Source organism: Carassius carassius, chromosome 41 (assembly GCF_963082965.1).
Source record: "Carassius carassius chromosome 41, fCarCar2.1, whole genome shotgun sequence".
Lineage (NCBI taxonomy): Eukaryota > Metazoa > Chordata > Actinopteri > Cypriniformes > Cyprinidae > Carassius > Carassius carassius.
Genome location: NC_081795.1, coordinates 18,481,726 through 18,770,083, shown reverse-complemented (window position 1 = coordinate 18,770,083; position 288,358 = coordinate 18,481,726). Strand labels below are relative to the sequence as shown.

The following is a 288,358-nucleotide window of genomic DNA, read 5'->3' as shown; positions in this document are numbered from 1 at the left end:
ATGTCCATCCATGACTGAAAACACAGGGTTAAAACCATGCTTGTAGTCCGAGCTCTCTCTCCAAACCCATCAAAAGGATTTTACACCTGATTTCACATGCCGCTTGACAAATTTCTTCCAATTTAACACAGAGACCTGACTTGGCTGTCCAATGTCTGGCCGTGGTTGAAACTTGAGGCCAATCGGCTGTTGAACTCAAGCTATAGAAGAACTGGGGCACAGGATATATAGCACAAGAAAGATTTAAGGTTTATGGCAAATGGTTATATCCTTCATCATTTCATTGAGCCATAGCAAAGGAATTTCACTCAAGGGCTTTGCAAAATATTAAAGTTAATAGAGCATAACCTTTGGATAGCAGAGGGGCATTTTAAGACAAAAGCAGGTAAATGCTTTCATTTCTATGAGACATATACATGCATAGAAAGAAGTTATAGAGTCTGTCTGCACTGTTACTTAATCACCCCTTTGAAAACCAGTCTACTTTCAACACAGCTTTTCTTATAAAATATGCTCAGGTCAGCAAGGTCTTTTGTATTTGTGAAAAAAAAATGTGTATTGCAAATCTATCTACATGGGAATATAGATTAGAAGGGTCCTCAGACTTTGCCCTTCACTTTAATGCTTTTGACATTGACATCCATTAAAATAAAAAATGTACAGATTTTTTTTGACTTTGTAATCTTTAACACAATAAAAAATAAAATTAAATAAATAAATAAAATAATAACTTCTTACTCTATAGAGTATTTTATTTCACTTTTTCAGTGACATCACGTGCAGTTTATTGGGTTACTTTAATCACATTTAGCCATTATTTTGGCAAATTCCCATTTGTGAATAAAATCGAGCCCATTTGAATATGCTGTTTTATGCGTAAATATGTTAGTCAGAAGTGGGGATCTGATTTGTGTCAGTGACTTCAATTCTGCTGAATTAGCTCACCAAAAAGCAGTTATCAGACCATAAATTTAGATGGGACAGATTCTGGGTCGAAGAATTACCTTAAGCTATAAGTAATATAATTAATATATAATTATGATTAACCACTTATGTCATCAGCTGGAGTGCCCATGAACTCCTATAGAGGGCACTCCACTCAGGACTCTGGCATCTTGTATTTCCATTCCCAACTCCATTTCCCATAATACCGTGCGTAGGGCTAATAACTAGGGGTGCTCCGATCACGATCGGCCGATCGTTAATGCGCATCTCGTCAGTAAAGCCGGTTCTCTAATCAGCGGTTAATTCCATCAGGTGCGTGATTTCACATAAAGCAGCTGTTACTACACAGAGCAGTTGTTAACTGAAAATGAACGTGGATTTGCGCATCTTCTCAGTTAACAATGGCTCTGTGTAGTAACAGCTGCTCTATGTGAAATCACGCACCCGATAGAATTAACCGCTGATTAGAGATGCGCATAACGATCGGCCGATCGTGATCGGAGCACCCCTACTAATAACCACCAGGTGTTCCCCATTACCACTACCCTATATAAACTGTGTTTTGACTCTCTAATAGTGCAAAGTCTTGTTTAGTTCTGTCTGGCATTTCCGAGCAGTGTTTGTTCCTTCCGTGTTTGACTTTGGATGGTTTATACCGACTGTGATCTAGGGATGGGCAATACCACATTTTTTCCATGCGATATGATACCGATTCTTTTTGTTACAATTTTAACGATACCGATACCAATATCGATACTGCTTATAATTTTAAAAGTGTATGCAATTTTTCAAAATAATCTTAATTTAATATATATATTAGTACATATTAATATTAATATATATTAATATATATATATATAAATTTGCAATTACCATGGCTACAAGAACAATGATTTGTGGTGTTATTGTTAAAACCATGGGTAGTTTTTATAAGGGAACCTTATAAAATTTTTTTTTTTTTTTGAGCAACTGGGATGGTGCCCCCTCTGGGATTTGGTGTATTCTGCGTATAGGGAGTGGCGGTACTGCTGTCATCTTTTGCGCAAGTCGCGACCGTGCATGCAGTGTTGTGATGGTGAATGGCACATTGCACTGTGCGCAGCCGCAGACCAATTGGTGTTAACGTCATACAATCACGTCCGCGAGACCTTTTCTTTTTAAATCATACACACACCGTCCCGATTGGCCTGCACACACTGCTTAAAACATTTAGTTATAAAGAAATTCTAAATATAATTAAGTATCGATACTTTGCAGAAAATATCGATACCAAAATAAATGCTTCTGAGTATCGATATATCGATACTGCAGCATCGATGTGCACATCCCTACTGTGATTCTCTGCCGCCTGCCCCGACCTCTGCTTGTTACTGGTGCTGATTTTGGATATCCCCCTGACATACCTGATGCTGTTTTCTAATCTCTGCCTGTTTTGACCATTCTCTTTAATAAACCACTGCATATGGATCCGACCATCTCTGACTCCTTGTTACAGAAGACTTCGCCGTATCAGGATCCAGCAGCCCGGTATCCTCTCGTTACCAAGATATCTGGTTTATAGCCATCTTATGATGAATTGCTTGTTGTATTCCTTGCCTTGTCCCTTGATGGATCCTGTGCAGTCAATGGGCGCCGCCAATGAGATTCCAAACACTTGATAAAAAAAATTAAAAACAAAATCCCAATAATTCACAAGTAATCCACACAACTCCAGTCCATCAACTGATGTCTTGTGAAGTGAAAAGCAATATTACAGCATGGGTAGAGGACTCATCTTTTGGATTAAAATTTAAGAGACGGTTTAAAATTACTGCAATGTATGTCTTTATGATGTATTTGTTTATTACAAACAATCAGCTTTTCACTTCAGAAGACATTGATGAACTGGTATCATCTGCATTACTCATGGATACTTTTGGATTACTTGTGGATAACTGCCTCCTCATAATAATAATGATAATAATAAATGTATGCCTACACTTTTTCTGTACTCTTATTATCCTCCTGTCCTAGCTTTTTTTTTATTTTGAACGATGACTGAAACCTTGTATAACAGGCACTTCTCGTGTTTAGTGGCATGTTATGATAAATTGCGTGTTGTGTTCCTCAACTGTACGTCGCTTTGAATAAGAGTGTCTGCAAGATCAATAAATGTAAATGGATTATGGGATTGGACATAAATTCTGATGGCACCCATTCCCTGCAGAGGAAGCTGAAGAAACAAACTCTTATACATATTGGATGGGCTGAGGGTGAGTAAATTTTCAGAAAATCTTTGGGTGAACAATTTCATTATTCACTGTTTTACAGCGTGTTCCAAATAGACTTACAATCTATACAGCATGTGTTGATAAGATTCTATATCAAATTTAATTAGCAAAATGTATGGAGTTTTTGTCTGTTGAAAGTCTTCTGGAAAAATTACTTGTCAGATGAACTAGTTGTATGTTGTTAAACAACAGTACAAGCCTATGGTCAGACTGAAGAGACCTGGAACATCACCAAATACATCACGTTGCAGACGAGTTGCAGACTGTGTATGCATTTTTTATTTAATTTCAATATTATCATGCAAAGTAGTTTATAGGTTACATTAAAAAGCACTTTACATTGTACCCATTTGAACAAGCTCTCTCAGAGTTAAACCAGGAAGAGAGATGGGTTCAGCCTCATTTTAATGAACCGTTACCATGGCTGTATCTCATACTAAGTTTCATGTTGCATTCAGAAGAAACGTATGTCAGCATTCTACAGATCTCATTACATTGCAAATCTATAAATATTCAATCAAAATGGTTGCCTGGAGAGAAACGGTTCTTGTGCCTTACCGATGAGCTAATTGAATCCATGAAACGCTCTAGCAAATATGCCCGCAGTGCACATGTCATTGTAACCCCGAGTCAAGCGACTGCAAATTGGTTTTTTGAGAAAACATATTTTTCTTATATGGAGCGTATGTATTCTGCTGGAAAGCTTGGAGAGTGCGTATAAAGAGCTTTGACTGTTACATTGGAACCACTGTCACTACAACGCATGTTTGCTTGATCACAATCTTTTGGTGAAATTAATTTAACCCTTTGTACTGCAGAACTAACAGCTTCCATCCATTATTGGCCATTGTTTTTGCACTCTTCAATAAAACAAAGAAGCGAACAGACAGTGAACCAATCAGAGGAAACTTTCTAAGGTCTAAGAGCATCTTGAGCAGCCCTAAAAACCCTTTCACCAAACACTAAACAAGACATATATTCCTCATAATTCAATCTACAATGCACATAATTTTTTTTTTATTTTTTTTTTATTTTTTTCTGTGATTGTGTTTCAAAGTGCATCTTGATGATACTTGTATAATGTCTCATCAGTATTCAAAGAAACATTAAGTAAGAGATAAACACCAAATAAATCATTAAAACACCACATACAGAATACAAGTTATTATTCCTGTCTTTCTCCAGAAGTAGTTGCGATAGTAATGATGATTAGAGACAGATACATTACACTGGATGTTTTGACAGGCATGTTACTGCTGAAAAGAGGTAAACACAGGATGCTTTTAAATGAGGCTTTCAGTCATATTACCTTTGAGATTAATTAACTTCCGCACAAGTCGATGAGACTCGATGTTGTGACATTGCAACACTTTCCTGAGTGATTCTCAGGGGTGAGTTCACTAAACAATTGTGCAGTGTTTCAATGCAAAACCTCCATCTTATTGACTAACCACTGACACTAAATCCATTGAAGTTATTCTGCACTGTATATAAATTAAGTCATTGTCACTTTTAAATGCAAACCTAGATAAAAATAGGCTTGCTCTATATATATATATATATATATATATATATATATACTTTTTTTATTTTGCTCTTTTTGTCTGTTGCAGTTAAATGAAAATTCTCAAATTTTCACTATCATAATTAATCAAAATGCCAGACTTCTCCAGTCATTTTGTCCACTTTATGACCGTTTGCACCGAAGACGATAAAATAAGAAGTCTTCATAATCATTGTGAATACAGAAGTCCACACCTATATAACAACTTATAACTATAACAACAGAAACATGGAGGAATGATAAAGTTGGAATCCCTTTCAGAACTTTGACAAAATTGCAAAATTGCTTATAATAAACAGAGCACTCTTGTGATTAATTTGGATGCTGATATATCTATCATTACAGTTGTACTTCTCAGTGTGAACGATCCTTTAAACGCCACCCTTTCTTACAGTCATCTGCAATCTCATATATAGAATCAAGTCCCATCTCTACATTGTTTTTTTCATTGTAGATAAAAACAACACAGAAGAAAAGTTCTGTAGCTATTTCTGCTGGATCGTGACTTTAATACTGCACTATTTTTGCCAACTGAAAGCAGGCGATGACCATGAAATATGTCAAAATTAAAATAGGCCAGATATAGAAAATGTTCCGCATCCACCACAAATAGTGAACCACGTCATGCAAATCGAATTCAGTACTAATTTTGTGGGTGTGTTTGTGTGGCTACTTGATTTGCATAATTCCTTTAGTGAATCTGTAGGGGCTGTATTTCATTATAAGTGAATTCCCTCCACACTGTGCATTAGAGCCAACCAAAAACTAAAATGTATTTTTTATGCTTTAAAATGGAATGTATCTATTTTATCTAATCAAGGTGATGTTGACGTCTGGAGAAAGCTATATTTTGGATAGAGGAGTCGTATTTTTGGAAGCAGCTGTTTTCAGTTTTTCAGCAAAATTGCAGGTTTTGAAAATGGAGTCGTGTGGATTATTGTTATGGTTTTTATCAGCTGTTTAGACTCTCATTCTGACAGCACCCATTCGCTGCAGAAGATCCATTTGCGCAAGAGATGGAATGCTAAATTTGTTCAATTCCAAAGAAGAAAAGAAAAACATCTACGTCTTGGAAGGTAAGTAAATTTTAATTAAGTACATTTTTAGCACAATTAATTTTAAGGTGAACTAGTGTAAATTAATGTCTTCAAGTGTATTCTAATTCAAGTTCTAATATTTTTTTACAGTTTTCAAGTAGCTTCTCCTGACATGCGAACAAAATGCATGATAGAGCTGGGGACCCATCCTGAACCCAGTGGACTTCTGCAGAATTCGAAACAGAACCTCTACTAATTGCCTGTCTGTCTGCGTTCAGATCTCCACACCTGCATTATCTGAGACAGAATCTTCCAGATTGCCCGACAGTCAGTCTGTCGTCCCCACTGAGTCCGGGAAGGGGGATGTGGAAGGAGCTACTCTCACCACAGATACGTCGCGCTTATTGCTTTGCATTTGGCGGTGTACATTAACGATGGCCCATGGCAGCTGGCATTCTCACAGACCACTGGATGGAAAATGGACCGATTTTCGGATTTAATTACCCAAGATGGATTTTACCCCTTCTCTCTCAGCTCCTATCCTCTTAGCAACCAGAAAACATTTATTTCGAAAACATGACAAGACAAATGACAAGACCACGGCCTTCCACCCCATTCCTTGGCTCAGTCCATGCATTCATGTTCATTTTAATCCAATGACAATGGATGATGTGCATTTGGACCAGTGACAGCTCAGATCTCCGCTGCAGCTGTTGTTGTTGCTTGATATCATTCCCTTTTCATTTCAAAAACTTCCTGTGATCTCTTTGCACTTCATTTAAATGAAAATGTGTGTGTCGTCCTCCGCAATAGTTCCAAAATTGTAATTTCTGCATCTGCATTTCTCTTTATCAATATTTTGCTGTAATGCTATTATACAGTAAGTTAGACATTAAGATAAGACACTTGTTACAAAACCAAATGTCTAATTATTTGCTGTGTGAATAAAGGTCTCAGCTGATGAGTGTTTGCTTTAGACAGTTCCTTTGTTTCAAACTATTTATTGAGTTGTCTTCAAAGATATGTTTTTATTATTATTATTATTATTATTATTATTATTATTATTATTTTAATCCAGGGCTGGGCCAGTGATTTAGAATCATTGCAATACAATAATAATTTATTCATATTTTGAATGTTTTATATTTATATATATATATATATATATATATATATATATATATATATATATATATATATATATATATATATATATATATATATATATATATATATATATATATATATATGTCTATTGTGTTTTATACATTTCTGGTCAGTTTTAAATTTTGTTATTTAAGCACAAGTTAAACAAAATACAAATTGTCAGCTTGGAATAAAACAACTATTTTGTTTGTTTATTTATTTATTTTTATATTAAGTTAACTGCTTTTATGGTTTTAGTTAACTATAATAACCCTGGGCTTTTAGTGATAAGTGATTAAATCTCATTTTATTTTCAGTTACAATTTTGCCTTTCAGTGATTATGAAAACAAAATTATCAAGATAAAACGATTAAAACAAGATAAAAGACAAAAATTATGAAATCATTGAGATCAATTATTGTGCCGCATTCAGCTTCCCTGTCGTTCAATAAAATTTATTTGGCTTATTTATCTTTAAAAATTTGTAATTACGTTTATTTTCAGTTGAATTATTTTTAAAGCTCAAGGAAAAACATTTGTTTAAAATTATTATTATTATCATTATTTTTATTATTATTATTTATAAGTTCAATAAATGCATGGTTTCGAAAGTCTATGAATAATCACATTAAATAATCATAATTTCAATATTGACTGAATACATGTTCATGATATTTGCCACAAGCAGGGAGCCTAATTATGTTTAAAAATATGTTTTGTATTTTTTAGAAAGACAGTAAACACTACTTACTCAAAAATAAGCCATGTTATAATCAATGTGGCGTAAGATGTGTCAGTGGGTGTATATGTACACAGACACACACACACACACAAACACAGTGTGTATAGAAAAGAATCATCCAACTTTTTTTTTTAAATAATAACATTTTCACAGCCTGAAATGAAGACAGATACAGTTTTTGTTTTATCCAGCTGTATTTAATCGGTGCAACTTATAACATCCAGATGAAATATATAATAATAATAATAATTCCTTACATTTTCTGGGCACTCAAAGCGCTTTACATAGATGGGGGTAATCTCCTCAACCACCAACAGTCAGAAAAAAAAAAACAATAATAAACTGAATTTCAGCTTTAATTACAGCCTTTAGTCTGTTGGAATAAAACATTTAGTCTGTTTCTACTAAAGTTGCAATATTTGCCCACTCTTTACAGAACTGCTCAATTTCAGTTAAATTTGATGGTGAGCATCTGTGGACAAGTCTGTCTGGACCTCAGTAAATTTTTCATGTTCAAAAATAAAATTTGGGTTACACTTCATTTTAAGGTGTGCCCGTTACAGTGTAATTATACATCTAAGTACTGAGCAATATTACATGTACTTACTATATGGTTAGGATTAGGGTTTGGATTGGGGTTACTTGCATGTAATTATGCATAATAAATTTATAAATTTTATACATTTATTAAAATAGTAAGTACATGTAACGTGTAACAAGGACACCTTAAAATAAAGTGTTACCAAAATTTGTCCTCTAAATGACTAATCTGCTGTTAAAATCTCCTCATATTAGTGTCTGCAAGTATTATTAAGTTTACATTTCGCAAGAATGTCTAGTGCCCCGTGGTTTGAAAATGAGTGCTGTAAGACGCTGGCAGAGCGAAGAGGCTTGAGAGATCTGTGAGATGTATCCATTTCTTGACTTGTACCTGTCCACAACTTTATCCCAAAAATCTTTTGAGAGTGCCTTACTATCCCAGTTATCACAGTTGAAACAGTTGAAAGTCTATATATATATATAGTGTGTGTGTGTGTGTGTGTGTGTGTGTGTGTGTGTGTGTGTGTGTGTGTGCTCTTGTTTTTGTGACATATCAGGACTCAACTCTGTATAATGACATGGGTATGACACAGGTATTACAAGGAAAGGGTGACTTATGAGGACATAACCCATGTCCCCATTTTTCAAAATGCTTATAAATCATGAGTTTTTTTTTGAGAAAGTAAAAATGCACAAAGTTTCCTGTGAGGGTTAGGGTTTAGGTGTAGGGTTGGTGAAGGGCCATAGAATATACAGTTTGTACAGTACCATTACGCCAAATGTGTGTGTGTGTGTGTGTGTGTGTGTGTGTGTGTGTGTGTGTGTGTGTGTGTGTGTGTGTGTGTGTGTATTCATGGTTTTATGATTTTATGAGAAATTTGACAACACACGATTTCAGTTGACAGAATGTGTCCTGAAATACAGTACAGACCAAAAGTTTGGAGACATTACTATTTTTAATGTTTTTGAAAGAAGTTTCTTCTGCTCATCAAGCCTGCATTTATTTGATCAAAAATACAGAAAAAACAGTAATATTGTGAAATATTATCACAACTTAAAATAATAGTATATATATATATATAGTATATAGTATGAATATACTTTTAAAAAATAATTTATTCCTGTGATGCAAAGCTGAATTTTCAGCATCATTACTCCAGCCTTCAGTGTCACATGTAACATCCAGGCTATCACATGATCATTTAGAAATCATTCTAATATTCTGATTTATTATGAGTGTTGGAAACAGTTCTGCTGTCTAATATATTTGATGAATAAAAGGTTAAAAAGAACTGCATTTATTCAAAATAAAATATATTATTCTAATAATATATTTTTTTTACTATCACTTTTTATCAATTTAACACATCCTTGCTGAATAAAAGTATTGATTTTATTTAAAAAGAAGAAAGAAAAAAATTACTGACCATTAGTGTATATTGTTATTACAAAATATTTATATTTTAAAAACACAGCTTCTTTTTTTTTTTTTATTCATCAAAGTATCCTAAAAAAGTATCACATGTTCTGAAAAAATATTAAGCAGCAGAACTGTTTCCAACTTTGATAATGAATCATCATATTAGAATGATTTCTAAAGGATCATGTGATAATGATCCTAAAAATTCAGCTTTGCATCACAGAAATAAATGATAATTTAAAGCATAATAAATTTAAAAACAATTATTTTAAATTTTAATAATATTTCACAATATTACTGTTTTTTCTGTATTTTTGATCAAATAAATGCAGGCTTGATGAGCAGAAGAAACTTCTTTCAAAAACATTAAAAATAGTAATGTTCCCAAACTTTTGGTCTGTACTGTATATTTAACATATTAGTTTTACATCAGCTGATATCTCATTTCTCTTTGACTCAAGGAAAACCTCAGCAAAAAATGGCTCAGCTTATCCCACACTGTAAAAAATGATGCAGGGGGGTGTTAAATACAACCTGTGCAAATCAGTTATATTTTACTTAAGTATATTAGTTAGTAAGTAAAATATACAAAAATGGGTACATTTTAACTGCACTACCTATTTGTTAACAAATGTGTACGGTATCTTTTAGTAAAACAATTAAATAAAAGAAATTGTAAATCATCACGCATGTTTCGGTAATGAGAGAAAATAAGGAAATTACAAAAAATAATAAATATGAAAAAGTAATCTTTCCAGAGTTTTACATAGCTTTGAGCATGAGTAATAAGGGTCTACTTTAACATTAGCCAAAAATACAAATTTTTAACCATATATTTAATGTAATGTCATGTTGCGGTAATGATAATTTTTTATGGACTTCATCTAAAAAAATGTAAGAGTTATATAGGAAATATTTTTTTAAATCTTCTAAAAATAATGGTTATAGTAAGTTCAGACCTCAATCTTATATGTGCAAAAAGAAAATTGGCTTCAAGGGCATTTTAAAAATTCTGATGGTAGACACCTTCTATATCTGGATTTCATGAGAATCACCCATCTGCATCATTAAAAAATGAGTAAAAAATACCCCAATATATTAGTTCAGTCATTGCAAATTGCGCATGCGTCAACTTCAACATCCAGGCGGGAATCGCGGATTTCAAATTTAACGTCTTCCAGAGGGACCACGAAGTGTTGAGCTCCAGGTAAGATTTTTTTTGTTGTTGTTTATCATGTTGATATCATATAACCCAAATATTAACTCATCAAAAGATTTGTAATTTGCTCGCTTCTGTTATATTGTCGGTGCTACAGCCAAGCTGACAGGTTGGAATTTGAGGTTGGTCGATTTAGCTTACTGATAGTGGCCTACACACTGGGTCTTATACCGGCAAATGCGAGTAAAATTCTATATTGCTAATTAAAATATTAGCTGCCATTAGTTTCATGTACATTGCTGAAATTAGTGAACAGCTTAGCGAAGGTGCAGCGCATGTGACTGTGTGATTTGTTCAGGCCAACGGCGTTTTTATTTGAGACACGGTTGACGTCGACGATGTCCTGAGGTGATCAAGGCCGAGAAAGTAAAAACAATAGCAGTAAAGCTGTTAATAAGGCAGGCTGGATAATTAATGTTACATTTTCTTGCATTTATATAATGATCTGCAGTGTTCTGTGTTAGAAGGGATCAAATCATAAAGTTGTCCTAATTTTATTATTGTTATTATTACGGATTTATATTGATCTGTCCATTTATGTGGGGTTCATTAATGTAATGTATGTTAAAACTGGTTTGGGTTTTATAATGGACATTATTTTACAAATCATGAGTTATATATTTGGGCGTTTATGCGTGTTTTCGTATGCCTTCGCAGGGAGCTTGATTGACAGGCGATCTAACCAATCATAATCCGCCATCCCCCATTTTGTCCGACAAAGCAGTCAGGAGAGATAGCAGATGGGAGGATTTGAACTTGAAAAACGGAATGTACTGACGCCTTTCCGCGGTTTAAAACCTTCCTTCTTATGTTCATTCATGTTTATTTGATGCTATAAATGAACTAGAAGGAAGAGATGATCGGTTCACGAGCAGCTTTAACTGATGGTCTACTACAGCGATATGTCAGACACATTTAAGAGCCACAAAACGGTATAAATCGTTTAAATTTCTTTTAAAAAATGACCAAATTTGACAGGTGAGACTTTGTTTACTATGTTTAATATCAAAAGTAACCGAAAAGTAACCTGGTCTGTCCTGTCTGTCAGCGTGTTGTCAGTCTCCTCTTTGATATGCGATGTATTTCTCACTGAGTGAGAACATGGTGTGGCGTGAGAGCAGCGTAAGTTAGCTTTACGGACATATCGACAGTAACTAAGGGGGGCGGGTCTTTGCGAACGGTCAATTCGTTATAAATATCCTGCTTTACAAATATTTTACGTGCACAAATTGTTCACAACAAGTTCGCAATTCTGTATAATTGTGTTTCTCGGTGCATACAGTAAGTACATCAGCCCCAGAGCACATGAGTAAGTATTAAAATAGCCTATATCACACTAGCATGAAAGTGCAGTGATGAGCATGTGTTTTTGTCACACCGACAAAAAGTAAAAGATAGAACACATGTAATGTTTTTATGTTCCTTTTGTGATCATTAATATATAAATTCTATGATTTTAGTCTATTTTGTGCCAATTCACTTTAATTGAGTTATGTTAGGCTTAGGCTATGTTTTTTTTAGTGAACTTCGGTTTGTAGATTGCACAAGTGTAGTTATTGTAATTATTTTCCAAAATATGTGGATTAAACTTTAAGGGAATTTTAAACTTATATCATTTGCGTTTATGTAAATGCAACATATATGAATATAAATTATGTGCAATATTAAAATCAGGTTGTAGTAAATTATTAAATAGTCAGTATACAAATGTGGTGTTATAAATTATATTTAAAGGTGTGTCTAATGTTCATGAATATGGGATTCTTTTATTTTTTTCTTAATTAGCTTGTCTTGGTCTATTTGCATGTTTTCTTAAATTGTAGCACTTTGACCTGAAATTGAGTTCAAAGGGCCACTGTATTTGTCTCTTAAATGAATCTCCTTTTAGTTACAGAGTGTTGAGAAAAAAAGGGATGCAGTTGTCTGTTGCCTCATTGAGTACCTTGGGGAAAACCAAGAAGAGCTCTTCCAAGACTGCCAGGTATATTATAAAATGACTGATCAATGTTTTGACATTCATTGTCGTAATTTTGACTTTATTCACAAAATATTACGAGTTTATTCTCGTAATGTTTCCACATTATATTCGTAACTTTGACTTTATGCTCAAAATATTATGACTTTAATCTTGTATCGCTACAGCTTTATTATCGTAATCTAAGTTGTTTTTTTTTAGGAATGAAATATGATCAATAAGAGAAAAACACTGTTAATAAGTAGATGAGTACTGGACTTGATTGGGAATAGGCTTGCTGCGATAGTCAGTGTTACCGGTGTTCAGCCGCAACACCGGTTACATCACTTTCCCACCGCGACTTTCAAATGAGTGATTTAAAAGTGAGGTGCAAACCCCCCCAATCAGAATGCACAGTTAGATATATATTTATAAGAACATTTCAGCAGGTTCAAGATAATTCATGAGATAATTAGAGCAATAATTAATGTTGATGACAATGTTGACAGTTGATGGTAGCCATTACCTTCCATAGTAGGGAACAAATACAATAGAATTCAATGAGTACCATCAAATGGGTTTAACAGAAGATAGAAACTCATACAAGTTTGGAACAACTTGAAGGCGAGTAAATGATTACATAATTTTCATTTTGAATGAACTAACCCTACAATACTTATGTGTGAGCATTTATTATGCTTAACTAAATTATGCTTAATATTATTAAAATATATTGAACGGGATGTTGACATTTATTTCCTTTTTAGTTTTTACTTGTATAATTGTTTAATATTAAGCATTTCACATTTTATCTGGAACATTGGCAAGTTAATGTTTGTTCATGAAAGATACAGATAAGGGACATTTAATTATGAAAATCTAAATGTTCACCTATATAATCAGGTAGTAGCAACTCTGTTATCCCTTTGTTCTATGGTGACATTTATTTCCTGAATGTTCCAGGATGACCATCTATTCCAATCCTTACAAGATAATTCCATCTAAAGTAAAGGATTAGATTGGTAATTGTTTTATTATGGGATACTGGGGTCAAGAATTCAAGTATTGCTTTCGATATTTATTTTTTTTTTTTTTTTATTTTTTTACCTGTTGAAATTGAAGTGCTGATTTGAAACCCTGCTTTGTCTTGAAATAAATGACGTGACCAAAAAGAAAACTGTTTTGGAACAAAATGTGGTTAATATGCTTAAACTAACTTGAAAAAATTATTTTCTTTTTCTTTTTAACAGGAGGACGAACTTGAGGGCAACACAAACCAAATAATGAAAGTTTTGGTGATTCATAATCCCACAGCCGAGGAGGACCCATCAGATGTGTGGGTTGTTATAGAGGGCAACAAAGTACTGACTGGATGTGGAAACAAAACCACAGCATGCATTCTGTTGATGGGGCTGATGTATGCCCTCAACCTGGAGTACCCCAAAACCCTTAAATACACTTTTGACGTGTTCCAAAAACTTTTTTTGGAACTTGATGCAGCAAAACCACTCAAAAAGGTTCAAAGCCTCAAGTGCAAATTAATGGAATGAGCTGTTGTACTGACACAGACTGTTTCATCCCATGGAGACCTGTTTATAATTAGAAGTTTAAAGTTGTTAGTGATTTAGGCATGATTCCTCTTTTTGGTGGGAATTCTATTTTTCCCAATTTTCGGTTTCACTTTTAAGGTGTGGCCTTGCGTTCCCTCTGCAGTGGTTCAAACAAAGTTTACAGACTCAAGGCTGCAGTTCGTGTCTGCTGTTAAAGTGGGGGAGTGAGAATGTGTGAAGACAAGTAAGGGTTCTTTATTTGCATGATTTTGAAGACCATGATTAATAAGAGTCTCAGACCATCAGCAGAACGACCACAGTTGGTCAACAGATTTGTCTTTGTTTTTTTTGTTTTTTGTATTAGTTTTAAGAATTGTAAATTATTTGTTGTCAATTGAAATTAATGAAATGAGTTGTACTGGCAAAGACTGTTTCATCCCCTGGAAACCAGTTTATTTTTTAATTAGAAGTTAAGAAGTTGTTAGTGATTTGTTATGTCTTTTGAAGTGAAATGTACCTTATGCATTAAAGGTATAGTTAATCCAAAATGAAAATTATGTAATCATTTACTCACCCTCATGTTGTTCCAAACCTGTATGAGTTTCTCTGTTCTATTGAACACAAAAGATGATATTTTGAACAATGTTGGTAACCAAACAGTGATGGTAGCCATTGACTTCCATAGTAGGAAAAAATACTATGTAAATCAATGAGTACCATCAGCTGTTTCATTAGCAACATTGTTCAAAATATCATCTTTTGTGTTCAATAGAACAGAGAAACTCATACAGGTTTGGAACAACATGAGGGTGAGTAAATGATTACATAATTTTCATTTTGGATGAACTATACCTTTAATATTTTATTAAATTAAATGTTTTAATCCATAATATTTGGTCAATAAAGAGTAATTTGACCAATAAATTACTGTGTCCCATGTCTGGCCATTTTTAGGTAAATTTAACCATCTCTGAAAAAGTAATGTTTAAATATTTATATTTACTGCTTATTATTAATAATAATTAAGTAGATTAACTGTTTTCTGCTAATAATAGAGTAATTATTACTCAATTTTTATAAGTAATTAGCTGTGTAATGTATTGAGAAATATTAGGTAGATTTTACCTAATTTCGTTTAGTATATCATAGCTGTTAAAGTCAGGTACTCCTTACTCAAAAATATAGGATGAAATCTACCCAAACAAAATGAGTGCAAATTGTTACCTCACTTTTATTGAGTAGATTCTATAGGTTTGTTTTTACAGTGCACTCTTCCATTCGTTCATTAGGTGTGTCAATGTCAATGTCACCTTTATTTATATAGCGCTTTAAACAAAATACATCGCGTCAAAGCAACTGAACAACATTCATTAGGAAAACAGTGTCAATAATGCAAAAATGAGAGTTAAAGGCAGTTCATCATTGGATTCAGTTATGTCATCTCTGTTCAGTTAAATAGTGTCTGTGCATTTATTTGCAATCAAGTCAACGATATCGCTGTAGATGAAGTGTCCCCAACTAAGCATGCCAGAGGCGACAGCGGCAAGGAACCGAAACTCCATCGGTGACAGAATGGAGAAAAAAACCTTGGGAGAAACCAGGCTCAGTTGGGGGGCCAGTTCTCCTCTGACCAGACGTAACCAGTAGTTCAATTCCAGGCTGCAGCAAAGTCAGATTGTGCAGAAGAATCATCTGTTTCCTGTGGTCTTGTCCTGGTGCTCCTCTGAGACAAGGTCTTTACAAGGGATCTGTATCTGGGGCTCTAGTTGTCCTGGTCTCCGCTGTCTTTCAGGGATGTAGAGGTCCTTTCTAGGTGCTGATCCACCATCTGGTCTGGAAGGTGTGCAGCAGTAATACATTTTCCTTTGTTCTGTTGTTATTTATTTGAAGAATATTTAATTTTAAATCACACTCTCAGTGCCCCGTGGACACTTTCTAGGGTATTATTCACTCCACACACTGCTGTTGCTAAACGGACAGCATTAATTGGGAAATGATGCAACCTGTTTTGTTTGGTGGTTAGTCGTGTTACAATCTGGACTGTTTTCTGCAGAGGAACCCTCAGACATGAGTGAGTCAAATGTGCCACCAAAAAATGCTTCCCACCATTATACGTAACACAGGCCACACTCGCCTTCAAAAACACCCCTGCAAAGCATAACAGAAACAACAAAACCCCAGACTGTTTGGAAGAAGATCTCAGACAAAACCTTGCAATGCACTGATTTTTCAAAATGAGCGTATAGCACCAAAATGTAGCTTTACATTTGTATGAATGCCCTTGCATTAGAAATAAAATAGGTAAGAAAGGTTAAGCAGATTATTTTCAGTATGAATCAAAAACTACACAAACTGTGTAGCGCAATATCTGCGTGGATGACTTTAATGAGTCAGTTCTTTTTAGTGAATTACAAAAGATACAGCACAATTGCCAATCGTTTGATTCTAACACTGTGTCCTAACCAGCCGGCTGAACAACAACATAACTATAATGATGATCTCAGGTACTGATTATGTGCTTTATTTAATGTTAACAGGTCAAATGTGTGATTGAATATTATTTACCTCAGATCTTGAAAATAAATTAGGCTAAAGAAATCCTGAATGTTAGAACTGTGAAATCAGTGTAAACCAACAATTGTATTCAATGACGAAGATTGTATCAGGCACTCAGAATGTATTTTTAAGCATGTTAAAATGGCTTATTATTTATGAATTAGACAATTTGAGCCCGCGCCCACACTCAGATTTTTCATAGATTTTGTTTTGACTTGTAGCCTTGTCACATCTGGTGTTGGCAGACGAATTGATTGTATCATAATTAGCAGTAGAATTTCATTTATTTTTCTCAAATATTTATTCTTTATAAGACCTAAAATGATGGTTTATGAAACCCGAATCATTCAGAGCCAGGAAATGAACCGTATGTAAAGTTTAAAGGACGGATGGCAAAAATCTAATAAACCTTGGAATCTAATTATCAGCTAATGAATGTTTCTAATGAATGACTAAAACGTCTTTCTTTGTATTGAAGTACTGAATTGGTTGGATTCTTCTTATCTTCCCCATTGTTGAACTGTGACTATGAAGTGAACAAAATACCTTGATTCCAGCCTCTGTAGTGTCAATGGAAGTGAAGCCTCTCTCTGTCTCTGGCAGACACCTGCAAGGATTTGCAATGACAAGAATTCCAAGCTACTAACGAAGTCTAAGAATAATCTGTCATAAATGTAGAGCATTCTGACCTTGACCTTGATGATTATGCAGGAAAAACCTGACAGGACAGAAAACTTCTCAGTGGAGATCTTGTTCTATTGCATATGGTACAACATTACCTTAAATCCATTTGTTTTCTTGCAGAGGCGTAAAAAAATAAATTGTCCTTCAGGTTGCGAACATATATTACAATCTTAAATAAGTTTTTGAATTGTTATTCACAGTACTTTACCTTCAACAATAAATCATCATTAGCCATGTTTTTGAACCAACAACAGTAAATGGTTCTTCAGAAAATTAAAAAGTTGAAAATTATATGTTAAGGTCATAATAATTTTTTTTTAAATAATAATAATAATAATCCACACACACATAATTGTATAGACAACTCTTTTATGATACTTTCATGGTGCTTTTGATTCTATTCCAAGCATGAAAACTCAAATCTTTGGTCATTGTAATTGCATGGAAAAGAGCAGATGGTACATTATTCAGATTTTCATCTTTTATGTTTTGCAGGAGAAAGAAAGTCATGTAGTTGGTAAAAATAAGCGTGAGTAAATCATGATAGGAAATGTAAAAAAGAAAAAAGGCAAACTATCATGTAATACAGAAGACATGGACTAACACTTTAGAATTTGTATGGATCACATTTATTAAGCTTTTATGGTGCTTTTGCATCTTTTTTCAAGCTTAAAAGCTTCAATCCTCCGTTTTAATTGCATGGAAAAGGGGTGGCTAGAATTCCTTCTTTCGGTTTGTTCAGAAGAAAGAAAGTCATATGGTGGACAACAGTGTTTGGAATAACGGCGTTTAAAAGAACGGCGTTAGGTAACGACGTTATTTTTTCAGTAACGGGGTAATCTAACTAATTACTTTTCCCGTCGTTACAACGCCGGTAATGTTACTGTACGTTAAATGCGGCGCGTTACTATGCATTGATTTAATATGCAATCCGAATGCACCCCTGACTCACACAACGAGTGAGCAGGTAACGAGATAAGAGATTATGATTGGCTAAGGCAGAGTCATGTGTTTCATGGTAGCCAATCAGAGCCAGTGTTTTTACACACACGCGCCAGCGGCGCCAATTACACACACAGTCACACACACGCAACAGCTAAACAGAGATTCGCAGCAGCAGCAGAAATGGCGAGTCAGGAGCAATCCGATGAAAAGTTGGCATTTTCAAGGTGGGGATATAAGCACTACTTCAAATTCATTGTAGTCAAAGGCAAGAACGTGCATATAATGTGTGACACACGCATCTACAAAGCTAGTGGCCAAAAACACTTTTCTTACAAAGAGTGCAGGATAAAACTCTTGCTGTCTGTTGACGTGCAATAAATCTCGAAAGATATGTACGAACACCTGTCTGTTCTACTTATTTCAACTGACTTGTGAAAACTGCAAAAAAAAAATAATAATTCTTTGACATATAGCAACTTTTTTTTTTTTTTTTTTTTTTTACAGTAACGCAAATAGTTACTTTCCCTGGTAACGAGTTACTTTTATTATAGAGTAGTTCAGTTACTAACTCGGTTACTTTTTGGAACAAGTAGTGAGTAACTATAACTAATTACTTTTTTTAAAGTAACGTTCCCAACACTGGTGGACAACAACATGAATGAGTAAATTATGACAGAAAAATGCAAACTAAAAGCCAAACTATATTATGAATACAGAAGACAAACAGATCTTCATAAGTTGTATGGACCACTATTATGTTCCTTTCACTGTGCTTTTGCATCCTTTTTCAAGCCTGAAAACTCCAATCCCATTCTTTGTAAAAGAAAAGAGCGGCTAGTACATTTTTCATGGTGCGCAACAACGATGATAGATGATGATGATAGAAACGATGACAAAAAAAAAGATAAAAAAGGTTCTCCTTTGGCTATAAAAGCCAAACTGTACAGAAGATATGATATATAGCATAGCAAATTGCATGGACCAATTTAATTAAGCTTTTATATGCTTTCTCAGTCTTGACTATTCTGGACCCCATTGTAATTGCATGGAAAAGAGCGTCTATTACATTATTCACAGTTTCTTCTTTTGTGTTGTTGAAAAGAAAGAAAGTCATTAGGTTTGCAATGACAAGGGTCAGTAAATGATGTTAGAAAAATATTTTACAAAAATTAGTTTTTATAAGTAAAAGCCATTCTTGGAGCATTAAGTGTATATTGTCTTTGAGTGGGCTGAAGGTGGCTCACTCCATTGCTGATTATACAGCAGTGGTCTCATCAGTAGCCTCGTCTCTTATCTGTGCTCAAGGCTGCACCTCTTCCTCACATGTCCACATCATTCCTCCCCTCCAGACCATCTGTTCCATGCTGCCGATCATTGGTGGTTGCCAGATCCTGTTTTCTTGATCCTCCATTCTCTTACAGACTGAAGCTGAGAGGATACAACCCATTGTAACATCAGAGGTAGTCCCTATTTTTGGCTTACACTCTGAGAGGCATGATAAGTGGATGTCCTGCTAAGTGTCTCAAATACACTAGTGCTAAAGTGCGTTCACCTGATTCTCACAAAGGTCAGTGTCTAACGTACAGTAGCTTATTAGCTTTTACAGTAGCTTATAGTAGTTTATTAATACATGACTGTAAATAGTGGGCAACCATTATTTTTACTATCCAGTATTATTTTAGTATTATTTTTATACTATAATATTATTATTATTATATTATTATTATAGTATTTTTTTACTATTTTGAAATATAATTGATTAAATATATATATATATATATATATATATATATATGTATATATATATATATATATATATATATATATATATATATAGTACAGACCAAAAGATTGGACACACCTTCTCATTCAAAGAGTTTTCTTTATTTTCATGACTAAGAAAATTGTAGATTCACACTGAAGGCATCAAAACTATGTGGAATTATATATGGAATTATATACATAACAAAAAAGTGTGAAACAACTGAAAATATGTCATAGTCTAGGTTCTTCAAAGTAGCCACCTTTTGCTTCGATTACTGCTTTGCACACTCTTGGCATTCTCTTGATGAGCTTCAAGAGGTAGTCACCTGAAATGGTCTTCCAACAGTCTTGAAGGAGTTCCCCGAGAGATGCTTAGCACTTGTTGGCCCTTTTGCCTTCTGTCTGCGGTCCAGCTCACCCCTAAACCATCTCGATTGGGTTCAGGTCCGGTGACTGTGGAGGCCAGGTCATCTGGCACAGCACCCCATCACTCTCCTTCTTGGTCAAATAGCCCTTGATGCCTTCAGGTGACTCTACAATTTTCATAGTCATCAAAATAAAGAAAACTCTTTGAATGAGAAGGTGTGTCCAAACTTTTGGTCTGTACTGTATATATATAACATTTGTTTTAATATTTATTTTTTATTTTAGTTCAATTTAGGTTTTAATCATTTTAAGGGGGTTTTAAAATATTTAGTTTTTTACTTAATATTATTTTTTTTTATTTAATTTGATTTAAGTTTTAGTAATTTTAGTGCTTGAACCTATTTATTTCAGTTAGCTGCCAAAGCACTGTTTTCTAAGTTCTCTTACGAGAGCTCTCTCGTACTGCGTCTTAGCTAAGACGCTACGGGAAAAGTCTCTTTTCACGAAATACTGAAGCAAAAAATTATCCTTAATTTTGTATTTTTGTAAAGCGCATTTGCAGCAGTACACAGCCATAGGCGAGACGGCTCGCTCGCTCATTGGCTTGTTCTGCGGCAACTGCACAGCCTATCGAGCGCAGGCTGATGCAACATCAGACCAATAAGGGTGCTTCGCGCCCTTCTTGCCACTTCCCGCCGAAACGGGTGTGGCCCAACCTATAAAAGGAGCTCGAAAAGGCTGACTCACCTGATTTTTCATCTCTTCAGCGAAGCTCACGCATCGCTGGATCACGAGGAAGCAAGCGCCGTCTGGAAGAGCATATCAGCAGGACGAGCCATTCTGAAGCCGCTGGCACCGCCGCCTTCCACTGCCGTTCCTGCTGTGCTATCCGGCGCCCATATCCTTTATAATCCTTGTTCTGTGATATTCTGTGTGTGTGTTCGCCCTGCGACGCACATTCACAAAAGAGCTGCGTCTTTTTAAAGATGCCTTCGTGCGGTTCGTGCAGAACCCCGCTCAGCGAAGGAGATCGTCATGTCATCTGCGTCTCCTGTCTGGGTGAAGACCATGCAGCGCTCGCGCTCGCTGATGGCGGATGTCCTCATTGCGAGTTGATGCCTATGGTGACTCTGAGGACTCGCCTGGCATCCTTCTCGAAGTCTGCATCATCCGCTGCGCCGCAGCGCCGTAAGAAGCGCCGCTCGCAGCGCCTACCAGAACCGCCTCCAGCTCGGCCGAGCTCGCCGGTTCCCTCCGCTTCGCGGTCTCCCCTGCATCGCTTCCCGATGCTCAGCGTCCGCTGCTTGCCGACGCGTCATCGGAGGAAGTGGATCTCAGGCCCGCGTCGGAGGAAGAAGACACGTGCTCTCTGCTTGCTTCGGGCAGTGAGGGTTGGGCGAGCTCCGTGGATCTCGCGCCCGCTGCTCAGAGGCCCAGCAGACGGGGGGATATCGATAAGGAGCTGATGCGTGTACTCTCGTTGGCCGCGGCGAGCCTCGGCCTCGAGTGGTCTGCACCAGCGCCCCCTTCACGTTCCCGGCTGGATGGTAGCTATCTTCCGGATGAGCGCTCTTCCTCAAGCTCAAAACACGCCCCTTTTCTTCCTGAGCTTCACGAAGAAGTGGCGAAGGCTTAGGACGCTCCATTCTCGGCGAGAATCCGCTCATCTGTTTCGTCAGCATTCTCCACACTGGACGGTGCTAAGAACAGAGGCTACCTGTCACTTCCGCCGGTGGAACAGGCTATAGCAGCGCACCTTTGCCCGCCCTCTGCTGGACGGCGGACTAAGGCAGCGTTGCCATCCAAAGCCTGCCGCATGACGTCATCGCTGCTCGCACGGATATTCTCTGCTGCTGGGCAGGCTGCGTCTGCGTTACACACCATGGCGACGCTACAGATTTTCCAGGGCGATCTTCTCCGCAAGCTGGATGAGATGGGACCTGAAGCGATCTGTCTTGCGGATCTGAGGAGTGCTTCGGATCTCTCCCTCCGCGCTACTAAGTCCGCTGCACAGGCCATGGGACGGGTTATGGCTTCCGCTACGGTGGCTGAGAGGCATTTGTGGCTGACGCTTTCTGACATCAAGGAGTCTGAGCGCGCTGCGTTTCTTGACGCTCCGCTAACTCCTGCCGGCCTCTTTGGATCTTCCGTCAACGAGTTTGTGGAGAGATTCGCCGAGGACCAGAAAGCTTCACAGGCGTTCAAGCACTTCTTGCCGAAGCGCTCCAGTTCTGCAGCTAGCCGCTCTAGACCGACCCCACAGAGCTCTCAGTCACGCCCACCGCCTCCTGCTGCGCCATCACGACAGCGTCAGCAACGCAGCTCGGGACCCCGTTCTCGCTCTTCGAGCCGTCGCCCCGCGCCGTGGGAGCCGCGGCAGAGGATTGCGGTGAAGCCAGAAGCCCCGAAAGCATCCTAGCACTGCTGGGAAAGCGCCGGTGTTCGAGTTCCGCTGCGGCCGAGCTCTCACCCAAGCGCGCTGCTGTTGCAGTTCCAAGAGTTGCGACTGCCTCAGTGTCTTCTGCAATGCGCAAACCTGCACGAGTGCCCGCTTGCCTGCACACAAAAGCCGTTATCACGGCTACCCAGATGTTTCACAAAAACAGTGTTTTTTCTGGTGTTCCGGCCACGGCCGATGGTGCTATAAATGTTGTGACGATGCCCACTCCTCAGTGCCCATCTCCACATGTAAGCACAGCCCTACACACAGGGCCTGCGCTCATAATGTCGACTCAAGTCGGTCGCGCACACTACATAGTAAACGTGCCCACCCCTCAGTGCCCATAATTACTATGTCACACGCGTCATGTGGTTTCTGTAAAAACGAAACCCGTGCACGCTCGTCCGGCCACGGCCGATGGTGCTTTAAATGCAGTGACGATGCCCACTACCCAGTGCCCATCCCCGCATGTAAGCACAGCCCTGCACACAGGGCTGGCGCACATAAGATCGACACAGATCGGTCGGGGCTTCTGTAAAAACGAGGCCCGTGCACGTACATTCTGCACAGGCAGACGGCGAGTTGGAAGTGGTAAAAGTGCACACATGCAGCCCACGGTTACTCGCAGATATATTGAGTCCCACGGGACCCGCTCAGCCTCCCTCCAGTCGGTTAAGCACCGGAACGGGGTCGAGGATGAGCGATCTGCCCGCTGTGATCAGCGCGCTCCCCGCCTCAGATGCGCAGCACACTCGAGCGCCGCCGTTGCCCAGTCAACAGAGCGCGTGTCACATCCAGCCCTTAGCCATTCATGCAGATGCATTGTCAGCGCTTCCAGGGGTTTCGGATTGGGTGCTAGGCATTATAAAGAGAGGCTACTCGCTACAGTTTTTTTTCTCGACGCCCACCGCGCTTCTCAGCGCGCGTCGAAACTACGGTCAAAACAGAAGTAGCACACATACTTCGGGCCGAAATATCAAAACTGTTGAGCAAAGGGGCTGTAGAGCCTGTGTCTCAAGCTCAAAGCGAGGGGGGGCTGTACAGCAGATACTTTCTGGTGCCCAAGAGAGACGGGGGTCTCAGGCCCATACTGGATCTAAGACAGCTGAACAAGGCATTGATGAAACGCAGTTTCAAAATGCTCACGACCAGGAAGCTCCTCGCGCAGATTCGCGGAGGGGACTGGTTCATGTCAATAGATCTGAAGGACGCGTATTTTCAAATACAGATAGCGTCAAACCACAGGCGGTTTTTGAGATTCGCCTTCGAGGGCCAGGCATACCAGTTTGCAGTCCTGCCATTCGGCTTGTCCGTAGCTCCTCGTACGTTTACGAGGTGCATGGATGCAGCGCTCGCTCCTCTCAGACTCAGAGGCATACGAGTGCTGAATTATTTGGACGACTGGCTGGTTCTGGCCCAATCACGAGCGGAGCTCGTGGACCACAGGGCCGTTTTACTCGATCACCTCGAGAAGCTCGGCCTCAGTGTCAATTGGGCGAAGAGTTCGCTGAACCCCAGTCAGACGATCCTGTTTCTGGGTATAGTTCTGAACTCGTGTTCCATGACGGCGCGACTGTCACCACAGCGCACGATGGGCATTCAGCGCGCAGCGAGTTCTTTCCACTGCGGCGCGACTGTGTCGCTCAAACACTGTCAAAAGATGCTGGGTCTCATGGCCTCAGCATCTCCGGTTCTGCGGCTGGGCCTGCTCCGCATGCGCCCCCTGCAGTTATGGCTGAAGGCTCGGGTGCCGCGCAGAGCGTGGGCGTCTGGCCGGCTGCATTTCAAGGTCGATCAAAGCTGTGTTGCGGCTCTAGCACCTTGGACAGCGAACGGCTGGTACCGATCAGGTGTAAGCCTGGGGACTTCCCCGAGTGTGAAAATGGTGTCGACAGACGCCTCCACTTCGGGATGGGGAGCGCTGCTCGAAGGCAGACCGTCCTTTGGCCTATGGTCAGAACGGGAAAAGCTCCATCATATCAACTGTCTGGAAATGCTGGCAGTGGAGAACGCGCTGACGCGCTTTTGTCCCCATATCAAGGATCACCACGTCGTAGTCCGTTCGGACAACATGTCCGTGGTGTCCTACATAAATCGCCAGGGCGGTCTCGGGTCCCGAAACCTGTACAGGCTGACGGAACGCCTCCTGATTTGGGCTCAACGCAACGTGCGCTCGCTGAGAGCAGTGCATGTGCCTGGACTGCAGAATCTGGGTCCAGACAGGCTGTCCAGAGGCAATGTCCCTACGGGCGAATGGTCTCTACACCCGCAAACAGTTCGGCTGTTGTGGGAGAGATTTGGCATGGCGGAGGTGGACCTCTTTGCGTCCCACGAAAACGCTCACTGCCCCGCATTCTTTTCCAAGAACGAAAGCGCGCTGTCACGGAAATGGCCGTGCTGCCCGCTTTATGCGTTCCCTCCCGTCTCCCTCCTTCCGCAGGTGATAGAACGGGTGAGAGAAACGAGATGTTCAATACTGCTTGTGGCACCTCTTTGGAAGAACCAACCATGGTTCCCAGATTTGATGCAATTAGCAGATGTCGCCCCATGGCCGGTACCATTGAGGAGAGATCTCCTCTCGCAGGCCAGGGGCTCGATTTGGCACCCTCAACCGGAGTTGTGGTCCCTCCATGTATGGGCACTTAACGGTTACCCGCTGATCTCGCAGTGGGAGTGCTAAATACCATCACTCAGGCTAGAGCTCCGTCGACACGACGTCTGTATGCCTCGAAGTGGTCGGTGTTCTCCAGCTGGTGCACAGCTCGAGGTTATTCACCCCTTAGGCAGCCTTTTCGAGCTCCTTTTATAGGTTGGGCCACACCCGTTTTGGCGGGAAGTGGCAAGAAGGGCGCGAAGCCCTTCAGTTAACAAAAATGATTTTGAAAGGGAGGCAAGAGCTAAGTTACAGTATTATAAACATATCAATTAGTCCAAGGGTCAATGACATATACTGTAAGAATATATCATAAAGAAAAGGAAAAATTATTTAAAATTAAAAAGAAATCTAGTTTAAACACATATGATACATAAGGTTCTTAGACATGTACTTTGTATCTATGCTGGTTTCATAAGTTTTAGAAAAACTTTAAATACCATTTCAAAAAGAGACTGAAATGAACAATTCATAACCGTCATACGAAAAGCAGTAACATTATTTTCACACACTGAATAATTAATAATAATAATTATTATTATTATTTTCGGCAAACTTTTAATTAAAAGAATGAAATTAAATGAGCAATTAAAAAATATTCATATGATGGAGGAAGTATATTCATTCCATGTATGAATTTTAATGTATCTTTGAATGAATTAATAGACTAATAATTAGCACTACATCACTGGCCCCTATAGGATTAATCTCAATACTTTAAATGAGAACCTTGTGTGAATGACAGACCAGAAATCATCTATGCCCTCGTGATGATCAGTCAGCTGATCTTTTCCTGACTGGCTGCATTTGCTTGTGGATCACCTTCAGGTGTTCCTTTGTTAGTATATGAAAGTCACAGCCCTGAACTGACTGAAGCGGCTCCACACTGAAATAATGCTTCCAGAATAAAGCCGAAGAGAACTGTGGCATTGCATTTTTCAGGGTATTGAACATTTTCTGTCATGAAATGGCATGATCTTGCGATTGTGCCAGTGACTCAAACAATATCACAATACGCGGTTTACATCAAAACGATCCTATTCAAGGTCTCAGGCTTTGAAAGCTTATTATTGTTGATTTAATTTCCATTTGGATTTTCCATATAATAATAGGCCGCTTGGTGCTTCCATATCTATCAAATATATATTTAAAGTGAGAGTTGAGCCAAACATGTCAATTCTGTCATCATTTACTCTCCCACATGTTGTTACAAATCAGTAATACTGACTTTTTTCCATGCAACACAAAAAGAGGTGTTTAGCAGAATGTCCAGGCTGCACTTTTCCACATTATGAAAGTGAATGGTTACTAGATTTCAAGCTCAGAAAATGACAAATTAGTAATCTATATATGACTTGTGCACTGTATTCCAATTTTTCTAACATGATTACATAATACTGTGTGTGGAAGACAACAAAAATGAATTCCTATTCTGTATGCATATTCAAATTTGAAATGTTACTGTCAATTGCAAGAATTGTGGCAGAGGAGAAGATTATCTGTGAATAATGACTTTAATTAAAACATTTTTATTTTATCGCCCGGAACGAAATGCGATTGGGCTAGTTTTGAGAACTGATGTTAATTGTGCAGGTTTTGTTTTGAAAACCTGGCAATCCTGATCTGAACGTACGTGCTGGAGATATACTACTAATCACAGGAGTGCCTTTACTGACAAGATGCGCATGAAAATCGACGGTAGTCGAAAAGTTCAGGGAGGCAAAGGCGCGCTCAGCTGCCTTCAGATCCTGCATTCCAGGAAGGTCCAGGTCTGAGCCTGAACAACATATGGGGTCCTGGTCCATCTCGATTTGAGGATCAGAGACGGGCACAGAAGGCTAGTGTCGTGCCTCCCCCTCCTGCCGATAGGGGTAAAAGGAACCGTGGGTCACGGAGAGGTAGGCAAAACCTAAGGGATGTGATCCAGACAAGGCAATAGCGTTCTCGTCCGGATCCGAGTGATACTTAAGTTTAAGTCTACTCTTTCCCTTTGTGGGTTTATACATCTGCCCTTATCCCCCACTTCCTAATTCCCCTGTAACCACCAGCTCTCCACCTGACCAAGGTTAGGTGGGAACTTCTTGCATAACAAGTCTCTTATGCTGGACCTATCCTCTCATGTGAGATTGAGTTCTCTGTTTTTTCCCCAGAAAGCTCCAGCATTATTTCCACAGATCGAGTTGGTGACTCTCAAACATATTGTTTTTGGATGCACCATTCCATCTATGAGATGCTATATCAGAGTGCCACGAGAGCCTCCTCCTTAGAACAGTATTTAAAATCCATGTTATAGTAACTGTGCACGTGAAGTCTTTGCACACTTTCTGAAATCCACAATGTGGTAAGTTCGCATGCTAGTGCTCTGCGTTCTTTCTAAAATCCTATATGGTGAGGGCTTTGCGCGGTTGCTTCGTGACCTTTCTTGAGTTGGTAAAAGCCCTGTTCATCTTGGGCGCCACTCCACCTATGTATCCTCGGATAAATATCTAAACAGGGTGTTGCTACTAGGGATCTGTTGAGACAGCTCTTTCAGCAAGCTTATGCAAGAGCAAACGGTAGCCCCAGTGTGACAGGCAAGACTTAGTATAAAATGCTAGGTTCTTTGTTGTATCCCTTTAAAGGAATCTTTCTTGATTCCAAGCCTTCAGCTCTACCCCGGGCCGTGGCCCTAACAAGTAAGTTTGGTATGTAGCCTAGGCCTTTGGCCGCAAGGGGTAATGTCACGACAGCCATCTAACATCCCAGGGGCAAATCCCATGGAAATTGTAGAGTTGGTATTTAGTGTTCGCCATGATTCTGGCCTGCACTCCCCTCAGCATGATGGCATGGGTATACTGTTCCCCATAGCGACCCCTAGAGGACGCAGTTTGAAGTTACCTTGAAAGTGAACGTCTCAGGTTACGAATGTAACCATGGTTCCCCGAGTAGGGATGAGACACTGCATCCTCTAATTCCCTGCCATGTTTCAGACGCAAGCTTCTGACGAAGAAGTGAATGACGTGTTCTCCCGACGCCTATTTATCCATAGTCACGCCGGTAGTGACATCAGGGGCTGTCGCCAGCCAACTCGTTGGTGTTTTTTCAATGTATGCTTCAAACACGGGTCACAACAAAGTGTTCCCCATAGTGACCCCTAGAGGACGCAGTGTGTCGTTCCCTACTCAGGGAACCATGATTACATTCGTAACCTGAGACCTTTATCATTAACACTTGTTTCTCTGGATAATGTTATATGAAGCACCATTATTTCAAACGAGTTTTATCTAAAGCCTGCCCTCTAAGAAATACTGAAAATATTTTTAAAAATTGTAGCAACATCTCCCCTTTTATCTTTTGTATTGTGGCTCATGTTTATAAAAGTAATTTTGGGGGCAGACTCATTAAAATGATGTAATCATCAGGTTTTAACCAGGTTTATATGGTGGGAATTACGTATATATTTTACCACTTTATAGAACAGAGAGTGATAGTAAGATAGCGATAGCTACGGAGCTACAATCACAACCCACTCCACAGCACTCTCATATGGAGTTCTTTACTTTCATTTCATACTTTCAATGGAAAAGAGCAGCCTGGACATTCTGCTAAACTTTTCATTTTGTGTTCCACAGAAGAAAGGAAGGCATGGGGATGGATGATTGCCTAATTTTCATATTTAGGTGAACTATCCCTGAAAAATACATACAATTTATAAGAAACCACCAGTGTGGATTTAATTTATATTAAAATTTTCTATATAATAGTAGGCAGCTTATTGCCTTAATATTTGCCAAATTTGTGAAATGTCAATGTAACACAGTACAAACTTCATATTCATCGGGAAGAAGGAGGCGGGAACCGGCAGACAATCAAAATGACTTTAATAATAAAATAAAAACAAAATAGCGCGGCAGCCCCTCAAGTACGACTGCCACGCACAAACAATATCAAAACACAAAATAAACCCAGGCCTGGTCCTCTCTCGTCCTTCACTGTCGTCGCTCCTGTTTTATATCCTTCCATCTCCTCTGTGGGACTCGAGACCGGTGGGTCAAGCAGGTGTCGCTCATTTCCAATCACTCCACTGGCCTCGCTCCGTTCCCACGGCTCTCGGACCCGACCCACTCGCCACAGTCAATTTAAAGGGACAGCTGAGCCAAAACTTAAAATTCTATCATCATTTACTCATCCTCAAGTTGTTCCAAACCAATGTTACTTACTTTTTTCCATAAAACACAAAATGAGATGTTTAGCAGAAAGTTCAGGTTGCTCCTTTTCATACAATGAAAGTAATTAGTGACCAGGTTTAAAAGAGCAGCACTGATATTCTACTGAGTTTCGTTTGTGAAAAAAATATACATAAGAAACTAATTACAAAATTCTTTGCTGTGAGTGTAAAAATCTTAAAATTAAAAATTAAATTTTTGTTTGCAAGTTGGTCTTTATCCACCAGGATGAAAGGTCTTTTTCTACTGGTCACTCTTGATTGAAGGAACTGGTTGGTCACACCCACTATGTTACATTATGCCGCGGCCAGTCTGACAGAAGCAAATGATGGTTGTAGCAATGGCAAACAACAGGTCGTTTACTGGCTAAGATAACTAATTTAACATTTTAAACTCAGGGACAAGTGAACTTAAATATTCCCTCTTCTTATGTGCTCCCAACTAAATACGTAATGTTAGATTAGTTCGGTGCCTTGCTCAAGGGCACCTAAGTCGTGGTATTGAAGGTGGAGAGAGAACTGTACATGCACTCCCCCCACCTACAATTCCTGACGGCCCAAGACTCAAACTCACAACCTTTCGATTGCCAGTCCGACTCTCTAACCATTAGGCCACGACTTCCCATTTCAACAAAATCATCTGTAATGTCAGTTGTAAGCATTTATCATACATTTTGTTAATAAAGCTCTGATAGTGCAGTAAAGTTGGTTTTAGGATTGATATCCACTACATATTCACCTAGGCTGCTTTAGGGACCGTCTGCAAATGTACCTCAGCACAAAACAATGTGTGTGAGTGTGTGTGTGTGTGTGTGTGTGTGTGTGTGTGTGTATGTGTGTGTGTGTGTGTGTGTGTGTGTGTGTGTGTGTGTGTGTGTGTGTGTGTGTGTGTGTGTGTGTGTGTACTGTACAAACAGTAAGGGAGATATTGGAAAACTCTCACCAGTATAGTAAGTCAATCTTGTAACTAGGAACACACTGCAACCGTTGAGAAATGTAAAACCCCCATTATTGTTTTATTACATTCATTTACACAAATGTAAAATTAAAAATTAAATTTATGCATTTAGCAGACGCTTTTATCCAAAGCGACTTACAGTGCATTCAGGCTATAAATTTTTACCTATCATGTTTCCCGGGAAATCGAACCCCCAACCTTGCACTTGATAAGGCAGTGCTCTACCAATTGAGCTACAGAAACACAAATAAATTTAAAGTATTTTTGTGCGGTACATACAGTAAGACCATGTTCACACAGCAGCAGAATATGGTTGTCAGTCCTGTATTTGAGTCCTTTATATGGTTACGTTCATACACAGTACAGTTATTTTCAGGCTTGACAACCGCATTCTGTTATCAAACTCACACCCATACATTTTCAGAATTCACAACTGCATTCTCTGGAAACACGCGCTGTATGAACGGAACAGGACTGGACAGCTAGTCTTTCACGTCATACAGTGCAGAGAGAGCAGCAAATGTGTGTTTCTACTTCGTGTTTCTTGTTTTCATGTGTGGTTTCAGTAACTTACAGTGGCAGAGAAATGAGCTGTGTGTCATCTGAAAGTTTTAGATCCAGTCTCCACTGGAGTTGCTCCCATCAGTTTTTGTTTTTACGCATGACTCAACCAAATATAAAAGCTGCTATCGGTTGATGAAGATTTGACGGATGTACTTGCGGCTCGATTGGACTCTTGCCATGCTTTCAGTTTTATGGACGTCGCCATCTTTGATTTTACTTTGGTCACTGTTGCTATGTTTACTGGTACTTGACTTCCATTGCACATTCATACAGACAGCATTAACGTAGACTAATTGTGCAAAATCTCTCCTGTAGTAAGTCAGTCTTGTATCTAGGAACATACTACAAACTTTGGAACATGAAAAAAATCCTACTGTTAAATGACTGTTGTAAGGGAAACAGGTCAATTTAGCTCAAAGGGAATCATTAAAGATTTTAAAGGGAATTTGAACAGAATCACTGTTTTATGGCTGATCACTGAGACGGCCAGTGATTCATTGAACGAGCTGTATAACATCAACTCTGCAATGGATATTAATGTCCAAATTATAGTGAAAACAATATTAATTAGCACAGTAACAACATCAGCAGTTTAAGACATTAACTTGCAATCACAAAACATAAGATACTTCTCTTTTCAATAAGAATATGGCTTTATTAGATAAATCTAAGACATATAAACTAATCTAACACATACGCACTTGCACTCACACATTCACACAAGTTGCAGGAAGAGAGAAAGTTAGGAAATAATGAGTTTCAGAGAATGAAAATGTGAAATCCCAAGTTTACAGCAATGCGTGAAATTTCATAGACATGAACAGCCATCAATCAATTAATTAACCATTGCATAGAGTTCCTCAATAAGGTTAAAATTATATTAGATAGCTATACCAGTTTAGATCAGAGTCTGGAGGTAAGTTACTTGCATTTCCTGTTTAAAGAGGGTTCCCTTTGTTGTCTCAAAAAGGGGGCTTACTGAGGTTGCTGATTGGCTGGAAGTTCAGTCGTTGAAGTGACGGTTTGGGGAGCCCGTGGTTGGGTGTTGGCTGACAATGCGGAGTTGAAGTTGCGGCTGGTTGAAGTTTCAGATGGGCACTCGAGGTTGGACTCTGAAACACAGTGTTTGACAAAACTAAACTCAGGAAAAGTAAAGAAACTTAAGTAAAACAATAGAAGTAAAGTTTGACGAGACTAGGTGGTGTTTCTTTTCATCGTGGCTAAGTAGCAGCAGGCGTGCAGTCTGAAGCATGCTGGAACCACGCTCAAAGAATGCAAAAAGTGATGACTAAAAGCAAAAGCTAAAAGCAGGCATGACTAAAAGCAAAAGCTAAAAAGCAAAAGATAAAAGCCTAATTTGATGGTGTCCTGAGTATTTAAACTGGCCTTTCGGCCACACCTCACGTGTTGTTTTGACCAATTATATATTGTCTGTGTTCTGGGTGTTGCAATGTTTGTCCTGCTGTTCATAAAACATGTTATCTTATCAATCACGTGATCCGAATTTTCCCGCTCTTGCAGGGTATAATTTTGGACATGATTCCTATAACAAGAATATGATACATTTGACAAATAATTGGTGGTCAGAAACGTTCAAACACAAAAGATTCAAACACACACATGCTAAACATGAATATGAAACCTTAAGCTATTCAATAGTTATTAAAAAGACATACACAACAAGTGATTAGAAACATGATAGTCAAATGTGTGGGTTACATATATAATATGGAGTTAAGCAATGGACTGATTCCTTTATAAGTCTTTTTTTCATTTCGGTGCATCCACATCTGTGAAAGACATAAGGCCGTTCTGTGAAGACTGTGGAGAGGTTAAAAGGTCCCCTTAAAGAAATTTCAGGCTGGTTCTTTTCTTCTAGATGGGGGAAGTGTATCCAAAGAACTTGTGATCATGATTACTATCATGGGTTTACATGTGATGGTCATTGTGACGAGTGGGGCAGGGCCGAGAGCCGTGGGAATGAAGCGAGGCCGGTGGAGTGATTGGAAATGAGCGACACCTGCGACACTCACCGTTCTCGAGTCCCACGGAGGAGATTGGAAGGATACAAAAGAGGAGCGATGACAGTGAAGGACGAGAGAGGACGAGGCCTGGGCTTTGTTTTGTGTTGGTTTTTGTTTGTGCGCGACAGTCGTCCACGAGGGGCTGTCATGCTGTTTTGTGTTTATTTGGTTCCTCTTCGGGAACTCGAGCTGCGTTGAGAATGTTTGGGGAAACACCTCTAGCGTGACGTCTCTGAATAACATGTGTAATCAGTCCAATGGAAGGGCGAGACGTCAAAGGCGGGTGACGTCAGAGATCAGGAAACATAAAAGCATGAGCGGCGAAGCTGGTAATCAGCCTTCTGTTTTCAGCAAGCACTCTCTGTCTGTGTCAGTTGCTATCTGTTTGTGAGTCTTATTTAGTGTCGTTTGTCCACTCATAAGCTCCATTTGTCAAAGCTTCAATCAAGAGAAGTTTTGGGCGAGTGCAGGCAGCGTTCAGGCTGTGTGGTTTTCCTGCCAGCAAGAAAAAAAAAAAAAAAAAGGGTAGGGACACACGCAGCTCGTGTGTTGTCTGCTTGAGAGTGAAGCATGCAGTGTCAGCTCTTGGGGGAGTTGATGGCTGCGATGCCAGTCTTTTGCTTCACTCTCAGAAGGCTCTCTTTGTTAAGCGGTCCGCTCTCGCCGGGCACGCTCCAAGGATTTTGTCCGTGCATGCGATCTTGCAGTTGCGGTTGCGCTGCTGCTGAAGCACGGCGGCGACCGTGATAGCGAGAATCGCACATGATCTGGCGAACGGGTTGGAGACGGCTCGCCCTATCTCCACTCGTGTTCACTAGATCTAGAGCTCGTTCTCGAGGCTTGGAAACCCACGCTGCGGTTTCTTCATCCTCAGAGGCAGAGCTCACTCCAGCATTCATCTTTCTCTGAGGAGATTGATGTTGTTTGTGTGACTGAGTAAAAAAATAATAATAACAATAGTAATAATAAAATAAAAAAGACATGCGAGCTGCCGAGGCAACAATTGTATTAAATTGTTGTGTTTTTATGTGAGTTTTTCTACACCAGACCGTGTTGACTCGTCTGGCTGTTGACTACATTTAATTCTGTGGAATAAAATTACATATTTATCTGACTATGTGAAGTTAGATGTGCAAGGGCTCTAGGGATGTAATTTCCTGTGTGAGAACATGTGTTTACCTCTCTTCCTCTGAGGAGGTTGAGGCGGTCAGGTGCTGCTGGGCGGAGCAGTCCCAAACGTGTTCCAGCCCCTCGTGCCGGGGGTGTCACTTTTGTACTCCGCAGACGCTAGAGTCAGAGTGGTGCTCCCAGGCCGAAGGCTTCTAGTGGAAAGCAGTTCTGCAGACCGTCGTTTTGAGGGCCAGCTCCCTCTGGGGAAGAGTGGTGGACACCGCATTATATGGTGCCTGTCTCTCCTCAGTGCCCTCAGGAGATTGTTCTGCCAACCCTGCCGGTGTTCGAGGGCACATCGGTGAATGTAAATGCCGACCAGTTTTCAAAAGAGCAGCATACTGACATATTGCTTAATATCTCATTTTGTATTCTACAGAAGGTTCTACAAAAAGTCATTGGACCAACATGGGAATAAGTTAATGATGACATCATTTTCATATGTAGGTGAGCTTGTCCCTGGAAAATACATAAAAATGTGTTAGACACCATCAGTGTTTTAGCTCAGCGTTGAAACATGAAGCGCAATTCTGATTTTAATGGAATGGAACAAAATATCTGCTTTTTTTGGAGGTAGATATACTCTCTTTGATTCTTGCATTTTTCAGGATTAAATGTATTATTTATAGATATGTGCAATTATTATCAGGGAAATATGGTGATGTGAGGTACATGCAGTTATGAGGTTTGCTCTCATTAAAGTGAAATAAAATAATTTGAATAAATAATAATGACCCAGAAACATCCATTCAGCCTAATAATGATTAGAAGGTGGAGGGTAATTTTATGTAATATTAATCTTTAAATGTTGCCAATTGCATCAGGAGTTGTATAGACTAAAGGATTTTTAAGTCTGTGTGATAATTTCACCGTATCTCTACAAAAGTGCTTTCTCTGTTGCTAGTAGAAGATGTTTACTTACGCATATTAATATGTATGCAAGCATCTCCGGTGCCTACTGCTTCTTTTTCAAAATCACCTTGGGCTTGATCTACACAAACAGCTGAATCAGCTCTCAGCACTGGCTGCTATTCTCAAAGTCAAGCGTTGTTTGTTCCAGGATTCCCATCTTAAAAGCTTCGTTTGAGTTCACAAAAAAGCCTAGATGAAGGCTTTAAAAAAAAATAATGAATTTATTAATACAATTTAGTTTATTTTCTATTTATAGATTTGTAAATAAAATTGGAAACCTCTCCCTTTTCCTTGCTAAGAGAAATGGGTACATTTAGAAAATAAAGGTGCACAAAAGTTGTAGAAGTCATTGTAGCCGTTGTACAGTATGTGTAAACATAATGGATATTACACTCCAAAAGTAAGTGTGTGTGTGTGTGTGTGTGTGTGTGTGTGTGTGTGTGTGTGTGTGTGTGTGTGTGTGCGTGTGTGTCATTCTTATCAGTGAAGTACAGAATCTGTTACTTGTTTTATTAGTTGTGCACAAAAATGAAAATCGCAATAATGACAATAAAAACTATTAAGTGGTTGTGAAGGAAATTTTTAAATCAAAAATTTTAATCAATAAATCATAACGTACTCAAATACTAATGTAACTTTAGTTCCATGAGATACGGGAACGAGTAATGCATCTGCTAAAGACACTATGGGAACACAGTACAATCATGCTGTGCTAAGGCATAGGAATGACTTTATAAATATTATAACTTGTCACATTCGGTGAGACAGGAAACCACAGAGATAGAACCAATTGCAGGTAAGTTTTTATTAAAGGGTAAATCCAAATGAATAACAGTCCAGGCAGGGGTCGAAACCAAAACATCCATCCAAACATGAACAGAACAAGAAGACAAGGCACGGGCAAGACAGATTGACGGACATGAATTCACAACGACTCCGTGACACATACTAAGACAGACTGGGTTAAATACACAAGGAGAGACAAACGCTAATGGGAAATTGGCAGAGTGAGATAATTGATAACTAGTGACAGCTGGGTGCACTGATTAGGCAGGGACGTGAGGAATGTGACTAATGAAGTGACAGACACAGTGGGGAAAGGAGGACATCTAGTGGAAACCCAGGGAACACAACCCAGACACTGTGACACTACCCCTTCCCCCCCCCTCTACGGAGCGGCTTCCAGACGCTCCACGACAGACAAAAAACAGAGACCAGGAGGGAGGCGGACAGGTGGAGGCTCAGGGGGAGGGATGGAGGGACAGGGAAAAAAAACACAGGGAACAGACACCAGAAGTGTAAACATAAACCAGGGAGACCAGGAGGGAGGTGGACCGGAGGAGGTTCAGGGGGAGGGACGGAGGGCCAGGCTAACAGAGAGGAACAGGAACAGGAGTGAACACAAAAACAAAAAGCAAAAAATAACATGAAGCCCCCCAGGGCGGAGCAGAAGACCACCACAACCGTGTGGTCAGGGCAGAAGCCCCCCCAGGGCGGAGCAGAAGACCACCATGTCCGTGTGGTCAGGGCCGAAGCCCCCCAGGGCGGGGCAGAAGACCACCACAACCATGTGGTAGGGGCGGAAGCCCTCCAGGGCGGAGCGGAAGACCACCACAACCGTGTGGTCAGGGCGTAAGCCCTCCAGGGCGGAGCAGAAGACCACTACAACCTTGGGATCGAGGCCGGAGTCCCCCAGGGCAGAGCAGAAGACCAGCACATCCTTGTGGTCGAGGCCAGAGTCCCCCAGGGCAGAGCAGAAGACCACCACATCCTTGTGGTCAAGGCTGGAGTTCCCCAGGGCGGAGCAGAAGACCACCACTTCCGTGCGGCCGGATCAACAGGACGACGAAACTCTAGTAATTCCATGGTGTCTCCATGGTGATCGGTGCTGACCCGGCTCTGCTCATGAAGATTATTGGTGACTTGCATCTGTTCATGAAGGTCCCCGGTGACTTGACTCAGTCCTTGAAGATCACCGGCGACTTGACTCAGTCCTTGAAAATCACCAGTGACCTGATCCGACTCTGAAAGGTCCGCGATGACTAGTCTTGTCTCTGGGCAGTCCATGGTACCTAGCCCTGGCTCTGGAAGGTCATCGGTGACTGGCCCTGGCTCTGGAGGGTCATCGGTGACTAACCCTGACTCTGGAGGGTCATTGGTGACTAGCCCTGACTCTGGAGGGTCATTGGTGACTAGCCCTGACTCTGGAGGGTCATCGGTGACTAGCCCTGACTCTGGAGGGTCATTGGTGACTAGCCCTGTCTCTGGAGGGTCATCAGTGACTAGCCCTGACTCTGAAGGGTACACGAAACCCTGACATGACTCTGGAAAGTCCACGGGCACCTGCCTCGACTCTGGAAGGTCAACCGGAACCTGCCCTGACTCTGGAGGGTCAACCGGAACCTGACTCGACTCTGGAGGATCAATAGGAACCTGACTCGACTCTGGAGAGTTCACTGGAACCTGACTCGACTCTGTGGGGTCAACAGGAACCTGACTCGACTCTGGAGGGTCCATTGGAACCTGACTCGCCTCCGGAGAGTTCACTGGAACCTGACTCGACTCTGGAGAGTTCACTGGAACCTGACTCGACTCTGGAGAGTTCACTGGAACCTGACTCGACTCTGGAGAGTTCACTGGAAACTGACTCGACTCTGGAGAGTTCACTGGAATCTGACTCGACTCAGGGGAGTTCACTGGCACCTGACTCGACTCTGGAGAGTTCACTGGAATCTGACTCGACTCTGTGGGGTCAACAGGAACCTGACTCGACTCTGGGAGGTCAGCTGTAGTTGTCATCCTGTGCAGCGGTGCTGGGCAAGCCGCTATCTTGGACCATGACTCTGGACAGACGGCCATCTTGTGCTGTGGTGCTGGGCTGGCGACCATCGTGTACTGTGGCGCTGGACTGGTGGCCAACTTGGGCATTGGCGCTGGGTTAGCGGCCATCTTGTGCTGTGATGCTTGGCCAGTGACCATCCCATGCTGTGGTACTGGGCCGGCGGCCATTTTGTGCTGTGGCGCTGGATTGGCGGCCATCTTGGGCCATGACTCTGGACAGGTGGCCATCTTAGGCCGTGGCTCTGGAACAATGGCCATCTTGGGCATAGGCGCTGGGTTAGCGGCCATCTTGGGCTGTGGCGCTAGCTCAGCAGCCATGACGTGAACAGTCTTGGGAATCTCTAGGATCCTTGACAGCATGGAGAAATAGTCCAAAAACGTGTCAGCGGCCAGCTTGGGAGTTGGCGCTGAACTGGCGGCTATCTTGCACCGTGGCGCTGGACTGGTGATCACTTTGTGCTGTGGCGCTGGACTGGCGTCCATCCTGCCTTGTTGCGCTGGACTAGCGGACATCATGGGCAGTGGCGCCACCATGGCGGGCGTGCGCTTCTTCTCTCCTCTCCATCCGCCATGGTGAGATGGTGGCTCTGACCCATTCCACACGAGCCCCGGGTCGAAGGGCGGCCATGGTTGAGAGCGATGCTGAGTCTCCTCTCGACCACTCCCTCCTCGGCGACCTCCCCTGGTCCCCCGGAAATCCACCAGGCGAGTTCATGGGCAGACATACCGCTGGTTCTTACTGTGACAGAGTCGTTCAGTCACGTTCGGTGAGACAGGAAACCACAGAGATAGAACCAATTGCAGGTAAGTCTTCATTAAAGGGTTAATCCAAAAGAATAACAGTCCAGGCAGGGGTCGAAACCAAAACATCCATCCAAACATAAACAGAACAAGAAGACAAGGCACGGGCAAGACAGATTGACGGACATGAATTCACAACGACTCCGTGACACATACTAAGACAGACCGGGTTAAATACACAAGGAGAGACAAACGCTAATGGGAAATTGGCAGAGTGAGATAATTGATAACTAGTGACAGCTGGGTGCACTGATTAGGCCCTGCCTTGAGGAATGTGACTAATGAAGTGACAGACACAGTGGGGAAAGGAGGACATCTAGTGGAAACCCAGGGAACACAACCCAGACACTGTGACACTACCCCCCCCCCCCTCTACGGAGCGGCTTCCAGACGCTCCACGACAGACAAAAAACAGAGACCAGGAGGGAGGCATACAGGTGGAGGCTCAGGGGGAGGGATGGAGGGACAGGGAAAAAAAACACAGGCAACAGACACCAGAAGTGTAAACATAAACCAGGGAGACCAGGAGGGAGGTGGACCGGAGGAGGTTCAGGGGGAGGGACGGAGGGCCAGGCTAACAGAGAGGAACAGGAACAGGAGTGAACACAAAAACAAAAAGCAAAAAATAACATGAAGCCCCCCAGGGCGGAGCAGAAGACCACCATAACCGTGTGGTCAGGGCAGAAGCCCCCCAGGGCGGAGCAGAAGACCACCACGTCTGTGTGGTCAGGGCCGAAGCCCCCCAGGGCGGGGCAGAAGACCACCACAACCGTGTGGTCGGGGCGGATGCCCTCCAGGGCGGAGCGGAAGACCACCACAACCGTGTGGTCAGGGCGGAAGCCCTCCAGGGCGGAGCAGAAGACCACCACAACCTTGTGATCGAGGCCGGAGTCCCCCAGGGCAGAGCAGAAGACCACCACATCCTTGTGGTCGAGGCCAGAGTCCCCCAGGGCAGAGCAGAAGACCACCACATCCTTGTGGTCAAGGCTGGAGTTCCCCGGGGCGGAGCAGAAGACCACCACATCCTTGTGGTCGATGCACAAAGCCCCCAGGGCGGATCAGAAGACCACCACTTCCGTGCGGCCGGATCAACAGGACGACGAAACTCTGGTAATTCCATGGTGTCTCTACTGGACTCCAGAAGATCGGTGCTGACCCGGCTCTGCTCATGAAGATTATTAGTGACTTGCATCTGTTCATGAAGGTCCCCGGTGACTTGACTCAGTCCTTGAAGATCACCGGCGACTTGACTCAGTCCTGACACTGTGACATAACTTCCATAAACAAGCAATGCCCATAGGGAAGTTAACAATAACTCAAGGCTAAAATAGGGGCTGAACTCCCTGAGGTCACACCCTTCCTGGTTATTCGTTCCAGAGTACTCATGCATCTTCGGCTCCCCAGGGTTTGGGAGCTGACGAGTAAATTAATACCAGAGAGCTTGAGCGTGATACGGTCAAAGGCTCTCTGTCAGACTTGTTTGTGTAACACAGCGTGTGTCTCTCCAAGCAGAAAGGACCCTGGCCTGCAAGGCCGGGACTTCCAGGTTATAAAACCTAGCAAATGTGAATGGCGAGGCCCAGCCGGCCACCTCACAAATTTCAGCAATGGACACACCGCTAGACCATGCCCAAGACAAGCCGATTCCTCTGGTGGAATGGGCCCATACTCTGAAGGGAGATTGTAAGCCCAAGAGTAAGCTATTTAATTCAATTCAATTCAAGTTTATTTTTGCATAGTGCTTTTTACTATACAAATCGATGCAAAAAAACTTCACAGAAAATTTATCAGTGGTGACTGTCTGTTTATGTACACATGGCATAAATGTACAGAAAAATCTATTAAAGACATAATCAAACAGACAATGAACAATACAGAAATTATCAAGCAGACAATGAAAACAGCAATTATTATATGATTCAATATATATGATTTTTAGAGCTCTGATGGGGCAGAGCAGGGATAACTCTCTGTCCTCTTCAGAGGGAGGAAGCACAGAGATCGCAATGACCTGTGCTCTGAATGGAGTGGAGATTACCTTGGGTACTAAACATGCCTTGGTTTCAGGACTACCTTAGAGTCGTTAGGCCTGAATTCCAGACAGACAGGGCAAATGGAAAGTGCCTGCAGGTCTCCTATTTGCTTTACCGATGCTAGTGCCAGAAGCAGAGCAGTCTTCAGCGACAGTGAACGATGGATGGTAGACTATAGCGGCTCAAAAGGGGGGCCCTTCAAGGGCCCTCAGTACAGTGGGCAGATCACAAAAGAAAAATCTTTTATCTGCACTGTTGTTCACTTCATTGATTTGCACTATATCTGTCATTTGCCTTGCACTGCTTTATTTAACTTTATTTTTTATTTTATTATATGCCTTTTATTTTACATTCCCTTATTGTATAGTTGTATCTACATTTTATATTTGATCTAGATTTTTTTAGGCTTTAATGTTAATGTTATCTGTATGCACCGGGGTCTGAGAGTAACACAATTTCGATTCTCTGTATGTATGTACTGTACATGTGGTAATTGGCAATAAAGCAAACTTGAACTTGAACTTGAACATGAATGGACAGAGAGGGGGTGGTGTGTATTCAGCCTCCTGGCACTCCTCAAAAAGCGGACAACCGCACTGTTCCAGAAGCAGAAATACATTGTTTTTCGTTCCTGTTGCTTTAAACTTCTGTTTTGGTTCTGATTGTCAAGTTCATTGTGATGAAATCATGCATTTTAAACCATATTTAAACTTCTGATATACGGTTTTCTGAGTGCAAACACCCAAAGCACATGGACAGAAAGCGGCTGTCACTGCTCTCTTGTCTTCTCTGAGGCTGGGACTCTAAATATTGTTTTGTGCTCATCTGTACAGTCAAAGGCATAAGTTAGCATGTTTGCTCAAACTTTCACCATGGCATTAGAACTGGTACATCCCTTTGTTGCTTGCGAAATCAAAATGACAGCAACATGGGTGTAAACCGGTATAAACTTACAGATTAAGGGGCAGTAATATTATAATGAGATTCCTTTGCCATGTCACCAAGGGAGCGCAATCAGATGCGCTTGTTTTCTCAGATGCTTGCAGAAAAATGCTTACCAAAACAAAGTTACAGGGTAAATCTTTTTGACTTTACCTTGGTTAGTAGATGCACTGGGGACCTGATTATAGCACTTAAAAAAAAATAAAAGTCAGATTTTCATGATATGTCACCTTTAAGGGTGGGTGGCATATAACAGACAGGACTATAGCCTTTGAAGTCATGTATAAAAATAGCTCGTAAAAGGAGTGTCAATGGTCCATTTGAGAGATAGGTGGCTTTAATGCACTTATAAGTGTGTGATTTGCCCTAAAAGAAGAAAAAGAAGACGTGTTCCGTGTTCAGGACAGTCTGGACATTGGGGGTTGAGGTAAAAAACTACATAAATACTGTTCAGTTTCTTGCACAGACCAATCGTTTTGTCTCTTTACACATCCATGTATCGTCATGAGCCACAGGGTTTAATTTGCTTTTGTTTGTGAATGTTTTTTGTTTGTTTTTTTTACTCTTAAAACCGTAATTCCAATTCACTTCCATTATATGACTGACAGACTGCAATGGTTTGAGTTAAAAATCTATGTTTGTTTTCTACTGAAGAAACAATATCGCCTACATCTTGGATGCCCTGGGGCTAAGCAGATAAACATCACATTTTCATTCTTGGGTGAACTATACCTATAACTCAAATGACTACTCAAAAGAAATGAGTAGTTTCTCTCTTTTGAAAATGTTTTATTTTTTTCCCGCTATAACAGTGGTTGGCTGCTTGGGTGCATGAACGGGCCCTGAGCCTGGTGTGTTGCACTCCTCAGCTCCCTGAGTGTCACGGGGTACAGGCCAGACTCATCCGTAGAACCACTCGTCCAGATGGTGGAGACCACTCTAAACCCAGCTCTTCGACCGATTTTGAGAGGATAAGGAGAAGCTCGGCATCCATCCAGTGTTTGGTGGTGCTGTGTGTGTACAACGGCAAGCTTCCACGTGGGATTTTCCCGAGCAGGAAGCGCACTCCGTGCGGCCGTCTTCGGTGTGCAAGGGAGACCCACACAAACCACAGTTATAGCGTGGCATTTGCAGCATTGCCAAGCTGTCTTAGTAAGCTCTATTAGAATCGCCGGATGGTGGCAGGGGAAACTGCTGCGTCGCTGAGGTGGTGGAGAAGCGGGTCAGCCGAGGTCCCAATCCAGCTGTGAGGCCTGAAAACGGTGAGCAGGCTTCAGAATTAATGTAGAGCGTAGAGTATTTTTTTAATACACTGCATGAACCAATGGCTGTGCAGTTTCACTGCATGATTGAAAAAGGCTTCAGTTACCGTCTTTAGCAGATGCAGTATGAGTGAAATATCAATAGGGAACTAATGCTTCCTTTTCTCTGAAGGCCTAGCCTTTAAATACATTTTTAGGGAACAGAAATGTTCTACTCTTTGTAGTGTAAAAACAATTAAACAAGGGCTAGATGTCTGTCTGAAAATACTAAAACGATACAATCTCATGATTTGAGGGTCAAGCTTAAATAATCAGTAACAGGGGTTGCATGTCAACTAGATGAGCAACAGAGACTGATCCCTTTTGAAGACCTCATCATCTCAATGACCATCGACACAAGACCACAGGAACCAAGTCCTTCGCACCTGTGTTGCAGCCTGGAATTAAACCACGCCATGCTGGTTTCATCTGGCCAGAGGAAAACTGGACCCCAGACTAAGCCTGGTTTTTCCCAAGGTTTTTTCTAAATTTCTGTCACCGATGGAGTTTAGGTTCCTTGCCACTGTCGCCTTTGGCTTTCTTAGTTGGGGACACTTGACCAATTTCACAGACACTATTGGAAGACAGCTGAACTGGATGATGGCATGACTGAATCATCGATGAATGACTTTAGCTGTTATTTTCTTCTTGCATTATTGACTAACTATTTTATAAAGCACTATACAAATAAAGGTGACTTGACTTAACTTGCCATGTAAGTGAACCAATCATATTAGAGGAAAATAATGTATTTTGACTTGGTGTTACATTTCCTATTACCTTTCTTATATAAACTGTTGTATCCTTTATGCTGGGGAATCTCTGTGTTTGAAATTAGGTAATCTGGGCCATGGTTAAAGCATGTCAAAGGGCAATGAAATGGACAAAATGCTGACTTTTGTGTAAGACCTTAAATGCATTAAAAACTTTTCATTGTTGTATAGCCTAAATTTCATAGCATGAAAAACGGTGACAGCAATGCTTTACATGAGAATTAGTAAAGTAAAATGCCTATAAACAAGAAAGAATAAAGATAAAGATGACAATGAGAATTTTTTTTTTACTGTTACCACATTGTAAAATGAAACTAATAAAAGTAACATCTCTCACCTTTGCTTTTAACTGTGTTGAGAAACTAAGAATGAATAACTGTGATTTTTCTGATAAAAAAAAATGTGATTGCACTTTAAAAAATGTCATGTTCATTCATTCATTCATTTGTTCATTCAAAGCAGCTCCAGGTTTGCTGTGCTTGTTTGTAGGGATGCACAATTTAGACTAACAAACAAACTAACTAACTGAATAAATCATTTTATTCCACTGTACCACTGTAACATTACAATACTAATATTTATGACTTCTTTAACAAGCTGCTCATGTCTATCTTATATTTATTTTATAATAGACTTTGTGATTTGCTAATTTCTCTAAGCCATCCCTTACCAAAAAGTATACTTCATGTTTATTTTATTAAGTACACTTAAGTCAAGTATATTTTAAGTATGCTTTATGTAGTATTTATACTAATATCAGTGTTCTAGCAGTATACTTATAAGTGTACTTTTTCAATACTCATTAGGACTAAATTGGCCCTCTTTCCAGTAAATAAAAGTATACTTTTATATACTGGAAAGTGGGCCAATTTAGTCCTAATGAGTATTGAAAAAGTACACTTATAAGTATACTTTGAAAACACTTATAGATATCATCAAATCACTTATAGCAAACTTTGAAAACACAACTAGTTTACATCTATACTTTTAGTTTGTAATGCAAAAAAGCTAACTTATAACTATACAGAGATTTTACTAATAAAATACTTGTAGCTTTTTTAATACATTTTGAAGTATCTCAGTTAACTACTAGTAGTTTTATATTGCAAGTATACTCGTAAGTTTTCTTTAAGTGAACTTAACATCATACTTTAAGTATACTACTAAGTCCCTATTTAGGTTTTTATTTATATATAAATAAATGGACACACCGCTAGACCATGCCCAAGACAAGCCGATGCCTCTGGTGGAATGGGCCCATACTCTGAAGGGAGATTGTAAGCCCAAGGTAGAGTAAGCTTTTTAATTCTGGGGCGGCAGTGGCTCAGTGGTTCATGTAGGTTGTCTACAAACCGGAAGGTTGGTGGTTCAATCCCCGGCTCCACCTGACCAAGTGTCGAGGTGTCCTTGAGCAAGACACCTTACCCCAGCTGCTCCCGACGAGCTGGATGGCGCCTTGAATGGCTGACACCGCAGTTGGTGTGTGAATGGGTGAATGTGAGGCAACTTGTAAAGCGCTTTGGATGGCCATGTGGTCTGTTGAAAGCGCTATATAAATGCAGTCCATTTACCATTTACCAATTCAATTTAATTCAAGTTTATTTTTGCATAGTGCTTTTTACTATACAAATCGATGCAAAAATACTTCACAGAAAATGTATCAGTGGTGACTGTCTGTTTATGTACACATGGCATAAGTGTACAGAAAAATCAATTAAAGACATAATCAAACAGACAATGAACAATACAGCAATTATCAAGCAGACAATGAAAACAGCAATTATTATATGATTCAATTAAAATTTGGTAAGCCTAAGGTGTAAACCGGTATAAACTTACAGATTAAGGGGCAGTAATATTATAATGAGATCCCTTTGCCATGTCACCAAGGGAGCGCAATCAGATGTGCTTGTTTTCTCAGATGCTTGCAGAAAAAGGCTTACCAAAACAAAGTTACAGGGTAAATCTTTTTCACTTTACCTTGGTTAGTAGATGCACTGGGGACCTGATTATAGCACTTAAAAAAAAATAAAGGTCAGATTTTCATGATATGTCACCTTTAAGGGTGGGTGGCATATCACAGACAGGACTATAGCCTTTGAAGTCATGTATAAAAATTGCTCTGAAAAGGAGTGTCAATGGTCCATTTGAGAGATAGGTGGCTTTAATGCACTTATAAGTGTGTGATTTGCCCTAAAAGAAGAAAAAGAAGACGTGTTCCGTGTTCAGGACAGTCTGGACATTGCGGGTTGAGGTAAAAAACTACATAAATACTGTTCAGTTTCTTGCACAGACCAATCGTTTTGTGTCTTTACACATCCATGTATCATCATGAGCCACAGGGTTTAATTTGCTTTTGTTTGTGAATGTTTTTTGTTTGTTTTTTTACTCTTAAAACCATAATTCCAATTCACTTCCATTATATGACTGACAGACTGCAATGGTTTGAGTTAAAAATCTATCTTTGTTTTCTACTGAAGAAACAATATCACCTACATCTTGGATGCCCTGGGGCTAAGCAGATAAACATCACATTTTCATTCTTGGGTGAACTATACCTATAACTCAAATGACTACTCAAAAGAAATGAGTAGTTTCTCTCTTTTTGAAAATGTTTTATTTTTTCCCGCTATAACAGTGGTTGGCTGCTTGGGTGCATGAACGGGCCCTGAGCCTGGTGTGTTGCACTCCTCAGCTCCCTGAGTGTCACGGGGTACAGGCCAGACTCATCCGTGGAACCACTCGTCCAGATGGTGGAGACCACTCTAAACCCAGCTCTTCGACCAATTTTGAGAGGATAAGGAGAAGCTCGGCATCCATCCAGTGTTTGGCGGTGCTGTGTGTGAACAACGGCAAGCTTCCATGTGGGATTTTCCCGAGCAGGAAGCGCACTCCGTGTGGCTGTCTTCGGTGTGCAGGGGAGACCCACACAAACCACAGTTATAGCGTGGCATTTGCAGCATTGCCAAGCTGTCTTAGTAAGCTCTATTAGAATCGCCGGATGGTGGCAGGGGAAACTGCTGCGTCGCTGAGGTGGCGGAGAAGCGGGTCAGCCGAGGTCCCAATCCAGCTGTGAGGCCTGAAAACGGTGAGCAGGCTTCGGAATTAATGTAGAGCATTTTTTTTTATACACTGCATGAACCAATGGCTGTGCAGTTTCACTGCATGATTGAAAAAGGCTTCAGTTACCGTCTTTAGCAGATGCAGTATGAGTGAAATATCAATAGGGAACTAATGCTTCCTTTTCTCTGAAGGCCTAGCCTTTAAATACATTTTTAGGGAACAGAAATGTTCTACTCTTTGTAGTGTAAAAACAAGTAAATAAGGGCTAGATGTCTGTCTGAAAATATTAAAACGATACAATCTCACGATTTGAGGGTCAAGCTTAAATAATCAGTAACAGGGGTTGCATGTCAACTAGATGAGCAACAGAGACTGATCCCTTTTGAAGACCTCATCATCTCAATGACCATCGACACAAGACCACAGGAACCAAGTCCTTCGCACCTGTGTTGCAGCCTGGAATTAAACCACGCCATGCTGGTTTCATCTGGCCAGAGGAAAACTGGACCCCAGACTAAGCCTGGTTTTTCCCAAGGTTTTTTCTAAATTTCTGTCACCGATGGAGTTTAGGTTCCTTGCCACTGTCGCCTTTGGCTTTCTTAGTTGGGGACACTTGACCAATTTCACAGACACTATTGGAAGACAGCTGAACTGGATGATGGCATGACTGAATCATCAATGAATGACTTTAGCTGTTATTTTCTTCTTGCATTATTGACTAACTATTTTATAAAGCACTATACAAATAAAGGTGACTTGACTTAACTTGCCATGTAAGTGAACCAATCATTAGAGGAAAATAATGTATTTTGACTTGGTGTTACATTTGCTATTACCTTTCTTATATAAACTGTTGTATCCTTTATGCTGGGGAATCTCTGTGTTTGAAATGAGGTAATCTGGGCCATGGTTAAAGCATGTCAAAGGGCAATGAAATGGACAAAATGCTGACTTTTGTGTAAGACCTTAAATGCATTAAAAACTTTTCATTGTTGAATAGCCTAAATTTCATAGCATGAAAAACGGTGACAGCAATGCTTTACATGAGAATTAGTAAAGTAAAATGCCTATAAACAAGAAAGAATAAAGATAAAGATGACAATGAGAATTTTCTTTTTTTTTTTTTTTTACTGTTACCACATTGTAAAATGAAACTAATAAAAGTAACATCTCTCACCTTTGCTTTTAACTGTGTTGAGAAACTAAGAATGAATAACTGTGATTTTTCTGATAAAAAAAATGTGATTGCACTTTAAAAAAATGTAATGTTCATTTATTCATTCATTTGTTCATTCAAAGCAGCTCCAGGTTTGCTGTGCTTGTTTGTAGGGATGCACAATTTAGACTAACAAACTAACTTACTAACTAAATGAATAAATCATTTTATTTCACTGTACCACTGTAACATTACAATACTAATATTTATGACTTTTTAACGAGCTGCTCATATCTATCTTATATTTATTTTATTTAATCATAGACTTTGAGATTTGCTAATTTCTCTAAGCCATCCCTTACCAAAAAGTATACTTCATGTTTATTTTATTAAGTACACTTAAGTCAAGTATATTTTAAGTATGCTTTATGTAGTAATTATACTAATATCAGTGTTCTAGTAGTATACTTATAAGTGTACTTTTTCAACACTCATTAGGACTAAATTGGCCCACTTTCCAGTAAATAAAAGTATACTTTTAAGTATACTTTCAGTATAACAGTAGTAAACTTTGAGAACACAACTAGTTTACATCTATACTTTTAGTTTGTAATGCAAAAAAGCTAACTTATAACTATACAGAGATTTTACTAATAAAATACTTGTAGCATTTTTAGTACACTTTGAAGTATCTCAGTTAACTACTAGTAGTTTTATAATGCAAGTATACTCGTAAGTTTTCTTTAAGTAAACTTAACATCATACTTTAAGTATACTACTAAGTCCCTATTTAGGTTTTTATTTATCTGTATATATTGTTATATAAATATCTGAACATACAAAATATCAAAAGAAAGAACAGGATATCTGATTGTAAACAAAAACATTCAGAAAGAAAGAAAGAAGCAACATTTTTATCAAAATGCTGAAAAAAGATTACGTGTGGAACCACCTGTGGTTTCATTTTTGAGAAATTAATTATGAATAACTGTCCTGCCCCAATCTTAAAAAAAAAAAAAAAAAGATTTTGTTACATTATGGGGTTTTATTAACAAAGTTTGGGAGGAGCACGATCAAATAATCATCCAATTTGGCACAGGTGCATCTCGTTTAGCTAACCATCTTAACTAGCACAACAAGTGTATATATATCCAGCCTTCCTACCTCCTGTCCTACGACAGTTTTTCGGCATCCCTCCTCCACCCCAACTCCTCACTTCTAATCTATTTTATCCCAAATTAGGGATAGGGGGAGTTCTTCGGGTTCGGGCTATGCTCCGGGCCCAGACCCGTCCCCTTAGGGCAGCACGCCAAAATATGCTTACTATTCGCTTTCAGATTAGATATAAGGGTGAACTCGTGAATTACATGAAGAAGAGCCTTGGGCCAGCAAGCACCTAACAACAACTGAGAATATCCTAGCAACAACTTAGCAACAGGCTAACAACTACCCAGAACACCTTAGCACCTTTTTAGCAATGCACAACGACATGGCGTTTAATAATTAATTTGCTGTCTACTTTCATAAAATATACTTCTACAGTCATAAAGTTTTAGTGTGATACACAAATGTAACAAAAGAATAACTTTTTTCAGATAACATTCCATCAGTTTCACAGTGAATTGCATCCTCATAGGGTTTTTTCCCCCCACTCACACCTTGGCACAGTGTGCTAGCAGAACAGCTGTGGTGATGAACTCATCCTGAGGCTCTAACACCTTTTCTGTAAGGCAAGCGTCTCGACATATCCTGTTCGGACACAACAAAACTGCCTGCTCTCAAGAGCCGTTCCCCACAAGAGCGGTGGCTCGCCGCCAGCATCCTTACATCTGCTGTCCAGCACTGACTGCAACTGGACAAACGCAGAGGGCTTGGACACAGCTCTGTTTCTAGACCCAGTAGGTCTAATGTTCAGGCATGTTTTCACATCTCCCTCCGATCGCTGTTAGTCAGACCGATGTTGAAACTGGTGGTTACTGTGTTACTGCAACACTCCCCTTTAAATCTTTTAAAAATGAATTTGCGAAGGCTGTCAAATTCAGTTGGCTGAGCTTTTCCATGTTGAGTCCCATTTCGAGTCTTCTGAATGCAAATCTTAGCATCATGCACATCAAAAACAGGGATAGCAACAAATTAATATTATTCAACATATCTTAGCCTTTACAGAAAATATTCAGATGTATCCCCTTTGTAATCATTAACATTTTCATGCATAACTCTAATTACACTTCCTTTTTCTGAGAAACTGTAATGGATTACAATTATATTTATTTTGTAATTAAATTATGTAACATAGTTACACGTAAACTATTTTACTCACCAACACTGGCTAGGAGCTAGTTATCTAGATCTGTGGCAATCCCTGTGCAGTTTCAAGGAAAAACTAACTAGAGTTAGCAACTAATTATGCTACTTCATGTAGTAGGATAACAGTAGTTTAAGAGATCATAATTTACTCACTCCCAACCTGTTCCAAGTCAATGTGAATTTCTTTCTTCTCTTTCTTTCTGTTGAATAAAGAAGATACTTTAAAGAATGCTGGTGACCAAACAGTTGCCATTGACTTCTGCAGTATGAAAAAAACAAACAAACAAAAGATATTATGGAAGACAACGGTGTCACAATCTCTAGCTGGGGTGCCCATGTGATTCACTAGAGGGCACTCCATTACAGACTCTTGCCACTTTATCCCGGACTTCATTCCCCATAATCCTTTGCCTGGACTCATAATCCCTGATTGCATTCACCTGTCTTGTTACCTCATCTGTCTCACCCTATTCAAAGCCTGGTTTCTATCTTTTTACATGACTCAATATTGTTTATCCCCAATTCCTGTGTTAGATCCAAGAGGCAACCTCCCACTCTCTCTCGTGAAACCCATACGAAAGTGACTTAAACTGTAATTGATCAACTGTCCGCTAGAGGCTGGCTGCAAAAGGTAGAAAATCCCAAAGACTCCCCATGTTAAATTGCTCATCTTTACAGCAGAAAAACAAGTTTACAGCCTTGTTCAAATAATTATTTTGGTCTATATAGCTAATTTTACCCTTCATCATGATAACTGTGAGGGGGTGATTTTTTTATAACTCATCCGTTTAAATTATATTAAGACTTAAATTCTCCATAATTAAGGGCGCGGTCACTTGAGGGGCACTGCCGTCGAGCTAGGGGGGCATGGTTTCAGCAACCAGCTCCCATATTTTTGCCCATTTTCAATTATCCAGGAGTGACACTCGGTGACGCAATGCCAAAATGGCAATGGCCGTCTCCTCCCACTTTTGGCTTCAAAAACTTTTGGCTTTTTGTGCGACCCTTTTTTGAGTCGGGCCGGCTTTGTTGTGCATCTTTAGTTGTGCAATGTACAAAGGGTAATGAAAAGCAATAAGCCACCCCAGTGCAGCAATTGGATGGTTGCATGAATTTCTAACATGCCAGAAATTTTGGTCGCCCCTACTTAGGGTGCTGAAGCGGAACTACGAACCGACTGCCTTAATTTTGTTTCTTCAATGCGCCTGCGTGAAAACAGAAATTAAACCATGGCGACATGGCATGTGGTTTGAACGGAAGCGATGGAGGTTACACAATCCCCGCTTTAGAGGGTCCCACGTGTCTATTCTGCATCGTTTAGTGTGAGCATTCAAGCTGCATCTTGACAAAAGGGCTGTATAGTGTGAGCACATAAATCTTGAGATTAACCTTGACATCGTATGCTATTAACTTGTACGGGGAGAGTTGCTATTTAATAAAAACTTTGCTGAAATCACGTAGTGTATGCCAAGCCTAACCAAAATGAAGCACATTGATGGGCTGCTCTTGTTCTTGTTTTGGCTGTGTGCACGCGTTCTTCCGGAAGAAGTGCCCACACAAGGAATTCCACCTTGACGTCATACAGGGTCATACTCAAAGAAAACGTCCCGAAAATTATTAGAACCCAGAAGGAGTTTATTTGGCACAGAAATACTCTGTCATACGTCCAACTCTTTTTTTGAATCTTTGACTATGTTTAGCATGAGAATCCAACTATTTAACAGTGTGAATAACTCCGAATGCATTAAACAGAATTAGACCTCCTTCCCCACCTTTAAGTTTAGTAGGTTAGTATTTGTTTCAGCATTGTGTAGGCAATCAGCACTAAGACTGACATGACTAATCAAAACTTTAGAACTGGCTACACTGAAGGTTTTGTGCTTAATTTGTTTGGGGGGGAAATTCTGCTGTTTTTTCCAACAAATAACAATATAGCAAGATAAAATGTTTTGAGTGGGTTTGATATAATTAATTCTGTCCTTGCACAGCATTTTATATTTATGAGTTAATTTTAGCACTTCCAGTTTCATAATCCTAAAGTTAGTGTGAGTTTTACATTTTTGGTTAAATGCCTGAAATAAGTTCTGTGGTTAACACAGACTCAATATATGTTTAGTTCTCTGCTTTGGCGATTGTATTTAAAATGATTTTTAGTGTATCTTCTTGATCAAAAGGCTTGCTTGGCTTTAGTTTAAGCAATTTATTTAATTAGCTTGTATCCTAATAGAAAACTTTAGTTTAAAAGTAGCTCCCCCATCTCTATTATTCAGACTGTTTCTGCAAGTAACCTGGTCATTCAGCTGAGTAAACTGTGACAATTTCCCAATTAAAGCATTAGTGACTTAATTAGCAGTTAGGATAACTTCACAACCTCACATTAATCATTACAAAGACCAGCCTGCACCCTTTCCGATATATGCTTTAGTCCAGATCCAGTTCAGCCCATCTTCTACTCTCTTATTTGACCAAGGTCAAAAAGGTGAATACGCATGTTTTAAAGTCTCCCACATGATAGAAGTACTCTCTGCTTGAGAGTTATTTGAAATATTCGCTCACCGAGGTAACCCAAGGTCAGGGGAAGGACTGTTGCGCCATTCCCCCGAAATCCCATTAATTTTCTCCCTCAGACCCAAATGATTTATTAGGGGAAATATGTGATTCAAAACATCTTTGCAAAGCTACTCTAAACCCAAACCATTGATGGTATAGCATCTGTATTAAAACAGGGCAAAAATATGACTTCTTGGTTTCAGAATGATGATATGATCTTATTCACCCCACCCCATTAAATGAGAGTAAAGTCAACATGAAGTCAAAATTGATTAAATCTTGCTGAAAATAGACTGTTAGTCTTAGTCTTCTGAAGCTTGAAATTTTGGACCACATTGGCTTTGATTGTTTAAACAATGGAACAGATTAAACGCCAGCATTACTAATATTATATGGGTTTTGAATGCCATTTCTTGCTGACTTTTACCCGCTGTGGGCAGATAGAAGAGAAACTGATGTTAACAGCTCTATTGGAAGGTTTTGCTGTTGAGCTCAGGACCTTTAGCCTAGCATAACACATGCTAAGCCTTGACATTCAGTATATGCACCAAAAGCCAGTGATTCATGTCTATTGTCAAAAACCTAGGTGTTTTCTTTGTGTTGATGGCTTTGTTCTCCTCAAGCCCTTTATAGGACCAGACTTTTAATAGCTGTGTTCCTCTAGCTCAGTGGTAGAACATTGTGTTAGGAGTGCAACATGTTGTGGATTCAATTCCCAGGGAATACACATACATGGTTAAAATAAAAAATAGCCTGAATGCACTGTAAGTTGCTTTGGATAAAAGCGTCTTATAAATGTAAATATCTAAACATACAGTGTTGTAATTTAAGGGGGTATTTAACAAATTACTTCAATGAACTGACTTCAGATGGAAAAAATACTCTTTGTTATTTTTCTCTTTCATTTTTGACAGACTATTTGCCTGTTTCACACTGAAATGCTGCTTTAACACAATCAGTATTGTATAAAGCACCATCCAAATAAAGGTGACTTGACATGACTTGACTTCTTTTATAGTGTCAGAGCATGTTTCTATGATGTTCATGCAATGGCAGCATGGAGCTGTACCATGAACTTACATTTACACTACAGGATCAATCCCCACAGATCAACCAGGAGTTATGTGTCTTGCTCAAGGGCACATTGGTGATAAGTCATGGCTTGCTCTTTGCTGGGAATGAACCAGCAACTTTCTGGTTAATAGTTTTAAGCCTGGTTCCATTAAGACTGCCAAAATCTGTTTGACTGACCAATAAACAGATAGAGGGAGTTTTGGGAAACCTGTTTGTAAAACCAATTTTTTTTTTTTTGATTAGATTAATTGTCTTTGTTATATAATTTTAAAGACTTCACTTTTGCACATTTAGTGTCTAAGATACAGAAAATGACAAATCTTTTTTTTAAATCATGTGAAATGTTCTATTGAAAATGTTTATACATCAACAAACCTTTAAATTAACTGAATCTAAAAATGTAATGTGGTGTATCCATCAAGTAAATATAAAACACACACACACACATTTTCACTTTTTTGTATCTTTATTTGCACCAAGTGCTTTATTTTAAGGTAATAAAAAAAAATGCATTTAGACAATTTTATCACCCCAAAGATTTTGATTTTAAAAACATCAAACTTAAAAAAAGGAGAAAAAAAAGAAAAATCTGTAATGTCTTCAAGAGGTGTATACAATTCAGGTCATTGTATGTATTAAATTGCTATTTTAATGTACATTACAAATATAATTTATTATATGTTTTTATGTGAATTCATTAAAATGAAATTCATTACATTCAGGAAATTAATTTTAAAAATTTAATGTGACTACATGAATCTCCATTCTATTTGTGTCTTTTATTCTTTTAAAGCATTAGTGAATCTTGTTTGTTTTGGAGTTAGCTGATTTGAAATGAATGTGCTTCTCATCAGCAGATGTAATCATCTGATAGACTCAACCTAAAACTAGATACAGCATCAGCGCCATCTGGTATCTTTTAATCAGGCCAAAATTAAATATTTGAAATTATAACAGACCTGCATCTTGTCATGTCGATTATAAAGCATAGAAGTCCAGAGGGAGAACACTGGCTCTTTACCATCTGTGCTTATATTCTAAAAAAAAGTCTATGCAAAGGGCCAAAAGAGTGGTAAAGAAGAAAGAGAGAGAGAGAGAGAGAGAGAGAGAGAGAGACATAGACAGCGTTGATGTCCAAAACTGGATAATGACCTGCCTTCACCTTATCTTCAAAAACATAATGCCAGTATCATTAATTGGCTTGTCAGCACAGATGCAACTGGAAAAAACAAGGAGTGCCAGCACTGTGAGTTTATTCTGAGAACTTCAGGGTTTTGTATTCACCTCTCTGAGAGGTTACAAGGTTAAAAATAGGAAAATACTTTTAGTCTTGGTTCGTTTTCCAATACAACCACCAACCTCGCTCACGTGATGTTGTTAAATATCTATGATGTCGTTTTATGACATGTCATTATTATGAGAAAATGTTGTTTTAATGACATAGCATCAAATTATTATGAGAAAATATGTTGTTTAAATGACATAACATTTGTGTCAGGACAGCTTGTACCCCATATATTTTGCGAACTTACTGGACGTCCAAAACTGCTGTGTGCAAATTAAATTATATTAAATTAAATTAAAATTAAAAATTAATCCAAATAATCCAAAGCGACTTACAGTACATTCAGGAAATCAATTTTTATTTTTCATGTCTTCCGGGGGAATCAAACCCCAAACTTGCGCTTGATAGCACAATGCTCTACCAATTGAGCTACAGGAACACTTGCTAATGTGCTCATTGTGAGTACATGTGGTGAATTTTTTTTGTCAAAACTCTCCTCTTTAGGGTTGCATCTTGTGACATCCTGTTTTTGGTTTGTTTAGATGAAGTTGGTCTGTGCTGCATTCATGTATCAGTCAAACCCCACTAAAGTTTGTTTGGAGATGGACAGAAACCCCCTGAAAAGGTGACTCTCGGTCTGTGCAGAAAAGGTTCAAACTTTTTTCATAAGTATTTACACTTTTTCAATGAACCACACTAACAGAGCAATCACACCAGAGTTTGTTTTAATCCAACCAAAAATGTCAAGCAGGGCCTAAAATGAACCCTCGTTTAAACTTAAATTTACACTGGCGAGTACACGAAACTTTGGAACTGTTTTTGAAGGAACTAAAAAAAATTCTGATAATGCATGACCTGAATTCATCAGTGAATGGTGGGTTCTTTTCTTAAAATAATCCTGTCAGAAGAACTGCATAAAAACATATCATGTCTGTTCGATGTGTAACATCTGCAGGGAGCTTTTTTGAGGCCTTGCGCATGCGCAGAAAGCAAATTTAATGTTTTCTGATGTCTCAGTGTGGATGAGACAAAGTTTACAAAACGCTTGAAAATGCTAGTGTGGACGGAGAGCATTTTAAAACGGATTAATGTAGACATAGCCTCCGAGTGAAGTGTCAAAAAGACCATCAAAAAGACACTCAACCAATTTTAAAAGAAGAGGCTCTTTTTAACACAGAAAATGAAATAAATATTACAACCCTGGTCTGACTGATTAATAATAATAATAATAATACTAAATAGTTGTTCAATTGAAAGTATTTAGCTATTTGAGTATGCAAACCCGCTTAATGGAGGTATTACATTAAAACTGCAGGACGTGGACAGGAAATGGGTGCCCGAATGTTTGGAATGCTCCTAGTTAGAAATGGTTGATTAATTGATGGATAGCTAGTAAAGCAGGCTGAAATATTCCATGATTATGAGACTTTTTGGAGCTCAATCGGACAAGGTCCTTTTTAACGTGCTCAAGCATTTTTAGCACAAACTGAAGACTTCGTTAGACACCTTGTTGCCACTTGCAGTAAAATTGTTTAATGACTCTAATGGAAATTTTGTTCATGCTTTGTTGGACCGCTAACATTTTGTTGTGAATTTCAAATTTGTTTTAAGCAGCTACAGGTGCACGGTCCAGGAAAGCTCCTCTACTAGCTTTAGCTGCCAATGAAGAGCAACACGGTGAGCTTGTTAAATAATTGACACCTCACTTCTGAAAACAGCTTGTATGCTGGAAACTTCAGAAGGGGCAAGAAATGATGAAAATTTGTAAAAGAAAAAAAAAGTTGGTCTCACAGAGGAAATATAACATTAACTTGAATGATTTCCTTCCTGTCACAGGTTAAATTACATTGCTGGCATTTGATTTCCCCATGCTGACTCACATAAAAGCCTCGACAGTGTTCCTGTTCTCTCTCTTTAAGTTTTTACTCCGAGCTAAAGCCCTTCCCTAGAAACCAATTTTGCCACTTCATCATCAGGTCAAGTGTTAACAATTCCGTTTTGCTGCAGTAGCTTTAGCAAGCTCAAATTTGTAATTGTGTTTTGTGAAAAACCTACCTCATCCCCGTAGCCTTGTGCTAGCTGCCTGGGCCACACATTCTAATAGTGGCGAAGTGAAAATGTAGCCTCTAAACAATGATAAAATGTCAACGGTTTGTCCAAATGCCAAAAAGCCGCCAGGTTTGCTGCAAAATGTGAACTCCCACGAATCCACTTCTGTTTAAATTGCCCTCGGTACATGCTTTCATAATACAGGTAATTTCATTCATGGGGTCAAATCCTGTTTCTGCAGGAACATTTCGCAAAACCTGATGTGAAGGCTTCTGCTGCCATTCACAATTTCTCCTGCTGTTGAGATAAACTGCGTGGTATGTACTTTAACTCACCCTGTTTTCATGCAGATTTTATTGAAATTCTTGTGTCAATTATGAGAGTCATGCCTATAGCATCAGTTATGTGCAAAAAAAAAAAAAAAAACACAGCTCTGCATACAAAACTGTCACAGTCTAGAGAGAGATCCCCTGTGAAGACCTCATCAGCCATCGGCATAAGACCACAAAGACCAGACACGTCTTCTGCTCAAACCGACATACATTACAGCCTGGAATTAAACCACACCATCCCGGATTTGTCCACCCATAAATGAGCAAGTTTTCTCCCAAGGTTTTTTTTACTCCATTTCTGTCATTGGTGGAGTGTGAGTGTACGAGTTTCTAAATGTGTGATTTGTAGAATAGGATTTGTGCACCTGCAATGAAGAATTTGAGAAGGTGTAACTGTTGTGTTGTGTTTTTTTGTGGGAGAGAAAAAAAAGTCTACAGGTTTGCAACTCTTAAAACTTTTCTCCCTGTGACTTCAAATTTACTGATAGACATATGTGGCTTTTCTCTACAACTGCAAATCGCACTGTAACAGGTGTTAAGTTGTTTTGAATAAAAAATAACTTCATAGTTTTGGTTCCTCGCCACTTTCGCCTTTGGTCCTTAATGGGGACACAATTTCTGGCAACATTGTTTACTTGACTGCATTATTGGACATCACTGAATCAACAATTAACTGACTTTATCAGATAAACTGACTCTTTTCTATTGTCCTCCTGCATTATCAGCACACATTTTTCCTGTTTTATTCTGTTTTGAAAATCTGTATTGTATAAAGCGCTATATAAATGAAAAGCACTTGACAAAACTCTACTCACTTTACATTCTTAGCTGATAAAAATATGGCCTTTATAATTCACAATTAAAAGGGATGGTTTCATATGGTCAGGCACAAATTGTATTGTCTGTAAATGCATGCTGCAGGTTTCCTCTATCCCTCCAGAAATCAATATTTATTTATTTCTGACCCACCCTCATATCCTTCCAAACAATATGTTGAATGCTTTTGCTGTTTCTGTGGAACATAAAATAGCACTTTTTTATTTTAGTGAACTGAACTTTAATTAACTCTGTTTTATCCAATTGATTTGTCCATTGTTGTCAGGGTTTTGTTATGGAAGTAGGACCCAGATTGATATCTATTGACAAGACAAGGCACAGTCAGGATGGCAATGACTGAGATCAGTCCGGGCAAGGTTAGGCTGTAGAGCTGAGGAGATGGAGCAGCACCAGACAAAGACAACACAGGAGATCAGGCAGCAGCTTGAAGAACCAGAGGCTTGATAGTAACGGTGCATTTCCACTGGCACACTGCGAGCACAGCGGAGCGAGCATTTTCAATTAATTCCTATGGAAGCTGAGATTGAAAGAGCACAGAGAAAGTGTTTAGAATGGCCGAGAGCATCAAAAACGTTGAGCATTCCTCGACTTTATGCAAATAGAGCAAAAAACACCAGGCGACAACCAATCACTGTGAAAAGTAGGCAAGGCAATATGTTTCTGAGTGTTTGCTGAACTGGTGGTTTACTGAGCTAAAATAAAGTTTCATTGAAAAAATCATATGCAAAAGTAAATGCCCTTTGCATGCTTTCATTATGTTATGGATGGGTGAGCCAAACTGTATTAAACTGTCATTGTATATATTAGCTGTATTATAAAAATGTATTCCTTCACACTTTAAGTTTACACAAATCTATTGGAATACAATTTCCCCCTACTGTGAAACCATAGGTGCCTGTTTTCATTTATTTCATATGTGATTGCGATGCCCTTTATTTTTGGTTTGTTTTAGTCTTGTGTGTTTTATTTAGGGCTGTCTCTATAGGCTACATTTCATCTTTTTGAGTTTTAGGTTGTTCCTAAATGGCACCAATTAAAAGTTTGCGAACCACCGGTAAAAGAAGCTGAAATGCAAACAGGGTGTAAACATTGTTTTCAGAGGCCTGCTTTACCCTAAATTTGACACACCCCAAAGCATTGGCATTGTAATGTTGCCACTGGCACTGAGCACAGATTTGACGCTGTATTGGAAAGGCACCGTAAGAGCTGCAACTGAAGCTGCACCATTCTGACTGCCCACTCCTTAGAACAGGGGCCAATGAGGAACAGGGTGCAGGACAAAGACAAACACAAGAACCAACAAGAGACCAACAAGAAATAATAAATAAATAAATAAAATGGAATTGCAAACAAAAGGCAAAATCCAGAACCCAAAAATAAGGTTTGGAAATCTAGAACAAAAGCTAAACTTGACTAAAATATAAATGATAAAAGTCAAAGAGACTAAATCCAAAACTAATCTGGCCAGACCAACAAAAATATAACACAGATCAACTAGGCTTAATCAGCACAGTAAAGCTATTAAACAAACTAAAATCACAAACAAGGCTCAGAAGGCAAGCAATGTTCTCACACAAAGGGTCCACGCAACAGCAGTGAGATATGGGGGAAAGGAGCACAATACTAGTTATGTTACATTCTGTGTCAAGGCTTCGGAGCGTGTGTCGAGAAATCCCGGCAAAGTCTGCTTTATTGTCAATTCTTCCACATGTACAGCACATATGCACATAGAATTGAAATTTGGTTACTCTCGGACCCTTGGTGCATACAGATAACACTAAAAGTAGAGCATAAAAATACAGATAGATACAGATTAAATATAAAATACAACTATACAAATAAGGGCATAAACAAAATGGTAATAAAGCAGCACAAGGCACTGTAACAAGTAGACTCAGAGGCAGAAGGTCAGTATAAAATGGAATGGTTTTATTATCACGCTGGAGCTTGCCTTGGAAGGATCACGGAGGATATAATCGCTGGAGAAGGGGAGAGGAGGTAAGTAGACAGGTAAATCAATACGGTTGGATACCTCTGCACTTACCCCTCTTCTGCTTCCTCTCACGCCACTTGTGGTGCCTCCGCTGTGGGCGAAATGCAGTAGTGGGGATCGGTGATGGTGTAGGCCTCCAGAGCAGACTGAGATCCCCCAGCTCGCATCTCGTCATCACTACACATTACAAAGGGACTAGAGCACATGAGGATCAGATGAGTGTTATTAAGCAAATAAGGACTAAACAAGGGAGAGTGGGAAAGGGAAACAAGGGGGGAGGACAAGAGGAGCACATTGGCAGCATAAATAAAGACAGAGAGATGTCCTCAGACACAAAACATAAAAATAAACACTGAACAGAGACAAGGAAGACAAAACTACGGAAGAGGATCAGGGCCAAGCAATATTAAATAAATAAATAAATAAATAAAACCATCTCAAGATTAAAGTCATTATAATGCAAGATTAAACTAGTTAAATTAAAAAATTAAAAAAAAAGAACAATTATTAAATCATTACATTTTGAGAATGAAGTCATCCTGTTTTGAGAGAAAAAGCGTTACATTTTGAGAAAAAAAACTTGAAACAACATGTTGAGAATAAACTCATTAAAGTAAGAGAAAAAAAGTTGCTGTGTTTCGAGACAAAAATTGTTAAAATCTAAATAAAATGTTTTGGAATCATCTCAATCAATTATGAGAATAAAGTAGAAATAAAATGCTGAGAATAAACACACTTGTGTCATGTTCATTTGATCTTGTTTTACAGTGTTAATCAGCATCTGCGGTGGTACAGTTTGTAGAGAGCAAAGCTCTTGGATGAAGCTGATACGGGTGACCAGTGTTCGAATTCTGCTTCTGCTGAGCTCGCTCTTCTTCCTTTTTCATCACATATCACATTGGATGCTGTTTACACTAAGATAAAATGGTGAAATATTCTATTTACACTAAGTGACAGCAGCAGCATTTTTAGAGATTTTACACTAAGTGAAAATACCGATTTTATTTAGTAGATTTAAAAAGTAGATTTGAACTCTGGTCAATCGCATGCGCTTCATCCACAAGCATTGCTCTCTACGATCTGCACCACAGCAGACAGTGATTAACACTGTGTTTATTCTCAACATTTTATCTCGACAAAAATGAGTTTTTTCTCTAAACAGATTTTTTTCTAAACAGATTTTTTCTAAACAGAGTTTATTCTCAACATTCAATTTCAACTTTTTACTTTTTGATTTGAGAGCAACGTGTCTCAGACATTTTCAGTGAGAACCACAGTGATGTGCAATTTTCACTGAAAGCCTTGCTCTCCGGTATAACTCGCAAATCAAATATGACTTCATGTTTGACGTTAATAAAGTTTAGTTACGGTAAACAAGATAACCAGTGGCATTCAGTGTCAGTGACATCCAAACTGCACTATATTTGATTTGAGAGCAACATGTCTCAGATACTTTCAGTGAAAACCACAATAAAGTAAGACACATTGAACAAATGGTTATGATATAAGGATTTGTATGTTGATCTCATGTTGGCATCCAAACCCATTGCATGAAAGATTTTTGTGATGAAGCCTTGCTCTCTAGTATATCTCTTGAATATGATTTGACATTAATGCAGTTTAGTTAAGACACATGAGAACCAGTGAAAATCAGATATTTTTTTTTTGTGAAAAAGCTATTTTGGTTTTGGTCTTTTTAGACAAAAAGGAATGATGGCCACACTTTCACTTTTTGGGGTGAACTATTCTTTCTGTTGCTAGACAATTTCAAGATTGCTTCTCACCTTTGTGAGATCCAGGGATATCACTCTTTTCCTCAAAGGCTAATATCTTTCATTAGGGCCTCAACTCCTCGTGGGACTCTCACAGTACTCTCCCGGACAACTTGCTCCTCCATCCTTGAAATTGAGGTCTGGAATGAATCCTATCACCTCTCATTAGCTTCATTCTTCTCATTTCATTTTATTGTTTAACGTTAACCTCCTCACATCAAGGCAAGTGCCATTCCCGCTTTTGGGGGAATTATGGTCGGCCAGACTCATTTCATGAAAGTCGATCCCTGACTTCTAATTTTGTCCCAAGTGGATGCAGTTTATCTGGTTACACTTCCGTATCCAATTGTGCTCATGCACTGTGGCCCAATCCAGTGTTTGCTGAAACATGCCAGACATTTAGATTTTCCATTATCTTGGCTATACAACAGTCCTAAGTGCCAGATGAATCAGGTGATCTCTGTAAAGCTGTAATTTTAATGAGACAGGCGGGCTTACAAGTTTAAATGTAATTGCCTGTGTCACAGACGTCTTAATAAAAAAATAAAAAACCTCTGGGGTGACAGAATATAGGAAATGTATTTGCTACAACAGCCAGAGAAATGCAGAGAAATCTGGACTCTAAAAGAAAATACTTGTATAACCTAAATCTGACAAGCCTAAGACTGCTTTATAAAAATTATATGTAAATTCTGTTTAGGCCATTGTTGGTTCATAATGTCACCAGTGAAAAGCTCTATTATTTTTTTGCAAAAATGACTTCAAACCTGACGCAACCCAATTTTGAAAGTTTGTACGAATGTTTATTGAAAGTAAAATCAACTAAAATTGAAACCATTTCTATTTATAATTCATAATTTATGTATATTATGTAATGTTTAACTAATTGGCTTGTCAAAGCTTTATTTGAAGGTTTGGTAACATTTAATATTTCAATACTAACTACATTAGTAAACATGAATTTAGAATGAACAATATTTATAAAGCATTTATTAAACATTTACTAATACATTAAAATTTGTTGCATCTTTGTTGATGTAAACATGTAATAAACACATTGCTCACTGTTAGTTCATGTTAGTTAAATAATTATTAATGTTAATAATAATTGTAAATAATGTTAACAATTGAGACGTTACTGAAAAGTTTTATCAAATGTTTGGTCACACTTTATTTTAAGGTCCAATTCTCATTATTAATTAACCATTAACCATGACTTTTGCCTCAATTGATTCCTAATTTGCTGCTTATTAATAGTTTATAATGTAGTTGTAAAGTTTAGGGTATTGGGTAGGATTATGGATGTCATGCATTATATGTACTTTATAAGCACTAATAAACAGCCAATATGTTAATAATTGGCATGCTAATAAGCAACTAGTTATTAGTGAGAATTGGACCCTATACTAAAGTGTTACCCATTGAAATTGGGCACATAAATCAGAATTGTCTTTTTTTTTTAAACTTTGATTTATTCCAATAATATATACTTCTCCACAAACTGTGAAAAATAAGGGCCCTATAATCCAAAACAACACCCAGAGGTATTCCAGCTGCTCCAGACAACACGTAGTGATCCCCATGATAAATATTCCATCTGCAGAAGAACACTGGCCTCACCCTCATCACCTTGCTCATGCAGAGAGCATGTCCCTATAGGCTATAGAAAAATGCCTTTGATTATGTGGATGTGATGGGATTTGTGGGCAGGGCTCTGGAAGTGTGAGCAGACCCAGGATGAGCAATAAGAGCCCTTCTCTTGGCCAAACGGTACAGAAGAGGACCTGGTATATGTGCGACTGTGCACGTCTAAGTATATGCGCATGGGGATCTGGTAAATGATCCGTGTGCTGTTATAATGCTTCAACAATAGATTTAGCCATACAAACGCAGCTTGAAATAAGTGTGCAGCCTCCGTCGCAGTGATACCATGAATATTTTAGCGTCTCGAGTCAGATAACTGAAATTTAAAGACATGCTTGAGTGTGCATTGGTGGGTATGGTTTGTACTGAGTCACAGGGAGTCTCACAATCATATTGCTAAATCTGTGAGGTGGAACAGAGAACTCTTTTGTTCGAGCAGACGTAAAGATAAAGATTGGGCCTGTCGGTTTAAATTGAGTGTGCTTATTATAATGCACTAATTTAACAAAGTGCACCTGATACGTAATTGTGTCATATACGTAAATTTCATACAATCAGAGCAAGCTTGAAGTAGCCAACAACCTTCATGTTTTCGCAAGTCTGCAGTCAACTAACTACAGATTGCCTGTATAATGAGAAATAAATTCACAAATTGTGAGATTACAATTATAAAATAAAGTCACAATTATATTGTGAGGGACAAATGACTTTATGTCTTGTTATGTTGGCTTTACAGTCTCATAATTGAGGTCTTTTTCAATTAAGGACTTAAAATTGTGATCTTTACGCGCAGCTGACATTAGCCTCACAACTGTGACTATCACAACTGAGCTCATAATTCTGAAAATAAACTCACTATTAAATTACTATTTCTCATAATTATAAGTTGTCCCAATTATGATTATTCTATTTGCAACATAACATTTCGACTGTTTCTGACTTTCAGTCTCAAACTCTCACACTTGTAAGGTCACAATTATGAGAATAAACTGGAAATTATATTTTTGAAATATTAATGACTTTATCTCACAGTTGAGATCTTTTTTCTATTTGTGACTTAAAATTGTGACCATTTCTCACAACTCTGACCTTCAACTTAACAATTGTGAATTTATATCGCAATTGTGAAGGCACAAGTATGAGAATAAAGACACAAATATAGTGTGAATTTATCTCCCAATTATATATATATATTTTTCCCCTTTTTTAAAGTTCTTTTCAAATGTGACTATTTCTTCCAAATCTGAGTTTCAAGCTCACGTCTCTTAATGAATGTGTCTTATCTTGATTTCTCATAATGACATCTTTATCTCATAATGTGACTTTTTTCCTCACAATTATGAATTAAATCCCTATCTTAAACTAATTATTAGAACTCAATCTCATAATTAACTTTCTTATTGTGCTCCGAGGTGAAAACAGGCTTCCATTTCTTAGCAAATATGCAACAAATTAATTGGATTAATCATTAATTTTGTTTTTAAGTTGTAAACGATTGACAGCCCTAATAAAGATGCATTGAAACACGACTAAATGTTTTTTAAATCACTACTCTATCTCTTGAAAAAAGAAAAGAAAATTATAGGTTGTCAGATCTCTGAAGATTTATTTCTGCTAATTAACCACATATTGCATATAGATGTACAATTAAGAGCCATACACCACACCATGTGTTTTATCTATTCTTCCTGTCAGTGAAAATACAGAGCTGCCTCAGCTCCATTCAGCCACGTTCAGTAATAAGTCCACTCCCATATGCATGGGGATGGTGATTGATGGCTGGGATATGGCGAACAACAAACAGGAGGCTGTTTTTCCTTAAAGCAGGTCGGCATAGACTGCTCAACCCCAGCAGCAGGAGCTTCTGTCGAAAAAAGCTGTCGTCCAAAAAGAAAACTCAATTCCACTGTTTTCAGAGAGTGACTCAATGAACTCGCCCATCCAAAGAGAAGCTGCTGTAATCAACTAGAAAACACCTCCAGTTAGTTGAGTCATATGTGTATGTGTGCCTCAGGATGTTCGCATGCATATGTAATGGTCCACCTACTATCCAAGTATCTGTTTGGTCTTTGTGCCTTCAGAGTTGTTGGGCTGTTGAAGAAGCAAGCATGGATATTGTACCTAAAGGGATATTCCACCAAAACTTTCCGTCATCGTTTACTCGCGCTCATGTTGTGCCGAGCAAGGAGGACTTGCTTTCTACTGTGACGCACAAAAGTGAATTTTTGAAGACTTACTACTGTACTGTAGGTTTTTTTTTTCTTCAATAAAATGTAATTGAGTGAGAACTAAAATTGTGAAGGTCTGAAACACCAAAAACCACTAATAGAGTATTATAAAATGCACAATTTTTCATTTCTGAATAAACATGAAAACTTTGAGGAAAGCTGTGATAAACAGACCACTATGTAAAGGAATATTTCACCTAAAATTAAAAATCGGTCATCGTCACTTACTAGGCTAGGCCGCTTTTTTCAATTAATTTTTTTTTTTTTACAAGCTTTGTATTGTCACAATTTTCCATGTTACCTGCACCAAAATAACCTGGTTTGTTTGTCAGCAAGTCTGCCGGGTCACATTTGACAGTTCCTGGCCTTTTGTCAAAACTACGTATCTTATGCATTTTTGTATTCAGGTTCATGGCCAGTCAGCTCGAACCATGTCCAGTGGGTGCTAAAGTTCTCCAAGCTTTTTTGCCACAGCCCTTTTTCTAGTCATGTAGCAGTGATTAAAAAAAATTAATAGTTCACCTAAAAATAAAGATTCTGTCATCATTTAATCACCCACATGTAATCCCCCCAAAAAACTTGTATGACTTACTTTATTTTGTACAACATTAAAGTGACTCCATTTACTTTAATTTGTGTTTCACAGAGGAAAGTCATAAGAGTTTGGAATAACTAAATCAAGACAGAACTATCATGTTGGGTGAACCTTTAACGTGATGTCATCAAGGAGGACATTCATTGATCTACACCCTTTTTGGTCCTGGAACAGTTTTCTTGCCAACCAAGGGATTGGGTTGAAACAGTTCGTTTGATTAATGTTGTTACAACAAAAGGTATCCTACTGGACATCCTTCTTGGCAGTCACCAGATTTGTTGGTGTGTGAACAGTACTTCATGAATGTGATCAAGCATCTCCTCCAATGGCAGTACGTGATTATATGATGGAGTTGTTGATCCATGACAAGTTCTAAGCAATCCTGCATTTCTATCAGATGCTCCTCCTGACCACTCAAGTTAACTGACGATTCATCTTCATCTCATCGGCCAAAAGGAACCGACGGGCCATACTGAGCTTGAGTGACCCTCTTTAGCCCCATGTCAACAAGAGTCAAGCATCTCATCTTTCTCGTCCAGCCAGAGTTTCGTGCTTTAGGGACTGGGTAACATGGCATGCAGTGGTAACTCAGCAGCTGTGGTGTTGTCAGCAGCTGTCTGCTGTCTTTCCTCCCTCTCTTGAGAACCAGGAGGTGTCACATTCAGTCAGCCACCAAATGCTTGCATAAATTGACACAGTGACTTTCCAACCGCTGGCCCTGACTCCACGGCTCTGCATAGCTTATAAGGTGTCATGCTTGTCATGCAGCGAGAGTACATGGGCTTCATTTCAAGGACAGAGGACCAGTCTCCTGAAGGAGTCTTGACTGTGGCACTGGACATGAATGCAGTCAGGCCTCAAGTGTGTTCAACCACAAAGTGGATTTAAAGGCTTTAATGTTTTTAATATCGAAAAAGGTTGTCTTTTAAAGTTTCTGAGTTGCTAGCAGCACTGAGAAGAATTTCAAGAATTGTTTTCATACATGCTTAGCAAATACTCCACCATTGGTCAGGCACATAGCCCCGCCCCAAATGCAGTCGTTTTTGCTGGGGGGGGGGGGGGGGGGGGGTAATGAACCTAAAAAATGTTGTGGTTATCTTTCCATTGTAAGCAAGGATTCGTACTTTTAAAAAAAATTACAAAATTGCCTTACGTTAACCTTAATGGTCTTTTAAAATTCTAGATACAAACAAAATAATGAACTAAACTTAAATGCAAGTTGAAATCCAGATAAAAGTCTATTGAAAATGATGGGGATCTAATTTTGGAAGATGGGTTCCAGAAACAACAGAGAGGGGGCTCTACCGAATCCTGTCCATAAACTCTGTGAAGGGAAAAACAGGGTCACTAGAGGTTCACGTGGCATTCAGACAGACTTCAGGCAGGGGTCATTTCTGTGAAAACCGTTTTTGAAAACAGTGCACCACTATGGTTTCCTTAAACATCCTCATTCGGTTCCCAAGGCATTTCAGGCTTGGAACAAACCTATTTAATTTACTATGTGATTTTTTTAGTAGTTGTTTTTTGATAATGAAATATGCTGTAATGTTCAGTATGCTAAAATATAATTATTCAATTAAAATATGAATATACTGACAAACATAGTGTGTGTTTCTTCAATGGTATGATTCTAGCTTTTGATATGAAACCTGTGTGTATTCAAAATTTTAACTAAACAAATTGCCCTTGCATATAAAGTTTCATATATTAGAAACCTGGGCATTTGGTTCCATATTATTATGTGATTTTGCTTGAACAGAGATGAGTGTCTGTCAGAAGAAGGCGCAAGTGATGCTTTAAAACAGTGTCACTCCAGGTGAAAGAAGCATAAGGCTTAATTTTAGAAACTTTAAAGGAGTGCAGTTGCTAAAATGATGGAACCGATCGAACAAAAACTGGACTGGAGCTCAGAAATAGAATGGAGTGATGAAAAAAAGAAAAGAAAAAAAGTGACCGTATTCTCCCCAGTCAAAGCACTGAGTTCAACATGTGACATTGTTATTAGTGGTCATGATAAAACAAGCATGTCTGTTTTTACAGTTTTTGCTTGGTGGACGATACATTAGGCAATCTGGCAATCCCACAACACCGTAGCATTGCGACGCCTGGTTTGCATGGACAAGCAACTCGCCTGTTACTAGCTCCTCTTTTTATTCTCAAGACTCTCACCCCTGCACTCTGCTAGAATGTAGATGGTTGAAAGCTGACTGTTCTTCCCACTGGCCCTGAGGTTACTGAGGTTACTTTCTTTCAGGTTTGCTGTGTCAATCAAATTTCTGATATATGCTAAAGGGGGGTGATATCTCTAAATTAATGGAATTACAGAAATGATAGTAATGATATTCACTGTGAAAATGACTTCTTAGTGCATTTTTAATATATCTACGGTGTCAGTTTCCTCAGAGATTATGAGCTGGTAGTTAAACATCTGATGAATCGCAGTGTTTATGAAATGTGCACATTCTTCTGGGTTCACCTCTGGCTCAGACTTGAGTAATTGGTAAATCGTAAACTAATTTTCATTAATCAAAACATTAACCTTTTTTATGGCATCCATATTCGAAGACTTGACTATCATCTAAACCTTCAGGGCACATGCTGAAAGAGTCTCTCTTCTCATCAATTCTGACTCATTGACTCACAGAAACATATTGTTTTTTTCATAATATCAACCTTGACATTCATTTTCCATTTCATGAATATTATAATTGTGATATCTACGTGCATACACTCTTATAGAGTTAAATGACCTCTGATGGCAATAATATGGCTTTTTCATTATGGATATACAGGAGAAACTGCATTTTGAATGTCATTTCGCTGAATGTGACCTCCACACTAAAATAATCATTATGCTGTTAACTAGCCCATGCACTTGTTGTGTTCAGGTCATTTTAATTTTCTTTTATTCCGAAAATGCTTGGTGAAGGGACAGTTCACCCCAAAATGACATTTTTTTAAAATCATCATTTACTCACCCTTAAGGTGTTCCAAACCTGTATGAGTTTTTTATTCTGTCAATAATAAGATAATATAATTTGAAGAATGTTGGTAATCAAACACCTGCAGGTCCCCATTGACTTCCATAGAATTAAAAAAAAAAAAACTATGGAAGTCAATGGGGACCAGAAACTAACAGAAACATTCTTCAGAATATCTTTACTTGTGTTCTGCAGAAGAAAGAAATTCATAAGGGAGTAAATAATGACAGAATTATTATTTTTTATCGTATTTTTTTATATCTTTTAATACGCTTGTGGTGTTCTTGATCAAAAATGACTGGCCGACAAAAATTACTATATGCTATATAATTACCAAATATTGGATTCAATATTTTATTATCAGCTTGTTTTCTTTCAGTTAGAGCAGATTTTGTATTTCTCTTTGCAATTGATTGTTGTCTTTTGGAACTCATCATAGGCCTCATTGATCTGAGCCTCTATGCACCTTAGCTTTTAAGTGAATATTGCCAAAATGATCCATCAATAATGCATTATTTTTTATTTTTTAGGAGCAAAACTGAGGAGCATAAGCTCAGACCAATGAGGCCTACAGCCATTCGGCTCCAAAAAGAAATACCCGAAAGAAAACAAGTTGAAAAAAAGGTAATATTTTAGATTTACAGGCTTTTTAAAAGGCACTAGATAACACCAGGAACACTAAATATGTTAGATAGATAGATAGATAGATAAATATAGATATATATATATATATATATATATATATATATATATATATATATATATATATAATATAGATATATATATTTATATATCTATCTATCTATCTATCTATATCTATATATATATATCTATATTATATATATATATATATATATATATATATATATATATATATATATATATATATATATATATATATATATAGATAATATAATATAATAATACAATACTACTATATATAACATTAATATTAATAATGTTGCTTTTATTAAAACTATTTTTCAAATAGCTTTAAATTGAGTATAACAGGTCTTAGGACATGACACTGCTTGGATATACATGTACACTATTTATAACATTGTGTTCTTGTATCTGTAATGTAAAACTATTTATATTCGATTGCTTTATATTTGACATTTACGGTGAGGGTCTGTCCGTTTTGACATAACTTTGTCAAGGGCAAAACGTTCAATGATTCGACTCTCCACCTTTCCACCAAATCCTCCCCTCCCCTCTTCCGACTGCTTGCGCGGTCATCTTTAAAGCAGCACGCTGCCAAGGACAAACACGAAAAGTGAGCTCATGAAGACACATCCTCTTGTTTTGGGCAGGGTGAAAAAACATGACCCTGCGTGTCAAATGACAGCGCAACACGAGCCCAGTGAGAGCGGCATTCTCACGCAGTGATCGAGGGAGTCGGTGCTCGATTGCTCTGGTCTGAAGCAAAGATGGCAGAATCGAAGTGTAACGTTTCCGCTCCTCACTTGAACTCAATTCTACAGATGGATCCTTACCTCAAACCCTTTGAAAACGACTTCCAGAGGAGGTAAAACGTGCTTTTAAGCGTTATTTGCATCTTGTGGCTACGTGATGGTGCCCATCCCAAACACACAATGACACACGCATGTCTGTCTGTCAGCCCTTCACATCCGACACTTAGGATGTGTTTTAATGATTTAGTGTTGTGCCCATTGCTGGATGCTCTCCGCCTCTGTGTTTTAGTGCTGCGCGTGCCCTGCTGAATATGTAAATAAGGACATCTGATGGTTTCTTATGAGAGCCTGATGGCGATGACACAACACTTCTCTGAAATCAACACGTTCAACCCCAGCACAATAAAAGAAAACGCAGCTTTAAGACAGTGGAGGACAACAGTTATTTGGCGGTTTGTCTTGCTTCGTAGAGTAACAACAACGTATGACCGCAAGTCAATATTTAAAAGTCCTTATTTTGATCCCTCCCCCTAACGTGTCTCCGAACAGCTACATAAGCACATAACTGTTTTTCTTTTCTTTTCTTTTTTTCGAATACATTTCATAATATTTTGTCATTTACTTGGAATCTTGGAATGTAAGCAAATATTGTATATATAATTAAATGTAAAGAATTTGTTATGAATATTCTGCAACAAAAGAAATGTTGATGGGACAAAAACAAACTTTTTATGCACTCTGTGATAAAATTGCATCAGAAATGATTTTATTTAAAAAAAAATTAAATTTATTTATCAACATATTACACACACACACAGACATACACACACATATATGTATACATACATACATATTTAATAATAAACTCAATTCACTGGGACTCTTATTTAAAAAAAAAAACGTATACTTTATTATTGCCGGTGTTGTGCCCTATTTTGATCCCCTGCCAAATTATTACACCACCGATACCGATATACCCCCCCCCCCCATTCAAATCACTACCTGATTGCCTAATCCTAATCCCTCCCCCACACCTCCTCCTAAACCTACCAATAGGTTTACCAAACCTACCAATAGGCTCTTTTACTGCACTGGTCACAGTACTCTACATTCATTATTTGCACTATTCATAGCACATGGTTAAAGCTATTACACTATAAACTGTCTAAAGTTGTTACTGTAGAAGCACAGTAAACTATTTCTACAAAAAATATAATTGCACTACTGTTATTTTGCATATAATACATTGTTCAACAATACTTTTGCACACTCATCCAACTGTATTTATTACCACCGTTCTCACGTTCCTGCTATTAATAATGTATATATAATCCTTCATTGCTCTGTTCATAATGTACATACAATCCCTACATTGCATTCATATTTATATTCTGTATATACTCTGATCAATATTGTATATAGCAACTCCACTGTACATTCTGTATAGCTTTACTTACTCTGCACTTTTGTGTATATAAAACACTATATTCTTGCACTTCTGGTTAGATACTAACTGCATTTCATTAGCTCTGTACTTGTACTCTGCATAATGACAATAAAGTTGAATCTAATCTAATACTAGGGACCTAACAATTGGGCACAACACTGGCTTTCACATTGACACAATTCATGAACAGATGAACAGCAGGTCATAAGCAATCGGAGTATAAATGTGTGATATTAAATGATTGCAATCTGATCTCTTTTTATTAGCACAGATGTTCCTATATACATTTTAAAGTGCAAAAGCGAGTGAAATGCTCGCACTGTTGAGCCCTGTGTATCTTTCTCTTTTTTGATATCTTACAATCTTATGTTTATGGTTGGTGGGAAGAATTCAAATGGCATCTGATGGCATTTAATATTGTCCCGTATTGTTACACAGCCCAGTTCAGTGTTCCTCATGGACAGTGTTGGGAAGGTTACTTTGGAAATGGAATAGGTTACAGATTACAAGTTACCCTATTTAAAACGTAATAGTAGTGTAACTTTTTCAATTACTTTAATAAAGTAATGTAACTGATTACTTTTGATTACTTTTTGATTACTTTTAAAAATCTCTAATAAATGTTTATTTGCAATCGTTAATCATTTTCAAACATTTACACCAGGTTTAACCTTAAAGTAGAGCTCAATACTGTCAGACTTTCACCATCCTTCATCACTTGAATTAAGATGATCACATTTGAACATCCACTACACAATCAGACTTTAGTTCTGCATTTTACTTTAAGATGGATCTGAAGTTCAATGCAAATTTAAAATCATAAGAAATTGTTTAGTGAAACTTTTTTTGAAACCAAATCTTTGCATAATTACAGGAAACACTGCTTCTAACAATAGTTTGGAAAGAAAAATAGTTAATTAAAAAATAATAAATAAAAGCATATACATCAACTCAAATATGTTTATCTAATAAGCATACCTCCTATTCTGTGTAGTAAACTCCTGAAACATTGCTGCTCTTTGTATATGATGATAGTTTTCTTAAAATAAGTTAAATGCTCATGAAGTGATTCATGATAGAGATTGTGTTTATGTGTTCATGTACTCATATATCGAGACGGCAGAGGTTGAAAACACTCCTAGATTCAGTAGGCCTATGTATAGTAAATGAAACCGCATGTCTGCATCAATTTCCATGAGTGGTGGACTGGGAAATAATTTCAGACCAGGAAATCTCAAACTCATACAAACAAATTCATGGACAACACTATTTTTGTATGGACCTGACATAAAAAAGGTTTAAATCTTTAGTTTGGGGACATGCAAAATAATTAAAAATTCTCTGCTGAACTGCACCTTCACTTCCAATTTTCTTTTCAGTCTCTAAATTTTGCCCTGTTATCCATCTCTCTCATGACTTTAATACTCAAGATTTAACAAAACTATACTTTCTAAATTGCCTACATGTCAAAATGAGTGCATCACTTCAATATATTTATAGAAAAATCCTAATTCTGAACATGAGTCATGTTTTTCCCTTACAAAAAATTTACCATGCTTTTATTATAGAAAAGTACATTAACCGTGTTTTATTTATTTGCAAATGGATTACCATTTGTATTTGTTTTTAAATAAATAAATGTGTAAAATAATTTTTAATTTGTGGCATGGTTTAACAATAGTAACCTTTGTCTCTGGATTTATAGCAAAATATTAAAACATTAATTTTCGTAAAGGTTGTGTAGTTGTCTGTCGTAGCTTCCCCTATAATAAAATCTCATTATTTTTCTGCTAAATTACTACTGTAACATTACAATAGATAATGATGTCGTTTATACAGTATTTTGAGTGAGTGTGATCAAATGTGCTGTTGCTCCTTGACTAAGTGAACAAATACAAAACTACAATAGCATCTTTACAGATGACACTGCAAACCGTGAACAGTAGTTTTGCTTCTCTGCTCCAGCTGTGCGCTTCCACAGTCCACTCTATTCTCTCTGTTTCGCATTGATTAGCCTACTTGGAGTCTGATCCAAACCGTTCGGCGAAGGCGCGCAGAGCGCGTGCGCCCAACCATTGCCAGTCACAACTAACCGATCCATGATTTATTAGAGTTGTAATTATCGAATGGCGGATTCGGAAATGATCGCATTAGTACATTCGGCAGGCAACACAATAATAATATTAAAATAGCGGGACAAATCGTCTGCCAGGCCACCGGGAATTGTCCCGGTTCTCCCGATGTCCGGTCCGCGCCTATTTTCCACAGACACGCAGAACGTGCAGGATTCATAATGTCTTTTGCGGCTTAATATTCACAGACACTAGTCCATGCTTTGATTCAAGTGTACTGACCTACTTTTGATTTATTTGTCCAAAATGTGGCATATTCTGTCCGCGTTAGGCAATAGCAATCCCGTTTTTATGACTGGGTTCTACAAACCAGACTATGTTTCTGCATCGCGGAAATTATAGGGCTGTGTGTCTCAGAAGAAATCATTTAAATCTGTATGTGGATGTGTGAAATATTCATATGTAATCCCCTTTGTAATCTTTAAAAATTTCATAAGTAACTGTAATTTAATTACTCATTTTTTCTTAGTAACTCTTACTGATTACAGTTACATTTAATTTGTAATTAAATTACGTAACGCCGTTACATGTAACTAGTTACTCCCCAACACTGCTCATGGACCTCCCCGACATTGGCACTTTAATAAAATCATGTGACAACACAATAACGTAACATACTGTTTTTAATTGCACAAGTCTCATATAATATATATATATATATTTTTTTTTAAAACAGTACACTACTATTCCATTCATAGCCATACAAGCATGCTTAAAATGAAAGGTAAGAGAAACCTTATTAGACCACACTTATTAATACATAAAGACCTACAGGAAAGTGATGGATGACTTGGGGTGACCACCTTGAATATCTAATTATAATGTCACTCATAATTATAGTTACAGTTTAACAGAGCTGTATTTGAGTATATAAACAGTGATGCACAATTGGTACTTCAGCTCTGATTGCTTATGCCTGGAGGCTTCAAGTGCTCTGTACCAATTAGATGGCACTTAATTGCAATCCAGTGAGTGGCACTGTCAGCAGTCGTTCACTCACCACTCCTCAGTTTATTGCATGATATTCAGGGTCCTTTGGCACCGTATTTACATTTGATTATAACGATAACAATGCCTAATTGCAATGTTGCATGCATTAAGTGTGCTTGGCACAGTCTGCATATTTCTGACTCGACATTCTCCATTCATTGGTGCCACAGAGACCACTGACAAGTGAAATGGAGTTCTTCATTATCGTTTTAATTAACACCAAAGTCTTGAGGGGTAGCCATCGAGGTATCTGAAAACCTGGTACATGGTTTCTATTTTTACCCCTCTCTGTGGAACTGGTTTTGAAAGTGGAATAATGTTGTGTGAAATGTGTGTCACGGATTGACCGAGTAAGACCACATGGGATGGAAGAAACTCCGATTATTAAGGAAGACTATACTCTTCTTAGCATGCTGAAATCAAGGTTAATAACATTTCCGATTTCTGGGATACTCTCATTTGCTCTGAGTGAGAGAGCCCATAGGATCTGGAAACTGCAAATAAGATCTCTTTAATATCGCAATTGTTTCTCCTAGATTGCAGTGATAATTATAGAGAGCAAATTGAGAATCTATTTTAAAGACTTTTGCTTATAAGTCTATGCTATGGTAAATCATAATTATGATACAAACCATTAAAATAGTGACATAAAAAGACAAGTATGACACCATACTTATGACGTCAAAATTAAGACAAAATGTCAAGATCTTGAAAGTAGGACATTGAAAGTGATATACAGTAATAATGAGATGAAAATTCACAGTTATGAGCTAAATTTAAAAAAATAATGAGATTAAAAATCAAAATTATGACATGGAAAAGTCAAAATTATTGGATAAAAAGTCAGTTGCAAGAAAAAGTTGATATTAGGACATGACAAATTGAGATAAAGTCAAAATTAAAAATTAAAATCTAAATTATGAGATAAAAAGGTCAAGGTCAAAATAATCATAATTATTACTTTTTTATTACAAAATTATATGGTACCAAGTCATAATGAATACATAGTCAAAATTAGGAAAATTTTTCAAAAAGTTGAAATGGACAGTCAAAATTGTGAGATAAAAATCATAATTATGTAAAAAAAAAAATCAACTTTGAATTCATAATTGACTTTTTTATCTCAATTTGCACTTTTCATTTCCCAATTTTTATTTTGGTATCATAATAATTATATGTCTTCCGTTGAGGAAGCAGTGGCTGGGGACTCGGATGAGGACTCGTCCATCACCCGGGCTGAAGTCATCGAGGTAGTTAAAAAGCTCCTCGTGGCAAGGCACCAGGGGTGGATGAGATCCGCCCTGAGTACCTCAAGTCTCTGGATGTTGTGGGGCTGTCTTGGCTGACACGCCTCTGCAACATCGCATGGCGGTTGGGGACAGTACCTCTGGACTGGCAGACCGGGGTGGTGGTCCCTCTTTTCAAGAAGGGGGACCGGAGAGTGTGTTCCAACAATAGGATGATCACACTTCTCAGCCTCCCCGGGAAAGTCTATGCCAGGGTACTAGAGAGGAGAATTCGGCCAATAGTGGAACCTTGGATTCAGGAGGAACAGTGTGGTTTTCGTCCCGGTCGTGGAACACTGGACCAGCTCTATACCCTTTCCAGGGTGCTGGAGGGTTCATGGGAGTATGCCCAACCAGTCCACATGTGTTTTGTGGATTTGGAGAAGGCATTCGACCGTGTTCCTCGCGGCATCCTGTGGAGGGTGCTCTGGGAGTATGGGGTCGGCGGTCCCCTGCTTTGGGCTGTTCGGTCCCTATACGACCGGAGCAAGAGCTTGGTTCGCATTGCCGGCAGTAAGTCAGACCTCTTCCCGGTGCATGTTGGGCTCCGGCAGTGCTGCCCTTTGTCACCGGTTCTGTTCATAATTTTTATGGACAGAATTTCTAGGCACAGCCAAGGAGCATAGAGTGTCCGGTTTGGGGACCATACGATTTCGTCGCTGCTTTTTGCGGATGATGTTGTCGTGTTGGCCTCCTCAGACCAGGACCTTCAGCGCACACTGGGACGGTTTGGGATGAGTATCAGCACCTCCAAGTCCGAGGCCATGGTTCGCAGTCGGAAAAGGGTGGATTGCCCACTTCAGGTTGGTGGAGAGTTCTTGCCTCAAGTGGAGGAGTTCAGGTATCTTGGGGTCTTGTTCACGAGTGAGGGAAGGATGGAACGGGAGATTGACAGACGGATCCGTGCAGCTTCTGCAGTAATGCGGTCGCTGTACTGGTCTGTCGTGGTGAAGAAGGAGCTGAGCTGTAAGGCAAATCTCTCGATTTACCGGTCAATCCACGTTCCTACTCTCACCTATGGTCATGAGCTGTGGGTCATGACCGAAAGGACAAGATCCCGGATACAGGCGGCCGAAATGAGCTTTCTCCGTAGGGTGGCTGGGGGCTCCCTTAGAGATAGGGTGAGAAGCTCGGTCACTCGGGAGGAGCTCAGAGTAGAGCCGTTGCTCCTCCACATCGAGAGGAGCCAGATGAGGTGGCTCGGGCATCTATTTCGGATGCCTCCTGGACGCCTTCCCAGGGAGGTGGGACGTGCCTGGAACACCTCCCCGGGAAGGCGTCCAGGAGGCATCCGAAATAGATGCCCGAGCCACCTCATCTGGCTCCTCTCGATGTGGAGGAGGCCCCGGGGAAGACCTAGGATACGCTGGAGGGACTATGTCTCCCGGCTGGCCTGGGAACGCCTCGGGGTTCCCCCGGAAGAGCTGGAGGAAGTGGCTAGGAAGTGGCTAGGAAGAGGGAAGTCTGGGAGTCTCTGCTTAGACTGTTGCCCCCGCGACCCGGCCCCGGATAAGCGGATGATGATGGATGGATGGATGGATGGAATAATTATATTAATTTTAATTTTAAATATGAATACCATAGGTTTGTGTTTTTTTTATGTTTTCTTATAAGAAACCTTTAAAACTAAATAATGATAAAGTATTTAGTAATATATATATATATATATATATATATATATATATATATATATTATTATTATTATTATTAAAATGAATTACATTTAAAAATTGAATAGTATTTTAAAATGTTGCAAGCCAGACTCAATCTTGCATCACCCTCAATTGTTATGCTGCAGCTCCATCATCTGAGAGTTACCAAATGATGAAAGTCCACTAGGCCTCCAGACCTGCTGTATGTAAGCAGTGCATTCTCTTGTGGGAGTTGAACAGACATTAGGTGGGAGTCAAGTCTTCTGGAAGTAAGATTAACTTTGTTTTATTGGTTTTTGGTGGTGAAATGCTCTAATTTAGCTCAGACAGTTTGCAAAGGGTCGTGCTCTAATAAACAAATGCTCTATTAGGGTGAACAGAAGAGTGGTGCGTGTGCGGTTTAACAGAGGATAATCATTTACACATTGCCCTGAATAACAGTAATCAGCATGGGCAAACATAGACAGCAGAAGCTGTTTTCCACATGCTCTCTCATAAATATGTAGTTCAGCAGATTTCCCCTGCTAGCATAAGTAATTAGATGATGCAAACTTGTAAGTGGTACAACTAAACAACATGGAGATTTTGTCCAGAAACAACACAAAAGTTACAAACTTGAGGGTTTCACTTGTGATACGCAATCTGCACATCTACATTATCTCAAATCAGTAACAGCCTCAGGTTGTGATTGATTTGACTTCGGTGTCGTGACGTATTTCTGCGTGAAACCGAATTTTGAATGAGAAAAAATAGAGGGCGGGGCTTGATTTTAGTGCACCACCCTGTCTTCTCAAGCTCACAGTATTTTGACAGACTGTTCTACCTAAGCTTTCATTCTGAACGCCATTCAGGAAAGCAATTGCTAAATAAATATCATAAAGACTCTCAATTAGTGTCATAATTATGACATAAAAAGTAAAAAATTTATGATTTGAAAAGTTGAATAATGGGATAGTCAATTGTGACAAAAGTTAAAACTGACAAAAAAATAGGAGATAAAATGTCTAGTGACAAGACAAATTACTACTGAATTTTTTTTATAATTTTAGATTTTATTACGTTGTACTTCAAATGAATTGTCAGCAAAACTGCAGTTATTTTAGTACCATTTATAATATTATAGTATTAATATATTTTTTTTAATTCGTTTTTATTTTTTAGAATATTAACTTTACAGTGATTTGCAGTAGTGCATACTCTTTGTGTAATGTGTACTTTGAATGATAATATGTAAGTGTAATATAATGCATTTATAATATGTTCAGACATTCAGTGCACTGATAATCACTTATAATCAGAGCAAGCGTATCATGCTTTCCTTTCTTAGTAATATTTCATTCTAAGACACGTTGTTGCTTGGTTACATGGCTCTTACCCTAAGAACCTATTTTGCCTCACTCAGTAGTCAGGTGTTTTTGTTGAATTAATGGTTTTTCAGTCTGTCAAATGTACGTACTCAATTGTGTACTCAAATGGTTCAGGTCATACTTAGAAGGGGGAGGTTATTATGTGAGTATAGGATAGCATAAGTCAAAGTGGATGTCAATGACATAGGGAGTCCCACAAGGCTCAATTCTTGCACCACTCTTGTTTAGCCTGTATATGCTTCCACTAAGTCAAATAATGAGAAAGAACCAAATTGCCTATCACAGCTATGCTGATGATACCCAGATTTACCTAGCCTTATCTCCAAGTGACTACAGCCCCAGTGACTCCCTTTGCCAATGTATTAGTGAAATTAATAGTTGTATGTGCCATAACTTTCTAAAGTTAAACAAGGAAAAAAATGTAGTCATTGCATTTGGAAACAAAGATGAAGTTTTCAAGGTGAACGCATACCTTGACTCTAGGGGTCAAACAACTAAAAATCAAGTCAGGAATCTTGGTGTGATTCTGGAGACAGACCTTAGTTACAGTAGTCATGACAAAGCAGTAACTAAATCAGCATACTATCATTTTAAAAACATTGCAAGAATTAGATGTTTTGTTTCCAGGCAAGACTTGGAGAGACTTGTTCATGCCTTTATCACCAGAAGTTTGGACTATTGTAAAGGTCTCCTCACCAGCCTTCCCAAAAAGACCATTAGACTGCTGCCAGGATACTGACTAGAACCAGAAAATCTGAGCATATCACACCAGTCCTCAGGTCCTTACAATGGCTTCCAGTTAAATTTAGGATTGATTTTAAAGTACTTTTACTCGTTTATAAATCACTCAATGACCTAGGACCGAAATATATTGCAGATATGTTCACTGAATATAAACCTAACAGAGCACTCAGATCATAAGGATTGAGTCAGTTAGAAATACCAAGGGTTCAAACAAAACAAGGGAAGTATGTTTTTAGTTACTATGCCGCCCGCAGTTGGAATCAGTTTCCACAAGAGCTCAGATGTGCTAAAACATTAGCCTCTTCTAAATCTAAACTCAAAACCCATCTGTTTAGCTGTGCATTTATTGAACGAGCACTGTGAGATGTCCGAACTGATTGCACTGTATTTTACGTATTCACTTTATTTTATGTAAAATCATTTTCTATTTTTAACTTTTTTTTAAAATTCATTTTAAATAAGTCAATTTTTAAATCATTTCCAAATCATTTTAAAATTGCTTGTTTTTATTTTTGTTATTATTTTCCTTCCATTATTTTACTTTCTTTTATGTTAAGCACTTTAAATTACCATCGTGTACGAAATGTGCTATATAAATAAACTTGCCTTGCCTTACCTTGTGTGTTTATGCGGTGACTGGGTCACACTGAACACATATCTATGTGTCACGCCCCATTCGTGGCTTTTGTGGACTCCAGGGAGCCCCGGGCGAGCCTCACACTCACGAACGCCCCTTTCCTCCCCATAAATAATTGTACATAGGCAGGTGCCAGCGCAATAGCTCCTCGCCTCTTGATCAAACCCAGCATCAGAGTCCCCTGAGGAACAGGAGTGTTTCTTAAGAGTGCAAGTGTCAAAATCAACAAGGTCTTGCGAGCAGCTCTGAATCACGCTGTGCATCAGCGGAGGGAATGAAGTGTCAGGAATTCAGATTACTAAAGAGACTCGGGAAACTTCAAACTGGGATTGATATGTGTTGCTCTGATCACTTGTTCTCCGAGCTTTAGAAAGAGTTGTGGTGTGTAACTTCTTAAACATTTTAGATTGCGATCTGTCGGTGCACAAAGTAGAACAACAGCCTCCTTTTATGCCTTGAAGTGAGAGATTTTTGGTGTTGCAATTAGGGCTGTAGCTATCGAATATTTTAGTAATCGAGTATTCTACCAAAAATTCCATTGATTAATCGAGTAATCGGATAAAATTTGTTTTTGCTTAAAGTGCAATATTAATTATGCAAGAGAAAATATGACTCCTGGGTCTCTTAAAATGAACAACTAAGTTTCCTTTTTTAGAAAAAAAATATTTTTACTTTTTAAATGCATAAAATGCAATGCATACATCAAAAATAAACATTTAATTATTACCCATTGTTTCTCTGTCTGTACTTGTACTGTGAACAATGACAATAAAGTTGACAGATGAAGTAAACACATGATAGGTAAAAATTGATATCCTGAATGCACTGTAAGTCGCTTTGGATAAAAGCGTCTGCCAAATGCATAAATGTAATTTAATTTTAATTTAAGTGCATTTAAGTGCCATTCAGTTGGGGTTTAAAATAAAGCATTTTCTGAGATGCACATTAAACACATAAAACATTAATTTAATTTATCTTTTAATTATTAAAAATTAAGCAAACTTAACTTTTTGGTAAACAAAGGGGATTTACTATTAAAAATAAAAAATGGAAGAAATGTTGTGTGATTAAACCTTAAAAAAAACGGACTTTTATTTTGACGGGTTGACGTACCTGACGTACATTTACAGTTCTGTGTATGTGATGTGACGCTAGTTTTACTCAAATCAAACTTCCTCATGAAGTGACTGTCAGAGCAGTTTTGGAGATGTTGTTCATGTGTTCACGTCCATATTTAGTGAGACAGCAGATGCTGAAATCACCGGAGCGTCACGCGCGCGTGCTTCAGTGTGTGTGACAAAAAGCTAGTCGCGCTTCTGCTCCATTCATTAACAGAGACACGCAGAACATGCAGGATTCATATTTAAATAGACTGTTCCGGCTTAATATTTACAGATTTAGTCCATATCGTGATTTGATGTACAACCCGAATTCCGGAAAAGTTGGGACGTTTTTTAAATTTTAATAAAATGAAAACTAAAAGACTTTCAAATCACATGAGCCAATATTTTATTCACAATAGAACATAGATAACATAGCAAATGTTTAAACTGAGAAAGTTTACAATTTTATGCACAAAATGAGCTCATTTCAATTTTGATTTCTGCTACAGGTCTCAAAATAGTTGGGCATGTTTACCATGGTGTAGCATCTCCTTTTCTTTTCAAAACAGTTTGAAGACGTCTGGGCATTGAGGCTATGAGTTGCTGGAGTTTTGCTGTTGGAATTTGGTCCCATTCTTGCCTTATATAAATTTCCAGCTGCTGAAGAGTTCATGGTCGTCTTTGACGTATTTTTCGTTTAATGATGCGCCAAATGTTCTCTATAGGTGAAAGATCTGGACTGCAGGCAGGCCAGGTTAGCACCCGGACTCTTCTACGACGAAGCCATGCTGTTGTTATAGCTGCAGTATGTGGTTTTGCATTGTCCTGCTGAAATAAACAAGGCCTTCCCTGAAATAGACGTTGTTTGGAGGGAAGCATATGTTGCTCTAAAACCTTTATATACCTTTCAGCATTCACAGAGCCTTCCAAAACATGCAAGCTGCCCATACCGTATGCACTTATGCACCCCCATACCATCAGAGATGCTGGCTTTTGAACTGAACGCTGATAACATGCTGGAAGGTCTCCCTCCTCTTTAGCCCGGAGGACACGGCGTCCGTGATTTCCAACAAGAATGTAAAATTTGGACTCGTCTGACCATAAAACACTATTCCACTTTGAAATAGTCCATTTTAAATGAGCCTTGGCCCACAGGACACGACGGCGCTTCTGGACCATGTTCACATATGGCTTCCTTTTTGCATGATAGAGCTTTAGTTGGCATCTGCTAATGGCACGGCGGATTGTGTTTACCGACAGTGGTTTCTGAAAGTATTCCTGGGCCCATTTAGTAATGTCATTGACACAATCATGCCGATGAGTGATGCAGTGTCGTCTGAGAGCCCGAAGACCACGGGCATCCAATAAAGGTCTCCGGCCTTGTCCCTTACGCACAGAGATTTCTCCAGTTTCTCTGAATCTTTTGATGATGTTATGCACTGTAGATGATGAGATTTGCAAAGCCTTTGCAATTTGACGTTGAGGAACATTGTTTTTAAAGTTTTCCACAATTTTTTTACGCAGTCTTTCACAGATTGGAGAGCCTCTGCCCATCTTTACTTCTGAGAGACTCTGCTTCTCTAAGACAAAGCTTTTATAGCTAATCATGTTACAGACCTGATATCAATTAACTTAATTAATCACTAGATGTTCTCCCAGCTGAATCTTTTCAAAACTGCTTGCTTTTTTAGCCATTTGTTGCCCCCGTGCCAACTTTTTTGAGACCTGTAGCAGGCATTAAATTTTAAATGAGCTAATTAAGTGGATAAAAGTGTAAAATTTCTCAGTTTAAACATTTGCTACGTTATCTATGTTCTATTGTGATTAAAATATTGGCTCATGTGATTTGAAATTCCTTTAGTTTTCATTTTATTAAAATTTAAAAACGTCCCAACTTTTCCGGAATTTAGGGTTGTAAGTGCAATGACCTATTTTTGATTAATTAATTCAAAATTTGGCAAATTCCGTGCCATTCCGCGTTAAACTGTAAAAATCCGTTTATGACTGGATTCCGCGATTCCCTCCGCGTTTTCTGCATCACGGAAATCATAGGGCCCTAGTTGTGGTATGCCAGCTCTATCTTGCAATGGACACACGCCACAACGTTCTCTTTACGTTTGCTCGCGTCCTCAAATCAAAACACGGCTGACTCCTTGCAGTATGCCATGGCAGTATGCGATTTCGGGCGCAGCGCTTGTGTCTCCTTCCGCTTTGTGGGTGACGTAAATGCATTGTGTCACATTAAAAAAAAAATCATTGCGAAAGTACCTGACGTGAGATTTAAAATAAATTAAAAGAGGCTTCGAGGCAGAGGAATTTGCCTCGATCATTTTTTGTAATCGAGTTACTCGAGGAATTGTTTCAGCCCTAGTTGCAATGCTTCACTTGTTTTGTGTAGGCCAGATTTTTTGTCTTGGACCCCAAATGTGGCTTTTGGATTTTTAACTTTTTATGTTTCTGAGAGAAAAAGCATTGTGTGTGTGTAGCTACCCAGCAGTCTATGCAGCAACACCAAAGTGTGAACTCAGCGGTCGACAACAAAGGCTTAGGGTGGCATTTGGGACAGGTCCACAGTAAGGTCTCAAATATCCCTTAGTATAAATAGCAACCTTATAACCCTGTTGTGCCCAAAATAATAATAATAATAATAATAATAATAATATCAGTGATTTTGTCCAGCTTGGAGTGAGTGTAGAGAAGGGTGATGTTAGAGCACAGGTGCACATGGAGGTCTGTGATTGATTGATTTATTTATTTTTTTCTAGTGATTTATACAATTTTTAATTTACATGACAATTAAGGACATTTTCATATAACATATTTATGTTACATTATGAATGATGAATATTAAGCATATATAAATACATATTAATGGCTAATTGTAATGTTTATGTTGCCTATTGCCTGTAATTGATTTTAAACTAAAATATTATAAATGTGAGATTATAAAGTGTGTTTTTGTGGGTGTGTGTGTTTTTAAATTCTAATTAATTTGACCTCATTGCAGTATGTTGCAAGACCTCAGTTTTGTGCTTAAAAAATACAAATAAATAATGTACAGGTCCTTCTAAAAAAATTAGCATATTGTGATAGTTCATTATTTTCCATAATGTAATGATAAAAATTAAACTTTCATATATTTTAGATTCATTGCACACCAACTGAAATATTTCAGGTCTTTTATTGTTTTAATACTGATGATTTTGGCATACAGCTCATGAAAACCCAAAATTCCTATCTCAAAAAATTAGCATATTTCATCCGACCAATAAAAGAAAAGTGTTTTTAATACAAAAAAAAAGTCAACCTTCAAATAATTATGTTCAGTTATGCACTCAATACTTGGTCGGGAATCCTTTTGCAGAAATGACTGCTTCAATGCGGCGTGGCATGGAGGCAATCAGCCTGTGGCACTGCTGAGGTGTTATGGAGGCCCAGGATGCTTCGATAGCGGCCTTAAGCTCAACCAGAGTGTTGGGTCTTGCGTCTCAACTTTCTCTTCACAATATCCCACAGATTCTCTATGGGATTCAGGTCAGGAGAGTTGGCAGGCCAATTGAGCACAGTAAATACCATGGTCAGTAAACCATTAACCAGTGGTTTTGGCACTGTGAGCAGGTGCCAGGTCGTGATGAAAAATGAAATCTTCATCTCCATAAAGCTTTTCAGCAGATGGAAGCATGAAGTGCTCCAAAATCTCCTGATAGCTAGCTGCATTGACCCTGCCCTTGATAAAACACAGTGGACCAACACCAGCAGCTGACATGGCACCCCAGACCATCACTGACTGTGGGTACTTGACACTGGACTTCAGGTATTTTGGCATTTCCTTCTCCCCAGTCTTCCTCCAGACTCTGGCACCTTGATTTCCGAATGACATGCAAAATTTTTCCAAAAGTCCAGTGCTGCTACTCTGTAGCCCAGGTCAGGTGCTTCTGCCGCTGTTTCTGGTTCAAAAGTGGCTTGACCTGGGGAATGCGGCACCTGTAGCCCATTTCCTGCACACGCCTGTGCACAGTGGCTCTGGATGTTTCTACTCCAGACTCAGTCCACTGCTTCCGCAGGTCCCCCAAGGTCTGGAATCGGTCCTTCTCCACAATCTTTCTCAGGGTCCGGTCACCTCTTCTCGTTGTGCAGCGTTTTTGCCACACTTTTTCCTTCCCACAGACTTCCCACTGAGGTGCCTTGATACAGCACTCTGGGAACAGCCTATTCGTTCAGAAATTTCTTTCTGTGTCTTACCCTCTCGCTTGAGGGTGTCAATGATGGCCTTCTGGACAGCAGTCAGGTCGGCAGTCTTACCCATGATTGCGGTTTTAAGTAATGAACCAGGCTGGGAGTTTTTAAAAGCCTCAGGAATCTTTTGCAGGTGTTTAGAGTTAATTAGTTGATTCAGATGATTAGGTTAATAGCTCGTTTAGAGAACATTTTCATGATATGCTAATTTTTTGAGATCATCAGTGAACTGAACTTTTCTCATTCGACAGAAATACTATTTTCAAATTATTTACCCGGCCTATAACACTTGGTGTAAATGTTCTTACCTAGAACAGAAAACATACACTTTGACTATTTGACTATTTTGTAGACATCATGTAATGTTAAATAGTTTACTAAAAAAAATTGAAGCACCAGCAGCTGTGATTTTCAAAATGAAAGAAATGTACAAGCTAAGGATGTTTCAAGTATTATCATAATTTCCTTTTGACCCTGATAAACTGGTAATGAATTTTCTATGCAAGTGACACTATATACAGTTCTCATACTATTTGTGTAAACAGCTGTGCTAAAACATTTATGACTTTTTTTGCATGCCAACAGATTCTGTCAAGGGTGTTTCACATCTAAGAATCACAATGTTTGGTAAATGACATTTTTCTTACACCTCAAGATTTAGCCATATCAAGATTTTGGACGGCCGTTCACAATTAGTTTTTTGGACTGTACGTTTTTAGGTGATCTTTGTGTGGTGTCATCATAATAGGAATAAATGAAAATTAAGAAATTAAGTTACAGTTTTTCTCTTCGAGATATTTCTTTTAGTGCAACTGTGTGTCTGTCCAAAAAGTGTGATCACGTGAAGCATCAACACAAAAATTAAGTCTAGCTGTTTTACACTTAAAACTATTACAACCAAAACAAATCAAACGGTTCCACTGAAAGCTTCACACTCGTTTAAGTTTTAACATGTTAAAGTTTCCACACTCTTGTGTGATACATTTTATCCATAACCTTTCGTGTAGTCAAGTGACCAAATCACTAAGAAAGAGATTATAGCAAGAAAACAAATGTTTACAATGCATATAGAATTCAGAATACAATTGTTAAACAATTTTTATATTGATTTGTAAATGATATTTTTATTACTCCATTAGATTTAGTCATCGTGTTCAGATAGCAGATGAAACCATTCACATTTTGTTTGTTTGGCTGTTTTTGTTTTAAGACTCCTGTAAGTTCATGCTAATTCTTGCATGGGAAAGAGAGCAGGGTGAGCTACTATTGTAATACAAACACATTTGAGAACTACGAGGTTCTCACTTTTGTAATGGTTATAGAAAAATTCAAACATAACTTTTGCATATGGATTATCTGTGAGCAAAACTGACTAAAAAAAAATCACTGAATTATGAAATGCTAAAGTGTGTACGGCATTTGGCAAAACGGGATTTTAGCTGTAATGAGCACATAAGACAAAAATTGTCAATGTGTGACTTGTAAACATGTATAATTTTATTTATTTATTTATTTTTACCAGAGATAATCGATGAGTCCGTTTACATGTTGTTTTGCAGTTTTCTGATGAAGAGTTTTCTCTGACCGTGGTCAAACATACAGTGCCTGTTCATAGGAATTTTTTACAGCATAACTACAGCATGTACTACCTACTACCTGTGTCACAAAGACACATAATAGCCACTACCTCGACTTGAAAATGAGTCCTGCCATTTTCTGTTCTGACTGTTGCACTTAATACAAACCCATCTATTACACTAAAGTTAGACATTAAAAGTCAAGGATGCCACAGGAACTATTTCCTTTCTCTGTTTCTCTAAACATCACACTGGTAAATAAACCAGAGATGACATGTAGAAAGAATTCATTGAAAGGGGCATGTTTTAGTCCATTTTAGATGGTCTGCACCAACACACGTTTTAGATGTTTTAGGTATTCATCAGACATTTTATAACATATATTTCACCAAACCTTGAGGCCTGAAAAGCGGGGCTTAGCATCAGTCCACATTTCAGCCGTTAGCCAGAAAATGCACGTGGGCCGAGATTTCATTATTGAGATAATCTACATGATGTGAAACTAGCTAACAGTTACATTACAGTTTTGGGTTCTAGCTTATATTGAATAGTGTTTCTGTTCCACATGTTTAACTCCGCATTACTCCATTGTGAAGACATGTACTGTCTAAAGCGTTTTTCACTGTAGTAGTCCAACTCTGAAACCAGACCAAACAAAAATTAGCTTGAGCCTTAGTTGTAGCAGAATTAAATGATTTGTGCGTGTTGTTCTGAACCACGGTTTCATTTTTAACATCAAAATTCGTATTGTACTGTCGTGGGAAGTCGTGGCCTAATGGTTAGAGAGTCGGACTCCCAATCGAAAGGTTGTGAGTTCGAGTCTCGGGCCGGCAGGAATTGTTGGTGGGGGGAGTGCATGTACAGTGCTCTCTCCACCCTCAATACCACGACTTAGGTGCCCTTGAGCAAGGCACTGAACCCCCAACTGCTCCCCGGGTGCCGCAGCATAAATGGCTGCCCACTGCTCCGGGTGTGTGTTCACAGTGTGTGTGTGTTGTGTGTTCACTGCTCTGTGTGTGTGTGCACTTCGGATGGGTTAAATGCAGAGCACAAATTCTGAGTATGGGTCACCATACTTGGCTTAATGTCACGTCACTTCTTTTTTTTCTTTGTGTGATTGTAAAAAGTTTTGTGTGTGAGTGTCTGTTTATTTATTTTTTTGCTAACAGTATTGCTGTAATGTTAGCGAGCTCTTTGTGTTCTCTGCTTTACTGTGTTTATATACGTCAGTATTCTTTAAATTTGCTCGATTAAATTAAGTATTTAACACAGTTTTGGATAATGTGTGTGTGTGAATATAGAATGTGGCACAAGGATCTTTAAAAATATTTTTTCTTGAAATATCGATGTAACACTCGGAATCGAGACTGCTTCTTTTAAATATAATAATATGACTAACACATTAATAATAATAATAGTTCTCAGCCGATTTGTACATTATTAAATGAAAAATTATATTAGTGGTCGTCACAAACTTAAGGTGTAAACAAAACTACCTTGCAACAGTGTGCTTTAGATTTACTAGCAAGATCATTTTAACGCTCTGTTCGCAAGGAAAAGTTTTGGAATCTTACGAAGAATATACATCCGAATGCACCTACCTGCTTTTGACCAACGTAGACTGGGCATACTTCTACAATCAAATTTGGAGAAACTTTAATATGGATTAAAACATCTGGTACATTTTCCAGTGGGATGGTACAACGCCTGGTATGCGGTACCATGCGAGCAAGCCACCAGACTACATATTCATAGCATCCTGTTGAAACAAAACTCTTCATGATCAGAATTATCTCATGCTGGTAAATAAACGTCGGGAGGACTTTGAAACAAACTTTGACTCTGATGAGTCTGATCGTGACTGGCCTTTTCCTGAGGTCAACCCTTACTAATGCTGCAAAAAGAGACTATATTTTGAGCAATGTGACATACCTATGTTGAACACAATTTTTTCAATGATAAACAAGCTGTTTCAGTCCATTTAAATTTATTTTAAAACCGAATGATCAGTCAGATAATAGTGTATTCGGTATAACAAACCTGAACAATGATATTGTAATGTTTCTTTTTCGGTGTTTACTCACCCATCTATGTGTTCCTTGCTCTATGTTTAATAAATGGCTGTTGGATTAAGTTTTCCCAAGCCACAATACATTACCGTTACTTGAAACAAATTGCCAGTGTCTTAACAAAAATCCTAATAAACCTCGTAATCTTTAATTAAAATATTTTCCAGTGAAAATGACAGAATTCTCTTTGGTGACATAAGCTAGGCTTCGCCGGTCAAAACACATCCCTAATTAGGCCCCTTCACCCTCCTCCACTTTTGAGTGCAACACCCCCATCTCAACAACCAACCAAGCAACATTTGAAACGTAGAAACAAGACCACCCATTTTTATTTTTTGTTCGAATGTACAGAAGATCCACCACTACTTCTTCGTGACTATGGCTAGTCTTCATCCCCTGTGAGCGGCTGACCTCATAAACTCTGCAGTTATCACAGGTTTTCCTAGATCTGCGAACAAGGGTTTTACAGCACGGTCGACGGAGCTACTGCAACATCTTGTCGATCAAAACATTATCTACGTTGACTGACAGAATCGGCTTCAACAATCAAATTTTTGTCTGAAACTGATGGACTCTCTAATTTTTCAAATAATAAGGCTTCGACGGATCTGAACCATGAACCAGAAATTGAAACTGAAATTGCACAAGGCCTGGATCGTCGTGGATTAATACAGTCAGTCCAGATTCTGGGAAATGGTGACAACATTCTATATTGATTAGGGTACAAAGTTTATCTCTTGAATTAAATTCTGAAAAGGATGTCTGACGCTGCGCAAAAGCAGATGGATTGCAACTGGAGTTCTGGCGCCGCTACGGATGATCAGCTGAAGTGCGACTGCACCCCGGGGGAATCGTGTCATGTAACAGACTACATAGACACTATGTTTAAACAGCATTACCGAGAACAAATGATCAAACTGATTTATGTGGTCATAGAGCAGGTGTGCAATCCAAATCATGATTGTACTGGGGATACCACGTGTGTAAAAAATCTTAAGAATGAAATGAATGAAGTAAGAAGCCTGAAAAATAACCCATGGCCTGATTTGACTAGTATGTTTATTACCAGTAAAGAATCAGTCTGTGTAACGACTAGAAAAATTCTGGATGTGATGTATGAATGTGACGATGAGATGGACATTAACGAGGTTCTCTGTCTGTGTACATGTGTAACAGATTTATGTACATTGTTGGTTTCAAAAAATTATGGTTCCATGACATGTGAGATTGTTCAAACTTATGTCAACTACATACTAGAACAAAACATGCTGGCTTGTAGAGATTTTCTTTTCTGGCTAGACCACTTGTAATGTCATTACTACTGTTTGTTAGTAATGTCAATTTGACCATTTTGTTCACTGCTTCAATGTATGAATGTATATTGAAAAATGTTTGAAATAAAATGTTGAATCACATTTTAATCTTTTGCAGTTTATGAAAAAATGGGTCTGGGCTCATGAAAAATGTGTTAATGTTATATTTAAAAGAAGCAGTCTCGATTCCGAGACACCTTACACACAAAACGTTTTACAATCACACATGACAGTACAATACGAATTGTGATGTTAAAAATGAAACCGTGGTTCAGAACAACACGCACAAATCATGAAAAGATAAAAAGAAAACATTTTAATTCTGCTACAACTAAGGCTCAAGCTAATTTTTGTTTGGTCTGGTTTCAGAGTTGGACTACTACAGTGAAAAACGCTTTAGACAGTACATGTCTTCACAATGGAGTAATGCGGAGTTAAACATGTGGAACAGAAACACTATTCAATATAAGCTAGAACCCAAAACTGTAATGTAACTGTTAGCTAGTTTCACATTATGTAGATTATCTCAATAATGAAATCTCGGCCCACGTGCATTTTCTGGCTAACGGCTGAAATGTGGACTGATGCTAAGCCCCGCTTTTCAGGCCTCAAGGTTTGGTGAAATATATGTTATAAAATGTAAAAAACGATAAACTATATCAGATGTTCTTAAAAATGTAAATGTCGGACATTTCAACTTTGTAAACACGTAATAACTAATGTTTTAAGATAGACAAATGTTTAGATATTTTGTGAAAACAATAAAGATATACTACAACATTTCAGGGCCCATGCTGTCGAAGACCGTAATTTCACACTGTGTTGTTTTAAAAGTAAAATTAGATCAATTATAAAGACAGTCGTGACAACACGCAGTTCCAGTCCAATGTTTCCCGAATCAAACCTTTTAGTCTGATGAATACCTAAAACATCTAAAACGTGTGTTGGTGCAGACCATCTAAAATGGAATAAAACATGCCCCTTTCAATGAATTCTTTCTACATGTCATCTCTGGTTTATTTACCAGTGTGATGTTTAGAGAAACAGAGAAAGGAAATAGTTCCTGTGGCATCCTTGACTTTTAATGTCTAACTTTAGTGTAATAGATGGGTTTGTATTAAGTGCAACAGTCAGAACAGAAAATGGCAGGACTCATTTTCAAGTCGAGGTAGTGGCTATTATGTGTCTTTGTGACACAGGTAGACCAGAAAAAGCTCTAAAGTGCATCACAATCTCAGTTTAAACACTCTCTTGACAATCATTTAATCATCTCGTACTCTATTTCGTTCATGTTTTTGCCTGTTTGACCAAACTCTGAGAATAGTCTTTATCTAAAAAACAATGAAAAAGATACACGGCTTATGGTCCAGATCAACATTAAAAGTTTTCACAATAGTTTAGAAGAGAGGATTTCACTATTAGGTATTTGTTATTCTGATACACATTTCCTGTATAAAAGAGTATGTCTATAACCTATTCAAGGGCGTTCAGTGCAATCTTATGGATCTTAAACATAATCACATTACAACAGGGTGACATAGTCCCTCTAGCAAATCCACCAAAAGTGGACAAAGCAGAAAAATCTTAGCACACGGTAGATGCTAATGCTTATGAATGAAGGGGAGTACACATAGGCCTACTCTTTAATGTAAAGCTGAAATGTTGAAACAAATGAGTATGACCAATACAAATGTGAACATGGTCATCAGCTATATGAACAAGAGCTCTAGATGTAGGGGCAATATTTTTATGCTGTAGTTATGCTGTAAAAATTCCTATGAACAGGCACTGTATGTTTGACCACAGTCAGAGAAAACTCTTCATCAGAAAACTGCAAAACAACATGTAAACGGACTCATCGATTATCTCTGGTAAAAATAAATAAATAAAATAAAATTATACATGTTTACAAGTCACACATTGACAATTTTTGTCTTATGTGCTCATTACAGCTAAAATCCTGTTTTGCCAAATGCCGTACACACTTTAGCATTTCATAATTCAGTGATTTTGTTTTTTCAGTTTTGCTCACAGATAATCCATATGCAAAAGTTATGTTTGAATTTTTCTATAACCATTACAAAAGTGAGTTCTCAAATGTGTTTGTATTACAATAGTAGCCCATCTAATAAATCTGTCAGAAGTGGAGAAAAAAAGATGTTTAGCACATACACACATTGTAGATGCTTACGTACACCAGAGATGTTGCTTTATTTGAATCAAAGAAGAAGGCCATAGGAACTGAAAACATTCTTTAATGTTGTTGTGTTGCGTTTTGTCAAAATAATTAAAAAAGTTCGGGCAAATGTTTAATAATTTTTCTTAAATGAATAGGATGTGCTCACCCTGCTCTCTTTCCCATGCAAGAATTAGCATGAACTTACAGGAGTCTTAAAACAAAAACAGCCAAACAAACAAAATGTGAATGGTTTCATCTGCTATCTGAACACGATGACTAAATCTAATGGAGTAATAAAAATATCATTTACAAATCAATATAAAAATTGTTTAACAATTGTATTCTGAATTCTATATGCATTGTAAACATTTGTTTTCTTGCTATAATCTCTTTCTTAGTGATTTGGTCACTTGACTACACGAAAGGTTATGGATAAAATGTATCACACAAGAGTGTGGAAACTTTAACATGTTAAAACATAAACGAGTGTGAAGCTTTCAGTGGAACCGTTTGATTTGTTTTGGTTGTAATAGTTCTCTTACGAGAGCTCTCTCGTACTGCGTCTTAGCTAAGACGCTACGGGAAAAGTCTCTTTTCACGAAATACTGAAGCAAAAAATTATCCTTAATTTTGTATTTTTGTAAAGCGCATTTGCAGCAGTACACAGCCATAGGCGAGACGGCTCGCTCGCTCACTGGCTTGTTCTGCGGCAACTGCACAGCCTATCGAGCGCAGGCTGATGCAACATCAGACCAATAAGGGCGCTTCGCGCCCTTCTTGCCACTTCCCGCCGAAACGGGTGTGGCCCAACCTATAAAAGGAGCTCGAAAAGGCTGACTCACCTGATTTTTCATCTCTTCAGCGAAGCTCACGCATCGCTGGATCACGAGGAAGCAAGCGCCGTCTGGAAGAGCATATCAGCAGGACGAGCCATCCTGAAGCCGCTGGCACCGCCGCCTTCCACTGCCGTTCCTGCTGCGCTATCCGGCGCCCATATCCTTTATAATCCTTGTTCTGTGATAATCTGTGTGTGTGTTCGCCCTGCGACGCACATTCACAAAAGAGCTGCGTCTTTTTAAAGATGCCTTCGTGCGGCTCGTGCAGAACCCCGCTCAGCGAAGGAGATCGTCATGTCATCTGCGTCTCCTGTCTGGGTGAAGACCATGCAGCGCTCGCGCTCGCTGATGGCGGATGTCCTCATTGCGAGCTGATGCCTATGGTGACTCTGAGGACTCGCCTGGCATACTTCTCGAAGCCTGCATCATCCGCTGCGCCGCAGCGCCGTAAGAAGCGCCGCTCGCAGCGTCTACCAGAACCGCCTCCAGCTCGGCCGAGCTCGCCGGTTCCCTCCGCTTCGCCGGTCTCCCCTGCATCGCTTCCCGATGCTCAGTGTCCGCTGCTTGCCGACGCGTCATCGGAGGAAGTGGATCTCAGGCCCGCGTCGGAGGAAGAAGACACGTGCTCTCTGCTTGCTTCGGGCAGTGAGGGTTGGACGAGCTCCGTGGATCTCGCGCCAGCTGCTCAGAGGCCCAGCAGACGGGGGGATATCGATAAGGAGCTGATGCGTGTACTCTCGTTGGCCGCGGCGAGCCTCGGCCTCGAGTGGTCTGCACCAGCGCCCCCTTCACGTTCCCGGCTGGATGGTAGCTATCTTCCGGATGAGCGCTCTTCCTCAAGCTCAAAACACGCCCCTTTTCTTCCTGAGCTTCACGAAGAAGTGGCGAAGGCTTGGGACGCTCCATTCTCGGCGAGAATCCGCTCATCTGTTTCGCCAGCATTCTCCACACTGGACGGTGCTAAGTACAGAGGCTACCTGTCACTTCCGCCGGTGGAACAGGCTATAGCAGCGCACCTTTGCCCGCCCTCTGCTGGACGGCGGACTAAGGCGGCGTTGCCATCCAAAGCCTGCCGCATGACGTCATCGCTGCTCACACGGATATTCTCTGCTGCTGGGCAGGCTGCGTCTGCGTTACACACCATGGCGACGCTACAGATTTTCCAGGGCGATCTTCTCCGCAAGCTGGATGAGATGGGACCTGAAGCGATCTGTCTCGCAGATCTGAGGAGTGCTTCGGATCTCTCCCTCCGCGCTGCTAAGTCCGCTGCACAGGCCATGGGACGGGTTATGGCTTCCGCTACGGTGGCTGAGAGGCATTTGTGGCTGACGCTTTCTGACATCAAGGAGTCTGAGCGCGCTGCGTTTCTTGACGCTCCGCTAACTCCTGCCGGCCTCTTTGGATCTTCCGTCAACGAGTTTGTGGAGAGATTCGCCGAGGACCAGAAAGCTTCACAGGCGTTCAAGCACTTCTTGCCGAAGCGCTCCAGTTCTGCAGCTAGCCGCTCTAGACCGACCCCACAGAGCTCTCAGTCACGCCCACCGCCTCCTGCTGCGCCATCACGACAGCGTCAGCAACGCAGCTCGGGACCCCGTTCTCGCTCTTCGAGCCGTCGCCCCGCGCCGCGGGAGCCGCGGCAGAGGATTGCGGTGAAGCCAGAAGCCCCGAAAGCATCCTAGCACTGCTGGGAAAGCGCCGGTGTTCGAGTTCCGCTGCGGCCGAGCTCTCACCCAAGCGCGCCGCTGTTGCAGTTCCAAGAGTTGCGACTGCCTCAGTGTTTTCTGCAATGCGCAAGCCTGCACGAGTGCCCGCTTGCCTGCACACAAAAGCCGTTATCACGGCTACCCAGATGTTTCACAAAAACAGCGTTTTTTCTGGTGTCCCGGCCACGGCCGATGGTGCTATAAATGTTGTGACGATGCCCACTCCTCAGTGCCCATCTCCACATGTAAGCACAGCCCTACACACAGGGCCTGCGCTCATAATGTCGACTCAAGTCGGTCGCGCACACTACATAGTAAACGTGCCCACCCCTCAGTGCCCACAATTACTATGTCACACGCGTCATGCGGTTTCTGTAAAAACGAAACCCGTGCACGCTCGTCCGGCCACGGCCAATGGTGCTTTAAATGCAGTGACGATGCCCACTACCCAGTGCCCATCCCCACATGTAAGCACAGCCCTGCACACAGGGCGGGCGCACATAAGATCGACACAGATCGGTCGAGCACGCCGCATAGTAAACGTGCCCACTTCCCAGTGCCCACATACACTATGTCACTTACGGCGCGGGGCTTCTGTAAAAACGAGGCCCGTGCACGTACATTCTGCACAGGCAGACGGCGAGTTGGAAGTGGTAAAAGTGCACACATGCAGCCCACGGTTACTCGCAGATATATTGAGTCCCACGGGACCCGCTCAGCCTCCCTCCAGTCGGTTAAGTGCCGGAACGGGGTCGAGGATGAGCGATCTGCCCGCTGTGATCAGCGCGCTCCCCGCCTCAGATGCACAGCACACTCGAGCGCCGCCGTTGCCCAGTCAACAGAGCGCGTGTCACATCCAGCCCTTAGCCATTCATGCAAATGCATGGTCAGCGCTTCCAGGGGTTTCGGATTGGGTGCTAGGCATTATAAAGAGAGGCTACTCGCTACAGTTTTCTCGACGCCCACCGCGCTTCTCAGCGCGCGTCGAAACTACGGTCAAAACAGAAGTAGCACACATACTTCGGGCCGAAATATCGAAACTGTTGAGCAAAGGGGCTGTAGAGCCTGTGTCTCAAGCTCAAAGCGAGGGGGGGCTGTACAGCAGATACTTTCTGGTGCCCAAGAGAGACGGGGGTCTCAGGCCCATACTGGATCTAAGGCAGCTGAACAAGGCATTGATGAAACGCAGTTTCAAAATGCTCACGACCAGGAAGCTCCTCGCGCAGATTCGCGGAGGGGACTGGTTTATGTCAATAGATCTGAAGGACGCGTATTTTCAAATACAGATAGCGTCAAACCACAGGCGGTTTTTGAGATTCGCCTTCGAGGACCAGGCATACCAGTTTGCAGTCCTGCCATTCGGCTTGTCCGTAGCTCCTCGTACGTTTACGAGGTGCATGGATGCAGCGCTCGCTCCTCTCAGACTCAGAGGCATACGAGTGCTGAATTATTTGGACGACTGGCTAGTTCTGGCCCAATCACGAGCGGAGCTCGTGGACCACAGGGCTGTTTTACTCGATCACCTCGAGAAGCTCGGCCTCAGTGTCAATTGGGCGAAGAGTTCGCTGAACCCCAGTCAGACGATCCTGTTTCTGGGTATAGTTCTGGACTCGTGTTCCATGACGGCGCGACTGTCACCACAGCGCACGATGGGCATTCAGCGCGCAGCGAGTTCTTTCCGCTGCGGCGCGACTGTGTCGCTCAAACACTGTCAAAGGATGCTGGGTCTCATGGCCTCAGCATCTCCGGTTCTGCGGCTGGGCCTGCTCCGCATGCGCCCCCTGCAGTTCTGGCTGAAGGCTCGGGTGCCGCGCAGAGCTTGGGCGTCTGGCCGGCTGCATTTCAAGGTCGATCAGAGCTGTGTTGCGGCTCTAGCACCTTGGACAGCGAACGGCTGGTACCGATCAGGTGTAAGCCTGGGGACTTCCCCGAGTGTGAAAATGGTGTCGACGGACGCCTCCACTTCGGGATGGGGAGCGCTGCTCGAAGGCAGACCGTCCTTTGGCCTATGGTCAGAACGGGAAAAGCTCCATCATATCAACTGCCTGGAAATGCTGGCAGTGGAGAATGCGCTGACGCGCTTTTGTCCCCATATCAAGGATCACCACGTCGTAGTCCGTTCGGACAACATGTCCGTGGTGTCCTACATAAATCGCCAGGGCGGTCTCGGGTCCCGAAACCTGTACAGGCTGACGGAACGCCTCCTGATTTGGGCTCAACGCAACGTGCGCTCGCTGAGAGCGGTGCATGTGCCTGGACTGCAGAATCTGGGTCCAGACAGGCTGTCCAGAGGCAATGTCCCTACGGGCGAATGGTCTCTACACCCGCAAACAGTTCGGCTGTTGTGGGAGAGATTTGGCATGGCGGAGGTGGACCTCTTTGCGTCCCACGAAAACGCTCACTGCCCCGCATTCTTTTCCAAGAACGAAAGCGCGCTGTCACGGAAATGGCCGTGCTGCCCGCTTTATGCGTTCCCTCCCGTCTCCCTCCTTCCGCAGGTGATAGAACGGGTGAGAGAAACGAGATGTTCAATACTGCTTGTGGCACCTCTTTGGAAGAACCAACCATGGTTCCCAGATTTGATGCAATTAGCAGATGTCGCCCCATGGCCGGTACCGTTGAGGAGAGATCTCCTCTCGCAGGCCAGGGGCTCGATTTGGCACCCTCAACCGGAGTTGTGGTCCCTCCATGTATGGGCACTCAACGGTTACCCGCTGATCTCGCAGTGGGAGTGCTAAATACCATCACTCAGGCTAGAGCTCCGTCGACACGACGTCTGTATGCCTCGAAGTGGTCGGTGTTCTCCAGCTGGTGCACAGCTCGAGGTTATTCACCCCTTAGTTGTGAGGTGACGGAGGTCCTCTCCTTCCTACAGGAGCTGTTGGATAAGGGCAGAGCCCCATCCACGCTCAAAGTTTATGTGGCGGCCATCGCGGCGTTTTCTGAAACGGCGTCCGGTCAGTCAATAGGAAGGAACGATTTAGTCATCCGGTTCCTCAGAGGAGCTAGGAGGCTGAATCCTCCCAGACCTCCGTCAGTCCCTATGTGGGACCTCGCGGCGGTTTTGGAGGCCTTGAAGGGTCCCCCTTTTGAGCCTATCCAATCGGTTAGCCTTCAGCATCTGTCGTTCAAGACAGTATTCTTGTTGGCTCTCGCTTCTGTGAAGCGTGTGGGTGATTTGCACGCGCTCTCGGTGAGCCAGTCGTGCTTGGAGTTTGGGCCCAATGACTCAAGGGTCATACTCAAACCTAGGCACGGTTATGTGCCGAAATCCCTCAACACACCGTTTCGGGCTCAGGTTATTGCCCTGTCCGCCCTGCCGGTGTCAGGGGAGGATGGAGACTCGAGTCTTCTTTGCCCTGTCAGGGTTTTAAGAGCTTATGTGTCTCGCTCTGCTGCCTTTCGGCAGACGGAGCAGCTGTTTGTCTCATTCGGTGGACGTTTCAAAGGAATGGCTTTTTCGAGACAGACTCTATCCAGATGGATAGTTGACGCCATAGCGTTAGCTTACGCTTCCAGGGGCCTTCAGTGCCCGTTGGGCGTCAGAGCACACTCCACAAGAGGCGTCGCCTCATCGTGGGCGTGGTCTACTGGGATCTCCTTGCAGGATATATGTATGGCGGCGGGTTGGGCCTCGCCGTCTACATTTATCAGGTTCTATAACCTGGAGGTTCCCGCCTTGCAAGCAAGGCTGCTGTCGGTATAGAAGAATCAGGGCCCTGAGGGGAATTCTGAATTCATGAGCGCTAGGCGCTGCCGACTGTTATATGGGCAGTATTGCGTAAGACCCGCATTGCCACATTGGTCAGGCCTTGCCTCGGCTGTGTGATGTCATATTGCCGCATCTACGGATGCTGCTAGATATGGGACGGAGGGTTTTTCCCCCTTTTTTCTGTCCCGGACTCTCTGTGAGTCCCTCAGGTGACTGTGCACTGTATATCCTGGGCGTTGCTTCAGGTTTATCGGTGTGTGATCCCTGCGCGCACGGCGTTTTACATCGGGTTCCCGTAGCGTCTTAGCTAAGACGCAGTACGAGAGAGCTCTCGTAAGAGAACGTACTCGGTTACTAAACGTAACCTCGGTTCTCTCTAGAAGAGCGAACGAGTACTGCGTTCTCTGCCGTGCGTACGATTCACTCTGGTTCGCTTCGGCGATGAAATAAATCAGGTGAGTCAGCCTTTTCAAGCTCCTTTTATAGGTTGGGCCACACCCGTTTCGGCGGGAAGTGGCAAGAAGGGCGCGAAGCGCCCTTATTGGTCTGATGTTGCATCAGCCTGCGCTCGATAGGCTGTGCAGTTGCCGCAGAACAAGCCAGTGAGCGAGCGAGCCGTCTCGCCTATGGCTGTGTACTGCTGCAAATGCGCTTTACAAAAATACAAAATTAAGGATAATTTTTTGCTTCAGTATTTCGTGAAAAGAGACTTTTCCCGTAGCGTCTTAGCTAAGACGCAGTACTCGTTCGCTCTTCTAGAGAGAACCGAGGTTACGTTTAGTAACCGAGTACGTTTTAAGTGTAAAACAGCTAGATTTAATTTTTGTGTTGATGCTTCACGTGATCACACTTTTTGGACAGACACACAGTTGCACTAAAAGAAATATCTCGAAGAGAAAAACTGTAACTTAATTTCTTAATTTTCATTTATTCCTATTATGATGACACCACACAAAGATCACCTAAAAACGTACAGTCCAAAAAACTAATTGTGAACGGCCGTCCAAAATCTTGATATGGCTAAATCTTGAGGTGTAAGAAAAATGTCATTTACCAAACATTGTGATTCTTAGATGTGAAACATCCTTGACAGAATCTGTTGGCATGCAAAAATAGTCATAAATGTTTTAGCACAGCTGTTTACACAAATAGTATGAGAACTGTATATAGTGTCACTTGCATAGAAAATTCATTACCAGTTTATCAGGGTCAAAAGGAAATTATGATAATACTTGAAACATCCTTAGCTTGTACATTTCTTTCATTTTGAAAATCACAGCTGCTGGTGCTTCAATTTTTTTTAGTAAACTATTTAACATTACATGATGCCTACAAAAAGTCAAATAGTCAAAGTGTATGTTTTCTGTTCTAGGTAAGAACATTTACACCAAGTGTTATAGGCCGGGTAAATAATTTGAAAATAGTATTTCTGTCGAATGAGAAAAGTTCAGTCATACATTTAAAAAAGTTTTCTGATGTAGAAATTATGTTTCTGTCAAACACATGCAAATAGTTTTTCTACTCGTGTGAGAAAAGCACTTGGGTGCATAAATTATATGAAGAAACAATGCTGCTCATCAGGTTATTAAAAAAAAATTAAGACAATAGACAGTTTACACACAATGTGTAATCTTTTAAACATGTTTAAAATTGTAGGTGTAATTATTTTACTGACTTTAAGCAAAATATTTGTATATTTGTTCATTTACAGTACACATACTATCTACAGGATAGATTATTAAATTAAAACATTTCTTACATAACACAAAGTAAAAACAACAAATACGATTTTGCTCATAATTAAAATTTAGTTTACTCAGTTTTACTGTGTGTGTGTGTGTTATTTTTTTTTTTTTTTTGAGCATAAGAGACCCCAAACTTTTAAACAGTTGTATGTTATTTTATTAATTGAATAACATTCATTTTCTTTATAAAAAATACAATTTCTGATGATTATTTTCTGTTTGTTTGTGGGTGATATATGACATTCAGTTTTAAAATGGTAGCAGATCCGGTTAGACTTAGAGTTCAACTATTCCTGTGTTCCTCTCTTGTATATTTTGTCAGCCGTTTCGTAATTTCTCTAAAAATACTTCCATGTAACCTCAAACTTTCTTTTGACACAGTTTCATAAAGACTGCTGGGAAAACGCAGCATTCTGTTCTCTAGACTGTGTCTCATTGCATTCTCTCAGCTGATTCTGAAATAGCATGAAATGCAGTCTGATTTTGTCTCCATCTGGGATTGATATTTCCCAGCAGACTTTCTCTGACAGTTACTCAGCCAACTGTACTTTTGCTAGAACAAACTCTTTAAACTAAAAGATAAAATGGTGTGGAAATTGGGAAGGGCAATGGGTCACACAGCTACCAATCTGCATGATGTTAGCACAATGTGTCTCAGCTCCAAGGTGGTTAACCAGAATGAATATGATCTGAATCCAAATCTAGGAACTGTGGGATATTGGCCTACACTGTAAAAAAAAAACGTAGATTCTACGGTAAAACGCTGGCAGCTGGGGTTGCCAGAGTTCCACCGTAAAGTTACGGGTAAAACATTTTTTTCTTTTACGGTTGGCAGCCATTGTCATTGTTGTTTCTATGGTTAAATCTGGTGCTTGAGTCAATGATTTACTGTAAAATAAAAAGTATTAACTTTAGGAAAAAACATTTTTATAAACAACGGTTTTATACCTTAAAAAATACAGTTACATTGTTGTAGGTTTAACGGTTTTACTTTATATTTACAGTTTAATACCATAATTTAACTGATATAATATTAATATACGAACTTATTGAAGCACTGAAATCTGTTTTGTACCTTTGTATTACACTGGTAACCACCAAAAGCAGGTGGTGATGAGAGAGTCATGTGGTGAAACAAAGCCCATCACAAGCAGCTTTTAAATAATAAGATACATAGAAGGTGCACGGTGTCATTCACACAAGCACTAAACACCATCATGGTGAGACTCATTAAACTGAAATATGCAATAAACATTAATTTAACAACATTTTATGTAACATACAAACCTAATAAACAACAGATGAGAAAAAATTAAGAAGAAACATAGTTATTTCAAAGAAAAAACATCAAATTCAAACAAAATATGAAATGCAACGCAGAGAATTCTGGGAACGTAAGTTTACGTTTTTTCCCTGTAAAGTTTACAGGAAATTACCGTTAACCAGTAAACAGGTTTGTACTGTAGCATTTTCACAGTTTTTTACCGTTAAAATCACAGTCATTTTTTACAGTGTAATCGTGGGTTATGCCCTTGAACAAAGCACTTAATCTAGAACTGATTGCTGCAACATGGGGCTTATGTCGATTAATTTCGCTTTCTAAACAAAAGCTGCTTTAAAGAAGCACAGTAATTTACGATAATTTCATCTCTTTTATAAATTAATCCACATATCATATCACTTAATTGGATTACAAGTAAACATGCTAAGAACCTTTCATTCTATACACTGAGTGGTAGTATTTAAAAGTTATTGTTGGCTGTTTAATAAATATGTACATTTGTTCATTTGAGTCGAATGATAATGTTTATCCTCTGTTGTTGAACCAAATATATGAAGCAAATTGTCTGCTAAAATTGACAATTTTTTAAAGTATATGTATGTATATATATATATATATATATATATATATATATATATATATATATATATATATATATATATATATATATATATATATATATATATATATATATATATATATATATATATAATTTATTACTTTAATAGTACCCCAAATAACAGTGATTATAATAATCGGGTAGCACAAAATTGAAATTTGGAGCATGATTTTTTTTTTTTACCTGTAGTGCATTTACGCTGAGGATCATTCTCCGATAGAAAAAAGCCACTTTATTTTAAAAATGTTATTGATTGTATTTTGGAATGAGAAAATGTGCAAATTAATATGCAAATGAGTTCCCGCCTCAACTCAGTCACCAGTTCGTAACCGTTACTTAATGGCAATATTGGATTAATTCAGCCATATAGTATGTTTGATCTAGATACTAATTCCGAAGAAGAAGAGCAAGAGTGAACTAACTAAATTAGACTTTATCAAACAGCTAATAATGTGTTGCTAATGTTACACAAACCATGTTCCTGTTCACAATCTCAGAGAGCTATCTTATAAAATCAACAATCTTATCAAAAAGAAACTGCTTTGCTAAAGGTATGAAAAGCTCCATCTAGTTGATGGTATTCATTTGTTACATGTGATGGTAGGAAACGGGTGGTTTCAGACCACATTTTTGAGACTGTCACTGGTACAGTAGACTGCAGTTTTAAAAGTGCCATAGAATGCAAAGATTACTTTTATGAAGTGTTTGAACACAGCTCTGTGGCCACAGTGTGTGAAAACAAGCAGCCTATAATGGTAAAAATCCACACATTTTTTTTTTTAAATTCCCAATAAATCATAAACAGTCTCTCTAAATGTGCGGTTCCAGACTTCTCCCTATTATGATGTCATACTCTGCAAAGTTCTAAACATTTGTGATGCTCTCTGCCTTATTAGCATAGACAGTCCTGAGTGAGAAACAGCGGTCCGCCATTACTGTTTTCTCGCTGTCAGTACCAAAGGGCTATTACAAGTGTCGTGTGTTGGGATTCATCAACAAACATATGAGTCTCCATAGACCGCTGAGGACACGGTGGTTAAATTCCCTTTTGAAGGAAATGTCCTGGAAAAAAATGAAAAGCATTATATGTTTGTGCTAATGATTTTACGCTGGACTGCCTCAGAAACAAGGTTCAGTTCAGTGCTGGAAAGCGGGATAGATACCAATGCTTTCTGCACAAACGTCCAGACTACAGACAAAGTAAGCATCACGCATCATATTTTTTTTTCCAAAATAGCTCTCTGTAAGGCTAATGTCACTAAAGCTACCATTGTCTCTGTCTGTTTTCACTAATGCTGCCTTCATGTGCTACCAAAATGAACTTAAATAGGAATGTGGTAGTTAAAATTGCATTTGGAAGCAATGTGAAGTCAGTAACTTGGTCACCACTAGTTAAACTGTAACACCAGTGGGATGCCAGCAAGCATGAGCTCTTGAAGCTCCGCACTCTTCTGAAAAGGGAGGCGGGAGCACCAGCTCATTTGCATTTAAAGGGACAAACACAAAAACAGTATGTTTTGGCTCATACCCTAAAAGTGAGATAAAACTTCACATGCACTCTGGAGACATTACAGTATAGCCTTATAGTTTGTCTTTAAGCATATTAAAAACACCATACAGACATGTAAACAATGTTTGTCTTTAAGAAAAAAGTTAAGAAAGGTATTAAAAGCAAACTTTTTAAAAAGTTTTTAAGGAGGTTCAATAAGATGTGCATTTCTTGACGGATTCTTAAGTTGTCAAATGTTTTCTAAAGAATATTTTTCTGAAATTATATTTTCTTAAAATAACAGGCTTAAAATATAATTTTGCAAAATTGTATCGAAACAAACAAACAAAAGAAAAAACTAAAAACTCAGCTGGTCTTTTCATTCTGCCTACACACAAAACAAAATAAAAAATAGGCTAAGTGCATTCTTAAGAAGTATTTTAAAGAAATACAAAATATGAGAAAAGTTTAAGAAGAATGCTTTGTAAATTTGGTTCCAGGTGTCCTTGACTAATAATAAAATATACTTAGTCATGTGTTAAGGTGCCGTACTATCTTTGCTGCCATTTTGGTTCTATTGTATATATGACCCTTTGATGCTTAAGTCGGACTTGCAATTTTTAGCAAATCAGAAACTTGTATGTATGATTTCAATGAAATTCCAACTAAATTATCTTTTTTTTTTTTTTGGTAAAAGCTATTCATGGCTATTTATTTTCTTTTAAAGCTTTCACTCCATGTCTGCATATTTATTTAGAGTGGATGATGTCCGCTGTGAATATTATAAAGTCTGGCACACACTATAATTCTGAACGTGATTTTGACTAATTTCCGGAATCATAACAGATTTCTTTTGTTGTAAGGCACACTTTGATTTCTTACCATGACATGCTCACTGACTGCCAAATAATTCCCATTGAGGAGTTGTAGCCTCTGACAAACCTCTGACAGTGTCAGAGAATTTGGGTCACAGCCCTAAAATGTGGCTGCCCTGCCACGGCCATCTCAACAAACTCTGTTCTGCCCAGCCAAATCTCTCCAAACATTTGTTTTCTGTGCCAGGAAAAACCTTTGCATCACTTCAAGAGCTTGTTTGGGTTTGTGTGTTACCATTTTAATTTTGGTGATATTAAAACGCGACACGATTGATTGTCCAGTCAACGCTGTCAGTCTGCCCTGACTTTAACCTCACCAGACTAATGTCGTACAATGTGGCAAACAACAAACTTATCACAGAGGAAAGAAAATCAAAAAGCAGACATTCAGCTTTAGAAAGGACATCTATAGTCTAGTCATTTGCACTCATTATTACTAATAAGCAGGTATGCTGAAGTTCTGATTTCACTGATGTTCAGGTTTCGGTAATGACAATGTTGGAAATCAGCTTCCTATGAAGTCACCTTGACTCTCTGATTGAGATGCAGTTTCTGATCTCTCCTCTAGACACTAATCATCTGGGACACAAGCCTGCGGACATGCAGAGAATATCACTGCCTTATGGTGTGACAGTAGGCCAACCCCCCCTCCACTCCTCAAACACTGATTTCTTATAATGCCAATGACTCTCATAATCACAGAGCAGCTGAAGTTTGACAGTCGGCATGGACCGGGAGGGTTCAGATTCATTTCCTTGCAAATAGCTATAAGATGTTTGCTTTTGTGTTTGCCTTTGGGAGTCCTGGAATCTGTTATGCTGTAGATGTATTTAATATTTTTACTGATTCAGGGTAAAATTTAAGTAAATTTAAGTACTGGGTAATATTAATTAACTACATGTACTACTTACTATATGGTTAGGGTTAGGCTTAGGGTTACTTGCATGTAATTATCCATAATTAATTGTTATTATAATAGTAAGTACATGTTACGTGTAAGAAGAACTCCTTAAAATAAAGGGTTACCACTAGGGGTGTAACGGTACGTGTATTCCTACCGGACCGTTTCGGTACAGGGCTTTCGGTACGGTGCACGTGTGTACCAAATACAATATTTTGTACTCTGAACATAGGTACAATTTCGTGTTTCCAAACGAACATATTAAGTGGCGGAAGTCTCCGCGTTCAGCGCAAATCCCGCCCTGCAGCTGATACTAAGGCCGGTGACACACTGGCTGCGTGGTGTGGGCGTTTCTGCTGTGTGTTAGTTGCATGACGGCTGCCTCGCGTTTTCTGTGTCTTTACACACCAGAATCGTGCCTGACGCGGCGCTGGTGCGCTGCTGCTGCTGTAGATGACATAGAGGGAGGCCGCCGAGGTCTTCACTACAACAATATCTATACTTCATGTTGAGCATAAATATAAAGCCTAGGCAAAATAGACTATGTTTGACAGGTGCAATATGCCAGTGTGTCACCGGCCTAAGGTTTTCAAAAGGCATCACGCGAGTGTGAACATCACTACAACTAGGAAAAAATTATTGTAATTCAAACACAGCTCCCGTCGGGATTTGAACAGACCTTTGCTCTTAATTCCGATCGGTCCAACGCAATCACGAAATCTGAACAGATCTAAAAACTGAAACTGTTGATGTTGGAAAAGTGATATATATTGTTTAAATATGAGCAGGCATACAAGCTGGGATTGGTAATTCTGCACTGTAATCATAGTTATTTATTTATATTTTTCATTATATTTTATTATATGATATTGGTTTGAGACTGAGAGTATTTTATTTAGTGGAGAACTTTGCAGCTGTATTTAATTTATTATTCTTTTTTTTATTGTATATATATATTATTAAAAATTATTTTTAAAAAAAAGTGTAAACAAATTGTAAAAAAAAGTTTATAGTAATAAACAACCTGCAGTTTAATGTTTGCATTTCTTTCCCTTACTGTACCGAAAATGAACCGAACCGTGACTTTAAAACCGAGGTACGTACCGAACCGTGATTTTTGCTTACCGTTACACCCCTAGTTACCACCTGGTTGGGCTTCACTTTTTATCAACCAGATTTGATAATGCTCAAAAATATTAAAAGTTATAGACACTGAAGTGCCTTGAATTTTTTTTACCACTCTTAAATATTTTTTTATTTTATATAAAAATACCTGAAATGAGTCCTGGAGCAATCTAGAAAAGTAATGGGTTGAAAGCCACATGTCTCATGAGTTTCTATTTCAAATCTGAATAAAATATCATGAAAAATGAGACTCCTGCAAATATTTTTCTGAGATTTTTCTCACCCCCCCCACCCCCCAAATATAAGAAAATATATTTCCCAATAGTATTGAAGGCTTCTACAAACTATTTAGTCAGTAAACATACCACTGCATAGTTTTTTTCAATTATAAAACACTAGACATAAACTTAGACATCATATAACAAACAAACAAATCATGATTCATAGTACAATTTTTCATTTATGAAAAAAAATAAAATAATAATAATTAGGAGCAACGGAATATGTAGAAATCATATCTGGATGACCTTTCAAGAACAAATTTATATGTAAAGTTCCCATGTTGGCATAAATACTAATAATCTGTGCAATTATTAGTGAGTGATTCCCTTTTATTCTTTTGTCGTTTGATTAACTTTATTCAGGCAGTAGCAGGTATATTAGGCTGCTGTCACTTTAAGACCTAATGCACAGATTCAGTATACTGACTCACATCTGGTATTCTTGAAACTGTTTACATTCACTCAAAACCTAAAAAACTGTGATTACATGAATACTCAGACAAAACTGACATTTTGACAATTAGAGTGTATTTCTCGGTTCAAGCATGATAATACACATAACAGAACTCTATTCAGTACTCATACACTGATGTGCTTTCTATGTGCTTTCATCAGGTGTGTGTGCACAGAAATCCAGACTGAAGTAAGTTCACATTGACGTCATCACATTTTTTTGTATGTCTGCTCTTCTTTTACTCCCAGGCATTGACATATTTGAATGTTTTATGAGACATGTAGCAAGTGTATTCTAACGTCTGTAGATCAGTATGCTGCTTACGAAAGTATCACAATGGGTCTAATAACTTTATGCACACACAAATTTGTGAGTAAAATCTGTGAAAAGAAAGTATTCATGACCAAATCTAAAATGATTTCAAAATTTACAAAATATTAAGGACCAACTAAAACCCTAAAGCTTGTTCCTCTATGAAAATGTACCTTAAGATAATCAAAATAGCTTTTGCAGAAATGATAATATGAAAGTAATAATTAATCATCGCAGTGTAATAACTTGTCTAGAAGGCCAATAAGTTAGCAGTTTTTCTAAGAAAGCAGGTTAATCAGCTAGTAGATACTACACTAAAATGTTTAGAAAGGAGATCAGTAGTCTGAAATACACTCCGAAATACAGGTACAAAAGGGTACCATACCTGTGACAGTTTTTGTACCTTTTTTTCTGAGAGTGAAGGCTAAATTATTTGTGATATGCTAACATAGCATAGTATTTGGCTAGCAAAGATATGAAGCAAAGATTGGATTGGCTAATCCCAGTTTAATTTCACCATTCTGTACAGTACATTATACAGTATATTCTGGTGTTTAACATATGTATCATTAAAAAAAAACAATAACAACATTGTGATATTATGATGACATAAATCAATCATGATAAGATTGTTAATCAGACATCAAATTAATTTAAAAGAAAAGTTATTTTAGCCCATAGACATTGCTTTGGGGTCCAAAATGTAATGTGCATTATGATTTAAATGTTGTAATGCTAACTGTAAATTATACATTTGTATGAATTTTTGTTTCTCTCTTTCGTCTCCTGCTCACTTTTAACATGGATTATGCTGCATTTTAGTGTTAAATCATTCATTCTCATTCATAACGAGAGCAGTCAAAGACGAATTATGGATTAGCAGGCCAGTAACCTTTTTAAATATGACACTGTTTCGGTGCTGTCCATATGTGCATTGATTTATGTTAATTTCTTTTAACGTTTGAAAAGAAAAATGGGTCTTCTCTCTCCCAAAAAAATTGTGCTTGACACTGACCAAATATGAGCACATTTGTATTCATATCATAATATTTCTGTGCTTGTTAAACTTAAGAGAAATGTTGAAAGGCTTAAAACTTTAAAACCAGATGCCACAGGTTAAACTGCCTCATTGTGATTTCACATGAAGATGAATAGCCTATATCAAATGATTAATCATCATGCATCATTTCTTGTCAAGCGCACTTCATTGGTGAATCGATCAGATTTACTTGCACTGTGCTGCTGATTGGCTGTGGTTAAAGCACGCCATTCATTTCATTGAAGGATGCAAGATATTGCTTTTGAGTTTTTCTGTAGATTTGTCTAATCTGCAATTATTATGTTCTAATACAACATTTCGTATAGATTTAGTTTGAGAATCATTTTGTTCATTGTGTGATTTCCAGTGGTTTTGGAGATCTACAGGGATACACAAAGTTTTGAGAAAGCCCTTTAGCATGCTGACAGCATGCTCTGCTTTAGTGTACTAACAGTAACCACTAGACTAACAGCACAGTGAAACCCTCTTGTGGTCCATTGTGTCTGTGAATTCCTCCCTTTCAGCCATCCAGTTATCAAAGTATGGAATTAATTCACAACATTACGCAGAAAATTTGGAGACACTTACTGTTAGACTTCAAGTTGCCTGCTGTGAGCAGTGTACCTGTTATTATGGATAATCTGTAGTAGGGGTGGGTGATATAGCCTCAAAATTATATCACAATATTTCAAGAATAGATAAGTTTGTAGGTGTCCAGTTACAGAAACGGAATAATCAAATGTAAATAGCATTGCAGAGTCTTTACTGTATACATTAAATGTAGATTAATTCTTGTTAAAACTACAAAGTAATTCAGTAAAGAGCGCGGTCATTTTAAGAGATAATACATTCAAAATGATACACATTCCATTTCTTTCGCAACTGTTTACATTCACTTAACACATAACCGACCATTTTTTCAAGGATACTTTTGAGGTGACAATTTTGTATGTATTTGTTGTTTCAAGAGCAAAAGACAAAACTCAATTCGGTGTTTAAGGGTTGTAGAGGCTGCTCTCTGCATGCACACTATACGCACCGAACAGTGCATGGGTGCTGAATTAAGCTTTTCATGTCTTTTTGTGCTTGCATGTACTGGCGAGGTGTATTAGTTCGTTCTGACACAGGAGGAAGCAAAGAAGAGCTCGGTTTGGTGTTTGCACGGCTCTGTGTGCACACCAAACTCGGCGCGCAAACCCTCACTTGAGTTTTTCCGTGTCTTCTGCTTGAATGCTTTAGCTGTTTTGAATGTTTAAATTGGCAAGGCTTAAAATGCGTGCAACTGATGAGCTTTGGAAACAACGCACAGGCCATTTTTTTACGCTGGCCTCAGTCAGTCGTTTGAAATCACCGACCCCTCCCCTCTCTCCACGCCGCTTTACAAAAGAAATGCTCCTCGCCTGTTTTTAAAGGTAAGAGTGTGCACTCAAATATGCTCTAGAACCCCTCTTGTGATACTTTGTTGTCACACACTGATCAGTCTGCGCAGCGCTGCTTCAAGTTGAACACACCTATTGGGTTTGTGGTGTTGTTGTGCGCGTTAGGGAACGTATATCCACCATACATCATCGCGTCGCTATATCACTGATATCGTGATACAAAACTTTTTTGTCATGTAAAAATTTATACCAGTTTTATTGTGGATGGTATGATATGGCACACCCCTAATCTGTAGGTCAGTGTTTTTGAAAGGGCTGTGTTAACTTTAGGTTTCAGTTATTACACTACTTATATACACTACTGTTCAGAAGTTTGGGGTCAGTAAGATTTGTATATATATATATATATATATATATATATATATATATATATATATTTTTTTTTAGAAATTAATACTTTTATTCAGGAAAGATGCAATAAATCAATTAAAAGTCACAGTAAATGCATTTATAATTGTAAAAAATATTTCTATTTCAAATAAATGTGGTTCTGTTGAACTTTCTATTCATCAAAGAATCCTGAAATAAATGTATCAAGGTTTTCAGATATATATATATATATATATATATATATATATATGTGTGTGTGTGTGTGTGTGTGTGTGTGTGTGTGTGTGTGTGTATAAGAAGGTTTCTCAAACATTTTCTTGATCAGCAAGCAAATCAGTATATTAGAATGATTTCTGAAGGATCATGTTGGCTGTAGACTGGAGTAATGGTACTGACATTTCAGCTTTGATCACTTGAATAAATAATATTTTTAAAATGTGACCCCGCACCACAAAACAAATCTTAAGTGTCAATTTTTAAAAATTGAGATTTATATATATAATAAGCTTTCCATTGATGTATGATTTATTACGATCGGACAATACTTGGTGGAGATTTTGAAAAATTTGGAAAACTATTTGAAAATCTGGAATCTGAGGGTGCAAAAAATAAATCACATTTGAAGCTGTCCAAATGAATTCTTAGCAATGCATATTAGGGCTGTGCGATTAATCGAAATCGGAATAAAATTTCGCGATTTCAGTGTGCGCGATTTCTAAATCGCCTTACAGCACGATTTTCTGCAGCCCCGACCTCCCGAAGTATGTTATCTGAACCAATCAGGATGCAGCGCACCTGAGTGGAGCGCGAGAACAGAGCAGACTGGGCATATCCCTAACTCCAGGTTCTCACACACTGTCTGTGATGCGTAGCCTTTTTTTTTCGAGACCATGTTAACGGAACAGAACGTTCACACTGCACGCGGTAAAAAGATGAGAACAGAAAAGGTTTTAAGGTGCGAAAAGATTTAATATCTTGCGCGTGTGCACAGAGAGAGTTGTGAGTGCACAGGACACAGGTTGAGCGAGAGGAGACACATTGTAAGGCAGCATATATCTGATCCTTATACAGTCTATGATCTGAGCACGCGCATCTGGTTTTGTTAACAGAGCAAAGGAAATCTGCGTGCGAGTCAGTGATGCGCGGGTTGATCCAAAATGAGCGGGTGCCTGCGGTCGCTCGCGGTTGCCCGCGGTTACAAGTCATCCAAAAATATTTTTTATGATATTCAGGTCGCGGTCGGTCGGGTCCTAGACTAGACACATTTTTGAAATACATAGGCCTACACTTTATTGGTTGGATAACTGGCATGAAGATGACGCACGAGCTATTCATTATTATTATTTTTTTTGCCTAGTTAGTTTAGCCTACGTTCCTATGGCCCAATGGTGCTACGATGAGCATTTACTGCTTTTTAAAAATGCGGGCCAGGAAGCGGGTCGGGTACAATATTATATTTTTATTTTTTTGCGGTCCGAGTTGCGGGCGGGTTAGTTGAAAACGTTGATCGGGTGTGGGTTGTTTATACATTGACCCACGCATCACTGGTGCGAGTGAATAGATTCGCGCTCGTGCATGATTTTAATATGCTTTCGCCTTACAATAATGCGCTCTCGTTACTGCTTCTGAACTGCTTACACATAACTTATTGTATACACACTGCAGATGGAGTGCATGTGACCCTTGGGCAATAAATATATTGGGCAAAACATATAACACCTGAGGCACCGCTACAGTGAGCTCTATGACCAATGCATGGCAAAAAAAGAAGAAAAAAAAATCCTTGAACACGGTTTTATTTTATTTTATTTTTTTCCATATGTCTAGACATTTTGTTTGACATCTTAGTGATTATTTTGACTTATGTCTGTTCTAGAGACATTTGATAAAGCTCTCATTGGTTTTCTTTTGGAAATATGTTTACAATTTATACTGAATGCATTTATGACTGTAAAGCATGTCTGTGTGTGTCAAAATCGTGTTTAAAATCGAAATCGCAAAATTGATCATAAAATCGTGATAGTTTTTTTTGTCCATATCGCACAGCCCCAATGCATATCACTAATCAAAAATTGAGTTTGGATATATTTATGATAGACAATTTGCTAAATATCTTCATGGAAATTGATCTTTACTTAATATCCTAATGATTTTTGACATAAAAGGAATACATTTATCATTTTGACCCATACAATGTTTTTTGGCTATTGTTTTGTGGTCCAGGGTCACAAATGCATTCAGAATTAGAAAACAGTTGTTCTTAAATTGTAATGCTTAACAATATAACAGTTTTTAATGTATAGGAATAAATTACATTTGAAAATTACAATGGAAACAGTTTCTATATTAAGTTCAAATTGTAGCTATATTTCACACTATGAACATTTTTCACACTATAACACTTCATTTTAAGTTGCCCTTATTACAAGTTACATGTACTTACTATTATAATAACAATTAATTATGCATAATTACATGCAAGTAACCCTAAGCCAAACCAAAATCCTAACCATATAGTGAGTACATGTAGTTAATTAATATTACTCAATACTTAAATGCATAATTACAATGTAACAAGGACACCTTAAAATAAAGTGTAACCGAATTTTTACTGTATTGTGATGTGATCACACACTAAATTACATTTGAAATTACATGTGTATTTATAACATGTTTTTTGAGGGATGATCATTGTAGCCAATCAGAGACCTGAGCACATGAACACAATGGCCAATCAGAGGTTTTTAAGAATCTGCTCAACAGGGCTCAAAATACTAGGTAGAAATGATAGTATCGTCACATTTTTAAAATTTCAAAAAAGCACTCGACCACATCTCTTATGAAATGGCTCCCACTAACAGTCTGCCTCAAGCAAACACCACTAAATGTGTTTACCGCATCCTTAAGGGTAAAATCAACCTCGAGCAAGCCTGGGGTCCATACAGCTGCCCAGAGCACGTTTAAACAGCATCAAAATGTATTCAAAAGAGTTCTGAAAATCAGAAAACGTCATGGGACATTTGTTTTGAAGGTGTCTGGGACCTAAATGGACAAGCCCCAAGGGTTCTGCTCGACCATGGCAGGCCTGTCAGCTCTTCAGACTTAAAGTTCACATTGAGAATGCAGACATATTTTGGCTAGTCAGACTGGAACAGCTTGCCCTTTTAATCTTCGGGTACTATCCAAGAGCTTTGGCCTCCTCTTCAACCCAACAAACATCTCCAGTAGTGGAACTTAAGGGCCGTTCTGTTTTAGATTTGTTGGTATTTGCTGGAAATTTGAAGAAAGCTGGGCTCAGCTTTATCACAACATTATTGCTCATGCTGCCGGAAACGACCAGCTTTTATTGAAAACGAATGAGTTCCAGTTGCTTTATCGCAGAAAATTGGCCTGTGGGTGAATGCGGTAGGCGTTTGACAGACCGCTGAGAACTTAGCTTTTTAGAGTCGACATTTAATTCTTGTAGCGACTGCATCCAACCAGGGAAACTGGTAAGCAGCAGGTGGCAAAGGGGATCTTAAATGCTATTGATTGTTTTAAACAATGGGAATTAGCCATCTAGTTCACTCTGTTCTCAAGTGTGTTGTGAGCACTTGCGTTTCAAAAGCAGATGTTAAGTCACTGTTAATGTAGAGATTTGGAACCGAAGTATTGGTTGTTTAGAGATAAACAAGTAAAACTCAAGCTGGTTTCTTTGTTAGCTCTGAAGTACCGTAAAATACGTTTATTAAGCAAGATATTTGCTTTTGTCATGTTAAATGTCATTGTCATTTACAGAAACTTACAGAATAGAATATAATATAATGGCATCTTTAATGACACAGGAGGGTGGCTTTTCTGTATAACGCATAACAGTAACATTACAGTAATTACAGGACCCAAATGCGCAATATAAAAAACATATACGGGACAGGACCAAAAAAAATATATATATAATAATTATATATGTGTGTGTGCGTGTGTAAATAAGCCCCCAATCAATATACACACACGCATGCACACGCGTGTGTGTATATTGATTGGGGGCTTATTGCAGGTCGACAGCAGTTGGTATGGTGTTGTTTTTTAAGTGTGTTTTGGAAGTCAATAATGTGTGTAGATGGGTTTTTTTTTCACATAACAATATGTTACAGGTTTTTTTCTTGTTGGCTTGTCTGGGGTTCTATACCACACACACACACACACACACACACACACACACAGAGACACACATTACCTTAGAATGTAATGGCTTTGCAGAATCGAACAAGGAGGTGTTGACTGATTCCACACTTCCTTGATTTGTCTGAAGAAGATCATGTCTGATGTGTCTTCCTGATGAAATGGTTTGTGTTGATTGTGCCATTTTAGGTATAGTTGCCTAAGAATTTTAAGTAGTCTTATGGCAATTTATTGGCTGTTGGTGGAGACAGGGAAGAGTAGAAGAATAACGTGACCTCAAAAAGGTCATTCATAGCTTATGGTTAGCAAATCAGATGATTGCTTTATCCATTTCTAGCTGATATTGTATTTTATTTTCAGGAACTGTGCTGTGGAGTTGTATATGACTGAAATATTATATCACAGCATGAGTCATTTATATCACAGTATTCATTTATGAATATGGTTGAAAGGTTTGAATAATTTATTCACCAAAATTTACCAAGACTGAATACTCGTGAAAGATTATTGGAATATATATATATATATATATATTAAAAAATATATTTTTACATTATTCCAGTCTTCAGTGTCACATGATCCTTCATAAATCATTATAATATGCTTATTTGCTGGTCAAGAAACATTACAAATTATTATCATTGTTGAAAACAGTTGTGCTGTTTAATATTTCAGTGGAAATTTTGTAACATAAATGACTTCACTGATGCTTTTGACCAATTCAATGCATCGCTAAATAAAATTATTAATTTCTTTAAAAAAAGAAAGTTTATTTCATCTAATTACATTTTTATATCATTACTTTGCAGAGGCAAACCAAAATATTTATTATAAACTATTATGTTTAGCATCAGTGTAAAAAATAAATTTTTCATATTATAAAACACCTGAGCTAAAAAAAAACTAAAACCATCTCAAATATGTACCATGGTATAAATAAATTTGGCTGTAAATAGTAAAACTTGCAGACACATTTTTACTATCAGATGGCATTGTTATACCATCACTCAGCCAGTGCTGGTATGCGTTGAATTGAAGCTATCATATTTGTGAACAAGAAAAAGTGAAGTAGGGGGAGTACAGAGCCTTGTGGCATACCTTTGTTGAAGGCCAGAAGGTGGGAGGTAAACTTTATCTCCATTGTAGAAAAGCGGGCAGCTGGCAGCACTTTGCTGGCTCAGTGCCCATATTTCTAAGAAGGTGGATGATATTGAAAACAGAAGTGAAGTGAAGTCAAAGAATAGCACACATAACTAGATGTTTAGTGTCTCTGTATCATATAATGTGCAGTGTGTTGAAGATGCCAGGTTAATGGCAACCTCCATCAATATACATGAGTGGGCGGCTGTTTTCAAATGTGAACTCAACGTTGAGATTTCAAAGATGATCCTGAGGGTAAATGTGTTTGTTCTGCCAAGGGTTGCTCAATAGGAGTCATTTATAATAGAATAAAATATTAACTTATTAAATAATTCAGATGAGGCTTTGGAATGCCAAATAAACTGGTTAACAGCCATTCAGATTTCACTTGGTTTGTTTTCTTGTGTATTGGGATATACTTGTTTTGTATTTTGCCCATAGGATCTTTTTGATATGATATATTTACTATGGCAGATGCTCACAGATTTTACGCATATTAATGTTTTCATAGGATTTTCAGCTGTGGAACTTTCTTTTTTAATGTGTGAGATACAGCATCTATTCTGTCCATGGTTGCTAAGAAGTTTTCCTTGGCTTTGTTTTTGAAGGTATGGGCTGTTTAAGAAGCAGCTCACTCTCCTTGAGGAGGCCGAAGGAGGCTTTGATCAGTTCACACGCAGCTATACGAGTTACGGAGTACAGCGGATGCCAGACAACAGCCTCATCTTTAAGGAGTGGGCCCCGGCCGCCGAGGCTCTATTCCTCACTGGAGATTTCAGTATGTCTTTTCTCATTCTAAAGCTTTTCCCCTAAAGCCCTAGGCACTTGCCATCTTCCTATCGGGTAGAACTGCAGTGATTTTTGTTAGATCTCGAGTTCCATTAGGCGTTAAGCAAAAATACAATTTTAAGTTAACTTCAGCCAAAACTTAAGTTAAGAATCTAAAGTTCAGCTAAATGTCTTGTTGCCCTTACCACATTTAAATATATTTAGTAAAATTAGAATTTAAAATACAAGTATAAGACTATGTGTATCAGAAATGATTATTTACATTTCCTAAAATTAAGCTATACTGTAATACACTTGAGGTGCAACAGAGTTTTATTAAAATAAAATGGTAAACTATTTGATTATTTTTGCTTTTTGTATATTTAGTAAAAATATATTGTAATGTACTGTACAAGTTTAATACTCTGTACATCAATAATGATTATTTTAATGTGTTAAAATGTTAAGATATAGTGTACTACACTTAAAATTCTTTCTACAAATATTTTTTTTAAATAATAAAGTATTTGATTTAATGATTATTAATAATCATTTTAATTGCTTAAAATATTAAGATATACTGTACTGCACTTAAAATTCAACAGCTTTGCGTAAATAATAAGATAAAATATTTGCCTTATATTCAGATTTTGTATATTCAGTAAAATTAAAATGTAATATGCAAAACATTGTACAGTACATCAATAACAACCACATTTAATTGGCTTTGAAATATTAAGCTATACTTTACTATGCTTAAAATGCAACAGTTCTTTTGTAAATAATAAGGTACTGTAAAATATTTGCCTTATTTTCAGATTTTGTATATTCAGTAAAATTAAAATGTACTGTACATCAATAATGATAATTTGAATGGTATAAAATATTATTACAGTATAAACTATACTGAACTAAGTTTAAAATGCAACCGTTTTATGTCAATAATAAAAATTTAATTTCAGATTTTGTACTGTGCAAATAATTAAGCATTATATAAAGGGTTGTCAAACCTCTTGAACTTTGACACTGTTCACAATTCAGAAAGTTTTGTTATTGTACTGAATTATTGTTCCTTTGCAGAATTCATAAATCATACAAGAGTTAGTCTGCCTATTCATTTATGTCTTATGTCAATTTTTAAATGACATTTTGTTTGTTTCCTTTGACAGATCTTTGTTGTGTGCATTTGTGTGTTTGTGCGTTTGTGTGTGTGTGTGCGCGCGTGTGTGTGTGTGTGTGTGTGTGTGTGTGTGTGTGTGTTCAGGTTAAGAAAAAAAAAATGATTCTCTTCAAAGCTATCTGAATTGCCTACAAAACCGAATGCACAGACTCACTAACTCATTCACTCAGCCTGACTTCTCACCAAGAATGTGCATGAATGCAGGATTTAAAGGCATTTGCTTGTCTTTTCTAGTTATTAGGAAGTGCAGGTTTTTTTTCTTAAAGAAGTAATTAGCCAGACTTTACAGACTGCAGGCCAGATTCTGTAGTCTTTGATCACATTGCAGAACTTGCATTTGAATAAACATGGTTTTTAGTATTTTTTTTTTTTTTAGAGTGAATGCAAATTTAGGAACAGATTGATAAGCATTACTACTATTATTATAAGCATCACTATTACTTTTTCTCAGTATTAGAACAAACCTCTTACACTAATTATTAAAATTTGGTATAAAGTGTGCGAAAGACATGAATTATAATTCAGATCATGCAGATTGTTAAAGTATTCAACTCCTGTTGAATTTGCAGTAAAAAAAAAAAAAAAAACTGGCAGCTGTGGTCAAAAATTCACCAACATACTGGTACCTGTATATTTACTTTATATAAAATTATATAATGTGTATATATTAAACTTGAATTACCAAATTGGCATACAGTGTGATCTTACCAAACACATTAGGAGTTTTGTGCAGACAAGAACCACTCACTTTTTCTTCATAGAATGTGTCAATAGGGCCTTTCGCACCGCAGGAACTTGGTGTGATTTTTAGTACCGAACTGCCTTTTTCGAGAACCAAATTAGCTCCTACTCCGGAGCACAGCTGGTACAAACCATGATGTAAGTAGACATTGATTGGCCAGACGTGTTCGAAAATGCCCTTACCCGCCATGATTTAAAACGCCGGGTAATATACTGTAAACATTGTGTCAACTTATTTTATGATAAACAGCGATAAATATATGGACGCTGAAGTGCAGGCACTTGTAACAAATGTAGCACTGCTAGTTGTCGTTGGAGATTCTTAGTCCTCCTTTCCGTTCTTTCAATTGCTTTACATATACGTCGACATTCCATGTCCATTATTGTGAAACCCACGAGACACAATAAAAACGTTGTTAACGTTATTATTCTTTGTTAATGTTGTTGAACGTTGCACACAAATGACATCGTTGTCGACCGGCTTACGTCCTACACACGGTCGGTGTGAATGCAACCCTTTAAATGGTACTGGGAAATAGTTTGCGCAAAATTGTTCCAGTAGTTTAGTACTGTACATTTAGTTCTGGAACTAAAGCGGTGCGAAAGGCCCCAATGATATTAAGTATCGAATAGGGAAAGTTTTTAACTGCAGTTCCTTTCTTTTAATAGATGGCTGGGATAATTTTTCACATCCCTACACTAAAAAGGAGTTTGGGAAATGGGAGCTGCACATACCCCCAAAAGAGGACAAGACACCTGCTGTCACTCATAACTCCAAGCTGAAGGTGAGCAGACGCATTAGCTGGTTTGTTTACTTCTTTAGCCAGAATGAGGCACTGAGGTATTATGAAGCCTTTATGCGCTGTCAAGATGGCTTTAATATTCAGCCGTTTTATGGATGGCATGTCAATGTTAAAGATACAGCAACAGGTGTGACTTTCAAGCCATTTGCTGGTCTTCAGCAGCATATTTTTAATAACACAGCTCCAATTTGGAGTTTCACACCCATGAGGTTTTAAAACTCAGAGCTTTAATTTTAAACAAATTGAAGCACGGTCCTGCGGGATCAGTTGGACTCTTCACTCAGTTCGAGATTGTACATTCAATTAAAGTCAACAAGCTGAATGGACTTTATTTACTTTAACACACATTCTTGATATTATTGTGAACAATTCATCCATGCATGTTAAAAGTAATCTTGCATAAAAATGTAATAACTTGCTCTGCTAATTTCCATCACCTATAGGCCACACTGGCACCGGGTCAGTTACATACAAAATGTCCAAAATAAAGAAAGCGGATACAACTTTTAATTATAATAATATATTAGTAAATGTTAAAATTACTGTAATATTAAAATTAATTAATACTTTAGATTTATTTTTCATTATTAGCCGGTGATACAGAGGTAGTTCATCAAAGAATGAATGTTGTCGTTCAAAATTTTAAGATTGTGCTTAATTTTTGAAACACAGAAATGTGTAACAATTTCTGTCCCTCCACTGAAAGTCTAAGTAACCAAATTAAATATGTTCATCATATTGCATTTCTTCTCAAGATTTGCATTAAACCAATTAATGCTGATTCATTTTGTGATGATATTTGGAAATGCTTTTGAAGTGAGTTTTAACATGGTGAAGCCAAATACAGTTTGTTTAGCGAAAATAAATTTTAAAAACCTGATATAATTTAGCCATACATTATTCTCGCCATGAAAATAGCCACAGAAGTTGGCATGCCATAAAACATAAAAAAAAAACACATTTTGGATCTTACAAGTTTTAGTTGTCATTACTTTACTTTCAATGTAAGGACAGAAACCTCTCAGGTTTCAATAAAAGTAATATCTTTTTCTTTCTTTCTTTTTATTTATTTTTTTGTCTTTTTCTTTTTTAGGTGAACTATGCCTTTAACTAATGTAGCTAATCAATTTAGCCAAATGGACCCATAAGAACCTTAATATTAAAGGCATGGTTCACCAAAAATGAAAATTGTCATTATACTCACCATCCACTTCCAAACCTTGTGTGAACCAGTATAAAAACAAGATATTTTGAAGAATGTGTGTAACCAAACAACTGACGGTTGCCATTGACTTCCTACTGTTTCAAAAATTCTGTACAAATATTCATAGAACATTTTATCTTACCAATAAGAGTTCTCCTAAATAGCAGAAAAAAGAGTTTTCTCTTAAAACCTATTCACAAAGTTGCTGAGACAAATTTTTACGGTTAAGGGGAGGGGTCAACCTTGTTGCTATGGATGATTACACAGTGATTGGCTGATAGTCTCCGCCAGAGATTTATTCATAGAAATATTGAAGAGCGCAATACTATGTTGCCATATTCAAATAAAGGTTTTAAAATTAAAATTTTAATTGCCACATTCAAATAAAGATTTTAAAATGCAGGCTAAGTGTCACCAATTAAACAAGTAAGCTATATATTCAGCTAATTGTCAGTCTCTTATATGTATGCTTCTCATAAACAATTAGTCAATATGCATTAGGGCTGCCCTCGAAGATTTTTCTGGTCGAATAGTAGTCATTCATTTTAAGCATTAGTCGACTGTTAGAGTCAGAAAGCGCATCCTGTTTGCTTCCATTAATTTAGAGAAGCGCAATGTTTCGTTGTTATTCTGAGTGCACATAAATAAATGTAGAGTCTTTACAAATACAACATATTATTTACTCTTATCTGTATGACCAAAAATTATGTATTTTAAGAGCAATTGATTGCACCGGCGCCTCCATCTGTAATGCAGTAGCACAAGCGCACTGCTGTTCAGCTTCCACACTCCGCACAAACACGTAAACTATGCACTTTTTTCTAGGCTAACATTAGATTGAGCTGCCATGTAAAGTTGCTACTACATATATAGTATGCAGTACTATGCGCTAAAACGTTTTGTGAAATACACTTAGAACAAAGGTTTAGGAGTCCTAAATATAGGACTGACACACCCATTATTTGTATTGACTGTGTATGTAATCTACTCGCGCAAATCGTTGAACTCGTGTTAAATCCATGATTTATCTTTCCGTCTGATTGATGGCCGTCAGCGGTTGAGTAGAAGACAACAAATCCCATCATTCCACGCTCCTTCTTAGCGTCATCAAACCACGCGATTGTTATTGTTTTAATAGTGCGCCCTCTCATGGCAGGTCTTACAACCTGTACCTTTTAAAAAGTTTTGTGAATAGAGGCCCAGGTTTAAAAACTGTTTATATTGATTTCATATGATTTTGAAAAAAAAAATAAAAATAAATCTCTTATAGCGTTTTCAAGAACAGTTTACATTTAATGACTTTAAATATGTCATATGGTGTAACCATCAAAAAATTTCAAGGTAACTTGAACTAACTTGAATTTCAAGGTAACTTTTTTTTTTTTTATATCATGAATTATTAATTAAGAATTGAATAAAGTCAAGTCAAGTCACCTTTATTTATATAGCGCTTTAAACAAAATCCAGTGTGTCAAAGCAACTGAACAAAATTCATTAGGAAAACAGTGTTTCAATAATGTAAAATGATAGTTAAAGGCAGTTCATCATTGAATTCAGTGATGTCATCATCTCAGTTCAGTTTAAATAGTGTCTGTGCATTTATTTGCAATCAAGTCAACGATATCGCTGTAGATGAAGTTACCCCAACTAAGCAAGCCAGAGGCGACAGCGGCAAGGAACCGAAACTCCATCGGTGACAGAATGGAGAAAAAAACCTTGGGAGAAACCAGGCTCAGTTGGGGGGCCAGTTCTCTTCTGACCAGATGAAACCAGTAGTTCAATTTCAGGCTGCAGCAAAGTCAGATTGTGCAGAAGAATCATCTGTTTCCTGTGGTCTTGTCCTGGTGCTCCTCTGAGACAAGGTCTTTACAGGGGATCTGTATCTCGGGCTCTAGTTGTCCTGGTCTCCGCTGTCTTTCAGGGATGTAGAGGTCCTTTCTAGGTGCTGATCCACCATCTGGTCTGGATACATACTGGATCCGGGTGACTGCAGTGACCCTCTGATCTGGACACAGACTGGATCTGGTGGCCACGGTGACCTCGGAATAAGAGAGAAACAGTCTAATATTAGTGTAGAGATGGGTCTTTAATCTAGATTTAAACTGCAAGAGTGTGTCTGCCTCCCGAACAATGTTAGGTAGGTTATTCCAGAGTTTAGGCGCCAAATAGGAAAAGAGTAATCAAATGTAAAATAACATTGCATATTTGACTGTATAAATTAAAGATGAATCCTTATTAGAGTTACAAAACTATTCAGTCAATAGCAGTGAGTAATTTCCTTGTCTTTTTTTTGTTTGATTAACATTAAGAAAGTTCTGTCACTTTAAGACAATGCACAGATCCAGAACACTGATACTGTACGTTCAGCCGACTATGTCTGCTAGGTTAATTTTTGTTAATTTTCTCCTTTCAAGCACGACTTTAAAACAAACTCAATGTTTGTGTGCGTTCTGAGATGCGGCTTTGGCTTTTCGGATGAGCCGTTGTGCAAGTGCGTGCCGAACCATGGGTGGAGAACTGCACGGTTCGATATTTTTTTCTGAGAACCGTTCCAACACTATATAACACTGATTCCAGGTATCCTGAGAGGATGGACAATGGAATTTATTTCATTCCATTTGCTAAACCCAAACAAGACAGAGCAAAAAGTCCCTAAGCATTCAATCCCAATGAAGATGAAAACCTTAATTTTCTGGTTGTTATACTCCCATTAAGATACAGTTTTCATCTGTTCAAGCAGAAACTTAATGTCATCTTGTGCTTCAGCAAGGAGTCTCTAGCTAAAACTAGCTAACTTTAAAGTTAATGAGTTTATGCTAACTGTTCTCAACGTCATGTACAGTGTAGGGGAAAAACATTTCATTGCCTCGCCATATTAAACTGGTTAAATTAATTTAGTTAATTATATTCTAGTTAATTAAATGTAAATTAATTTAATCTTACCCTGCGGTACGTTACCCATCATATTTATTTTTCTTATAATATTATATATATATATATATATATATATATATATATACATATATATATATATATATATATATATACATATATATATATATATATATATATATATATATATATATATATATATATACATATACACACATATATATATATATATATATATATATATATATATATACATATACACACATATATATATATATATATATATATATATATATATATATATATATATATATATATATATATATATATATATATATATATATGGGTGATTCTTTAATTGGAGATACATTTGAAGTTCGAAGCCATTTATTTTTAATAGCTTTACCAAAATTTTACTCCAAAAACACATTTTTATTTTTTTTTATTCTTTTTAAGAGTCACAAAATGTTAGAGTTTAAAACTAGAAAATATTTTATTTTAAAAGCTATTTCATGATGTTGAAAGTCATGATATCATACTGTCCTTAGTGGGTGGTACTTTTTTCAAACAAGGGTAAAATATGCATTAAACATGTTTTAAATTACAAATTTCAGGTTGGGGTTTTAATTATTTTTGTTTATAAATTATTATTGGTGACAGTTTCCAAATGATGCTAAATTAATTTGTTTAAAAGTAACTTTTATTGTTGAAAAATACCAATCCACAAATCCTGTGTCAATTCTGTTACTACATGTTATTGTCTCTTTAAATTATGCTTATCTGTCGCATCAGTATCCTAAGCAACGCAAGATGATGTCACTTCCCTTTTGGTATTAAACTCTGAAGAACTAGGAGGTATGTGTTTTGTTCTCTCTGAAGCCATGTAATCTTACAGGCACTTGCACCAAGAGTTCTTATATAACATGTCAAAACTGTTTCAACAATCTCATAGGGAAAGCAAAGTTCAAAGCTATTAACAAAATCAGGTATTAAAAGTTTTTAAAATCATCTTTAGTATCAGGCCATGTGCTCTTAGCCTTTATGCTAGCATGTGGTGCTATTAGTAAAAAATGCTAAAAATGTCAACTCTGTTATTGTCAATTCTGTTACCAAGGTACGGTAACAGAATTGACCAATATCCATCTCTTGGTTTTCACACTGCCCCTGCCTTGGTTACAATCACACAATGATGCAAACAGACACAAAAATGCATAATGGGTGTTTATAGCCACACACACACACACACACAGAAACGCAGAGCGGACGCATTAGCTAACAGTGGGAAAGATGTGCCAAATGCACAAAAACTTTTTCAAGCATTGGTGGATGCACCATCATCCAGTGAAGCTGTTCTACATTGAAGAACATGCCATTATCGCAATGGAGGTGATGCCAAAGTCACTTCCTGTCGTACCCTTCACCATAAAAATCCACCAAGTGGTCACGGTCTTCCCATATCAGCTAATTTACCGGGATGTGAGTTGCTCCTGTTCCACTCAGCAAAAGTTGGTGTGCCAGTGCCACCAAACAAAGACATTCAAGTTCCCTGCTGATCCTCTCACATTAAATGGAAAGCAGAAAGTTGGACAAGAGAGAGTTGTTGGAGAAGAGAGAGCCGTTGGAGAAGAGAGAGCTGTTGAAGAGAGAGATGAAGACCAACAGACAGACATACACTGGGAGAGCCAGGATGTGGTTGGACAATGGTGTGTCCTCACATGACCATAATATCTATCCTGGTACCATCCTGGAGGTCAATGAGACTCATGTTAGGGTCAAGTGCATGCACCAAATAGGAAAAAATAGATTCTTTTGGCCTGGTCATGAAGATGTTCATTGGTACCCACATGAGGACATCCTCAGATTAATTCCACCTCCGACCAAGGTTGCGACACGGCATGTAGAGATCCAGAGGGATATCCCTTACGAAAAATAACCATGATTTTATTATAGTAAAACTGTAGTAACCCATGGTTTTTTGGCATGTTGACTACCATTTGTATAACCACAGATTTACTACAAATACCATGGTTAAACTACGGTTAATATAGCAAAACCATGGTTAATTTGTGGTTACCATGGTTAAACTATAGTAACCATGGTTTTTTGGTTTTATTTGTAGTAAAACCATGGTTAATTTTCGTAAGGGATCTGGTCGAGTATTTCTCAATAACTCAGCAGTTATTTTCTTGTTATAGGCATGTTCTGGTTGGTTTGGGTCAATTCTGTTACCCCCGTCAATTCTGTTGCCAGATGTGTCAATTCTGTTTTTAGTCTTTCATCTTGAATATTAATGAGATAATACATTGAAATATCAAACTACTTAATATTGTTATTTTTATATTGTGCAAGAGTAAGATATATGTTATAGTTTTATCTCTACCCTGTAATGTTCAAGTAATTTGATAAAAAAACAAGTGCACCCTTTGGATAATCCACTATTGCCTGGGGGTGAATCTAATTTTGAAGTTGTATAAATATGACATTTAATATCTGTTTTAAAGGCCTGAATAAAAGGACTACATGACAAATGAAACTAAAAAGATTTATAATTTTTTGATGTACTGTTACTTCTATATATTTGGTTGTTCGTCCGTAACAGAATTGACGAGAAAAACTATGAACAGGTGATATTTTGATAAAATAGAGAAAATAATAAACTATCTGTATTTGTATAGCACTGAATATATAAACTTTAAAGTGTTTTCAAGGTAATTCTTAAACGATGGTTCTGTATGACAACCTTTTTTTTTTTTTTTAAATTGAAATGCAAAATGTATCTCCAGTTATAGAATCACCCACATATATATATATATATATATATATATATATATATATATATATATATGACTTATCTTATCTACAATCTGGCTTATCTACATTTTTTTTATTCTTTTGATATAAGAGCAGTTATAGCAGCACCTTGACAGTTTTTACTTTTATCTCTGCAAATTTATTTTAAGTTGAAATGTAAACATTTGCTCATAAAAGTCATTGAATGTCTGATTTTTCTTTTGAATTTTTTTAGTTAAATTAATTGACAAAAAAATGCATCATGTCAGTGACCTGGCCATGAGGCTGAGATTAATTTCTAATCTGTCTTTTTATAATCCATCTGTAATTTTGTGTTTAGTCCAGTCTCTTCCGTTCAATGCTGTCCTATATGTGGTGTGATACGCTGGCAGAGGCTTGACTGATGGCAGGTAGATGCCACTCACTGGGCACAGGCTGCTTTTCTGGTTGCTTTGTTCCTGCTGTCTTCCTGGGTCAGGCTCTGGACGATAAGAGCCAGATGCAGACTCTGGCCCTGCCCCAGTTCGGGCCCTCAGACTGGACTCGGATGAGTTGAGTGTCAACTGGATTATGTTCCTGGTGAAAAGTGGTCCGACCTGACTTTAATTATGCAGGAAGTGGACTGTCCTATTCCTTCTGCTTCACGCTGCAGGCTCATATCATGGAGAGACCTTGTGTAGTTACAAAGGGTGTTTTATGCGTACGGTAATATAATATGGGTTAGTAAAACTAACATTAGCCAGTCATTAAATGAGGTGTAAAATACAAACAAATAAAATAAAATAGACTTTTGCACCAGGTGGCTGGTAGGAAATATGATTTAATACATTTTTTTTTTTTGTACGAATGCAAAGAATTGTAAGAGATATTATACAAAACCAAAAACATGCAAACTTTCCACATAAAAAAAAAAAAATAACTTTCACTGCATAAAAGGCAAAACATCATCAGAAGTTATTTTTAGAACTCAATGTAGTGAGTTTTATTTATTTGGTAATTAAATAAGCAGGAGGTACCCAGTGTGAATGGTTGCAAGGCTACATTTATTTGATCAAAATGATTAATAATATAATCATTAATTAGTTAAAAGATTATAAAATATGATTCGATTTTAAAATAACTGTTTTGTTTTTAATGTTTTATACAATTCAAATTATTCCTTTAGAAATCATTCTTTCATAATTTTTTCCTTAGGATTATTTAAAGATCCCCTTGTTTGTGATCCCATGTTTTAAACTTTAGTTAGTGTGTAATGTTGTTGTTAGAGTATAAATAATATCTGTAAAATTCTAAAGCTCAAAGTTCAATGCCAAGCGAGATATTTTATTAAACAGAATTCGCCTACAAAAAATGACACGTGTGGACTACATCCCTCTAGTTCCTGCAGTAATGACGTCACTAAAACAGTTTTTTGACTAACCTCCGCCCACATGAATTCCCAAACAGGGGGCGTGGTCTTGTTGTGCTCTGACAGAGAAGAGGAAGAGCTGCATTTGTGTTTGTCGCCATGTCGTTGAAACGCTGTTATTTTCATCTCGGAGTCCAATCATCTTTGTTTGGGCTTCCCAGGGACGCGGTACTTGGAGATTAATGGTCACAATTTATGTGTAACTCGGTTCCTGAAAATTATAATCCACATGTAAAACTATGTGCAGCACATTTTGCTGAGGACAGCTTCCTCAATCTCAATCAGTTTAATGCCGGATTCGCACAAAGATTATTCTTGAAAGATGGAGCAGTTCCCTCTTTGTCTGGAGAAAGCGTTGTTTATGGACCACAACCGGTAAGTGTATTTTATTATTTAAGTTGGTGCGTTTAACAGTTTATGTAACTTATTACACAAAGGGCAACGCTGTTTAGCTCTGTTAACTAGATGTTAGGGCTGTGCAAAAAAACAGGAATGCGATTTTCATGCGCATCTCGTCAGTAAAAACGCTCCTGTGATTATAAGTACATCTCCAGCACAGGCTCCTGCCCACTTGCTTCTCAAAACTAGCCCAATCGCGTTTCCAGGAGGGCAGCGTGCGCTCAGCTACTGTCGAATCACAACACAGTAACCACTGGCACAATCAGAAATCGTTACGTATTTCTGAAGGAGGGGCTTTATAGAACAAGGAAGTCATCAGCCCGTTTTTATGACAGTGAAAACAGCGGTATACAGATAGGTGAATTGTGTGAAAAATACTGTTTTTTTACACGCGAAACATGAACACATGTTATATTGCACACTGTAAACACAATCAAAGCTTCAAAAAAGCGCGAAAAACGGGACCTTTAATGTAAAATATCTGTATCAATATAGTCTTCTTTACAGTCTCTTCTGAACAATTCAATGCATCCTCACATTAAAAGCATTAAAAGCAAAACAGTTTCATGGGGAGTTAAGAAATATTAATTGCCAGTAAATGTTTTCAATAAACCTGCGACTGGATCCTAAAATAAAAGTACAGCAAAGTGACAGACATTAAATGAACGAAGTATTTTGTCATCATCCGTTTATCCTCCACCTCTCCATGCTTTCATTGACACCATGTGTCTGCTATTTTCTGCTGTTTTCTCTCCATCAGTCGGTCAGGCTCAGCATCTGTTCAATCTCGCACTCTTTTCTGGGTAATTATATAAACTGGCGACCCCGTGGTGTGGTGGTTTGGCGATTCCGCATGTCCTCAGGTGTAAAGTTGCCAATGATTGAGCCCCACTGGGACGCTGCTCTGTAGGTCACGGGCAGGTGCCAATGGCTCTGTCATTACCTCTCGCTGGCAGCTTATGGAGGGGACCATCAAATGATCCATTTGCTTTTTGGCCCAGGAAAGAAAGAGATAGGGAGACTCGGGATGGTGCTCCCGCGGGTGCATTCACGCGGTGAGAGACGGTCCGTTATCGATCCGCTGTCCTGTACTGACAATCGTGTGACTGTGCGTGGCAGCGGGGAGGAAGAGAACAGTGACTTTGAGTGAGTTAGACTTTATCCGAGAGCACACCGCTCTTTTATCACTCTTGTTTGAAAACTGGGCTGGAAACTGAGTGCCTTAACTTAGAGTGTGGTTGTTAGGTTAGAACAAAATGTATATATATTTATATGAATAATTATACCATTTAGTATGTTTTTTAAGCAATTTGATTGTACAAGGATACCTATATCATTATACACATTTATGTCCTCATGAACCGAGTACAAACACACAAAGTTTGCTGCTTCAGTATTTGTAGATTTTTTCTCTCCACTTTTCTATGGTATACAGAAGAAAAAATATATATAAGCATTGCATGAGTTTTAAAGGCTTTTATTGGCAAAAAAAAAATAGATTATGACCAGTCAATATTTACAGTGTTGACTCTTGTTCTTCATAACCTCTGCATTTCGCTCTGGAATGCTGGATATTAGTTCTGGGCCAAATCCTGACTGATGGCGATCCATTCTTATCTTATTAGTTATTAGAGTTGATCACAATTTGTGGGCTTCTGCTTGTCCACTCGTCTTTTGAGGACTGATCACAGGTTCTCTATGGGATTGAGATCCGAGTAGTTGCCTGGCCAAAATTTCAATATGATGATCTTCAAGCCACTTCTTTATAAATCTTGCTTTATGACATGGTGCTCCTTCATACTGGAAAATGCACGGATCAACAAATTGCTCAATGATCGTTGGAAGAAGTAAGTATTGTAGAATGTTTTGATACCATTCTTTATTCATGGCAGTGTTTTGGGGCAGAATTATGAAATCCCACTCACTTGGTTGAAAATCAAGCCCACACATAGATGGTCTCAGGATGCTTCACTGTTGGCACAAAACAGGTTTCATGGTAGCGGTCACCTTTTCTTCTCCGAACAATCGATTTTCCAGATGTCCCAAACAGTCGGAAGGGAGCTTCATCAGAGAAAATAACTTGGCACCAGTCGTCTTCTGTCCAATCCTTGTACTTCCTGCAGAATTTCAGTCTGTCCTTGACGTTTTTCTTGGAGAGAAGTGGCTTCTTTGCTGCCGTTGTTGACACTAGACCGTTATCCAAAAGTCTTGGCCTCACTGTGCGTGCAGATGCTCTCACACCAACCTGCTGCCATTCCTGAGCAAACTTTGCACTGCTGGAGACACGATTCCTCTGGAGGAGATGGTCCTGGTTCTTGTTGGACACTCTGGGACATCCTGAAGACTTCTTCACTACAATCGAACCTCTCTCCAGGTTCTTTCAGGTGCAATGTTCTTTGTAGCAATTTCCCTGCATTTGAGGCCATTTTTGATGCAAAGTGATGATGGCTGCACGTTTCTTTGGAGGAAACCATTGCTAACAATAACACAATAGCCGCTTTTCCACTGTCGGGCCAGTGCGAGCCAGGACTTAAAACCGGCCAGGAGGGGCTAATAGCCTCGGGCCTGTAGCACAGAGGCCAAAATAGTGCTGCGTTTCCACCGTTGGGCCAGAAGCTCCGCTGCGCTTCACTAAAATCGGCCTTTAACATGCCTCTCAGAAACAAGGTCACGAAAACCCTGCATTTCACCAACAATGATAAGTTTTCAGATAACAAAAAAAATAATAAGTGACTGGAACTAGCCCAATCACAAAACGAACACCATAAAAGTGGCCGTTTGTTTGCATGCTTTGTTAAATATTTAAATCCAAAAGTATTGATGTTCTACTATAATAAGTGCTACATTGATCATAATGAATTAATGTTCTACAGGGTATATATAATATGTAGTATAATGGAATTAAAATTTCTCAGGGCTGTCTAGTATTACTACAATTTTTAGGGTTAGAGTTATGTAATGTTATGTAATGTGTTGTGTTGTTATGCTGGAAAATACAATGCTTTTTTCAGTTCTGGCGTCTATAGATCCAGTTTCTGTGAAGATCAATGAAAAAAAACACACACTCTGACATTAAATTCACACATTGCCTTCGAATGCCATTTAGAAAGCATAACTTCTGTAGTCTAATCTGAGACACATGATGAGTTTTTAATATCTGCGAATGTACAGTTTTGCTTCAGCTATAAATAACAATGCCAATAGTACACAAATTATGAAATGACCCTTTCTGTTTCTGATCAATGCTTTTGTGCTGGCTAATAGCTTTATTTTAGACAGCTCTAGAAATCTTCTTCGCCATGAGGAAAAAACAGTGTAGCGGAATAAACTTTTCTTGACATGGTTACTAATCACTATAGCAAAAAATACAAATTCTGTCATAATTCACTCATTCTCATGTCATTCCAAACCAGTATCATTATTTTATTTTTTTTTTGTCCATAGAAAATAAATATTAAGTTATTTAGCAGAGTGTCCAAGCAGCTTATTTCCATACATTAAAACATACATTCCTCAGAATTTCCTTTTCTCAAAATTTCAAGTTTACCGCTCATAATTCTTTTTTAAGACTTTTTTTTTTCAGAATCACATTTTCTCACAAATGCAAGTTTATCTCATAAAGTCTTACTCCAAATTGGGATTTTATTTATTTGTTTATTTTTAATCATAATCCTTAATTGACAATTTCTCAATTGTAAACTTTTTTTTTTTTTTTTCCTCTGGCTGTTGCAGGCTTATATTTTGCATTGTGTAGCTTAATGATTTTTTTCTGGACATGGTTACAAATCACTTAATTAACTAAACAAACAAACAAACAAACTAAAAACATCTGTCATTATTTATATGTATAAACCCGTGTCACTGTTATTCTTCTGTGAAACAGAAGTCGATTTATTTAACTGAATGTAGGCTTCTCATTTCTATATATTAAAACATACATTGAGCACAGCTCCGAAAAGCATCTTAAAATAATATTATGATATTTTTATGGTGCTTTTTTTTATCATTTTGGGAGCTCAACAGCCCTAGTCCCCATTCGCTTTCATTGTATGGAAAAGAGCAGCCTAGACATTCTGCTAAACGTCTCATTTTGTGTTTGCTGGAAAGTCATACAGGTTTGGATGTATATGCCTGTAAAGCAAGTACCAAGCTAAACATATAAGTAAACACATTTTTTTCCCAGAATCACTGCATTTCAATTGCCACACTCGGTGTTTAAATCAAATTGGTTATAAAATTCAGAACCATTCAGTTTTCTCTTTAAAAATACAAATAAAAATACGCTCACGAACAATTCAGAAGCTGCATTTTTGTCACAGATAGTTTTTTCTAGAAACCCAGTGCAATAAATTCAAGAGTCATGTTTTTTTCAGTATAAAACCTCTTTCACCTCCAGCGGTCAGACTGAACTTAAGCGTCCTCTTTGCTTGTACAGAGTGACCTTTCTGCGTGAGATTGGCCCTTTATCCCTGCTCTCTGGCAGCTGTAAACACATTTTCTCTTACCTGCATTACCCAGTGCCCTTTGCTTGTGCCCACGTCCCGACCCTCTCTATGTGCCCTTGCCGTTACATCCCTCATTTGTCTCTCTTCCCAGGTGGTTGTTCACACCAGAGCAGGAGAGCGGCTGTACCGAATCTCACCTTGGGCAAAGTATGTGAACAGGCATGAGAAGTCCGTCATCTATGATTGGGTACACTGGGACCCTCCTCAACCTTACATTGTAAGTGATTATATCCCCCCAGCATTGGTGTGCCACAACCTTTTATTTTTTAGTGAACTATAATGGGTCCTCAATTTTCAACCCTTGTATTTAAGTATAACTGTGTCATGTAATGCATTTTTAATTTTGATGGCCAAGTATGTGAGAATATTATGGAAGTTTATTATAAAATATAAAACAAAAGGTAATTGTGACTTTTTATCTCACTTTTTTTTCTTTTTCAAAGAATTGCAAGTTCAAGTCCCGGAGTTATAACTTTTTACTTAATCAGAACTTTTTACTTAGTCAGAATTCCAAGTTTATATCACAGAATTATAACTTTTTTATTATTTGTATTGTAACTTTAAATCTATCAAAATTCTGACCCTTTTTTTTATATTAAGTTTACATCTTGCAATACTGGCTTTTTAATTTTTTTTTATTTTTTACTAAATTTTTTAGTTTCAGAATGCAATTATTATTATTACTATTTATTTATTTATTTTCTGACATTTTAGACACCTATGAACATGCAGAATTGCAAATGGGCAGTTGAGAGGAAAAAGTTAGATAAAAAGACCTTTATATATATATATATATATATATATATATATATATATATATATATATATATATTTTTTTTTTTTATACACTTTCATAAAGTACTCTAGTTAGGGCATGTGTGTGTACTGTATATTCCTTATTAATTGAAGTTTCCAAGCAAGGCAAACTGTTTCTGAAAACAGGAAGATGAAACGGCTTTATAAATACAACATGAGCCATTTCATTGCTTTCTTCTTAGAGTAATTTTACTTTAATGTCAAGTCAATACTGTGAACATCATCTCCTCAGACTATGAATTATATATGCCCATTAATGTCCGCCAGTCATGATTCGGTGAGATTCCCCAAATTAGCTACTGTCAGCTCTGTCAGCGGCTCCATCTTGTCTACAGTTGTATTTGCATGTACTGTGATGTTAAATTTGGATGAAGAATTATTCCAGAGATCTTTCCCTGCTCTTTCTGTGCCAGCACAAGCATCCTCGTCCACAGAAGCCCAGGAGCTTGCGGATATACGAGTCCCATGTTGGCATTGCATCTCCGGAGGGCAAAGTGGCATCCTACAGCAACTTTACACACAACGTGCTGCCTAGGATCAAAGATCTTGGTAAGAGACTGTGTCTTTATCACAAAACTATAGATAATGAGGGTTTATGCCTAATAGACTTTGGTTCAAAGTGACTTAATCATGAGTATATTTTTTATAGCCTTATTTTATTGTTTTGTTTTTTTTGCTTTGTTTTGATTTGTTGCCTTAGATTAATTAGTGTATCAGTTTTATTTCATTGAATTAAATTGCTTTATCCACACACAGATTTTTATTTTATGTTATTTATTTTGATTTTATTTTATATCTTTGTGTTTGTTTTTGTTTTGTCTGCACTGTTTTTATTTTATTTTATTTATTTATTTTTTTAAATATATTGCCTTACAGTAATTATTAGCCAGGTTTCCATCTAAAGTTGCGAATTTAACTTTTGCGCAAAATTGGAAAATCGCACAAAACATTTGCGAACAACCATTGTTTCCAGCCTGCGAGTCAAAGAGAACAAAATCGTCACTTTCTGATAAACTGGCACTGTACATCACTAAGAAAAGTAGGAGAAACTACTAAATATATTAATTTTCCTATATAATACATTATTTGAACATCAGAGCGAGCAGACAAAATACAATGAATGCGGTTATTGCTTTCGGAGGTGGATGGAACAGTTCTGGAAGACAATTATACAGAAATACTTTGATGACAGACTTTGCTCTGGCATTTCCAAATGACTGTATAACAACATTTCAGATACTCTGAAACAAGACTGGTTCGCTGGTTAGTCAGGATTTACCATCCCATAGCACACAGTCACATGACTTCTTTTGACTCGCTTAGAAGAATTTATTAACAAAATGCATTTCTATCTCCCACTATTTGCATTAACCCTTTTTCACACAAGTCAAAAACCACCTCAAGCGAGCGTAAAAACTTTTTTGCGAATTCAGGAATTTTTATTCAAAAATTAGTTTTTCCATCACTCGGTTCTGATGTGATACTTCAAAATGCGCATAAAAGCAGGGTGATGGGAACCCAGCTATTGTCTTTGTCAGCAACATTTTATTCTAACAAATGACTTCATTCATGGATGTTTTGTTTGCCTTGGGTTTTATGTTGGCTTTATTTTCTTCTTTTATTTATTGTGTTTTTATTTCATTTTTACAGTTCTTTTATGAATGCTTTAAACGTGTCTTAAAACAAACTACTTTGTCTGTACATGGATGTGACACATGACCAATTCAACATTTATATTTTTCTCTGACCTTTTGAGACAAAATGTTTAAACAATGATCTGTTTTTTTATATATATTCTCTCAGTTTATAATTTTGTACTAGTTTTAACACTCTGTCTTCAATCAAATCATTGTGTTAGATAAACTTTTCATATGAAAAGACATTTCAGACGGGGAAGATAATTACTACATAATGTTATGCTTTTAGAGAGACACTTAAATTTTTCTCTGCTAACAAAAAAACAATGGGCTTCATCAGTAGCAGGTCTGTGAAGCATTTTATTATTTTTGATGCATCACAGAGAAGTATTCAATTACTACGGTAGAGACTCACCATGTTTTTTGGAGATATACCATGACAGTACCATGATATACTTTAAAATACCTTGCATGACTATTAAAGTATCGTGCTAAATGAATATTTAAAGCATTTTGTACAAACGTATATATCAATGTACCATGGTATTACATCACTGTACGTTGGTACCATCACAGTACTTTTTGTAAGGACACAAGTAGGGCTGGGGCTCTAGTCAGTAAATCTGGTTCCGTGATTACCGATGTGTTTTGGAGATGCAGGGGGTATTTTCAAGTGTTTAACAGACACAGAAGATGAGGCTTATTGGTCTGTTTGTGACTGAGTTGGAAGTTGACAAAACCATTCTAAACCTGACCGATCTGGTTCTCGAGTTCTCGAGTCACAGCATTTAACAGCTCACTGAAAGGGACAAACATCAGTGAATAATGACTTCATTTCAGGATGTTCTTCTAAACGCATGGAAAAGAGCAACCAGCATATTATTTAACATTCTCCCTTTAGTGTTCCACTCAAAAAGAAAGACATACAGTTCTGGAATAAAATGAGTGTTTGATAACATCATTTTGTTAGATTTTTTACAGCCGAAGGTCCAGACATTTATCTCAGTCAGAGAGTCTGAATCTGTTGTGCTTTTTGGTGTTTGAATTAAATGGTACTTTTCTTCACTTCAATACGAGTAGATTGTGGGCTTATTAGATCAAAATTTCGCATGAACTAGAATTTCACTTTTAGAACTGGAAAAGATCTTGCTAAGAGTTTGCTTCTTTGACACTTATTTTGTTTGTTTTGTTTGCATTTGGTTTTTATTTTTGTGTCCGTTTATTTATTTTTGGTTTCGCTTGATTTATTGTTAAAGGGATAGTTCACCCAAAAATAAAAATTAGCCCATGATTTACTCACCTTCAAGCCATCCTAGGTGTATATCACTTTCTTCTTTCAGACAAATACAGTCAGAGTTCTATAAAAAAATATCCTGACACTTCTAAACTTTGTTAATGGCAGTGAATGGCTGTTCAATAGACCGATAGAAGTCCAATGAAGTGCGTCCATCCATCATAAATGTGCTTCATCGAATCGATGCATTTGAAAAAAAATGAAAACCTTATAAGCAGTAATCTCTAGCTTCCGCTAACTGCCGTATGTGCGTTCATGAGAGAGTGACGTTCCGGCGTAGGACCTAGGCGTTGCGTTTGCTCTGGTGAGAATATGCTAGTCTCTGGCTTATATTTTCCTCTTGGCGTATAATGACATCCTGCAACATTTTTCTTTACAAATCCTCGTTTTTTCCATTCTTATTCATGACCAGGGTTTTGTTTTGCTTTCTCCTCTGCAGTTACGTGTTCATAACTTCTCACCGGACGACTACAGCGATCTGTCGAAATTTTCATTTCAGGATGAGTTGGGGGTGGCCTTATTAAATAAAACTTTAAACTTTAGAACATCACTTTTAAAAGTAGAAAATCAAATCAAAGAAACATTAAATGAGCTCTTTTGGATAGTGTACACATACCTCGTATTGGGCCACAGATGGCCCTAAGGGCCCCTTCTACATTTAGGCATATCAATTCTATAGAAATATCAGGATGGTGGGTTCCTTTAGCATTTTGGAAACATGGGAAAACATTCACACCAACTCCAACATTGTGCCTGTAAGTAGCACAGGGACAAGCACCACTCAAGTTTTGCTCAAAAAATATGAACGTTAATAAATATATATTTTATTGCTTGTCGGCAAAACAAAAATATGTGTGCCCACATAAAGTCCTACAAAGCCATTCGCAGTAACAAATATTATGAGAGAATAATTCATGCATATGTCCATGCATTAAACCAGTATGTTGTTGCAGTGTCCTCTTGTTAATGAAAACAGATGTTTTGAAATTATGCAAAACCATCATTCTCTGTGTGGGCATTTGGTACACACTGCCGTGGGGACGACACAATATCAGCAGAACAGCAGAAATGTTTTTTTTTTTTTTTTTTTTTTTCGCTCCCACGTGTTTACTTTGCAGGAAGGTTGTATAACTAAAAGTCACAACTGAAAGTTTGCTGTGGCATCTTAATAAAAGATGCGATTTGAAGCTTCAAAATTGTAGTTGGTTCAAAAATGAAAATGCTGTCGTTTTATGTGCTGGCTATTTAAATTAATTAATTTGAAACTGAATTAAGATAAAAGCGTGTAATGTTATTTTTTTACTCTAAAGTCATAATAGTCATCTATGGAAGGCATTTTCTGCCAAATTTAAATAAATAAATGAAATGATTAAAATTAAAACCAGATTAACTATTTCATTACAGAAAACTGTACGCAAAATATGTGACAAAATTGAGAATGAAATTAAATGATTTCATTTTCACTGTGACATACCTGTCAAATTGAAAAATAAAATGCAATTGGTGATTTCACATTTCATTTTCAATACAGTCTCGAGGCAAGACTGCCAATATTAAAATGAAAAGCAAACGTGAAAAAGAAACTACACATACAGTTTTTACAAAGCTCTTTATTAACGCTCACGCAATAATAGTGACACAATTTAAATTTAAATGTAAATTTTACTTGTCATTTTAATTCCTCTTTTATTTCACTGTTTTCATTTTCGTTTTCATTTTCGAAGACAACCTGCATGCAAATCATATGTTAATGAGTGGGTGTGGCTTATTCAAGTAACGGCACTAGAGAAAAAACCGTCGAAGTCTCGTGTGCATGAGTTGAATGGTGGTTGAAACAATGTGTGAAACGACATTAAAATGTGAATATATTGTAATCGAGACATAGCGAATCTGTTAGTGAGCTTTTGCGGGAAGCTGCTGCAGCATTAGAACGTGGAAGAAACAACCAGCCTGACCAGCATGCGTCAAACCCTCGACCCACTGCAGTTCCTCGGCCTGAGCCCCCACGAGACTCCCCGGAAAATCTGCTGTCTGCTGAGTTTGTGACGGCTGCAAAATGTCCAAGTGTATCCAAGATTAGGGGTGCTCCGATCACGATCAGCCGATCGTTAATGCGCATCTCGTCAGTAAAGCCGGTTCTCTAATCAGCGGTTAATTCCATCAGGTGCGTGATTTCACATAGAGCAGCTGTTACTACACAGAGCCATTGTTAACTGAGAAGATGCGCCAATAAACGCTGAAAATGAACGTGGATTTGCGCATCTTCTCAGTTAACAATGGCTCTGTGTAGTAACAGCTGCTCTATGTGAAATCACGCACCTGATGGAATTAACCGCTGATTAGAGAACCGGCTTTACTGACGAGATGCGCATTAACGATCGGCTGATCGTGATCGGAGCACCCCTATCCAAGATAGATTCAACTCGTAGCAAAATTAAGTCATTATCATCTGAAATGTTTGCTAGCTGGTTTAATTCTGCTGCTATACTGGCCATAACCGCCATTATAGCTCCTCCACGTAACAACGTAATTGAGCCACACCCACTCATTAACATATAATTTGCATGCAGGTTGTCTTTGAAAATGAAAACGAAAATGAAAACAGTGAAATAAAAGAGGAATTAAAATGACAAGTAAAATTTACATTTAAATTTGAATTGTGTCACTATTATTGCGTGAGCGTTAATAAAGCTTTGTTAAAACTGTATGTGTAGTTTCTTTTTCACGTTTGGCTTTTCATTTTAATATTGGCAGTCTTGCATCGAGACTGTATTGAAAATGAAATGTGAAATCACCAATTGCATTTTATTTTTCAATTTGACAGGTATGTCACCATGAAAATGAAATCATTTAATTTCATTCTCAATTTTGTCACATATTTTGCGTACAGTTTTCTGTAATGAAATCGTTAATCTGGTTTTAATTTTAATTTTAATCATTTCATTTATTTATTTAAATTTGGCAGAAAATGCCTTCCATAGTCATCATCATCATCACCATTATCATATATAATTATTTTTGTTAAATACCAGATTCTCTATTTTAAAGTCAAATGTCACAGTAGTATTGTTTAATATTTTCATATTTTACTTAATATTAATTTAGTAATACAATTATTAATTGGAATTTTATTATGAATTATAAAGAAATTGTGCTCTAAATTTTACTGCAAAGTTAAATATTTTTATAACTTTTTTTAAATACTAAATTTTATTTTTAAATAGTTGTATATAATATTAATAATAAATATTAATAATAACACACAATAAATATTATTATCATGAAACAATAATAATATCACAAAACCTTTTTGTGAAAAAAAGATTAAAATCAGTAATTTGTTCAGACTTATTTGATTCTTGAGTTTAACTCTAAAACGTATTGTTTTTATGGAAAATATCTGCATGAACATTCTTCAAAATATCACATTTTCCACTAAAGAAAGTACGTTATATGGCATAGTGGCTTGAGTAAATAATGACAGAATATTTGTTTTTGGCTAATAAGCACTGCTCTTTTTACTGTCATACACACAGGTTATAACTGCATTCAGCTGATGGCGATCATGGAGCACGCCTACTACGCTAGCTTCGGTTACCAGGTCACGAGTTTCTTCGCAGCATCAAGGTAAATATATCTGAAGCTGGAAAATGTTCCAGTCCATTTCATGTTAACATTGTTTTCTGACTAACCAGGTTGCAAACCTAGTGAACTGCCTTGCAGTAATTTTTGCTCCCAGTTTTGCACATTCCTTGTACATTTAAATATTTATTGTGTTTCAGTTCTGTTGTAGACAGTCTTTGCACTGCTTCAGGTTTACATTTGTCTTTCATTATTATTTCTATGTATATGAATTTCCATTATAAAATATAGGCACTGTTTATGTAGCAGACATTTCTCCCCAGGTGGTGTTCTGTATATAACTTTGTATGTGACAGATGAAAATTTGTGTCTACTGTCTAGACTAGAGGCTGTTCACACAGAATGGGTTATTGCATTCTGCTGTGTTTGACCATGTTTGACCATCACACTCGCGTCTCGCTTCTTTTGCAAAATCTCATGCATGACACAGCGTTTCCCAAAAGTCAGTGATTAAGTTGAAATAAATAAAAAAATAAAAAAATAAATAGAAAAAACCTTGCTTCTGGTGTATTCACTTCCATTTAGCTGTACAAAAACAGTCCATTATGCTGCTTAATATTATCTTTTAATATGATGTCTTAATCATAAACAAACTGGTTTGTAGCAAATATATTAACTACACTAGCAAGAGTGCATATTGCACATGTGTTGTGATCGCAAATGTGTTATTGATTTTATACAACAGTTCAATAATCAAGAAGTTTATATTGTTACATTTTAGCCACAATATTGTCAGTATTGTCTGACTTGAGGTAATCTAACAGCATTGCATTCAACCAGTCCACCAACTCCGTCTCTCATTATGTCACTGGTTTGCCTCTGGTCTGCTGTGTGTGTTCATGTGTTTTGGAGGAGGCGTGGCTTTGGAGAGTGATTTGCATGAAATCTTATGCTTTCAAAGCTAGCTTGCTACTACTAGCCTCTCAGAAATCGCCTTCCCTACCTACCTAACAAAATAACAACTTTAAATTATCTTTTGGAGGGAGATATCTCAGTCCAAATTGATGTGCGATTAATTAATTTAATTAATCAGCACATCATATAATTAATTTGAATCGCTTAACAACCTTTCCTCTTCCCTGCATCTCACATTTTTAAAAGCTTTACTAACCATCAAGTAACTTAATAAAGTGACTGATCTGCAACACTAGGCAGAAACTCTGTGAGCCAAAGTTAAAAATGACCCTGAAAATCAACTCCGGGGCACACCTGTTGACCCTCAATGAAAAAGATGCTGTCTTGAGGCCTATAACATGGTACAGTTCACTCATTTTTATCTTCTTAATGTTCAAAATGAGGTAACTGTAACACCCCTCTGTGAAAACGCACACACACCATGAAGACTCTGTCCCACATCTTTGGCCCCAAATCACAGAGAGGCTCCTCTGATGGGCCCGATAATCTCCCTGTAAACACATTTGCAGTTAATCCTGTGGAGAGGTAGGGACCTCAGATAAAGGAAGACAGGCAGGAATTCTGTATTTACGTGCTTTATTCCGTCACTCGTCCTTACCGGCTAGTGCTGAAGACAGCCTATAGTGCGAGAATAATGTATACAGAGTAATTTCACCCATGATTGATCTCCTGAGTCGTTTAAAAAGTGCAAGGTCTGGATGCTGGGAAGGGGGTGGAGGCGAAAGGGGAGGGGTGTTGATGTCATCACCCTGCATCATGTTTGCTGGAGGAAAGCGATATGATGATAGCTAGAGGACAGATGAAGCTTCGTGCAGCAATTACACGGAGGAGATACGTGAGGAAGCACTGATGGAAATGCGCCGCTTTTCCCCTTTGTTCCACAAGGAGCAGTATGGAGGCTTTGAACTCTGCTCAGAAGCCATGACGTTGTAAACGATCTGAGATTGATTTTTATTTACTGCCATATTTGTTTGTTTGTTTTTTACACGCATTTGGACAGCACGGTTGATGTATTTGCAAATGTGTCGTTCTGTTGGTTTTGCTAAACACAACTGTTGTGTAGAGCAGATTTTTCTGAGCTAAGCACATGCACACGTACATAATGTGGCAGATCTGAGATGGTATCCAGAAGGTTGTAAGTTTGAATCTCAGCCGTTGAGCCACTATGGGGTACTAGAATTGCACTGTTTTGAGTGCATGAGCATGTCTGCTTTTGGATTAGTCATTATGTGTATATGATTGGCTGAGTAATGGAAGATTGGACAGATCTTGATTTGGAAAAAAATCTGAACCTGTTCTTCTTGATTTCCATGTTATTTTCTGTTTGTCCTTTCAGTGTATTTGTTTTTGTTAATTTTTTTTTTTTTTTTTTTTTTTGCTCTGAATAACTGAATAACTTTATAGCAATTTTTTTTCTTATTTTTTCTTAATTTTTGTTGGTTTTGTTTAATTATATTTGGATGCCAAATGTGTGTTAACAGCATTTCTTTTTTTAGGGCATGTTTAAATTAATCGAAAATCATCACAAGTATTTTCTGTTTGGAAAAACTACAAGTATTTCTCCATGTAATAATTCATTTGTTTATTAATTAATTAATTCATTCATTTATTTAGTTTGCAATCATGAAAATGAATTTTAATTTAGCTACTTTTTATTTGTTAATGAAAAACATTTCAATTATATTATATTATATTATATTATATTATATTATATTATATTATATTATATTATATTATATTATATTATATTATATTATATTATATTATATTATATTGCTTTTTATTTTTATTATATTAAATAGGCTAAAGACCAAATCTTATAAATAGAAATATTTAAATTAATTTAAATATTTGTAAATAATTTTGTCTTTTAAAAGATTGTTTATGTCTTTTAAAGTTTTCAAGCTATAAAATAAATGGCATAGGCCTATATTTTCTATTTAGTTATTTACTGTTATTTTTTTGCCTTTCTGCCTTTATTCATATAGAACAAGAAAGACATTAAACAATTGTATAGGAGAGATGGAAATGAGATTGGAAATAGACCATGAGCCGGGATTCAAACTTGGGTTGCCCGGAGCACTGTTGCACCATATGTTGGAGCGGAGCCCACAAGGCAATGGTCCAAAAAATAGATGCCTATTTTATTATCTACTTTATATTCTTAATCTAACAAATGGCTTCTTAAGTTGTTTGTGTATTCAGCTTACACTTTAAGTGACATGAACACAACAGACCAATTTGCAATCATCAGCCATTATTATAGCTCTAACTGTAAAGCCGGCTCCAGCAATGTTTCACACTCGTGTTTTTTTAACACTTCTTGCAGCAAGCAGATATACTGTTTTCTGAAGTCCTACCAGTGCATCTTAAGTTTTGCGATGAACTCCGAAAGATATCTCTATACTTTTCAAAGAATTGCTCTTAAACTTACCAGTGCATCCTGTGTTTTGCGAATCTCTCAGAAAGATATCTCTATACTTTTGAAAAAAAACAAAAAAAAGGTCTTAACAGTCAGACTGCTGCTAGTTTCAAACTTAACCCAAGACGAAGAGCATGCAGCTTGACAGACAACCTCTGCCCAGACTGCTCTGATATCTTGCCTTCATCTGTTCTTCTCTCCAGTCGTTTCGGCACCCCAGAGGAACTCAAGGAGCTGATTGACGTGGCTCACTCTCTGGGTATCATCGTCCTGCTCGATGTGGTGCACAGCCACGCATCCAAGAACACAGAAGACGGGCTGAACCAATTTGACGGCTCTGACTCCTGTTTCTTCCACAGCGGGCCCCGTGGAGAACACAGCCTCTGGGACAGCAGACTCTTCAACTACTCTAGGTGAGACTCAACATTGTTTTTCACATTTCAAACACCCTACGCTTCACGTAAGTTACACGGCTCTCTCATTATACAACACCTTTCGTAACACAGTGTTGTGTAACATAACACAAGCGCTCTTCTAAAATCTAGGCTCCGTTCCAAACCTTAGTGAGCTGCCTACAGAAGCAGCATAGATACGCTTTCGACCGGAAGGCTGTTTGAGTAAATATGCTGCCTTCGAAGATGCCTTGTTTTTTGCCAAGTTGTTCTCCAGGGCTGAAGATCTTCCTTAGAAACTACAGTTGATGTTTAGATTTACTAATACTTAGCAAGTATTGTAAATGCAATTATTGTAAATAATGTACAAGCAAGCAAACAAATAAATAAATGAAATAAACACATACATTCTAAAGCATGCAATGCTGCACAGAGAATGAGGCAGATAATACTTGGTGGTCAATGCTTTGTTATAGATACTTGAATAATTGTTTCAAAAATGAATAGTATCTGAAGAGTGACAAGCTTGATAGTAGTTGGTGGACAATGTGGAACAGATTTATTATATGTATAATTTTTTCAAATGTAAAAAAACAAAAAGCCACATCGTTAGTATTTGTTTGTAACAGACTCTACTGAAATCAATAGACCTGTGGCTTCTGTAGAATTTGGATCTTTAGTTATTTCAAAAGCTGACAGTGAATTCAAATGTATAATTACATTATACTGTATGCTGATTAAGTCCATTAATATCTGACTATTTTCTTAGAAAGGCCAAGAAACTAAGACAATTAAATGAAAATTTGTAGTATAAATCACCGAATAAGTGTTTAAAGGGATAGTTTTCCCAAAAATGACATTTCTGTCACTTCCAATGAAAATGTTCCAATGAAAACTCCACTTGTTCCAAACCTGTATGAGTTACTTTCTTCTGTAGATATTTTGATGAATGTTGGTAAACACACATTTAACAGTAGCTGTGACTTTCACTGTAATTTTACCATCAACGATTTAGAACATTATCAGGATGACAGAATTATTTTGCCATTTTTTGGGTGAACTCTACCTTTAATTGCCAGTATTTGAACACATTAAGGAAGAAATATTTTGTCATTGGATCTCCTTGTTTTCATCTTTTTCATTGAAAGCATCTTAGATGCTTTCAGATTTTTAAGATGATCTGTCAAGTAAAAATTAGTCCAACTTCAAAAATAGCTCTTGGGATTCCTGTATCCTGTCCGCTCTACTTATTGTTTGATAAAAAAAATTACAGCTATAATAAGTTCTAAATTAAGACGTTAAATAAACAGGCCTAGTTATTTTGAATATTTTGCATATTGGTAAAAGTTTTTTTTTTTTTTTTTTTTTCTCTAATGTCTACTTTCAACCACTCACGTTTACTGTTCTGGAACTATGCTGAGAGTGTGTGTGTATTCTTGAGTTTTGCTTGGAGGTCATATCTCTGTAATTAATAATGTGGCATGGAATTATTCTTCCATAATTAGTTCACCTCATCAGCACTTTTGTTTCCCCCATAATCAAGCATTAACATGTCCTTATCTCACACAACGGAATATTCATGTAAAATTCTTAAAGCGTTTAAATATGCTTTCTGTTTATGAATAATCATTGCAGTATTTGCCTATTTAGACTCATTCATCCCTGAAAACAAAGAGACAATGCAAAAGCGCTAAGAGGCTTAGAAATGTGGAACTCACATTAGGCCAAGTTAAAGGGACAGTTCTGTCATTATTGACTCACCCTCATGTCGCTCCAAACTCATTTGGCTTTCTTCCATCGAACACAAAAGGAGAACTTACGCCGCTTAAATGGTTTGGAATTCTATAAGAGTAAGTAATTGATGACTTTACATTTTAGGGTGAACTGTCTCTTTAAATACCAAGAGCATGGCAGTTGTTTCAGTTACTGTAGATTCTATTTAAGGTAATAACTTACATTTGACCTGGTCCGTTTTTTTCATCATTATAGCTAAAACTGCAGTGTGTTTCTATAGCCATTAGGTTTTCATCAGAAACACATGCCAGCTCATATGTTAATTTTCTTTTTTTTCCCCTCTCTCGAACCCATACTGGGCAAGTCTTTAAATTGGAACACCTACTGTACTCTATTTGCCTCTGGCAGAATTCCCATTGCACCGACTTGGGCTGACAGCAATTACTTCAATGTTGTATATGAAGCCTCTCTGCCAAAGCGCAGTCTGAATTCCCCATCAATATGTCCTTCCTCGTTGTTCACTACCTTTGTCTCTCTAGTCTTGCATGTTAAATATGCTATCTAAAATTCAATTAATCACTTTCAAAATGCAATAATTGCTCCACGCTTCTATTTCAAATGATGCGCTTAGAATAAGAAATATTGCCCATTTATATATATATATATATATATATATGATATTTTTCTCACAGCATTCTTGTTTGTGAAATATTTTGACTTGTTTGACTTATTAATAATCAAAATAAACAATTATTCTGCCTTGTTATATAATTCTAGAACCTAACTGAAGCTTTCTGTTACCAAGTAACATACATTTCTTGCATGGATATACAATTAAACCCATATGTGCACAGATCTGCTATTTTAAGATTTATCTTTTGGAATATATTAGATAGTAAGTAATGTAGCAGAAATATAGAGAAGAAAGGAAACAACTGTTTGTTTTATGAAAATGATTAATAATTAAATGACTCGTCTAATTAGATTGCGGAGCTGGAAATGTTTTGGGATTTTTAAATTTGTTTAAAAAAAATTTTACCGCACCCTGAATCTTGCAGGTCTTTGTATGTCAAAACATGTTTGATTTGTAAGTTATGAGTGATTTTCTTTTTGATACACAAATATCGCATTCTTGATGTTGCAGTGAGCACTCATATTTATTTCCATGTGCATACAGAATCGTCATCTAAATCACTTAACAATGAAAAAAATCACTTAATAGCTCATTTGTCAAAAGCAAAAGATCTTACAAAGGTGAAATGGATCTCAAGAGATGCACTTGACGTCTGGAGTGCAAAGTTCATTTTGGGTTTGTTTCTGACAGGTTTCATTAAGAGTTGAAACCTGACGTTTTCCTCCTGATGGAAAAGAACTTCAGGGGTTTTTGTTCTCAAAAATAAAACTTTACAAACTGTGAATGTTGGTTTGCTCTCAAAACAATTGACACGTAACTAGGCTTTTTTAAACAAATCTCACAATTTTAACATCAAGCATATTATGTGTGAATACGGTTTACAGTTGACAAACTGAATAATTGGAAGACAAAGCCTCTAATTATGGAGCTGATTAAAAAAAAAAATCTAATAATAAATAAATCTTGTATTTTTAAGATGACAGTTAAAAAGCAGAGTGTGTTTGCTCATTAATCACTGAAATAAAGTTAGTGTGGAACAACTAAGTTTCTGTTTTGTGCTTTTATTTTGTGATGGAGGCTGTTCAGAGCCAACACTTTAGGAATGGGGCAGTAAAAAATAAAAAAATAAAATAATCAACATATCGGACAGGAAAAAAGGGTTCTGCAGTAATAAAACGATCGGTTTAATTAAAAGCTTCCTTCATTTTGACCTTCGTCAAATAAATTCCTCATTGCACTGCCTAGATTTTATTGCAGATACATTTTTGCCAGTGTTCTGATGAAAAATCACCAAAAAAGCATCAAATTTAAGTGCACAAAAGAAAATTAGATCAATAAGAATTATCTAGCTTATAAAAAAGTAATTCCACTTGAATAGTGTTGAAGTCTTTATAAATTAAAATAAATAAATAGATTTATGAGCAAACCAAATTCTACTAATAACAATAAAAATGAATAAACTTTTATGTAGCCTATAAGTCTTTATTTAATGCCCATGGCATTTGTATCGTCTTTTATCACAGTCTGCTCTAATGATCAATCAGTAACAGCTGTGAGCTTGATTTTGGCATCAGCACAGAAATTCTGTTAAGCACATAAAGTTAATTCCCTAGGAAGTAACGACATAATCCTTGTTTTCAAGCTCAGAAACATGCAAATCCCTGATCAAGTGCACATACATTTAAAACAAAATGAACAAAGCCCATGCATGACAGTCTACATCTAAGAGTGCGTGTTCTAATGTAAGCTTAACACGTCTCAGACATGCCCCATGAGAGCTTCAATAATGAAAGACTCAGCATATCAAAATGAGAATCTCTAACTGCAAAACACCATGTGTGTAAATGAACTGAAGAACAACAATTGATGTAAATGGGTTTTAAATTTGTAGTAGCTCAAAGTGCCCTCGTGCGTCACAGTATGAGAGACGTGTTTACAATCCTTTGCTCTCAACAGTTCTGGCTTCCACTAACACGCTCAATGTATGTGGCTTCACTGATGCTGCTCTGTTCTCCAAATCATTACTGTCATCCAGTGGTAAGCTATACAAAAGCGTATGACACTATAGCCGCTATCTGGCTCTGACCCTAATGGCCCTTACGGTAAACCCGAACCTATTGATTGGTGCTCTCGCAGTGCGTGATAATTAAGTTTCTCTTCTTCTCCTTCCATGGCTGTAAGCTCATCTCATCACACATTAAGAGACAGACCGGCCGCCTCCGCGGAGTCTATCAATGCCTTTTTGAACCCACATTTAATAAGCGCATGCCGAAAGCTGCTGCCGCCAATACATTATCCAGTGTTAGTGTCAGACGGCCAGAGGTTCAGTAATAAGAGCCAAGCTGCAGTTTCATTACTTATTGAGCTTGTGCCGTTTTCAGAGGGACTCATTAGATGGGCCGCAGACATATGCCACAACCAGCAGCCATCTGAAGAGTCATTTGTAAAAGCCAGAAGGAACGCCCGGTGTCATTGCCGGTTCATTTGTCTGTTTTTCTTGTCGCCCGTTTGTTTGGATGCATCTCGGTGTCAGGCTCTCTATTAATTCTTGCTTTTGAGAAGTAGAATCATCTAAGGGCCGTTCCTGGTGGCGACTGCGATTGCACAGCATTGTTTAATCAAGCAACTTTGAAACAGGCATTGGCGAATGTCACAACAGATGCGCCATTGACATCAGTGGAAGTTGCATGTGGTGTTTCTTGAAAGGAGGGACTCTTTTTAGCAGAATCAAACAATCAGTGTGGTCCCTCGATTCAAAATGAAATGGAAATAAATGAATTTTCTTGGTGCAGGATATTTCGAGAACAAATGGTTGGCTGGAAGAAAACAAGTTGAAGAAATTTGAGATGCTTGACGGTGATCTTGATCTGCAGCCTCCAAGTTAAATAAAGTTAAATTTATGCATTTAGCAGACACTTTTATCCAAAGCGACTTAAATTGCATTCAGGCTAACAATTTTCTCCTAACATGTGTTCCCTGGGATTCGAACCCCAAACATTGCGCTTGTTAACGCAATGCTCTACCACTTTAGCTACAGGAACACTAAGTTCCAGACAAAAATCTCCTTTGAGAAGTGGGGGTCGGGGGTGTCACGCTGTCCCTTCATTTTGATTTTCATTTGTGTTTCTTGGTCTATCAGAACAGTCTTTTAAAATTCATGACAACTGACAGATTAAGATTCCACTTTCCCTGTTTAGTTGTCTTTAACATGTAGAAGTCACCATTTTGACATGCAGAAGTCATGAACATAAGGTGAGTTTATGGAAACATCTGGTGCATACTCTGTTTAGCTCTGTTATGCACCGGGAAATGCGAACAGCCAGTGTTTGAGGTCTTAGCCCTTGTAGTGGAGATCTAACTAGCCCAGAGACATCCACTGGGCCGCACTTCATGGCTTCCTGTGGATCATCTAATAGGCTGTTTCAAAGAGCAGCAAGGACACCTTGTAAAAGCGAGTAAATTAATCCTCTGTGCCGCCACAACGCTCCTCTCCACCCGTCTCCTGAAGGGCAGGCACACTTCCTCTCGGCCATTGCCGCTGTCTGCCCTCTCTCTGGTGCTCGAAGGGTCTCAGATGTGTGACTTCAGAAGGCTCTTTTCACGCTTATCCATCCCTTCCTCCAGTCTCCTGCTGTATTAGCTCATTTGCATCCATTTTTCATCAGTTATCACTGGAATCCCTCTGCACATCAAACGGAGCCTGACTTCAGGGTAGCTGCTTTTGTGGTCTCACATTTCGATTGTGCGTTACATTCACCAAGACTTATTGCTTTTTTTTTATCCTGACTAAGAGGAATGTACAGGTTTAATGACTTTGTGGGGCACGCTTGGTATGCTGTGCGAATAACGTTAAATTATACTCTGCCTTTGTGAAAGATTTCAAATGACAATTGTGGATAAGATCCCGTGCTCATGAAGCAGTTCCCCTCCCTGAATATTCACTCCTTGCATTGCATGTTCTCCTGACACCTCTCAATGAGACTTAATAAACTTTCTATTGAGACAAATGCCTGAATTCACCAGAGGCACAGCTGGATGTTGATGGAGAATGCTAATTCTGACAGTTCTGGACGAATTCCAGAGCAACAAAAAATGACACGACGATGGCACTTGTCACATCACTTTATCCAGGTGTTATCCATCTCTTCCCCAATAAACATTAATCTGCTCTGCTTGTCTCTTATTGAATGAGTGAAGAAGCCGTTTTACTGATAGGACAGGCACAGCATGAGATGCGTGAAATGAGGTGCCTCAACTGCCGTTTCCCACAAGGCCCGGCTGTTCGCCATCTCTCAGGCTGTCAGATGTCGTCGTTTCACCAGTGCACCTTGTGTGAAATGACCTGTCAAGGTTGTAAATTTATTTGTTCTCATACAGGTTGACTGTAATGATGAGGATACAGGGATTTATCCTGCGATCTTCCTCACACCTGAGACTGGGTAGCAATATCAGGTAGAAGAATTGCAAATAAGGTCAGCGTATCCCCGTTGAGAGATTATCCTCAGTTTTAGAGTATTCATGTAGTATTAATTCGTAACTGTCTGGGAACCAGTACTTATGACAGATTTGGCAAACTGTGTAGCAAGGTCATTTTATGTTTATCATCATACTTTTCTTTTTCCTGTCATTCTTTCCCCAAGGATGAATGTGGTGTTGAGACAGATTATCAGCTATTTGGCTCTGAGGAAATGTCACATGGCATATTTTTCCTTCTTCTGTTGAAGGGCTTGACTACCAATGCAAGCCATTTCATTGATATTCATTGTATATCTTGTCATTGAGCACTCATGGTAAATGGTAGCAATGTGGGGAAATCGTAAAGGGAGACTCATAATCAAATAAGACAGCATTTTACCATCCTTCCAGACACCCTTGAAGTCATGTTTAATCTGGTTAAGGCCCGTTTGGCAGTTTGAAGCCATAGTGTTGTCGTTAAGTCATTCCTTAACCTCAGCGTTACTCAACATGTTGGTCTCAAGTAGATTTTTTTGTCTTGTGTGAGTGCAACTACAGTTTACAGTGTGGTGTTCTCACCATGTTAACCCTTTAAGTCATATGTATCCTATTTAATAAATAGTGTTGAATGGCATCAATGATATCATCAACATGAATACATACTTTCTCAAGAAAGTGTGCATAGTATATGATCTATTACATGTCTATTACTATTATTATTTTGACCCCCTAGTGGATTCTAGGTGAAGTCTGTCTTATTCCTCTCAGCACGAAGCAAAAAGTACAATTTGAATAACTTGTGGTACAGTCTCGCTGCTTTGTTTGCTGTGTGGGTGTTTACATGCGGCATGCTTCACATGGACCATTCTAATATCTATAGCACGCTCATCGCGTGGCCGTGTTTGCATTAGATATAATGAAGGGAGACGTGAAAGACTGGACATCGTGTTGTTTTCATATGAATTACTTTATCACAGAATATTTGTTTTCAATAAAACTTGCTTAGTTTAAAAGTAAACAAGCTTTCTATAGACATCTCTCATGTCTCTTTGTTGAGTATTTGCTCAGTTATAGTTCATGGCACATTTCTAAATGAAGGTCACGAAGACTAAAGCAGCAGACAGCCCACCCTGTTTGTGTTCTTTAATTTTTAAATGCACAGTTTTGTTCTTATTATGTGTGTATACAAATAAAAGTAGACCCTTTACAGATTCAGTTGATGTATTGTTCTTACCTGTACGATCAAAACTGAAAGTGTAATTGAAGTTATTTTCGTTGTTATCAGGAGAAGATGCCACAAAATGCATATCCGGGTTTGTCGATCGCAGATTGATAAATCTGTTTTAGAAAAGAGTAAAAAGAGGGCGTAGTCGAGTCTTTACTTTTATAAAGAATATCTCTTTGGTTTTGAAACTTTAGCCTTTGCATCTTTAGGTATCTTATCTATGCACAAACGGCTTGTAACACTTCAGTGAGAGAGAAAAAAAACTTGAAATTGCATCATATGACCCCTTTAAAATGTTCAAATGTACTATTATACATAGAAATGTTTAACCAAGATGAATAAACGTGTTACTAATTATGAAATTTTGATCATACAAAAACACATAATCTGATAGCTTCTTTGATAGTGCGGCCCTTGAGGCTAAAGGGGACCTGTGGCCCCTGAGCTTTCCAAAGCGGAGTAGCCCTGCTATACCTTCACAGACTATCTCACCCAACAAAAGCTTTTAATCCACTGCTCTCCCTCCCTGATGGATAACCTTCCCGACAGGACTTGCCCATAAGGAATACCAGTCATTCCTATGGCTTTAACGTGCAGGTGTGGCTTTGTCAAGGCTTTACTTCAGTCCCACGATAACACATTGTGCGTTTGGCCTCTGCATCGTGTGTTGATCACAGTATAATCTATTTATCGCCCGCAGCTCTGCGTCACCACCCATGCCGCACACTCATCAGATTACCACAGCTCCCTAGTATTGAGAGAGCAAACCCAGAGTTGCAAACTCACCATTTGCAACTTTATGAAACTGTACAGCGGATATCTACATAAGCATTTTCCCCCCGTGGCTTGGAAAACTACAATCTACCCTGGCACTGATTCACTCCTCATGCAGAACCTATTGCGAACTGCTCAATCCTGGAAGAAGCTCTGGGGGATTTGCACCTGGCCAACATGGACTTGTATCCATATATTTGATTTGGCATACATGAATGTTGCTGCCTAGATCAGCACGGTGCTGAATGCATCAAGTTAAAGCCGAGAATGACTCCAAATGAAGGCTGTAGCTCCTTATACCGCACTAATATTATCAGGAATCTTCACAGTTCTGCAGACTTGCTTGTGTGAGGAGGTTCATAAGTTATTCTGAATAGCTTTAAGTTCCGGCGTGAGTGTCAAAAGATCGTTAATTTCCATATTTTCTAATTTTCTGCTACCTGGGCCTCTTGTCATTGTTGTAGAAGTTTAGAAGAGAAGAATCGAAGTTGAAGAGAGTTCATTCAAACTTTCGTGCTGTTGAATACAGTTTAAGATGTAGGATTAGCACAAGCCCATCTCCGTTAGGGCCCCTTACGGCATTCCGGCCTGAACCGGCTGCATCGTAAGTGTCATATTGTCCTTCTGACAATAACATTAAGGATGCCGGAGCGTGAATCGGAGTGCGAGATGATGGTGTTTTTCCACGCTCTTTAATTTGGCTTCACATGGTTAAGGTGCTTTATCTTGTTCCATGTGTGATTCGCACAATGCCAGAGGACCCCTGTGCTTGCATTTTAAGTTTCTATGGCAACATGGAAACTACTCCAAGTTGTTGAGGATGCACAGCTGGAGGGGGCTGGTCACAAGCGCCTACACATCATCCAAACACCAGAATACAAACATACTTTAAGGGTTTGACATACTTTGAGTTGATTCCAATTTCTCATCCTGACGATTAATTTATGCTCATAGCCGCATGCCGCAGGAAGCTGATTGGGGTGCCCGATGAGGAGATAGAGCACATTGGTAGTAATTTCTAGGTTTCAAACATGGACGGAGGCAGTAGCTCTTGCAGGTACAGCTTGTCAAAAATATACAAGGGGGTTTCAAATCATTTGCATAGATTAAAATGCCATTAAAGGCAGGAGTTCCCTGGATTCTTGGGACACTACATACCATCACCGACATTACTTATCCACTGTCTGTTCTTAAAACATAACATAGGTGTGGTCATATTAGTGAATTTTCTGCAACAATGTGGACATAATTTGTCAGTATTGTACCAATGTATGAATCCCTTTCAAACCAAGCAGCTTTCTATTGGTCTACGTGACAAATCTGGGTGACCATCTTGAATGAGGGTACTTTGTAGCAACAGCGATGTACTAAAAACATTTTTGAAAAATTACGTATATAGACGACAATGTTATCAAAACAATCCCCATTCACACAGATCCGCGAGAACGACTTAAAAAGTTGTATAATGCATGCCAGGCCAGTAATTGGCGATGTCACTTTGTAAAGGAACACTATGCGCTATCCTTTACACTGAACATGTAATCCACTCGCCCATGGCATGTTTCTGTAGTTAGCACATCCTTTTCAAAAACTTGTACTTGAAACCCTTTTTCGAAGGTTTGGGTTTTTAAGGCTACCAAAATGCTGTTGTTGTGTAAATTAATGGCCACAATGCATAAAATGTTTTCAGTTTTAGTTGAAATCGATTTCACGTTAATACCTCCTGAATGAGGAAATATTTCGCCCTCATGTGAAATTCTCAATCATGCAGATCCCTGTTGAAATGACTGGATTTGGATGTTTAGTCAAAAAAAGTATCCGCTCTCACGACATCTCATTTCACTAAAATAACTAAAACTAAAACTGAAATACTAATAAAATATATAGGTATAATAATAATGAAAAAAAACCAATAACAGTAATTTATGCTGAATTCATGCTTAAAACAAAATTACATATACTTAAACTAAAATTACAATGAATATGGAAACTAAAAATTATTCAGAATATTAAAGTTAAATAGTATATCATTGATACACTGGGTCTAATTTGAGAACAAAAGTCTGTCTTTTCTTTTTTATTTTCTTTTTTTTGTGTCCAATGAACTTTTTAAACCTTTTTAAACACCTGTCTGAGTGATTTGTTTATGAATCAGAGTGAATCATTCAAGGAAATAACTGATCGATAATTTCGGAGAACTTGTGTATTTGGATGTTGTACTAAAATGAGCAGAGATTTGGAAAAGAATCCAGATATGTACATAAAAAATAATAATAATACCATAAGCTGCTATATATATACTGTGTGTGTGTATATATATTATTTTGCAAATTTTGCAAATTCTACTTATCTTATGAATTAAGGTTTTATGAGCTGAAGGGGATCCTCAAAAATGAACTTTTCCAAACTTTTTGAAAAAAAAACTATTCATGCCAATGAGTCCGCAAGCAAGAGTGCAAACAGACAGTTTCAGGAATTATAGTCACTCACTTAATGGTACATTTCTGCATTGTGAGTTCACCTTTCATATAATTTTTTAATATTCTGTCAGCGCCTCCAAATGTGAGAACCTCATTCCTAAGGGAAACATATTAAGAAAGAGAGAAAAAAAAAGTTTCCCAGAGTCACATTCTAAAGCTAAAATAGTGTGTGTGCTGCTTCAGGTTTCTTCCACTCTGTATCATGTGAAATCCTAACTCTGTGAACGAAATACTACTGCACTTCCAGGCAGTGCTGAGTTCTCGCCGTCTGGGAAGCAACACATCCCAGAATGTGATGATAAAAAGTGAGTGAAAGGGACATGACATTCAGCCAAGTATATGGTGACCCATACTCAGAATTCGTCCTCTGCATTTAACCCATCCAAAGTGCACAAACAAAGAGCAGTGAACACACAAACACCATGAACACACACCCGGAGCAGTGGGCAGCCATTTATGCTGCGGCGCCCGGGGAGCAGTTGGGGGTTCAGTACCTTGCTCAAGGGAACCTCAGTCGTGGTATTGCCGGCCTGGGATTCGAACCCACAACCCTAGGGTTAGGAGTCAAACTCTCTAACCACTAGGCCACAACTCTCCCCGTCGATGTCAGCTGGATTAATTATATTGCCAGGCTTATAATAACATGAAATAATTTGCATATTAATATATTTGTATGCATTACTTTATGGTGCTGCATTGCAAAGTCATTAAAATAACCCTTATTGATGTTTAAAGTCATAAACTACATGATATTTAAATTTGACTAAATGCAGGAGGTAGAATGAAACATTTAGCTGAACTTTTATGCTTTTTACTGAGGTTAATATAATATTTTACTTTGGTTTATTGCATATTTACTTTACATTACATTGCATAATTGGTGGACCCCTGCTGAAGAACCCTGCTTTAAAATAATGTTTATTTAGGAGTCATAAGCAAACATGCTTAACAGATCGCATAAAGTTCATATTAAAATATATGATTCAAATATGTGAATAACTAATGACCTGCTATGAGTTATATACTGTAAGCAGATTTATCAGCTTCCAAGATTATGAAAAAAAATTGTCAATGGTGTTTCCCTGTGTAATGATGAGCAATGTAATTATAAATAAAGTATAATCCTGTCAGAAGAGAATAATAACTGTTTGTGTGTGTAGCTGGGAGGTGTTGCGATTTCTCCTGTCAAACCTGCGCTGGTGGTTGGAGGAGTACAGATTTGATGGATTCAGGTTTGATGGAGTAACATCCATGCTCTACCATCATCACGGGATCGGTATGTACATGGAAAATTAAGCATGAAATGTTCTTTACTTGTAATTGCTGGACATTAACAATCTTCTTCCCCTGTAAATGACACAGGCTCTTATTGTAGAACAGGTAGAAAAGCATATTGGAAGAGCAACCATTTCAAGGGCAGTTTCAGTAAACTTCAAACATGTAACATGATCTCTCATAAATAAATGGAATTAAGCAGGAAAAGCATGTGATACAAGTTCTTTCAAGCAAGATATTAATTACACAAGTAGTGTGGCAAAGGTTTTCCTGGCATTTTTCCCTTTCTTTTTAATTTTGTGACAGTGGTGCTGCTAGTGATTTTCAGTAGGTTTTCAAAGATCGCTACTTCATTTTAATGAAACATGGCATTAGATTCACACACAAAAAAGGGGGTTTAGCAAGTTGGTTTCTTCATAGCTCTTTTTAAAATGAGTTGTGTAATTGCTAATTAATTATTATTAAAATATATGCATCAGTTGTGGAATCTGATTTCATCTTCATGTTCCCTGATTCTCAGGATCAGGATTTTCCGGGGATTATGCTGAATACTTTGGACTCCAGGTAGACGAGGATTCTCTTGTCTACCTCATGTTGGCAAACCATATTTTGCACATCCTCTATGAAGACTGCATCACTATTGCAGAGGTAAGCCCCATGTTGTTTTCTGACGTTTGTGACGGAGCAATACCAGGTCTCATACACAAGGGGTTTCGACTACGCCACCCATGGGAATTTCACCCCGGGAAATATGAATGATACCTAAGAATTTAGGTCACACAGGTTCGACTCTCTTAAGGAAGTGGGCGGAAATGTGGGTATCATGAAGAAATACAAAACTTTATTAATACAAAATCCTATTTAAAAAACATTGTGTGAGATTCACATTAAAATAATCTCCATTGCACCGGGATGTGTCTGATGATGACTCGTTAGTGCATGGCTGACATCGGCTTCAAGACAAACAAAAACAACAAGTGACATACACCAATTCACATCACTATTAATTACACAACTGAAAAGAAAAGAAATACAACCTTACAGGGCCGGGGTTCAACACGGAGAAGAGGTCACAAAACTAGTAGATCAAAAGCACACTTGCACACACACACACACACACACACACCACCGTGCACTCAACTCATGCAACCAAACCGCTTCAAAAGTGTGACCCCGGCGACTGAAAGAAAGAAAAAAACAAACAGACAAACTTCAGCACAGTTACAATAAATCACAATTTGATTACATCGCTGATCACAAAAACAGGGCGAAAATAAAATCATATCAAGTCACAAACCATATACAGATGTTGGTACAATAGAAAAAGAAAAACAGAAAAAAAAGTTAACTTAAGTCAGACCAGCTTAAAAGGAGCAACCGCGGGATTGCCTTCTCCTTATTTCACAACGTAGTGAATGTCGACTCCAAAATACACTAAACTATAATTTAGAGAAACCAGACAGCGACAATCCTCCTGATTAATTTGGACGATACGGCGCTCTCGTTGTATGGCAACGGAGAAGCAACCGGGACTGCAACTTTAGCAGAAACAAATCGCTCACGAGCGGGAGAGAGAATCCGAAAAAGTGGAGATAAGGTCTATTATCCCATTACCGGAACAAATATACGATATTCACATAACTGCCGTTCAGCTGAGATACAGGGAACACTGGGAGGTTAGTAGTCTTAACATCCACTCAACACAAGCCGAGGGAATCAGGGAGGAGAAAAGACAGGCTGTGTCCACTGTCAACAACGGAAAGAGAGGAGGAGCCGGACGTGACGCATCCCAGGCCATAACCAACCAGCTCTTAAAAAGTGGATCCTCCCTGCTGATTGGTACTCACAACCGTCAATCACCACCGCTCGTCCTATTCATTCGGTTACACATGCATGGATCATAGAAGCTTCCAGCAACACATATTTATGAAATGAGAGCTCAGCAGTTCTTGAACTGCTTTGAGATGACAGTAATACAACATTAGTTGTCGTAGTTCCCAACAGCCATGGCTTATACTGCAACAGTATGACTGTTTTCAAACAGGTTTCCCCACATACTTTCAAATAGAATTTCAAATTTTCTAAAGCATGCAATAGCTTTGTGTGAGAAACATATTGTATCGTATCGTATTGTACTGTATTTATATATATATATATATATATATATATATATATATATATATATATATATATATATATATATATATATATATATATATATATAAAAATAATATATATATATTATATTATATTATATTATATTATATTATATTATATTATATTATATTCTCAATAAACCATTGTTATTATTATCATCAGTTGAAAACTGCTTCAAATTTTTGTGGAAACTTTGATACATTTACACATTAAATTGAATCTAAATTGCATCTGAAAAAAAAGAGAAGCATTTATTCGAAATATATGATGTTTTGTAACATTATACATTGTTTACTTTTACTTTTGATAAGTTGCATCCTTGCTAAATAAAATTATAAATTTCTTCAAAATAAAAATAAAGGGTAGTCGATGTATAAATTATTTATTTGTATTTTTATACAATATTTAAATATTAAAAGCTTAAATTAGAGGCAACACCTTATGCATTCGTGGAGTATAAATTAATTACAATTTAAAACCATTGTGAATTGGTTTGTGATCCATTAAACTTCCATAATCTGAAATAAGTTATGTTTTTAATATTCAATAATAAAAAAAATTGTGTGGGACTATAGGAAATTGATTGAATGATTAAAAGTGGCTATAAACTACCAGAAATAATGTATGCAAATATTCAGTTTTGGAATATTAAGTGTCAACAACACTAGCGTGACGTGCCAGTTTAAATATGCATAAACACAAATGAGATCTGAATATTATCAGTGAGTTGCAGTTTAAATTGTGGAGTGTACTTTTTTGGGTCAACTTTTTAAAAGAGGTGTGTCTCTTTCTGTACTAGCTACTCTCTTCATAATATGCAGCAGGACCATCCGAAATGACCATAATACCTTTAGTCATGGCTCTATAACCTTAATCTTGTCAACAGCGACACTGTATCTCAACTCCACAAAGACTGATTAAACCAGAGTCAACGGGACACAGTGCATTAAATTAGCACTCAGTGGCTCTGTCTAAAGCCATGATTAATGAGACCACTTACTTTTTACTTACTTTGTTCAGTGTTTTGTAATTAGTGGACAGCGCCCACCAGAGATATCATTTAATTCTCTTTTATGAGCTCCATTGATAGAGCTGGACTGTGAATGCAAAAATTTGCTTACATTGCAGGAAACGATTAAATAGCATAAAAACAGACTACAAATATAACAAAAAATCTAGGACCACAGCTACTTTTTGTATTCAGCGGTTAATTCAATTTTGCACCGCGCTGCATATTATGTGATACCCTGCTGAAAAGAGTAGAATGGCTGGAGACCACTGCTAATCTATTCAACAAAATGAGTGGCAAAAATTGATGAGTTTTTTTATTTTTTCAGCAAGAACACATTTGGCTGGTCATGTGATCCTAAACATGTCGGCCCCCATGAGGCGACCTACTCTGCGAATATAAACAAATCAACTTTTATTAGGCCAAATATGACTGGAGTCTTGGCTGTTTTTTAAAAAGTTGATTTTTTTTTTCCAGTTCTAATCCTTATATATAAATAAATGATGATTTTAAATTTCATTATATTAAAGACACACACATATTGCACATTTTAAGGTTTTGATGAACCATTCGTTTAACAGTAAATCTAACCTCTCCATATTGTTGTGTTTTTAAGAAATTCATTCTTTTTTAAGGAAGTGTCAGGTATGCCCTCCCTTTGCTGTCCAGTCCAAGAAGGAGGTCTGGGTTTCGACTATCGCCTGGCAATGGCCATACCAGACAAATGGATTCAAGTGAGTCTTATTCTAACATCAAGTGATGAATGTATGTGAATGAAAGTGAATGTCCTGTTGGCTCAGTTATATTCAACATCCAGCCTTTTTTCACAGACCAAACTACTGTACAGTCCTACTGTAAGTGTAACCGACAACTTTACTCACATTTCAATGCATTCCCTCTGGATGGTGACAGCTTGTTTGAGCCACATCACGTGTTTTATCATTTTCTCGGGGGAATGAGATTTGAAGATACAGTATCCAGAAACTGTTCCAAATCTAGACTGCCAACCAGCGGATCAGATAAATAGGGCGTATCTCAATTCTTCTAGGCAGATATATATTAATAGTGTCTAGGACACGTTCTATACTTTCTCTAATGTTTTTCTGTATTTTTTTTGTGAGTGTGCATAATTAAAAGTATAATTATGGGCGATTCTTCAATCATTTTTCTTAATTAGGGTTTCTTCTGTGTTCATCTAACGCATTCCTTTGTTCTGCGCTGCTTCTGTGGGAATGCATATTAATGAAGGTCTTCTCATTATGGATATAGATATATATGGAGATTTCAGGATTCTTTTCTTTTCTTGGCAGCAGCACAAGGCAAGGCACATCTATCTTTTTTTTTCAGGATTCTTTAAAAAGAGCAGCATTTGTTTTAAGTGTAACCTTTTTGTAACATTATGAATGTCTTCACTGTCACTTTTGATCAATTTAATGAGTCCTTACTTAATAAAAGTATTAATTTATTAAAAAAATAATAATCTTCCTAATCTTCCTTTTTTTTGTAAAACAGTGACATAATTACTACATATGGAACAGTGCTATGCATGACTCAGAAAATGTGTAGTTTTTTTATTAGATGCATCTGAGATCACATTCAATTATGAATTACTTTGATTCATGTATTCTTACATTCTTACAAGGATCTTTTTTTCTCTTGTATTTTGTAACTTTCCTGTCTGCACTCCTGTCTACCTTGACAGTCTTATACAGTAAAAGCAAGAAAAGGAAGTGTGTGTGCCCTGTACACTGCAGGGGTTACTGTTGGTGCTGAGCACACAGCCTCCATGGAGAATCGCAGTGCATTGCTAAACAAGGCAACCCGGAGCACAGGGCTTTTTAAAAGACCAGCAGCATTGGGCCGCACGCTTCTCTTCGGCCCGGATGACCCTCTGTGGCTCCGCTCCAGCGGGCTGATTCAGTGCTGCACTCTCTGCACACAAAGGTGTCCACTTCACTGACTCAGGATCAGTGTTTAGAGTGGCATAAAGGCTGCGGCTTACTGTTTTTTTAACATTTGCTTTTTCATACAAGTTGCCCGGCATGCAGTATTTATTTGGGGCTTTTCATCCGACACCGCTATCGAATTCATTCTGCGTTGGGGTACAGATGAGACTGCACATTGAGGGCTCTCGGATGAGTTTGTGTGAAGAAAGATAAAGAACCCATAGAGAAGTGTCCAGAAGAGCGTGCGACTCATATCTATGTATGTGAGCGAATATATATTTGATAAGGAATTTGAGATGCTCCCCTGCTCTGTCAAAAACAACAGCAAATATTTTAGACGCACTAAATCTCACAAAGGCATGGTTCATACTGTACCTCAATAAAAATGTCATAATAATAATAATAATGTTTCTGACAGCTATCACCTTAAAGGAGTAAGAGTTGATAGTTGGTATTTCTGTGTGCCCGCAGACTCTTTCATAGCCACACTGCTTTTAACGTTACCCTACCTGTCTGATTAATCCGACCTCTGAGGCCGCAATGGCAGCCTGACTACATCCGAGAGCCTCTGAGAAATGAAGATGTCCTAATAAGAGAAGCAGATAAGGCTTGCAGCACAAGTTTGCCTGATTGTATCTGATCCCCACTCCAAAACGCTGTCGCTTCCAATGGATAGCATAACAAAAGCCCCCTAATTTAGTCAGTGCCCTTCTGTCCAAGTCCAACAAATTGAAGTGTAATGGAAACAATTAGAGCTAGTGAAGAATGCCTCACATGCTGCTGGGAACAGCAAGAGACCGAACCTCGGCCCTGTTTCCCAGCTAAACATACAAATTAACTTTGGATTGGTCTGAAGTCACCTCTGTCTGCAGAGCTCTCCGTTTCAAGCGATTTGCTCTGATGTAATAGTCCTTTAAAGAGATTAAGTTCAAATTCTAAATTATTCATCAATATTTACTCACCCTAGGGTCATTCCAGGAAACACACACACAAAAAAGACCTACTGTAAATCAAGGGTAATGTGAGGAACTTGTAAATGAATGGAGGCAACTTTTGGAGGATTTCTAAGCACAAATGTCAAGCTTCTGAATAAAAAAAACAAAAGGACTTGCATTAACTGTACTGTATTATTTGAGCTGTAACATGGTTTAAATCATTTATAGAGTTTGAGACATTGTGTTGTCATGACAAGAGTTTTTTTGTCCTGTGGTTGTACTATTAAAACAGAGACTGTGTTAATTCTTAAAGTTTTGCCACAATATTTTCCATTGTAAGCTCTTTTTTTTTTTTTTTAAGAAAACAATATGTTGTAGCAGTCATAAGTAAATCTGTGCTAATCAACATTATGCCATAAAAGCTGTTGATTTTTGATTAAGAAACTGAATCTGAGTGTATTCAGTAATCGTGTAGGCTGCACGATTATTCAAATAAAACCAAAATTGTATTATAGCTTATTACAATTATCAAATTGTACAATTTATACAATTATACAAAACAAATACAAAGGCTGTGACTAAATAAATAAATAAATTGCATGTTTCACAGTGAAGCATGAATATATAATAAAATTACAAGAAATTATAATGCACTTATTAGAAATTAAGACGGCCATACATATTCATTTTTGTAATTTTACAATTTTTATGTAAAATAGATATTGTTATTTTTCTTAAATAGTCGGTTTTATTTTTCAGTATTAAAAGATTACAAAATTAATGTTTAATGTGTTTATTTATTAATAACAAAGTACTAGTACTACTACTGCTTATTATTATTATTCTTAGTAGTAATATTGTTATTGTTGTGTTATAGTCTTATTGATATACAATCACAACATTGTTGGTTGAATTGTGCAGCCCTATAAACAAGCACAACAAAACTGGAGTGTTTCTTGTGCATTTTTCCCCCAGTTGCAGTTTCCAGCTAAAAATTACAGTTGCATTTTAAAATGGATTATATTTGTATTTCTTTTTTTCTTCTAACGAACATGACTGGAGCTTTCAATCATTAAAAAAAACAGAAGCTCCATTGTAAGGGCAACCAGCGCATTCTTTCGAATTTCATATTTATTTATTTATTTTTCACAGAAGATAATGTCAAACAGGTTTGGAATGATATGAGGGCGAGTACATTATCCCATCATTTTTAATTTTGGGTGAACTATCCCTCTCATGGCATTCTTTGTGGATGGGAAAACCCATCACAGAAGTCATTGCGATGCTTTTATGCAGATGTAACCCAGATTTGCATCCCTCACAATGCTGTGACTCATATGTTCACACCAGTCACTAGGCTTTTTTGTTGCTTTGCAATTGTGCATTACATCAAATAATTTCTTTCTGTCTGTGTCAATAAGACGGGGTCATGAGAGAGTTCTCACTCAAAGGAGAGACTGATAGAATCTAGAATCAGACAGAAATTAAACTGTCAGATGATAATTGAGGGGAAGCTGTGTGGTATGTAATGTCAGGAGATAAACAGAGAAGCAGCGTTTCCCATCTGGCCCTCTGGACCTCACACTCATTAGGGGTTGCATTTCCCAGCATTCTTCATTTTGGGACTCGTCCTCTCTCATTTGGTTAATGGCCCTCCATTGACTTAAGGGTCTAAAGCAGACTGTATTTTAAGGACTGCTATTAATTGCATACAAAGTATTGACATATCAAAAAATAACTAAATTAACCATGCCTCCTGACTCAGAAGATTCATAAAAGGGTATATTCCTTTCATTGGACACCTTTGTGTGTCCCCATTTGGTAGTCACATATTCACCATTTGTAGGAAATATGTAACAGTATTGGAATTAACCCTTGAAAAACCCATATTGGTTGATTACAAATCTGGTTTATGTAAAGCCTTAAAGGGTAATGATCATCACAATTTGACCCTTACCTCAAAACACATAGATTGTCTTAAAATACAACTGTCAAGTTATACAACAAACACAACTCATAGGGTGAATAAGACTCACTGTACTTACATTTTATATTTGTGACCCAAATCAAGAATATACAGGAATGAAGTGATCACACCGATTTTTGGTTTTAATCTTATATATGCAAGTTTGAAGTGCACTCCAAACAAACAACAGCAATATTGTGGTCCTCGTGAGATTAAAGTATATACAGATTCTTTAACAAACATACAGTACGGTACATAGATCATGTGATTAATCCTATGAATAATTTTGATCTGTTGTCAGCCTTACTATTTAAGTAAAATTATTATATTATGCATCTTATACGTTGTTTGTTTGTCCCATTGTATGGTTCTGTTGGACCATTATTGTTGTTCTTCAACCTGAAATCGACATAAACACAGCTATACTCTAGCCTGCAACAGGTTTGCTTAAATTTAAGATGCTTTGAAGGTGTCACATCGTGTGATTCAAAGGTTTCCCTAACAGACATTTCCCCTCAAAACAAACATTGAGCTTTAAATGAAAAGATGGCTGAAGATAAAGAGCGATGGCTTTCGGTTCTCATTTTAGCACACTCTTCTTTGCAGCAGTAGTGACGGTTACAACACCCCGGCCTTTTTTGTCTCTTCATTGATTGTTTGGCTGTGGGCTAATATAAAGGTTTTCCTTCATGTCAGTCACCTGTCAGGTGCAATCTCACTCAGCACATGGCTGCCTGTCACTCTCATGGGCTTCCCTCAATGCTGTCAGTCAGTGTGCTGCATAGGGGGCCCGTGTGTGTGTGTGTGTGTGAAGACACACAACACGAACAGATCATCATGAGTGATGTGAGGAATACAAAAACGTCTTTCCTTCCTCCTTATTTGCTGCTGGAAAGTTGCTGATGTGTAGAACTTTAGATGTTTTTTTGTCAGTATATCCACAGACAACAGTGAGTTTTCTCTGTCAGGTGCTGCATTTTGTCTTGACATGTTATTGTTTGGCATTGTTCCTCTTGTGAAAAATGTAATGCTACATTTCTCCAAATCTGCTCTGATGAAGAAACATACATATTGGATCACCTGAGGGATTATTATTTATTTTAATTCATTAGTATATTAGACCCTTTCAAGTATGCCCATCACAGCTGCTGGACAAGAAGTGTAGCAGTAAGCTGGCCATCACTAAGGATATAGAACATTATATCAAGGGCCAGTATATGGATGCAGCCAAAGATACACCACTTGGCTCACCAAGTTATGTGCCACATCCAGATCCACCAAGGACCCCTTTCGACACGTCTCTACCCAGGCTGTGTGAGATTAGAGATGTCCTCAAAAAGGCCAGATCAGCCTCAGCACCAGGTCCAAATGGGTCCATACAAGGTGTACAAGAACTGCCCACTAGTGATGAAGATCTTGTGGAAGCTCATGCAAATTGTGTGGAAGAACCAATCCATTGCAGCTGAGTGGCAAGAGGCAGTTGGAATCTTCATTCCTAAGGAGCGGAATTCCATGACCATTAATCAGTTCAGGAGCATCGCCTTGCTGAACATGGAAGGGAAACTGTTCTTTTCAGTTTTGGCAAGAAGGATGACCAGCTTCCTCAGCAGCAACCACTACATATACATATATTCACCAAAAGGCTGGGCTCTCAGGTTTTCCAGAATGCACTGAACATGCATTCCGTGATCTGGAAGCAGATACAATGTGTCAGAAGAGAGAAGAGCGAACTTCATGTGGTGTGGCTTGACTTGGTAAATGCTTATGGCTCAGTACCACATAAGCTGGTTGAGTTTGCGTTGGAATTCTTTCACATTCCAGTGGTTGTAATTATCATCATAGCCAAGTATTTCAACAACCTGCGCAAGTGTTTCTCTCTCAATGGCTGTATGACTGGATAGCAGCAGTTTGAGGTCAGTATTGCCTTTGGCTGCTCAATATCCCCTATCCTATTTGTGGCATCCTCATCAGAGCAAGACAGAAGGCAAGAGGGCTGAGATCACCATCAGGAGGAATACTCCCGGTGCTGAGAGGGTACATGGATGATGTGACAACTGCCTTGACGAGCCGATACAATGGGCTAGGATGAGGATTAAGCCCTCAAAGTCTAGGAGCCTTTCAATCAGGAAAGGGGTGAGGGATGACAGGACGGTGTTCACAGCTGGAGAGGAGAAGATAGCATTACTGAAAGAGCAACCCAGCCGAAGTCCTGGAAGTGAGTATACTTCGGAGCTCTCCAACATACAGATTGGGGAAGTTGGTTTAGAAGCAGCTGAGAGAGGGGCTCGCAAAAATCAATAGCAGTCAGCTTCCTGGGAAACTGAAGGTACCGTATGTTGTTACCAATCCACACTTTTCCAGCATGTGATGTGGCCTTTGAAGGTGTCCAAAATGCCATCATCCCTGGTTAAAAGGATGTTACCCCATCTCCAACACCTACGTCAGGAAGTGGTTGGGCTTCCCGTGCTGCTTCTCTGACACAGACCTTTTAGGCAAGAATGCTCTTCAGCTTTCTTTGAAGTCCATCAGTCTCAATACGAGCAGGAGAAGACCCGTCTTGTATTCAAGCTAAAGGAATTCAGAGATGAAACAGTGAAGAGCGCAGGTTTGACCATCCTCACTGGACGCAGATGGAGGGCCCAGCAGGAGTTCGAGGGCCATTAACAGGCTACAACACAAGGAGGTCATGGGAATAGTCCAACACAGCCTAGATGGGTTGGGCTGGGGAGAGCCAGTCCAGCTCTGCTCCAAAGCCACAAGGAAGCAGAGGAATGCCATGGTGGTGGAAGAGATCTCATGAGTGGAACAGGACTGTTACCTCATCAAGGCTGTTTCCCAGGGCAAACAAGGAGCATGGACCTGCTTGGGAGGACATCACTAACAGGGTCATAACCTGGGCAGATATCTGGCGAACTCTTCAGTCGTTGCTCAGCTTCGTCATGAGGGCTGTGTATGACACCATCCCTTGTCCCGAAATCTCTCCCAGTGGTTCAGAAGTGCCCCCTGTCCAATAAAGCCAATGCAGTTCTTCGACATATCCTGTCGAGGTGTAACCTTGCATTGACACAGGGCCACTTTATATGGTAGCATAATCAAGTGCTGAAGAAGTTGGCGGAGCAGATGTAATGATGTAGCGACCGGGAAAACAGCTCTTCAGATCCCCTGAAAGTTTGAATCCTATCTCGTTTTGGGTAAAATAAACAGAGATGCATTCATGACATAACACAATATGAACATTACTATGAGATGTGAGTACTGTCACAGGGCTAAGGGTGAGAAGTTAGAAGGCATTTGAGTGAGAGTTGGATGATGAATTGTGGTGAGAAATGTCTCAGGTTTAGAAGCGGGGGATGTTGACTCTTAACTAACGACAGTTGACTCTTTCCAGTCGTTCTGTGCCAGAGACGTGACACAGATGTCAGAATAACGACTTCCTCACAGCATTCTTTACATTAGCATACAGCTTTCTTGTTACCTCACCATGTGATGGTATATGCAAGTATGATGGTGTGTGCAGCAGCAGCAGCAGCAGCAGCAGTGAGTTGATTGGGATTGACAGTAACTATATTATAAGAGTGTCATTATTTCATTTACCCTCATGACATTTCATAATAAAATAGTCCATACATAAATAGTCTTCTTGGTAAGGTTGCACCAGCTTTTTGTAAGCTCATGCCTAGGTACTTAAGTACTAGTTAGTTTTGTAACCAAGGCTACACCAAATTTGATTGTACCATTTGTTTGTAAAGTGAGATTTTATAGTAATCTAATATGATATATAAATGCATTGATCCAAATGTGTCTTCAAATTTCAAAGCCGTACTGTTTGATAGATAGTTTAACCTATTTCAGTTATTAAACTTATTTAGCTTCAACTGTTAATTGTAATAAAATATATTTCCATTGAAATATTTTTACATTTAATAATATAGATTTAAAAAAATATACATATTATTGTAATACTTATAAATGCATAATAACTACATTTAACATTTAATTATTTGTTAAGAAATATCTGTTAATTTGTTAAGTGTATTGAGATATGTAAATTATATTCAGGATTTTGGAAATAAATGATTTATTTACTTTTTTTGAAAATGTGTTTAATTTATTATTTAGAACTTTATTGAACATTTGTATATTGAACAATAAATAATATTCAAGAAATGCATTTATGAAACTTAGCAAATGTATTGTTTGTTGAAATGATTTAGTACTTTTATAAATAATTTAAATATTGGAATATGTAAATAAGATTCAAGAAATACATTTTAAGAAATGTAGACATTTTTGTTTAATATTTGTTTATTTCAATTTATACTTTATTAAGAATTTGTAGATGATGTGTACATTTCTAGATTAAATCATTTTGAAAAAATACATTTAGGAAAATTTATAATATGTATGTTTTGCTAATGTATCATAAAATATTTTCATTATTTAATAATGTATAAAGAGTTAGTGTATTGAAATATGTAAATCAATGTATTAAAATGTTTTATATTTAATAATGTGTTAATAATGAACATTTTAGATATGCATAATTAGGAATTGTAAATAGAAATTTTTGCCAATTTATTGTTTTTAAATTAAACTGTGCTAACAACTCCCATAATTCAAAATTTAAATAAACATTATTCACATAATTTTGTTAAATGGGTAAACACTCAAATATTTAATAGAATGTAATTTTAATATAATTGAACTTGAAACTTGAGAGCTATGAGAAAAGATTTTCAATGACTTAAATTTAGGTTCTATCCTTAGTCTCAGAGTTGTGTTTTGTTTATGCTACATATTGCACAAATTAGTAACAAAAAAAAACTTGTTTTTAAAACAACTGAGCTGCTGTCAGGCAACTGAAAAGTGTAGTTAGTAGCTTTGCTACTTTTAGTTAGTTAGGGACATTTTCTGTGAAATGGCAAGGGAGGCAGTGCATCCTCAAAATCTGAGATGGGTAAAAATCAATAGTTCTAAAATAAAATAAACAGATCACGGTGATCTCTTTCAAAATCTCACTGTAGAGTGCAGTACTGTGGTATGATGGATTCGTATACTGTAGAACTGGCGCCCAAGCTTGTAGAAAGAAAATGAAATCTGGCTTTCAAGCTAGAACTAACCAGACACACCAGTGGATGCCAAAATAGCCAACAAATTACAAGAAAACAAGAAAGAATGAAAGACTTGTTCATGAAGTACTGCGCGAATTTTCTCTCCTCATTCCCTTTTTTATATCTACCCATTCTCTTCCATTCTCAGATCATTAAGGAGTTCAAGGATGAAGATTGGAACATGGGAAACATTGTGTTCACGATGACCAACCGGCGGTACGGAGAGAAATGCATCGCTTATGCTGAAAGCCACGACCAGGTACTGCTGTCAGGAAACCTCCATTCCTCCAGTGTGGAGTGAAGAAAAAGTAATCAATGTGTCATTGGCAATGAAAACTGGTGTCACATCAGGTTGAAGTCCTCTAGGGATGAGAAATGAACACATCCATCCTGTTTGAACACATTCTAACACCACGGCTAGAGCCGATTCTTGTTGTTGTTTTTCCTGTCTTCCCGTCTTCCTTTCTTCTCTTTGTTTTTTGTTTTTTTCCTCTGTGTAGTGTTCCCAAGGTCTGGGAATAATGATTTGTGCTACTCAAAATAAAACACTTGAGTGAGTCTGAGTTGAAACGTGCTAAAACTAGGAAAACTTTACTTTGACACTTCATCAATAGACCACCCGTTTAGCATTGCAATAACGTTTCCATCAGAATCGCAGATCCTATGTGAAACCGCATAAGATGTTTCAAAATATTAATGAACGTCGGGACTCGGGACCTTGGCTTAGTGGTTGCAACATATTAAGCTGTGGTGCTTTTGTAGGTATTGGAGTTTTTTTATTATTATTATTTAATACTATATAAAGTATATATTCATGAAATATATTTCGGAAAGTTTATAATAGTGAATTAGTGATTCCTGAATCACTGCTTATACTTTGTAAATCAACTTTTTTACTGTTTACTGTACCGTTACACCTTCAATGGTTACATACAGCTTTGCATCATTAAAATTAGGCCAGTATGCCGTCTTGTTCTTATTGTCCCATGATGTTTTTGTGTAGTACCAGACAAATGGTAGTCATTGCCCAATAACAAATGCAACCAATCAAAATCTATTCATTAACCAGCAAAGATTTCACCTAATGTGGTGTTCATGCTTGTATTATTGATCTGCTCGTTCTGTCAGGCCCTGGTGGGAGACAAAACTCTGGCCTTCTGGCTGATGGACAAGGAGATGTACACCAGCATGAGCTCTTTGATTCCCATGAACCCCGTTATTGATCGAGGCATCCAGCTTCACAAGATGATCCGACTGCTTACCCACAGCCTGGGAGGAGAGGGTTACTTAAACTTCATGGGTGAGCCTCTGCAGTCACACACAAAAAATGTAGTCAACATTTGGATGTGCAGGATGTTTGGTGCGTTATCTTTGCAACAATGTAGCGATTAAAAAAAAAAAGTAGTCATAAGAAAACAAAAAAAATGTATTTAGATAATATTAGTCAAGGTTCCTTGCACCAAAACAGCTGTAATTTATGAAAATTTAGATTGAAAATATACTTTTTCACTTTTTTTTGTTTGTTTGTTTTTGCTGTGACACTTTTCTTGAATTCGGTGTGTCATTTGTTTTTTCTTCAGCATTGGAGGCACATATAGGCGCATGTTTTTTGTTGTTAAAAGTATCCAATATGTTAGATAAATGTTTTGTTTTATTTTGTTTTGTTTTGGTTTGGTTTGGTTGTTTTTTTGTTTTGCTTCATTTTTTGTTTGTTTTCAGGTCTGGCTCCATTCTGGCATTTTATTCCGTCTTTTAAAACACCAATTACCATTTTCTTCCATTAATAGCTCCAATCTGGCTTGATACATCATCAGTTGATCATTACGTCCATTTGTAATATTTATGAACTGGTCATTATTACTGGAAGTTGTTGACTGTCAGCTTGGTCAATAATCAGCCCAAACAGTGTACTAGCCCCACCTGCTGACCAGGTGCTGATGCTGTACAACCACATTACATAAATGAACTCATCGGTTCAGTTTAAAAGAGACAGTCTTTTCCCCTGCCAAGGCTTTATTCATTTCACACACACGACCCAAGCCCAACAGATTACATTGTGTTTGCGAGCACATGGGCAGACTCATCCATGATACACACAGGATTGCTGTTATTGTTTACTGCTGCTCTTGTTCTGCCAATAACACTGACAGTAATGACGGCAACAGACGTGGACTGCCTGATGTAGACACTTTTTACTCTTCACTTGTACTATATCTGTAAAAAGCCTTTCTCTGTTGACTGAGATTACTCTCCTAATGGTCCTGTGACCCAGCTAAGGCTAGAAGAATGTAAAATGTGAAGAGACAAGCAGGTATGTTTGCTCACAAGAAAGCATACTTGGTTCAGCTCTTTAAGAGATCTTCAGATGTAACTTGGAGCCAACATACTGACAGATGCCAAAAACACAAAAAATTTATAAAAAATAAATAAATGCATATATATATATATATATATATATATATATATATATATATATATATATATATATATATATATATATATATATATTGTTATTATTTTATGTATTTATCAATTAGTTAATTTGTTATATTTGTATTATTTTGTCAAAGAGATGTCAGAAATATATATATATATATATGTATATATATTTTTTTATGTTATTTTAGTCAGATGTCAAAAACATGATACAATAACTTTATTTGTAGTATTATTATTATATATATTATTTTTTATGTCAAAGAGAATTCAAAAACATAACAAAAACATTTTTATTTTTTATTTAGTTTAGTTTAATTTAGACCAGGATGTAAACCAGTGACATGTAAAAGTGAATGCCCTCTACAGAGGACAAAATGAATAGTGGGGTCCAAAGATCATCAAGATTTATCTGGACCTGAATTATTCCTCCCAATTAAGCTTTTAGTACAACAGGTATTAAGTACTATGCATTATCCAAGTTTCTGACATGTTTATTACTAATAATAATAAATTACATAAAACATCTCTCAAAAGAATTTAATAATTAAAATGTTCAGATAAATCATTGAATAGGGATTTTAAGTTTTTTCTCATTCATCACTTATTCATTTTTGTTTAAGTTACAAAAAAAAAAAAATTGTAAATACGGGAAGACGAGTCATGTCAATAGATCAATGGCTGTGAAGTCATTTAGCCAGTGCAAAGCAAGAACAAATTGTTTGAGGAAGCAAATCAATTTGAGCTACCCTCAACTCGACAAAGCCCATTTATTTATTCTCTATTGGCAGAAGATGCTTGCAAACTTAAAGGCCACAAAGAGATGACGGCCATGTTTGCAATGCAGAAAGAAGATGATGAGCGCTGTGAGGCAGAGACTCGACATTATAACACAATCGCTAGGCGGCAATGAAACGGCTCAGTGGTTTCATCATTAAATCAGCAGGTGGAGAGTGAGATGAATGAATGCTTGACTTTCAGAGATGGAGAAAAACTTCTGGATCACCTTCAGAAGCACCGAGCAACGACTGACTGTATCCAAACCACGCTGCTGATCAGTCACAGCTGTTGCAGAGTTTAACTTAATTAACATCAAGATAAAACGATGTTCCCAAATCTATTAATTGAAAAAAAGCATTGAGTGGACTCTTGTGAAAAAGAAGTGTGCTTAATTGTATTGAATACACACTTGTAGTGTATTTCAGATTTGTTTCAAATCTGTTTAAAAACCTGTTCTTGCAGATTATATAAAATTGATAAAATCAAAAGGCCACTTAAGGCTTTTAATATCTTTTACATTTGCTAAATTGCAACTTTATCATTACAAATGTGTAATGACAATCCATGTTTCAATACAAATGGATTGTATTTTATTTGACCATAAATGTTTGTCATTATTAGCTTACCACAGCAGCTTGTCATGGAGTACAATTGAACCATATTTCAAAGAAACTAGAAAATCAATTATAAAGATGTTCTGAAGTCTTTCTGAAGTTGGTCAAAAAGCACTCAAAAATTCAGCATGAAAGTTCAGCATATATATATATATATATATATATATATATATATATATATATATATATATATATATATATATATATATATATATGAGGTTAAATTGTGATTTCATGTTGACTAAAGGGGCAATCATGTTTTTTTATTCAAATATCAGCACAATTTTATACAAAAGTTAAACAAACAAAAGTTTGGTGACATGGCATGTGGTTTGGATGGAAATGATGGAGGCTACACAGTCCCAGGTTCATCCCATGGTTATAGACCGTATAGTGTGAGCACATAAATCTTGAGCTTTGGCTGGACAACACATGCGATCAACTCAATTGGTATTTAATAAAAATGAAGCTGAAATCACACAGTGTATACCCAGCATTACTGATTGACTCCACTGTTGGAACAAATCAGATGAGTGAATGACTCAATGACTCACTCATGCATTGACTTGGCGTCACCTATTGGTGATTTTAATTAGTTTTTAAAACATCCAAACATTATTTACAGATTTGTAACTGCAGGTTAAATGCATTCATGTCCTGCATTAAACAGTCTGAGTAAATGCATCTAAATGCAGTTTCAGATGCAGCTTCTGTAAAGACCAATTTGGTTGATACTGAATTCATTTGATTATAGTGTATTACTATTTAGTTTGAATTTGATTAAATGTAAGAATTCAACATGAAAGTTAATGTATACATTTAATTAGGTTAGAAAAAATGGCATTATAAAGGTACCAATGGCCAAAAAACATAAAAATCAGTTCAATAGCTTTGGGATTCAGATGTCTAGCAGTCCTAAACCTGCCAAGGTACCAGCAAAATAACACGTATAATCTAATTCTCATTATCAACAAAATTCCAGAAAATATTTAAATATCATTTTTTGTCGTTATCGCACACCCCTACTGACAACAGACAATAAATGGAAAATGTAATTAAAACCTTGCTAATGTGAACACACTTTAACACATACATGTAAAAAAAATAGTCAGATAATTAATAAACTAACTGTTTCTCCAAGAATGACCTGGAACAGACGAGAATGAATAAAAGAGACAAGCAAAGAGTGTTCAAACCTGAAAAATTGAGTGTGAGATAGATGAAATGAGCGTAATTGACTGGCGCTTGAGGTAGTCATGAAGTCCAAAGTCATTTCCTAAACAAATAACTGTTGGCCTGTTTTGATATTTGTCATGATAAAGGCCCAAGTAAGTGCATTTTCATTATAGGATTATTTAAGGTTAAAAGTGGACTTGCTTTCAGCTCTAAATGTGTGCTGTGTTTTTGTGTAAGATGAAGGGGAGGATAAATTACTAAACTGATTGCTCTCTGAAAACAGGGTTGTATGTGATTCAGCTATAGGTCATTGGGATTAATCCTGAATCACATTTTAAAAGGATCATCTCATCTAGCTCAGTGTTTGCGTATGCTAATGGCTGCTCGCGTTCTCCAGACAACCTTGTTTCAAGGGCAGCTCTCGACTATGGCTAGTGCTTTACATTGAAAGACCTGAAAGTTTTCATGTGAAAAGAAAGATTTTGTCTCCTCTTCGTAATAAAAAATGAAATAAAATAAAAACTATTCTTAAGTTATACTTAACTTTGTATTCTGTGCTTAAATCCGACCCTTAGTAAACCTGAATATGAAGTGCTTAGTAATTAGCGATGATGATACTTTGGAAACCGAAAATACATAAAAATTGTTTTGGATGGCCAAAATCATTGACCAAATATTGACACTTAATTAGCGCTGGGCTGTCAATGTTATTTTTTTGTTTTAATCGAAATTCATGTTGATGAACCAAGATCTTTTATTTTGGATTCCATTTACCTCGAAAGTTGGATGCTGGAGTCGGTGATGAAGTCACATCGGAGTCGGAAAGCCAAGATGGACACGTTCTATTGTTAGCCAAGTCGATAAAAATATGACAAGCATAATTGAATTTAGTATAGTTATAAACACACACTTTCCCATCTGTTTCTATTAAATCAGGTCTGAATTGAACGGCTGCATAACTTTGCACCATAGGGTGTTTTTTTTTCTCTCTTTCTCTCTCCAAGCTCTATATCCAACTTTTAATCAAACGCTGACTTTGAAGCACTTCACCATGACGAAGCAAACACTAAGCTTTGACTACACCTTCTGCTACACTTCTAACTGTATTACACACTCTTTTCTTTGGCATTGAATTTCTCTGTGCGCGTCAATTGGTATCTCAGCTGCCAGCGTGAGGCCTGCGCCACAATGCGGCTCCCATGGCTTTGCTGCTGCAAGGTATCAGACGCTTTGAAAGGCCGCTGTTCAAGTCTGAAGGACTTGAGGTTTCGTTAAAGGGCGTGTCCATGGCGGCCTGACAAAATTCGATGTTTCGCCATGAAAAAGGAAGTTGCTGTAACTCAGACATACAATGTCCAATCTGCCCCAAACTTCACATGTTGGATAAGACTCTTGACCTGAACAGATCTACATGCCAATATTCAGTTATAGTCATAGCGCCACCTATTGGCAACAGGAAGTGAAATATTTTACACTGCGACAAACTACTCCTAGAAATTTTATGACATCAATGTTATTTTTGTGGTCAGTCTAATCTAAAGACCTGTGTGATGTTTAGTTGTGAAGATCTTGAGTTTTCATTAAAAGGCGTGTCCATGGCGCCGTGACGAAGTTTGATGTGTCGCCATGGGAATAAAAGATGTTATAACTCAGGCATAAAATGTCCGATCTTGCCCAAACTTCACATGTGTGATAAGGGTCCTGGCCTTAACAGATCTGAAGGCCAATATTCCATTGGGTGTGGCAAAATGGCTCGATAGCGCCACCTATACACTTTCAACTGAGTGCATATACACTTTTAACGGAGTGCGCCTCAAGCTATGTTTCATGTACATGTACAAAAATCGGTACACACATGTAACACACCAATATCTACGAAAAAGTCTCTTGGTACAAAATCCGAATCCAAACAGGAAGTCAGTTATTTAGAATTTTCTCTTCAAAATTGGTGTTGTTTTTGGCATTTTCAGGGGTTGTTCTTTAACGAACTCCTCCTAGAGATTTATTCAGATCAACATCAAACTTGGTCAGTTAAATCTAAAGGCCTTTGCGAAGGTAAATTGGGAAGATCTTGAGGTTTCGTTAAAGAGAGTGTCCATGGCGGCCTGACAAATTTCGATGTTTCGCCATGAAAAAGGAAGTTGCTGTAACTCAGACATACAATGTCCAATCTGCCCCAAACTTTGAATGTTAGATAAGACTTCTGCCCTTAACAGATCTACATGCCCATATTCAATTATAGTCATAGCGCCACCTGCTGGCAACAGGAAGTGACATATTTTACGCTGAGACAAACTACTCCTAGAGATTTTTTGACATTAATGTATTTTTGTGGTCAGTCTAATCTAAAGGCCTGTGTACTGTTAAATTGTGGCAATCTTGAGTTTTTGTTAAAGAGTGTGTCCATGGCAAAAATGACAAAATTTGATGTCTCGCCACAGCAAGAGAAGTTGTTGTAACTCGGGCATAAAATGTTTGATCTTCCCCAAACTTCACATGTTCGATAAGAGTGCAGCCCTGAACACATCTGAAGGCCAATATTACATTATAGTGATAGCGCCACCTGCTGGCAACAGGAAGATTTGCACATATATGGAATAAACATTGATATATTCTACTTATATTAATGAGTTTAAACGTATATTTCTCACCGTTCACCTATTTACTAGAGCCACTCGCTGCCGGTGAGCCCGGGTGTGAGGGCCCGTTCATCGCTGCTTGCAGCTTTAATTTTATATATTTTTACATATATATATATAGAGTATATTTTACATATATATACTCTCTCTCTCTCTCTCTCTCTCTCTCTCTCTTATTTGCATTTTAGCATTCTACTGACAGTTGGGAAGAGGGTTTAAATGTGCTTAACTGTCATATGTGACAACACCAAAAAGCTTAATGGCATTTAAAATACTAAATTATTTAGAACTGTTGATGAAATATGATCTGGACATGTTCTTGACAGTTTAAGTGAGATTTAGCCGTCGTTAAGAGAAGGAACATCTGGCTTCGTAATGAAGTATGTGGAGAATACCTCTACACATCTGCTGTATGATTCCTGTTAGGAGTGCTGTGCTGTATGTACTGAATTATCTCCAGATTTACATCCATGAGAAAAACTGATCCAAATCCTCCAGTAAAGCATGCAGCAAACAGACTGAATTCTTCAGATGAAGTTGAGTTTTTGGAAGTTTACAGACTGCCATCATCATGTGTTTCTTTGGGGAAACTGGGAGAATATTTTACCTGCTCTGATTGTTATTGTTCTAATTCCCTGGATATTTTCCCATTTGCATATTTTCGGCTTTTGAGTCATGGCTCTATCCTGGGACTAGACAACATTTGTGATCATCGGTAGCACTACTCTACATACGGTTAGACAATGAGGAGTGCCTTTTTTTGTTAATTAAAGCGGAGTTTGAATTCAATATGTATATTAGAACTTAGAAAACTTAATCTTAAACAAAATGCTGTAAACTTAATTAGTTCAGTACAAAAATTACTTGAAGATTAATATAAATATTCTTAATGATTCTAAAAATGACAAAATCATACATAAAAATAGTAAAAGTAAAATTAAAATGAAAACGGTATAAATAATTAAGCTCATTCTGAACTTATATTAAATAATATAATAGTATGTAATGAATAATACTGCTGCTGGTTTAGCGACATTTTTACAACCTTAAAATTGTAAAATGTATTATGTTATGTTATGTTATGTTTAGAATATTAATATTCTACCACTTTAAATATTTAAATATACAGTGCTGCTTGAAAGTTTGAACCCTTTAGAATTTTCTATATTTTGTGTACGTATTTTCACACAAGTCCTGAAATTTGAGAAAGCGAATCCAATCAAACGAAGGAGACAATAATATAGTCTGTCATTTATTAAAAATTATCCAGTGTTACATATCTGTGAGTAGCAAAAGTATGCGAATCTTTGCTTCAGGTGTTGACCCCTTTTGAAGCAATGATTTCAGCTAAATATTTATTGTAACTGCTGTTCAGGCATTAACAATGACTTGAAATAATGTTAGCCTATTCCTCAGTACAGAATAACTTCAGCTCTGGGATTTTTTGGTGTGGTTTCTCCTATCAACTGCTTGCTTCAGGTCCTTCCACAACATTTCAAATGGATTAAAGTCCAAACTTTGACTTGGCCATTCTGAAACATTAACTCTGTTCTTTAACCATTCTTTGTAAAATGACTCGGGTCGTTGTCTTGCTGGTATCGTTCAGAATTCATCAGTGATGCCAAGCCGCCCTGGATCAGATGCAGCAAAACAAGCCCAAACCATGATATTGCCACTGCCATGTTTCACAGACAGAGTAAGATTCTTATGCTGGAATGCATTGTTTTTCTTTCTCCAACATAATGCTTCTCATTCAAACCAAATGTTCTATTTTGGTCTCATTCATTCACAAAACATGTCTCCATTAGCTCTCTGGCTTGTCCACATGATCTTTAGCAAACTATAGATGGGCAGCAATGTTCTTTTTGGAGAGCAGCGGCTTTCTCCTTGCAACTCTCCCATGCGCACCATGGTTGTTCAGTTCTCCTGATGGTGGACTCATGAACATTAACATTAGCCAATGTGGGAAAGGGCTTTACTTGCTTAGAAGTTACTCTGTGGCCATTTGCAACTTCGCACAATATTACACATCTTGGTTTGGAGTGATCTTTGTAGGTCCATCACTCCTGGGGAGGGATCAGTGGTCCTGAATCACCTTCATTTGTACACAGTCTGTCTGACAATGGATTTGTGGAGTCCAAACTATTTAGAGATGATCAACGGCTCATACTTTTAAACTGGACTGTGACACATGCGTATTGGCTTAAGAGTTTGGTTTAAAGTTTTGCGAACATATACATAATTCAATCAGCGAACAAATCGTCTGATGCCTGATCATCTCTAATACTGACCTCAGGCCATCCTCATCTTCACATCACATGTTCTTCCTCCCTGTTTGCTTATATGCTTTGACACTTCTTTTACAGCTACGTAATTTATTTCATTAGAAAGCCCTGTCATTCCTTGTCTGTTCCACCTCATCCAGGCATTTTTATTTCCATATTCTTGTCTCCTTCCTCCTTGCTCTGAATAAACAACTTACCTCATCACCATTATTGTGCCTCTGTTCTCTTGCTTGTCAAAGCGCCTCCTTGGAATTCAATTACCCAACTGTTGTTTTATGATGTTGTCTTGTCAGCTGATGAAGGATTCATTATCTCATCACTCCGCTTGACAAGAATGTCACAACGCTCTCTTTGCCTTTTATTCCACTACTCACGCTCAGCTTGCAAATGTATTCCTTCGCTGTCGTCTCCAGTCCTCTCTGTGATCTGCAATGCCATCTGTTCCGTGGCTGAGCTCATCGTGCCCTCAGACTGCTGGAAAACACTGGAACCCTGCTGTTGTGATACTATCAAACACTCCATTGTTTTGTTTTTTTTTCAGTAATAATACATTAATAATAATAATAGTTTTATTTTATATATTGCCATTTATAGCCTTATATAGCAGTAAAGGCCAGTTAACATCTGATATGACTAAATATTTATGCACACGGCAGTAGAATACGGTAATCAGTTATGTCTGTATTGTTAATTCAGCTCTAATCACACACACTTTGGTTTAGGATATTTTTTGCTTCCTCCAGGTTAAATTTTGTTGTATACTTTTGTACATACATATATACATATGTATATGTATGTATATGTATATATATATATATATATAAGTATAATTTGTAAACATTTTAGTTTTTTGTAAATTACCTTTAGCTATTTTTATTTGATTATCTTTTTTATTATTTATTTTATTTTTATTATATTTTTTCAGATAGTAATCTTAATATTTTTATATATATTGTTTAATGCTTCTATTTTTTACATTTCTGATTTTCGCTACAATTTGTGTCTTTAATGTTTATATTTATAACAAATATTACATATATTTATATAAATTATTTATAGCGTTTAAGAAAAAATACCAGGCTTACAAATAAGTGAAATAAATGGGATATTCCTAGTATTAAACCACCAATTTGAAAAATAAAAGGTTGAAAATTGTAACAGTGAAGGAGTGAAGAATATGGGTAAAAATATATACTTTTTTAAATCAAAATATAATATTATGTATTATTAAATAATATAATTGAAATATATAATGTGTTATATAACAGATTTATTTCTTGTCATTGACAGTTGACTAAAAGTTCATTTTGGACCGTAGAGATAGTTATGCTTTACTCAAAGCTGGTGGAAAATCTTGGCAATTTCTCATATTTTTACAGTGCATTGAGAGACATAAAAAGTAGTACATCAAAAGACAATCTTTTCTGTTCCTGTTACTTAACCCTCAGACAAGGTCATTTTGTGTTTCATAATGCATTATTCAGTCCTATCTTTTTGTCTCCTGGTTCATTATTCTGTGTGTTTGTGGGGTTTCTCTCTTGTTCTTTCAGAAATAAAAGGTCTGTGGATTAATTTAGCATTCATTTGTTTGTTATAAAATAAACAGGAAAAAAAGCAAGCTCCTGGAATAGATCTTGAAGCTGTGCACTTCTCTAGTGTTGGTTTGGTAATAGCAACGGGTTTGAAGTGAACGTTCGCTACAGGAGATGCTTTGAGAGGAAAAGGTTTGGGGCAGGGCAGGTTACTGGGCTCTTCTTTCCTCACAGTCATCGTTCAGAGAGGATTTTAAAACTCTGATTCAGAAGTGATCTTATGAAACATCAGAATTTTCAATGACATTTTGAATGCTGATATCAGGAAGAAAAGGACACTGCAATCATAACACCGTCAAACTAACAAGAGTTTTTGGAGTGGTTTATGTTTTTGGATCGGAAAGTCCACGCTTGAGCATAATACAGGTGTGTGTGTGTGTGTGTGTGTGTGTGTGTGTGTGTGTGTGCGTGCGTGTGCGTGCGTGTGCGTGTGTGTGTGTGTGTGTGGTTCAGGTATATGCTACATTATTGGGACACAATACTGTGTGTGTGTGTGTGTGTGTATACCTAAGTAACCATATTCTGGGGACAAATTTGTACCCAAAAGTGAGCTAAATCTCCAAAGACCTCCCTTTCGGGACATCCTCATTTGTAAAAGTGGTATAAAAATAAAATAAACAAAGTTTGTTGGTTTGTTGTTGTTGTTTGTTTTATTGTAAAAATGCAGAAACTTTTCTGTAAGGGGTAGGTTTAGGTGTAGGGAGATAGAATATACAGTTTGTACAGTATAAAAAACATTACGCCTGTGGAATGTCCCTATTTGGATAGCTAAGTAAACGTGTGTGTGTTAGATTTTCTATGCAAGTCTCAACGAAGCATTTCTTTTATCAAAAATGCTAATATTGTGGGAATATTATTACAGTGTAAAAAAACTGTATTCTATTTTAATAGATTTTAAAATGTAATGTATTCTTGCGATGCAAAGCTGAATTCCCAGCATCATTACTCCCAACATCATTACATTACGTGTCTTGAGTGTCACATGATCCTGCAGAAATCCTGAAAATCCAAAGAATCCTTGTTAAGCAGCACAACCGTTTTCAATTTCTCATTATTATCAATGCTGAAAATGGTCATGCTGCTTGATATTATTCAAAACATTCTCAGGATTCTTTGATCAATGTAAAGTTCAAATAAACAGCATTTATTCAAAATAATTAATGAAATAAGTGAGAATAATTAAAATAATTATTTTTGACTCATCGGCGTATGTCCAAAGTGGCTGTGGCTACAAAGAAAGTCAAACTCCTGTTTTTCTATCACACATTCAAACCAACTGAGTCAATAATAACAAGCCTTTGAAGCATTTTTCTTCAGTCTGTAAGAAACTTCTCTATTGTGTTTAATTGCAGGCAATGAGTTCGGCCATCCAGAATGGCTGGATTTTCCCCGAGTAGGCAACAATGAGAGTTATCATTACGCGCGCCGGCAGTTCAACCTCGTGGACACGGATCACCTGCGTTACTGGCAGCTGTACGCTTTCGACCGAGACATGAACCGCACAGAGGACAAGTACGGCTGGCTGGCTGCTCCCCCGGTGAGAGAAAAATCACCCTGTACATTTTCCCTCTCCTACTGTACCTTGTCTTTCTTCTCAGTTCCACTAAATATTTCTTTATCAGTCAAATTCTGTGCATATCACCACAGTTTGACTTTCATTTTTCATCTTCCACGTTCTCAATCCTCCGACTCTTTCTCATTCTATCTAACTCCCTTTTATGTGCAGCATAAAAGAGTTTTTTTTTTTTTTTGATCACTAGAACAGTCAAAAAAAGCATCAGTCCCTAACCAGCCCTTCAATATCATTACTCAGCTGCTTTTTAAACAAATTTCTACTCCACCAAATGGAAGATTCAAATATGAATTATTAGCTGAGGAAAGTAATCCAGCTTGTTGATGTGACCCTGGCTTCTGCAGAAGCATAAAGTTATGAATGGACTGATTTACTGCCTTCAGCCGTAAAGGAGTGAAAAATGGAAGGCAGTGGCTACTTGTCTTAAAGAATATTCCGGGTAAATATTGATGATCAATGAAAAATTGATGAGCATAAGATACTTCTTTAAAAAACATTTTACTCGCCACATTTAAAATCATTAAAAGTCTATTTTTGCTTTTAACAGATAGAGAGTTAAACCAGGACACAATATTTAAAATAAGAACCGATTCGATAAGTGATTTACATGCAACAATCAGAATATCCTTTTCAAAGTTAAAACTCCTCGGTTTTCTCAATAAGCCTAGACGTTGATAAGCCTTTTAAAAAAACATCATCTTAATGCTTATCAGATAAAATCTGGGAGTCAGTCTCAGTACCTAAGTGTTTAAAAGGTCCCACCTGCTCAACTTCCTCTCCATTAACTAACAAAGCTTCACAGAAGGCTCGTATGTTTGTTAGCCCCACAACACATTTCTTTAGTTTTACTAATGTTAAGCTGCAGAGAACTGTCCTCTGTCCAAAATGTAATAAAATTAACAAAACTGAGGTACTGTAAGTATCTAATGACTGAATATATTTTACATGTCCCACCAGTGCCATATTGTCTGCATATTTTATAAGCATTAAAGGTACAATTTGTAAGATATTTGCAGTAAAATATCCAAAAAACACTAGGCTAGTGTTATATATTTTGTCCAGCTGATTGATTACTAACAATATCTCTAATGTTTTCAACTACTTGTAAATCATGAGAAAATTCCCATTCTGAACAGTGACACGGGGCAGTGCAGTCGCCTGTCAATGACGTTAGTTACCCTTTGTTACCACCTTTACGTATAAACCACATGACAACAGTGTCATGGACAAATGCGGAAGTAACTAGAAAGAGATGCCGATCTCGCTCGTGTTTTATTCGACAGGTGAGTTGTTTTGATTCGTATCTTTACAGAAAACGTATGCTATTAAAACGATCAACAAGATTAGTATTATGGGCCATACACGCCAAACGTGGTGATCGCGTCTTTGCATTGACTTCGTATGTAATCTACTCGCGCAAATCGTTGAACTCGAGTTAAATTCATGATTTATCTTTCCGTCTGATTGATGGCCGTCAGCGGTTGGGTAAAAAGACAACAAATCCCATCATTCCACGCTCCTTCTTAGCGTCATCAAACCACGCGTTTGTTATTGTTTTGATAGTGTGCCATCTCGTGGCAGGTCTTACAACCTGTACCTTTAAATTGTCAGTATCACAGGTTATTTCATTTATATGAATAAAAAATTGAATTGGGGATAAAACACACTCCCGAGGAAGCCAGTGTTGCTAAAAAGAACTTTATGTTGAGTATTTGGTATAATGCAATGTGTTTATGCAGTTTATGCGGGCTATTATGCTCCGGTACCGTCTTCCTGATGGTAGGAGCTGGAAGAGACTGTGGGAGGGATGGGTGAGGTCCTTCACGATACTGTTTGCTTTGCTGGAGCATGGTGTGAGGAAAATGTCCAGGATGGAGGGGAGAGGGGCACAGATGATCTTTGCAGCTGTGTTCACTGTCAGCTGGAGGGTCTTGCGGTCTGCTGCATTACAGCTCCCGTACCTGACAGTTATGCAGCTGGTCAGCACACTCTCTATGGTTCCTATCATCCAAGTCATTTCCAACCTTATCCAACCTTATCCATCAGAGTACCACGTACAAATCTGTAAGCAAACTGCAAGTTTTCCAATCATTGCTTAGGAGAGTTTCTGACAAACTTCTCTCTCCATGCACTTATAAAGCACAGATGTTAAAGCCACTGGTCTGTAGTCTATAAGGTCCTTAGCATGTGCCTTATTTGGCAGTGAAATAATGGTACTCTCTTTCCAGGCCTGAGGTACAACATTACAATAAAACGACAGCTGAAAAAGCTGAACAATTACAAACCATAAGACAAATACAATAGATATGCAAATGAAATAAATTTGATTTTCAAACTCAGTAGGTATATTTTACATATATACAATTATTTAACATATTTTGTTGTTTTAAGTGACGTGAAATACAGCCAAGTACGGTGACCCATGATCAGAATTTGTGCTCTGCATTTAACCCATTACCCATTGTGGGTTTGTCTTTGTGATAGAGCTGTCACTGAAACAGAGAGAGGTTGATTCACGAGGAATATTTGATCATTGCCCTGATTCAAGGAGCTAATGAAGTGCCAATAGAAACCTGCGATTCGTGTTAGATTGTACTTTTTTCCTTGGTGATTGATATTTAAATGCCAGTTGACTATATTTGTGAGAGATATTGCTAGGTGTACTACTAGTGGGAGAGTTTATTTGTGCTTTCTTAGGCTATGTGCACAGCAATTGGCCTAACGGGGGTGCTACAGCAATCAAAATTATGAAAACGCTCATAACTCCTAAACTGTTCATCACTGGCTCAGGTGGCTAATGGTATAGGAATCCTTGCCTCAAGACAGACAAAATGCATTCCTAGTCCTAGGTTTTTCGACTGGTCAGAACCAAACCAGTGCAGAAAGATTCTCTGGAGAATGAATTTCAAAAAATTCAAATTATCAAAAAATAAAAGTTTGACTCGCCATCGCAAAGGTACGTCAATATGTTTGAAAGGGGTAGGGCCACTTTTACAAAAATGGCAATAACTTTCAACAGATTTCAACAAATCTTTGCTAAAGTCTGAACACTTGCTCAGTCTGAGGTCACATGAAAAAAATAAAACAAATCATGGAGCTTGGCCAACTTTCCTTCTTTTGCATGATTATACGTTTTTCATACCAAAAAGCTTATAAATCCTAAGCGAAAACTCAAAACTTCATGAAATTAGGTCAGCACATGTAACAGATGATTATAAAAAAGCATTGCAAGGTTTTATGGAAATCCGACCATAGGTGGCGCTATAACAGTCATAAACGTTAAATATCATTATTTTTCTATGGTAAATTACCTGGATTTACAAAAAATGCTTTGTTTAATTATTGATTTGGGTGTTTACAGACTTGTTAAATAATATGTTATGTATTTTTACATATGTGCTTAAATGCCTTGAAGCACTTGTTTTTGCAAGGCTGGGTTTTTTCCTTTTGTTATCTCTGTCTTTGTGTTTCTGTTGGAGAAACTCTGTGGAAAAGAATTCTAACACAAAGTTCAAGATGTGTAATGGAGAGCCAACCCAAACTCTTTGCATCTGCTGAGACCGATTCATTCAAATCATCATCGAACTGGCAGGAGAATCTTTTCCCTTTTTACTGTTTCCAAGGAAAACTGAGGACATGTCCAAACGTACACGAGTATTTTTATAAACAGATTTTTTTCCTTCTCGGTCCACATGAAAACGCAGAAGCATGATATGAAGCACTGTCAAGAGCATGCCAAGCCAACAGGTGCTCAATATCCAGTTGCTCGGATCGGATCAAAGGTACAAACAACTGATTGGGACATCCCTAATGATTTAATTAACAAAATGATTCCTAATAGTCTTTGTTTTAGTTAACGATAGCACTGGTGTCCTTCCCCTTAAAGTTGCATCTTCTGTTCCTTTCAGGTGTGCTTGTGTCAGTCTGGCCGGCTGCAAGGCATGCGATCATGCAAATGAAGGGAATTGTTAGAGATTAGATGGCAGACAGTGTAAATGATTCACTTCCTCCTGTGATCCGCAGCCCATTTTACACCTGCCTCACCTTATCTGCGTCTCACTTTGACCTTGCCACATTTTTTTATGGATGAGGACTGAGATCATGTTTAAAAGAATAAGCAAGAAATGTCTTTTTTTAAGGCTCAAATCCGATTTAACTTTCAAGATCATTTTTGTTTCATCAGTCGCATACAAGAAAGAGGGATGTGAGGATGATTATAACTGTCAAGTCACGTATCATATATAGGCATAGTTTTTTAAACTGTCTGAAGTTATACAATAGCTTTGTGGGAGGAAAAAGACTGAAGTTTAAGTCTGTAGGTCAATAGAAATCCCCATTCCATCCAAATCTGCTGCTTTAATGATATGTGAGAACATCTTGGGCATCTAGACCACATGAAGGAAATGAAAGAGAAGAAATTGGTTCTTACGTGTATGTAGCAGATCTGAATGTTAAGATGTAAATGAAGTTTAAGGAACTATTGCTTTCTAATACCTCCACATGCTTTGAGAAACACTGGATATATGTAGAATTATATATAGATTTGTGTAAGAATATTTCTATTTAATATATATATTTTTTTTACTTAATTATAATACCCCTTTGTAATACTATATATTTGTTCAGATTGTATTGCTATTCATCATATTGATAACATGATCTCAGTTCTGTTCAGAAATGTTCACCTGTAACCTGTAATTCCTTTAGTTTGGGAGAGCAAACGAGCTCCGACGGCTAATGGGAGGCCTTTAGAAAAGATGAGCTGAGCTTTGAGCACGTTTTTGGTGTCTGAACGTTTGTAATTGCTATGTATCATCCTTGTCTTTTCCCAGGGTAGTCGACAGTAAAAACCTTGGCACCCACTCAGACTCCAAACTCTCTCTCCACAGCTCTGACAGAGTGCTAACAAAGTATCGCTCCGGCGAGAAGAGCGCTTGTGTGCGTGAACTGAATTCTTGATTCCCTCCTCGGTGTCTTAAATTCAGCTTTGCAGTCCCCACTGAGCCATGCTGCTCCTTTTTGCAGTATATATTTTATTTCCGTTCATTTTCATGCACTTCAACTTGATTTACTTAAATAATGTTCCCTAAAATATCATTTAGATCTAAGCGTGTATTTTAAAAATGTTCAGTTTATCTCTGTTTATTTATTTTAATTAGCTTTTGCAATTGGAATTATTAAAAAAACATTTTTTTTTTCACTAAATGTACGCAAAGGAGAATATGCATTCATTTTTATTTATACAGAAACATCACAATATTTATTAGTAAAATATTTGCCTTCATACATGTAACAATCATTTCTTAAAGGATTTTAATACATGCACAAACACATCATGGTGATTATGAACGTGAAATTATCCAGCCATTGCTTCTTGTTTCACAGGAATATACATATGAGGGAAAACCAAAATCCATCACATTGAGTTGAACCAAAGAATACAGTTCTGATGTGCAGCAACAGATTGTTGAGCTTCTCAAATTAGAAAGTGGCTTTGAGAAAAGAGTTAGAGCATTGGAAATTCCCATTTCCACCATCAGGGCAATGATGAATCCTTTCCAATCAATTAAAGATGTTACAAACCTTCCTGGAAGAGGACGTGTGTGTATCGTCCTAATGCTGAAGAGGAGAGTCTGAGTGGCTGAGAGTAAAGACTCTCCAAGGACCGCAGCTGCAGAATAGCAGAGATTAGTTGAATCTTGGGATCAGAAAGCCTAAAAAAAGGTCAACCTTACATCACCACATGTTGTTTGGGAGGGTTTCAAGAAAAAAAAAAAAAAAAAAACACGACTATATCATCAGTTTTCAATATATCCTTCAGCCCTGCAAGGCACTTCACTTGAAAAGCCAGTTGCATGGGCCGCCCGCTAATTAGAAAAGTTTCTCAGCAGGCTTCTAAAGAGTAAACTGTGATTTTAGCTGAGCACTGTTTACGTGCTGCTGCAATCTTACTGAGCACCCGCTGTGCTGCAAACAGGACCGCAGTTCAGTAACTCATCGCTGCTTCTGTGTCTGTTTCTCTTTTTCTCTCTTCCTGTCTTTCTATGCTTTTCTGTGCTGAGGGCCAGTTATATATTATTTACAGTCTGTCCACTACTGCACACAGCAGGTCATATACAATATGTCTAGACACGAGCAGCTCAAATGCTCTAGTTTCACAGATTTTCAGAAAATCCGTTTTTGTACTTGAGAGTCGATGTCAAATCAGCATTGACCCAATTTACTAGACTTGAAGATAACGATGCTTCCCATAAAGTATTCGTTTTAAGGAATAGTATACCCAAAATGAAAATTTGCTGAAATATTCACTCACCCGCAGGCCATCCGAGATGTAGATGAGTTTGTTTCTTCATAAGTACATATTTGGAGAAATGTAACATTGCATCACTTGCTCACTATAGTGGTTCTTCTGCAGTGAATGGGTGCCGTCAAAATAAGAGTCCAAACAGCTGATTAAAACAATACTGTAATCCACACTCCAGTCCATCAGTTAACATTATTTAAAGTGAAAATCTGCATGTTTGTAAGAAACAAATCCATCATTGAGATATTTTGAACCATTGCTTCCAGCAAACATGCAAGTCTATTATCCATAATAACACTTCCTCCACTGAAAAAAATCATCTCGGCTGAATCAGGAGAGAAATATGCACAGATCAAGCACAGATTACAATTCTGATGTAAAGGGGCAACAGGGGATGGACTATATTTCAGAGGAGGAAACATTTTTATGGATTATGGACTTTTGGCCAGAAGTGACGTTTTGAAGTTAAAATGCTTTAATGATGGATTTGTTTGGATCCATCCTTAAAATGTTAAGGCTGGTTGGAGAGGGCCAGTGGGGCCCGTGCCCTTATGGCAACAATATTCCTCTGTATTCTACAAAATCCCCACAAAATCAAGACTAATAATTTGCAATATTAAGTATTTAGTCGAGGCGGTTTAAATAACTAAACTTTTGCATATACTCTGTCCTAGTCAGTATTATGATGTTGTGAAATATTATTACAAATTTTCTATTTTAATGTCTATTTAAAATGTTATATATTATTGTGATGCAATAATATCAATCTTATTTTTAGAAATCCTTCTAAAATGCTGATTTGTGGCTTATTATTATTATCATCAGTGTTGAAAATATTTGTGTTTCTTGAAACCATGATACTTTTTGCTTCAGAATTCCTTATTGAATTGAAAGTTTTGAATAATGTCTATTAAAAATATAAACCTTTTGTAATATAAAATGTCTTTCCTGTCAGTTTTGATCATTTGAATGCATCCTATATATATAACTTTTGAATGGTTGTGTACATATTCCCCTAATTTTAATTCAGTGCTAAAATTAAAAGCATTAATGTGAATTTTATTAATGCTGCACAATCACTAAATGTGGAAAAAAAAAATATTTTTAAGATTATATTGCACAAACAGCTGAAGCATTACCGGTTCATCAAAATGTAGTTAAATAGACCTTTCCCAAACATTTTTTACAGAATCTGCAAACTTCCAAACCCATGATTCATTAGCTTTTTTCGGACACTCATGTTCCTCCATTGAGATCACCTTATTCCTAAGCATGCTTTTAGCTATGAAATGAAACCAGGCATGATGGGAAACTCTATTAAAACAATAAAGCTGTTTGTGTATGCACTAAGGGATAAAGTTCCAGCACTCTATAACACACATTATCTCCCGTGCAGCAGTTTGGCGCCAGTATATCATGACAATGAAGAGCATTGCCTCATCACCACGCTTCGCTTCAAAGGATCTGCTTTTGTGCCAGCCATGTCGATGAAAATGTAACCCCCTCAGATCTTCACTATTTACAGTAAATTCCTCCAAAATGCAAGACTCATGTTACGGTTACACAGAATGACGAACAGCTACTGGAATCGGATGCATTCCTTCCTTCTATCCTTGCACTTTACAAACGACTAATAGTGAATTTGCTTTCTTAAATATATTAAATATACAAAATATTTGCATGTGAAGGAAAATGCTAGAAAAAATATTTGGGGCTAGATTTATGTGCTTAAATCCACACTGACTAAACTGTTATGAAAAATGAAAGGGTTGTTTTTAGGACTGACCATTAATTATGAGTGTTTTGATCAATTAGGGGATAAAAATATGATGCTGGATTGCTTACTGCACATTTTAAAAGCAATTGAAGATACTATTATAGATAAAGATTATGGAAAAGCAAAGTTAATTTCTGACCATGCTAAATATGAAAGCTACAGGAAAGAATGCCGAATTTTGGCTCCTGCATCTGGATGTCTTTTCTGTTCAACTAAAGATTTTCTTATCTCTCATTCGTTTTCAGTTCCCAAATTGGCGGAGGGTCTGGACCACTAAAAATAGTGGGGCAGAGTGACATTGATAATCTCTGGTAAAGGCAAGTTTCAGACTTGTCTTTCTGCTGGAAACAAGCTAAATCATTGGCAGTCCTCTGCTGCTGACAGTCAGCTCCAGTTTTGCCCCAAGAGTGTCATCTCTGGATTTCAGTCAAATAAAGAGAAAAAAAAAAAGTCCCGAACTTCAAAAGTTTGGAGTTTGAGTAGTTTGAAGGGTCTATGTTTTGTAGCTAGAAAGATCTTCAGGGGATGGATCCTTTGAAAATATTCTTCTTGCTTCTTAATATTTATTTTATTTGATATTTGACGATTCCGGAAATAAGCTGATCTAGGCTATCAATTCTCCAATATACTGCAAATATATATATACATACAGTCGTGGCCAAAATTGTTGGCCCCCCTGAAATGTTTCCAGAAAATTACATATTTCTCACAGAAAAGTGTTGCAATTACACATGTTTTACTATACATGTTTATTCCCTTTGTGTGTATTGAAAAAAAAACAGAGGAAGAAAAGCTAATTTGATTTCATACAAAACTCCAAAAATAGGCTGGACAAAATTATTGGCACCCTTAACTTAATATTTGGTTGCACACCCTTTGGAAAAAATAACTGAAATCAATCACTTCCTGTAACCATCAATAAGCTTCGTACACCCCTCACCCGGAATTTTGGACCACTCTTCCTTTGCAAACTGCTCCAGGTCTTTCATATTGGAAGGACGCCTTTTCCCAACAGCAATTTTAAGATCTCTCCACAGGTGTTCAGTGGGATTTAGATCTGGACTCTCCAGCGCTTTGTTGCCATCCATTTCTGGGTGCTTTTTGAAGTATGTTTGGGGTCATTGTCCTGCTGGAGGCCCACGATTTTGGACGCAAACCCAGCTTTCTGACACTGGGCCCTACATTACGACCCAAAATCCTTTGGTAATCCTGAGATTTCATGATGCCGTGCACATAGTCAAGGCACCCTGTGCCAGAGGCAGCAAAACAACCCCAAAACATCTTTGAACCTCCAGAATATTGGACTGTATGTACTGTGTTCTTTTCTTTGTAGGCCTCATTACGTTTTCGGTAAACAGTAGAATGATGTGCTTTACCAAAAACCTCTATCTTGGTCTCATCTGTCCACAAGACGTTTTCCCAGAAGGATTTTGGCTTACTCAAGTACATTTTGGCAAACTGTAGTCTTGCTTTTTTATGTCTCTGTGTCAGCAGTGGGGTCCTCCTGGGTCTCCTGCCAAAGAGTTTCATTTCATTCAAATGTCGAGAGATAGTTTGCGCTGACACTGATGCACCCTGAGCCTGCAGGAAAGTTTGAATTTCTTTGGAACTTGTTTGGGGCTGCTCATCCACCATCCAGACTAATCTGCGTTGCAACCTTTCATAAATTTTTCTCTTCTGTCCACGTCCAGGGAGATTAATTCTTGATAATGTTGTGCACTGTGGACAAAGGAACATCTAGATCTCTGGTGATGGACTTGTAACCTTGAGATTGTTGATATTGTTCCACAATTTTGGTTCTCAAGTCCTCAGACAGTTCTTTGCTCCTCTTTCTGTTGTCCATGCTTAGTGTGGCACACACAATGCAAAGACTAAGTCAATATATCTTCTTTTTTATCTGCTTTCAGGTGTGTTTTTTATATTGCCCACACCTGTTACTTGCCCCACGTAAGTTTAAAGGAGCATCGCATGCTTGAAACAAACTTATTTATCCATAATTTTGTCCGGCCCATTTTTGTGTGAAATTTTCACATTTTTAAAGTAATAAATCACAACGGAAAGATATATATTGTTTTTCTTTTATTTTTACATAATACATTTGTTAATTGTACTACTTAGTCGTAAATCTGTAAGAATATTGTTTTTCACTATATATATAAATATATATATATATATATATATATATATATATATATATATATATATATATATATATATATATACTGTATATATATATATATTTTTTTTTTTTTTTTTTTTGCGCTCATATTTTAGTCTTTAAGAATATATATATATAGTTATTTATTTAAGATTATGTATAAGATATACATGTTCATAAATCATTTTATAATTATAACTTTTTTTGTTTTCATTATGTACAAGATTGATGAATAAATTATAATACATTTTATTTGTCATTTCTCAATTTATGTTGTCTCTTCCATAATTATCTTTTATCTTTTATTTAATTTATTCTTATTTAGCCATATGGGATTTCTGGCATACTATGAAACTTCAGTGCAGTAGGAGACTTCCTTTAAGCCTTTTGTTTATACATAAATATTGTTTAAAATAGTATATCCCAATGGAAAAATACCTTAAGGTTGTTTGTTTATTTATTTCTATTTATTTTACTCATAAGAATATGTTCTTTGTACCATTACTTTTAAGATTTCCATAAAAGTACACAAATCTCATGCAGTCCCACTGGGCTCAATCTTTGATCTCTGTCTCTCTATAGGCTTACGTCAGCGTCAAACACGAAGGTGACAAGGTGATTGTCTTTGAGAGGGCCAACGTCATCTTCATCTTTAACTTCCACCCAACCAACAGCTACAGCAGCTACAGAGTGGCAGTGAGGCCGCCGGGGAAGTATCCTTCACCTCTGTAGACACAACATCTGATTTCAGTATTTGATATCTATCTCAGAGAAAGTGTTGTTATTAACCACAACAAAATCTAAAACTATTAAAAATAATTTGTGAAAATTGAAATTGAGCTGAAATAATTAAATCAATAAAAAACATTTTGTTCAGGCAGAATATATATATATATATATATATATATATATATATATATATATATATAAATTGAAGTTCTAAAATTGCTACAAAAACTGAAATATAAGAAAATAATAAAAATGACAAAGTACATAACAGAATTCTTTTAATCTATTCTAAAATAAAATATAAACTGTAAATATAAAAATATTTATATTTATAAAAAATAACAAAACACTAGTTGTAAATACCTTTATTTCTGGCTATGAATCATTCAGTTGTTGATCACAGGTTGAGAATTCACATGATCACATGATCTTTGTCATTGCATGCAAAGAAGGCAAACCAAAATATTTATTTTATTGGGCATTTTACTGTTACAAAAATAAGCAGATTTTATGGCCAGCAATACACCATTATATTGCAGCTAATACCAATATAGTCTATTACTTACCCTCATGTCCTTCAAAATCTATGAAGTTCAGTGGAATTAAATTTTTTATATTATACTGGTCTTAAAAAGCCCATTGTAGTCCGTAAAAAAATAGCTTTTGTGTAACAAGCAGCTGAAATTTAAGTTTGCAACTGCACGAGGGTGAGTAAATGATGACAGAATATTCATTGAAGAGTTTGAATGTGTACAACAAATTTTTCCACATCCGTGTCAGTGGGAAGCTACAGGAAATGTTTTCAGCAGGGGAGTGAAGGAGAACCTAGCTTTTAGATGCAAACAGCTGTGTAGCTGTCATTATGAGCATGAGAGGTAAACACGTGGGCGAGTTTGCCTGGCGTTACAGTGTATGTGCCGGCATGTTTGTGTGTCGGTAAGGTAACCGTGTTCGAAAGATGAGTGGAAGCAGAGTGTCCAATTAAAGCAGAGGACAGATGAAAGTGCCACTCTGTGTCAGAAGAGGTAAACAAGTCTGACCCAATGAGTCCAAAGTGCTTTTTCATTAAACCCCTACCATCTCTCCTACATATAACTATATGTATACATCCATACTTCACTGTTATCTCACCGTCGTCTGTTAGACGGTTTTAGAGTCAGGTAAAGACATAATAACATTTACATTTAATCATTTAGCAGACGCTTTTATCCAAAGCGACTTACAAATGAAGAGAACAATAGAAGCAATCAGAAGAAACGAGAGAGCATCAGTTATGCAAGTGCTGTTACAAGTCTCAGTTAGTCTAGCACAGTACACATTTTCTTAATAGAATGGAAGAGAATAGGCAAGTGCTAGTATTAGTTCATCAGGTGCTGGCGAAAAAGATGTGTCTTCAGATGTTTTTTTTTTGAAAATGGCCAAAGAAAATGTCTGTGATAGTGATTTTGTGCCTCTTCAGGATGACACCACAAGACGTCGTTCACTTGCAGAACCAGGGATGGAAATTTACTTTTTTGGTAGATTTCAAAATCTACCAGCCACTTTCTTGTTTTTAACCGACAATCTGTAACTGCATGTGAAAATTAATACTACAAGATCTACAGTACTTAAGCAGTTTATTTAATCTCAAGTCTCAATGAAATACTGACATTTTCTCTTTCAGTGATGCTCAAAAATGCTGCTTAGGCAGCTTACTAGGTTTTGAAACAGCCGACTCTTGCTGAAGTAGCTCATTCTCTCAACTCTGTAGCCCAACCGGATGATACACTGCACTGAAATTTTTTTATGCACAGAAACATTTTTACGACATTCTAAACAGTTTTCGTACGCATTAATAATGTTGTATTTAATTCCAAAGGAAAGGATTGACTTGTATGTGTAAGTGTTTTATTTTATTATTTTTTTTGTGGTTGAGGGAACACGTGGGGAAAAGTCCCCTGTTCAACACTGTATCACTGAAAGAAATCTCGGCACACAAACTTTTACACCATCGACAAACAACAGCATTTTTAATACATCGTTTTATGCGCCTCGTCACGCCAGAGCTGTCAAACGTGTAGCGATACAATGTTGTTTCTACATAACTTACAACCTTCTATGGACACCTTGGCAATTTAATCACCATTGGCTAGTAATTATTTTAGTTTACTCGCCAGTCAGTCAAGCTTTTAATAATCAAGTATCATTTATGAACAGAACTTTAGTAATTAGAAGTAAACTTGATAACCATGTTTGAATGCTTATTATTCGTTTTAACTGAACATTTTAACTGGACTGGTGGTGGTGCTTTTTTGGTCATTCAGTGTTTCTGTAAAAAAAATAATAATAATAATAATTTGGGAATAAAAACTTACAAAAATACTGATAAGATGATAATAATAATACGATTCCAACTAATAAAAACTGTAAATCACACTAAGAATTACTAAGGATTAATGAGCTGCTGGATTCATGAATATTAATTAGGTTTTGTGTGTTCGCTCGAACTGATTTGCTGAAATCAAATGAGATTGCCGTCCGGGCATTAACTCCACCCACTACCGGAAAAACCCGGCTGTTCTTAAAAGCTGAGGTCTTCCATAGGGAACGCTGTTCTTTCGACAGGAAAATACAACAAATAATATTGTTAATAAATGTAGCAAGTCAATCCCCTCTCTCTTTTTCTCTATGTGAGTGTGAGAGAAAGAGACGGTGATTTGTTCTTCTTAACACTAGAGTTTATGGTACATTATACAGGTGCGTTGCGGATCCATTGAGGAAAAAAAAGCACAGATCATCTGACGGAGAGTCAGAGAGTGTTTTCGAGTGAAAATATCTGTGCTAAACTTAGCCTCCAACTAACACACTGGCGAGTAAAATCAGAGAATTTATTTGCCATTGGCTAATATTAGACATAATTTAGTAGCCAGAAGGAAGATTTAGTCGCATATGCGAGTGATTTACTCGCAATGTAGAGGGTTGACTTACTAGCCACAGAGCTAACTTCTGAAAAAGTACTTGAAGACTGGAAATAAAATGCATCCCCCGGACAGCAGTTATTAGACACGCGACTGATAATACTGTTTGTTAGTTTGCTTATTATGACGTTAAAAACAATAAGATAAACACAAACTGTCCATATAATCTAAAATGTTGCAGAATGCTGGAGGAAAATGAACTTACCGGGGTTTAACAGAGACGTGACAGTATGCGGAAACTTGTGAGCGATAACAAATTCAACTCTTCACGCGATCTTGTATATCATGAGCATGTGCTATAAAACGTACTGTAAATAACCAACAAATATATCACTCCACCGGCGGCACTAACTTCAGCTGCAAACACTGTACTGGGAACAACGCCACCGTTTCGAGCCCGGTTTACACCGCCTTTCTCCACGGAGCTGCTTTGGATGATATTACACTTTATTGCGTGTTGTACACACACACCAGGGATGGAAATTAACTTTTTTGTCCACCAGCCGGGTGAAACAGTATACCATTTTTATTTACCCGCAACGGTGGCCGGTAGGTGAAGCGAGTTTACCTGCCACAACACAAACAGACCTGCATTTGGCTGGTGGCGGGTGCTAATTTCCATCCCTGAAAACGCAAGCTTCTGGAGGGCACCTAAGTTTGAACTAGCGAATTTAGGTATATTGGTGCAGCACCAGTTGTTGTCTTGTAAGCAAACGTCAGTACCTTGAATTTTATGCAAGCAGCTACTGGTAGCCAGTGCAAACTGATGAGGAGAGGACGACTCTACTTCAGTTTGGAGAGGACTGAGAGCCATCACAAACTACAAGACACCATCCCCTTGCACTGAGGCTAATCAACGACTTGCTAACGACCTGAATGAGTTTTATTGTAGATTTGAAACCCCCAACACCCACTCTGACCATCTCCCTACACAACCATTAACACCTCCTGCAATCCCCCTCTCCATACCTCCTGCTCTTCAAATCTGTGAAGATGATGTGCGCCAGGTCTTCAAGAAAAACAAAAGAAGAAAAGCACCAGGCCCAGATGGCGTTACACCAGCCTGTCTGAAAATCTGTGCTGACCAGCTGGCCCCCATCTTTTCACAGATCTTCAACAGATCTCTGGAGTTGTGTGAAGTGCCTTCCTGCTTCAAACGCTCCACCATAATCCCCATTCCAAAGAAACCCAAGATAACAGGACTTAACGACTACAGACCTGTGGCTCTAACGTCTGTCGTCATGAAGTCGTTTGAAAAACTGGTTCTGGCTTATCTGAAGGACATCACTGGACCCTTACTGGACCCCCTGCAGTTTGCGTACCGAGCAAACAGGTCCGTGGATGATGCAATCAACATGGCATTGCACTTCATCCTGCAACATCTGGACAAAACAGGGACTTATGTGAGGATCCTGTTTGTGGACTTTAGTTCGGCTTTCAACACCATCATCCCAACAACCCTCCAAACCAAACTGACCCAGCTCTCTGTTCCTAGCTCTATCTGTCAGTGGATCACCAGCTTTCTGACAGATAGGCAACAGTTAGTGAGACTGGGGAAATTCATGTCAAACAGCTGCTCCACCAACACTGGTGCCCCTCAGGGATGTGTTCTCTCCCCTCTGCTCTTCTCCCTGTACACCAACGACTGCACCTCTAAAGACCCCTCTGTCAAGCTCCTGAAGTTTGCAGACGATACTACAGTCATCGGCCTCATCCAGGACAGTGACGAGTCTGCTTACAGACAGGAGGTTGAGCAGCTGGCTGTCTGGTGCAGTCTTAACAACCTGGAGCTGAACACGCTCAAAACAGTGGAGATGACTGTGGACTTTAGGAGAAACCCCCCTGCACTTTCCCCACTCACCATCATGAACAGCACTGTGGCTGCAGTGGAGTCATTCAGATTCCTGGGAACCACCATCTCTCAGGACCTGAAGTTGGACAATCACATTGGCTCCATTGTGAAAAAAACCCAACAAAGGTTGTACTTCCTTCGCCAGCTGAGGAAGTTTAACCTGCCACAGGAGCTGCTGAAACAGTTCTACTCAGCCGTCATTGAGTCAGTCCTGTGTACTTCAATTACTGTCTGGTTTGGTTCAGCTACAAAATCAGATATCAGAAGACTACAGAGAACTGTTCGGACTGCTGAAAGGATTATTGGTGCTCCCCTGCCCACCCTCCAAGAACTGTACACATCCAGAGTGAGGAAAAGGACTCAGAAAATCACTCTGGATCCCTCACATCCAAGTCACCCCATCTTTGAACTTTTGCCATCTGGCCGGCGCCTCAGAGCCGCAAATACAAGAACAGCAAGGCACAAGAATAGTTTCTTCCCCCAGGCAATCTACCTCATGAACAGTTAAATGTTTCCCACTTAAATGTATGCTTATGCAAAAATGTGCAATATCCTTATATTTATTTGTTACCCCTCCATCCTAGAACATTCCTGCATCTCACTCAATCCTATTCCATTATCATTTATAGCACAATTGTTTATACACTTATTTATTTGCCAATTTGTAATTCTCCTGTAAATTTTTTTTTTTTTTTTTTTTTTTTTTTTGTCTGTGTGTTGTTGTCTCTGTTTACTGGAAGCTTATGTCACTAAAACAAATTCCTTGTATGCGCAAGCATACTTGGCAATAAAGCTCTTTCTGATTCTGATTCTGATTCTGAGAGGTGTAACGTCAACTTTTTTAAGCTCGTTAAAGACCACTATTGCTGCTGCTTTCTGGATCAGTTGCAGAGGCTTGATAGTACATGTGGGAAGGCCCGCTAAGAGTGCATTACAAAAGTCCAGGCTGGAGAGAACAAGAACTTGGACAAGAAGATGTGCAGTTTGCTCTGATAGGAAGGGTCCAATCTTCCCAATGTTGTATAAGGCAAATCTGTAGGACCAGGCCATTAAAGCAATATGGTCTGTGAACCTTAACTGATCATCGATCACAACTCCAAGGTTCCTGGCTGTCCTGGAAGGAGTTATGGTTGATAAACCCAGCTGTATAGATAAGCTGTGATGAAGTGCTGGTTTGGCTGAGACCATGAGCCGTTCTGTCTTAAATTGAAGGTGATGGTCCTTCATCCAGCTAGAAATGTCTCTCTGACAGGCTGCAATGCAATCAGCTACTGTCGGATCATCTAGTTGGAATGTGGTGGAGAGTTGAGTGTCATCAGCATAGCAGTGATAAGAAAAGCCATGCTTCTGAATGACAGATCCTAATGGTGACATGTAGATGGAGAAGAGAAGAGGTCCAAGCATTGAGCCTTGAGGAACCCCAATAGCAAGAAGTTGTGATTTAGAAATCTCACTCCTCCAAGACATCCTGAAAGACCTACCTGGGAGGTAAGACTTGAACCTTTGTAGTGCGGTTCCTGAGATGCCCATCTTCATGAGGGTGGACAGGAGGATCTGGCATCTAACATACTGTATCTTTAGATATGTGAGAGTCAAATGGGCTTGTGCGTTTTTGATGTGTTCAGAGTGGACTGTTTTACACTTGGTAGTACAGAGTAGTATTATGACATCGAAAAATACCCTGGTACTTACCCATAATTCCATATGACTGTCTTGCATCTCAGATGGCTCTTCTTTCTATATGAAGTTCGGTTGAATTAAATTTTGAATATAATGCTGGTCTCAAAAATCCCATTGTAGTGCGTAAAAAAGTCTTCAAAAGTCATATGATAGGTTGAAATTAAAGTTGCAACAGCACAAGGGTGAGTAAATGATGAATGGAATAATGAGTAATGAAAAGATGGCTTGTTTATTTTTATTTATTTTTCATTTAGTTTAACAAAAGGAAGATGAGATTGAGGCATGATGAGGCACTGAATATTGATCTTTAATTAAAATATTTTGTGAAACCACCACTCACTGTTAGCTACTCATAACATTTGAAGCAGGAATATGTTATATACATAATTCGTGCTACTGTGACTTACAAGAATGCTCTAGCTACTATTTGCTGACAGATTATTCCTAGACTTTAGAATTGTATGAATATTGTATGCCCCATTGGTAATTGCAGTGCAAATAGTTCTGCTTCTTTGGATAAAAGTGAAGTGAAAATAAAAAAATCAATAATAGGCTGAACAGTACCACGATAATATTTCCGTAACATTTCCCAACTCTCGTATTTATGTGGATCAAAAGGTACTACTTGTGTGTGACACATGAATAAATATGCCTAATTGTGAACATTAAATAGAAATAAAGTTTAAATTTATGAATGTAAGTGTGAGGCCTACTAGATCACATGAAATGAGTGGGATAAACTAGAATCAGTGAACGTAACCTTTATACTGACAAAAAACTAGCAGGGTTTGGGACAATTAAAGTCCCTGTGGTTTAAATGTATAGCATGACTTAAAGTTTTAGTTTTATTACATGCTAAATTGCTAACTGCTAACTTTTACAAATGCTCAGTGTTCGTTTTTTTATTTTTATTTTATTTTTTTAAGCTAAATTATTATTATCATTTTATATATATATATATATATATATATATATATATATATATATATATATATATATATATATATATATATATATATATATATATATTTTTTTTTTTTTTTTTGGTCTGGAACACATGCATTTGTGTTTACAACTCAAATGAGGCCAAATCTGTGTCCTTGAAACATTGGAGCACAAAACATTTTGGAGCCTGTTTATGCTTAAATTCAATACCATGTGTGAAATGGGCAAAATTATTATTATTTTTTCCCTCTGTTTACACATTAAAATACACTTTGGCATGAGCTCCCACCTCATCAGGTGACAGCTGCAAAAGCCATATTTTTGTACACAAGTGGAGTTACAAACTGAAACTATACTAGAGGTAAAAACCAAAAAGCTTCAGGGAGGAGGAAGTGGTCATGAATTTGGATTCTAGAGAGTGACAAAGCACATCAATACCTTAGAAAGTCTCTCCCATTTCCTTTCAGCAGGAAGAGCAGCCGTTTTGTTCCTTGGAAATCTTCTCTTTTTTTAAAAAAAAACAAAGTTTCCCTTGAGTTAAGCACTCCACCACAAACATCAGCCATTAAAATTCTGAAGACACCAGCTTTTGACAGGAGCTCAAACCTTCAAATATATATATATTTGTTTTTTTCTCCATCTTTGGTTCTCTGCTCTCGATGGGAGTGTCTTCAGGTGCTTCTCTCCATTCAGAAGGATGGAGGATTGTAAATCCCAGTTGGTTATCATCATGAAAGCACATCCTGACAGGCCTGATGTGTCTTTTATACGCTGCGTGCCAACAGGCGTCTGAGATTGTGTCAGGTCATCATTTTCCTATTATCTGTCGGGGGCATTTACCTGAATACCATACTTAATTCAACCGTATCAGCATTCCTCATTGAATCTGGAATAGGCTTGTCCTTGGGCAAAACAGCACCACGCTTTACAACTCAAAGATGCTTGATGACTTTATACAAATAATTAAGTAATGAATGTGATAAAGGATGGAATGGAGGAAATTTAATATTGATAGGTATGAAGCAAAACACAAGTGATCTAATGAGAATGTTCTTTGCTTTTGAAATGTAAGTGTTGTAAGGAGGGTCAGTGTGTCATGTATGCATATTATGGTTGAGTAGATCTAGTTTCTTGAAGGGCAAATCATACTACCTACCTATTAACATTGAAAGTTCTCTTACGAGAGCTCTCTCGTACTGCGTCTTAGCTAAGACGCTACGGGAAAAGTCTCTTTTCACGAAATACTGAAGCAAAAAATTATCCTTAATTTTGTATTTTTGTAAAGCGCATTTGCAGCAGTACACAGCCATAGGAGAGACGGCTCGTTCGCTCATTGGCTTGCTTCGCGCCCTTCTTGCCACTTCCCGCCGAAACGGGTGTGTCCCAACCTATAAAAGGAGCTCGAAAATGCTGACTCACCTGATTTATTTCATCGCCGAAGCGAACCCGAGTGAATCGTACGCACGCATCACTGAATCACGGAGGAAGCAAGCGCCGTCTGAAAGAGCATATCAGCAGGACGAGCCATTCTGAAGCTGCTGGCATCGCCGCCTTCCACTGCCGTTCCTGCTGCGCTATCCGGCGCCCATATCCTTTACATCCTTTTATCTGTTTATATCCTGTGTGTGTGTGTTCGCCCTGCGACGCACATTCACAAAAAGAGCTGCGTCTTTTTAAAGATGCCCACGTGCGGCTCGTGCAGAGCCCCGCTCAGCGAAGGAGATCGTCACGTCATCTGCGTCTCCTGTCTGGGTGAGGACCATGCAGCGCTCGCGCTCGCTGACGGCGGATGCCCTCATTGCGAGTTAATGCCTATGGTGACTCTGAGGACTCGCCTGGCATCTTTCTCGAAGCCTGCATCATCCGCTGCGCCGCAGCGCCGTAAGAAGCGCCGCTCGCAGCGCCTACCAGAACCGCCTCCAGCTCGGCCGAGCTCGCAGGTTTCCTTCCGCTTCGCCGACCTCCCCTGCATCGCTTCCTGATGTTCAGCGTCCGCTGCTTGCCGAGGCGTCATCTGAGGAAGTGGATCTCAGGCCCGCGTCGGAGAAAGAAGACACTTGCTCTCTGCTTGCTTCGGGCAGTGAGGGTTGGGAGAGCTCCGTGGATCTCGCGCCCGCTGCTCAGAGGCCCAGCAGACGGGGGGATATCGATAAGTAGCTGATGCGTGTACTCTCTCTGGCCACGGCAAGCCTCGGCCTCGAGTGGTCTGCACCAGCGCCCCTTCACGTTCCCGGCTGGATGGTAGCTATCTTCCGGATGAGCGCTCTTCCTCAAGCTCAAAGCACGCCCCTTTTCTTCCTGAGCTTCACGAAGAAGTGGCGAAAGCTTGGGACGCTCCATTCTCGGCGAGAATCCGCTCATCTGTTTCGCCAGCATTCTCCACACTGGACGGTGCTAAGAACAGAGGCTACCTGTCACTTCCGCCGGTGGAACAGGCTATAGCAGCGCACCTAAGGCGGCGTTGCCATCCAAAGCCTGCCGCATGACGTCATCGCTGCTCGCACGGATATTCTCTGCTGCTGGGCAGGCTGCGTCTGCGCTACACACCATGGCTACACTACAGATTTTCCAGGGTGATCTCCTCCGCAAGCTGGATGAGATGGGACCTGAAGCGATCTGTCTCGCGGATCTGAGGAGTGCTTCGGATCTCTCCCTCCGCGCTACTAAGTCCGCTGCACAGGCCATGGGACGGTTTATCTGCGTTCCTTGACGCGCCGCTAACTCCTGCCTGCCTCTTCGGATCTTCCGTCAACGAGTTTGTGGAGAGATTCGCCGAGGACCAGAAAGCTTCGCAGGCGTTCAAGCACTTCTTGCCGAAGCGCTCCAGTTCTGCAGCTAGCCGCTCTAGACCGGCCCCACAGAGCTCTCAGTCACGCCCACTGCCTCCTGCTGCGTCATCGCGACAGCGTCAGCAACGCAGCTCCGGACCCCGTTCTCGCTCTTCAAGCCGTCGCCCCGCGCCGCGGGAGCCGCGGCAGAGGATTGCGGTGAAGCCAGAAGCCCCGAAAGCATCCTAGCACTGCTGGGAAAACGCCGGTGTTCGAGTTCCGCTGCGGCCGAGCTCTCACCCAAGCGCGCCGCTGTGGCAGTTCCAAGAGTTGTGACTGCCTCAGTGTCCTCTGCAATGTGCAAGCCTGCACGAGTGCCCGCTTGCCTGCACACAAAAGCCGTTATCACGGCTACCCAGATGTTTCACAAAAAGAGTGTTTTTTCTGGTGTTCCGGCCACGGCCGATGGTGCTATAAATGTAGTGACGATGCCCACTCCTCAGTGCCCATCTCCACATGTAAGCACAGCCCTGCACACAGGGCCTGCGCCCATAATGACGACTCAAGTCGGTCTCGCACACTGCATAGTAAGCGTGCCCACCCCTCAGTGCCCACAATTACTATGTCACACCGGTCATGTGGTTTCTGTAAAAACGAAACCCGTGCACACTCGTTCGGCCACGGCTGATGGTGCTATAAATGCAGTGACGATGCCCACTACTCAGTGCCCATCTCCACATGTAAGCACAGCCCTGCACACAGGGCTAGCGCACATAAGATCGACACAGATCGGTCGAGCGCGCCGCATAGTAAACGTGCCCACTTCCCAGTGTCCACATACACTATGTCACATACGGCGCGGGGCTTCTGTAAAAACGAGGCCCGTGCACGTACATTCTGCACAGGCAGACAGCGAGTTGAAAGTGGTAAATGTGCACACATGCAGCCCACAGTTACTCGCAGATATATCGAGTCCCACGGGACCCGCTCAGCGTCCCTCCAGTCGGTTAAGCGCCGGGACGGGGTCGACGAGGAGCGATCTGCCCGCTGTGATCAGCGTGCTCCCCGCCTCAGATGCGCAGCACACTCGAGCGCCGCCGTTGCCCAGTCAACAGAGCGCGCTTCGCATCCAGCCCTTAGCCATTCATGCAGATGCATGGTCAGCGCTTCCAGGGGTTTCGGATTGGGTGCTAGGCATTATAAAGAGAGGCTACTCGCTACAGTTTTCTCGACGCCCACCGCGCTTTTCAGCGCGCGTCGAAACTACGGTCAAAACAGAAGTAGCACACATACTTCGGGCCGAAATATCAAAACTGTTGAGCAAAGGGGCTGTAGAGCCTGTGTCTCAAGCTCAAAGCGAGGGGGGGCTGTACAGCAGATACTTTCTGGTGCCCAAGAGAGATGGGGGTCTCAGGCCCATATTGAATCTAAGACAGCTAAACAAGGCATTGATGAAACGCAGTTTCAAAATGCTCACGACCAGGAAGCTCCTCGCGCAGATTCGCAGAGGGGACTGGTTCATGTCAATAGATCTGAAGGACGCGTATTTTCAAATACAGATAGCGTCAAACCACAGGCGATATTTGAGATTCGCCTTCGACGGCCAGGCATACCAGTTTACAGTCCTGCCATTCGGCTTGTCCGTAGCTCCTCGTACGTTTACGAGGTGCATGGATGCAGCGCTTGCTCCTCTCAGACTCCGAGGCATACGAGTGCTGAATTATTTGGACGACTGGCTGGTTCTGGCCCAATCACGAGCGGAGCTCGTGGACCACAGGGTCGTTTTACTCGATCACCTCGAGAAGCTCGGCCTCAGTGTCAATTGGGCGAAGAGTTCGCTGAACCCCAGTCAGACGATCCTGTTTCTGGGTATAGTTCTGAACTCGTGTTCCATGACGGCGCGGCTGTCACCACAGCGCGTGATCGGCATTCAGCGCGCAGCGAGTTCTTTCCGCTGCGGCGCAACCGTGTCGCTAAAACACTGTCAAAAGATGCTGGGCCTCATAGCCTCAGCATCTCCGGCTCTGCAGCTGGGCCTGCTCCGCATGCGCCCCCTGCAGTTCTGGCTGAAGGCTCGGGTACCGCGCAGAGCGTGGGCGTCTGGCCGGCGGCATTTCAAGGTCGATCAGAGCTGTGTTGCGGCTCTAGCACCTTGGACAGCGAACGGCTGGTACCGATCAGGTGTAAGCCTGGGGACCTTCCCGAATGTGAAGATGGTGTCGACGGACGCCTCCACTTCGGGATGGGGAGCGCTGCTCGAGGGCAGACCGTCCTTTGGCCTATGGTCAGAACGGGAAAGCTCCATCATATCAACTGCCTGGAAATGCTGGCAGTGGAGAACGCGCTGACGCGCTTTTGTCCCCATATCAAGGATCACCACGTCGTAGTCCATTCGGAAAACATGTCTGTGGTGTCCTACATAAATCGCCAGGGCGGTCTCGGGTCTCGAAACCTGTGCAGGCTGACGGAACGCCTCCTGGTTTGGGCTCAGCGCAACGTGCGCTCGCTGAGAGCAGTGCATGTGCCTGGGCTGAGGAACATTGCCTCCAGAGGCAATGTTCCTACGGGCGAATGGTCTCTACACCCGCAAACAGTCCGGCTGTTGTGGGAGAGATTTGGCAGGGCGGAGGTGGACCTCTTCGCGTCCCACGAAAACGCTCACTGCCCCGCGTTCTTTTCCAAGAACGAAAGCGCGCTGTCACGGAGATGGCCATGCTGCACGCTTTATGCTTTCCCTCCCATCTCCCTCCTTCCGCAGGTGATAGAACGGGTGAGAGAAACGAGATGTTCATTACTGCTTGTAGCACCTCTTTGGAAGAACCAACCATGGTTCCCAGATTTGATGCAGTTAGCAGATGTCGCCCCGTGGCCGGTACCGTTGAGGAGGGACCTTCTCTCGCAGGCCAGGGGCTCGATTTGGCACCCTCAACCGGAGTTCTGGTCCCTCCATGTGTGGGCGCTCAACGGTTACCCGCTGATCTCGCAGTGGGAGTGCTAAATACCATCACTCAGGCTAGAGCTCCGTCGACACAACGTCTGTATGCCTCGAAGTGGTCGGTGTTCTCCAGCTGGTGCACAGCTCGAGGTTATTCACCTCTTAGTTGTGAGGTGACGGAGGTCCTCTCCTTCCTACAGGAGCTGTTGGATAAGGGCAGAGCCCCATCCACGCTCAAAGTTTATGTGGCGGCCATCGCGGTGTTTTCTGAAACGGTCAGTCAATAATAAGGAACGATTTAGTCATCCGGTTCCTCAGAGGAGCTAGGAGGCTGAATCCTCCCAGACCTCCGTCAGTCCCTATGTGGGACCTCGCGGCGGTTTTGGAGGCCTTGAAGGGTCCCCCTTTTGAGCCTATCCAAACGGTTAGCCTTCAGCATCTGTCGTTCAAGACAGTATTCTTGTTGGCTCTCGCTTCGGTGAAGCGTGTGGCTGATTTGCACGCACTCTCCGTGAGCCAGTCGTGCTTGGAGTTTGGGCCCAATGACTCAAGGGTCATACTCAAACCTAGGCACGGTTATGTGCCGAAATCCCTCAACACACCGTTTCGGGCTCAGGTTATTGCCCTGTCTGCCCTGCCGGTGTCAGGGGAGGATGGAGACTCGAGTCTTCTTTGCCCTGTCAGGGTTTTAAGAGCTTATGTGTCTCGCTCTGCTGCCTTTCGGCAGACGGAGCAGCTGTTTGTCTCGTTCGGTAGACGTTCCAAGGGAATGGCTGTTTCGAGACAGACTCTATATACGCCATAGCGTTAGCTTACGCTTCCAGGGGCCTTCAGTGCCCATTGGGCGTCAGAGCACACTCCACAAGAGGCGTCGCCTCGTCGTGGGCGTGGTCTACTGGGATCTCCTTGCAGGATATATGTATGGCGGCAGGTTGGGCCTCGCCGTCTACATTTATCAGGTTCTATAACCTGGAGGTTCCCGCCTTCCAAGCAAGGCTGCTGTCGGTATAGTCGAATCAGGGCCCTGAGGGGAATTCTGAGTTCACGAGCGCTATGCGCTGCCGACTGTTACATGGGCAGTATTGCGTAAGACCCGCATTGCCACATTGGTCAGGCCTTGCCTCGGCTGTGTGATGTCATATTGCCGCATCTACGGATGCTGCTAGATATAGGAGGGAGGGCTTTTTCCCTTTTCTGTCCTGGACTCTCTGTGAGTCCCTCAGGTGACTGTGCACTGTAAATCCTGGGCGTTGCTTCAGGTTTATTGGTGTGTGATCCCTGCGCGCACGGCGTTTTACATTGGGTTCCCGTAGCGTCTTAGCTAAGACGCAGTACGAGAGAGCTCTCGTAAGAGAACGTACTCGGTTACTAAACGTAACCTCGGTTCTCTCTAGAAGAGCGAACGAGTACTGCGTTCTCTGCCGTGCGTACGATTCACTCTGGTTCGCTTCGGCGATGAAATAAATCAGGTGAGTCAGCCTTTTCGAGCTCCTTTTATAGGTTGGGCCACACCCGTTTCGGCGGGAAGTGGCAAGAAGGGCGCGAAGCGCCCTTATTGGTCTGATGTTGCATCAGCCTGCGCTCGATAGGCTGTGCAGTTGCCGCAGAACAAGCCAATGAGCGAACGAGCCGTCTCGCCTATGGCTGTGTACTGCTGCAAATGCGCTTCACAAAAATACAAAATTAAGGATAATTTTTTGCTTCAGTATTTTGTGAAAAGAGACTTTTCCCGTAGCGTCTTAGCTAAGACGCAGTATTCGTTCGCTCTAGTTCTACTCGTTCTAGAGAGAACCGAGGTTACGTTTAGTAACCGAGTACATTTTCCACTCCTGGTCTCTTTGCAGTCATTGTAGAAGCTAGAAACCAAAACCATTAAAAATGTAAGACTGCTCTATTACTTAATTTATTATTTATATACTATACATGCTACCATTTACAGGTTTGGATTAGTAAGTTACAGTTACTATTATTGTTACAATTTAAAGTAGCTGTTTTCTATTTCAATATTTTCTTTTATTTTTTCTTTTATTATTATTATTATTATTATTATTTGCAATGGCAAAGCTGATTTTCAGCATCATTACTTCAGTTTTCAGTGTCACATGATTCTTCAGAAATCATTATAATATGCTGCTCAAGACACATTTCTTTTTATTATCAATGTTGAAAACAGTTTTGCCGATTTAATATTTTTGGGGAAACCGTGATGCATTTATTCAGGATTATTTGATGAATATAAAGTTCAACTGAACAGCATTTTGAAATGCCAATAATTCAAAAGTCTTCACTGTCACTAAAATCAGTGCATTCTTGCTAAATACAAATATTAATTTAATAATATTAAATTAAAGCATAAATTATTATCAGTTACTCATGCTCATGTTGTTCCAAACCTGTATGACTTTTTCTTCTTCTTCTTTTTCTTATTCTACTGAACACAAAAGAAGATATTCATCTTCAACTGTTTGGTTGCCAACTGTCTTCAAAATATCTTATTTTGTGTTCAGAAGAAGATGGAAACTTATACAGGTTTGAAATGACAAGAGGCACTTCATGACAGAATTTTCATTTTTGGGGGTACTATTCCTGTAATGTGTTATGTATGAGTTGTGACATTGGATGTTGTGAATCCAGATGCTAGCTTTATTAAAAGAGCATGGTTAAACAGGCAGGGCAAATCACCAGCAAAAAATAAAATCCAAGAGAGTAATCCAACAAACAGGAACAAGATCAGGTCAGGCAGCAAACAATCAAAACACGGAAACAGTCCAAGATCAAAAAACACTAAGTCAAGGAAGCAAAACGGGAAACTGGGAAAACATTACATGCTAACAATCATCAACGAGTGTGTGTGCCATTCTTATACTGTGTGACTGATGAGGTGATGAGAGATGGGTGACTGTAATTGGTGAGTGCTGATGAATCCGGGCAAAGGATTATGGGAAATGGAGTCCAGGGTGAAGTGGCAAGAATCTGGAATGGAGTGCCCTCTAGCAAAGCTGACGGGCACTTCAGCAAAAGATTGTGACATGATGTACAAAAGTGTTATTAAAGGTGATATTTAATGCATTGATCTCAAAATACCCCACAGATATTTTTTTTATAGCTTGTTGAAATTTCCACTTTTGCCAAAACGTGCTGTTATTTGTGTTTGTCCCCTTTCCACCTCGTTTTTCAGGCGAGTGCAGAGCAGTCAGTGTTGCCAAGTTTAAGTGACCCCAATAACATGATATTGAGCACCTAAAATGCTATTTCTACCAGGGGAATCCCACCAAAAACATGCATTTTACCCCACTGGAATGTGATTTTTATCAGTGGATCCCCTCAAAACTTGATTGGGCTACTTTTGAGTAGCAATTGGGCAGGTTTTGTGAAAACTGGCAATCCTGGCGGAGCTTCAAGAGCTCATGGTCGTGTGCATACAGGTGTTACAAGTTAACTGGTGGTGACCGTGTTACTGAGTTTGCATTGCTTCCAAATCCAATTTTAACTACCACATTCCTATTAACGAGCATTCTGGTAGCACATGAAGGCAGCATTAGTGAAAACAGGCAGAGACAATGGTAGCTTTAGTAACATTAGCCTTACAGAGAGCCAAGAAAACCTTTTGGAAAACAAAATATGATGCTTGCTTTGTCTGTAGTCTGGATGTTTGCGCACAAAGAATTGGTATCAATCCCTCTTTCAGAAATAATTTTTACACAATTCCAGCGCTGAAATTACCCTTGTTTGTGAGGCAATATGGTGTAAAATGTTAGCATAAATGTATAGGACTTTTAATAAAAAAATTTTCCTGGACATTTCCTTCGAAAATGAAAGTTAACCACCGTGTCCTCAGCGGTCTATGGAGACTCTATGGAGGCTCTTTGGTGCTGACATTGTACCTCCGGCGGCTACAGCAAGAGAACAACATTGACGGACCGCTTTTTCTCACTCAGGGCTGTGTATATGCTAAAAGGGCAGAAAGAGCGTCACAAATGTGAGGGACTTTCACTGACTATGTCGTCATATAGTAGTGAGAAACCTGGAACAGCTAGTGTGGAGAGAATTGTTTATGAATAATTGGGATTATAAAACAATGAGTGGGTGGATTTTTGCCATTATAGGGTGGTTGTTTTCACACACTGCGGCCACACAACTGTGTTCAAACACCATATCAAAGTAATTTTTGCATTGTATGGCACCTTTAAAAATATATATAATAATAATAATAATAACAATAAAAATCTTACTGAACCCAAACCTTTGAAATGGTAGCGTGTCAATATATTCAGACATACACATCAGTTAATAGTTAATATATAGTAATAGTTACAGTCAGAGCCGGCACCAGTGTAGTACTGATGGAGGTGGCTGAAGTTACGAAATGGGGCGATGACGTAGCACAAAGTATCCCACCTAAAACATTAGTTGCCAATTCATGCATTTTTCGGACTGTAAACAAACCTGCCCACTACTACTACAACTATTAGAACACCTGGTTCACACAGATGACACTGTTCAGTGGAATTAATAAAGCGCAAGATCAAGAGATGTGTCGAGAAGCTGCTATAAAGATCTGAGACGAGAGTACAGCATTCAAAGATGTCCCTAGTGCGAGTTACATTTAAAAATAATGGGTAAGTACTGCAGTGGAATAAAAAAAAACTGTTCTGAGTGAAGGCCCCCACTAAAAGCTACTTAGCAAATACAGATGGCAAAGTATTGAATTCTATTACATAAAACAAAATCACGTAGACCAACATATTCGTAAATCTGACATCCACACATCTATGTTTGTTACAAGAAAAGGATACAAAGTACAACTTAGATGATTCAAATCGCAATGACATTTCGAAATTTGGTCACAGAATGCTTCCCAGTGCCAAGACCCATTTGCCCCTCAAAGGACAGGCTGCTATTACTGCTGCCGCTAACACAAGAAAGGCGCGATATTGCAACCCTCTTCCCAATCAGGATCATGCACACATTTTCTTCAGGTCATCAGCGCTTCAGAGTCCAACAGTCCTTAGACCTGCCACCCTCTCGTCTGCTATTCTTCCTCCTGTGAGCAAATTGACTTTGATCTCAATCCCTTCTCTTTGTTCAGCAAGGCTTGGTTGATTACAGTGCTTCACCGCCGGTGCTGCCTGGCCTCCGAGACAAGCATCTGTAAGCGCTAACAAAAACATAATTGCTAAAAGCCTCCAATTGCCAATTTCAGCTGGAGAGCCACTGCTGTTACACTGGCACGCTTGCCAGGGAACATTGAATTAGCCATTCTGGGTCTTGTGTATTCAAGCTCATCTATACACACACATACTTTTAGTATTCTTCCAGCACGTTTGTGCTTGTTGTTTTCTGTGCTGCCTGTCACATATGCTTTGGTGCTGGGTGACATTCATGCTTGTCTAATGGGAATGGGTGGTACTGATCAATGCATGAATGCTTAAGGTAGACTTCCTCTTTATGAAGGATCCCTAAGCCTTATGTATGCTCTTTCTCTCTTTGTCTCCCGGTCTCTCTGTCTGTGTGAATCCACATGGGGTGGAACTGATATTCTGCAACACAGCACTTCTTGCTTGCATCTTGCTTCTGGTGCTCTTCCTCTAGAGCCACAACATCAAATGTTGGCATCGATAATAGCATTATTGGTTTCAGAACAGCTCAGAAATACATTTCCAATGGTAAGAAGTCATATCACTGCTTAAAAGACCAGCCTGTGGGGGATTTAAGATGGATTTCCTGCCTGGTCAAGCTGTCCTGAAGTGCCACAAACCCCTCAAAAACCACCAAACCAATTCAATTCAAGTTTATTTATATAGTGCTTTTCATGATACAAATTGTTGCAAAGCAGCTTTACAGAAAATTAAGTTTCTAGAATATATTTAGCAGTAGGTTGTCACCTATCTAGACCTGGCTAGGATGCCCTATACTTTTAAAAATAAAGTGATGTGTTTGTGCTCTGCATTTAATCCATCCAAGTGCACACAAGGGTCACACCTCAGTTGTGGTATCGAGGGTGGAAGAGAGTGTTGGTCATTCACTCCCCCCACCTACAATCCCTGCTTGTACTGGGACTCGAACCCTTGACCTTTGGGTTACAAATCTGACTCTTTAACCATTAGGCCACAACTGACACAATAAAGTTGCTTTATTGAAATTGATGGTTCCATGAAGAACATTTAATATCCATGTAACATTTCCATTGCACAAGGTTCTTTTAGATTATTCAAATGTTATTAAAACTAAGAATAAAATGGTTATTTTAGGACCTGCTCACTGAAAGTCTCTTTGGGAACCCAAAATGGTTCTTCTAAGGCAGTGGTTCCCAACCTTTTTAGGGGACTGTACCCCCAAAACACTTTATCTTTCCTAAAGTACCCCCACACGCGTATGTGATCGGTGTGATTCTTAGATTTGGTGTAAATTTTAGGTTTACACAGTGTAACATCTAATTTACCTGTAAATACTAATATTTGTACTTCCTATAATAACTCATACTTGTCTTCGTTCAATATTTGTATGACTTTTCACATCTTCACATGTCCAGACCAATTATACAAAAACAAAGATCACTCATAAGCTTGGTCAGTCTTGGGGGCAGTGTGGCAACAGCAGCTATCAGGCTTTTCTCCAAGTTGAGTCTGTTCCTGTGCTTGGACTTGATTACGGTCATGGATGAAAATTTCACATAATGTTAATAAATCTTCACATAAATATGTAGATCCAAATGGCAGGAGTTCATTCAGTGCATGTTTCCCCAAATCAGGATATTCCTTCTCCACATCACACCAGAACTGTGACAGGTTTGTTTCTAAATACCTCATCTTCAGTCCACGGTCTGAGGACACATCCAGCAGATTTTCCTGTAGTCTGGTTGGAATGTTGTTATCTGTACTTTCAGTCATGAAAGGATTACGGACCCAGTCAAGTTTGGCAGACTTGCTTTCAATATCAGGAAAGTAGTGGTTGAGCTCACTGTTGAGTCTGGATAAATGTGTGCTTACTAGTTGCACTATAAGAGCTTTGTCAACATCACCTGCAAAAAGGTAGCTGTTGAGCTGCTGGAAACAACTTGTGTTCCCATCTTCACATTTACTCTTCCACAGTTTGATCTTCTTCATGAATCCACACACTTTATCATACATGTTTAGGATGTGTGTGTCTTTACCCTGCAAAGTTAAATTCAGGTTGTTCAGTTTGCTAAAAAAATCAGCGAGATATGCAAGGCGGGCTACCCAGTCTGTGTTCTCCAACATAACAACAAGGGGATGTGAGTGTTCTGCCAGAAAAGCACTTACTTCGTTGCACAGCTCCAAAAGCCTCTGTAGTGCTTTCCCTTTCAATAACCAACGTACGTCGGTGTGAAGAAGTAGCTGTTGGTGCTCAGCGCCACTGTCATGACAGAGCCTTTCAAACAGTCTGTGATTCAGAGGCCGCGATTCGACAAAGTTTATGACTTTCACTGCGTCATTCAAAACTTCATGTAACTCGGGACTCATTCTCTTACTGGCCAGTGCCTCTCTGTGGATGATGCAGTGATTCCACTGAACGTCGGGGTTTACTTTCTTAATCTGCGCTATTAATCCTTTCACCCTCCCAGTCATTGATGCAGCACCATCCGTGCTCACATGAATACAGGACTTCCAATCCAGATTGTGCTCTGAGAAAAAGGTGTCGATAAAGTGAAACACATCTTTACCGGTAGTGCTCCCCGTTAGCTTCTTGCAGAATAGAATGTGCTCGTTAATTTCAGAAATGTCTCTGTATCGCACAAACGCAATAAGCTGGGCTTCCCCGCTAACATCTGTTGATTCGTCCAACTGCAGCGCGAATGAACCAGACAGTTTTAAATTTTCCACTACTTGATCGTCAATATCAACGGCCATGTCATCAATCCTCCGGCACACTGTGTTATTGGACAATGGTACCGTTTTCAGTGCATCAGCTGCTTTCTTATCAATCATTGTTTCTGCAAGAATTACAGCAGCAGGCAAAATTAGCTCCTCAGCAACAGTAAATGGCTTTTTGGATTTAGCCACAAGTAGCGACACAGCATATGAAGCCTCCGATGCTTTGGTTGACACTGCAGTCGCTTTATTTAATTTTTCATGACTTCCCTTAAATTCCGATAGTTTTCTTTGAAAAAACTCTGCTGTCTTACCGACACAGGAAAGATGCTTGGTGTTTAGGTGTCGTTGTAAATGGGCTGGTTTCATGCTATTATTAGAGAGCACATCCCCGCAGAGGAAACACAGCGGCTGAGGCGGTTCAGTAGATGTGGACGTAAAACCGAAAACGACATACTGTTCATGAAATTGACGGTACTTTGACTTATCAGCTTTCTTTCTTTTTTCCTTTGGTTCACTTGAGCTGCCGCTAGCACTGCTGCTGTTTGGAGCCGCGCGTTTTTTTAGCCATTGATCCATAGCTAGCTAGTGTTTCTGTTTTACTCAAAGCTAGACTCTCTGCCTGTTGCTATGGTTACACTACCGCCCGGCAGCGCGCGCGCGGCCACGGACACGCGGGCTGAGAATCAGTTGGGGGGAAGGACAGGGTGACTTAACTGAATGGTTTCCATATTATAACATGATTATTATAATGTTTTGAGAATCATCCCACGTACCCCCTGGGGACTGCTCATGTACCCCTAGGGGTACACGTACCCCCAGTTGGGAAACACTGTTCTAAGGCATCCTTGTGAAAACCTTTTTTATAACCTTTATTTTTTAGAGATTAGGCTGGTTTAAGTGGTTCATTTCAGCAGGGAGATTCTCACAATATGCCTTTGACACCTTCCATCTGTCAGCTTTTCTGCTAATGTAATGATACATCATGCAAATTGTCCACTAAACAGAGGCTGTTCTTTGAAATGACAGCAAGCAAACAGGGTCAAAGTTGAAGCTGTTTTAACAGCACGTAACAGTGCTTGATCTGTAAGCAATTGCATTTTGTAGGCTTTGTTAGGCTTCAGTGCAATGTAGAACACTAACTTGAGTCAAATGAAAGGACCTTTGAATGAAAATAGCTTGTTAGATTACATGCTGCATTTGAGCTGAAGAAGTGGAGACTTACTTATTTTTTTATTATTTAAATTAGACTTTATATATATATATAAATTCAATTTAGATTTAACATTAGCTGCAGTTTTAATCAATAAGCCGAAACTCAGGTTATGAAGTGATTATTTTACATTCTTGCTAACAGTAGTGTTTGTTTGGGTCACATTAGGGGTTAGAGTCTCTATTTTTTTGCTCTGCACAGAAAATATTCATTAAAAAACTGATAGATTTGTTATGTTCTTATTTGTGTCTTCATTTTATACCATGGATGAAGACAAATGCTAAATCATTGTTAAAATGTAAAGCTAATGATTTAACTCTTTACAAAATATATCTATATTTCGTCATAAGAAGTAAAAAGAAAAAGAACAAATGTTCAGTCATGTATTATTTCATTCAGTGTTCCAGCTTACATGCTAGAAAACCTCACTAGGAAATTGTGCCTGTGGCGACACTTCTACAAAATGATGCTATGATTCTTGCATGTTTTGTGACACCTTTTAAAGGAAAATTTCCAGTGAGTGGCCCTCAAAGTGCATTCAGTTTTATTCAAAACCGATGTGAATTCTGGCCATGTTTTATTACCGAAGTTGTTGTACCTTATGCGGCTGTTCAGAAATTAAATGTCCCATGAGTGGCATTAAACCCTAAACCAATAGTGTGACCAAAAACAAACATGACATGAAAACACATATGCTACCGTGTGATTTTATCTTGCTTCTGCAAGTCTTGAGCTTCTCTGTTGTAAAACATTTCACAGAACTCAAACCTGAGTGCTTGTTATTGCGAGTGCATTGCTGTACAGGGTGAGCTATCAAGGAAATGTACTATATATTTACAGCCACTGGAGTTAAAGGGGTCATATGATGCGATTTTCATTTTTCATTTCTCTTTGGAATGTTACAAGCTCTTGGTGCATGAAGAAGATCTGTAAAGTTGCAAAGACTAAAGTCTCAAATCGAAAGATATATTCTTTATAAAAGTTAAGTCAACCACGCCCATTCTAACATGTCACAATGTGGGAAGATTTACATAACGCTCCCCAAATGTTCACACAAAGAAAGAAGGCGTAGCTTTTATTCACGCTGTTACTGCCGTCATGTTGTGAAAATGCTGTGCGTTTCATTTGTGAAAGCAAAACTACTTTGTTTGGCCTTCCAAAAGAGGACACAACTAGAAATCAGTGGCTAAGTTGTATTTACAACACTATTCCAGAACAGTTCAGCCCAAATATTCAGATGTGTGAAGTGCATTTTATGGAGGATGAGGACTGTTTCCTGATACAGCAGCCTACAATGCGTCTGTGGCAAAAAGGCTGTTTCCATAAAGTGGAGCAGTTCCAAGTTTGCATGGACAGTCTGGTGCTTCTGACTCACAGCATGGAAGTATATTTTTATATTGAAATAATTTGCCAATGATGATTCAAACGTCAGTTTTGATCAGTGTAGAGTAGCGCTTGTTGTTTGTTGTTTCTTCAATCACAAATGCAGACATGGTTATATGTTTACGCAGCACGATACACAATGCATAAAAAGACACTATAAGTCATTATAATCATAATAATGTTTCTGCCAATTGGATGCAACAAATGCCTCGTTTGTAATGGGTCTTATTGGTTTTGTCTCATCTAGTGATGTCTGGATCGCAAACGAATCACTAAGAACTTTCTTAGTGAACCAGTCGAACCAGTTCACTAAATCGAACTGAATCGTTTGAAACAGTTCAAGTATCCTGTAAGCACTAATTCCACTAAATCCGAAATAAACCAATATCCCAAGTTATTCACCTTACAGTACATTGACTGAACTGCTAAAAGAGAACCTATGATGGGATGTGCACGAGTAGAGCAGCTAGACTGAGTCTTGTCCTCCTGGAACACGGCATCACAGTTTGTTAAGTGGCGTAACATTTCCGTCACACGCTTGAGGCATTCAGCCAATCACAATGCACTGGATAGCTGGCCAATCATAGCACACCTCGCTTTTTTAAAATGAGCTTTGTAAAATTTGATCCATTTCAGAAAGGCAGAGGAGAAACAAAAATGTACATTATATGGAAAATTATATATATATATATATATTTTTTTTTTTTTTTTCCTTAAACTGCATAAACACATTGCATTACACCAAATACAAAAAATAATGTTCATTTTAGCAAGGTCATATGTCTCCTTTAATTTAATCTTGGAACTGCAGATAATTGCATGTATACTTAAATTTTTGGAGTTTTGCAGAAATGTAGTTTGAGGCACATTTCCAATATGTAAGATATGTAACAAGTATGTATTGTTAGCATGTTTGAATTGTAAATTAGCAAAATTAGCTGTGCTAATAAATGTTTGGTGTTTTTTGCATTTTAGGCCAACTTGCATGCTTTACTTCTTATATAAATCCTGACAGTAATCATCTTATATAAAGCCCCATTCATTCTCTTTGAGAAAAAAGATGGCATCAGATTATTTTGTTTTTCTCACTCTCTTCCCAGTAACATCTCTGGAATATCCATAACAAAGGAAGTTTGTTCTATCAGTGAGAGAATTCAATGCAAATTTGAGTATGGGGGAGTAGGGTCGGGAGGGGGGGCAACTGTTGTACTCCTCAGCAGGAACAATACGCCAAGCAAACACTTCTTTTTAATCATTGCTATCAAAGCTGGCATGCTGGCAGAAAAAGGCAAGTGTGCTTCAGCTCCAGGGCAGAGTAAGAGAGCGTTTGAGGATAACACGAAAACCCACGGCAAGCCCATGGGGATAGGAGGTGATTATTCAAGCAGCCAATTAGATGCCTGTCTGCACGTTTGTTACAACTCACAACTGTTCAAACCCCAGAGAGGCCAAGGTTAACACACACACACACACACACACACAGAGAGAGAGAGAGATAAAAAGAGAGACTGGGGACTTTTTCATTCGTTGTGCCACAGGAATACAGTTGTTTACTTATACTTTGAGGGTGAAAACTATATTTACATGGCAATTAAATGGCAAAAGTCACAGCTATTTGTTTTTTCATGTCACATAACTAAAATGTTTAGTATTTTGCTTTTCTATAGGTTTGTAAACACATATTGTACAATAGGTAGCAGTGGTTCCGAACTGGTTTTTCTTCGGGATCCTGATTTTGTGGCGATTCAATGCAGTACCAAAAGTAGAAAAGACATTATTAAAACTCCAATATTGACAATTATTATAATACAAATAAAAAGCATCATCATCATCTAAACCATTTTTTGTTAGATTTGATTTTTTATTATTAGATTTTTAGGTTTGCTAGATACTTAGATCTTATTTTATTTATTAGTAGTAGTAGTATTGTTATTTTGGCAATATTTTATATTTAGGAAATTAAATTATTAATTATTAAAATAATGTTTATTTATTTATTTATTTTTGTTATCATCCAAATAAAAATAAAACATTTAATATAATATTTTAGGTGTAAATGTGTGAAATCCATGTTATACATAATGAAAATGTAATATAAAACATTTTTACGCAATGATTTTCTCTGCCTTTATTCTTTTCTTCTGTGATGGTGTAGCCTTGTACACATTGGTAAAGGGAAGCAATATTAACCTACATTATTTTCCATTTAATGTTGTTTCACTTGAAAAAATTATTCTTTATGGAAGTGCACTTGTTTTATGTTGTCTTTAAATAATTGTTCAGTTCAACTTTAGCTCTATCAACAGCATCTGTGACATGTGGCATGCAATAATTTCAACATTAATGCACTTATAATGAAAATCTTTGAGGCGGTCCAGATGTTCAGCATTTTGAATTTTCAAGGCATCTGTCCCCATTTTTGTTGGGGTGTATAACTATAAAACATAAAAGCATGAAATAAGATTTCAAGTTTTTAGTAAATGTCTCTTCATTATTCTTTTATGCTCACTGTCAAAGATGTTTCTTATTCCGGTCATGAGTCTTTTACTTGAGGCAATTACTTTTTTAATATTTAATTTAGTCATTGTAGCACAGACTTAGTGAAATTGTGCGGGTCCACGTTTGGTGTTGTTTGAAACATTTTTTGATGGAATACATTATTAATATTTTGAAATGGATAAATAATTCTGCCTGGAATTGTTGATGTGGTGGCTCATCGGTTTTGGTGCGCGTGTTTATATGGGGTAAATGTGTGTCATTGTCCCGAAGGAGCTCAAAGCAATCAGTGTTGTTGACTTGCTGTGCAGCTCTGCATTCTGACGAGCTGAAGAACGTCTCTAGAAAGTGGACAACCAGTTCACATCTAGTGGACACCATGAAGATTTAAGTAAATATTAACAGAAAGTTCATTTTTGGCTGAATTATATCTTTAATACCATCATATCTAAGTATTTTGGTAGATAGCTGGATCCATGTGTTTATTTGATCCCTCAATTGATACTTTGTCCATTATAATCATATAAAGAAAGAAAAGAGTATAGTTTACCGTAATGCGACTGATTTATCTTCTCCTTCTGATTAGTTTTGTCTCCAGTATCTTTTTGGGTTCCTTAACCACACTCTGCTTCAGATATAAGATCAAACTGGACTCCGATGGAATCCAGTATGGAGGCCATGGCAGACTGGACCACAACACTGACTTCTTCACTGAGCCAATGGAATTCAACAATCTGCCCAACTCTATGTTGGTAAGCAAACTATACTATTTGAATTCCATAAACATGTATTAACATTCAACATTCATATGCCAACAATCTGTTTTTCTTTATCTTTGCTGATTGTGGTGGAAACTATGTGAGGATGTTTGTTAAATGGAGCTCAGAGTGCTACAAGTGCGCATTAAAAACAATACCAGTAAAATGTCTCAATTCCAATTTTAATACCACAGCAAAAACTATTATGGTATTAAACCCACCCTTTAATTATATTAATCCAAATATACAAATTTAATTAAAATAATGGAATGTAGCCTTTAAGCATTAAGTAAACATTGCCTAAGTAATTAAAAACGAGTAAACAAATTCTCATTTAATCACTCAAGTAGACATTCAGTAATCAAATAAAGATTAAAGAATCACATTACAAGAACTTGATCAAATGGAAACAACAAAGCATAGATGCAAATGAAGTAAACAGTGGTGTTCAGTTATCTAACAGCAGTACTGTATCAGGATTTCTAATAAACATTCAGAGAAATGAAAGTATATTAAACAACCTTACTTAAAGAGTTGGAATAGTCTTCACTATAAATTATTAGATCAAATAAGTTAATACCGCTCCAGTGCTGTTGGACTTTGACTAAAAGGCAAGTCTGTAATTAAAATATGTACAGTTTATTTTTCTTCTTTTTTCTTCCTAAAGCACTACACATTTACACTAGTTGTTCTTAACCTGCGGCCCATTAAGTTCTTAGGGAGCCTTAAAGGGTTAGTTCACCCAAAAATGAACATTGTCATTAATGACTCACCCTCATGTCGTTCCAAACCTGTGAGACCTCCGTTTATCTTCGGAACACAGTTTAAGATATTTTAGATTTAGTCTGAGAGCTTTCCGTCCCTCCATTGAAAATGTATGTACGGTATACTGTCCATGTCCAGAAAGGTAATAAAAACATCATCACAGTAGTCCATGTGACATCAGAGGGTCAGTTAGAATGTTGAAGCATCGGAAATACATTTTGGTCCGAAAAATAACAAAAACTACAACTTTATTCAGCATTGTCTTCTCTTCCGGGTCTATTGTGAGCACGTTCACTGCAGTATAGTGATGTCCGGTTCGCGAACGAATCATTCGAATTAACCGTTTTTTCTTGAACAAGTTCACCAAATCAAACTGAATCATTTGAAACGGTTCGCGTCTCCAATAAGCATTAATCCACAAATTACTTAAGCTGTTAACTTTTTTTAATGTGGCTGACACTCCCTCTGAGTTAAAATAAATCAATATCCCGGAGTAATTCATTTACTCAAACAGTACACTGACTGAACTGATGTGAAGAGAGAACTGAAGATGAACACCAAGCCGAGCCAGATAATGACTCGTTCTCAAGTCAAGAACCGGTTGCATCGGTTTTCGGATCACCAGTACACATGATCATGCATGCATGATTCAGTGTGAAGCAGACTGACACACAGTGCGTCTGAACTGAACTGGTTCTTTTGGTGATTGATTCTGAACTGATTCTGTGCTCATGTTATGAGCGCGGGTAAACCAAGGCTTGAATGAAGGGCAATCATTGCCAATGATGTCATTAAGTCGAGCGCAAAAGAACCGGTGAACCATTTTTTTCAACCGGTTTCTTAAATCGAACTGTCCGAAAGAACCGGTTCGCGGAAAAGAACCGAACTTCCCATCACTACTGGCAGAGGGAGATCCGAAAAACGATGCACCCTGTTTTTACTCGAGAAGGAGTCAATCTTTCGTTCGTTATCTGGCTCGGCTCGGTGATCATCTTCAGTTCTCTCTTCACAGCAGTTCAGTCAGTGTACTGTTTGAGTAAATGAATTACTCCGGGATATTGGTTTATTTTAACTCAGAGGGAGTGTCAGCCAAGTTAAAAAAGTTAACAGTTTAAGTAATTTGTGGATTAATGCTTATTGGAGACGCGGACCGTTTCAAACGATTCAGTTCGATTTAGTGAACTGGTTCAAGAAGAACCGGTTAAATCGAATGATTCGTTCACGAACCGGACATCACTACACTGCAGTGTTGTGAACACGCTCACAGCAGACGCAGAAGAGAAGACAATGCTGAATAAAGTCGTGGTTTTTCTTATTTTTGGACCAAAATGTATTTTCGATGCTTCAACGAATTCTAACTGACCCTCTGATGTCACACGGACTACTTTGAAGATGTTTTTATTACCTTTCTGGACATGGAAAGTATACCGTACATAAATGTTCAATGGAGGGACAGAAAGCTCTAGGAATAAATCTAATATATCTTAATATATCTTAAACTGTGTTCCGAAGATGAGCAGAGGTTTTACGGGTTTGAAACGACATGAGGGTGAGTCATTAATGACATAATTTTCATTTTTGGGTGAACTAACCCTTTAAGATGACTTTTATTTATAATTATTTATAATAAAATAAGCCAAAACGCATAAAAATCATTTGGACTCTCATTCTGATGGCACTCATTCACTACAGAGTTATCCAGTGATGTAATTCTAAATTTCTCCACATCTGTTGTGATGAAGAAGCAAACTCATCTACATCTTGAATGGTCTTAGGGAACATACATTTCAGGAATTTTTGGGTGAAATATTCGTTTAAATGTGATTTCTAAACCTGAAAATCTTTGTACCACAATGAATCCTGATTTTTTTTTTTTCAGCATTAGCACACATTTACATTTAATCATTTAGTAGACGCTTTTTTTCAAAGCGATTTTCAAATGAGGAAATCAGTAAAAGCAATCAGACCAACAAGAGGGCAACAGTACACACTTGCTGTGACAATTTTCAGTTAGTCTAGCACAGTACACATAGCAAGGTTTTTTATATATTAAATTAGAAAAAAAATTATAGAGTAGAATGGGTTAGTATGGGTAAGTGCTAGTATTAATTGGTCAGGTGCTGACAAAAAAAACTCTTTAGAAGGTTTCCTTTTCTTTTTTTTTGTTCGTTTTTTTTTTTTATAATGGCTAAAAACTTGGCTGCTCGAATTTAAATAGGCATCCGTTCGACTAACTAGGACCAGTGCAGGAAAACCTGTGAGAGTGATTTTGTGCCTCTTTGGGATGGCACTACGAGGCTTCATTCATTTGCAGAATGCAAGCTTCTGGAGGGCACATAAGTCTGAACTAGCAAGTTAAGTTATATTGGTGCAGACCTAGAGGTTGTCTTGTAGGAAAACACCAGTACCTCAGAATTTGATGAAAGCAGCTATTGGCAGCCCTTGCAAACTGACGAGGAGAGGTGTGACATGAGCTTTCTTTGGTTCCTTGATGGCCACTCTCACAGCTGCATTTTGGATCATTTGCAGAGGCTTGATATTACATGCCGGAAGGCCCACCAATAGACCAATACAATGGTCCAGTCTGGAGAGAACAAGAGCTTGGACAAGTTCAGCTTTAATAGAAGAACAAGAAATTGTGTAGCCTGCTCTGATAGGAAGGGTCTAATCTTCCTAACGTCGTATAAGGCAAATCTGCAGGACCAGGCCATCTGTAAAGCTTAGCTGATCATCAAGCTTTATCATCAATCACAATACCAAGGTTCCTGGCTGTCCTGGAAGGAGTTATGGTTGACGAACATAGCTGTGTAGAGAAGATGGGTTAAAGTGCTGGGTTGGCTGAGAGCACAAGCAATTCTATGAGTTGAAGCTGATGGTCATTCATCCAGCCAGAAATGTCTTTTAGACAGGCTGCACTGCAAACAGCTACCATCAGATCATCTGGTCCGAATGAGAAGTATAGTTGAGTGTCATCAGCATAGCAGTGATAGGAAAAGCCATGTTTCTGAATTACAGATCCTAATGCTGACATGTAGGTGGAAAAAAAAAGTGGTCCAAGCACTCAGCCCTGAGGAATCCCAGTAGCAATAATTCTGACTTAGAAACCTTACCCCTCTAAGACAGCCTGAAGGACCTACCTGAGAGGTGTCTTCATGAAGTTGGACAGGAGGATATGGTTGTTAACCGTGTTAAAAGCAGCAGCCAAGATTAGTACTGAGGATTTGGAAGCTGCTCTTGCATGTCTCAGGTCCTTCAGTAACCGAGAGCAGAGCAGTCTAGTTGAGTGGCCACTTTTGAAGCCAGATTGGTTGTTGTCCAGGAGATTGTTCTGTGTGAGAAACATTGAGAGTTGGTTGAACTCACTCAAGTGTCTTAGCAATGAATGGAAGAAGTGATACTGGTCTGTAGTTTTCTAAAAGTGCTAGATTTAGAAAGAGTTTCTTATGCAGTGGGGTTATCCGAGCCTGCTTAAATGCGGTGGGAAAAGTACCAGTGTGAAGAGAGGTGTTGATCATGTGAGTAAGCGCAGGTATAATTGGAGAAGAAATAGCCTGAAAGAGGTGAGTGGGGATAGGATCAAGCAAACTGGTAGTAGGATGATTGGAAAGGATGAGTTTTGAAATGTCTGCCTCCAAGAGTGAAGAGAAGAATGAGGGAGAGTGTGTTTTTGTAGTTATGATGTGTTTGTCAGTTTGTGGCTTGGATAATTGTGGGTTGATATCTGTTGTTTTATTTATGAATAATTTAGCAAAGTTGTCAGCTTGGAGAGTTAAGAGTTGTTGAAGGAGGACAGAGAAGAGAAGGTTTTTAAAAAAGTGTGCAAGAATCAGAACAGTTGTTAATTTTGTTGTGGTAGTATGTCGTTTTTGAAGTTTCTGGAGACATTTGCAGAGAAGGAAGAGAAGAGTCATTGGTAAAAACTATTTATTTTATTTTATTTTAAACTTGTTTATTTAATTTAATATATTAAGTTTTGCTTTCAGGAAAAAAAAATGTGTGGGGGTGCTATGGGGGTGCTGAGGCACCTGCTAGCCCCTCCCTAGTGCCGTCCATGCTCGGTGGAGTTGCGTGGTAGAGTCGCTGGTCTTTACTCATTGATCTTCACATGAGGGCAGTTACGGTAAACTATCCAATTATATACTCACCTGATACCTCGTTATTGAATTCAGCAGGTCACTCCTTACTACTTAGCAAACCGAAAGTGCAAAAACACGCCATAGGCTACACATAAAAACAAACGCGACTCCAGCAAGCGCCTAACATGGTAAACACAGTAAGCAAAAAAAAAAATTTTAGCAATGACAGCAGCACTAAAATCTAACGAGAAAAGAAACGAAACACTCACAAGCTGATGTCCTCATCTGTTGATCATATTCTGCAGACAAAACACCTTATGTGTTTGAAAACTGTAAGAGCTTTTATTGAAGCTCAAGGCAATAGTCTGTAATTTAACTGGAGCAATGTTCAACATTTTAAACCTTGCATTACTAGAATAATGTATGCACACATTTCAAACCATGAAGTCCCTATATATTGTTTCTGTTCTTTAGGCTCATTTTAAGTATTAGGCTCTTTATCAGAAGTGCAACACTATCTATAGTAGTCATAATTCAGTTAATCTAGCGAGTCACGTGTCTCCATCAGATAGGTTTTTCTATCTCTTGGGTTCCAGCTTTCATAGTGTGTATTCTCTTTCCAGAGGCCTTATTGAAATTAAATGCAGAGCTTGAAATTTTAAATCCCCGTTTCAGGCGGCAGCTCATGGTGCAAGTCTCCATTCCTCCCTAGCTTCTGAGCACTTTGTCATCCCCCTCATCTCCTTACCTGAGGGCCTACTGACAATTTAATTACGATCCATAAAAATTCAAAAGCAAACTTTCCATTTTCCCTGAATTTTCAACATAAATTAATAATTGTTAAGCAGAGCATATGGATCTCGAGGTTGTAGGTAAAAGGTGCTGAAATAAAGATGTGCAGAACTGTTGTTTGTTTGCTTAGGTTTGTTTAGTTGTGTGATAGCTTGGGACCAAATTAATAGACTGAATTCATGAATACAATAAATCCACCTTCATGTGGGTGACTTACAGTACTTTTTTCTGTGGAGCACAACATGCGATATTTTGAAGAATAGTCATGCTGCTCTTTTCCCTAAAATGATTACAAGGATCACAGACACCAAAAAGGATTTAGGTGCTTACACACTAGGAATGGGGATTTTGTTTCATTTCATTGACTCAAATATTTTGAACTAGTTCACAGAAATTATATAAATATAAAAATGTATATATTTTAGCCAGTCGCCAAGGCATCATTTTCATTTTCATTCAGTTTAAATTGATATACTAAAATACCTACAATTAAAACAGAAATAAAATTTGTTAATCTACAGAAACTAAAACTTAAAAAAGTAATATTAACTAATAATAAAATTACTTCATGAAAATGAAAAAGCTAAAAAAAAAAAAAAAAAACATTAATTTTTATCAAAACTGTGATGTCATTTCAAGGATACTAAAATAACACTGGTTATGAGTCATTGAATCATTTACTGTACTGTTTTAATAAGTGAGTCCACTGAATCCATGTTAATTAATAGGGCTGCACAATAAATCGCATGTGATTGTCATGCGTGTCTCGTCAGTAAACCCGGTTCTGTGATTAGCAGTAAATGTCCATCACCTGCTCTCAAATGGAGCGGCACTTAATATACGGAGTCGTAGTTCGCTGACAAGCTATGCAATATCACGTTCATAACTGCATGCAATTCATCTGCGATTATTACGTGGTATTGCGTAGCTTGTCAGCAACATACGGCTCTATATAGTAAGTGCCGCTCCATTTGAAAGCAGGTGATGGATATTTAGTACTAATCACAGAACCAGCTTTACTGACGAGACACGCATGACGATCACATGCGATTAATCATGCAGCCCTACACATTATTAATTGTCTAGGTCTACAAAAAAATGTTTAAACACTTTACACATTAAAACAACATGTCTTATTCAGTGCCGCTCAAATTCTTATTCAATTTTAAAACATTGACTCATTGAGTGAAAGGAGGTTCGTTAAATATGTCTAACCAGTGAATGCTTCTTGAATTACTTATGCTAGCAGTCGTAATGTTTTATCTGACATAGTAGCATGTGCTCGAATACTGCAACAGTCATCTATTAAAGCTGAATTATTTATTTATTATTTATTTTTTTTACAGAGTGTCAAGGATACAGTAAGTGCTCGAGATTTACTTATTAGTGCTGCTTGCTTCATACAAAAAATGTGTTAAAGTACTGTATTGAGATTTAGTCTTCTCATTGCATATGAATATGAATGCATTACTGCTAACTAGTAGACAGATGTATGTTGTGGTCCTGAAGTTGATAGGTCCTGTGAAATTGATAGTGATGTATTAGTCTGAATAAATACTGATCCATTTAATGCACATCCAAATATCTGTAGCATAGAATCAGCATTTTATGGTCTACAGCTAGATAAAGCAAGAATAGACTCATTTTAATTGTCATATTTTGATGTTTACATATTAAATATAAATGCTTCCTTTGGTTAAATGTAGGACATCTGACAACCAAATAATTTAGTAAGGTTGACTATAGTGAGTTAGTTAATTACTTTTGTTTATTTATTTTCCACATTTAAAAAATATTTACCAGTGTTGTTATTAGGGCTGGTCCGAATACCATTTTTTGAGCTTCGATGCTTCGGTAGTAATCAACACTGAATATTCGAAGCTTCGGACTGAGGGGCTGGACATATTCTTCTTTCTAAATCTTTCTGTTTGCATTTACATTATGTCGGGAACCGTTCATCCAATCGACTTCACACGGACCCATGTGAGTGCAGTGTTGCATTTTGGTGCAATATGGACACACGACACATTCAGAACGAATAAACTTTTAATAAACTACAGAACAGCGCGAGCTGGAAGCGGCGCGCCTCATGCAGGCAGAGCTTATATGCTCCAAGAACGGACACTGCACTAATGATACAAAACACGCAATACTTTTAATGTAGAGAAATTATTATTAGCCTGGGCTACTGTACGTTTTTTATGGCTGCCGTATTCGCAAGTGTTTTCCAAGCAATTTATGTGCACATTTTTATCGTGTAAAATTACTGATTAACTTGGCAGATAAAAGCAGTTAATTTCTTTACACCAACAATATACTATAGGCATACTAACAGAACTCGGGTGATTTTTCAAACTTGATGTGCTGTTGTGGTAGGCCAGTTTCAACTCACATATTTGACACACTGTCTTTGTCTTGTCCTCATTCAATTTAAAGTGCTCTCACACAGCTGAGGTCTTCGGAATTTTTGTCTTCTCTTCCAGATGAACTGAATCATGACGTTCACTAATGGGTGATTCAGAAGCTGCTTTTTCCCTATTAGACCGAATGGTTCTGTTTGCCTAACCGTTCCATTCCATGCCGATCCGGGCCAGTCAGCACAGTTTCATTTTCCACTATAACGAAGCTCTTTGGAATGCAATACAAATGTGTCAGTCATTGCCTTGGTTGAGTAATATAAAGTTACAGCGATATGGAAGATGATCAGATATTTCTGTTTTTGGGACTCCTTTTTTATCTGATATTTACTTCGTTCAATAACGAGAAAAAAAAGACAACTCTTGATGTGAAAAATAAAATAAACAGACGGCGACGACGGGTATAATATCAATAAGTGCAAATGTTTCCTCCACAAACCAAACTGTCTCAGACATTTTTTTCTTTTTTATATTGAATGTAGCGTAGCTGTTTACTTGGCTGTTTGATCAAATAGCACACTTTTTGGAAAAATTGACCACTTTCAATAATATATACTTCGAAAAAATGCATTCACTTCAATTCAGTTGCATGCCATAGCTATTTCCAAGCACAACAGTGCGTATTAAGCACATAAACCTTTGGGTCTAGTGGATCCTAATGACACAGGGCTGCTGATTGGTATTACTCAGAGTTGTTCAGTTTTTAAAGTACGTAGTTTGCAGCACATCCCTGGCTTTTATTTTTAACTGTACTTTCACCCTCATCTAAAGTACATTGGGTTATGCGCAAGACTTTCTGCTCCCTGTGCAAAAATTCCTCTTTTATCTCCTCTTGAAGCCCCAGCTGTATTAAGACAGCCTTCATCAATTAAACCCCCAAAATTACACATTCTCTTTTTTCTTTCTTTGCAGCACTTTATTAATGCAGAAAGCAAAATATCGCTTCCCACCCACATTCTACCAAACGCAAAGTTTATTTTAATAAGTGTGTGACCAGTAGCATTCCCAGTAGGGAATAAAGCAAGTCATGCACAGACAACAGAGCAGTATTTGGCGATGATTTCGCTCTGATATTTGTCTTTTCCGCAGCTCAGAGCTGACACACCTGCATAAAATAGAAATGAATCATTGTGATCGTTGGCAGGTGCCACAGTTAGGACCCCCCATTCTGTGCAATTTTTCTCCATGATTTATATAAGCGCTTCAGCTTAAAAGTCAGCGCGGGTCCACGTAAACTTTTCCTCCCTCTTTCCTGTTTCTTCTCTTTAATGGGTCCATCAGCAATAAACTCTCATTTGCTGTCTGAAGGCGTTGCACATGCTGACATGTGGCGCATTTGGCAGAATCAGGTATACGGAGTCTGACTGCAGAGGCAGAGAGCGAGTGTAAAATACTACCCTTTCACCTTGCAGTGATGAACAAATATGAATTTCTTGCCCCCAGCATCAATTTGGTGCGAACTTTGTCTCCTCTTTTATGTCTGTTTCCTAAAGTTTTGCATATGAAATGGATTGTTTGAATTCCAATGATATTTATGAGACACTAATTACAAAATTCCTGCGAATCGCCCCTTTTGAGGTTTTCTTGAGCTAACTAGACCGCTTAGCTCTCCCCCTTCAGAAACATGAAATTCAGTAAATTAGAATGCGCATAATGTCTGGCAGTGAACTTGCTATTTGTTCAACACATCTCTAAGCATGTAATAGATTGTATAAATTGCAGTTTTGTATTATTTATTCTTTTTAATCACCCCTAAAAAGTTTTTAGCACTTAGAGTTTTTCTTTGAAGAAAACTCACACAATCTCCAGACAGAATTATTTTAAAATGACATTTCATTAGTGAACTACATTTTACATTTGCTGTGAGGAAGTTGTGGCCTAGTGGTTAGAGAGTTTGACTCCTAACCCTAATGTTGTGGGTTCGAGTCTCGGGCCAACAATACCACGACTGAGCACCAAACCCGGGCATAAGGGTGATTAAGGCCATGTCCACACTAATACGTTTTCGTTTGAAAACACATCTTTTTCTTTCCATTTTGGCCTTCCGTCAATATGTATATGTATGTATGTATGTATTGTGGCGGGGTGGAAGGAATACGCAGGCGCAAACTCAAGTGTAAAGCCCCGGAGGGGGGATTTTATTATAAAGTGAAGGGTTGCGGGGGTGATGACGGTGATCCGGCGTGCAAAGGTGCTCTCACTCAGGTCCAGGTGCAGGTGAGTCGGTGGAGTGCTCGTGGCAAAGTCACAGTCCGGTCACAGACTGCTTTCTGGAAGGCAGAGAGAGGAAAGTCAGTGCGCTAGATCGTGGAGAGGCTTCTCACCCTTTTCCTGTGTGCATGCTGTTTATATGAGGCCCGGCTGATGAGAGGCAGGTGCGGGTGATCAGCCCGTGATGAGGCTCGAGCCGGTGCTCCTCGTGAATTACCAGGGCGACGCTGATGTGGAATGTGGAATCGAGACGCTCGTCACTTGGTGCGCTTGGTGCGGGCCATCCTTTGGAGGGGCGCGTGGTCTGTGAGGAGAGTAAACTTCTGCCCGAGGAGGTAATACCGCAGCTCCAGGACTGCCCACTTGATGGCCAGAGCTTCCTTCTCAACGGCGGCGTAGTTCCTTTCGACCGGGGTCAGCTTCCTGCTGATGTATAAGATGGGATGCTCCTCACCTTCTTGAACCTGTGACAGGATGGCCCCCAGTCCTGTGTCAGAGGCATCCGTCTGCAGCAGGAAGGGGCTGCTGAAGTCCGGGGCACGCAGGACTGGCTCCGAGGTGAGGGCCAGCTTCACCTTCTTAAACGCCTCCTCCGCTTCCGGTGTCCAGCATATTTTTTCCGGCTGCCCCTTCCTGGTCAGGTCTGTCAGGAGGGCGGCTAAGGAGGAGAAGTTAGGGATGAAACAGTGGTAGTATCCTGCCAACCCCAAAAACACTCGTACCTGGGTCTTTGTGCTGGGTCTGGGTGCAGACCATATCGCCTTGACCTTCTTCTCCTGTGGTCGGATGAGTCCCCGTCCGACTTGGAAACCCAGGTACTTCGCCTCTGTCAAGCCCAGGTGGCATTTCCGGGGGTTGGCAGTGAGCCCAGCCCTACGTAGCTCCATCAGCACCCTCCGCAGACAGTCCAGGTGGTCTTCCCAGCGCTCGGAGTGGATGACCACGTCATCCAGGTATGCTGCGGCGTAGGCCTGGTGAGGCCGCAGTAAGATGTCCATCATATGTTGAAACGTGGCTGGGACCCCATGTAGGCCGAACGGGAGGGTCCGGTATTGCTAGTGCCCACCAGGGGTACTGAAGGCGGTCTTGGGCTTGGCGGCTTCAAATAGGGGAACCTGCCAGTATCCCTCGGTGAGGTCCAGGGTGGAAATATAGCGGGCCCTTCCCAGGCGATCGAGAAGTTCATCCACCCGAGGCATGGGGTAGCCTTCGAATGTCGAGACCTCGTTCAGGCAAGGAAGTCATTGCAGAAGCGGAGGGTGCTGTCGGGCCATGACGATAGGGCTGGACCAAGGGCTGTTCGATGGCTCAAATACCCCTAACTTCAGCATTTGTTGAATTTCCTCTTCAATAGCCTGCCGACGAGCCTCTGGGACACGGTAGGGCTGTTGCCGGACGATGACTCCAGCTGGGGTGTGGATCTTGTGTTGGATCACGAGAACACATCTGGGAACTGACCGACCAGGTGTTGCAGCTCTGTCTTTTGGGTCGCCGACAGTTCCGGGTTGACATCCACTATGACCGGGTCCCTGGTGGTGATGTCCTAGTCACGCCTGTCTTTGGCCACGACCCACCATAGCATTTACTTGAGGGTTTGGTTGAACCGTTCCACAAGGGCCGTCAGTCTGGGGGTGGTAAACAGAGGTTTTTAGCTGCTTTACCTGAAGGAGTTTGCACAGGTCAGCCATTAGCCGGGACATGAAGGGGGTCCCCTGGTCGGTCAGTAATAGCAGGAAGAGCTTGTGGGCGATGGTCTTGGTATTAGCCTTACAGAGGGGCATGGCTTCGGGGTACCGGGAGGCATAGTCCACAAACACCAAGATGTGCTGGTGGCCCTACGAGGTCCATCCCGATGCGCTCGAAGGGCACCCCAAAGATGGGCAGTGGAAAAAGCGGGCTGGGGGGAGGTTTCTGTGGGGACGTCTTCTGGCAGGTTGGGCAATCCTGGCAGAAACGTTTGACTTCTGCTTCCAACCCGGGCCAATGGAAGCGATCCCTAACCCGGTGAGTGGTATTCTCGGGCCCCAGGTTGCCCGCCAGGGGGTTGCGAGTGAGCCAACTCTAGCACTGTTTCTGTCTTCATCCGGGGTACCACTAACAAAGTTTTTTCCTCCCCCCTTCGCTGTGCGACACAGTAGAGTAGGCCATTTTGGACGGTGAAGTGTGGAGAGGATGGGGCCCCGGTTTTAGTTCCTTTCCGTCCACCATGCGCACTTGGGACCAGCAATGCTAGAGATGATCATCCTCACGTTGTTCTTGGGCAAATGAACCTCACCCATTCACCTGTTGGAACAGATCATGGTAGAGGTTAGAATATCGAATCTATCGAATATTTTAGTAATCGAGTATTCTACCAAAAATCACATCGAGTCATCGGATAAAATGTGTTTTTGCTTAATTAAAGTTCAATATTAATTATGCAAGAGAAAATAAGACTCCTGGGTCTCTTAAAATGAACAATTAAGTTTCCTTTTTTAGAAAAAAAAAATTTGTATTTTTTAATTGCATAGAATGTAATGCATACATCAAAAATAAACATTTAATTATTACCCATTGTTTCTCTGTCTGTACTTGTACTGTGAACAATGACAATAAAATTGACAGATTAATTAAGTGCATTTAAGTGCATTCAGTTGGGGTTTTAAATAAAACATTTTCTGAGATGCACATTAAACATTAAACACATAAAACATTTATCTTTTAATTATTGAAAATTATGCGAACTTAACTTTTTTTTTAGTAGTAGGCTACATTAGCCTACATTAGTAGGCTACATGTACATTATGAACAATAGTAATACTGTACATATCTGGCAAATACTTGTCTTTAAACTAAACCGGACTTTTATTTTGACAGGTTGACGTACCTTTACAGTTCTGTGTATGTAATGTGATGCTAGTTTTACTCAAATCAAACGGTCAAATGCTCATGAAGTGACTGTCAGAGCAGTTCTGGAGATGTTGTTCCATGTGTTCATGTCCTTATTTAGTGAGACAGCAGACGCTGAAATTACCACGAGCGTCACGCATGCTTCAGTGTGTGTGATAAAGGAAGTCGCCCTTCTGCTCCATTCATTAACAGAAACACACAGAACATGCAGGATTCATATTTAGATATACTGTTCCGGCTTAATATTTACAGATATTACTCCATATCGTGATTTGATGTAAGTGCAATGACCTATTTTTGATTCATTCATTAAAAATTTGGCAAATTCTATGCCATTCCGCGTTAAACTGTAAATTTTCATTTTTATGACTGGATTCTGGGATTCCCTCCGCGTTTTCTGCATCGCAGAAATCATAGGGCCGTAGTTGTGGTATGCCAGCTCTATCTTGCAATGGACACACGCCACGACGTTCTCTTTACCTTTGCCCGCGCCCTCAAATCAAAACACTGCTGACTCCTTGCAGTATGGGATTTCGGACACAGCGCTTGTGTCTCCTTCCGCTTTCTGGGTGACGTAAACGCGTTGTGTCACATTAAAAAAATCATTGCGAAAGAACCTGACGTGAGATTTAAAATAAATTAAAAGAGGCTTCGAGGCAGATGAGTTTGCCTCATTTTTTGTGATCAAGTTACTCAAGGAATCGTTTCAGCCCTAATGTGTGTGTGTGTGTGCATATATATATATATATATATATATATATATATATATATACAGCTGCTTCTCAATTAATTAGAATGTTGAGGAAAGGTTCATTTATTTCATTTATTTTTAGAATATGATGATATGCCAATCAGCTTATCAACTTAAAACACCTGCAAAGGTTTCCTGAGCTTTCAAAATGGCCTCGGACAATCATTGACACCCTCCACAAGGAGTGTAAGTCACAAAAGTTAATTGCCAATAAGCTGGCTGTTCACAGAGTGCTGTATCCAAGCATGTTAACAGAAAGTTGAGTGGAACGAAAAAGTGTGAAAAAAAAAGATGCACAACCAAACGAAAGAACCGCAGCCTTATGAGGATTGTCAAGCAAACTGGATTCAAGAATTCGAGTGAACTTCACAAGGAATGCACTGGCTGAGGTCAAGGCATCAAGAACCACCACACACAGACGTGTCAAGGAATTTGGCTACAGTTGTCGTATTCCTCTTGTTAAGCCACTCCTGAACCATAGACAATATCAGAGGCGTCTTACCTGGGCTAAGGAGAAAAAGAAATGGACTGTTGCCATTGGACCAAAGTCCTTTTTTTTCAGATGATAGCAAGTCTTGTATTTCTTTTGGAAACCAAGGTGCTTGAGTCTGGAGAAAGGGTGGAGAAGCTCATAGCCCAAGTTGCTTGAAGTCCAGTGTTAAGTTTGTGAGGATTTGGGGTGAAATGTCATCTGCCGGTGTTGGTCCATTGTGTTTTTTGAAAACCAAAGTCACTGCACCTGTTTACCAAGTAATTTTGGAGCACTTCATGCTTCCTTTTGCTGACCAGCTTTTTGAAGATCCTGATTTCATTTTCCAGCAGGATTTGGCACCTTCCCACACTGTCAAAAGCACCAAAAGTTGGTTAAATGACCATGGTGTTGGTGTGCTTGACTGGTCAGCAAACTCACCAGGCTTGAACCTGTAGAGAATCTATGGGGTATTGTCAAGAGGAAGATGAGAAACAAGAGACCAAACAATGCAGATGAGCTGAAGGCCACGGTCAAAGAAACCTGGGCTTTCAGACCACCTCAGCAGTGCCACAAACTGATCACCTTCATGCCACGCTGAATTGAGGCAGTAATTAAAGCAAAAGGGGCCCCTACCAAGTACTGAGTACATGTACAGTAAATTAGCATACTTTCCAGAAGGCCAACAATTCACTAAATGTTTTTATTTTTATTTTCCTTTTTTGGTTTTATGAAGAATTCTAAATTGTTGAGATAGTGAATTTTGGTGGGTTTTTGTTAAATGTGAGCCAAAATCTTCAGTCTATGTGAATTTATTGAATTTAATACGAGTTTCACAATTTGAGTTGAATTACTGAAATATTGTGAAGCACGTGTGTGTGTGTGTGTGTGTGTGTGTGTGTGTGTGTGTGTGTGTGTGTGTGTGTGTGTGTGTGTGTGTGTGTGTGTATATATTTATTTAAAAACATTTTAATCTAACATTTTATTGCTATGTAATAGCTCAAAATGATTGTTAATATACAAAGCAAATATATACAGAAATAAATTTCAATATTTATTTTTCATGCTTTGATACATTACATATATTTGAGAGACTCAGTTATTGATTTCACATATATTTTTTTTGTTTCCACTATTCATACTTTGATGAACAATCAGTTCAGCATCACCTGCATGTCAATCGTTTACCAGCATCTCACACTAAATTATTTTCATAGTCATTTAAAAAAAAAGGAAACATTTCATTACCTTCCAAACATTTGCTTAATAGTTTTTTTTCTCAAATTGATGCATTTAATTATATTCTGCTGGATGTGTAAGTGTATCATTTTTAGTTTTTGCCCTCAATTTCGGTGTCCACGCTCCATAAATCAGTATACAGCTGAAGTTTCTTGCTCTGCTTCAGTCAAGAAGCACTTGAAAAGCAGGGACGAGATAAGAGACAGGTGTGTGTGAGAGTTTAGTCTAGTGAGCGTATTCACCAGAGACCCTTGAACATGGATTTGAGGGGGAGAAAGAGGCAGTGGATTGTTTTGGAGTGTTCTTGTTTTACAAGGTTACACAATGTGCCCATCTTCAGAAGGTCATCATAAGGTTCCGACATCTCCCCGAGGCTTGTGAACCGAGCTTGTTTTGCGCATGATGTGAACTGATCCGTCAACCCGTTGTGGAGCGTAGTGCCCAAAAGCTCTTCTGATTCTTCATTGAAACTCTGGACCTCACAAACCCGCTGTGGGGAAACAATTCACCATTCCACAAGATACTGTTCAAGGCAGAATTCCTCTTTAAGTCTATTTCTCGTACATCTTCAATTTGTTTAGCGGCCCCGTACCTTTCGTTCACTTTCAAAATTCTCTTTCATGCTGATCACAAAGAGAAGTTCTAATGATTTGCTGCCATTGAAGCAGAAAGCGGCTCGGCACAATGAGAATTATAAACCACATGTGCCATCAAGGCCTTCAAGCACCTGCTATAGGACTCCTGCCAGCCTTTCCACAGCTCTTACAGCAAGCCTTGAAATGTTATCATTTTCAAAAAGTGGTTTTTGAATATTTTACAGTCAGTTTGGAATAAAGAATAAAGTTCCACACTAAATTGTGTTTTGACACTTAAATGTCATCACATTATGTAACAAAATATCAATTTGAGGCATCAGAGCCTCCCAGAGTATCCGCAAATGTAGTTCATCTTCATCACATTATAAGAAAGATTCAGTGTTTCTCAACCACAGTGTCCTAAAGAAATGATTCAAGAAAAACATCTACGCTTTGCACCAAATTCCTCATCAAAATTTCCTTTGACTCTGCTTTTCATGGAAATCAGTTGTGCATTGTTAATTGCGTCAGGCAAATGGACTGAATGGTAAAAATAAAGCACATCTATAATGAGCTTAATTTTGCACGGAAAGGAGACACTTTAGTGCTGAAAAAAATGACAATTTAAATACGGCGTAATGCCATTTTATCACGTTTATCACAAGAGGCATGTTTCAGAAAGTATGTTTTGAATATGTTAACTCTGAAATGATGGAAACTCTGGGTTTTCCGTTTCAGAATGGGAGGTATGTCAAACCCGAGAAACTGAAGAAATCAAGGAAAGTGTGCCTTGCTCTCACGCTGTCTATGAAAATATTTGTTGTTTCTTTGGCAAAAACTGCAGGTCAATGATGTAGCAATTGGTTTAAATCAAGCTGTATTTACAGCATTTTCGATCCTTCAAGATTCAAGTTTTTTATTCTTCACATACACAATTATATAGAGCATATATAACCAGCAGTGAAATGTGAGTCAGGTCCACTCCATGGACAGAGCAATTATTAAAGAATACAACACAGATGAAAATATACATAAATATAGCTAGGGCTGCTCCGATCATGATCGGCCGATCGTTATGCACATCTCGTCAGTAAAGCTGGTTCTCTAATCAGCGGTAAATTCCCTCAGGTACTTGATTTCACATAGAGCAGCTTTTACTACACAGAGCCATTGTTAACTGAGAAGCTGCACAAATCCACGTTCATTTTCAGCGTTTATTTGCGCATCTTCATCAGTGTGCGCAGGAACGCGCTGAAGCCATCTAAAGTGGATTCAATAATTTTCCTCCACAAAAATTTTTTAACAAAATACTCACACAAGGGGTTGATCCTTTTTCCAACTCAGTGATTCTGTTTTTATTTTATTTTATTTTTTCAGACATGTTGGTGTTATGTCTTTCACTTTGATGCTAATAAGATGCTTGGAGTAAATAACAGCTGGATAAATAAAATTATAGTTTTTTTGTTATTTTAGTATGATTTGTGTACTATTACAGTACTAATTCATATTTTAGCTTTTTATTATATATATTTTAGTGTATGTACCTGTATGTGTGTATATATATATATATATATATATATATATATATATATACATATACATATATACATATATATATATATACATAATATATATATAATATATATATACAGTACAAACCAAAAGTTTGGAAACATTACTATTTTTAATGTTTTCGAAAGAAGTTTCTTCTGCTCATCAAGCCTGCATTTATTTGATCAAAAATACAGAAAAAACAGTAATATTGTGAAATATTATTACAACTTAAAATAATAGTTTTCTATTTGAATATACTTAAAAAAAAAAAAAAAAAAAAAAAAATTATTCCTGTGATACAAAGCTGAATTTTCAGCATCATTACTCCAGCCTTCAGTGTCACATGTAACATCCAGTCTATCACATATATATATATATATAGTATAATTTATTTTGCTTTTTTTTAATATGGCGACGCTTCACAAAAAGGTTCCTTTTGTAAAATATATTTAGTGCATTAAATAATGAGTAATACGTTTGTTAAAGTATTTATTAATCTTCGTAACATTAGTTAATAAAAATGCAACTGTTCATTGTTAGTTCATGTTAGCTCAGGTCCATTATATAACATTAATAAATACAACTTTTGATTGTAATCATGTGGTAGTAAATGTTGGAATCAACTTAAGATAAATGCTTTAGAAGTATTTCTCATTTTTAGTTTAATTAATGTAGTTAACTAATGTTAACAAATGGCAAAGTGTTGCCTTAAATACTTTTACATAATTTAAATAATACTTAATGACTTGAATAATAGGCTTTTACCCCTTCATTATAATATCAGGCCATTGTGTCACCTTAGCATTTGTCTCTTTATGCCTTCAGAAATCATAATGAGTCATGAAACAGAATATTCAAGTGCTGTGTGAATTCCATTTTAATGCATTTTTGAATAAATGAATAGTTATGCATTATGTCACTGACCCAGCAGTATGCATCCTGTTTTTAATCCAAGTGCAATTCATATCAATGGTATCTCAATTAAATTTGAGTCCAAACCTTTGATCCTCATTACATATTCTTAAATGCACGTTTAATCAAACACATATCTATTCAAAAGCCAGAATCTTATTTAAATGATCATATTTTATTAATGAGCTTCATATTGCATTGGTTGCAATCATCAGCATGTGTGTGGCGTGCCATAATAATGACATTAGAGACCTCTGCTGTTCTTTGTTATTCTGCTATTTGTCACCATTATTGAGCATGTTTACGTGCACACCAGTAAACTAATAACTCACAAATATCAGCTTATTAAAATAACCAGGTTTTCCCATTTAGGCCTACATGTACATCAGTAACCTGACAAAGCTGTGTATGTGCATGACTTCATGACTTCAAAATTAGGTTATTTATCTTAGGTGACATTAAAATATAATGATTTGCATAACTGACACTGATTATTCCATGTATTATTATGTTTGTCAGTTGTGATGTTAAATAAAGCTTGCAATGACAGCATGAAATATTATCCTCTAAGGCAGTTACATAGCAGCGTTTTGACTCAACCACTTCTACTTCTGCTGCACAAGATGAGAACACTTTTATAATTTTCTGAGTCATGAAAGAGTCTGCTTTTGTGATATATTTCCTTCTTTCTTTACTTAGAAACTTTTGCTCTGTCTAGATGCGCTTAACTGTGCACTATTGTTCGTTCCGGTCACGTATCACACATGCGCACTTCAGTAAGCCGACGGTTATTACGTTTACATACCGCGCAAAAAACTACCTGTGTCTACCGGTTTGCTAATGCCGTTTATTAGCTTACTCCGATAAAAGAAAACGGGTTACCGCGTTTACATGACCATGTGCATTTTCGGCTTAATAAACATCAGCTTAAAAAAGTGCATGTAAACGCACATTGTTTTATGCAGCTCTGGAAAGTTGTTGACACCACGCGACAGTAGTTTTTATCTAGACAGGTGCGTTGATTCACTCTGGCTCTGTTTCTTACCAGCAGCACTGCGGTTCTGTCTCTCCCCGCCGAGTCTCATTAATTAGTCACCGATATGGTTGTCAGTGTTACGGCATGGCCTCCGTGCCGCTGCACCAGCGGAGGAATTCATAGCGAGCAAACATGTTCTGAGATATTGTCTTTGGGTGAGGGATGAGATATAGAGATGTGAGTCCTGAAGGAAGCTTTCTTACAGAGGAGCAGCAGACATGGGGCAGGGATTCACAACTGCAATGTGAACATACATATCCTCCATTCCTGTAGAGGTTTGCTGCAGGAGAAACATGGTTCTGTGAAGTAGAATGGATGGGGATGGAAAGGTTAGATCATGTGTTGGGCCCACTAACAATGTAAAAAAAAAAAAAGGTTTTCGAAGTTCTGAATGAACCAAAGATCATTGGAATATGTTTTATAAGAATATACTAATAGTATACTTTAAAATGCAATGTCTCTTTATTTTATTTATTAATTTTAGTTTTGTTACAAATTTTGTATTTTCATCAGGATATCATTTATTTGAAAGTATCACACAGAGGACCACTAGAGAACATTATGTTAAAAATATAAAAGATGTTTAAGTCTTTAAAATTTTAAATAATATAAGGTTAGTTCAGGTTGTAAAATGTCATGACTCCCCAAAAACTTGATAAAATGGTATTAATAATTTGTGATGTGTTAAAAAAAAAAAAAACCTTGAACACAAATTTCAAAACATTTTTGAAAATATTTAACATGTGCACACTTCCAAGTATTCATATAAGGGGGAAAAAAATCTCATTTTTCCTAGGTTACACCAAATTAGATGTATAATTTAAGTCTTGGAAAAGTTTTGAAAAACCATAAGAAACCAATTTAAATTTCTACAAAAAAAATATTTCTAGATACTTTTCTTCTTTTTTCTTGACCTCTACCATTACCCCATTTAGTGTTGTCAAAATCATTCAGTGCATGTAAACTTTTCACATATATCTGATGTATACTGACACGAGAGCAGCATTTTACATTTCAGCTCAGACTGTTAATCGTAGAATACTTTTAAAACCTTTTCATTTTAATGTACAGCTCAATTGGGCCAAGTCTTATTTTGCTATATTTAAAGGGAAAGTTCACCCAAAAATGAAAATTCTGTCATTAATCACCCCCTTATGTCATTCCAAACCTTTAAGACCTTCGTTCATCTTCGAAACACAAATTAAGATATTTTTTATGAAATCCAAGAGCTTTCTGACCCTGCATAGACATATAATAAATAGCGCATGTGACATCAGTGGTTCAACCCTAATGTTATGAAGCTACGGGAAAACTTTTTGTGTGTAAAGAAAACAAAAAATAATGACTTTTTTCAACAATGATTTCACGAGATTACCACAGTCTATGCGTGTGGTGCTGCCGATGCAAGATGTGCTGAGCAAAGAAAGACAATGCTTTACATAAAACTTAGTCTTCGTAAGCATGTCTCAACTTTTCAACAGAGTGGATGACTTGCAATTTTTTGCACAAATAATGTTTCAAAGACATTGGCCTTACTTATTCGAACTCTTTATTGAATATGCGAACAATGTACTAAGAGAGATGGACGTTCCCACGTCAGAAAGCCGGCTCCTGCATCAGCAGCTTCACATATATGCATCGCGGTACTGTAGTGAACGTGCGTCAAAGAAGAAATAGTTGAATAAAGTCATTATTTTTTATTTCTTTGCACACAAAAATTATTCTTGGAACTTCATTAAATTGCGGTTGGACTACTGATGTCGCATGGACGATTTTAACAATGTCCTTACTACCTTTCTGGACCTTGAATGTGGTAGTTGCATTGCTGTCTATGCAGGGTCAGAAAGCTCTCGGATTTCATCAAAAATATCTCAATTTGTGTTCTGAAGATGAATGAAGGTCTTACAGGTTTGAAACGACATGAAGGTGAAGAATTTTCACTATCCCTTTAAGTTCCATTTACATGGAATAGTGTTTTCTCTTTCCCATTTTGTTCTTTCTGCTTTTATTTTTATTTTTTTTATTGTTTGTTTTTATTGAATTGAAGATAATGAATTCAATCACAGAAATTGCATCTCCGTGTACATTTATTAAATATTTAGCCTTTTGTTTAGTTTTTTTTTTTAATTACCAGCCATCCTGCATATTTCTGTGAATCCATGAATGTAAAAATAATAACTGGTCTAACTTGGGCACGGAAACATTTTCACATTCCACAGTACTTTAGACATTTACACTTTTTTTATACTATGCATTGTTTCAGAATGTGCTACACTGCCTCAAACAAATGCTGAGTCCCTTTGATCTCATTCTGTCTTTGGCTGTTCCACTCTCTTAGGTTTACATTCCCTGCAGAACCGCTATTGTTCTGGTCAACGAGGAAATCGATTAGTGCTACTGAAACACAATCAGCGATTCACCGCGAGATGGAAACCCAGCACACTTGTGACTCAACATACCTCCATTCACACACGTTTGCCATCATCCTTTAGAAAGCCCACATTTTCCCGTGAATCGCCACCAAACTGAATTGAGTACAAGATGTTATGAATACCTTCTACCCCATTTCTCTACAAGTCATCGTTCACACATTATTGATTATCAAGAATTAGTTTCCCAATATCCCACTGCCCAACTTGTTTGAAATGGTTAGATCATTGCCAGATTTTTCTGCCTGATCCAAAATGGATCTTAATTACTACTGAAATTGCTATTTAAAAATGTTGAGGTAAATAATCACTTTGACTGTGGTCAGTATTATAAGCAATACTAGTCAGCACTGTATTTATGATAATGTAATCGTGAAAAGTAAATCTTTCTGCTAGTTCAATTGATACAAGCATTTTCTGACATGCTGTGTCAGTGCTTTTAACTTACGTATAAATATTAATGTGCACTATGTATTCATTTGTCCAAGTAAAAAAAATAATAAAAATAATCGTTTGAGAACATTTTATTGATTATATGTCAGTTCACTGCTGAGCTCGTCAACAAAGTTGAATTATATATTTTTAATGCATGAACTCTGTGTAAAGTCATAAAATCGAAAGTATATATATATATATATATTTTATATATATCTTTTTTTTTTCCTGACAGGCTGGTTTGCAGTGCCTTTAAAAATGTCATTCATAGCCAGGTTTTGATGAATATTAATTTTACCAAATAAGAAATGATTTTGATTAATTTATACCTATAAAGCTGAGATAATATAGCTTGTGCTAATACTAAATATCAATTAATTTTCAGTTAAAGACAGTCGTGTTGTTTCACTGTCCAGCATTTTACTTTTGAAACATCTTTTATGATGTGTTTTCTTCTTTCTCTTCAACAATAACAGATTTGTGTAGCCCTGTTTGAGATCCAGAGTCTGTGTGTTAAAAAATATATATCAAAATTATTATAATCCTGAAGCTGCTCTCTTCAAGACATCATTGGACACACTTGTTGCTCATTTTCTCCTGTCTTCTTGTTTTGTGGTTAAAAGAACTATAAATTTCCCCTCAATTAACTTGATGCTTACATAGATATACAGTATTCGGTAGCATAATCTGTCATACTGAGAAACGGCTTTCCAGAAACCATCTTGAATGAAGGTTTAACATCGCTGCTTATTTTTGTTATAATAAAAATATCGTAGCTAATTAGAAGGTTTTATTTAACTGAAGCTAAAAGCTTTGAAACAGATTCATAAGTTTGGATGGTCCTTGTGATGGTCAACAAATATTTGTGTGTAAAGTTAAACACTGTGCCATTTGTGTGTGGAAGCCGTACTAAAATGAAATAAACTACTTCTGGAAGCAAGACTTTGCTTGTTCTTTGCTTTCGAAGGAAAATGCAGTCCCTGATTTATATGTGACCCTGGACCACAAAACCTTAAGTCGGTGGGGTATATCTTTAGCAATAGCTAAAAAAAAAAAAAAAAAAAATTGTATGGGTCAAAATTATTGATTTTTCTTCTATGCCAAAAATCATTATGGTATTAAGTAAAGATCATATTCCATGACGATATTTTCTAAATTTCCTACTGTAAATATATCAAAACGTAATTTTTGATTAGTAATACGCATTGCTAAGAAGTCATTTGGACAACTTCAAACTTGATTTTCTCAGTATTTTGATTTTTTTGCAATCTCAGATTCCAGATTTTCAAATGGTTGTATGTCGGCCAAATATTGTCAGATCTTAACAAACCATACATCAATGGAAAACTTATATAAATTGCAATTTCAAAAAAATGTACACCTATGACTGGTTTTGTGGTCCAGGGTCACACACACACACATACATACATATATATATATATATATATATATATATATATATATATATATATTGATACTAAAAATCATATGTTTTCGTACAATCCAGATCTTATGAATTCATCCAAAATCACCACACCTCATTAAGTGATAACCTTTTCCTGTGAGATTGAGCTGAACAAACATAATACTCCACAGGTGCCATGCAGTAATATATGATGAAGTGTGTCTCATTGCAGTTTTACTATATCGTAGATTTTATCATGATTGAATGGCTGTATTGGCCAATCAGAAGCGAGGACCAGAACTATTCCTTTGATTATGAGATGTAAGCAAACTCCTAGTGCTTCTAAGGTAGATATTTTCCTTTTAGTCAAGATGTGTGTGCTTTCATTGATCTCAGGCATATTTGCATTGTAGAGTTGTCGGGCTTAATGCAGTGAGTTTATATAGAGATGTTTGAAAAGGCTTTGATGGTGACTTTGATGGAGATTAATAGATTAAGACTTTAAAGTGCTCGAAAAAACAGACAACAAACCACATCCTCACACACTGATATACTTACTCAAGGCCCTTGAGCATACTCTATTAAAGTGTTCTGTAACTCACCAGTGCAGGTTTATTTTAATAATTTTTCTTGTGGTAATCTATAGAAACCTGTTTCTGCCTCGAGTGAAAAGGAATCGTGAGAAAAAGTTGCAGTTGGAAGAAATAGTCACAAATCACAATATATGAAATTACATTACAAGATATGCTCACATCGTGAGATATAAACACCCAGTTATGAGAAATAAAATAAAAAGTTGCAGTTGTAAAGTCACTTTCTAAAATATTGTCACAATGGGAAATAATAAACCGCAATGGCTAATGTGAGAAGTTGCAAATGTGAGATACAGTGACAATGCAAAATGTAAAGTCACACTATATAAGAAAACTAAATTATGAGATATATAGTCACACTAAGAGATATAAAGCCACAACGTGAGATTAAAAAGTCTCAATTATGAAATATAAAACTGCTATTAGGGGAAACAAAGTCACTGTTGTGGAATATAGTCACACTGAGAGACAAAAGTTTTCAGTTGCAAGAAACAAACAGAGTTGCAAAGATATATAATAGCAAATATGAGAAACAAAGTAGATAATTTTGCAGTTCTAAGATATAAAGTCACAATGTAAATTCACTCTATATATGAAGTCTAAATTATGAAATATAAAGTCACATTCAGAGATATAGAGCCACACCATGAAATAAAAATATCAACTGAGAAACAAAGTCAATTACGTTATATAAAACTTAGCAAATTTTGAAAAAGTTGCATTTTAAGATATAAAGTAACACTGAGATTAAAAAAAAAGTCTCAATTATGAGAAACACAAAAATCAATGTGAAATACAAAAAATAAATGAATGAAGTGCAAATGTAAGAAACAAAGTAACATTTTAATTCAAAGTCTTACGGAGAAAAGTCAACTGCAAGAAACAAACTCCATTGTAATCAGAGTATAATACCAGCAGTAAAGCCGTTTGATCACTTTCTGTTGCAAAGGGCCTTTTTTATAAACTGACCCATATGGTCAGTTTGATATTTTTTTAACATACATATTCCAAACCCATCAGTTCAACAGAAGTTCTGATCACCTCATTTACATTTATGTAACACCAAAAGGGCTTAAAATCACTCGCTGTAATGCTAAAAGCTTTGAGAGGGCCACTTCGCATAAATATCTGCCTCTTCCACAAGGACCATTGTGAATTTGAAGGAGGACGCTGTGCTTAATCGTACCTTTCATCCTGACCAATGGCATTTTCATTAGAGTTCTTGAATTGAATGTGTTAATATAAACGGGGGGCGCTTTGTTTCGCTCGTCATTTTAGCTAATCAAGTCTGCTGTTCGTCATTAATCACCTCTGTGACTGTGTAGAAATCAAGAGGAAGCTGTGACCTCAGACTCCCCTGCAAGGTCACTGATATGTGGACAATGGCTTCTTTTATGCTTATTATTCTTCCTCCTTTTTTTGCTCTCCTTCATCTGCTCCTCCGTCTCAACTTACCGATGCACCATGTAAATCATCCTCGTTCAGACACTTTTGTGATATATGTTTTCCCTTTAATGTAGTACTGAAGAATGTCACCTCATGGGTCGGATAAACTTGCATTATCTCACTGATGAGTCAGCCAATAATGGCAGTATAATGAACTTTCACTTGGGTTTTGTCAGAGCTCCTGTTCCCTGTTGGTTGCAAAGGGATCAAGTGTTGTTCAGATGTTCCAAATATCCCATGAGGGACACTGGCTGTGGTTTGTCCTCATGTTCATGAAGGTAACAGTGAATAACGCACACTTCTGTCACTGCTTACTGATGTTTGTGGAGTAATGCTTCCATCTAATGGTAGGAGTATCTCAGTGCACTACTGTCTACTGTTTTTAGAAGATATTATTCCATTTCTGACATCATCCATCTCTATCAGTGCAACTTATGTCACATCTTATTTGAAAAAGCTTTGTTTTCATTGAAAAACATGTCATCTCAGTGTGGACAGAATGCCAAAACGATGCAGTTGGTGCTTCATTTTATAAACCCTGTGGCAATAGACTCATTTGAGATGTGCCTCGTCTTGAAAGTAGCCGAGAGTAGACGGCTGCAGGGATGGAAGTAAGTGCAGTCAAGACTGACAGTTCTGACATCTCGTGGCAGATCAGACACTACGAGATCAAATATCCCATGATTCATGCTTATGTACTTTATTGCTAATAAACTGAATGTAGCTTACATTCTGTTGCTTTTATATGAAAATAAATATGATGCACGTCACACACAAAGTACCAGTTACTTAATTTCTCCTAACAATGTGGTCCTTTCTATTATTATTAGTGTGATAAAGGCACATGATTTATGTATATTTCAAATTATATCCCACATAGAGATTGCACCTTCATAGTGTTTGGGAACATACAAACATAATTTAAACACATAATAACATTATATCTGCTATAAAAACAGAAACAAAACAAAAAGCAATCATTTTAGAAGAGAGTGCAACATCATGGTTTAAACCAATCAGCATGAAGTTATGTCATCAGCATCATGCTATTGGCAAGATTTTCCAGCATGACATCAGAGCAAGTCTGATATCACTCAGACACATTTCTAACCGACATGCACCCTGTGGCGATTGGTTCTGCACACACTTTGCTCATCTCAAATCAGTCTAATGGGTCTGATTGTTGAATTCAGTAATTAAGAAGTGTGTCCCAGTAGATTTGTTCATATAGCAGGTTGAGGAGTAGCTGCAGCCCGGAGCAATGGGCATGGCGAAAGGTGAATCAGTACACCAGAAACTACTCTTAATCCAGCTCTAACCCTTCCCCCACACCCTGACTGACAGCTTTGTTGACCAATCATGAATAACTTTTTCTACCTTTTGCCACACCCATTGCTCCAGCCTGCAGTAATCCCTACTTGAAGGTAAACAGCAGCCACGCCCCCAAATTCTCACTGCATGAGAATGTGTTGAAAAATGTTAAATCCAATATTGTGCAACTCCTTTGAGCAAATTGTCACCAATAAGAATACTGTAGTGTAAGCTTTTAGATTACCAAACTGATATACAATGTAATATCCATCCAGTGTGTTATCAAAAGGTGTGATCAATGCACCGAGCATCAGAGGGCAAGACAATTTCATTTAAATTACATTAAAATGAATACTGACACTTTTAAAATGACAAAAAGATGACAAAAAAAGTTTCTGACCTGAAACTGGTTCAGTATTCCACAACTTTTGATGTTAGAAATTCTATTCAGGAGCTCCACATTTAAAACAGTGCTGAGTGTGTGCTTGAATGAATCAACGGACCTGGCCCAATATGGACATTTGCATTCTTTGCACTTGACCACTTGTTTACTTACAGCACTCTCTTTCACCTTCAATATCCACAACTGAGGTGCCTTGAGCAAGACACCTAGAACCCCAATTGCGCTGCAGCAAATATGGCTGGCCACGGCTCCAGGGTGTGTGCTAAATAACACCGCACTTGGTTTGGTTAAATCCAGAGCTAACATTCTAAAGAGGTTACCATACTTAGCTTACACATCACATTCATAATGACAGTCACTTGTTGTCACATATCAATATATCTTGAAGAAAAAGTCATTGAAAAATCCCCACTATTTCACTCTGTGTAGCCCAGTTCTGTTTTAAGATGTTCTGTTTTTTGAAAGTATTCTCTAGGATCTCTCTCAGAACAGACTTCTGGAAAAGTCCTTAGTTGTTTACAACAAAGGAACCCTTTGTTATTGGTGAGTCAGCCAACAGATGTTTCTGAGTTTGGATAAGGTGCATGTTTTGAGGAACCTTTATCCATCGTCAGACTTAAACTATCAAAGGTTTCTTTGAAGAAATCAGCTAGAATGAGGAAGCAGCTATATGCTATATACATACAGCTCTAACTGACTTGCTTTACTCAATATATTCTCTGTGAATAGGGATCTTTTGTTGCCATTTTACTTCATGCCTTCATTCTGAAAACTACTGCATTTGCACTAAAACTGTTTTAAAGCATTTATGTCCTTCACAAAGATGCATGCTTACAATAATAAAATACACATGCATCTAAATGTTAGTTCACATGAACAAAATTTTGGTGAAATTTCACAGGCAAAACCCGTCCATTGTATGTTGTCAATAGTGTAGCGATGTAAACACAGAGCTTAATTCACTTTCAAATCATGCAACTTTCTGTTGGACAATGCATCAAATTAACAAGGCCAACTTGAACCCTTTGTAAAATCGGAGTGGAAAATTTTTATAAATCTATATAAACATTGTTTTTCTTGTTTGCCAATACTGTACAGTATGTGTTTCTATACTGTATGGGTTTATTCATTTATATGGCCAAAAGGTAAGACGAAATTCTAATAGTTTGTGATGTGAATCAATAAGACAACAGTATAGCAGACTATGCATAAAATGCATATAAATTTCAGATGTCACTCTGTATCCCCAATAACATGTGTTCGAAAGATGATGTTTGGAATGCTTAGTTTTGATCGATGGTCTGTAGTTTTTATTGTGGGGGCAAATATAATGCAATGCAATACAATGACAGAGAATAATAGACATTCCTCAGAAGCCTCATATAGCCTTTAATATTTGATACATTTTAACATGATCTAAAAACTATAAATGGATAATCAAATTTAGCTCAGCTTAAGTCTACTAAATGTTCACCAGGCCTATTGCTAATAACATAATTTATATATATATATATATATATATATATATATATATATATATATATATATATATATATATATATATATATGAACAGATGGACAAGAAAAGGTAGCTCTCGATTGAATATCAATAAACGTTAACTATGCAAATAAGGAACTCTTTACAGTGCAAGCGGGTTCATCGTCTCGCGCGTTTTGGGTGTTGGCACACGGAAGGATGTTTCTTCGAGACGACGACCCGCCAATGATACCTTATGGGTGGGATTTCCTCAGGGTTTAAGAACACCCTTCTCGGTTTAAGGCGTAGTATTTTATTGTAAAGTACTCTGGTATGGATAGAAGGTGAAGTACCAGCTGTCCAGCGGGTTTTTTCTTTATTTCTCGTCGTGCTCGAAGCTGTCAGTTCTGAGGTAGCGTGTTGGAGATTCGTTACTAGGTAAGAATGAGGCACGTGCATTTAAACTATTAAATATTATGCATTAATATTCTTCTACGTTAACTTTATGACACTTCGAAAGATTTTTTGTTAGCCTTCTTCCTGCCCCATCTCATGTCTGCGACGCACATGGTGTGAGCTGCTCTCCATTTAAGGGCTGATGCAACGCTTCCCTTTGAGAGATGACGAGATGTCGTATGAATTCATTTAGAAGTTTATCTGTCTGCCGTATTATTGTTGTGGGAATCAATTTGCGTTGTTTAAGCAAGTCTGTTGTAATTATTAATGTTTTTTTCTCCAGAATTATGAGGAATTAGGAATAGTTAGCACGTGCGCGTCCTTGTATTAGTAGCGCGCTGTAATTCATTATACAGTAGCCGGATGCAAGTGGAATTGAATGGCCAAACCTTAAACATAACACAAGAAACGCAAGACCACAAAGACAACTTGTGGCAATTAGTTCTCACTTTTGCCTTTTTCTGTGGTTTTAAACTGGTTGGTTTAGTTTTCGTATTTGTACATTGCATTCGGTTCGGCGAACAAAGCACTTTTTCGAGTGATTCTTATGATTCAAAGGAGCCGATTCGCGAAACCTTTCTCGAAACCTCGACATTATAAACTGTTTGAGAAATTTTGAAGAAACAAACCCAGATATAAATTTCAAAAAATAAATAAATCAGATACTACAAAAGTAGACCTACATTTTATTATCAGATGTCATTTGTCATCAAATATTTTACTATAATTTAAAAAAAGTTAATATTTTATATGCATGCTGATTTATATCCCTTAATAAACTGCGTATAGTCAGTGTATGCAACTAAATGTTTATGTTGCTGCAGAGAAGCCATATACACTGGGCACATGGAACTCTTTTGATTTGATGACTCACGCGAATCGTTTCGCCCCCAAACCGTCTGAACAAATCGATTCACTAAACGAATCGACGTTAATGAACAAATGGGGCGTGACTCCGCTTTGTTATGACTTTAAAAAATGCGGGAAATTTTTTTCTACTTTGTAAATCTGCAAATTCGTCCTGTTTCTGCAACCATCGCCGTTCTGAAGAAGGAGCTATCCATTCATTTGAATCGTGCAGATGCGAAGAAAACAAACTGTGGTAACGTTAAACGTTTGTTTACGTTTTGTTTCATACATAGAATGAAAACGAAGATGGAGTTAGTTCACTCAGTAGCGAATCATATAGATGATCTGATCACACAACAGCCAGTATTCACATGTAATACTTATATTCATGTAACGGTAAATGTTACATAAGAAAATAATTTACCATACCATAGAACAACATTATGTCAGATTCCCATGCAAACGACAGCGTGACATTAGCACTGCCTTTAATGTTTATTGTAGGGAAGAGCTGTGGGGTTCAGATATATATATTTATCCACAGTAATTTTACACTTGTCTAGTACAAATATGTCGCTTTGTTCCATAATTACAGTGTATGCTTTTTTTATTTATTTACCCTAAAAAAATGGACGTGAAATGTGACAACATGCCCCGGTAGGTGGGGTACATTGTAACATGACCACATGACAGCTTAAAATGTTATCTAATCGAATGAAAAAAATATGCAAGACAAGCTTAACTATTTTGTCAATAAAATAAAATAATTATTTTTTTCCAAATAAAATAATGTTTTTTTTTTTGTTTTAATAAAAAATAATCAGTTTTTAGAGTTTGACAATGAACACATTGTAATCAATGCTTGGGACGGCCCACATAAACAAGAAAAAAATGCTTTAAATGTTTTGAAATAATAATTTCTAAACATTAAACATTGGCTGTTTTTCGTTATTTCTCTTTAAATGTCCCGTAGTAGCACACTGCTAATGTCATAGAATAGCACATTGTAACGCAGTGTTATATCGTGGAATGGGATTTAAAATGTAGTGTCTTCTGCTAGTTATCAAAGCATTAAAAAAACGATCTGGGCCCGGTTCCCCGATAACGTTCACTCTTAGCGCGAGAAGACATCGAAAGATATATCTTACCAAAGTTGTTGATGTTTCTAAGTGTGTTCCCGGAAGTGTCCCTTAGGAAGCTTCTTAGCATGCTGCCTCTTACGTCCGACGTTACAAGAGCGCTGTCCAAAGTCAGGGTGCTGAATTAGTTGGCATCGATTGCTCATGAATCGATTTTCCACTTCACATGGAGGTGCATTACAGCGTTAAGAAAGACAACACGTTCTATGCAAATGAAACATTCCTCAAATTATTACAGTAACATTTATTTTAACAGTTTAAGTTATCAGTAGAATATAGACTATAAATTAAATTATCAAATGGTCAGTAATATGTTCACACGATAGGCTATGTTGTGACGGTTAGACGAACCGGGTATCCCTCGCTAATCATCCACCCTCCTTATCCCGTTGTGCCGCTTCTTGACATGGGTGTAACGACTTATGAAAATTATATAATACACTTTTATATTAATGGTAAGGTACTTTACAATTAGAATTGATTGGCAAGCAGCTGCAGTTACTGCTGTTTAATGCGGTATTGATTGCAATTGGTTTATGTTTTTAATAAAAAACAACCTATCTACAATGAACAGAGAGAGAGAGTTAGATACAGAATATGCTGGGGAAGGAACGTAAACAAGGGCACCAAGCTTCTCGTCAGAGAACTTGAAGTTTTGCTGGACCTTGCCACCAAGTCGAAGATCACACTCCTATGGTCCACTATAACCTGCATGTTTATGGTCGCGTATCCCTTTCGCGATATTTCCTCCAGATCAATCACTGATGGATTGGCGATAGTGATAAGTGTGCCATCCACCAGGATGTAATCCCCGGCATGGCGCAGAAGGGCGTTGGTGACTGTGTGGACACACCTCCACACCGAGGTCTTGATTAGGCCGTAGCCCTCTCCCACGACCTCGATGAATATCTCTGTAGCAAAATAAATAAATAAATGATAATAAAATAAAACGTAGCGCTGGGCTTCAGGGCTTAAAGCAGAATTCCGCCGCGTTAGCCTGGCCAGCGCAGGTCTGGGAAGGTCCAGCTGCTCCACAACGAGTTGTCTTGGGAGGGGATTTTTTTAAATATAGACCCGTCAGGCAAAATGTCAAAAGGGCTTAAGTTTTGCCGAATAAAAAAACTGACATGGACTAAACGGCTCCGAGTCCGGCTCCGTCTTTGATTCAATACAAAGACATGTTGGATCGCTGCCATAGTTGGTCGCTTACTGGACACCACCATGCTTACCCATTTAAAGATCTTAGCCATTTAGAGCCAAATTGTTTGCCAGATTTTAATTATCAAAAAAATGATTGCCAATTGGCTTTAATTACATTACGTAAAAAAAGCCTAGGCTAATTACCACCATATTAGTTCTGATACCACATAAAGTCAACTTCATAAATAGGCCTGTATCCATTGTGAACATAATTTATTATGAGTCTTAAAAAATAACAGAAAATCATTGTTGAGCCACAAAATTGTCAACATACCATAGTTTGACTTGTACTTCGCTGCGCTGATTTCTAAAGACTGCTGTACAGTAGCGTCATGAGCTCAAACAACGCTAAGAGAGAGCTACGAATGGTCCAGACCAACCTTACGAAAGTGTGACTTACAGAAGATATACTTAGCGTACGAACGTGTCGGGAAACGTGCCATAAGGTTAAGAGAGAGGTTAAGGAATAGGTTAAGAACTACTTAGCGATAAGAACGTTTTGGGGAACCGGGCCCTGATTAATAAAAGATTGGAGATTAAAATAATAGCAGATCTGTCTCATTTTAAATAAATAATAAAACCTGAGATGAAAAATCTTAAGCCAGAATTGTTATGTTACTATAGTAAAATAAATGTTCAGCAATATCTTTTTGCATTTTACATAATGTTGATATGGTAAGCGATACTGTAAATTTTGTTATACTAGCATGTGTGGAAATATTCAAACCACATGTGCTCCCTTACACTAAAAAAAATGGACTTTATTTTTAAGCCTCATGTTTAAATATAGAACAGCTTATCTGTGGTGTGCGTTATATAAAGTTTAAAAACGATTTATTGCTTAAAGTTATTTCTTTCGGAGTGCAAAGATACTGGGTCTGTTTACAAGTATCCGCCTATCTTCATCAGAAAGAGGTAGTTGTTTGTTTTCATTTACATTTGTTTTCATGCATCAGGCTCTTTAGCTGCGTTTCCACCGCTGGAACTTTACCCAGGAACTAGGAACTTTGGGCTGGTACTAGGGCTGAAACAATTCCTCGAGTAACTCAATTACAAAAAATGATCGAGGCAAAATCCTCTGCCTCGAAGCCTCTTTTAATTTATTTAAATCTCACGTCAGTTACTTTCGCAATGATTTTTTTTATGTGACACAACGCGTTTACGTCAGCCACAAAGCGGAAGGAGACAAGCGCTGCGTCCGAAATCACATACTGCAAGGAGTCAGCAGTGTTTTTGATTTGAGGGCGCGGGCAAAGGTAAAGAGAACGTCGTGGCGTGTGTCCATTGCAAGATAGAGCTGGCACACCACAACTAGGCATCATGACCTGACTGAAGAGGTGTGTGTTTGAGCGAACACAATGTGACCAGCTGATGTGTTCAGATGCCTCAGGTTTCTGCCGGTGCTCTGTGATTGGTGGAAAATGGGGCAAGGCCCTCTCCCAGCCCACTGACTGGATTAACACTTAACGGAAGTACGAGTTTCCGTGCGTGTGTTGCTATCGTTTAAATTAGATATGGATGTGCTTATTAGTCTTCAAGGCTGTGAGTGGCAGATGTTCCAGTATTCCTTGCGCAATCATGTGTTGCCACACAGCATTGTTAGGCTGTATAATACGCATGCTTTGTTCCATTATAAATAGCCCCCAGAACATAAATGTTAACGTCGACAGGCATCCACAGAGAAGAGCTTCCTAGTAAGTGGTTATTTTGCTTAGTTTACACCAGTGGTTCTCTACCAGGGTCCGAGGGGCTCAGGAAACTTTCAAAGGGGCCTCAAGATGATAGGGCTGGGTAAAAAAATAGATTTTTCGATTAATCGTTTTTTAAAATGTGGTCGATTCAAAATCGATTCTCAAAGGCCATGAATCGATTTTTTTTCCATATTTATTTCCACAGACATTGAATGTAAGATTAGCGTTAATCTAATTACAAATCTTCTCCACTAGATGTCAGTGGAGTAAAATCAGTAGCGTTTGGTGTCAAAACTTCAATTTCCTTATGTTCTAGGATTCAACATATATAAATGATTGACATATTTTGAAAGTAACCCCCCAAGAAAAAAAAATCAGTTCACAAAACTTGCAGAGTTCCTCTGTTAAACTTTGAAAGGTGATTGTGATAGAAATAATTGAATTAGTATATTTCAATGCTTTTACAAGCAATGGCAAAAGCATTGCCATTTTTCTTCCCATCTAATTTTTAATCCTTTTAGGAGTTTAAAACTTATTGGAACTTGAAGCCATGGCCATTATGAACTGCTATTGTATGGCAGAGAGCAGCATGAACATTCTTCTAAACATCATCTTTTTGTATGCCATAGAGAAGAAATGTGGGTTTGAAGCAACATGAGTAAATCATTTGCACAGTGTTATATCAAAGCATATATATGAAATATCATTTTAGGGCTGAAATATCTAGAACAACTTTGTTATCTAGCCCGAAGCGTCAGAGGTGCTTTGTGAGGGAAGACAGAGACAGACAGAAACCAGAATCTGATGGAGTGAGTCACTGTAGGAAGTCTGTGACCACGGCAGCTGCTGGTCTTCACTTGACCTCACCGTGTGCTATTTGTGGCCCGAGCTTTGAATGAGTTAGTTGCCACAAAGGCATTTGACTCGTGCTACAGGCAAACACGCATTAGTACAAACTAAGAGAGAAAAGGCATCATCAAAGGTTTTACTTTACAAATCTTCGTTGTGTTTGATACCTGGACGAGGAGCTGAAGCAAATCCAGAGCTCAGGGGAAAAGAATCGCCGGACTTTATCTGTATTTTGAGGATTTCCTCTTTGATATTTTGAGTTGGTAAGAAAGAGATCTGAAACTTCAGACTTCGCAGCCTCTGGATTTATTGTATTGCTGTTTGTTTTTTTGTTGAGTTTCCCATGAAACCCGTTATTGTTTTTTCTCACTAAATGATGCAATGGAACTAAATTATGTAATGTGTTTAAGGGTTTCTCAGTGGCCTTCTGGGAGACTCAATATGGGTATTTCAAATTAATTTAGGCTATCTTCTGATGTCTTCCCTTTGTGTAATCAAACATGAATGGAATATTGTGAAGTAGTTTTCTGTTTTAGCTGTGATGTATTATAAGTAGCAAGAATGTAATAGAGGTCAAGAACATGTTAATGTCATATTTCACCTTAAAAAATAAATACATTGTTTTTATGACCCAAATATCAAAGCTTTTCATCTCCCTGTTAGAAGCTGATGAAATAAGGCACCCTGTTACTGTAAACTGTAAAAGGGAATGATACCTGTAAGCGCACATTCATCATTATTTGTGTACAGTATATTTATAACACGTGCATCTTGATGTCTCTAAATATGATCAGTAAGTGACGTTAGCTTTGCACTTGTGTTTATTAAAAGATCCTACTGTAAGGTCCAGTCTGCTCTTGGCTTACAGCTATTCCAGTAAGGAAGAGTAAGAGAGATCACGCTGGTTGTGGTGGTAGTACCAGGCTCAAATATCATCACTCTTGTGACTCTCCCAGCTTATGTCAGGGTCGCGCTTCTTGCATCATTTAATAACCTTAGAATACAGAGGTTTGAAAAGACTTTTCATAATTTGATTGAATGTTTTTCTAAATATACATGTTCTGGGTAAATTGCTTACAGATTGTAGTCCATTTTGTGAGTACAAATTTAATGACATGACAGAAATTGTAGTAAGAGTCATAAGATATGTATCAGATCTATAGATGCCTACATTCACTTGTAGCATAATTAATAGCCTATACTTTTTTTCTTCTGTTTTAATTATTATTTTTATTTAATTTTTTTGACAAAGTAGTAGATTTATCAGAATAGTTATCAATCTCTCTCTCTTTTGTTTTTCCAGGTCATTGGCCCTACAGTGAAGAGAGTGTGTGTGTGCGTGCGTCTGTGTGTGTGTGATTGCTTAAAGAAATCAACATGGTCCTTACCAACCTAAAAGACTTTGGAAAGCAGCTTCTGCGAGTGAAGATAGTCGACTGCAGCACAGAGGAGTCTCGTCTTTCCCGATGCCTCAACACCTTTGACCTGGTGGCCCTGGGAGTGGGCAGCACATTGGGCGCTGGCGTCTATGTTCTGGCTGGGGCCGTGGCGCGGGAAAACTCTGGTCCGGCTATCGTCCTATCCTTTCTGATTGCAGCATTAGCCTCAGTCATGGCCGGACTGTGTTACGCTGAGTTCGGAGCGCGTGTTCCCAGGACGGGCTCTGCGTATCTGTACAGCTATGTGACGGTGGGCGAGCTGTGGGCCTTCATCACTGGCTGGAACCTCATCCTGTCTTATATCATAGGTGAGAATGCTTCAAGTGGTCCAGGATTTTTTGATGCCCGATGGCGATATCTTAGCCCGACCAGACATGCAACATGATAAATACATCAATAACAAACAATAACTTGAGCAGCACTGAAAGTTTGGCTCAAATGATTCTGATTTTATTACTTTTAGTGTAACCGGTGGCTGATGACAAATAATGTATTAACAGTTTCAAGGTTGCATCAGTTGAGGCTCGTGCAGCCTGTCTGACTCATGGAGAAGTCAACACTAATATGCGCAAAAGCACACACAAAGAAACAAACATGAAAAAACCTACTGCGGTAGAAAAAAAAAGATAAATATTCGATATAAAATATGATATAGGTAAGCAACATCACATGACCAAGAGTTGTTTTCCCGACTATCGGCACGATTACAAATATTACATTGATTTTATACAACAGTAGTTCAATAAACAAGTAGTTAATGATAACTGACTTACATTTTTAACTTATTGGGCCTAACAAAAATAAAAAAAATTTGGGCAATGGCAGTCATTTAAAAATGACAAATATTGATGGTCAACTAGTAGTTATAACCCATGTTGCCTGACCACACTTACAATGTTCCCTCTATCAGGAACGTCCAGTGTTGCTCGGGCCTGGAGTGCAACATTTGATGAGCTCACTGGGAAACATATAGAGAATTTCTGCAGGTTACACATGAGGATAAAGGCCCCTGGAGTGTTAGCAGAGTATCCCGACATGTTTGCTGTGCTCATCATCCTCATACTGACAGGTAAGCCACTGAGAGTCAGGTTACACAAATCTACATCAGGTTGTGTATGTTGAGGAATTTAACAAATAGAAATGTTGTGTATGTTTTAGGGCTGCAACTAACGATTATTTTGATAATCGATTAATCTGTCGATTATTTTTACGATTAATCGGTTTATGTACTTATATTTTAGTTTTTTCCATTTTTTCCCCAAGTAAATTATTAATAAATGGTCTTTATCCTTCAGCATAGATTTTTAAGAGATTTTAACCATTTTGCACTGTTATATCCTAATCAAAAATATACCTGGAGTTGTGTTATTGTGTTAGTAATCCTTTGTCGAACTCTTCTGCAATCAGAACACTGACCCATACTCTAGCAAATTTCACAAGGAGATTTAAAATAATGTTTTCACCATGGCAGTCCTAAGAGCTCCTAAAGTAGTTTAACATCCCGAACGAAGCTTATTAAGGAACCTTTTAGAACATATTTTCACTAAGAATAAGGATAAAACAGAATAAAATTGCAGTGCATTGTATTTTATTATTTACTGGGAAACAGCTTTATAGCTTTTGCTGAGAAATTGTAAACAATCCTTCGAATAAAGTGCCAGTGGCATGAAACCTGAATGGAACTCACAATTTAAAGTAAAATCCATCAGAAGGTTGTCCAGAAAAAAATATTGGACAGTCACACACAAAAAACCTGCTGTGTGAAAAAGAGCAGTGAATACTTAGAAAAAAAGTGCATTTCAAATATCTTTAAACATTTACCTCTGTCATTCAGTCATAATTGGGCTGCACGACTGAATTTTGAACTGGTAAACTACAAACTGATCACAGAACATGTTTGTAAAGCTTTTAATGTTAACTGTTAAAAAGCAATGTTATCAGCTTTTACGACTAAACATTTGCAAACAACATTGTACTGGAGAATCTGCACAAATGAAAGTCTTAGGGGCCGTTCACAAATCGCGCCTAAAAACGCTAGGCGCGCCGCTTTCTCCTTTTTTCCAAAGCGCTCGCGCAGAAGCGCCCCTGAGGCGTCTGCCTTTGATAAGCAACCATGACGTGCTCTCTCCTTGAAGACGCGGAAATTTCAGCAAAGGATAAATGGATTTGCAGCTCAAAAAATCGCTTGCAGTAGCTCTGCTACTAAATTTATTTCAAAATGGAAATCCATATACAACTATGATCAGCTGTTCCTTTTCATCTTGACTGAGCTTTTAACGTTGTTACGGGAAAGGATGAAGCTGATTGGTTAGTTCTTGTCACATGACCCGCGATGCGCTTGCAGCATTCTGAAAAGTTGAGATGTTTTTAACTCGGTGCGGTGTTGGAAATAACGAACTTGAGCGCGCAAAAGACGCGATATGTGAACGTCCCCTTAAACAGTTCAGTAGTGCAGAGTTTACAGGTTACTCTTCTTTTTTGAAGGCTCAAAGTAAAGTTCTCCCACATCCCGCTAAATGCTGCAGAGACGCTGTTCGGGAAGCACGTGACATAAACGAGGCCAGCTATTGGCTATTCGCAACTTCTCCTGCTGTACTGGCTGAGTAAAACCTCCGGTGGCTCATTACTGCCACACTTTGGTCACCGCAGATTTGAAATATGCACGAAATGAGCCGTTTACGGCAAATAAAAGTTATTTACCAACGAATCGATGACTAAATTAGTTGACAACTATTTTAATAATCGATTTTTATCGATTAAATCGATTCGTTGTTTCAGCTCTAGTATGTTTGTTCTGCAGCTTTGTTGGCGTTTGGGGTGAAGGAGTCCGCTATGGTCAATAAGGTGTTCACCTGCATCAATGTTCTGGTGCTGATGTTTGTGGTGGTGTCAGGCCTGATCAAAGGAACCCTCGATAACTGGAACCTGGATCCTAAGAAAATCCTCAACCACACATCCTTTGACAAGTAAAGAACCATGTTTTGTTTTTTTTCCCCATTTGATAGAAGCAAAGTATATTTTGTGTAGATTTTATTACTTACAAAAATAAGCAAAGAAAAAGTATGTTTTGCTGAAAGTCACAAGTAGGAGTAGATTTTTTTTCTTTCCTTCCATATTTGGTAAAAAATAAAGCGGGGATTTATCTGTTGGATGTTGATTGGATTTTGAGATGTGGACAAAGTGTTGTTATTGAAAACCTAAAATAAAAATCATTTGTGTTAAATGAGGTAAAGCTAAAAATATTAGGTAACTAAACAAAATTACTAAACTGAAATAAAAACAAAATAAAGCTAAACAGAAGCAATAAAAAAAAGAAAATATGAAGCTAATTCAAAACATTAGTAATTGCTTCACCAAAAAGAAGTCTGTCGCTTTCACCAGAAGATTGAAATATGACAGGATTAAACATTATAAGGTCAAAAAAAAATTTTTTTTTTAAATATTTGCATTAGTGTTGTCACGATACCAAAATTATTGTTTCGATACTGATACCTAGTCAAGAATTGCGATTTCGATGCTTTTCCTGAAAAGGGAAAATACACTCTCAAATATCATTGCTGTGCTTTATATTAAAACCGGGAAAACATTCTAATCATATAACACACTAATAAATGAACATATGAACAGCAGATATATTAAACATTTGAACAGAATATGAAATATCAAAATATTAAAAATTAATTAGAGCAATGACATTCAAGGTAAAGAAAGAATAAATTTAGCAGCATTCTCTCAGTTATCATAAGAAACAAAAGAGTAATAACTTTATCTTGATTTTGAACTTTGAATAAAAATATGAACAGCGATTATATTAAACAATATTTCTGAACTCAAAAGATTAAATGTCAAAAGATAAATATCAATTTAAGCAATGGCATTCAAGTAAAAAAAAAAAAAAAGCAAATAAAATTTAGGATCAATATCTCAGATATTGTAACTTATTCTTTCAGAGGAGAAAACTCTTTAAAACGCTTTATTGAGCGTCATCTTTTTCTACCAGTTGTGGACCGGCGGCCACTTGTGCTCGCACATGCAGCCTAGTAAATTTCTTTACCGACCCCGACCCGCGCATCGGGGACATCACGGAAGATACGTTGCTACTTAGACCTTTGTATTGCAACCTTATCAAAGAACCTAATAAAATATGAAAATATATATTCCAAATATTTAATATAGGCTATATGAAATTGCACTAGTGGTGGTTCGTCCGTGAACGAATCTTTTAGGTGAACGATTCGTTCTCGCTCAGGTAATCCACTGACTCATATATCTCGTTCCCTGAAGTTCCTCCCTCCACAGCAGCGCGCGAGCACGGCGCTATTAGCAGCGCATGCGCAGCTTGTGAACAGCCCTGTGAACTGTTTCCTCCTGTCAAAGAGTTACTCAAGATGTGACGGAGCATGTGATTTTTTTTTGAATGTAGTGAACCCATATGCCCTTCACTGAACGAGATCGAGAGATCTTCTCATTCGTGAACGAGTTGAATGAACTGATACATCTCGTTTATGAATGAGTATACAGGGTCAGTGAGCCAAACATGTAAATCTCGATCAGGAATCAGCAGATACAAAGCGCAGTTATAGGTGCTGTGCAGATACGCTCGTTTTCATATTTAGCATACATAACATAACTCCATGTTTAATCCCCGATTAATGTGAATATTATATATGAACTGTCTGACCAAACAATTAAAATGTTAATTATGCAAGAAAACCTCGTGTTTTAACAACTTATTTAAACTATTTAATGCGGTTATGCACACATTTTAGTAAAGCCAAATCATCTTGCTGTAGTGCTTTTTTGTTGCTTGAGTGAGGAGAAAAAACACAGACGTCCATAGGGAGGCACTGGAAGCGTGCGTTGCACACACCAACATGAAATGCGTCTCTTACAAATCTGGAATGCAGTCATTCTTTGAAGTATCGATACTAATAAATTTAGGAATCGTGACGTTTTTAATTTTCAAGAATTGCGATACTTTTGAAGTATCAGTGCACCGTGCAACACTAATTTGCATGAATGAACCATTTACAGTAAGTTTAATAATATGTATTTAGAAAGCAGAATTTAAAAGAAAATGAAGCCTGTTTTGAGAATTTTTTTTTCGTTGCATATATAGTAACCAAAAATTATCGTAATATTACCGTAATGTAAACATAAATTTGATATTTAAATTGTAGTGTTTGTTGTATTGCCTTTAATATTTGCATATCATTAAAAATCGATTTTACAGTAATATTCAAAAAAAAAAAACATAAATATATATCATATATACATATTCAGTATTTCTGTACTTATTTTATTATTATGAAAGTCTGTTGCTCACTGGCTCTGAATACAAATACAGACAAATCATGGGTCACAGGAGGGGATGCTCCTGATCAAATTATTTAGGCTAAGTAGCATCATCATTCACAAATCACTATCCACTGTTATTTTTAACGGAAAACAATGCAACGAGCTTGTAATCATGAGTTTATAAGTTGGAAATAGGAAGTCTCCGATAGCACGTGAAGACAGCAGAGAGTTGTTAACTTTGTGGTTTATTATTTTGAGTCGTATGGGATGGGGTAACACATGGCCCTCTCACAATATATTGCTTTACAGATCTATCGCTTTTGCCGCTCAGAAATATTCACGCAATCATGCAGCACGTATCAGAAGATCTGTACTCACACTCACTCTTTATATAACTGAACCACGCTCTTGCCCACCTCTTCAAGGACTGCTAAATGGAGCGATCACACTAGTGAAACAAACCAGGCTTTGGGTGTCATATGTAATTACAGTGTTATTACACTTTTGTTCATATAGCAGTAGGCCTACTTTTAAATGATAAAAGTGCACAATACACTACTTTTGAATGCATTATTAGTTTTGTGCATAGCAATGTGATTAATTGCGATTAATCGCAGACAATAATGCGATTTTAAAAAATGTAATCGTTGCCAGCACTAATTTATATACATATTGCTATTTGCACTTATGGCTAGATGCTAACTGCATTTCATTGGCCCTGTACTTGTACTCTGCTGCACAGTAACAAAGTTGAATCGAATTCAATAATAATCTGAATCATTATGTGAAAAGGAAAAGTTTAATGCTCCTAGAAATGGTTTATATTGTCGCCCTTGTCTGAGAGACATACTGTAGCTTAGTACTTGTTTGTATTTCCAGTATGTCAGAGCTGCTGCCGTCTGAAGAGAGTTTGGGTGTTGGCGGCTTCATGCCGTTCGGTTTCTCTGGAGTTCTGTCTGGTGCTGCCACCTGTTTCTATGCTTTCGTCGGGTTTGATTGTATCGCCACAACAAGTGAGTTCTACATTTTGATTCTGAATCTATTTTGAGTCTGAGATGCATTCTAAAGCAACAGTAACATATAATGAGCACATTTAAGTCAGATTTCATGTGGATGTGGTCATTTGAAGACATTTATAAGTCAAATACTTTCTGTGTAAATAAAGGCCTTTTCCCCTCTCGTTCTCCGTGTTCCAGGTGAAGAGGTGAAGAATCCTCAGAGGGCGATACCTATTGGTATTGTAGCATCTCTTCTCATCTGTTTCGTTGCCTACTTTGGTGTATCAGCCGCCCTCACAATGATGATGCCGTACTACATGCTAGATAAGAACAGCCCTCTGCCCGTGGCCTTCAAATATGTGGGCTGGGAAGGGGCGACGTATGCAGTGGCTGTTGGTTCCCTTTGTGCTTTATCCACCAGGTAAGAACTACACAGGTGGTGTCTAAGTTCTGTTAGTTGTGGTGTGTGTGTGTATGTGTGCATTTGCATAACAATGCTATAAAACTGTTTTAAAGTCATTTCTGTGCTATTATCGACCCCAAACGTCATTGGAAATGAAATTGTCTACAAATACACATGCACAAAATGCTTTGAAATTGTATTATAAGGTATTTATGAAGTTGATTTTATATTTTTTGCTCTCCATGATATGACCCTCTTTAATCCCTTAACTATGAGGCATAAAGATGAGTGTAAATTAATGTATATGAATTACTACTAAGTAAATTCAGTTGCAGCATTCTAAAGTAATTGAGATGTTAAATGTTCTGAATTGTTGTAGATGTTACATGCAAAAGCTAACTGCACTGCATGGTGTGAATCTGTTTCTCTGCCCTGAACTAGTCTGTTGGGCTCCATGTTCCCAATGCCCCGTGTAATATGGGCTATGGCTGAAGACGGGCTGCTCTTCAAGTTCTTGGCTAACATCAATGAAAAATCCAAAACCCCTATAATGGCCACAGTAACCTCAGGCATAGTGGCAGGTGAGGACTCCCATTCATCTGCTAACAGACTCACTCCTTTACAGATCTCACAGCGGTCCGGCTGACTACCTCTCAAACATCACCATGAACAAATATGAACTAAACTTATCCTCTAAGCTCCAGCAATGCCAAAAATGACCTATAGCCACGGCAGAACTGCATTTTCTGTGCTAACAGTAGGCTTTATATTATCCTTTATGTTCAGAGAATTGCAGCATTGACAGTAAACTGAAAGTAGACTATACAAAGCAACACAGACGGACAGTTTGATCATGTTTCTGAATAAAAAACATAAATTGTTAAACTTAAATTGAGGAGCTGAACTATAAGGGGTATATTGAGCTTTTGCTCTTCTTTAAATTCATCTTTTTCTGAACCGGGCTCGTGCTTGATGTTCAGATTGAGATCATATATCCACTGATCCTCCCTCCCCTGCTTGTGTAGTCTGCTGGGCTCCATGTTCCCACTGCCACACATTATCTTTGCCATCGCAAACGACGGTCTAATGTTCACCTTCCTGTCTCGCGTCAGTGAGAGGAAGATGCCCGTCATCGCCACCATGGTGGCAGGGCTTCTGTCTGGTAAACGTAGAGGAGAAACGGATTAACCCTTAGTTTCTAGCAGCATCCATGTGTCAGTTTTCTGTAAGATTTATGATCAATCCCTTATGAAAAAGGCACTACAGTGTAATTCATAACATTTTTATTTAGAAATAATGCTTTAAATGTACTTCGCAGTGTACTTTAAATAACCTAAAACCTTTTAATTGCATGTTAAGCATTACATGCAAACACAGTCCTTTTTAATCAGACTTATATTTCTGCATTACTGCTAGTGCAAGATGTCTTTTTATAAGTAGAGGAGCGACTGTTATCAGGATATGTGGCAATGCTGTGAGAGGATATGCAATGTCAGCTGTCATTACACAGGTCGCACAGAATCTAAATGAGCAAATGATGGTGCTCGTTTTCCTTTTAAATATGGCACATCTTTTAAGCATTTCTTAATGTTTTGACAAGGTTTAACAGATTGTCTATTTTTATTAATGACTTGTGGTGATTATAAAATTTGAGATGCCACAATTATGTTTACAGTTCACTATTAATGTTAACACTACAGTTGAAAAAATTGGGGTGAGTTATAGGGCTGCCGCGGTGAGGAAAATTTCCCACCGGTAATCCACCATGGGGGTGGGAGGGGGTGTCCTCTTTTCCTCGCTTTTTAAATAGCTTATAAATGAGTGCACGTTATACATTCACTTTCAAATTAGCGGCAATTGCCAATCCGGCATCAATTGCTTGAATGGACAAAAAAAAAGAAAACTCACTGATATTAAATACAGACCTTTTATTAAAATAACGTTTAAAAATAACAACCAAATCGGCAAATTGTGGACCCAAACAAATAAGAACCATAGAACGTCCTACTGCTTGGCCAATATTAGAACGTTTTTAAAACGAATAAGAAAATAAAATGCAGCGTTTCCACCGCAGGAACTTTACCCAGGAACGAGGGACTTTGGCCTGGTACTTGGTGTGTTTCCACCACAGGAACCAGGAATTAAATAAAGTTCCGGGTAAAAAATGCCCCTCAGAAAGTCCCTGCTGGTGAGCTAGTACTTTTTCAAAGTTCCGGAACTTTCGGGGGCGGGACTTGGGTGCTAAACATCCTGATTGGTTGAGTTCACGCAACATTGGTTGAGTTCAACCACCATTTATTCGGATCTTTTTCAAAATATTACTGATATTGTGTCATGAAATGTAAATTTAAAAGAATTTCATATATATATATTATAATATTTCCTTTCATTGTACATTTCTTCAGCTGTTATTATGTTTAAATGAAAACGAAAGGAGGCAGAGGTATTTAATATCCTATTTAGTTTTATTGTAAATATACAGAGAGGAAAATTGCAGTAGCCATGGTCAGCTGACTGAAGTTATCAAGTACACTGCTGTTTGCAGATTTACCGGATTTCCCCGTCACGGACATCACTCTCCCGAGTCAAAAGCACAAGGTCTGAACTACCGAGAATGCACGTCCAAAATCAGCGTACTTCGTATTGAGAAACGCGCACAGACCTACGTCACCAGTCTATTTGCATAATCTTCCCGGTACTTTACACCGCGGTGGAAACGCTGCAAGCAACAAGTCTGGGGGGAAAAAAGTTCCTGGGGAAAAAGTTCCTGGTACAAATGTTCCGGGTAATTTCGGTGGAAATGCGGCAAAATAGTCCTAAATAAATTGCACAAAGTTTAAATAAGATAAAACCATATAAATAAGAAACGAATATAAATTAAAAACTTAAAGGGACAGTTCACCCAAAAATCAAAATTATGTCATTAATAACTCACCCTCGTGTTGTTCCAAACCAGTAAGACTTCCGTTCATCTTCGGAACACAGTTTAAGATATTTTAGATTTAGTTTGAGAGCTCTCAGTCCCTCCATTGAAGCTGTATGTACGGTATACTGTCCATGTCCAGAAAGGTAAGAAAAAAATCATCAAAGTAGTCCATGTGACATCAGAGGGTCAGTTAGAATATTTTGAAGCATCGAAAATACATTTTGGTCCAAAAATAGCAAAAACTACGACTTTATTCAGCATTGTCTTCTCTTCCGTGTCTGTTGTGAGAGAGTTCAAAACAAAGCAGTTTGTGATATCCGGTTCGCGAACGAATCATTCGATGTAATCGGATCTTTTTGAACCAGTTCACCAAATCGTACTGAAACGTTTTAAACTGTTTGCGTCTCCAATATGCATTAATCCACAAATGACTTGAGCTGTTAACTTTTTTTAATGTGGCTGACACTCCCTCTGAGTTCAAACAAACCAATATCCCGGAGTAATTCATTTACTCAAACAGTACACTGACTGAACTGCTGTGAAGAGTGAACTGAAGATGAACACCGAGCCGAGCCAGATAACGAACAAAAGATTGACTCCTCGAGTCAAGAACCGTTTGCATCGGTTTTCGGATCACCAGTAGTTCTTTCGGACAGTTCGATTCAATAAACCGGTTGAAGAAATCACACATGCGCAGTATCATCAGCTCCTCGGTTCTCGAATCGGACGCGTCTTACAGAAACGGTTCTTGACTCGTGAACGAGTCAGTCTTTTGTTCGTTATCTGATTCGGCTCGGTGTTCATCTTCAGTTCTCTCTTCACAGCAGTTCAGTCAGTGTACTGTTTGAGTAAATTAATTACTCCGGGATATTGGTTTGTTTGAACTCAGAGGGAGTGTCAGCCACATTAAAAAAGTTAACAGCTCAAGTCATTTGTGGATTAATGCGTATTGGAGACGCGAACCATTTAAAATGATTCAGTTCGATTTGGTGAACTGGTTAAAAAAGATCCGGTTACATCGAATGATTAGTTCGCGAACCAGATATGAAGAGAAGACAATGCTGAACAAAGTCGTAGTTTTTGCTATTTTTGGACCAAAATGTATTTTCGATCCTTCAAAAATTCTAACTGACCCTCTGATGTCACATGGACTACTTTGATAATGTTTTTCTTACCTTTCTGGACATGGAAAGTAGACCGTACACACAGCTTCAATGGAGGGACTGAGAGCTCTCGGACTAAATCTAAAATATCTTAAACTGTGTTCCGAAGATGAACGGAGGTCTCACGGGTTTGGAAAAACATGAGGGTGAGTTATTAATGACATAATTTGGATCTTTGGGTAAACTATCCCTTTAAGCTTACTAAATAAAAACAATATAAATTGGCATTTATTAACAGTGCTTCTAGAGATTTTTATTTTTATTTATTTATTTTATTTTTTGCTGCGGCTCGACGTCGACTTCCTCCTCATTTTGTTCTACCTGTTCTCTCACGGGGTTCCTACCGAGGCTGACCGTTTCTTGGTCTCATCAACAGTCAGGTCATGGTCCCGGTAGTGAGGTCCAGAAGCAAGTAGGCATGAGCTGCCGGCTTGCTTCTGGCAGAGCATATTTCTCGTCTAAAGGCGGACACAAACCGGATGAGAAGCACTGTGCTGCGTCTAGGACATCTCGAGGTATCGCACACCGGATGCGCAAATTGTATATGCACAAGCTCAATTTCCAGCTAATTTAATATAAAACTATGCAGATGGCGCTCTGTGGCGCAGCAGGAATTTGAACAGCCTCCTGAGTCGTAGCTGGGCGCTGGGGACAGATGGCGAATGTCACTGCTGGTGTGCATACACTTACAGGAAACATTTAAAGACAGGATTTTAAAGACGTGGTGCTGCGCTTCTCATCCGGTGTGTGACCCCCTTAAAATAGATATGATGCCGGTTTTCAGGTTGGCTGTCAGTTAGTTGTCTGTCCTCATCCGATGTGGACAATGTGCCGTCTTTAATTAGTCGCAGCACAGGGAGAAGAGATGACGCGGTTATGCTGATCTGTGACGTGACTCTCTTGGCACGAAGCATAGTAGCTGCGTTCAGTTTTTAATTATGGTGTATGCTCGCTTTTAAACAAAATTATTTATAATTATTATTTTTTACTAATTTCAAATAAATATTTTAAGAAAAAACAAATACTTAAAAATCAAAACGACGGTGGGGACGGTGTCATGGTGGGAAAGTGATGTAACCGGTGTCGCGGCTTAAAACCGGTATCACCATCAAAACCGTCTATCGTGGCAAGCCTAGTGAGTTAGAGGTTTTTTTAAGTTTTATTCAGCAAGGATGCATTAAATTGATCAAAAGTGACAGTAAAGGCATTGTTACAAAAGATGAACTGTAAAATGTCAACATTAAAAATGTTGCAGCAAATCAGCATATTAGCATGATTTTTGAAAGATCACGTGGAATGGACGACTGATGTAATGACTGCTTTAAAATCACGAATACGCTACATTTAAAAATATATTAAAATAAAAAATGGTCATTTGAAATTGTTATAAGATTTAACAGTATTACTGTTTTTACTGTATGTTTAATCAAATAAATACAGCTTTGGTGAGAGATAAGAGACTTTATTTTATTTATTTATTTATTTTTAACAAAAAATCTTACCCACCCCAAATGTTTGAATGGTATTGTAATGATATTTATTCTGGTGGCAATATTAACACTATTTGTGAATTTGTTATACTTATCACAGTTAATAGAGCTGAATGATTGTCCTGCAGTAACACTCCTCTTCTCTCCTCAGCGGTGATGGCTTTCCTGTTTGATCTGAAGGATTTGGTTGATCTCATGTCCATTGGCACTCTGCTGGCTTACACACTAGTCGCGGCCTGTGTCTTAGTCTTGAGGTGCGCCTGCAGATTTTTACCTGTCATACAAGAGTTTGATATTTCTGCAGTCTGACATTGCAAGTACTTTTTAAATTAAATTAAATTTATGCATTTAGCAGACGCTTTTATCCAAAGCAACTTGCAGTGCATTCAGGCTAACATTTTTTTTACCTATCATGTGCTCCCTGGGAATCGAACTCACAACCTTGCGCTGCTAACGCAATGCCCTACTATATTATTTTTGTTATTTATGGTAATGATTTAAAATGTATATATTTTATTAATGGTTTTAGTTTTAGTAATAACCCTACTAATATATTCCTCTTTCTCAGGTACCAGCCAGAGCAGCCCAGTGTGAATGTCCAGTATCAGAGAGCCAGCTGTCAGGAGGAAACCGAGGCCGAATCCATTAATGGGAGCAGTGCTGGTTTCCTGCCTGGATCTCAGGCAACCCTCAGCAACCTTCTGTTCCCCAAAAATGAGGAGCCGTCTCGTCTCTCTGGCTTCACCGTCAACATCTGCACCAGCGTGTTAGGTCAGACACATGCAGATGCACGTTTAGAAATAATCAGCTCACATATTAATTTTAGCAGCTGTGACTTCTTCACAATATGTTTCACCTCCTCCCTCTGCAGGTGTTCTGGTGTGTGTGTTCTGTGTCGTGGCAGTTCAGGGTGGATTTCAGATCTGGGTTCTTGCGGTTCTTGTCACTCTGGCTGTGGCTTGTTTAATCATCACCATGTTAATATGCCGGCAGCCTGAGAGCAAGACAAAGCTGTCTTTTAAGGTAAACGCATACCTGTATGCACACACAGAGAGAGTTTTATAATGGGCGTTTATAGCGGTTTGTATGTTTGTACCCAGGTTCCTCTGCTGCCGTTCCTCCCCATCCTCAGCATGTTCATTAATGTGTACCTGATGATGCAGCTGGACAGAGGCACCTGGATGCGCTTCACCATCTGGATGGCCATAGGTAAGTCAATAAACATTGAAAAAACACTGAAACTTTGTGTCTGAACCACATGCAAGGAATTCAGTATTTCCAACAGGACTTTTTGTGAGCAAAATTAAGAACTCAACCCCTTTTTCTGTTACCAGAAGTCTTTGGATTTCCAAGCTGAATACATTTATTATTATCTTTATTTTATAACTAGACATTAATGTATTGCGCTTAAGTGGTAGAGCATTGCGTTAGCAGCGCAAGGTTATGGGTTCGATTCCCAGGGAACACATGATAGGTAAAAAAATGTTAGCCTGAATGCACTGCAAGTCGCTTTGGATAAAAGCGTCTGCTAAATGCATTAATTTATTTATTTTTTATTTAAATTTAATTTAATTTAAAACAACAAATAAAAAAAATAATAATAATTTAATTTATTTTTTTTATGTTACCATTTAAATTTTTCATATTTTTAGCTTTTTTGAAAGAAGTGTCTTCTGGCCATTTATTTGATCAAAAATATAGTAAATGGTAAAATGTAGTATAGTAACAAGTAATAGTGAAATATTAAAATTTTTAATAACTGTTAATCATTTTAAATAAAAGATAATAATAATAACTTAATATATTAATAATTTTAATATATTTTAAAATGTAATTTATACATTTTATGGTAAAACAAGAAACATTTCTTATTGATGTTGAGAACAGATTAATGAATAGACTACCATTTAAAAAAATTGGGATAAGTAAGATTATTAAAAAATACTTCTATTACAGAAGGACATTAAAATTGATCAAAAGTGATTTATAACGATAAAGTGATTTCTGTTTCATTTATTTGAGAGAAATGATAAATTGCTGTCTATATTTAAATAATGTTGTATTTGAATGATAAGCAGCAAAAACTGTTGATACTAATAAAGCAACATTATTAATAACTTGGCACCAATAATAATTTATTTCTGAAGAATCATGTGATACTATGACTGAAGTTATGGCTGTTTTGCATCACAGGAATACATTTCTGATCAAATCAATGCCGTCTTGGCTGAGCATAAGGCTGTTTTTTTTTGTTTTGTTTTTTTGTAAAAATCTTAATTTCTTCATCTTGCAAGAGTTAAGAGTTTGTGACAGCAGGTTTACAAATGCTTCCCATTACAAATCTAGTGAAATGCTGTAAACTACTGTCCACAAAAGTAGAAGAAATGATGCAATCGCCAAAAATATTTAAAATTACCAAAATGCATGTTAAACTTCCGGCACATGCAGAGATGCTTAAAAGACTGGAACATGAGATGCATGTGTAATTGAACACAGTGCTGCCCTTCATTCACGTCTAGTCACACAGCCTTGAATGGCTGATAACTGCGACAAAACAAATTCAATAAATTGGTGCAGTTATTAATAATGATCACAGTAAACTGATTATAGACAGAAAGCAAGTACAATGTCTTCTGCTCTCTGACCTTCTTAGTTTTTTTTCTTTCTAGGTTTTGTTATTTATTTTTGCTATGGGATCTGGCACAGCACAGAGGCGGCTTTGGCCAGTAACGACACTGAAGGCGTCAACACCTTCAAACCGACAGAGACAAACGAAGCTGCCACACCTGAGAAAGAGGCTTTCTTGAGCAACGGTCTTAGTGCCAGAGCAGAGGAGAGCAGTGACCCTTAAGAAAACACTTGAGATGCTGTCAATACCAGTGTACGTGACTTAGACAACTGAAACGGCCAAACCAAGAGCTGCTATTGACCTTCAAGACCGTGTCCTTTGTGTGTTACTGTAGGTATCAAGAAACTTGAAGCAGCATTACAACATGTGACGATTATTTAGCAGATGAATTGCCTGTTATTCTGGTAGAACATGAAGGACAGAATTAATGTTGATTATAATGTGTACATAAGGTTGTGGTGTGCATTTTGGATGTTGGGTTCTAAGGATGCGCCGATTTACTGATGTCCAGTTATTCAGAAATACATCTGCTGACTTGCTCGAAAACACTGACAATTACACAGCTTCATCAGAAATATCAATTCTACTTTGATATTTCAAATATTTATTTAGCTAATTCAGTGTTCTCATTATGAGAAGGTTTTTCATGCTGCAGATCGCAGCTCTGCTGTGAAGTCAGTCACTTTTATTTTATTAATTTTTTTTGATAGGTTTTTACCTGTCCAGTGCCTTTTCTCACCCTTTTTTATTGACCGTGCTAATGTCTCCTTGCACTGAAAAAGACTTTTAGTGGCCGATACCAGGGCCATTTGTCAGACTTTAAGGCAGTTGCCGAACCATTGGGATAGGAACATCTCTGTTCTGAGGGATTGTAATGCTTGCATTCAGCTGTCGTGTGCATGTTACATTTTTAGTAGTTTTACTCTTGCATCTGGTGTTGGACTAAAACATTTTGTACAGTATTCTTAGATTTTTGTGCATTGCACTTTTATTGTCCATATTTTAGTCTATTGATTTGTATAGAAGCAAAAAAAAAAGGCAAAGAATTTGTGATTGTTTTGAATATGGGCAGCCGATCTACCATAAACTGCATTATCTTGTTGACCTTTTGCATAAACCAAAATCTGATTTTGCAGACATATTTTTGGGTTTCAGTACATTTTCTGCAGTGTATTTTTAAGTAGTTAAAAATATTTGAAGGGAACTGTGTATATATATTTTGTAAATATTTGCTGTTTTTCTTGCAATAAATTATTTTCTTTTTTGTAAAGAGGTTTTTTTTTGTGTTCACTGCAACTATTTAAACGAATATGATTTCACTGCGAAGGCAATTGCCTCGGAGAAAAACCTTTTTTTCACTTTCAAAATTGTCATCGCATTTAAAAGATAACCTTCCAGTTTCAGTACAAGTCACACTCATGCTACAAATGCTGTTAAGATTCACAAAAATGTATTTCAACTTTGCACTTATCACCATTTGTCTGACGTCTGGACCTGTGTAATAGTTGACATCATGATGACTGCTACGGTTTTTATCATAATACAGACTGGCCATTTTAAACATTTATTCATAAATACAGAGCACCATGAACGCCAGCCATCTCCTGTGTGTGAGGCACTCCTTTATAATATATTCTGAAAGCTGATACTGAAAGTTTTATGAGTCGGAAGTCTTATTTACATTCATTTACTGATTGCACAGTGATCTTGTGTGAAAACATTTATAGGCCTACATAATTAGTTCAGTTAGAAGTCAAAATACAATGTTCCGAGGAAGAACTTAATTATTTTACACCCTTGGATTGATTTTTAGAGTAAATAAACCTACTGTGTTGCACAGAAAAGTCAAATACAAGAATGTCTAGATCGTGCAGCAGAGGGCAGAGTGATGCAGAGAATGATTATTGCTGTTGAAACTCACTGACCCAAGAAATCAACAGCAAGCCTTCGAGAATTTTTACATGCATCTTCAAAAATCTTTGAATGTTAATTATGCATCCTGTTTTTCAAGCCCATATTTCTTATTAAAATTATTTGTGTATGGTTTTACCCTGTACTTGGCATAAAAAGCTTGTCGGTTAAGGTTTGTCTGGAAAGCATAGCCATGTTAGCTCAGTCCGTGGCCTTTTAAAGGCATCCATGCATTTTGATTTCGTTTTGCAGGTATTATCAACAGGTAGTCTGTCTGTGCTTTGGTTAAACCAAGAGTGTAAATATGAAAAGCTTAAAAATGCCTGTGTTTGGCATCACTATTGAGCAATCATTATTGTGTCACTGAGAAATGCATTTGGCCTCAGCCTCCTCTTACAACGTCGACTGTCCTCTCAGTGCTGTAAATGCTTCTGGATTTACTTGACTCCACTGCTGCTTTAATTGAGAAAATGTCCAGTTTTTCTTAAGCACCCTACAGCAAAGATTCCAGATTCCATTCATAAAGATCTGTGCAAAATGTCAACACATTAAAAAATATCAGTTTCAAAGATATTTGATGAATAAAGCCGTTCGGAAGTGAGATAGATTACAATACATTGTCAATTAATGAATAACTCCAGGCAATACAATTTCGTTTGATATTTAGTCAAACAAATACACCTGATGTGCACTACTCCCCACATCTGCATATTATTATGAACGTGGCTTGGCGTATGGTGAGTAGGTTTAGGTGTGTTTTATTGCTTCGTTTGACAGGTTGAACCCAAGGAGATCTATACTGTGTAAAGAGAGCTGTCTGTTAGCATTCCCTCAGAAGTTTTTGAAATCTGACATCTTGGAAATGACCACTTAGTCCAGGACACGGGTGTTTTTCAATCAATACGGCTGTATTGCAGAAACTTCCTATATTCATTCTTTTGATTTAAGATTTGGATTTTAATGGCCAGTTCCCAGGAGGAAATTTTAACTGGAATTCTCCTTCAGGTCGTATTCATCGTGTATCATCACTCATTTCTTATAGACAACACTTTAGGAGGTCTTTATTCCCCGAGCTTTTAAAATACAAAGAATTATGCGCATAAAATAGCCACCAGGGCTTAGACAGTGGTATTTTGTTCAGTTTTATGTTGTCTGGGTTTTTATGGAAGGCTCCCTCAGTGCATGTTCTCAGAGACTCTTACAGTGGAGGCTCAGACAGACTGACCCCCGCTGTGACCCTCTGTTATGCTTCCTACATGCTAGCATTCCACTGCTCCTCTCTCTTCCTACATCTTAGATATAAACCATTTAGTCGTTACCCTTTATGCCACTCAGTTTCACGCATAATAAAAAGAAAATGACATTGTTCATTTTTTTTACTGGTCGAATGCTGAACACGCTGTTAGTCACTCTGCAGGAAAGTGCATTGATGCATTGACCATAAACAAAATAACTGAGAGCACGCAGGATGCATCTCACCTTTACTGATTCCCCTGTGACTACTGTGCACTCTGTGTTAAAGGTGTATACTCTGTCAATGAGATGTTATTTGTTTTGTTTTTTTGTTATATTTCATGCATACTTTAATGATGAGCATGTAAATGTTTTTAATATGTGCATTAAATTTCATCATGATTTTTGAAGACAAGCTGTCATGATCCGGTCACTGCACATCCGTTTATTCACCACACAGACTTTCACACGACACAGTACACCCTGGACTACATTTCCCATAAACCCCTGCCTAGGAACTGATTATTGAGCCACACCTGTTTCCTATCAGTGATCCTATAAAGGTTGCACTCATCACATTATGAAGTCTTGTTTAGTTCTGTCTGGCATTTCCGAGCGTTTTCCTAGTGTTTGTTCCTTCCGTGTTTGATTTTGGATTGTGTATACAGACTTTGATTCTCTGCCACCTGCCCGGACCTTTGCCTGGTACTGTTTCTGAATTTGGATGTCCCCTGCACACCTGAAGCTGTTATCTGAACATTGCCTGTTTGACCACTCTGTTAATAAAGTACTGCACATGGATCCGAACGTCTCTGACTCCTCGTTACACCAGCATTTGGAAAATATTTATGATATTATATTTTCCTTTTTCCGTTGCACACTGTATACATTAATGGTTGTGTCATGGTTAGTCTAAAAAAACAATATTGTTAATTCTTGATTAATAATAATAAAAAACTTTTTATATTACAGTATTTTATTTTAATGATTATGTCCACATGCATTGATTGTGTAAGGGCAAAAATATATATATTTTACTTATACTTTTTCATTCAAAAGTGATTCATCTTTCAGGTTTACGTTTTTTAAAACCATACAAAAAACAGCTGGAATCCAAAGATAATATATCTAAGAATTTGTGTCTTAAAGGGGATAGTTTGTCCCAAAAAATTTATTCTGTCATGTTGTTCCAAACCTGAGTTTCTTTCTTCTGTTGAACACAAAAGTTGGTAAAAACTTGCATAGTATTTTCCCCCATACTATGAAGGTCATCGGCCGCCAGCAACAGACTGGTTACCAATTTTCTTGAAAATTGCTTCTTTTAAAGTGACATGCTGTAACTAATGTTGTGATGGATGTTAGTCATCAATGGAGTTCTAAATAAAGAGCCAATAGTTCTACAGCAATTGATGGAGTTTATGTATGAGAGGTTACAGACCTGTATACATTGCATCATCTGTGTTAGTATTAGATCAGGATTAGTTCTATAAACTGGTCCATCTGTTAGTGTAGAAGAGTAGCAGTCATATTCGACCCTGCACTTTGAATAACAGGATTAAGATGCCATGTAATTCCAGGACTCCAGAGGTAAAACAATACCATCACACGTTTCTAAATGATATCTGTGTTATTGTTTTCTGGGATGGCTTCAAGGTAGCTATAGAAGCTTACCACTTGGATTGTTATTCCAGCAAATCTCAGCACTGTGTTTTCTACGAGCCATGTAAAGTTTTGAACTCTAGTCAGATTAGATCAACGATGGCAAACAGTCAACCGTAGATCAGCATGTCATCAGTCTGTTAGCTGGAAATCTTTGTTAATCTAGTGGCATGAGCAAACATTTCAAACGTGCTAAGTCATTTACAGATGTGGCGATGTTTAAAGGTCTAGAAGTCCAGAGGTGTCAGAGTCATGATGAACATCAGTCAACAGAAGGCCAGTAATCAAACTGTTCAAAGAAGTGGGAGGTGTCTTCTCAAACTGAATTGTTGTGTTGTGCCCTTGACAATGCTCCCACGGCTATTTCACCCGCTTTACAAACTCAGTGATGCAAAAGCCAGACAACTGTCTCTCTGGACCACCTGTGGATTTCTTGGGAAATCCAGTCCAGCTAGTCTGCATATCCCCTGGGCTACAAAAGATACACAACAAATGAAATCGGAGCATCTTCCTGAGACAATGTTTTATAGACTTTATTAGCTGCCGTATTAGCTGATTTAGTGGCTGCATTATAGACATTACTGTACCTTGATGGTATTTCAAGCAAATGGTATTTCATAATATTCCCATGATATTAAAGCAGTTTGGAATGCCTGGGAATATTTATAATTATTAACAGACACTTACAGAAGTTCATGTTCTTCACTAGTTTTATTGAGTAATTTTTATATAATTGTTTGTTATTTACATTACATTTACATTCTTAATTCCAGTGACTGAAATGCTTGGGGAAATTATTAATACTTTAGATGGCGGTGTACATGGTTCATGTAGGTTGTCTACAAACCGGAAGGTTGGTGGTTCAATCCCCGGCTCCACCTGACCAAGTGTCGAGGTGTCCTTGAGCAAGACACCTAACCCCAGCTGCTCCCGGCGAGCTGGATGGCGCCTTGAATGGCAGACACCGCAGTCGGTGTGTGAATGAGTGTATGAATGGGTGAATGTGAGGCAACTTGTAAAGCGCTTTGGATGGCCATGTGGTCTGTTGAAAGCGCTATATAAATGCAGTCCATTTACCATTTTATTCATATTTATTCCAGAAAATTAATGCTTGGGTACACATACACATTTCTTTTCTTTTTTTTTTTTACATGTAATATATATATATATATATATATATATATATATATATATATATATATATATATATATATATATATATATATATATATAAAACATGTTTAAAAAATATATAGCCTATATTTATTTTATTTATATTTATTTATAATTATTTATTTTTGAAACTATTTGTAAACTTTTTTAAACTAATAATTTGAACACATTATTTGGTTGATCTGCCAAAGCTCTGACATTTTTACACACACACACAAACTGAATAAGAAAATTTAAAATAACTTTTTAACTACGGAGCTTGTAAATGATGCCTTAGACACAAAAGATGTAAAGACATCTTATATATATATATATATATATATATATATATATATATATATATATATATATATATATATATATATATATATATATATATTTGTATGTTTTCTGTTTAAAGTCAGAGGTACAGTGTAATTAAATAAGAACATGGATTAAATAAATGAGTAACATGAACTTAAGTCATTGTGTGTTAATTTGTAACATCTCTTCGAGGATTAATGTCTTACATGTCTAACCCCAGGGTTGTTTATTTTCCATATAGTAATAAGCATAGTGTACTTTTACTCCAAACACTAGTTTATGTTGATGTGCGCTGGGGTGACTTCAGGACTACAGGGGCATCTGAGGTCCATGGAAACAGATCACCATGGTGACCGCTGGTAGTTATGGCAACCTGACTCTGCATGGGGGTGCGATGGAAGTTGCCTAACCAGGAGAGCTCGACTTGATGCAGCTAACAGGAGCACATATTACAGTGTCTGGACTGATTTGAGTTCTGTGCCAAATACAATGGATAACTTAATCATTCTATTGACTCAGTTGATCGTTTCAGTCTTAGACCTGAATAAGAGACTATTAGAATTATGCCCTTGAAGGAAATACAGCCCTAGTAATGCCCTAATAGAATCAAGAAACTATAATGTAAGATATTTTGTACTGTATTATTAAATGTATTGCAAGTTAAAGCAAATGATGCAGCAGCTCATTTGAAGCTAAAGGTCATACAGTGTCACTTTATTGATCTGTTGTTGCTGTGAAGAAAAGAGGGGGAGAGAAGGACATCGAATGCTCAGGAGTCTATAAATGTGGAAAGGAATGGAATCTTGAGTCTAGTGGAATGTTCTGTGAGTTTGGGTTTATAATAACTTTGGAATACACTTATAGAGGATTTTTTGATTAATGCTAACGGGGCCACGTACACACTGTAAAGTTTCAGGAGTGACAACCGCATTAAAATACTGGAGTGAAATCACTAAATTACAGTTGTGTGTGTGTACGGAACAGAATTCAACTCTCCAAATTGATTGACACAGTTTTAACAATAATGTTTTGCCATCTTGTACATTTGGTATCCGCTATTCTTACAAAAGTAATATTACAGTGACCAAAGACTCATTATATTTGGTGATTTGAACTAGACCACTGTTAAAAGATCCATCGCGTTTGGAAGTCATGAGGTCTATTAGTATAGCTGAATGGCCACATTTAGAACAACGTCTTTGCAAAGTTTTTTCCTATGCATAATTTGCCTTCCAAACCAATTGCAGATTAACCTAAACATTGTGCTGAAAATATATAGACCAGACATCAATGGCTAATGCTAAACATTGACCCATGCATTGATTCATATATACAGTACATACCATAATAGGTAAGGCTGCACATTGTTGTGTCACAAACAGCACTTATTAAGTATATACAGTTCTGTAAATGGATATGGAGAAGGTTTAATCGATATTGTGTCCACTTCATGTGACCGATTAGGTCAGTCTGAGCTAGTCATTTGTCATTCGCACTTAGGTCTATAGAGAATGAAGGACTGTGATCAGCGAAAGAGCACATGGTGATTGGATCAGTCTTTGATCAATGGAATGCTGAAGTCCTCAAACCTGCCTTACACAAATGATGAGGCAGATCAAAGCAGTTTCTGCATGGGGGTTAATATACGTTAATGTTACCCCCTTCTCCTCAAGAGGTAGCGTTGTTTATCAGTACAAGCATCTTTTGTTGTCCACAGAGCCTGATCTCATCAGAATGAATCTTGCTGATGTTCACTACTCTTTTATGTGTGCTGTGTGTGTCGTTGACGTTTAACATCATGCAGCTGGTCTGCAGTCAGCTGAGTGGGTAATTACTGTACACATGACTATCAAAACACGCCGTTTAAAGCAGTTATATACTTTACTTTTAAACACTGAAAGTTCTGGTATCATTTGCAATAGATATAAGATCACATCAATTGCGAAAAAGTTATATTTTGCCATCTCATTGTGAAATAGTCCGAGGTGACTCAACTTTTTTTAGTAAAAAGCTGGACAGCCTTTCTATATAGATCATTTTTTTAAAACACCATCTAATTCAAACAAACTTGTTTTGACGTAAGTTCAGACAACAGGTCAGAAGTTCAGTATGTCCTATGTAGACAACTGTACTTTGTATTATAACAAATCCACGTTGACTTAACTCAAAAATCGTTTCATTACCAGGGTGTTGATGGTTGCAGATCAACTCTTGGGCACATTTTTTGCTTCCTCCCATCATGTCAACACATGACCAGACTTAAAGTTATGAGTTATTTCTTCTGGTTGAAATTTTAAGTCATTATTGCATTAAACAGCCTCAAACTTGTATAATCTCTGTTTTTGTACTTCCTCCATGTAGTTCAGTCAACTTTTGAATAGAGTTTGTCTAACATAATGGAGTGTATTATTTTTAAACGTCACAAAAAATTGTGTTTTAAGGCCAATTCACACTCCATTGGCAGATGGCAAAAATCGGCAACAGACACGTTCGTCTGGTTTTGTCTGATCAGTGTTTTACCCCGTCAGTGTTTGTTGCCATTGGCTGTCACTTGTTTCTGCCAACTGAACATGTTGAATTGATGTTTGTTGGGTCTTGGAATGTCTGAGAAAGTGACTCTTTACTCTGTGGTTTGTCGGCATTGGTCTGTGTCTGTTGGTTTGATGTGAATTGGGCTTTATTAAACTTAAAACGTCCTAAGCATAAGAGAATAAAACGTAGATGTGGCAGAGTTACTAAGCTCAGACTGGACAGTATTTTTTTTTTTAAGCAATTTATTTGCAATGTAAAAGGAATAGTTGCAGAATGCCATTTACTCTACATACTATAATTGGATGCTGTGTGTCTAAAAGTCCGATTTGAATATGGTGATGTGTTATTGATAATTGAGAGCTGCAGCAGGTATTTTTTCATGTTTTCAGCTTAAATGCCAGTCTGTTCTTCACACAAAGTTAACATATTACTTATGAATAAACATATGCTTTTATATTTTTGATTAAAAAAAAAAGGAAATCACATAATTGCAATTTAGTCAATGTAATGCAATATCTTTTTCCAAGTCATGAGATGGATTTAGATTCTCCACATTCATTTGTGCGGTCCAAAAGGAGCGTTTACAGGGATGGCTTGCCTTTACATGCTCCTAGATGGTGGAACTGTATTTTCTGTTACATTCCTCCCACTTTTTTCTCGCTGTAAAAAAGCAAAAATGCTAAACTATTCTATACAAGTATATTGAAAAAAAGTTCATATTACTGATGGAGAAATGCTGGGGCATGAAAAGGTGGGTGTATTTTTCTCAGCCAATCATCATATGGCTCCTTTAGTCACACATAAACTTTAGTTTCACAAAACTGCAAACCTTTGCAGAAGTCTGTCTAAGGACACTGGTCTGGTATCTCTGATGTCATGAGAGACACTTGGAGCCAGAATCTTCCTCCATATGAGATACAGTAATTGTGCATTAAATGTAAAGTGACCTCCAGAACGAATGCAGACATTTAAAATATATTAAAAAACGGATGTTTTTGCATTAGACACACATGGTCATGTGGTGACAAAAGCACTAGCATCGTTTGTTTGCAGATGCCACGTGGTTTGATATATCAACATATAACAACATTCCTTCATGCATGTTTAATACAGTTGCAAAGAATTTAAAATAACCCCACACAACAATGCACACAAATGTGCATTCGTCCTAGTGTTTGTGCATTATCAAAGTCTTACATGAGTGTGTGGATAATATTTACTAGCAAATGAGAAAAATGTGAACAGTATATAAATGATATGTTTTTGTGATTTCCTGTGCCTGATATTAACCCTGTTTAGAGGGAGGTCATGCTTTACACACACACACACACACTCTACACGGGTGGTTCTCAAGTGGCTTTCCTATATACTCTGATTTTACATTTTCTGTCTTAGTATTACTAGACATTTATGTAGATCTTTAAAAACAAAGTGAAAAAAAAGTGTGTCCCTCGTCAGGTAATTTATCCTAACAGCCAGCAGTAAAACTGTGAAAGCGGGAAGAAGGAGGAGATAAGTAGGTGTATAAAACATACGGTTAGAGCCAAAGGCTATTTTTATCAGCAGCGGGGTGAGACAGTGGCAACTGTGTGGGATAATGATGGGCCATAAACTAATCAACATGTCTTATCAAAGGTTTTATGCAGCATAGCAAATAAAATAGTATTTTATTATATACATCTATTTTCTAATTTTACTTAAATTTCATTTAGTTGTATGTTATTCATTATTAAGCCAGTCACACAGTCTAAAGTTGTCTAAAAGTGAATTTATAATGGACTTTATACTTTGGTCAGTAATAAAAAAACTAGCAGAGAAATGAACAACTACAAGGATGTACTCATATCTGTTTATTAATAACAGATTCATCATGTTAAGATGTTGAAGCGGTTGCTTTTCTGCATATGTCAGCTTTTCTAAAGTTAAGAAGCATGAACCAGATGAAAACAGGAAAAAACAAACCCAAACATTAACAGATTTGTTAAAACCTCTGGCACATGCATGCTGCCTAAACAGTGACTTTAGAAGATGGTCTCTAATGACTAGAGACATGTGATAGGCATGAAAATAACAAAACAAATCATACAATGATTCTTTTATCCTCCCACCCCTCAGGGTTTTTTTCCCTAATTAAAAATCTCCAAGTTACTTGTAATACAGTGCCCAAGTCATATGGATCACTTTTTGTAAGCTCTTTTTGTAGCTTGACAGTCTTCATTCACCATTCACTTTACCCGCTTGAAAAAGAGCAGCATGAACATTCTGCTAAACATCTTGTTTTGTGTTCCACAGAAATGCTGCACTGTTCCTTTAAATCGTACCATTTCGGCAAACATACAGTTTTAATTTTAGACATATATTCAGCTGGTGTAATGTAGAAGTAAAGAGCATATAGGCCGACGGAGAAGGGAGGGAGTCGGGTTACAGAGTGTAATTTTTCGGCCATTAGGTAGGCGTGCTGTGCAAGCGCGGCTCAGGCGAGATTAAACCGGATTTAGGGGACTGCAGCACCTCTCATGTGGGTAATTTCCCAGAAGAAGCTGCCCTTCAGACATGTGTCGAAATCAAACCGCATTATATCTGACTACTTTATTAATTGATTTTACAATGATGTGTAAGAACCTGTGAAGAATAATTATAGGATTCATTCCTACCAAAATGAAAAATGATCCTTGAAACCCGTTTGACCTTAATAATGCACGGTTCACTATATATATATATATATATATATATATATATATATATATATATATATATATATTACATCTGATTATGACTAGTAGTCAAACACGAGTTAGAGATGTCCTGAATTAGGCTATGACTTTTACTAGTGGTAATTCAGTCAGAGATATCTCTAGTTTAATTATCACTAGTAAAATTGTAATTTGAGATAAATCTAATTAGAATTATGCCTTCTACAGAATCAATTATAGATATCTTTAATTACAATTTCCACCAGTCAAAACCATTTGTAGATATTAGAAAACATTTTCCAATGAAAGTCAAATGCTTAAATGGCTTGCCACAATTTCTAGTCATAATAGCATTGCAAATATCTTAACTCCAATCACGATGAGTCAAAATTGCAGAATAGATATCTGGAACTGGACTATCTGGAACTGGACTATCTGTACTAGTCATAATTTACTTTTGACTACTCAGAAGGAGTATTTAATGCTAAAGGGCTTACCATTGTCTCCTGTCTAGTTATTCGGATAAAACGCCCACAAAGAGAAACTGGGTCACGGGAGCACATGGGAGCAAATAAAGCATAACAACACAGTTGTTGGGTTGACAGTTTAGGGTTTATGGTATTGTATTGTCATGATGATGATATTGTAGAATTGAATATACACTGAACAAATGGTCAAATGTAAATTGATTGGTTGTAAAAAAAAAAAAAAAAAAAAAAAAAAAAAACATGATTCAAAACTGATGATTAATTCATACAGAAATCATTTATGTTTGGATTTTATTAACCTGTAAACTGTCGGTCCCACTTTTTGAGCATAGACGTGAAAATGACATTTCCAACTTAAACTGTTATAAATTTTGAATCCTTTGGAGTTATAAAGATTATATAACAAAAACGTTATGGAAGTTATAGTTAATGAAAATATAAAATATAATAACTTAAATATTTATATAAAATCTAAAATATATATTTTACAAAACATGTATTACTCTCAAACTTCTAGAAAATCAAAACCAAAATACTGAACAAGTTATGTTCCAAATTTGAGGTTGATATCTCAAAAAATGAGCTTTCAGTGAGATTTTGTTTGGGTTTAGTACCAAGCTTTTCCACTAGATGACCATCAAACCCCATTAGTAACCATTTACGGTTGCCTTCATTTCCATAAATGGTTTGAGTGACCTGAAACATGTTTTTCCATACTTTTCTCAATATTTATGAAGTAGACATCACAATCAGAAGTATTACGGGTCAGTATGGCAGTGTTTGATTTCAATTAAAAAAAAAAAAAAACACATAAAAGACATGCTAAGAGAACCCTGGACTTGCATTATAGTTCATAATGCATCAAAAAAGGACAATCTTAATTTTTCTATTTATTCAAAACACTTTTAGACCTTTTTTTTCTTAAAAAAAATTTATATAAAAAAATACAACTGGGTTATCTTTTGAACACTCTCCATGAAAATGAATAAAGATTTTTACTGATTTCATCTGCATCACTATTCCAAAGTAAAGGTCAGAACACACCCTCTGACTCTGATTAGTACTCTTCTTGTATATTAATAATTTACAGTTGCTCTGTAAAATATTTCAAATGATATATAATTTGTCAAGATTACTTTAGGTTCAGACTAAGATAAGATAACTGTTTAAAACATGTAATGGCAAGTGAGCCCACGACATTTAACAGGTTAAATTATCCTAATACATAATAATAATAATAATATATTCACAGAAACCTCAACTGCTTGGTTGTTTATATATTATAAACTATTGTCAGAGTGCAAACTATCATCAGCTCTAATCTGCTAATTGCAACTAAGGCATGAAGATGTGATAAAAATATGTCTTAATTTTCTGTGAAGTGGCTTTGAAACAATGTGCAATGTCAAAAGTGCTAAAATTGACTGATAGTCCCAGTCCAGAAAGGAGAGCAGGGGAAGATGTTTTCCCAATTCACAATGACCAAGCACGCCTTACTTGCCATGATTCAGCAGTTTTATTCATCTGTGTGCCATTAAATCTCGCCACATGTCTGTTTCTGCTGTCTGTCTCCAAGGAAGAAAAGCATAGCTGAATGGATCTGTAGCATGACCTGACAAGAACATTTCCAACACCTATTTCTGTAATAAGCTGCATTCCATCATTTCAATGCAGACGATTAGAAATAATAGCTTGGATATCCATTGATTCAGCTCGGTAAAGGAGCCTCAGCATTTTACATTGTCTGCCCTCAGAAGAACTCCACCCAGAGGACTCTTTGCATTTACATGGAAAACTATTCTTTTGAGATGCTTTTATCCAAAACGTACAGTATGTTCAAGTACTGCAATGCCACCATACCAAATTTCAGTTCAGAACCACTTTCTATTTATAATCACGTGCCGTTTGAGAATCTCAACCACATTCACCACATGCTATAATCACATATTCTTATATAACCCTCTTCTTGCACTGTTGTTTTCTTGCTATCTTGTAATTTTCTGAACAATGCTGTCTCTGTGCGAACATTATACAGAGGCTGAAGCGAACCAGAAGAAGGATGCCAGGTCCGCAAGATAAACAGTGTCTGGTTTCTCTGCTGATGCCATCCTGGTGCTTTACTTCACAATCTCTGTGCCTGGGCTTGCTTTCCCATGACATGGAAACCTACGGCATTGTACCGAGCTTTCTCCTTTTCCATGTTGTGAAAGGTCATGTGACTCTCAGGTCATTTTACCCTGTTCGCTTTGTTTTGCTAGCACTGCATACTGGAATATAAAAAAGCCTTTTCCATCTCCAACAAAAATGTTCCAACAGTTTTGCTAGCATTATTTCTGAATCTTCTCTGAAAACATCCACTTAAAAAAAACAAACAAACAAAAAAATGTTTTACTTGTTCATTTGTTCTTTAAGAGAACATTCCATTGTATCAATGTTAAATGAGGATGCTTTAATGTTCTCTAAATATTCCAAAACAAGTTATGTTT

The 288,358-nt window shown here is 38.1% G+C and overlaps 2 protein-coding genes across 5 annotated transcripts; both read left to right on the top strand.

The window, feature by feature from the left end:
• The first annotated feature begins 71,405 nt into the window (after positions 1-71,405).
• On the top strand, positions 71,406-245,657 carry gbe1b (glucan (1,4-alpha-), branching enzyme 1b). The gene is made up of 16 exons (XM_059533431.1): positions 71,406-71,712; positions 118,383-118,552; positions 121,133-121,248; positions 134,556-134,681; positions 135,694-135,829; positions 141,748-141,838; positions 145,394-145,603; positions 158,045-158,160; positions 158,680-158,807; positions 161,961-162,059; positions 171,432-171,542; positions 172,412-172,583; positions 184,158-184,342; positions 195,200-195,330; positions 222,042-222,159; positions 244,190-245,657. The coding sequence occupies exons 1-16, from the start codon at positions 71,615-71,617 to the stop codon at positions 244,241-244,243; spliced, it is 2,061 nt and encodes a 686-aa protein (XP_059389414.1). The 5' UTR covers positions 71,406-71,614; the 3' UTR covers positions 244,244-245,657.
• Positions 245,658-251,565: 5,908 nt separating this feature from the next.
• slc7a1b (solute carrier family 7 member 1b) lies at positions 251,566-274,953 on the top strand. Of its 4 annotated transcripts, none has more exons than XM_059533426.1 (13): positions 251,566-251,788; positions 258,838-259,281; positions 259,884-260,042; positions 261,774-261,939; positions 265,151-265,284; positions 265,468-265,690; positions 266,114-266,253; positions 271,403-271,505; positions 271,820-272,022; positions 272,123-272,274; positions 272,352-272,460; positions 273,921-274,097; positions 274,142-274,953. In XM_059533426.1, the coding sequence occupies exons 2-13, from the start codon at positions 258,912-258,914 to the stop codon at positions 274,228-274,230; spliced, it is 2,025 nt and encodes a 674-aa protein (XP_059389409.1). In that variant the 5' UTR covers positions 251,566-251,788; positions 258,838-258,911; the 3' UTR covers positions 274,231-274,953. The 4 variants fall into 4 exon arrangements, with proteins under 4 accessions (XP_059389409.1, XP_059389413.1, XP_059389411.1 ...); XM_059533428.1 differs by lacking the exon at positions 251,566-251,788 and adding an exon at positions 252,760-252,908; XM_059533429.1 differs by lacking the exon at positions 251,566-251,788 and adding an exon at positions 257,548-257,797.
• The last annotated feature ends 13,405 nt before the right edge of the window (positions 274,954-288,358 follow it).

Excerpts from the sequence above, each read along its gene's own strand:
- gbe1b (XM_059533431.1), top strand. The coding sequence starts at position 71,615 with ATGGCAGAATCGAAGTGTAACGTTTCCGCTCCTCACTTGAACTCAATT. Across the intron at positions 134,682-135,693 it reads ACCCTCCTCAACCTTACATT|CACAAGCATCCTCGTCCACA; the intron begins GTAAGTGATTAT and ends TTTCTGTGCCAG. Across the intron at positions 172,584-184,157 it reads GGGTTACTTAAACTTCATGG|GCAATGAGTTCGGCCATCCA; the intron begins GTGAGCCTCTGC and ends GTTTAATTGCAG.
- slc7a1b (XM_059533426.1), top strand. The coding sequence starts at position 258,912 with ATGGTCCTTACCAACCTAAAAGACTTTGGAAAGCAGCTTCTGCGAGTG. Across the intron at positions 272,023-272,122 it reads CATCTGCACCAGCGTGTTAG|GTGTTCTGGTGTGTGTGTTC; the intron begins GTCAGACACATG and ends CTCCCTCTGCAG. Across the intron at positions 274,098-274,141 it reads AGCAGAGGAGAGCAGTGACC|TTAGACAACTGAAACGGCCA; the intron begins CTTAAGAAAACA and ends AGTGTACGTGAC.